We start from the raw sequence: 288,358 nt of genomic DNA, 5'->3' as shown, positions 1-288,358 counted from the left end.
TGGCACTTTACTTGTTTGAATGGACAGGTGTGCTAGCATGCCACAGACCAGTGCTGGTCCACAGACCAAGGGTTGAGGACCTCTGAATTAAAGATATTGTACTGCCTTCTACATATGTGCTCAAGAAAATAGAATAGAATAGAATAGAATAGAATAGAATAGAATAGAATAGAATAGAATAGAATAGCATAGCATAGCATAGCATAGCATAGCATAGAATAGAATAGAATAGAATAGAATAGAATAGAATAGAATAGAATAGAATAGAATAGAATAGAATAGAATAGAATAGAATAGAATAGAATTCTTTATTGGCCAAATATGACTGGACACACAAGGAATTTGTCTTCGGTGCATAAGCTCTCAGTGTACATAAAGATATAAGTGATGAATCATGATCATAGTCATCATAAATACATTCATCATGAATCATAAGATACAACACTTAGTGATAGTCATAGGATACTAAATAAGTAATCAAAATCATACTAGGAGACTAAACAAAACAATATAAATCATAAGATACAAGCAACAAATGATACTGAGTTTATAATCCTTACTCTCATATAATTGAATATAGAATTGTAGCCTTAGTAGGGAAGACTCAAATTTATACAGAGTAGAATTCAAAGCAGAGTGCAATGTAAGTTACATGTAACTTTTTATGAAAACCTTTGATAAAATGCTCAGATTGCAGTCCACAAGTTAACGACTGTAACCAGGACAAAAACACTGAATGTAATTTGAGGTAGCCAAATATGAATAGAATGAATACAATTATGCATTAATTAATACAAATATCAAATATTTATCACTCACATAGGATTAATGATATCCGTTGCACGTTGCACCCTAGTTGCACCTGAGGGTAAAACAAGAAGCAATGGGTGGAAACTAATCAAGGAGAGAAGCAACTTAGAACTAAGGAGAAATTTCCTGACAGTTAGAACAATTAATCAGTGGAACAACTTGCCTCCAGAAGTTGTGAATGCTCCAACACTGGAAATTTTTAAGAAGATGTTGGATAACCATTTGTCTGAAGTGGTGTACGGTTTCCTGCCTAAGCAGGGGGTTGGACTAAAAGACCTCCAAGGTCCCTTCCAATTCTGTTATTCTATTCTATTCTATTCTATTCTATTCTATTCTATTCTATTCTATTCTATTCTAGTTAATGACAATCTCAAAAAGCTAAGTTATTATCTAGATGGGTAAGTACAGAATATGCAAAGTCTGTAGTTTACAGTACATTAAAAAAAAATTGGAAGGCAGCAGTGATAAACCACTTTACCATGTGAAAAAGAACATGGATATATTCATTCAGGAGTTGAGCTTGACTCAAGACAGATTTTTTTTTACAATACCCCTTCTGAAATATGTCCATAAATAGGCATTTTATAGATTTTTATTAAAAAGATATGTAAAAAATATAAAAATATGCAATGTAAATTTCAACCCTGTTAACCACGTATTTGCCTATTGAACAATCTGTATAATATAACTAAAATTCTTCTCCCACTTTATCATACATTCTTTAACCTGTTCTTCATTTCAAATGTCAGCAAAAAAATTATCCATTTTAGCAAGTATATGTTCATTATCGGTGCACTCTGCACTTCAAATTCTGTCTTACTTTGCTCCAACCTAAGCTTTTTATCTATTTAAATTCTTTCTGATAACCAAAAATGGGAAAATCATTGCCATGTACATTCTTCTGCCATTAATTATTCTCTTAATTTAATTTTATATTTCTCTTGGTAATTCTCCAGTAATTCTTGGTACATTAGCCATTTATCTTTGCCTGTGGTTTCTCTTCTATAAAATGTTTCTTATGCTCAGATCCACAGAGGTGTTTTCAGGCACATCCTAGATTTATATCTAATATGAATCATTCATACCCATTAAATAAAACTATTTCATATATTCCAGAAAATCCAGTTCAAATTATCAAAGGCCTTCTCAGCACCTAAGAAGATCAACACAGCTTATTTTTCATTATGTTGCTCCAAGAATATCTGACACATTTCTAACAATATCTCAAAATTTTCTTTCAGGTAAAAACCCACACTGATCTTCATGAATAAAATCATGTAAAATTATTACATATCATTTTCAACATTTTACTCAAGATCAAAGAAAATATTGGCAAAACAGGATAAAATTACAATTGAGAGTCCCACTAGGAAAATGCAACCATTTATCCCATTGTATCATTCAGCTACTAAATAATAGATTGAATTCATTAGCTTGGTAAATCATGCTCTTTAGTACTTAGACTAAAGTTTAAGAGATAAGGGTCTCAGGCAGTGGTGAAATGTAAAATTTGTTACTAGCGGATCTGTGGGCATGGCTTGGTGGTGGGGGGGTAATATGACTGAGTGGGCATGGCCAACTTTTTTTAAAAAAAAACATTTTTTTTTTCGGCTGAAGAGGTTGTAAAAAAAATGCTTTTAAAAATAAAAAAAAGCCTCTGATGATTGCGTGGCTCAGCTGGGCAATGGGGCGGGGCAGAGATTTTTGCTACTGGTTCTCCGAACCACCTGCCTCCATCGCTACTGGATTGGGCAATCCGGTCCGAACCAGGAGCATTTCACCCCTGGTCTCAGGAAGTGAATTGCATGGCCCTCCAGCAATATGTTACACAAGACATAGGAAGTTCTCTTTAACACACATCTATGTGTGTTTTGTATCCATTCTGTCCTACAAAATACCCTTTGTTATGTAATGAGGAAGATGGTTGGGGAAAAAATTCAGGGTATAGAGCAAACAGTGAATGATACAACTTTTTAAATGTAAGGTGATAACTTTCCATTTCAAAGTCATTCCATTAGGATCACGTACTGTTTTTAACACATGATTAGGACTGATAAATTATCCCTCCATTTTGCAGCCCCCGATTCAAAGAGGGAAACATTCAAAATATAGTTTTACTTCCGCAAAGCAATATTTCCACTACCAAAGCTCATATAAACGGAAAGACCATGGAACTCGAATTCTTTCCCATCTCTGTGTTATAAATCTTACTGCCGATACATTATGTATATCATTATTTAAATACCATATCCAAATGTATTTTTGTAGCTGATCTTAATTTTGCATATGCTTTTAAAGTAGCATTCATTAAAAAATAATCTGTGTGAATTGATGGCTGGACCATCTATCATTGCATCAGACACATTTCCAAAACCTTTTGTGACAATGTCTTGCACATCACTTAACTTCAATGAGGACATTATTGTTTTATTCTCCACTGGAAACTACCCTTAACTATCAAGAAGAATAAAATCTTAAAAATGGGACAGGCTACAATATATCTCCTATTGCCATTTAAAATGTAGTTTAGTTTAGTTTAGTTTAGTTTAGTTTAGTTTAGTTTAGTTTAGTTTAGTTTAGTTTAGTTTAGTTTAGTTTAGTTTAGTTTAGTTTATAAGTTAATGTATAAGCTATTTATCTCATACTCATGACTCTGGGTGGCTCACAATTAAAACAGAATAAAAACAATTAAAAACAACAAAAATAACACCAAACTAGCAGCTAAAAACAGTCACAGTCACTCAAACAAGCTATAACATGGGTTCACTTATGGCAAAGCCACAATGACGCATTGGTTAGTGTGCAGTACTGCAGGCTACTTCTGTTGACTGCAATTTGGCAATTCAAATCTTACCAGGCTCAAGGTTGATTCAGCCTTCCATCCTTCCGAGGTCAGTAAAATGAGGACCCAAATTATTGGGGGCAATATGATGACTCTGTAAACCGCTTAGAGAGAGCTGTAAAGCACTGTGAAGCGATATACATGTCTAAGTGCCATTGCTATTTTTAGTACTTTGCAAACCCCTTGCAAAAAAAAGCAGAGTCAGATTTACTTTCTGGGTAGATAATGTTCCAGAGGGATGTTCCAGAGGGATGTTCCAGAGCCATGGCATAGAAAATTCTCCTTCTGGATCTAGATGGATATTCCCTGACCCAGAGCATGCCTCTCCTGCCAGATCCAATAGGATGGGACACAAGAACAATTACTAAGCGAACTACTAGAACAATGGTTTTATGGGGAACTTCGTATTGAATATGGATGGAGCTTTCTTTATAATGGCTACTTGAGGGACCCTCTATCTTCCATAATATCTGCCTGGCCAATCCAATTTGGCAGGATTTGGTGCATTCCAGGTTCGTTTGATTAAACAATGCCATCAGCACCCTTCATGCTTGCCTTCTTTGTCGCAGTGCCTTTATTCTGGAATGAGCCCCACAATAATGATGTTTTGAAGGGGCTAAAGATATGACTTTTCTTCCAGTTCTTTAATGAGCATGACTGAAGTCCCCTCTTTCTATTTTTCTTTGTTCCCACTTGGGTTTATTACCTCTGCCATTTTTGTTTTTGTTTCTTGTTTTGTTTTGTCTTGTTGTTTTCTTATTTTGAATGTTTCTTTAACATTTTGTAAACTACTCAGAATTGCTGAGAGTCAGGTAGCTAATAGTATAGTGTAGTGTAGTGTAGTATAATATAGTATGTAACATGGCATGGCATGGCATAGCATAGCACAATACAATGTAATGTAATGCAATACAATAGAGTACAATACAATGCAAGATCTGATGGTTTGCAGAATGTCAAGATTGAAAATTGATTTTGCTTTAAAATGTAAATAGTACTTTTTAATATCACAGGGTATTGGATAAACATTGAAGTAAATCAGTGGTGAAATTAATTTTTTTTTACTAATGGTTCTGTGGGTGTGGCTTGGTGAGCGTGGTGTGGCTTGGTGGGTGTGGCAGGGGAAGGATACTGCAACATCCTCATTCCTTCCCCACTTCTGGGGAGAGGATATTGCAAAATCTCCATTCCCACCCCACTTTGGGCCAGCCAGAGGTGGTATTTGCCAGTTCTCCGAACTACTCAAAATTTCCGCTACCGGTTCTCCAGAACCTGTTAGAAGCTGCTGGATTTCACCCCTGAAGTAAATTATGCTAATAGAAAACATAATCTTCAAGACTGACATTAAAAATTAAATAAAATAAAGCACCAAGCACAATTCAGCAAAGAGCCCTTCTTCTATCTCCTGAGTGTGTGTTTCCAAGCTTTAAGTAAGATAAAAATATTACTGCTCCGAGAGAGCAGGAAGTCAGAACAAAAGATGGCAATTTATAGGATCTTCTCTTCCTGATTGTTTCTAACCATTCCATCTGGTCAGGCAGGAGGGGCATAATTCAAGTCCCATCTGCCAAGGTGTATTGGCTGGTGGGGCCCAGAAGGAGACCCTTTTCCATCATGGTAATCATCCCTATGCAATCCATATACACAGGGATTGCCCCCTCCCTGTTGGCCTTTCACAAGGTCAGGAAGACTTGTTTCTGTTCTTGGGCCAGGGGCCCTGGGGTTTAATGGAACAAATGGTTAATGCTGAATGTTGATTGTCGTCTTTATAATTTTCCTGGCTGCTATGCATTTTAAGTTTTTCTATATGTTTTTACCATTTAAATATTTTTAGAGGTGCAGATGACAGACTCAATAATTTCTCTGTAGAACTGTATCAGCAGCTCCTTGGGCAGTTTGAGCTTTCTGAGTTGGCGCAGAAAGAACATTCTTTGTTGTGCTTTTTTGATGACGTTTTTGATGTTGGGTGTCCATTTTAGGCCTTGAGATATGGTAGAACCTAGAAATTTGAAGGTCTCTACTGTTGATACTGGGTTGTCTAGTATTGTAAGAGGTGGTAGTATGGGAGGGTTTCTCCTAAAGTCCACCATCATTTTGAGTGTGTTCACTTCCAGATTGTTCTGGTCGCACCACGAGGCTAGTTGTTCAACCTCCCATCTGTATATGGATTCATCATTGTCTCGAATGAGACCGATCACTGTTGCAGTGTCATTTGCACCTCTATAACTGTCTGGTTTGGTTCTGCAACCCAACAAGACAGACACAGACTTCAGAAGATAATTAGAACTGCAGAAAAAAACAATTACTACCAACCTTCCTTCTATTGAGGACCTGTATACTGCACGAGTCAAAAAGAGGGCTGTGAAAATATTTACAGACCGCTCACATCCTGGACATAAACTGTTTCAACTCCTACCCTCAAAACAATGCTATAAAGCACAGCACACCAGAACAACTAGACACAAGGACAGTTTTTTCCCCAAATGCCATCACTCTGCTAAACAAATAATTCCCTCAACACTGTCAAACTAGTTACTAAGTCTGCATTACTATTAATCTTCTCATCGTTCCTATCACCCATGTCCTCCCACTTATGACTGTATGACTGTAACTTTGTTGCTGGTATCCTTAACTTTTATATTGATTGTTTCCCTATGACTATCATTATGTGTTGTACCTTATGATTCTTGATGAATGTATATTTTCTTTTATGTACACTGAGAGCGTATGCACTAAGACAAATTCCTTGTGTGTCCAATCATACTTGACCAATAAAGAATTCTATTCTATTCTAAATATTTTTAGCCATTCAGGGTTATCATATATTTGAGATAGGCAGTCATATAAATCTGTTTAATAAATAAACAAGCAAGCAGACAAATTGTCCCTTTTCCTTTAAATTCATTGTGATAGAGTTCATAGGTGCTCTGTTAATCGTAGGGCTGGAATAATTGTTTTCCAGTGGAGCCCATTTTTCATATGTTCAGCCTATTGCCCGTTCCAACTTCTTCAAACTTTTCGAAAAAAAATTTGAATGTGAAAATGTGTTTATAGCCACTTCAGGACTATGTTAATTGATCAACTATAGTATGCTTTGGTTCAATGGGGCTTGTGACTTCGTCACGTATCTTTCCTGTCCTCTTCATTCTGCCAACATTCCTGATTTGTGCTCCTGTGGTTTGAGAACAATAAATCATAATAGAATTGAATAAACTGTAATATTTTTAACTGAAGGCAAATTTGATTGCAGCCAAAGGGCACTATTAATACTCTGAAGAATGGAGTAAGGTTTCAGCCTCTGAATGCTGGGATAGAGAATAAACCTCATTAGCGGGCATTTCATTTGCAGATCAGAGAGGATTCCTATTTAAATTTTTAACTGAAGATAAACTCCTAGAACAAAGAAAGAATAAGTACCCTTTTTTTTTTTTTTTTTTTTTTTTTTTTTTTTTTACAAAAAGGCTCTTTTCCTTTTATTTTCTTTAAGTTTTGCATTATCACATTTATATAGCACTCTGGGAATCCTGACCTCATTAAATATAAAAAAATAAGGATGATTGGAAAAATATATTTTTAATAATGTTGCATATAACTGTGGACTTTTCTTTTCCCCTGAATAAAGAGTACAAGTGCAAATACTTCTGACCCAGAATTTCTTTTAGGAGCCCATACCACCATATCATCTATAGCCTAATTTTAAATGGAAAGGTTCACAAAGGGACATGTCATTTTTCTTTCTTCTCTACTGCAGATTGAGATCCTATAAGTATAGTGTATGTGAAAATGCTCGCTACAAGTATCCCAGTTCTTTCTTAATCATGCACTTAAGCTAAATAATACATTGAATGTGTCATAACCAGGAGGACAGTCATGATAAAAAGTGATTTAACCCCTTTTTATTCTACAAAATAATACTTTCTTTTCTTTACCTTGGGACTAGTTGTCATTTATAATTTCTGACCCAGGAAGACATAATGGATTTACAATGAAACCCTGATGCTTTTTCCAAGTAACATGGAGATGGCAGAAAATAAGCACCCATTACATTAGTAGACACCTCCCCTTCTCCCACCCCCTAAAATAAAAATCACAGAATCTCCTGGAACTCCAGAGCTTTATTGTGATGTTGAAAAATAAATATATGTTTGTGGATTCTTTAAAAAAAAATCTAAGTACAGTGTTTGAGGTAAAAAGAATTGTGAACTTCTTCTGAACTTTCTGCTCTGTGACACAGAGAGATAATGTGGTTTCTTGCTGCCTCCTCCCAGACAAATGTTGGGGAGAGGGGGACAGAAGAGAGAGTATTTCATGAGAAGAGTACTCCACTCCTCTACTCACAATAGAACCTCTTATGCCACCAGGCTTGAAATTTTGGGCTTGGACAATCTGGAACTGCGCCACCTGCAGTCTGATCTAAGCATAGTACACAAAATTGTCTGCTACAATGTCTTACCTGTCAACGACCTCTTCAGCTTCAACCACAATAATACATGGGCAAACAATTGATACAAACTCAAGGTAAATCACTCCAAACTCAATTGCAGAAAATACGACTTCAGCAACAGAGTGGTCAACACCTGGAATGCTCTACCTGACTCTGTTGTTACATCCTCAAACCCTCACAGCTTCAACCTTAAACTGTCTACCATGGACCTCACCCCATTCCTAAGAGGTCCATAAAGGGGTTTTGCATAAGCGCACCAGTGTGCCTACTGTCCCTGTCCTACTGTCCTCATTTATTTGTATTCATTTCCTTCGTTCATGTCCATGTTCATATTTATACCTGCTATCTTGTACATGTTTGACAAACTAACAAATAAATAAATAAATAAAGTTTCCCACCTTGAAACTTCAGGTGGAACTGAAACACCCTTTCTCCAAGCAGAATTGCTCTACTGTTTCTTCACCCACCAAAAAATAAATAGCTTTGCTGAGCACAATCTTTTGCAAATATTTGCTTTGCGCATCTTCTGGATTTTCAGTAGCCAGAATTCCTAGTTAGTTCAGTCAATGGTTTGCCTATCGAAATAGAGAATTGTCTTTAGAATTGTGAAACCAACAGTTTGTGTACCCACTAAGAATGGAGGGAGGGTAAAGCCGTCTACTAGGATCAAGTTGCCAAAGAAATTATTTCCAAGAAAAGAATTTTAGTAATGGTCCTTCTCCTTAGTTTCAACATTACATGCAAATAGTTCTCTAACCATATCTGGATTCTTATTTAAAGCCATGCTATATCCAAAATCTCTTGTTTAATATAGCAATAGCAATAGCACTTAGACTTGTGGTATATACCACTTCATAGTGTTTTACAGCCCTCTCTAAGCTGTTTACAGAGTCAACATATTGCCCCCAACAATCTGGGTCTTCATTTTACCAACCTCAGAAGAACTGAAGACTGAGTCAACCTTGAGTCACTCAGGATTGAACTCCTGACAGTCTGCAGAGTTAGCATGCAATGCTGCATTCTAACCATTGCACCAACACAATTCTTCATATGCAGGAATTCCTTTTTTTTAAGGGAGAGTTAAGGGTTAAAGATACCTAATAATATAAGTATTCTTAGCTCATTCAGGGAGAAAACTCAGTTGAATTTGCCTCCAAAGAAATATGCAACAGATTGAATATATAAGGCATCAATAAGTGTTCCACTTACTGCGGTCTGAAATGGTACACCTGAGAGAAAAGTTTTCCTTAACTCTTTTACTGCTTCAGGGAAATAAAGTCCAAAATACCCATTACACTCATATGTGCAGATGGTAGCCCAATAGTTTTGTTTCTCCTTTTGAAGATTCTTTGGACAGGGCAATGGAGGAGGGACACTGAAAAGGAGTAGGAAAATAGCCAAGAGGAAGAAGCGACAAATTTATCATCTTTTCTTCTGGCAGTGATGCTGCTATTTAAGAAAATGCTTGCTGTTTATCCTCTGCTGCACTTTATTGTACACCATTGGGTTACTCAAGGTTCTTCCCAGAAGGAGAAATGTCAGCAAGATGAAAATCTATCAGAATAAAAAAGCCCCCTTGGTTTTGTTTTTAATTGCTGGTTAAGTATTGCATCAGGGTAAGCAACCTGGTGCCCTCCAGATGTTTTGAACAAAGGTTTCATAATCTCTGGAGATTAGCCATTTGGGCAGGGGCTTGTAGTCTCCAAGCATCTGGAGGGCATTAGTTGTCTATTACTTTAAAAAAAAAAAAACCTTATATATACTCCAAAAAAAACCAAAAAAAAGAATTCTTCCTTTGCTCTGCCCATTACTGAGATTCATTAGGTGTGACACACAGCAAACCCAAAAGGTAAACCAGAAATGCTGAACAATGTATTTAATATATTGAGTTAAATTATTTTAAATATATTACTACATTAAGAATTTTCTTCAGTGAGTAGGCCCTGGATATCTACGAGACCGCCTTCTCCCACCAATAGCCTCCATTGACTGGTACGCTCCCACAGAGAGGGGCTCTTCCGGGTGCCATCAGCTAGACAATGCCGGTTGACGACCCCCAGGGGGAGAGCATTCTCTGTGGGGGGCCCCTACCTTCTGGAATGAGCTGTCCCCGGAGATTCGTAGGATTACCGACCTGCGTACCTTTCGCCGTGCCCTAAAAACATTGCTATTCCAACAAGCAGGGCTGGCCTAAATAATAATAATATGTTTACTATTTTAATGGGTTGTTTTATTAGAATTTTCGGCCAATTGATTTAATTGTTTTAGCTTGTTTTTAATTTTTCTATTGTCATGGTTTTATTTCTGGCTGTACACCGCCCTGAGTCCTTCGGGAGAAGGGCGGTATAGAAATTTAATAAAATAAAATAAAAAATAAAATCAAATAAATAAAATAAATAATCCATGCTGCTGTTAATAAAAAAATTGTTTGTTTCTGATTGAACCTGCCTTTAGTTACACTGAGGAAAAGATATCACTTGCTGAGAGCCAGATATTATTATTAGTTAATTGATTATTAGATTGTCTCAAAAGATAAAGAGCTGCAGAGCATATGGTGTACATACATGCACACACACAGGCTCAATGAGGATCAATAGGAATTCACACCCAGGCCTTTGTAACTTCTGTTGCTTTGCCTTTTCTGAGTGTTAACTCCTGCTAATGGAGTAGAAGAACTCCAATAGAAGAACACAAAAGCCTCTTCAAAGCTTCACCATTTTCAATCTCTAAAATTAATAGTCAATAGGTTTTTTTTCCTGATTTTCTCTTGCAATATGCTTCTCCACTTCTAGTTTTATCTTCATCTTTGCATTTCCCAACCTGTATTTCTTTTTCCTTAATTCATATGGCCTGATTCCCTCCACACCTTGAGAACTTTATCTATAGATCATAGGTGGTATTCAGCAGCTTCTGACCAGTTCTGTAGAACTGGTAGCAGAAATTTTGAGTAGTTCAGAGAACCAGTAAATATCACCCCTGACTGGTCCCGCCCCCATTTATTCTCTGCCTCCCAAGTCCCAGCTGATTGGGAGGGAATGGGGATTTTGCAGTAACCTTCCCCTGGAGTGGGTTGGAAATGGAGATTTTATAATATCCTTCCCTGCCACGCCAACCAAGCCACACCCACCAAGCCATGCCACACCCACCAAGCCACGCCCACAGAACCAGTAGTAAAACATTTTGAATCCCACCACTGCTATAGATCCTCATTCCTTTTAAGTAACTGTTAGATAGCTACAGTGGTGGTATTCTACTGGTTCGCCCTGGTTCAGGAGAACTGGTAGCAGCAGTGGCAGGAGGCTCCGCCCACCCGCCTGGAGGTCATCACAGATGGTCTGCGCATGCACAGAAGGTTCTGTGCATGTGCAGAAGCACTGTGCGCGAACGAAGCGAGCATGCATGCACGCTCACAGTTCTGAACCAGTAGCGAAGGTAAGTGAATACTACTACTGGATAGCTACCCTAACTTTAATTTCAACAACTCCTGATATAGGCTCTAGTTCTTTCTGTTAGCTGGGTGTCACGTTATTAGGCTTCTTACTGAATCCTAGAACTATGCTTATATCTACATCAGGTTTGGTGTTGGGCTTCCAGTAATCCTCCCTCAGATCTCCATCTGGATTTCGCCCATACTCTATAGGATCATTTAGACAAACTATGTTCAGCTTTCTCTGACATGGAAGTAATAGATTTTAAACTAATCTTTTGAATAGGCCAGCTATCTTTGAAGCTTTTATTCAGAACATCAAATGTGGTAAATGCCAGAGCAGCTATGTCTAGATTGATTTGAGACTTAAGCATGCTTTTTATAGCCCAACAGCCTAAAGGAATGAAGGAAATGAAAATTGTTGCTGACAAGTAACAGAGACACAGCAAATGGCAACATCCCACAATCATGTAAGCAGCGAGACTGAACAGAAAACTCCCATGCTTTCTACAGAAAATCTTGTACACGTGTCACTTTTCAAAAATATCATCTCCAGGAATCCACATCTGGCTCCACTCATAACAATTCATGAATTTATAAAAATTATATATTCTTATAGGAACAAGGAAACCACAGCAATTAAGATGATCAATTAGAAATCAGAGATCTAGGTTCAAGCTCATACCTGACCACAGAAAATGCTGACGAACTTTGGATCACTCTGTCTTTGCCCATCCTATCCCAAAAGGTTGTGGGTAATAGAAAGGGAAATCTCAATATAAGTTCCATTGAATTTGCAAAGGAAAATTTTTTATACAAATACAGCAGATAAACTCAGATAAACAAGCAACTCACCCAAATAAGCAACCCTGAGCTAATATATCTATCTATTGTTGATTTCAGTGATATGATAAGCAAGTACGTAAATCTTTCCTGCCGTAGAAATGGAAAAGGGATGAGACAGTTAGCAAAACATGAATTAAGCCCAGTTAAGAAAGGAGGCATTACAAAAAAAATAAAATAAAACAACCTTAAATTGACTCCTCCTTGATTTTCTTGGGTACATGTATTCCTCATTTAGTGACCACAATTGGGAGCAGAAACTTGGACTTTATGTGAAGCAGTGAAGTGAAGAATTATGTGATCACAACTATGCTTATGGTTTTGATTTATTTAGTTAGTTATTTCTATAACTGCCCATCACAAGCAGTTCTTCTGGTAGTATACATCATCAAAACATTTTTTAAAAAGTACAGAATAAATATATGTGGTCACCAAGTAAAACTGTTGCCATGGATGTTAATATAGTCAGGAAATGGGCCTACACTAATCTACATTCTAAAATTACACTTGTTAATTGTTATATGTCCAGGTGAATCTGTAGTTCAATTTTTAACGTTATGTCAGCCATGTCCTCGTGACCCAGGTATGAGCACATAGCCAGGCCTTCACGACCTTACCAAAGGTCAGCAGAGACAGGGTCATCCTGATGTCTGACAGGAGCATGTTACAAAGAACTTGCCATCCGTCGGTGAAACGTCGGAGGTGGCTCGGGAGTTCATGGCTTCCATGACGGCCATGGACCTGACCCAGTTAGTTCACGGCCCTACTCACAGGGGAGGTCACACTCTGGATTTGATTTTTGTCTCTGGCCAGTGGTTGAGTGGTCTTGTTATAGGGGATATAGACATGGAACCCTTGTCATGGACTGACCACTCACTCCTTCGCCTAGATCTTCGAACCGCGACCCCTCGCCGCAGGGAGGCGGACCCAATTAGATGGATCCGCCCCAGGCGCCTGATGGATCCTGATAGGTTCCAGACGGAGCTTGGGCCATTTCCTGAGGATCTAGCACATGACTCGGCCGAGGACCTGGTAGCCGCCTGGGATCGGGCGGCTGGTGGGGCCTTGGACCGAGTTGTGCCTTTGCGGCCTCTGACCCGATGCCGATCCCGGGCGGCTCCTTGGTTTACTGAGGAGCTGAGGGAAATGAAGCGCCGGAAAAGACGCCTGGAGAGCGGTTGGAGGGCCAGTCTCGCTGAATCTGATCGAACACTGGTAAGGTCGCATATTAAGACCTACCTAGTGGCGATAAAGACGGCAAAGTCTAACTACTTTTCCGCCTCTATTGCGTCATCAGGGAATCGTCCGGCCGCCCTGTTTAGGGTGACCCGCGCCCTGCTCCATCTGGGAGTGCGGGAGGATCCCTTAGAAGGCAGGGCGGAGGATTTCGGACAATACCTGTATGACAAAATCGCTCAGATCCGGGGGGATTTGGACTCTGACTGGGTAGATCAGGGCAGGGTGACGAGGAACAGTCTTGAGAATGTTATCTGGGAGGAGTTTGATGCTGTGACTCCCGATGATGTGGACAGGATTTTGGGGAGACTTAGTGCGGCCACATGTTTACTGGACCCGTGTCCCTCCTGGTTGGTACTGGCTTCCCGGGAGGTTACACGAGGCGGGCTCCAGGGCGTCATTAATGCTTCGTTGAGTGAGGGTCACTTCCCCGCTGCCCTGAAAGAGGCAGTGGTGAGGCCTCTCCTCAAGAAGCCGTCCCTGGACCCAGCAATATTGGCTAATTATCGTCCTGTCTCCAACCTTCGCTTCATTGCGAAGGTTGTTGAGAGTGTGGTCGCGCAACAGTTTCCACAATTCCTGGAGGAAACATCCTATCTAGATCCGTTCCAGTCGGGTTTCAGGTCTGGGCACAGCACGGAAACGGCATTGGTCGCGTTGGCGGATGATCTCTGGAGGGCTCGGGACAGGGGTTACTCCTCTGTTCTGGTCCTATTAGATCTCTCAGCGGCTTTTGATACCATCGACCATGGTATCATGCTGCACCGGCTGGAAGAGTTGGGGGTGGGAGGCACCGTGTTGCGGTGGTTCTCCTCCTTTCTCTCCGACCGGTCGCAGTTTGTGTTGGCAGGGGGGCAGAGGTCGACCTCGAGGCCTCTCATTTGTGGAGTGCCGCAGGGATCGGTCCTCTCGCCCCTTCTGTTCAACATTTATGTGAAGCCGCTGGGCGAGATCATCCGTGGCTTTGGGGTGAGATACCACCAGTACGCTGATGACACCCAGCTGTACATTTCCACCCCAGGCCACCCCAACGATGCCCTTGAAGTGATGTCCCAGTGCCTGGAGGCTGTGCGGATCTGGATGGGGAGGAACAGGCTCAGGCTCAACCCTTCCAAGACTGAGTGGCTGTGGCTCCCGGCATCCCGATATAGTCAGTTGACTCCATCACTGACTATTGGGGGCGAGTCTTTGGCCCCCACTGAAAGGGCTCGCAATCTGGGAGTCCTCCTGGATAGGCAGCTGTCTTTGGAGGAACATCTGACGGCTGTTACCAGGGGGACCTTTTATCAGGTTCGCCTGATTCGCCAGTTGCGGCCCTTTCTTGATCGGGATTCCTTGTGCACAGTCACTCACGCCCTCGTCACCTCTCGCCTTGACTACTGCAACGCTCTCTACATGGGGCTCCCCTTGAAGAGCACCCGGAGGCTCCAGCTGGTCCAGAATGCAGCAGCGCGGGTAGTGATGGGAGCAACATGGCGCTCCCATGTAACACCGCTCCTGCGCGAGCTGCACTGGCTCCCGGTGGTCTTCCGGGTGCGCTTCAAGGTGTTGGTTATCACCTTTAAAGCGCTCCATGGCATAGGGCCTAGCTATCTCCGAGACCGCCTGCTGCTACCGACGACCTCCCACCGACCCGTGCGCTCCCACAGAGAGGGCCTCCTCAGGGTGCCATCAGCCAAACAATGTAGGCTGGTGGCCCCCAGGGGGAGGGCCTTCTCTGTGGGGGCTCCTACCCTCTGGAATCAGTTGCCCCCGGAGATAAGAAGAATCCAGGACCTCAATGCCTTCCGTCGTTCCCTGAAAACCCATCTTTTTCAACAAGCCGGGTTGGCCTAAGAAGAAATTTTTAAAATTTTAAAATTTTTAAATTCTTTTAATTAGTCTGTGATTCTTAACTTTCGGGCCAAAATTTATATATATTTTTAAATGTTTTAATATTTGTATCCTATGTTTTTTATCTTGGCTGTACACCGCCCTGAGTCCTCAGGGAGAAGGGCGGTATATAAATTGGAAATTAAATTAAATTAAATTAAATTAAACTGGGTCTACAGCAGAGAAAGCATGTTTCCTAGTCCCTGTCAGCTGATATTCCTTGGCTGATGGGACCCATAACATGCCCAACTTCTCAGACTCAATGGGATGGGGCAGAAACAGCTGGGAGAAGATGGTCCCTCAGGCAGTGATGAAATCTGAACTGGTTTGTTACCTTTGGGAAGGTAAGTAGAATGGCGAGGGGGAGAATCAGTTGTGGGGCGCGATCTTGGGAACCTTTTTTTTTACTTTTTAAAAGCATTTTTTACTACTGCTTCGGGCGAATAGGTAGTAAAAAATGCATTTAAAAAGTAAAAAAAAAAAAGGTTCCGACGATCACAGCTTTGCCTGCGCAATCGTTGGAACCTTTTTAAAAACTTTTTCAAAGCATTTTTTACTACCTATTCGCCCAAACCAGTAGTAAAAAAATGCTTTAAAAAAGTAAAAAAAAAAGAGAAGGTTTCGACGATCGCGCGGCACAGTTGTGATCTTGGGAACCTTTTATTTTACCTTTTTAAAGCATTTTTTTATTATCGGTTCAGGCGAATACGTAGTTAAAAAATGCTTTTAAAAAAAGGCTTGGACGATCACAGCTGTGCTGTGCGATCATCTGAGCTTTTTTTTAACTTTTTTAAGGCATTTTTTAACTACCTATTCACCCAAATCGGTAGTAAAAAAATGCTTTAAAAGTTTTTTTTAAAAAAATTCCGATGATCACGTGTTGCTCAGCTGATCGTCGGAACTTTTTTTTTTTACATTTTTTTACTCAGGTTCTGCAAACCAGTAGCATTTTTTGCTACCGGTTCAGGCGAACCGGCCCAAACCGGTAGCATTTCACCCCTGCCCTCAGGTAACCCAGTCCCAAGTCATGGAGAGATTTAAAGGTTACAATCAGCAGCTTGAATTGCACCCAGAAACACACTGGCAACCTATGCAGTAATAGTGTTACATGTGTCAAATATCCCACACCATTTAATATCTGTGCAACTGCAGTTTGCAGCAGTTGAAGCTTCCAAGTACTTTTCAAGGGCAGCCTCATGAAGACAGCATTGCAGTAATGCAAAGGAGAGGTAACAAGGGCATAACTGACATGCCATTAAAAATGCACTACAGATTCACTTGAACATATAACAATTAACAAGTGTGTGTAATTTTAGAATGTAGATTAATAATATCAAATCCCCGATAGAAAGAAAAGGAAGCTTTGAATGTAAGTCGGTTCATAGTTTTGTTACATAATAGAGAGTAAAAATGCAATTGTACAGATGTTGTACACAGAAGCTCACAGCTTGACCTGCATCTGGCAGCTATTTTCCAAAATCATCTAATTCTGTTTTCCCATCTTAAGAAACATTAAGGAGAGAGAGAGTGTGTGTGCGTGAAAGAGAGAGGGAGGGAGAGGGAGGGGGAGAGAGAGAGAGAGAGATTGCAAAAGCCATCTGTTTTTGTTAATGTGGACTTAAGTTTTAATTTTGCTGCTAACAGCAGAGTTATGTCAAAAGTATTTAAAGAAAAGCTGTGACTTGCTAAATCCTGCCCCTTGTTAATTAAAAACAGAGTTCTGAAGCTTCACTTCCTCAGTGCATTTCTCTCATCTATTGCCACTACACAAGCAATAAGCATAAGCATTGCAATTGTGCGATACTGAACCGATCTTTCATCTACAAAGAGTAGAATACTACTTTGGGGCATTTTTATTTTCAGAAAAAGTCTAGCTAAGAACATTGAAATGATATTTTAAAGTAACAGGAGGTTACAAAATTATCTATTTATTCATAAACCATAGAGAGGCTTCTGCATGGAGGCAGATGTTTTCATGAACCTTTTTTCTATTTCCTTCCATCTCACACTGAAAGCAGTTTAGCATCATTATAAGCTGTTCCAGTTTGAAAATAATATTTTCCCACTTCTTCTGGACAAATTGCTTGCCGTGGTTATGAGCTGGCATGATCTTTTTATTTTATTTTAATTAATTTATTAAATTAAATTTATTAAATTTATATTTATTTATTTATTTTTATTTTATTGCAATTTATATGCCGTCCTTCTCCCGAAGGACTCAGGGTGGTTTACAAGATAAAAATTCAACAATATGAATTAAATATAAATATAATTAAAATCCAATTAAAATTAACTACAATTATTACAATGTAAAACCCCCCTTAACGGGTTAGTCCATTTGATGAAAAAGCCACGTCTTCAGTTCGCGGCGGAAGGAGAGGAGGTCGCGGGCTGTCCTAAGCCTGGTGGGCAAACCGTTCCAGAGGGTTGGCGCTCCCACAGAGAACGCTCTCCCCCTGGGGGCCACCAGATGATATTGTCTGACTGACGGCACCCTGAGGAGGCCCGCTCTGTGAGAGCGCACAGGACGATGGGAAGATGGCAGAAGATGGTCCTGCAAGTACCCCAGGCCTAAGCCATGTAGGGCTTTATAGGTGAGCACCAGCACCTTGAAACGAACCCAGAGGACCACTGGTAGCCAGTGCAGCTCGCGCAGGAGAGGTGTTACACGGACATACACATATACACATATGCCACCCATATCACTGTCAGGTGATTCTGGGCAGCTTACAACATCATAAAACTACAAAATACAAAACATTAGAATATTACATAACAAAATTAACAGAAATTAGATAAATTAGGATCCAGACTACAACTGAGGGGATGGATCTTGTTCCTTTCACCTTCATTGATGAGCTCTCCCATTTTGGTAAGGAGTTGGGACACTTACGGATTCTTTTAGGATGTTGGAGTGATGCCCCCTGTCTCCTAGTCCATGGTTACTGCCTTTCTGGAATGGATGAAAATAATTTTTATTATTATTTTATTATTTATTGAATTTGTATACCGCCCTACTCCCGAAGGACTCATGGAATAAAACATATTGTTTTTAAATTGGCTGTACACCGCCCTGAGTCCTTCGGGAGAAGGGCGGTATAGAAATAAAATTATTATTATTATTATTATTATTATTATTATTATTATTATTATTATTATTATTATTATTATTATTATTATTATTATAAATACAAAATTTAAAATAGATTAAAACGAATTAAATAATTTGGCTGAACAAATTTAAAACCCCAATAATTTAAAACCAGATTTAAAATTTCCATTTAAAAAGGGGAAAGACTTAGGTCAGGCTGGCTTGGTGAAATAGGAAGGTCTTAAGCACGCGACGGAAGGTACGCAGATCCGGGATCCTCCGTATCTCCGGGAGGAGCTTGTTCCAGATAGTAGGTGCCCCCACAGAGAAGGCTCTCCCCCTGGGGGCCGCCAGTCGACATTGTTTGGCCGACGGCACCCGGAGGAGCCCCTCTCTATGGGAGCGTACTGGTTGGTGGGAGGCTATTGGTGGTAGCAGGCGGTCCTGTAAATAACCAGGTCCTAAGCCATGGAGCGCTCTAAAGGTGATAACCAAAACCTTGAAGCGCACTCGGAAGACCACCGGGAGCCAGTGCAGCTCGCGCAGGAGAGGTGTTACATGGGAGCGCCACGTCGCTCCCGTCACCACCCGCGCGGCCGCACTCTGCGCCAGTTGGAGCCTCCGAGTGCTCCTCAAGGGGAGCCCCATGTAGAGAGCGTTACAATAGTCCAGAAGGGAGGTGACGAGGGCATGAGTGACCGTGCATAAGGAGTCCCGATCTAGAAAGGGACGCAATTGGCGAATCAGGCAAACCTAATGGATAGTAAAAGAGCTCAGCATTAGGTTTTCAGTCGAAACAACAGGTCTACTTCAGGGATGTTATTCAGCAGGTTCTGACAGGTTCTGGAGAACCGGTAGCAGGAGATTTGAGTAGTTCAGAGGATGGGCAAATACCACCTCTGGCTGGTTCCAGAGTGGGGTGGGAATGGAGATTTTGCAATATCCTTTCCCCAGGAGTGGGGGGAATGGAGATTTTGCAATATCCTTCCCCTGGAGTGGGGTGGGAATGGAAATTTTGCAATATTCTTCCCCCAGGAGTGGTGAGGGAATGGAGATTTTTGCAGTATCCTTCCCCTGGAGTGGGAAGGGTATGGAGATTTTGTAGTATCCTTCCCCTGCCATGCCCACCAAGCCACACCATGCCAACCAAGGCACCCCCACAGAGCCGGTAGTAAAAAAAAAAAAGGAATTTGGTCTACTGGTCTATTTGTCTGTATATTATGATTTTTGTTTTCCAAGGGTCATGCTCCTGATTTCCTTGCATCAGGGGTTGAAGAGCAGCTGGAGTAAGGCCTCCATTTTGATGGCACCAAAACTCTTGGGACTATGTCCTTGGCAATTTTTTTTTTCCAGTCTCTTTGCTTTTCAGTGTTCCAACTCCAGGAGAAAACTTTCCTCTTGAAGGAGTGTTGAAGTCCTGAGAGGATAAGAATTCCATGAGCTGTTTGGTAAGATTTTTCTCTGACTGCTTTAATGGTGCTTGTTTTATTGGATATTTTTAGCCCTTAACTGAGGTTCATTTTAATATTTCTATATTAGCTAACTAGAAAGGCCTTGATAATGGCCCCTTCTCTACAGAATACTTACCCTGGAGAGCCATCTCTATTAACAGCACAGTTGCTTCAGCACCAAATTAAGAATATTAGATTATTATTTTCCACGGCCTTTTAGAATTATTTATTTTGATGGTAAATTGTGTTTTATTATCTGCTGAAAATATTGTAAACACAGTTGCAAAGATTTCTTATATTTTACATCTGGCTTGATAATGTGACTTTTCCCATTTTGTTCCGTTTTGTTTTTTAAGCTTCTATCACCTGCACATTCTCTGTAGTGCTACGTTTGTGATGTTTGTGCGTTTAGTCTGTTAACTGTTGCATAGCAAAAAGTATGTTCTACATTACATAACATACAGGGGGAAAAATACAATATATTCAAATAGGATAGAAGTTTTATTAGTTTTAAGTAAGCATGCATTACTTATGAGAGAAGCATTTTCAATAATTAGAATTTGCTATTAAGAAAACGCTTAGCAATGTGTTCAAATTGGATTACTCCTCTGTTCTTCTCAAACAAACCCAATTTGTAGGCTGGCTTTAAGCAAACAATTAAGATTCTTTGTTTAGATATCCCAATTTTCTTCTAGTAACTTCCTGGTTAGTGCTTCCTGGTTAATGATTTGATTCATGATATTTGTTTATTATTTAGTTTATTAGATTTGTTAAGGCCACCTATTACATTTTTTCTATCCTGCTCTACGGAGTAGAGAGTTGGTCTCTGTCAGAAAAGCACTTGAAGAAACTAGAAGCATTTGAAATGTGGATTTACAGACGGATGTTACGTATAAACTGGGTTAACAAAATCACAAATGAGGTGATAAGCCACCTGGGAAAGCAAAGGGAAATAATCAAAGTCATTAAAAAGCAAAAGTTAGAATATTTTAGACATATGATGCGACACCCAGAAAAATACGGCATCCTTCACTTAATCCTCCAGGGAAAGATTGAAGGCAAACGAGGTCCAGGCAGAAGAAGAACATAATGGCTTCAAAACCTAAGAGACTGGTTTGGACAAAACTCAGCAGGACTTTTTCATGCGGCTGTTGACAAAAATAGGATTGCCAAAATGATCGCCAACATCTGATGATGGATATAGCACAACAACAACAAGAAGGCCACCTAACTTAAAAAAAAAAAAAAACACTGTCTGGATGGCCTTCAACACATCCAATACATTAAGTTAAAAAAAAAAACCCACACATAACTAAAGCAAAGTTTCCCAACATTAATAAACAGACTTGACAAAGGCTTCCCAGACACCCTAATAAGCCCAGTTCCGACAATGGAGACCAGTCTGAAGGAAGTCTTCCCTAGAAAAGTGGGAACTGCATAGACTTCCAACTGGATTCTGTTCCAAAGGGTGGGCGCTGAGACAAGAGAAGATAGACAAGAGTATTTTAGCCCATGGAAGAACAATTCTAGCCAATACAACCAACCAGAAAACTTAAAACCTAGCCTAAAGTCCCCCCACCCAAAACAACCAATCAAATCTAAAGCAATTATCTTGAGGTAAGTAGAACTCTTCCAGAAATTACTCCCATGCAATTAGAAGTCTGAAAAAAAATGTATGAGAATATGCCTGTACAGCACAGGCAACAATTTATGGAGAACAATAGGAGCAATCCAATTAGCTGTGATTTAAGATACTTCCGAATCAGATTAATCGGAGTCTCTCGGCTTCTTTTACTGCTATAAATTAAGACACTATTTCATTCCATGATAGTTAAATGGCAATGTACATGAGTTTACCACAGGGTGCTTACTTCCAGTTCACAGACTATTTTTTGCCACGGATGTTCTCCATATGTGAATTCATGTGTCTGGAATCATATGGGGAAAAAAAAATACAGTTTCCATTAGCTGATCTTCAAAACTTTATCCCACAATAATGGAAGTGATTTTTTTTTTTTATGACCATCGTAACAGAGACTCGCTAGGCTGTTTAGCAAGCAAGGGAGCATACAAGAATGGTGGGTGGACTCAAATACAATCTTTAGAATAGTTTCCCCTGCAAACAAGTAGTCCTCCACTTATAACAGTTCATTTAGTGACTGTTCGAAGTTACAATGACACTGAAAAATGTGACATGATGTTTTTCCTACTTACGACTGCATCCCCATAGTCACATGATCAAAATTCAGAAGCTTGGCATATGATTCATATTTATGACGGGGTCCCAGGCAGTGTTGGGTTCTTCCGGTTCGGCCCAGTTCAGCCCGGTTTGGCCGAGCCGGTAGCGGTGATGCTATTACGTCACCGAACTGGTTCTCTTTCTTCGGGAGCTGGGCCCTCCCGCCCACCCCCGCGTTATTCCGACCTTATATTTCTTCTTTTTTCGCCCAGCTGAGAGATGCAGCAGAACGGATTGCCACACCTCAACTGGGCAGATTCACAACACACTTGCGTGAAGTGCAAGTTTGCACAAAGCGCGCAACCGAAGAGACGATCGCATGCAAAGCGCGCGCACAAAGAGAACCGGTAGTAAAGCTGGTTAGAACCCACCACTGGTCCCGGGGTCATGTGATCACCTTTTGCAACCTTTCACAATCTTCTGATAAGCAGATTCTGAAGCCAGATTCACTTAATAACCATGTGACTAACTTAACAACACCAGAGGTTCACTTAACAACTGTGGCAAGAATGGTTTTAAAACGGGGCAAAATTCAATTAACAACTGTCTCACTTAGCAACAGAAATGTTGGGCTCAGTTGTAGTCATAAGTCAAAGACTACCTGTACTAAAGATTTAAAAATCTTTAATTTTCAAGTTAATAACCATCTTTTCCAATTTTTTTCAACATTCCTTATTTCAACACTGAATGAACTGAGCGGTTGTAAATAGGTTTAAATCTGGTCTCATGAAGGGAAGTAAGTTAAATGTTGAAAAAAACCATATTACTACAAGGATAACCACTGAGCCCTTTAGTAAAACATAGATCATATCTGGTTTATATTCATCAGTCATAGGAGTGTTTTATAGTCCTGCAGAGAGGTGGCCATAAAACAACATTTTAAGGATCTCTCTCCCATATTTCAGCTATAAATGTCTTACCGATCTGAGAGGTAAAACTACCAAGGTTCAATATTAACAAGTTTATTACAGATGACCTCACTATTGTGTTCCCTATAAAGAAAAAATATGACAAAACATTAACATATTTCAAGCCCTTAAATTAAGGTTGATTTACCGTTCATATCTGGATCTAAATTTTGTTACTTGCAATGTAATTATTTTTCTATGATAATTTGGTTGACAACCCCATTAGCAGATATCAGGCCAAAAAAAAAAAAAGTCAATGAAATGTAATACTAAGAGTATGATTTTTGCAGTACATCATGCTGTTTGTAAATATAAATTAATTCCTGTCAGGTTTGCAACAAGAAATTTTGCAGTGAATTTAATATTTCCAGGAACCAGGAAATATAGTAATGCATACCATTCTACAAAAGCACTGCACAATAATTTTCTGTATTCCCAAAGGTGCTTTCTATTATTAAATAGAAATATTAAAACCAGGCTGCTTATATGCTTTTCTAAGTAGCCCTGTACTTAAATTAAAATACTGATGTAAGATTTGTGTAATGGTTCCTTTTTCTTTTTTCTTGTAACAGGAAAAAATAGTCATAAATTTGCAGGTCTAAGTTATCTATTGATCTTGACCAAATTATACAACTGCACAAGGAACAAAAAAATAATTTAACTTGAATCTTGGTTATGCTGTTTCATATCTAGGCAGCATAAGATTTGCAGTTCAAACATATTCAGACTATGATTTTAAAGTATTTATTAATTGTCTTTATTATATAAGCGTGATGATGTCTCTGTTAATATTAATCTATACAGACATTTCTTTGGATGCATATTTTGAAAAATGGAAGAGAGAGTCCGGAAACTCTCGAGTGGGTTTTTTGCATTCTTGCCTGTGATTTGTTTTTCCTGCCACGACTTTTCTTTTCAGCACAAGCAATTTCAAGGTGATCCTATAAAGGAATAAGTATTGTGACTAATTTTGTCTCCCATCCATCAAAACAGAAAAACAAACAAAGTAAGCTACCGACAACCACAGTTGCATTTACCAAAGAGTGATCAGGGGAATCTTGTCTTTACATCAGACAAATCCAAGCCCCATTTAAATCCATTTAAAACTTTCCCTATTGCAAGCGCAAGGGATAAATTTTTAGGATCTCTTTTCCTTTGAGAAGAAATGGTTTAGGGCAAACTGCCCAGGCTCATTTCATCACATTCCTCTCTCCCTCCTCAGTAGTCAGCAGGGAGGCAGCCAAGGATAGGAGATAACAATATTTTATATTCCTTATAAACTACAATAAGCAGACAGAGCGTTGAACAGAAATGGGGTCCAAGAGCAGACGAGTAGTTCAGGCAAGTGAAATAATGCAAGCTCTAGATCTCCAAAGCATGAATACATGTACAACTACAATTGAGCCCCAAATTTTTGTCGTTACGTGAGAAATTTGTTAAGTGACTTTTGCCCCATTTTACGACTTTTCTTGCCATGTGTATTAAGTGAATCACTTGAGCAGCTGTTAAATTAGCAACACAGTTGTTCAGTGAATCTCATTTCTCCATTGACTTTGCTTGTCCAAAGGTCGCAAAAGGGGATTACATGACTTTGGGACACAGCAACCGTCATAAATGTGAGTCAGTTGTCAAGCATCTGGCTGTAGATCACGTGACCATGAGGATGCTACAATGGTTGTAAGTGTGAAAAATGGTCATTAGTCACTTTTTTCAGTGCTGTTGTAACTTTGAACTGTCACTAAATGAACTGTAGTAAGTCAAGGACCACCTGTAAAGGCAAAGTTGGGTCTAGAACTAAGATTCTTCAAGTCCATCTAAAGGTTTGGGCCATGTTTTGCAGTCCACAAAAGAATTGAGCAGAGCTACTCGATCTAGACTCCCCAACTCCAGAGAATAAAGAAAACATTCTTTGCTGTCATCTCATCTGGATTTTTGGAAGCCAGATCTGATAGCCCTAACAAAGCCACTTTTTCTAGAAGCAATTAACCTCAATAGGCTTCAGGCAGCCACCCTATATCTGCTGCACTGCTCAGCTAAGCCAGCAAGAGCAGCTCCTATCAGTCTGCAGAAAGCTTTTATATCAAACTTGTACTTCCCCTTATAGCTCCCAGACATCCAAAATCAGACACTCAGGTTGCAAGTCTTCAGCTTTTGGGGAAATCAATCCTTCATGAAACGATGATACCGTACATCTATGACATCTTCTTAATATCAAAGACTCATTCACTCAGTGGCTCACAAAGAATGCAACTAAAACAATTTTGGGTTCATTATGTCTCAGTCTCAGCATCTTAGGCCTTGACTCCAAAGCTGGCAGAAATGTTTAGTTATTGCTCTCCAGACAGACAATTCTCAAGAGTTGAATAAAGCCTCTGCATTTTGTCAAAGTAGAAACCGTTGCTTAATCCAATGTCATTTTTCTCTTTCCATATTCTATTATAGGCCTGTTTGTGCCAACACAGCAGAGCCCACAAGGTAAACATGTTGCTTCCCCCCCTCCACCTCTCAGTCATGACTATAATTTAGAGAAGAAATGCAGAAAAGCATGCTTTGAGATGTTACATTTTTATGCTTGCTTGCATGAAAGGAGGCCCTGAAAAGATAAGCAGAATACCGCTACGATAGACTCTTATTATTCACCTTGATAGAGCCTTTTTTTTAACATTGTGCTCATCACAGCTCAATAGTACCTGACAAATATAATGCTAGTTTTCAGCTCGCACAAGCTTGCGATGTTAATAAGGAGCTGTGTGAGAGTGTGCTTTTAAACACTACCATGCAAAGAATGAGCTGTTTTCAGCTAACATTGAGCTGCTAATGATTTTAATGAGAGTGCCTTCTGGATTCATATATTTTCATAAAATACATCACACTAAAACAAAAATCAATGAGAAACATTAATTAGGGCCTTTTTAGATGCCTTCTTTGGCGTTGTTTTCCTTCTGAGAAGCACCAGATGAAGAATGCTGGGCTTTATTAAAGCTAAGTTGTTTGACATTTAGATGAGAGAAAAAAGAGGGAAGAAAAAAAAAACATTAACAAACATAGGAACAATTTTTGACAGCTCTTTGTCATGCAAGAAAGAAAAAAGGAGGCTGACTGTGAAATGCTACTTTGAAGCCCTGGAAATTTGTAATGAAAAATTTAAGATACAAGAAGGGAAGAAAGATGAGCTATTCATTTGGTTCTGCATATATTAACACTTGCAATTCAAACTAAAGGTTTGCTATGTGTTTTTGTAATTTTGACTCTAATAAATATCTTGGAGAATTGCTTTGATATTCCAAGTTCATGCTTGTAGCCTGCATCCATTAAGAAAACGGGTAACAATAATCACCAGGCCTCTTAGCACTAATGAGAAGGTCATTGCTCTTTAATTATCACAGACATGAAACTGAAATATTTCAAAGGGTTTGCAGATTACTCTGGCTATAGGCAAGCCTGTGTATCTATTGATAGATCTCCCTCCCAGTCTCCCTTTCTTCCCACAACCATACAGATCTTTCATTCAAAGCTCCTCTGCTTTTATGTACATTTCATGTTCAAACTGCCTATTGTTCCTTGCACACTGGACTCATTGGGGAAATTTAGATGAGTGGCGGTTAACAGGGGGCAGAACAAGTGGAAGATGATGGGAGAACCCTGAGGTGGAGGGACGTGGAAATGGCAAAGGTGTCCTAATCAGTTCTGGGAAGGAAGCATGACAGGGTTATGTGGTCATATTTCCCTCAGCAGCAATGTTATCAAGGAAACTAAATTACAGTGTCTTGCACTGTTGTTGATGAATTAAAATGTGAGGTTTACTCCACCATTATGAAGGGTGCTGCTGGGGCAATGGGGAGGCATTAGTTGACAGTATCAAGACAGCTCACAAACTGCTAGACTAATTTACAACACTGAATCAGGCAAACATGGTCTATCAAGGAGTAAGCCAGGGGTGGGCTGCTGGAGGTTCTCAGGGGTTCGGGAGAACCTCTAGCTAAGATTCTGTGCAGTTTGGAGAACCCCAAAATCCCACTCCTGGCTGCCCCCCCCGCCCCCCCCCAGAAGTCCCCACATGGCCCATTTTGGATGCAGATAAATTCAGGGCACACACGGAAGCTCGGGGAGGGCGAAAAATGGGCCTACTGGAAGTTCGGGAAGGGCGGAAATGGGCCCCTTTTCCAGCCTGAAATGGCCTCCGGAACCTGGGGAGACCATATTTGCCTGCCCGGAGGCTTGATGAAAGACTCCAGAGCCTGGGGAGGGCAAAAACGCCCCCCCTCCCCGTTGCCGTGGTGCAGGAGGCCGATTAGGCCATGCCCATGCCCATCCAGCAACCGGGCAGAAAACCCCTTGCTATTTTTTTTTTTCATTTCTTTTTAGCATTTTGGCAATTTGAGGGACAGCCTTTTTGGTCACAAGAATTATTTGGTTGGTTGGTTGGTTTTAATTTGGGGTAGCTTTTGTTTATCCGGGCAAACCGGAAATGTCTTTCCATTCCTTCTTTCATATATTGGAAGCCTCTGGCAATACAGATAGTCCTCATTTTGTGACTGCAATTGGTTCTAGTGACTTGGTCATTAAGCAAAGTGATCACTAAGTGAAAAATCAAGTGACTGTGACTGGGCTGACATTTTATTTCATCTTTCCTTTGATTAACGGTATCAGAAATTATGACTCCAGACCTTTTCCCCCATTCCTTCTTCTTTTGGAAAATGGCCCAGGGATAATTAGCAAGAAGAGAATTAGAGTTTGTATTTATATTCATTGGAGAAGAAGGGATTAAAGAGAATAAAAACAGGCACACAATGGGGAATACACTCGTGCCAGTTGTTTGCCTAGGTGCTTCTTGGATGTAAGCCAGGAGCCACTTAGGAGGGAAAAGAAAACTGAAGGTGTGAAACTGATTAAGATCTTGTCAGTTTCAGGCAGCAGTTGCCAGCTGGGGAGAGGGTTCTAAGCAACTAATTAAGGTCCTAGAATTGAGCTTGTTAACTTGAGGTTAGCAGTTTTGGACACATGCTATGCTGTGAAGAAAAGCAAATCAATAAGAGGTCTTGTTTAGGCAGTCTCTCTAGTCTGCAGGATCAGGCAGAAAAAAAACAGGGCAAGGTATACCAGTTGATTGTAATGCTGTAAACACATGACGGAGTGAGAGATGCTGTGAAAGTTGAAAATGTGGGTATTGGTTGAAAAGTTACTTTTTCATCATTGTCATAACTGCAAATGATTGCTGACCAAAGAAGTCACTAAATGAGGGTACCTGTATTATAATCTGTTTAAGGAAAAAGATTATCTCTGGTCGCCAGTCATATATCTCTCACCCCATATATCTCTCACCAAAAAACAATCATTAAAGTTCGTGGAAACTATCTGGACAATGCAAATTCCAGGAACAAGAAACCCCACTTCTGGAACATGTATTACTACAGATCCTTGAATATACATTTAGATAAAATATTCCATGCATTTACTGAGGATTTAAAACTATAGATTTAGAAGTATTATCTGAGTTGACCTTAAAAGAATATTAGACCAATTAACAAAGGACTGCTTTGTTAATGACAATGGCCTGTGAGAGATGTTTATAATTTCAGAGACAATATTCTACAGTACATTAATGCTGAAATTTTTGTGGCAAAAATATGATGTAAACTGGAAAAGATGTACCTTACACTACTCATACTAAATAGTAATATTATCCTGTTGTATCACTTGAAATGTTGTATTCACTAACACTAAGAAAAGCCATTTGAGAGCTAGTATCCTGTGCATTATTTTCACTGTTCCAACAGAAGAAGCCTCAAATATTTCAGCGGCTGCCTACCTCTCTGTGTATAGAAAAATGGACCAAGGAATCTATTTAGGGATTTATTTGTTTGCAAATATTTTTAAATCTCCATGAAAGCAATAAAAACAACCACTAAGCATATTATTTGCAGCCTGGTGTTTCTTTGCTATGAGTCAGTTAACCCCGGTTCGGACTGGTTCACAAGAACCAGCAGTAATACCAGCGGGAGGCTCCGCCCACTGACCCGGATGTCATCAGGAAGTTTCTGCGCATGCACAGAAGCGCGTGCGTGGTCCCATTACAAACCAGTAGTAAAGGTAAATAGAACCCACCCCTGCTACACACACCTATGTATGTATGTGGGTGGGTATCTCTGTAATAATCGTGTCAATTGACTATGAAAGTCTGCAAAGGGCAATACTTGGTGAAGCGGATTCAGCTGCTTTGTGTAATAGAGGTCATTAATTCATTTTGTGTATTTTATTTATCTATTTAATCTATATTAAAAAAAATTTGCAACCTTTCTAACTTATATGAAGCATGACTCACTCAAGGGCATCGGTGATATAGGCTGCTTGGTGCAAGCATTCCATCATCTCAGTATCAAGAATCATACATTTACGAAACCAGATTTGGAAGGCACAATTTAGACCATTGATTTCAATTCTCTGCAGAGTGCAGGAAAAGGAATTAAAAGTATTCCTGACAGATGGTTGTCTAGCCTTCACATCCAGTGAAGGGGAACCCACTACCTCTCTGCGTTAATTGGTTCCACTGTTGAACTGCTCTTACTGGTAGGATTTTCCCCTCCTAACATTTAATTGCAATCTTATTTTAACTGCTTCTCCTAAACTCCTAAGGAGGTTAGGAGTACCTAACCTTCTTTTAGGTACCTGAAATATGCTTTCATAGCACTCTCTCACACAAACACAAATTCCATCAGTCTCTCTTCACAGGACTTAATCTGCAGTCTTCTGGGCACCCTCATTTGTTGTTGTGTTGTTTTTTTCAAGACGCTATTTTTAGAATATGGATTTAGGATGTTAGTGTTAAAAGATGAATCTGGAACTGTCAGCTTTGAATGGTAGATGTTGTGGATTCAGCTTGGAACCAATCAAAAACCTTATTGCTTCGGGTGAATATGGACCCGGGGTGGGTTCTACTTACCTTTACTACCAGTTCGCAATGGGATCGCGCACACACGCCAAGCTTCTGCACATGCACAAAAGCTTCTGCACAAGTGCAGATCAGCTATGATGACATCCGGGGCGGTGGGCGGAACCTCCCGCCAGTTTTACTACTGGTTCTTGCGAACCAGTCTGAACCGGGGGTAACCTACCACTGATATGGACTGGTTTATAGATCAGAACTGGGAGTGTGATTTGAAAGACTGAATTACAGAGAATGAGAAAGTTGAGTAGAATATTGACTGAGGGCTTAAGGGAGTGAAGTGACAAAGGATCCAGCTTGCTCTTCTACTTCATCTATTTTTCCCCATCTGTGCAGTAGGATAAAATCAGGAAAACACCAGTTAGCACAATCACCACAGCACAGAAGAATTTGAACAATATGGTGGCTGTCATTATTAAAAGAACAGCCAGCTGAAGAAGTGAAGGGATAGCTTGTATAGGTTTTTATGAAGTTTCAGTGTTTGTGGTTGAGAAGGTTGAAACCAAGTATAAACTTTTTATCCTCCCTGAGTTTGCTCCTCCTAGAGCTGGTTTAAATTCACCAGGTCATGTGAATAGCCACACTGCTGATATATGAGCTTGGGTCTCCATTGGAAGGGGAAAAAATAACTAGGGTTGGAGTCCCTTGGGTTTTCCTGGTCCCCAAATATCTTTGGATGGAATGTTGTCAATATGCTGAACAGAGGATCATATTGTTGAGCTTGGGTGCTCAACAAAACTAACAGTAGCTTAATGGATTTACCTTCTGAAAAACTAGAAATGTAGCAGGGATCTGGTGACATGGGAAATTACATGGGATTAATCAGTAAAGTTGCCTAGAGAATATGGTAGTCTAATAGAGTGTCAATGCCACAAGATAGACCAGACTAGGAAATCAGCTCTACAAGAAGGCTAATTTTACTGAGAGCACTATAATAAGAAAATATTGCAAATCTGATTGAACTGCACCTCCTCCCTCTTATTATACTGTGAACTAGGAAGGTATTTGTCTGGGTTTCTTCTGTGTATTTTCTCTCTGTTATGGACATAAGACATGTTTCCCCTCATAGCTTTGGTAACAGTGCCTGCATATCTTCACTTTCCTTATTCTCTACACCAGGGGTGTCAAACTTGATTTCATTGAGAGGTGCATCAGGGTTCTGTTTGACCTTGGGGGCCAGAATGGGTGTGGCCAAGGTGGGTGTGACCAGCTCAACGTCACTTGTGTCGGGGGCGCCTGTGATGGCCTGAGTGCTCTGCCAGCGAAAACAGGTTCCTGAGCTCTGTTTTGGCTGCGATGGCCTACTGCAACCCTCTGCCAGCAAAAATAGATCTCGGGAAGGCTACCCACAGCCCTCCCAAGCTCCATTTTTGCTGGCAGAGGCACCATGGGCCAGTCCTTTGCTGTTTCCAGGGTGGCCCCATGGGCCAGGTCTAAGTGCCCCACCAGCCGGATCTAGCCCCCAGGCCTTCAGTTTGACACCCGTACACCCCTACACCTAAATCTACAGCTCTACACCAATGTTTCTCAACTTAATTAATTTTAAGATTTGGACTTCAACTCCCAGAATTCCCTCAGCCAGTAGCCACTGGTTCATCTATGAAGGGGGAAGAGAACCTGAGATTGGCTCTCATTTGTAGTGAAAGTATCATTGGGAGCTTTAGTTAGTGCGTTTTTGTATTTCAGGATAATTGTATCTATGGTTTCTCCCTTTGCTTAATAGGTGGTAAGGTCTGTTGTGAAGGGAGATGTACTGCATTGGCATCCTTCAGTCTCAAAAGACTATGGTATCGTTCTCTGGAAAGAGGTCCTAAAACAGCATCTAGTGTGACTAAAAAGGCCAATTCAAGAATGGCAATCCCTTCCATACTGAGGGCAGATACATTCTGTCCCCTGCCCAGCCCCCAGATTTCACTGGTTCCAGGACTGCCTCTTTGCCTCAGCCTGCCAAACAAGTGTCTCTTCGAATTGGAGAAGGCCATGCTGCATCTTTAGCCTCCAAACTGAACGATTGGAGGTCAAGGTTTCCCAGTTGTTAATGTCCATTCCCAGGGCCTTTATGTCCCTCTTGCAGATATCCTTATATCGCAGCTGTGTCTCCCTCTGAGGTGCTTTCCCTGCACTAATTCTCCATACAGGAGATCTTTCAGAATTTGACCATCAGCCATTCTCACGACATGCCCAAGCCAGTGTAGATGTCACTGTTTTAATAGTGTATACATGCTAGAAATTCCAGCACATTCTAAGACTGTGCTATTTGGAACTTTGTTCTGCCAGGTGATGCCAAGAATACGTCGGAGACAGCGCATATGAAAGGTGTTCAACTCTGTCTCCTGCCATGCATAAAGGGTCTAAGACTCACTCCAGTACAAGAGTGTGCTCAGGACGCAGGCTCTATAGACCTGGGTCTTTGTATGTTCCGTCAGCTTCTTATTAAGCCATACTCTCTTTGTAAGTCTGGAAAGTGTGGTGGCCGCTTTACCAATACCTTTATTCAGCTCAGTATCTAAAGAGAGAGTGTCAGAGATAGTTGAGCCGAGGTACACAAAGTCATGGACAACCTCCAGTTCTTGTGCAGAGATTGTAATACAGGGAGGTGAATCCACGTCCTGACCCAAGACTTGTGTTTTTTTCAGGCTGATTGTTAGTCCAAAGTCTTGGCAGGCCTTGCTAAAACTTTCCATTAGTTGTTGAAGGTCTTCAGCAGAGTGAGCAGTGACGGCAGCATCGTCAGTGAAGAGGAAATTCTGTAAGCATTTCAGCTGGACTTTAGACTTTGCTCTCAGTCTAGAGAGATTAAAGAGTTTTCTGTCTGATCTGGTCTGGAGGTAAATACCCCCTGTTGCAGTTCCAAAAAGATGTTTCAGCATGACAGCAAAAAAGATCCCGAATAAAGTTGGTGTGAGCCCTGCTTCACTCCACTTTGAATATCAAAGGAATCTGATGTTAAGCCATCAAAAACTACAGTGCCCTTCATTTCCTCATGAAAGGACCTGATAATGTTGAGGAGCTGAGGTGGACATCCAATCTTGGGGAGAATTTTATAAAGGCTGTCCCTGCTAACCAAGTCAAAAGCCTTTGTAAGATCTATGAAGGCTACGAAAAGTGGCTGTCTTTGTTCCCTGCATTTCTCCTGCAACTGTCTAAGGGAAAATACCATGTAAGTAGTGGACCTGTTGGCTCGAAATCCACACTGTGATTCTGGATAGACTCTCTCTGCAAGCACCTATAGCCTCTTCAGTACGACATGGGCAAGCAGCTTCCCTACAACACTAAGAAGAGAGATGCCGCGGTAGTTGTTACAGTCACCCCTGTCACCTTTGTTCTTGTACAGTGTGACGATATTTTCATCCTTCATGTCCTGTGGTACTCCACCTTCCCTCCAACAAAGACCGAAGATTTCATGCAGTTCAGTGGGGATGTTCTCTTTGCAGCACTTCAGAACTTCGGCAGGGACGTTATCTTTCCTGGGTGCCTTGCCAGAGGCAAGGGAATCCAGGGCCGCATTTAGTTCTTCTAAAGTTGGTTCACTGTCAAGTTCCTCCAAGACAGGCAGGCACTCAATGTACAATCACAGGAGATGTACTGATGATGCAAGTATGGGCGGCTTGGTCAAATCGTTAGCACCAGAATGATTACTGAGGTTGTGTCAGCCTTGCAAGGTAGTCCAGAGAAGAAGGATATCCAGGAGTACTAGCTGTATCTTTATCATAAGCTTACAGTAACAGAACCTTGCAATTCTGAAAGGATATCTCTTCCCCATTCAGTAAAGGATGGATATTAAAAGAAATGGCCCAAAAAGAAGAACTGCATAAATTAAAAGAAATTCCAAAATCTCCTAAGTACAATATCTCAATTACCTTAAATTTACTTTCCTACTCAATATTGGTCATCCTCTTCATTATTTGCATTCTGCCTTCATTTGTTTGATGTGGGCTGAATGTATGTGCCTCCAATTTGGCATATTTGTTTATTTGGCAAACAAAACTACATCTGTATAAAACTGTTTTATGTCAAAGATACATTTCTTAAGTCCATATTGGTTTTTCACAAGGAAACATGGAGATTAGGTCTAGTGTATCAAATGTTTGCCTTTCACTTGGCTTCTGATGCTCATCATACATGTTTATAAAATGCATTTCAAGTATCATTTTCACCGTATTGGTAGCATGGCATAGTAAATGTGGTAGAATAACAAGTAATATTTATGGAAAAGTTAACCTTTGCTTAAGGTTGATTCCTTGTACCTCAATATGATTATGACCTAGGTTTAAGGCTTCAGTCCTCTTTTTTTTTTTTTTTACATATGTAGTAGTAAATCTCATTGAACTAAATGGAGTTTACGACTCAGTTCATTTGTTAGACTTTATGGCAACTGTGGAATAGTTTGTTTGAGAAATTACAGCCAATTAGTTTATATTGCATATATGTGTCTGTGTGTGCATCTATGTGTCTGGTATATAGTACCGCCTGTATCTCTGTGTATATAAATATCAGACATCTTTTAAAATGCAGAGCTCAGTAGCCTTGATAAAGTCTTGTAAAAATGTTTTCTTTTTATCCTCAGCCTCTCATCTGAAGCATATTTTTAATTATGCATCATCACCCATACATAAATTCATTTATGTATATTAATTTTTGCTCCACTTAGCAGAGTGGTCACTTAATTAAATGTCTTCAGTTGTTTTAATGAAATAGAGGGGAGGGGCATGGTAGGAAATCTGAGTTTAAATCGACTCTTCTAATGTTGTACATTTAAGCATACTATTTGTTGCCTTTATTTCAGCCCATTTGTAATACTGATACGAGGGCATATGTGAGTGTGAAATTAAAAAGTAATATCCTTTTCTAAAGCCTCTAGACTGTTTAGCAGATTTTTAAATGAAATCAAAATTATACAGATTTTTCATTCTGATAATTTTACCAATTCACTAATTCTTTCATCTTTACAGGTCATTGAACAGTTTCCCATTAATGAGAAGTAGTTAAGGAGAAATTTCACAGATTTTTTTTTCCTTCTCTTCCCCCCCATTTTTTGAAAAATGTTGCATATCATTTGCAAATTAGAAAGAACTTGTTCCATTTATGGTACATTTATTTAAAATAATCGAAAGCATGAGATCTGGCAGAACACTATGTGCAATGACGCTTTAAAACAAATTACCATTTATTTATAAGGAAGAAATAGACTTTTTAAAAGCACACAGACTGCATTTCATTATTAATGGTGTTCCCCATGCAAAACTGGTTTTTTTTTTTCCTAGTGAAGATACTGCTAGGAAAAGGAAAAACACGTAAAATGTTGTAGGAAAGACTGGAAGAGAACAGAATTTGTACAGACAGAACTTCTGAAAGAAACTATTCAAAATTGTTACGGAAGGTGGCAAAACTTTAAGGCTGCATTCACATACTTAAATCACTTCGTTTCCATCCTTAATTGAAGAGTCACCATTTATTATTATTTTCTACATCTGCCCATCATTCTAACTAATCACTTCATCTCAAGGTAGAAAGAGATGCTCTCATAAAACATTTCTGCTCTCTGTTCACCCTCCAGCAGTCAGCCTAATATATTTGTGCATGTAGCAAAAGACTGTCTAAATTAATCATGGCTTTCTTACCTCTTCATACACCCCAACCTAATCTAATCCAGAAGTCATTTAACCCCCGCAAAATCAAAAACCCTAATCACCGTATCCCGTAGCTGGCTAGAAAAGTCAATTTTAACACCATTCCAGTTATATACCATTCTAAAGATGCTTTTGTTTTAGTTTGACTTTTTAAAAGTTGGCATTTTAGCTAAGGAAATCATATTAGATGTTCTTGCACAAAAAAAACATGCATTCATCCTACATGTTCATTATTTTTCCTTTTTAGATTTCCTAGTCCCACATCTAATAGTACTACCTACTGAGATAAATATTTCAGAAACAACTGTAGCTAGGATTGAGGCACTCAGATAAATTGCACTGCTGTTAAAACATGATGATCATCTATATCAGGGGTATCAAACTCAGGGCCCAGGGCTGAATCTGGCCCGTGGGGTGCTTAAATCTGACCTGCAGGGCCACCCTGGAAACAGGGAAGGACTGGTCCACAGTGCTTCTGCCAGTGAAAATGGAGCTCTGTTTTTGCTGGCAGAGGGTTGCAGAAGGCTGATGTGGCCAAAAATGGGGCCTGGAGGGGTCGCACATGGTCCCCCCAGGCTCCATTTTTGCTGGCAGAGGGCTAGCAAAACAAACTAAAAACAAAAGAAAAGGAGAAATGTTTCCCCTTTTGCATTTGAGCATCCAAGAAGGGACAGGAAAGGAGAAGGGGAAAGAGGAAGGACAAAGAAAAAGAAGGAAAGATGTGAAGGAGAATAAAGAGGGAAGGGAGGGAGGGATTATAATGAGAGGGTCTGCAGGAAGTCCTGCCTTAGCACTTGGTCAACACAGGTGCCCCCGACATGAGTGATGTCAAGCTGGCCATGCCCACCCCAGCCCCCTGAGGTCAAACGCAACCTTGATCTGGCCCTCAATGAAATTGAGTTTGACACCCCTGATCCAGTGGTGGGATTCAAAAAAAATTACTACCAGTTCTGTGGGTGTGGCTTGGTGGGCATGGCAGGGGAAGGATATTGTAAAATCTCCATTCCTTCCCCACTCCAAGGGAAGGTTACTGCAAAATCCCCATTTCCTCCCGATCAGCTGGGACTCGGGAGGCAGAAAATAGATGGGGGTGGGGACAGTCAAAGGTGGTATTTACTGGCTCTCCAAATGACTTAAAATTTCTGCTACCGGTTCTCCGGAATTGGTCAGAATCTGCTGAATACCACCTCTGCCCTGATCTATATCTTTTTTCACACGTTCAGTTCCTAAACCAAGTGCTGCCTATTCTATTTCCCCTCAATTAAGAATTTTGCATTTGTTTCTCTAATTCTTTTAGTTTAGTTTAGTTTAGTTTAGTTTAGTTTAGTTTAGTTTAGTTTAGTTTAGTTTAGTTTAGTTTAGTTTAGTTTAGTTTAGTTTAGTTTAGTTGGATTTATATACCGCCCTTCTCCTGAAGGACTCAGGGCGGTGAACAGCCAAAATAAAACACATACAATATAAAATTTAAAAACAATTTAAAACATATTAAACAAATTTGGCCCATACTAATTAAAACACTCCATTTTTAAAAACAAATTAAAATTAAGCAATTAAAAAGAGTTAGGCCGGCCCAGCTTGTTGGAATAAAAAAGTCTTGAGGGCACGGCGGAAAGTGTGTAAATCCGGGATCCTCCGTATCTCTGTGGGGAGCTCGTTCCAAAGGGCAGGTGCCCCCACAGAGAAGGCTCTCCCCCTGGGGGCCACCAGTCGACACTGTTTGACCGACAGTACCCTGAGGAGCCCCTCTCTGTGGGAGCATACTGGCCGGTGAGAGGCTACCGGTGGCAGAAGGCGGTCTCATAGGTACCCAGGTCCTAAGCCATGGAGTGCTCTAAAGATGGTAACCAATACCTTGAAGGGCACCCGGAAGACCACCTCATTTCTGAAATCAAAGTTGGAAAATCAAAACATATTTTTAATTGTGCTTCTGTTTTTATACTAGACTAGACTAGACTAGGCTTAGGAAAAGGTTTTGTGGTGCCACACTTGGTTATCTGAGTGCACACTAAGAGGAAGAAAAGAGAAAAATGGAAAGAAGTCTAGGAAAAGAAATAAAGCACATCAAGATATAATAGGAGTGAAACATCCAGAAGGGGTGAATATTGGCCCCAAGGGCTTATATTGAGATCAACCATAAAAGACTCAACATCAAGCAATTGTTGTGGTCCACCAGCAGCCTGCAGAGCTGGCAGTGGAGTCGGACAGTGAGGAGTCTGGGGAAGGCCCAAACAAGGGCTCTGTGTTGGAGGCAGAGATGGGGCCAGGGCGATCTGGGAGTGATGCGCAGAGCCCCCAGAGTCGGACAACAGAGAGGTAGAGGAACAGGAGGAGCCTGTTCTAGTGCAGGCATGCGCAGAGCTGCCAGAAGGCAAGAGAAGCTAAAGCAAAAGGGACAACTCAGGAGTAAGGCTAGGAGATGATTGATCCCTCCCATAAGGCTTAAAAGAGAAACAAAGGCACTTGGGGCCTTTTGCAGGAAAGCAACATTGCTAACTCTGTTTCCAGTTGGCATCTCTTGTTTGTTTCTGAACTTCATGGGGCTTTGCCAAGTAAGGCCTTTGGCAGGGTGTCAAAGAAGATAAAGGTTGGTGATTATCCCAAAGGACTTCTTCCAAAGGACTTGTTTTGCAACTAATTGGGACTCAGCTGGGAATGAACGTAATACTCAGCTGTTACAATAAAATAGGTTTGTTTGGGGCTAATTGTGTCTTGTAATGACTCAGTAAGCCTAGGTCACAACAGCAAATATGAAATTGCTGTTACTTACATATAGCCACTACAAATTTATTTGTTTATTTGTTTATTTTTATACTCTGCTGTGGTCCCACAAGACCCTGAACATTTTAAAGTACAACCATTAAAGCATCCATATTCAGCATTAAAACAATAATAAGAAGCATTGAAAGCATGTAAAAGAAATAAATCAATGACTCTAAAATAAATAAGGCCTTTTTCAAATGATAACATTTGCTTAGCTCTACCATTACAAATGTTCAGAGATTATTAGCAAGCCTCCCAGATTCTGGCTATCAAATTTGAATAGCGGCATCCATAGATAATGGGTGGAGGTCAAAAAAAGTTAATATGGACGTTGCATTAAAGTGTCTATTTATCTCACTTACATCAGTCCTTTTAGGTAGACCAGACGAGAAATCAGTCCCGCAGGAAGGCTAAAATTACCTTTATTGAGATTGGCTATAACAGAATCCTACAAGTCTAATTGTGTTGCATCTCCTCTCCTTTTTAATAGGTGAATGAATTAAGGAGGTGTTTATCTGAGCTGCTTCCTAATGTCATCTGTCTGTGGTGGACTTACATGATGTTTTATCCCGTGTCACCTTGGCAACAATTCTTGCTATCTCTGCCAAGCTTACTTTCCTTACTTTCCACACTTATAATTGGATTTGAAGTTCATCTGGTCTTGATCAAGGACTTTATGAAAAGCTTGAAAATTCCATTTTACAATCCATCCACTACAAACAGCTTTAATTTGTCATTATGAGTCCCTTAATTATGAGCTTCATCATTGCTATCATCACTCCTAGCAGAAACTTGATCTAGTAAATCACATTCTTGTTCAGATGTATAGTTATAATCTAGAAACCTCTTTCTTCAGTCAGAGGGGATATCATTAGCAGAAGGGATTGTGCAGAAGGACATTGCAAAAGGAAGAGCGTTTGATAAAGGTCACTTTATCTAACCAGAACCTGCCTGAATGCACCCATAGAAACACTAGAAATAACTCGTATGTTTTTGTAATATTTATCAGTTTGTAATATTTATCAGTTACCAAGTTTATTCAATTTTCAAAATCTCTTTTATTGTCATTTTATAAGAGAAATATTTCACATGAAATCTACCAAAAGTTTACTTTGGATGATACACTTGCTTTTTGCTAATTATTCTGTCTTGTCCATCTTGTCTAGCCTGTCTATCTATCTGTCTCTCTCCATCTATCTATCTATCTATCTATCTATCTATCTATCTATCTATCTATCTATCATTATCTGCAATAACTGGAGAAATAATGGCATGTGATAAACCAATTCATTTGAAAATTATTTGCTTTAATAATGAATAAATAATATGTGTCTTTAATAGCAAGAACATTTAAACGTATATACTGCTTCGTAATGCTTTACAGAATTCTCTTAATGCTTTACGATGTCAGCATATTGCCCTCAACAATCTGGATCCTTATATTAATGACCTCAGAAGGATGGAAGGCTAAGTTAACCATGAGCCCCATCAGGATTGAGTTGTGCATCCAACAATCTAACCTTGAAAATGAAGTCAACTGTAAAGACATAATATTTTGTATGCTGAAATTGTACATTTGAAATTTATCTATATGGTTGTTAGGAGTTGAAAACTACTTGGTGGCATATAATCAGACAATCAATTTATGTACATATATAGATAGCTGTTTCTAAAATAAGCTTGGTTTCAAAATAAGTTACTTGAAGTCATTCAACAGGCTATGTATTTGGAGAAATGCAAACTCCATTGGATAGCTGTGATTCAGATCATACAATAACCCAGAAGATTTGTTCAGAATAAAACTTGTATATGTGACATCTCTCAAAGACTTCTGTTTAGAATGATCTGTGCCTTCATTTTCCAGGGCCAGTTCCTGATGCAACCTGAAACTCCTGCATAGTCATAATTCTTATCTTATCAAGAGCACCAAAAAGAAAAAAAAAAGTACTTTGGAGTCAAGTTCACACAACCTTTTTGCCCCTGCAAAAAGACAGCCCACTAATCATGTCTAGAGAATGTAACTAAGCACTAGTGCCTGTATCTCATTGCCAACCAGCTACTGAGGCAAGGCAGGATTCATTTTTCCTTTTCTCTCACGTCCAGATACAGTATAGGACAACATAGCATGCATTGATGATCCTAGTGTCCTGGGGGTGGGCGGGGACTAACAGCGGCACTAAAAACTGCACTCCCAGCCGACCAATGGTTTTTTTTTATTTTATTTTTTATTTTATATCAAATTTATATACCGCCCTTCTCCCTGAGGACTCAGGGCGGTATACAGCCAAAGTAAAAACATAAACTACAAACATTAAAATACAATTAAAAAGATAAATATATATTTGGCCCCATAATTAAAAGCAATGACAAAACAATTAAAAACATTTTTAAAAAGTGTTAGGCCAGCCCGGTTTAACGAGAACTGGGGCACTTAACTATGAGAGAGGGGCTAGCTTGGAAGGGGTTCAAGCTATATCTCCCCGTCAACTTGAGGCTGCAAGTTTTGCAAAGCAGCCACGATTCCCGACTGGCCAGTCACTTTGGAGAGGTGGTTAGGGATTGACTGAATTAACCTCCTATGCTCCTCTCATTTCAGGATATGCTCTTCGGTTGAGGGGGGGGCAGCCTGTCAGCCCTGGAGGCCATCTTTTTCTTTGGATCTTCAGAGCTGCCACCTAAAGAGTATCTTCAGGGCTGCCATTTTAGAGAGGTCTAAAATGAAATATCCCTGCCAGTAATTTTGGACTGCAGTTGATTCTGCTGATAGGACTGCATCCCTCCATCTGGTCCCTAGTTTTCGACCGTGGTTTGGCAATGAGACAATGGAACCTGGCTTTCGTACTCATTTTATTCTTTAAACACATCATCAAGTGACCATGATGACTTACAATGTCAGTTCCTACTGCAGTTGTTAAGCAGATCACTGTGGGTGGTTAAGCACGACATCACCTAACCACAACTCATTATTTCCTGCCGGCTTCCCCACTGACTTTGCTTGTCAGAAGTTAGCTGTGAAGATTGCAAATGGCAACCAAGTGACCACAGGAGATGGTGAATATCATAAATACACACCGGCTGCCAAATGCCCAAATCACAGTCAGGTGACTGTAGGGACGCTGTGAATGCCGCAACTTTGAGGATCAGTTGTAAGTCTCATTTTTCAATGCTATTGTACCTTTGAATGTTGCTGAACAAGTGGTCAGGAAGCGAGGACTATAATGGGTTTCTCATTCTAAAATGCCTAGCCAAGTTTTGCTCTTTTCTTTTCTTTGAATTTTATTCTCTTTTGTGTTTTTTTCTCTTTTTTTCCTTCTCTCTTCTCTCAGATTTGTCTCTTACTTATATTTTTTTTAAATAAAAGTTATAAATAAAACACATGGCCAAGTTAAGAGTGTAGAACCCTGTAATTGGCTAGAGTGTCCATGGCTTAGGGCAAGTAATTAGAAGTGTAATTGAAAGAACTCATCTTATAATTCTGAGGGTTGCCTGGAAGGGAAAGTTCTTGTTAATTAACTTAAACTGCTGCTTCTAGTAGCTCTAACCACTCACTTACTCTCCTTGTAGATTGTTCTCAGAATAGTTCACAGTTTCCACATAATCCTCACAGTTAAACTCCTTTTTCATACTCCAGATGTTCAACGGTACTTACCCAGGGGTTGCACAAATACAACCAGATGGCAGCCAAAAGATACCATTCCCTAAAACCTTAACTGGCTGCCATGTAGTGGTCAACAGATCAACCAGGAGTGGCAAGGCACTAGACTATTGATACATAAAGCAGAAGAAGTAAGAAACTGAGAAAACAGAAGATTTCTTCATTCTATTTAGAGCTCCCCACTCCTCTGATTTTAATATTGTGTGTGTAGGTACCAAGCAATAGGATTGCAATTTATTTAATCCCATGTAGAAACATCTGCAGAGAGAGGGATCTGTGAGACAACTCACTGCACTCCCCTACATTTGCAGAAGGGGTGGATGTGACATCCCATCATTTCTCACATGTGGGTGTGATGTAAAAAGGAGCAAGGTTGTAATCACTTGGTCATAGCAGCCATTTTCATACTGTTGAACCATTCTACAAGTATTGGTTTCTCTCTTCCTTCAGCTAAATTGCCTTTAAAGTAAAGCACAGGGTGCTGAAAATACTTCAGTTCAGTCACTTTCCGTCTACTGAGGTACTTCCTTACATGCCTTGTTTAGCACTATAGCAATAGCAATAGCACTTAGACTTGTATACCGCTTCATAGTGTTTTACACCACTCTCTAAGAGATTTAAAGAGTCAGCATATTGCCTCAACACTCTGGGTTCTCATTTTACTGACCTCAGAAGGATGGAAGGCTAAAACAACTTTGAGCCGCTCAGGATTGAACTCCTGGTAATGGGCAGAGTCAGCCTGCAATCCTGCATTCTAATCACTGTGCCACCAAGGTTGTGTTTATCTATAAACATCAACTTTCTTTATTTATGATAAGCATGGCATCCGAAGCACCAGATCAGGAAACTTTTAAAATTGAATACATTTGATTCTTTTTTAAAGTTATTAGGCTTTCAATAGTTCATTAAAAAACAAACAACCTGTGTTTCAGGTTATAGAAAGGCAAATGTGAAAAAGCTGGCTTAAATTTGAAGACAGAAATCCTTATGAATGTATTTGTATAGCATTACCCGGCCATTTTTTTCTACTCAAAGATGTCTAACTTTCAAACATACAAATAAGTGAAAGAAGAAGGGGCTGTATATTCTATAAGCTACTACAAATAGCATTAGAGCATCATCTAGTGACAAGAAAGCAATATATTGCAGCTTATTTATATAGGGAAACAGAAATTTCAACTTTTGCCCAGGTTATGAAACCATCATCCAGTTAAAGAAAACATTGTCTGTTGGCCATATTGCATATTAACCAGTTAATTACATTTTCATAAAAAATTCAATGAATTGTTCTTTAGAATATCCAAAGCTATTTTTTATATCATCCTTAAAATAGGAATGATGCACAGTGCAAATTATTTCAGAGTGCCTCAAACTTTTCAAAAGTTGTCTCATTTTTACTTTCTCTGCTCCTTTTTTTTTCCTTCTAGTACTTTTCTTTCTCTTAAGGAGAGATAAACTCAGAATGAAAGAATGCTGGACATTTTAATTTATGGAAGTCACTTCCCACATATTGATGGACACAAGCTACTCAGACAGCTTTAAAATGGTACTATACACACTGACGCAGAAGAGGTTTTTAATTAATCAGGAAAGCTAAGTGGAAATTTTAGAAGTGGAGACGGTATTCTCCTGAATGCCTTTTGTTGGATAGTGCTATGCTACAGTTTCATGAAAAGCATTTTTCTGGTCCCAAATTGAAGGAATTCTTTGATAAGAAGGGAAGTTGGTCTTATCTAGCAGAACTTTATTTCAGGAAAGCAATAGAAGAAAACAAAATCAAGGTTTGGGCCACCTCTCATTTCTTTCTGTACGATCTACAACATAATGTGACTATGTTTTGTGATAATAATAAATTTAAGGAGGCATGCTGGGTCTTTGTGATGTGCCACCATTACTGCACATTATGGTAAGAATAACTGTATACAAAGCATGTTTTCGAATTCTATCATCTTCTGATTTTTAAAGCTAACAGCAGCTACATCTACCACTCATGATTACAGATCAGGAAAAAAAATTAACTGTATACTGGCCTTAACTTGGTTTTCTTGGTGAAAAGCACATTCCTCAAGCTGCTATGTGCTTTCAAAGTCCAGGATGTGATGTTTTCCTGAAATGACTGCTTTTGAGGTGTGTCAGAAGAAAACATATGCACTGTTTCATGATGTAAGAATCACCTTTGTAGAGTTCTGTTGTCACCAAATGGTTTGAAAAGACATATGGCATCCCAAGTGTAACAGATAGCTGCATCTCAAGGGGGAACAATTGTTCATTCATCTGGACCAAGTGACATTCTTTATGCAAGAATAATTCCTGATTAAAGAGTGAGTTTTAATGGAAACTAATTAGGCAACCTCTTTAGCCTGGGTATAATGATCAAATGAGCTGTCACATAGTACCTGATACAATGATCTCACTTGGTACACGATTTTATTCCTTAGCAATTACACTCCCACATTGCACTCCATGTGTTTATTGCCTGGAGCACACATGTCAAATTAAAGAGCAGCTTATGCACCTGATATTTAATTATTGCCTAGCACTACAGACAACTGGGAAATGTCAAAGCGAGCAGTCCTCCATAGGAGCTGCTCAAACTAATGTCTTCTTTGGCAAATTGAAAAAAAGAAGAACCCTAGAGATAAAATATGTATGGACAATTAAGTTGTCTCCCAATATCATGGTTACAAAATATCCCTTCCCAAATCTGGAATAATTTACTATTGCAACAGAGGATTCTGTCATGACAGAGGCCTGGGCAAAAAATAGCTCTTGTATTTATATCAAAATGTAATCGAAGCCTAGTTAAAGACTTTTACAAAATGAAGCCATGTCAGAGTTATTTCTGTCTCGGTTGTATGATTTCAAAATTATGGGATTAAGATTATTCCTCTGAGTACAGAGAAATACCTAAATACGGCAAGGAAACTTCATGTGCCAGTAAAGATATTTTGGCAATTATGGTATGGCTAGCAGATTACCTTAAAAGCACTCTAGCTAATTTAGAAGGTTCCCAAATTCCTTCAAAGTCAATTCACTGCTTTGATTATAATACCAGAAAGAGAGAGAGAGAAACAGAGAAGATGCCAAGGCATTTCCAAGAAAATGCATACCTATTAATAGGAAAGGAAACTTTTAAATCGCTGCTGAGGAAAAGGAGAAAGACGAGAACAAATATCCAAGTGTGCCAGTTTAGGGATATATCTTTTTAATCCCTCTTTTTAAAAAAAGTGTGATCTGTGAAATTTGTCCTTTAGTGTTTTGCTCTGCAGTGGAACCTCATCCAATGAAGAATCTGTTAGTTTCCTGGAAGTAAGAAAGTTGTAGGAGTGTGTTGTCTTGGACACATCCTATTCCAAATAAAGGAATTTAATTAACCATCATCTTAATTGCTCAGTCTAATACTAAAAAGGCTTAATAAGAGTGCTTTTGTATTTACAAAACTGCACAGCTTGTGAAAGAACCCTCAAAACATTTGGCAGGAATCCCAGTTGAGGTATGACTGCCTAGATCCTCTAATGACTACAACATGTAAACAAGTGTTTTGTTTCAAATGATAATCATTAACTTCCAGTGTCAGACTTATCCCACAAGGTTTTGTTCACTGCTTCACCAGACTGCTTTACAAAGGCATCTGGGGCTAAGGGAGAAAGAGGGAGGGAATACTGCAGAGTGTAAAACACACACACATACATAACACAAACCCTTTGGAGTGCCAGAAAAGGATGTCACTCTTAAATCGAAGCGGCACCAGGTAAAGGGAACAGGTCCTGAGGTAAACTTTCCAAAATGAGGAGTAAGTTTCCTCGAAAATCCCAGCCATCTGAGAAAACCGTCTCAGCACTTGATGTAGACAATTGTGTCATGGGCTCCAGCATTTCTGGGTTTCGCTTTTTTTAAATCAGGGTTGAGATGCTGAACTGAAGGCAGATCTTATTTTGAGCTATAAAAGGAAAAAATTACCATGCAATTAGTTTTCTTCAGATGTGACAACTGCATAGTTGCAATGTGCTGTTTGAAAGATTTGTGTCTCTAAGCTCTAGATTTTTTTTTATTTATTTTTTTGGTAAATGAAAATGGGAAAGCAGAGGGTAAGTGAGTGAGGCTGCATAAAAAGATGTATGAGGCTGTGTTGCATCCAAGTCAGAAGGAAGCTGCCTACGAGAACAGACCTATTGGCAGAATCTTTATTGCTAACTAATGATCAAAAAGCAAAAACTATACTACAGTAATTTGTCCCCTCTAGGTTAATACTTTTGTTATGAAATACTTAAAGATTAATCATGACTGCATTAAACTCAAGGATGAAATTTAGAATATTTCCACCAAATGCTTCAGAATATTTTAGATGAAAATTTACTTTATTAGAAGTTGCATTAAAAATGCTTCTTCTGTGTTTTCTCCTCCACCTAACTAGATGTTGAGATTTTTTTAAAAAAAAAATAAATAATTTTGCACTTCTATGTGGAAGTTCCTAAGTAATAAACTGGAATTATTTTTCACAATCTAAACCTTTTTTTTTTCAAACTTGGCAACTTTAAGATGTGTGGACTTCAACCCCAGGATGGTGGAACAATATTTCTAACTGACAGACCTGGAAGTGTATATTTAATTTTATTATGATTAAAATTCTGAAGAATTTTATTCATTAAGTAATCTGGATTAAAGTAATGTTGGAATTGCCCTCTAAGAAAATAAATGTTTTCCAAAGTATTAGTTTTTTATTTTAAGACAATATAAATGTTTGCTACTCCAATATTTATCAGTGTATCAGATTATAGAATAATATTTATATAATTTTAGAGGACTTAATCTAGCAACATAGGATAGTATAGAGTCATCATTTTCCACAACAGGAAGGATAGAGGTTTGGATACAGCCATATTTAATTATATAGTAATCCGTAACAAAATTTTTAAAATGTTAAACTATTCTGAATTAAATCTTGTACCACTAAGATTCTTCCATAGTGTCTTACTTTGTAGAAAGGAGATTTTAAGATTACATACATTAATAATGATAAATGTGACTGGTCCTATTTAATGGGATTGACATTTTCATACTTAAATAATAAAATCAGTAATCAATTTAGCATATTTACTTTTTAATGAATAGCATCAGAGTTTAGTATCTAGCGTGTAAAAATCTATTTCATGGTTTGGTGAGTTTTGGTTTATAAAATTAATATTTCTGGGTACCTAATCCAAGATTATGAATTCCCAAAGAATACTCTGCAGTGATTTTTCTATTCAATAAAAGAGTTCATTTGTATTTCTAACGGTGTGATTCCTTGGAATTAGAGTGATAAAGGAGGAAGGCAAGAAAAAATGCTGGATCAGGGTTTTTAAAAATATATTGAAACCTTAATCTAAAAAAAAAATTGTAATTGTTTGATTTTCTTTCATATTAAAACACCATTTTGATGCAATTTGTGCTTCTATATGCACAGGGATATGATAGATTGTTTCCTGTGGCTGCACTGAATGTGATCCCTAAACTTTCCCGCATAGTCCTTACAGTCCTTAGAGACTCCCATGTTGCTGCCAAAATCCAGTCTTTTACACAGAAAAGGAATCTTTTTAGCTTGATTCAGGAGGAAAAAAGTGGAAAAGCATTCCTCTTTCACCTTATTTGCCTTTTTGGATAGCTAGTACAATAGCTAAAGTGGGTGATACACTAAATTGCCAGTTAATACAAGATTTCAGAGAAGAAAAAAAAGGTTTATTATGTAGACTAAGATTATTAAGACAATGACATAAAACAACGAGAGAATAGGAAGTAGAAATACAATGAACCCTGAAGGCTTTAACTCACAACTAATTTTACAGGCACACACACAACTGGTAGAATGTAATAGAACTGAAGATACAAAAAAAACCCTAGATCAATCCATAATATAAATTTTAATAATGGATCTGGGCATTTATTCACACGCAATTCCTTATTTTCATTGCTATTTTTTTCTGATTCTTTTGGATGAGGGCCCTGTGCTTATTTGGCAATACCCAGTCTGAGAAGAGATTGGGATAACAAAAGATCAAAGGTAAAACTAAGTTTTGCCATCTGCTTTGAAAGTCTACCAGGAAGAGAATTTTCACACTCCTGTTTAGTTGCTCATAATCTGAGTTTCCTGGGTTTAATTCATTAACGTTTTTGTATCTGTATAATTTGAGGAAGGGGTTTCTTTCCATCTGTGCACATATAATAAACTTTTTCCTTCTAACTGTGCAACATACAAATCCAGTTGTCTTGATGTGATTTAATCAATAATTAATTATTACTCTGAAGAAAAGTAAAGATCAATATTTATATCAGGTTTCAAATTATTAATTATACAAATTATTAAGGTAATGCAGTGAGAGAGAGAGAGAAAGAGAGAAGCCAGCAAGTGAGAGCAAATAATTCAATATTAGGGATGACTAATTCAGAATACTTTTATTTTGCACTTTAAATTTATGTCCTCACTGATATTCTACAATTTTTTAGAAAGTTTACTTTGTAGGCTCTTATATGTGTCTGAGTGATTTTTACCTTATAAAAATATAGTCAAAATCATAAAGGAGTCCCCCCCCAAAAAAAGATTACATCACTATTTCTGCTTATGTAAATATAAATATTTGGAAAATGTAATTCTCAGTAAGTACAGGTCATTTTAACTACAGAATTGGTCTGACCTAACTTGGTGGAGCAATATAAAATAAGAGAATTCACACTTTTTAGCCTGATTTGGTCTTTGATGATTTGTTTTGTTTTCTGTTCCATTTTGAATTGATTTATTTATTTGGACTACACATGCTAAGTTGCCAATCCGATAAAGCCTATATAATAGGTGCCTGTGTGTTTTCAAAAAAACAGTCAATGTAGTTCAGGTTTAGTGTATCTACAGCTGAGAAAGATCCAAGAGCTAGCAATATTTGACAATTAAATAGGTTTGTGGAAGTAGGGCAGAAACTGCAGACTGAAGGCTTAAACATAACAATTTACTTTATAATGTATCTCATTAACATATCTGTATACATTTACATAAACACAGTTTCCATTATTTCAATGAGAGAATTATACTGCAATTAATAACTACTGGTATTTAGGGGGGGAAAAGGTTAATTGTTTTTAAGAAGAAACAAAATCAATATATGTTTTTGTCACTGTGCTTTTTATAAAATAATTCATTTTTTTCCACAATTAAAATGGAAGTTTCTAAAATTATTTCAACTAGTCAATATGTAATCAGAGTTGTTATGACACATTTTAATTCCCCGGTAATACAATTGTGCACAGAAGATGATTTGGAAAGATAACAAAAAAATGTATATAACCTTCTTTCTCTCTTTCTTTTAATCTGAAAATACAGTCTTGTACATACTGAATTGGAAGTAAACTGTAGCGAGTACAGTGGAAATCCATGTCTCCCCAAAAGCAGATTGAATATCAGTCTAAATATTCCACAAATCTCAGCAAATACTTTTCATAAATCAAGTTTACCACACTGTTGGATTATTTTAGAGGATTTGTTCTATTACTATAGCATACAATGTGGGAAAAAAAGTCCAAACATATTTCAATTTTTATTTTAAAATGTGGTCTGTGTATTTATGTGTGTATGTGTTTAACCTTTCAGTACACATTTGACAAGGAAACCAAATTTAAAAGGACACATTATCTTTTTTGTTTTAAATCTACCTCAGTTAACTGTCTTCTAACTATATTTTTATTCGAAGTTGAACGTACTTGATTTCCAGTAGGCTTTGACTTCTAACACACGCTTATTAAAAAACTTACTGAACAAAAGTCCCTGTAATATTAGCATGATATTAAATGGCCTAATTAATTACGCTACTGTGGCACAACTCAATAAAAGTAATAAAAATAGACAGCCGTATCGTAGGGGCATGAAAACATTTTGGGTCAGGCTAGCTAATCATAAAAAAAAAAAAAAAAAGTTTAGGGCAAAATGAGACAGAGGTGTTCTTTATCATAATCATTAAAAACATATTTTTTAAAAGCAGACAACTGTTTGAACTAGTGTCTCAGTCTATTGCGCTGCAATTTTTTCCTAACGCTTTTCAGTCTTATTTCATTCCCAGTGCATAAAATGAAGCCATTGTCTTATGTTAAATTCTCTGATTGTCTGGCACCACCCAATGGTAAGAATCAGAAATGCAGGCAGAAATTGAGGTGTTCACCCCCACCCTCCAGAAAAAAAACACTGCTTTTACCAGAATTATAGATAATCGTCCTGAATATTTAAAGCATATTGCTGATTTCATTTCTGTCAAACCAAATAGATTTATTTTTAGCTCGGTTTTTACAGAGTTCCAGCAAGGTGTCGGGGTTCATATAAATTAAAACACCAACATTTGCCATAGTTGCTTTTTTCCCATAAACTACAACCAAACACTCATGAGCTTTTTCTAATGGCTGGAGGTCAAAGAGATGATTGCAGAGAAATATAGGTGAACTTATGCTTTAAAAAAAAAAAAGAATGCTGAGCACAAAGCACCATGCTCAAATTCGTTATTAGATGTGAACAGGGGCAGGCAGTATTTAAAGCAAATATAGAAGGACAAATTTAAATATCAGAGAGTGGAAGGGAGAGGACATTGCTTGGGGGTCACAAAAAGATCTAGCAATGATGAGAAAACTGTTTTGCACTATATTTCTTCACAAAGAAGATTTCACCTCTGAGAACTTTAGGTGGAATTACTAGAGGGTGCAACCATGTCCACAATTACTCATATCCTGCCAGTTCATACTAGCCAGAATGAATGAGGCTGTATAATTAAAATTATGCCTTGTTTAGTATTATCCAATGGCATCAAGGAATGAAATGATGGAGGGAGGGAGGGTGAGAGAGAGAGAGAATCTTGCAAATTCAAGTTTCTCCTGTCCCATTCCTGTCCCATTGTTAGAATGCTCCATTATAAATGGCCTAGTCTTCCTTCCTACAGCCCAAAAGGATTCCCATATTATTTTTATTCCTGCTGTCACCATTTGAAAGAAGCTCAGATTGCTTTGCCTGGTTTTTCTAGATGTTCTTTAACAAAGAGAGGATATTTTATTTTCAACACTATTATCTTTATTCTAACATAGCCCTCTACTTTTCTTCCTTTTAAAAAAAAATAAAAAATCATTTTTGTCAGTCCCAAACAAGCACTTGCTATCTGCTAAAGTATTTGTTTGCTGTCATTTTATTTCTTTCATATAAATTATTAATTACCACATTAATTATTTGAGCTTGTCTTTCCTGCATTGTCCTTTCCTTCAGTGTTATGCTCTTAGATTATGGATTGCAAAATGTCATTTTTTTGTAAGGGTGTTTTTTTTTTAAGCATGAATATGCACTATGAAAATACTTAATGCTGCTCTTAACACTACTATTAACTTGCAATATTATTACTAAAGAGAAAAAGTAAGCTATTATTATGAGCTATTATTTTAAAAAGGGAGAGACAGACAAATTTCAAGAGATGGATGGATGGATTAATGGTGGGACCTCACCCAGACAGTGAAGGCCATTGCTATAAGTGGATGATTATTTAAAATAATAGCTCTATTAATTCAAATAATTTCTCATTTAAGTATTCCATTTCCATTTCCAATCACTGGAAAAATATTTTAATTCTGCATATCTCTAAATGTCTTCTGAAAATCTTTTTATTGACCCTGTATCTTTTTTCAGAAGAACTGGCTAATTAAAATAATCTTTTATACTGATACTTTATACTTATTTTAAAAATCACTGCACATTTTAACAGTTTCTACCCTGCAATTCCATTTAATTAGTTTTTTAAACTGTGCTGAGAATCCCAAGCCAATATATTTCAACTTTCATTTTTCCATTTCATTTTTTAAAAAACAAGAGAACAGTTTTCCCTTGTACACTGATTTTTTTTTAAAAAAACAAAGTTTAATATTCATTGATTGTGGATGTCTGCAGAGAAAGCACCGGGGAGGGAACTAATGACAACATGTATGCAATTACGGGTTGGTGTGCTTATTATCACTACAGTTTGTTACAAATTCTGCTTTCATTAATATTTTTATATGTCCTTTATTTACCCTGGATAATTATTTATTGTTATTATTTCTATTCTTTGTTTTAGCTTATATTGTAAGTCAGCAAAACCTAAAATAAAGACAAAAAATCTCAGTTAAATTAGACAAAGAATACACTGTCTCCTTTCATTTTTTTACAATACATGTAAACTAATTCTTGTAGAAAAAACTGGAATTAAAAAGTAAAATAGTCCAAATTCTCATTCACCCCTTTTTTTTATTTCTTGGTTTAGTCCCAGAGGTGCTTTTTCAAGAGGTAACTGGACTTTCTTTTTCCTTGAAGATATTTTGCTTCTCATCCAAGAACTCTTCAGTTCTGAAGGAAAAACATCTCAAAGGAAAAGCAAAAGAAGTCCAGTTGCCTCTTGAAAAAGCACCTTTTTCATGACCTGGATGGCCAAGAATTTCCATAGATATTTCTTGGCTTTGTTCATACAACTCAGGAAGCCAAATTCAGCGTTAACCAATTTTTAAAGTAAACTTTAATGGCTTAGATCAATCTTATGTTTTACAAGAAATTGGGCTTTATGCTTCCAATGGGAATTGATCTGAAAGATCTTGTAAAATGCCACCATATCTCCCATGTGATTTGATATCCATATGATGCTAATGAGAAAGTCCATAGAGGGATCATATGTGGATTTGGAACAGGTCGGAACTAATACACATATGCCTATTTGTACTTTTCTATACCAGCAAACTCAAGGTTGCATATTGCAAACACCTCAGTGTAAATTCCCAATTTTGTAGAACTGGATGTGGGAGAAGATATTAAAATTGAATCAGGTCATTCAGTCCCTTCTGAGCCCTCTATTCCTCCATTCATCATTCTTAGGCTGGCCCATCACTAATAGTGGCAGCAAATTATAAATTTATATCGCTTCTTTTAATCTCAAAGAGGTTTGCAACAACCCCTAATAAAAATGCAATAATAAAATCAACAAATATAGACAATTAATTCTTTGTTTTAAAAAAAAATCATTAAAAATTATTCACTCAGCCTTAAGGAAGAGGCAAGTTGTCAACAAGCATGCAACTGCTCTGATAATACCTGATCTGGATTTCAGAGGGGAGATTTTGCAGTATGCTGGGGCCACCCCAAAAAGAGACCTCTTGTGAATAATTGCAAGATGGTTTTTGCCATCTCAGCTCATGCACCCAGACATTCCCTGATGATCTTAGAAACGGATGAGGTCTGTAATGGTAAAGAGAATCTGTCAGATTCCCTTGTTCCAAGTTGTTTAGCATTAATGGAATTGAGACAGGTCCCATCCTTATTAGAGGTTTTATTTGAAACATTAGATTATTTTATGCTGCTACATATACATTTTATAGGATCGTTTTGGTGGAACGGACACCATGCACATTTGCAAATAAATAAATATAGCATGTAATTGGCTTCATATATTGTGCTGGGCCAAAGCTAAAGTCAAGCAAACCATATTACGTATAATGTGATAGATGAACCAGTCCACTGAGTATGGTAGCAAATGGCAATTTGCATTTGTGAATCAGCTATCACAGATTTATCACCTTCGATAGACCAGAACAAAGATAATGCTTTTGAAAAAGATATTTGGCTTCGCACATTTGACTTGGGTAGATGTTAGCAATGACATATATCTTTGGAGTCAAAAATAGCTTTGCAGTTATCTTCTCTTCCTCACTATATCTGGCAATGCAAACAGTATAATGTTAATTCACCTACTCCAGATTTCTCCTTGCCTGCCCTGATTCATTGGTTGTAGGTAGATGGGGAAGGGAGTTAACCCTGAACATAGAATGTAGAATAGGTAATGCAATAGACACATAGCAATGGGAAAAGAAAAGAAGGGCGCATAAAGGCTGCTTTTTTGACACCAGTCATGCGCTCTCTGTAATTTTTAGTTCCATCAAGGGTGATCTGACATTGAGTGAGACATTCTTCTTTTTCCCTGCACCGATCTAACAATTACCATCCCTGTTTACTACATAATAGGAATTATTAAGAAATCTAAAAGAAGTGAAATGAATAGAAATGAGTGAGTAAATGCATTTTGAAGAAGGCTGAACACTTATTATTAGAATTAAAGCATTATTTAGGCACCTTGCAGAATGGTAGGGAGATGGCACCGTCAAGACCGTTTTTATTTTGACAGAAAAACAAGAATTGCAGAAAATGTAAGCATGCAATTGCCTTCAAATGTCAACACTTGGGGGAATAGGAAGAAGGCATAGTGCATAGTGGGAGAGTGCAGAAAAAAAGAGCATGCGGGATCTGAAGTAGGACTGGGAATAAATTCTATTCCATCTCTACGAGCCACTCTGAGACGGTCCACGGAAACTATTTCAGTTATTGTTTCAGAATTCCAATCAAGATTTGTTGTTCAGTTGCTAAGTTGTATCCGGTTCTTTGTGATCCAATGGACACCACCACCACCACCACCACCCGGTCCTCCAATGTCTCCCTGAATCTGCCCAAACTCATGCCCACTTTGCTGATGACACATCTCACCCACTGCTGCCTTCAATCTTTCCCAAATCAGAGCCTTTTGCAGTGAGTTCTCTCTTCTCATTTGGTGGCCAAAATACTTGAGCTTCAGTTTCAGTACCTATCCTTCCAAAGAACAGTCATGGTTGATTTCCTTTAGGTTTGAGTGATTTGATTTTCTTGCAGTACAAGGGACTCTTAAGAGTCTTCTCCAACACCACAATTCAAAAGCAGAGAAATGTTTTGTTGTTTAATGGGTGGGTGTATTTGCTATTCTGTTCTAAGGCAAATGAACCAATTATGGAGGATGAACTGTTTAGAAAGCTTATTGTAATCCATCTTGAATCAAGCAGATTAGAAGTTCCTGGCTGCAAGAAAGGTTATGCCCAAATTATAGTACCTGGCAATTATAACAAAAGAGCAGTCATCAAAGCCCAAGATAGAAATCAAAAGTGAATTGACAATTCCAGGGAGAAATTGGGAAAAGACAGCTGCCAATTTCACTATGCCATCTTTTCCTGTACCTGCTTAAATCTTCTGATATCATTTATAATACAATTTATCTAACTTTACACAAGGAGGATTAGAAAGTATATGTTTCACCCTACATGGACTTTATTTGTTGGATAGTCCTGAAATTTTATTGTCATCATGATGATCATGATGATCAAAGACTCTGGGATCTTATATACAAAGTATATCAGTGAGTCACAGTCCTACTTTGGAGGGTTCTCTCAACTTGAATGACTTTGATTCCGTTTACTGTGCCGCGATGGCACAGTGGTTAGAGTGCAGTATTGCAGGCTCCTTCTGCTGACTGCGGCTACCTGCAATTTGGCAGTTCGAATCCCACCAGGCTCAAGGTTGACTCAGCCTTCCATCCTTCCGAGGTGGGTAAAATGGGATCCAGATTGTTGGGGGCAATAGGCTGACTCTGTAAACCACTTAGAGAGGGCTGTAAAGCACTGTGAAGTGGTATATAAGTCTAAATGCTATGCTATGCTACTTGGCTATTGATCTAAACCTGGCATCCATTTCTTCTTATAAAATGCATGCTTATACTAGACTCATAGAGTGATCAGGGTAATTCTGGATACATATTTAGAGACAGCCAAAAGAACACTGTGATAACCATGAAGAGGAGAATCCCACTTCTATTTTAATGAAACCCTATTAGTTTGTTCTCAGATGCAATCAACTCTTATCATGTTACATGCTGATGTTGCAAGCAAAAAAATTAGCTTTAATTATAATACCCTCAGGATCCCTAAGCATGGATCTGGTTTCTCTTGCATGAGCTAGAGGACAAACAAATACAAAGTGCATACATTAAAGTATGCAATGAGTAAGAAATTAATACACTATATATTCTGTATGCAAATTCTCAGATTGTAGCTAATTATAGTGTTGGAAAGCAGAACTCAGTTACTCTGCTATGATGCCCTTTCCTCTGGGAATATGAAGTAAAAAAGGCTTTTCTTTGTTAACAGAAAAAATATGAATTAATACATATTGCATAAAATGAGTTTCACATTCTTTGTGTTGAATTTTTTTTCCCTTGGAATGAATGTGTGTGTTTGTGTGTGTGTGTGTGTGTGTGTGTGTGTGTGTGTGTGTGTGTGTGTGTATCAGTCCCCATAAGTATGATTAAAATTAGATTACAGCACTCTCGCTGAAAAGCAACTCCAAAGATGTCACCAGCATAAAAAGAACAAAGGGTATCAGATGTTTTCACTATATTTCCCCTTCCCCCAACAAGTTTTATGGTAACAAACTGTTAATAAATTCAGTGTGTTTTGTTACAACTTTCATAGCATTCAAAAATGATCATAGTTCAGTAGACAGCTGCATGGAAACAAAGCTTTGACAATATCTCGTTGAGCCTATTTTTACTGCTAATAACAGCAACTGTATTGTTGGGCTACTGTATATCTGTATGTATTTCATGGCTGAGATCCAACCAGCCCCATTCGCAAGTGGAAAACATTTCCATGTATACACGGCAGAGAGAAAAAGATGCCAATTCTGTTTTCCAGCTGCATCTTCTCACCCTATGTTGAATGCTGCTCTTGAATGTCCCAACCTTCCAGAACAATGTGGGGGAATAACTGAGAGTCTATAGGGAGAAGAAAGAAGCGAGAACATCGTAAGGATCCCAACTCACATTTTCAGACTGCGACACTCTTTAGCTCTACCTTCCCTAAACTTGATGCCTTCTAGTTTTGGTCAGTTTCAGCATCCGCAATTCCCAGATAACCTGGTCCAAAATAACAGAATTGAAAGAGACCTTGGTGGTCTTTTAGTCCAACCCCCTGCTCAAGTAGGAAACCCTATACCAGTGATGGCAAACCTTTTCGGCACCAAGTGCCCAAAGGTACACATGTGTATGTGTGTGCATATGCGTGCACCGGAGCACCGAAAATCCGAAGACCAGCTGGCCGGTGTGCATGAGCACGCCAGCCAGCTAGTCTTCCGATTTCCGGCATGTGCATGTGCACCGACCAGCTGGTCTTTGCGCATGTTGGAGCACCGGAAACCCAAAGACCAGCTGGCAGGCGCGCACATGCCTGGTTTTTTGCTGTTTTCTGGCACCAGCGAAGTCCAGCTGGCCAGTGCGCGTGCCCACAGAGAAGGCTCTGTGTGTCACCTCTGACACACGTGCCATAGGTTCACCATCACGGCCCTCTACCATTTCAGATAAATAATTGTTTAATTTTTTCTTAAAAACCTCAAAAAAGTGTTGGAAGCCCCCACAATGTCTGGAGATAAATTGTTCCACTGAGTAATTAATTTCAGTTTGTGGAATTAATTAATTAAGTCCTAATTAATTCTACTGTAGTTAAAGTTTGTGGAAAGGAAAAAAATCTGTATTAGGAAAGAATCTCCAAAGTTGAGGGCATTTATTTAGAATTGCCCTGTAGTTTATCTTATGCTTTCACCTCTTTCAAACCACAATATTAGTCATATAGATTAAGATTATTGGAGATAATCTATAATGGTTCTAACACTCAGTGAAATTACTTGAAATGAAAACAGCTATAATTTAAGTAAATGATTTTTTCATATAGTAAGTGAGAAAACTAAATGATATTGAAAAAATGCTTAAGATCTCTCCTTAAAGGTATTTAAATATTTCCATGAAAATAAAGTTTTAATTTCATGTTCTATGTAGTATGTTGTCAGTATTCCCAATGCAATTGGATAGGAATGTACACAAATACTATTTTTCATTTTTCTACTTTATTTATTATCATTATTAGAACTTTAATTAAATCCTATTTATTTCCTTTTTATTGTTCAACTTGGTTAATCACATTTTTGTGTCCCTTCCTTATTTAATACCCTTATTGAAATACCTTGTCACATCTGATTATGGTAGCTACTCCTGGTTTCTAAGATTTTATTTACCCCAAGTGTCTTGATTTCTGTACTTGCAAGGCACTCTGGAACAAAATGATATTTTGGTATCCATCTTTTTGTCTTTTTGGAATGCTCCTATATCATTTTGGATACTCTGAAGAAAAAAAAATAATATGGCAGAAATAGCAATACAAAAATCCATAATGTCTATTTTTGAATGAACTGATTAAAATCTGCTTGGATTTAGATTTGGATTTGGATTTGGATTTGACAAATATTTTTTATGGTTTTTTTTTTAACGAAACAATATGGAATTCCAAATATGAGGCCTAAATTAGTGTTTTAATTCATATGAAATTTTCATTTAGCTTCCATCTATAGCTTGTTTTAGAGAAAACTAAATAGAGGGGAGAAATGTGTTGCATATTTAATGTTTGTAGTACTTTTAACCTGCTTTCTTTCAGTATAATGTGTTTTCTTTTCTAGTATTGTCCTAATATTTTTTATATTAAGCAATTCCAATGCAAGGTGTAGCATGAAGGTACAAAATTAAGTACCAGGAGTAAGTAAATAAGGTGGAGGAGGGGTGCTCTCTTTGCTATGGGATACATTTAATAAATAAAACACAAATGCTTCCAAGTGACTTTCTGTTTTCAGATTTACCAATATGGATATATAAATAAATTTGAATGAATAAATAAAATAAATAAAACAGAGAAAACAATGACTAGGACTTCATAAATATTAGACAAAAAATTCTGGAAGCTCAACTTTAGTTTCAACTCTTTATCTATGGAGTCACAGATTTTTCATGTTGGCTGTCCAAAGTTTTTGGTGCCAGAGTGACACCATCAGATAAGTGTGATACAAAACAGGCCTTTTCTGTTGAAGAAGACCCGTAGTGGACGGAGAGTGGTTGTTGCAGGAACGCCTCTCTATAATGGATTTGCTATCTCCAAACTTAAGATGAATTCTGCTAGTTTAACAGTGATTAAAGAACCAGCTCTGCACTAAAGTTATTTTGTTCCTTATTATAAGCAGATTGCCTTTCAATAATAAATGTAATAAAGGACAAATAGTCTTATTTGTCTCTTACCTGTCATCCAACCCTGGCATCTTGTTAGTTTTGCCTCTTTGACTATACTAACAGTAGATTTCTGAATCCCTAAACCGCTAAAAAACTATGGTTGGCTGTAGCAATTAAGTGCTCCTTGGTTCTAGTCTTAGCAGCCTGAAAAGTGAAAACAAGAATGAAAACAAGAGTCTGCTGTGGAGAGAATAAATAATAGGTAGAGAAATTGGGAAACAGAGAAGGCTGCATCAAAAGAGAGAAGATAGAAAAAGAAATGTGGAGATGATGGTTACAAAGAAGAAATGAGACAAAGGCAATAAAGGAATGGATGATAAGGAGAACAAAAAACATAGATCCTTCATCAAAAATGGCTGGAGAAGCATGTTCTCAAATTATCTCTGTAGGAAATAACACAGCAAAGGATTTGACAATAAAAGTTTATAGGAATAAAGGAATCTTCTCCTTTGAGGCGTGAGAGAAGAACATCTTCCCTTAAGAACTCTAAATACCTCCATACATACTTTCTGGGAATAAAATAAAAGGAAAGGAAAGAAGTCCATAAAATAAGAGGAAAAAAACCTTTCATTATCTGCAGAGGATAATCAGAACTGCAGAAAAAACAATTGCTACCAACCTGCCTTCCATGAGTCAAAAAGAGGGCTGTGAAAATATTTACAGACCCCTCGCATCCTGGACATAAATTGTTTCAACTCCTACCTTCAAAATGCTATAGAGCACTGCACACCAAGACAACTAGATACAAGAACAGTTTTTTCCTGAACGCCATCACTCTGCTAAACAAATAATTCCCTCAACACTGTCAAACTATTCACATTAGACTGCATTACTATTGCTATTGGTCTTCTCATTGTTCCTGTCACCCATCTCCTCCCACTTGTGACTGCATGACTGTAATTTTGTTGCTTGTACCCTTGCCATTTATATTGATATTGATTATTTCCTAGTATGATTTGATGGCTTATTGTACCGCATGACTGTCACTGGGTGTTGTGCCTTGTGATTCTTGATGAGTGGATCTTGTCTTTTTATGCACACTGCGAGCATATGCACCAAAGACAAATTCCATGTGTGTCCAATCACAGTTGGCCAATAAAGAATTCTATTCTGTTCTGTTCTGTTCTGTTCTGTTCTGTTCTACTCTACTCTACTCTACTCTACTCTACTCTACTCTACTCTACTCTACTCTACTCTACTCTACTCTACTCTAGAATGCCCCTCTCTCAAGAATCCATGGGAAGAGAGATGCTTTGTATGTAAATATAGATATGCATATACTGGGAAAGAACTATTTTATCATTCTGTATATTTTCTTCTTCGCATTAGGAATTGCTGATAGTATTCTCTATGTAAGTAGTGTACAAAAAGTTTATTTCACTGATACTGAGCTAATTACAGTATATATATCATGTAATGAAGTCTAATTACTTTTCTAAAAAAGTCAAACAACTATTATAAATAATGTTAAGATTTAAAAAGGATGGGACATACTTTTTATTTTACTTTTTTTTAAAAATGGCCTTAATTAGGAATTACATTTGTTTTTTACAGAAAGATTGAACAGGATGTGGAAATGTGGGATCTTATGAGCCTCTCTATTGTTCAGGATCACTTATTGTCCCACAAACAATGAAGTATTGCATTTGAGTTGATTATTATGCTTCTTAACTGTCACCAGACATTTTTTAAGTGCAGAAGTGCTCAACAGCTAATCAAATATGGCTACAGACAGCAATATCAAATCAGCCTCCACCTATAGTGCCATTGCCCAGAGGCGATGGTCAGACATCCTGGATGTGAAAATGGATATAAGAAATAATCAGGAACATAATGCTCACGGCATTCAATTCCACTTAGCCTGAGGCTTCTAAAAATATAGGGGAGATTCGAGCTGATTATGGAAGATAGTATGAAGATATGAATTGCCAAAGAGAGTTAAAATTTGACATGTGAATTACATTTTAGATAAACAAGACTGATTTATTGTTCTCTGCACCTGGGGCCAGCAGACTGTTGTAGGAATTGTTACTTTGGGGGAGAAGTATTCTTTCACATTATAAATCCATCTCCCTTTACCTGCTTCTCCATGTGGACCCAACTATTGGCAATCTGTATTAAGCTGGTTTAATTAGGATGGAATTACAGGAATAGCATGTAAGTAACTTCTTCTCAACAGCACACTAGTTAATTGAAGAGATTCCCATATTCCTTAAATCAATGCAGTTGGGAACAAAATATCTTTCAGGGGGAACAAAAAAATCAAGATGGCAACTGCAATACTCCTCTTACTTTTATGAGGGTCATGTATACAACAAGATTTGGATGGCATGACCTCATTTTGTCTATTTATAGAATTATCAATACGTTCTACAGAATAATCTGTTTATTAGGATAATTGCCATTAGCATGGATAACAAAAGAGGTGCATCTGTCTAGATTTGGACTACAGCAGATATGAAAGCTAAATTCCTTTTTATGCCTTCCCATTACTAGAATTTAATAAACAGTCGTGCAAAGCCCAATTGTCTCATTTTTAGCTTGTTCCCAAAGCAAAATAAAAATTAGTCTATTCTTTTAGGTTCTTCTTTAGTTTTGTTTTTAGTGGTTTAAATATTTTTTTAAAATCTTTGGGAAGACTTTTAAATCCTAAACAGAATACACATCTAAAATAAATAAATGAGAGAATTGATGGTAAATTGGTAATACTCATGACAATAATAACATGCTACTATTATAGAAATTCATTCCGCTGAAAATTGCTAGAGATTTGGACTTTTATGAGAACTCAATCTAATCTTAAAGATCTACACCAGGGGTGTCAAATTCAGGCCTGGGAGTTGGATGCGGCCTGCAGAGTGCTTAGATCTGGCCTGTGGGGCTGCCCTGGAAACAAGAAAGGACCGGCCCACAGTGCCTTTGCCAGCGAAAACAGAGTTTGGGAGTGCCGCAGGCAGCCATCCTAAGCTCCATTTTCGCTGGATTGGGTTGCAGGAAGCCATCACAGCTGAAAACGGAACTCAGGAGCTCGTTTTTGCTGGCACAGTACTTGGGCCACCACAGGTGCCCTTGACACGAGTTATGTCAAGCTGGCCACATCCACTCTGGCCATGCCCACCCTGGCCCCCCAAGGTCAAACACAATCCTGATGTGGCCCTCAGTGAAATTGAGTTTGACACCCCTGATCTATACTGATTGGGGAAATAAATCCAGCCCAAAATAAAGACTAAAACATCACTATTTTGAAGATCATTGACATGAAAATAACTATTTCTGAGAAAATTGTTTAAAGATCAAAGTTGCAGGAGGAGTGTGTGGTTTTCACTTTATGGACACTTGGCTACATTTGGGAGCAGACCACTGTGGGTTCCATTTTTAGATATGCATCTCCTCTACACAAAGGAACATCTGATCCTGTTTTATTTTTTACTAGGATTCAATATTACACAGCACAATATTAGCCCCTATAGGCCACAGACAGAAAGAGCAAAAATTTAATGACAGAATACTGAACAATCCATTCAGAACAATAGTGCACTGCAAATATTGCAAGCATCCAAACATATCTGTTTTACTGATTAAAATAAGCAATGCCTTGACTTTCCATCTTAAAGCACATAAATGTCACATTAAAAGGAAAAAAATTCATAAATTACTTGTGCTGTAATCCTGTGCATAATTGTATGGAATATGTCAAACACCAAGAACAAATTTCATAGGATTGCATTGCAAAATAACATTAAAAATCCTAACAACTAGTAAAAGCAATGTTATTCAAGGAAAATTAAATGACTGATAATCATATCAGTCATCTGGTATGATGTCTACATCTATCTATCTATCTATCTATCTATCATCTATATATTATCATCATCTATATTTATCATCATCACCTGTACAGGGTTAGACAAACTAGAAAAATATAAATAAATTCTTTGGGATATAAGTTAGGGAATGAAAAACAACATATATGTTCATGTGTGCACTGCAGATATATATATTCATATGTGCACTGAACAGCTGGCTATGTGAAAAAGGCAAAAAATACAGAAAGTTTAGTAAAATGAACCCAGAGAACTGGCAAAGAAAGAAAAAAACCTGTCAGGGAAAGATATTGTTCTCATGGAAAAAGATAAATCTAGGCATATCAAAGTTGGATCCAAATAGTATCAAAATACTTTAATTGAAATACAATAATGTGTCAGGATTGGATCCAGGGTTGCGTGCCTTCTTTATGACTTCTGCTACCTTTCTTCAAGCTTAGAAAGTAACAATTATATTGTGTGATATTTTAATTAATTGACAAGACGTTTCTGTAATGTATTCCTTTTAATTTAATGTTCAAGTGTGGCATCAGAGTGGAATAGGGGAAGACTGTTCGAGTAAATTTTCAAACTTTTATCATGGAGTGATTGCTGTCTTCCATAATGGATCACAGGCAACGCACAGAATATGTTTGCCATGCGAAACTTACTCTAAGATGCTGAAAGCCTAAATTTCAACCATTCTATCACTAAATCTAAAAGTTACTTAGGTGAGATGGGTAGAAATTTGTTAAACAATAGATAAATAAACTCCTAGGGGGAGGAGGACACTGATAGAATATTTGGCCAGTTGTTCTTTTGGAAATATTTGATGTTTGATGTCATAGTTGAAGTTATAACTAAAGCAAAAAGCCATCAAAATCCTGATATTGAGGTATTCAGATTTTGTGCCATCAAAATATAGATGTTTCATTGTAAAACTGGTTTTATATTAATTTCCATTCTCCATTCTAAGAGATACTTGTTCATGTTTTATGAATGACATCAATATATAAAAATGTCTGAAGAATCATTTCGATTTTTTGCTCGGTGGTGTTTTGTCTTTTCTGGCAATTAATCTCAATTTTTTAACTATTGTGTTATGATGCATAGATATTGGCCGTTATGTTGTGGTGTGGATGTTCATAGCTTGTTGATCCTGACTCACAGCAAGTCATTACGTTCAACCAGGGGTGGGTTCCACTTATCTTTACTACTGGTTCACAACAGGAGCGCACGCACATAAGCTTCTGTGCATGCACAGATCGTCATTTATGACATCCGGGTGGGTGGGTGGAGCTTCCCACCACTTTTACTACCAGTTCTAAAGAACCAAACAGAACCAGGAGCAACCCACCACTGCATTCAACATACTCAGTTCCATACAACCCAATGATCCTGCAAGTATCGTTTAGAATGCTATATACTTTTGAAGATATCATGGAATGAAATCGTTATGTTTTAGGTAGTAATCAGAGTCTTTTTCAAAGGGCAATGAGACAGGATTTTTTATTGACATAGTACATTCTACAAATTAGGAAAAAATACACCTTGTGAATGGCTAGAATCTTTGAAAGGTGTACACCATGAATACGTAAAATTATACCTTTGCTTTAAGTTCTTCCTCCATTTTTTGAGAGAGATGAAGTGCTAGATGAAAGAAAGTATGGAAATGAATAAACTGAAATGAAATATGAAAAGTGATATTTTAGCTTTCTTTTTAACCGGGCAGCTAGATAAATTATGTAATCTCTTTTTTCCTCCTAAAATCCACTATGGAGATGCTAGTTGGGTTTTCTCATGTGACTTCCCCAATAAAAAGCAACTCCAGAGCTTCCATCATGAGATGGGGAACATCAAACCCTAAGCCTCTGGAGTGCTACAGGGCTTAACTTTCTCCCCACTCAATTTAACATCCATATGAATGCACTGGATGAGGTTATCTATCAGCAGTGAAGTTTATCAGTATGCTGATGATTCATTTGTACATCTCTGGACATCTAAGTGATGCTGTCAAAGTGCTTTCCCAGTTTGTGGAGGCTATACAAGTCTGGATGAGAAGGAACTGGCTTTAACTCAACCATGACAAGACTGAATATCTCTGGGTTTTAAGAACACCTTTCCTATTGAACAGCTTCTCCCCAGAGACAGGAACAACCCCAACTGTATTAGCCTTTCAGAAGACTGTGAAAACCTGGTTATTTTCCCTGACATTGGGGCTGGATTATTGGGAGCTCTGTGTGGATGTACAGCATAGGTGTTTTGTGTTCTTAATGAGAGAGTTCTCAATGTTTTATTGCTCTTGGTAAGTTTGCCACTCTGAGCTTTGTCAAACAGAGAGGTAGTCTTACAAATCTGCTGTAATAAAGCTAACTGTGGCAGGAAAAATATGTCACCTGTTTTTAGACACATGCCAAAGTAATCAAAATTTCTGCGCCGTCGAAATTTGTGCAGGAAGGATATTGCAAGTAGTGTCACTTTCACAAAACCAATGACAACTGCTGAAAACTGCTTTTCTGGGATGTTCTGGCATATGGGCCTTTCTGCCATCTGATCATACTGTATCAGCTCCAGAATTTCAGCCCATTATTATCAGATGGAAAATCTTAGAAGGTTCCATAATGGTGGAAAACAAAAGGAACTTTTTCACCGATTTCCCTTTTCTGTGGTGCCCCAACCCCTATTTAACAATTATAGAAAGCTTTAGATTTAGAAGAAGGACAAATCTACAACATTTATTTTCTTTCGCTCTCTGCTGATGGGAAATCCTCACTGGACCATATCCCTCATTCACTCTTGGCAACTTCTGTGCAGATTCCATGTTGAAGGTAGCTTTCATTTGTTTCCTGAAAAATCTCACAGTCTGACAGGGAGGTTGGGTAAGTTACTCAAGACATTAGCATGGGTTGGTGCTCTCCAGAAGCTTTAGACTCCAACTTATTCCTTCTCAGTCAGCAAAGCCTGGTTGAGGATGAGCATCTGCTTGAGAATGGTTGCTTTTATGATTGTCATAATGCTTCTCACATTCACAATGACTGCTTGAAAATATCAGCATTCCAAAGGAAACACCCATGACTACATCATAGTCTTTCTTACCAAGTATTTCATATATAAACCTTAATTTTGCTTGGCATCCTGTTTGGGGCTTTCACTTTGTTTCTTTGTGGTTCCTTTCCTAACTATCATTTTTCAATTTTCTGTCCCCAATGCTGGTTTAACTGGAGTTTCCCCTTCTTTTCTGGCTTTTCTTTGTGGAAAATATTTAGTGTTGCTATGCAGAAAATCAAAGAGAATTGCTTCCACTGTAACTAAACTGGTATTGTAGATGAATGTGGCTATTATATTTAGACACCACAGTATGCAGCTGCCTCCTGAATCCACTTCATTAGAACATTCTGTTCTTTTTTAGTTTCCACAGAGCAGATTCTGGGTTTGGAAGGATATCATAATCCAATACAGCAATACTTTATTATTTAGTCAAAGGAACGGGGTGCAGGAGGGAGAAGCAAACAGGACAGCCAAGATATATTCGTATTGTTCTAATCAACTGAAAAGGTCAATTGTAATCTTAATGTATAATTAATAGGAGTATTTTATGAATGATAGACAGTTTCCCCTACTTTCCATTCAGTGCATATCGAAACAGTTTCCATTGTATTTAGCTCTATGGATTTCTTTCTAAATAGTGAACGTGGTGATTTAAATGTTTACTGTTGTTTATTTAAAAACGATCATAGTCATTTACATCAAGAACTTTAAAAGCAGATGAAATCTGATTATTTGTCAGGACAATCCAACCTACTTTTTCCATATTCTTAGTAAGTAAATGTCTACGGAGATTCTCAGTTATCCAGGTCAGGCATGTCCCAAAAGTGCTTTTTTTAAGAGGCAAGTGGACTTCCTGGTTTTTCTTTGAAGACATTTTGCTCCTCATTCAAGAAGGTTCTTCAGCTCTGGCTGGATGGTGGGGAATGGAAGGATTAGTAAGTAAATAAAAAAATGTCTCGGATATTCAAAACTATTGAGTTTATGCTGATAAAAGGCTATTTTATCTTGAAGATGAACATGGCTCTTGGAGCCATTTACGAGCCCTTTTCCCCCCTCCCCCCACTCCACATTCCTAGCCTGAGAAAACAAGGGATCTTTCATCAAACCAGAGGATTATCCAAGATAAGATTTTGCAATCCAAAATTCAACTGATGCTTCATACTTAAGGAAATATTGTGTACATATTCACAAATATTATATTAAATGTTTATTCAGTGTTTGCAAAAAAAAATCATATTGTAGGTGGAGATCTGTGTCTTCTGAATGTACAATGTACTAATTTGTCACTGTTGTTTTTTTGAACAATGGTGCCAAAAACTGGCTATATGTTCCAGATTTCTTGAAAGTCCAACACTTCCACATTTTTTTTTTGTTTTTGTTTTTGCTTCCAGCAAAACTCCTGGCAACTTGCTCTTGTTAAAACAGTACCACGATGTATGTAGAACAGCAAAATAATTTCCCATCATCCATTCACAGTTTAGTTCTATGAATGAAAAACCCTACAAAAAGCTCCTTCTTCACTTTCTTCCTAAACTGCAAAAGGGATCACCTAATGCAATTATAATCTTGGAAATCCTGATCTGCTGTCAAAAAACAACTTCGGGCAACAGAGACTACATCCCTTCTACACATAATCAATTATATGAAGGATCCATCACAGAGCTCATTTCAGTAGATGTTGAATCTTGGCAAAAATAGATCTTCTGCTACATCAAGTAGACCACTAAACATAGACAAAGTACCTGCTACATCAGATCAAGAAGGCTGCATACTCCAAGGATCAGTTACACTTAAGAAGCCCATAAGTAAGGGATGAAGGCAATAATGAGGAGAAATAGACCAGATTAAAAAGGAGGACTGCATATTGTAAGAAATCAGCAAGAATATTAGTATGTACTAATCTTTTAGTTTGTTCCTAGGAGAGTTGGGCTACCATATCTAGGCACTTGATCTCTAGACAGGAGCAAAAAGGAACTTTACTTCCATCTAGTGGCCATCTAGGCTGTTGTAGCTCCATCTGGTTGCCTGTCGAGCTTCTTCAACCCACCTTAATAGAGGTGATATCTGAAACTCCTCCGGGGAAAGTGGGATCAATTTTAATACTACTATGACAAAAAAATTCCCCTGTAAAAGGTGTGTGTGTAGGGGGGGGAGGGGTAATCTTATTCTCAGAGATTTGAGAGTGTGTCTTTTTAACTGTTCTTGTTAATGTTTTTAAGTTTGCATTGAAGGAAGAGGTAGAAGATGCTACTGTTAAGGTTAAGTGCTATATTTTTCCATCCGTTGAAGCCTTCTGGATGCTTTCCCCAGAAAAACAAGATGAATTCCTATATGAAGATTTCCTTTGTGATTCATTTGAAGGCTGCAAAGCCAAGAGGGCTACAGGTCACACCCAATATATTATTTCACAATAAATAAGGAAAGCATGCTAATCAAACCATTCCAGCTTGTGGTTTCTACTCCTTAAGGCCAACTCCTTGATGAGTATTCAATTTAGACATGTTGCTGAATGAAACTTTTCTCATCCCTTGATTGTAGGGCTGATTGACTGATCTGACTTGTCTAGATGGAATACCCCTTTCCATGCGCATTTCTTCCAGAGCTGCATGCTTGGTGGAAAAGGACAGCAATCTCAAACACATGGAGTGTGCCATTCTTCAAGATCCATTTGTTGGAGAACAGCAACAGCTTGGCCTTAAAGCTACAAATGGTCCAATTAACAGTTTATTTCTAGGTTGAAACCAACAAGGTTCCCTAAATGAAAATGATTTTCTATATTTCTATATGAAAATAAGACAACACAACCCTATGCATATTTACTGAGAACTGAATGCCATAGCATGTTGTAACTCAGTTGTTCTAACATGTAAAGTGCAAGAGAAGTGATTGTCTTCTAATAACTTCTCTTGCTTATTGGTAGTCATCTGTTCCTATTGCTTCCTCCTGTCCTGGAAACCATCTCCTGCTTTGGCAATGCCTTCTGATTGCTAAGTTCAGGCTACAGATCTGTTTGCAGTATCTTTGATGTTAAGATACTTCAGATGTTCAGATGAAGTTTTAACTGCAAGGCAGTCATTAATTTTTAGTTGTTTAGCAGACTTTGGAGCCTGAACATTTTAGGGCTAGATCTATGCTTCTTATCTTTACCCTTATTAGAAGAGAATTGGAAGTTCTCCTCAGGCAAGTGAAGGAATAAATGATTGTCTGTATGAAAATAGGACAACACAATGCTATGCATGTTTATTGAAAACTAAATCCCATGGCATTTTGTAACTTAGGAGGTATAGCATACCTCTAGGATCATAGTCAAAAAATACTATTACAATTGTGACAAGCTGATGAAGAAATACAGATAGATAGCAAAATCATAATATTATTACAGAAGGAAAACATATTTTCTAGTTATAAATCACTTATCCAGGTGGTGAGCACCAGTAGCTGTTCCTTCAGTTTCTTGTTTTTCTTAAATTAAAGTTAGGTAGTAAACTTATACCCCACACTTTACAGAGGATCATGTCAGTGGAATGTCTCATGGGAATCCAACAATAACTTTTCTACATTCGTGCCAGCTGTTCTTCATGAAGAACACACACTGTGATTTTAAACTAAATAAATCGTTCCACATCTGGTCAGCCAAAAAAAAAAAAATCAAACCAAAACACTTTTTTTTTTCATAAGCTCAACCTTTTTACTATGCAACAAAATCTTTTAAGCATATGACTTTTAATAAATTAATACATTCATTGTTTGGAGCTGTGCAAAGTGACATAAAAGCACAATGAAGCTTAATTAGACCTGTTCTGTGAAAGTTAATTTGTCAAACCCAGAAGCGTAGTTCAGAGATAAATGCTAATATTTGAAAGTCAAATTAAAGTTGAAAAGGTTATTAATAACAGTTAATTAACTCTTGTTTTGTTTTTGTCACAAAAACTTGAACCAACCGAAATACCGCTTGGTTCATCTTTAACATTTTGGACCACAAAGATAAAATTCAAAGCTTTGAGAGAAGTCTTTGATGTTGGTATTCTCCATAGATTAGATATTATTTTAAGATCTCTTTGTTTAAAAATTCATTTTTATTATCCCTGCATGAAATACATGGCAATTCCCCAAATAACTAACCATCAGGGCAATTAACATCTTCGATCGACACCATATTCCTGATAATTAATACAGACTTTGTATCTCCCCCGCGATAGCTCCAAGGGTTTGATTTTTTCAGAGCAACTGTTCATTTACAGCATCAGTTTCCTCCTAATGAAAATGGATTGTGAAACTTTAATGAACAAGACTTTGCTGTCATTATAATAAAGACTTTGAAAAAACATGCAGACCTACATAACAAGCCCCTGACACAACACATGCAGCTACAGTCTATCAAGCCAATTAAGTCATACAATGAATATTTACATGGGTGTGCATTTTTCTCTAACAATATGACATAAGATAAACTCATAAAAGTGAGTATTCCATTCCACTTTGACATCTTCCGACATTACAGTTTAATGAACTAGCTCTGTAGAACGATGAGCTTTAACATATTCTCTCTTTTTTTTTTCTCCCTGTGGTAAACAATTCCCCTTTTTTTTATTCTTTATTTTTTCTTTATTTATTTATTCTAAGGCAGATAATTCCACTTTCAGACAGGATGTCTTAGCTTGTTACAAAGGAGAAAACAAACTCAACAACAATGGGATGTTCCTATCTACTATTCAGTGCCTGTCTCTAGTAACAGGTATTTATAAAATCAAGTAATTACAGAAGAGAACTACCACGGTTTGTAGTCATATTACCAACAAGGCTACTTATTCATTGGCTCAGTGTAAAATAAACCATTGATTTCTTCTGAGGCAGACAATTCTAGTGGGAAATTCTTTTATCAGCAACATTGCAGAAAGTTAAGATAACAGCTTTTTAATCTTTGTCTTCCCAGTCTGTTCAAGATCATTTTGTGGCGTGTTCTTCAGAAAATATCATTTGCCCATGTGTGTGTGGTAAGAAATGTAATGGGAAACTGGCCACAAAACAATCCTGCATATTTGCATGTAATCAGTATAATTTTCTGATCTCTGTGACTGGTGTACTGTAATGCCTGTTTTTTTCTTATCTGATGTCTCTATTATCATAGCCTAATGCAATCCACACAGTTAATTGTTCCATTTGTAAAAAATAAAGGAAATGTACACTGTCATGTCTATTTTGATGCTGGGTATTTGAAAGCCAAAACTAATATCATGCTACAAATAAATAAACTTGAAGATGCGCTGTTCTCATTTGCTGGAGGAGAAAATGAACACAGACATGAAAAGTTAAAAGAAGTTTATAGAATAGAATAGAATAGAATAGAATAGAATAGAATAGAATAGAATAGAATAGAATAGAATAGAATAGAATAGAATAGAATTCTTTATTGGCCAAGTGTGATTGGACACAAGGAATTTGTCTTGGTGCATATGGTCTCGGTGTACATAAAAGAAAATATACATTCGTCAAGAATCATAAGGTACAACACTTAATGATAGTCATAGGGTACAAATAAGCAATCAATTCATACTAGGAAACAATCAAAATGAACCATTTCAGGAATATTTCTTTAAAGTTTTTAAAGAGGAAGAACAAGGAATGTGTATTTTCTGGGCCCCAAAGGGTAGAAAGATTTGCTGTAAGGGTAATATCATAGGAGTGGGGGGAAATTGCATACTTTTTATTTTAAGATCAACATGTGAAGTAATTGCTACTTTTGAGATTTGATAGAGCAAACTATTTTAAAACATGAAAATGACATTCTTAACAATGAATTAGTGCCTAAAGGCCTCTTCTAGATATGGTGGGGATTTTTATTTATAGAGAGGAAGATCACATTTTCTTCTTATGTTATAAGATTTCTAAAGAAGTCTTGCTGTTTCTTATCTGATTAATGGCAGAAGAAAGCAGCATATACAATATATTTAGGGCTCATTACTACTAAAGAGATAAAGCCTATTAAATATATCATGTATTTGGTACATGTATTGATTTACTTAATCAATTTTATATAGGCAACCCAGTGAATGCACAACAAATGGATAAAACCATACATAAAAAACACAGATATATATTTTTAAAAAATCACTTAACAGTAAGTGTTATAAAATCAGAGAAATGAAACCTAGGCGAAGAGGGAATAAAAATAGTCGGCTCAGCGGCGGAGCCCTCTAACTAAGTATGTCTTTAATTCCCTGGAAGCCCCAGGCCTGATAACCAGGTCTTAAGAGGCTTCCATAATATCAAAAAGGATGGCCCTAATTTAATTTCAGGGGAAAGTGTGTCTCCTGGGACCTACCACGTATAGATCCCTAGCTGATGGTACCCACAGCATGCCTTTTCTGGCAGATCTAATGGAGTAGGCTTAAGTAACTGGGGAAGAATTAGCCCTGTCCCATGCCAATAAAGGCTTTGTAGGTCAAAACCAGCACTTTGAATTGGACTTGGAAGCAAACATATGCTGTTGTAGGAGCTCACATGCTGCATTCTATACCAGCTGAAGCTTCTGGATACTCTTCAAGGGCAGCCTCACAATAGTCCTCACAATGGACTGTTGCAATACAACGCATTGCAACAGTCCAAGTGACTAGGACAGGGAAGACTAACCTTTTATGTCATCGCGTACCGACCTGCGTGCTGGAAATGGCACGCAAAACCATCCCACCTGGACAGCACAGCCTTGCTGGCCTTCGCCCACGTGGGAATGCTGAAACCCAGAAGAGCAGTGTTCCATCGTGCATGCACATGCCGGCTCCTAAACTTCCAGCCTGATAGAAGGATAGGAATTTCAAAGATTCCACCTGGTAGTATCATTTATTAAATACCACTAATGTAGCCAATGTTATTTCTTGAATTTGAAAATAAATAAATAAATTGTTTATTGTTTATTTGCCACCTATCTCACTGTGGAGCTATTCTAGATGGTTTACCACAGTAGAAACAGGGGAATGAAAAGAAATGTAAACATAAAGTAGCAAGATTATGAAACAATAAAATAAACAATGAAAATATAGTAAAATGAGATTAAAAGATGGGCAGGGAAAGCAGAGATGCAGGGGTAGTGAAATGGAATCTGCCCTCAACCCAGGCAGACCTCACCCTGGGGATAGGATATTCGAAGAGGGCAGGTGCTACAGCAGAGAAGGATCCTTCTGGATCCTAATACCCGGAGTCCTCTGACTGATTGGATCCAAAGTAAGTCCTCTTTGCCAACACAAGGAGGGCAGGCCTGATCTAGCAGGACGAGAAGATTCATTAGCTAGGCTGGAGCCTTAAAGCCATTAAAGGCTTTAAAGATCATAACCAACATCTTGAACTTCATTTGGAAGCCATCCAGCAGCCAGTAAAATTTGAGGAACAGAGGTGTAATATGGGGCCATTTTAGGTGCCCCCAAGACTGCCTGCACTGCCGCACTTTATACTAGCTGAGGGTTCCAAATGGGTCTCAGGAATAGCCCCATGTAGAGAGCATTATAGTAGTCTAGAAGAAAGATGATTAGGGCTTGAGTGACTGAGCACAGAGAGTTCAAATCCAGGAAATTTGCAGTTGGTGCACAAACTGAAGCTATGCATAGGCTCATCACCTGCTCTTTGAGCAGAAGTCATGAGGCTAAAAAAAAACTCTCAGATTGCAAACTGGATCTGAACATAGTAGTGCAACCCCATTCAGAACTAAGGATGACAAAAACTTGGATCTTGAGGTTCCATGCATCCAAAGCCACTATCCCTGTTTTTAATATTTAATGGGATTATTGAAATATTAATTATACTATTTATTTATTTATTTGTTTATTTATTTATTTATTTATTTATTAATAAATAACAACATTATTATTTATTGCAGTATCTGTTCTAACTAACTCTAACTCTGTTCTAATTCAAAATTCCAAGTCCTTCAAAAAAGAAACAACCCTCAGATTGTTAGACCAGGGACAGGAAGCTATTTGAAAGAGCATTTGTGACTTGAGAATAATGATAACCTCACAGCTTTAGTCAGATAATGCCTGGCTATCAATTAATATCAAGCAGCCACAAATGCTCAGATTTTAAGCTGGAGAAAATCCATCAATCTTTAATTCTTTACTTCTTCCTTGTTGGCCTGATTCTAGTGTTTCTGAATCATTTGCTATGATACAAGCAATCTTGATCAGTCAAAACTCTGTGCATGATTCTGGAAGAACTTCAGTTGCCAAGGTGATTGAGATCATAGAAGAGCATTCAAGTTGCTATCTAGAGTACCTAGGGAGATTTAATGCACTTTGGTGTACATGATGTACACTCACACACAAATGCAGTATTCAGTCTCATGCATTGGTGGAATTCAATTTTCTTTACTACCTGTTCTGTGGGCATGGCTTGTGCGCGTGGTGTGGCTTGGTGGGCGTGGCTTGGTAGGCGTGGCAGGGGAAGGATACTGCAAAATCCCCATTTCCTCCGATCAGCTGGGACTCGAAAGGCAGAGAATAGATGGGGGCGGGGCCAGTCAGAGGTGGTATTTACCGGTTCTCTGAACTACTCAAAATTTCTGCTACTGGTTCTCCAGAACAGGTCAGAACCTGCTGAATACCACCTCTTTTTCCACTGCTCTCCATTTCTTTCCCCTCCCTTTTCCCCCTTCTTCAGAATATATTATTATACAATATATTACATTATAATTCTTTATTTTGTTTCAAGGCAGTAACTTTCAATTACTCTTGTGTTTAGACCTCCTGCAAAATAGATACTGCAAAATCCCCATTCCCTCCCCACTCCTGGGGTAAGGATATTGCAAAATCTCCATTCCCACCCCACTCTGGGGCCAGCCAGAAGTTATATTTGCCAGTTTTCCGAACTACTCAAAATTTCCACTAGCGATTCTCCAGAACCTGTCAGAACCTGCTGAATTTCACCCCTGGTCCCATGTCTTAAAATTAAAATCTAGCAGCTTTTTATCCAGAACTCAGTACAGATAGTCCTTGACTTACAACCATTCATTTAATGACTGTTCAAAGTTACAAGGGCACTGAAAAAAGAGACGTTTTTCACACTTATAACCATTGCAGCATCCTCGTGGTCACGTGATCAAAATTTGGATGCTTGACAACTGGCATGTACTTATGTCAGTTGCAATGTTCCAGGGGTCATGTGATTACCTTTTGTGAACGTCTGAGAAGCAAAGTCAATGGGCAAGCCAGATTCAATTAACAACCGTGCTGCTAATTTAGCAACTGCAGTGATTCACTTAACAGCTGTGGCAAGGAAGGTTGTAAAATGGAGCAAAACTCACTTAACACTTGTGTTGCTTAGCAACAGAAATTTTGGGCTCAGTTCAGTGGTGAAATCCTGCTGGCTCTATCCGGTTCACGCGAGCCAGTAGCGGCGGTGGCGCGTGGTTCGGAGAACCGGTAGTGGCGGCAGCCCGGATGTCATTACTTCCTGGTTTTAATCCTCTGCCTTCTGCGCATGCACAGAGGGTCAAAAATAAGACTTGACGATGGCATGCGCACTTCCGAACCGGTAAGGAAGGTAAGTAGATTTCACCCCTGGCTCAGTTGTGGTTGTAAATTGAGGTCTACCTGTATTGAAGTGGCAGGCATTAAACTGTCAGGAATGCCACAGCTTACACCTTCCAAACTACTTTCTTTAAAATAAACACATCAACTTTGCTCACATCTATGAAACATCACTTTCAATGCATAAAGTGGTCATCGATGAATTTACTTTGGCATTAATGTTGGCCATGAAATTTAGATTAACAGAGGCATAAAGCCCATTATACACACATATTTTAGAACTGACATCAGCTTTGCCAGAGAGACTGAGTGACTCCCTGAAAACACAATTATATAGTCAAAGAAGTCAGTAGTTTGCTGATTGTATTTGCTATTTCTAGGAAATTACCATGGTCCTAATAGAGTTTGTTGCCTCCTTATTTCACATTTCATTTTGTAAATGTTATTAAAGTGAGCTGGCTAAATGATTAGAAAAGCAGACAAATCTCATTTTTACTGAGAGGCCTAGGTTCGTGTCGGCTCAAGAAGGAGGGAAACGGGGAGCAGCAGCCGCCACCACCAGATGCTGTGGCTCTCCTGTGCAGCGCCACACAGCCAGCTACTCACCTCACTATGCAGTGGCAGCAGCGGGAGGAGGAGTCACCGTCACCACCACCCCCGTGAACCCAGCCAGGAGGGTATCACATGGACACACAAGAAAGAGATGAGAGAAGGAAATGAGAAAATGTTGGAGGGAGAGAATGAGAGAAAGCAAAGAGAGAAACTAATGAGAGAGAGAGAGAGAAGGGGGAGGAGAGAGAGAGGGGGAGAGAGAAATGAGAGAGAGCTGGAGGGAGAGAATGAGAGAGAGGGAAAAAGAGTGGGAAACAAATGAGAGAAAGAAGGAAAGAGAGAGGGAAGGAGAGAGGGAGAAGAAAAAGAGAAAAACAAATGAGAGGGAGAGAAAGAGAGAGGGGGAGAGAAATGAGAGAAAAGGGGAGAAAGAGAGGGAAAGAGAGAGGGAAATGAAAAAATAATGGAGGGAAAGAAAAGAGAGAGGAAAGACAGAAACAAATGAGAGAGAGAGAAGGGGAGAGAGAGGGAGAGGAAGAGAGAAATGAGAGAGAGCTGGAGGGAGAGAATGAGAGGGAAAAGAGTGGGAAACAAATGAGAGAGAGAAGGGGAAAGAGAAAGAAAGAGAGAGGGGGTAGAGGGAGGTGAAAAAGAGAGAAACAAATGAGAGGGAGAGAGAGAAATGAGAGAGAGAAAAGGGAAGAAAAAATGCTTTTAAAAGTAAAAAAAAGTCTCTGGTGAGGTGGGTGGGGTAAGCGAGCGGCGACCTGGCCGGGGACCAGTTCGGGGGCGTGGCCAGCCAATGTTATTACTGGTTCTCTGAACTACTACAAATTTTTACTACCGGTTCTTGCAAACCGGTGCGAACTGGGAGCAACCTACCACTGGTCAGAACCTGCTGAATGAGAAGGTCTGCTTCTAAGTCCCAGATCTCTTGGAGACAAAGAGACTCAGAGCATCTTCTCCTGTATTGAGCATATAAAGTGAGTAGATTCAATTTGCAAAAGATGGTCTTGAAAATAGCTGGATGGCCAGCTTTGTAGTCATGACCATTGTCATGCAGCATGAAATTTGGAACATTAGCTTCTTGTATGGCTCCCATGGTAAGACGCTGAGCTTGCACTCCACTGAGGTTGGTGACTCGATTCCTGTGAGCGAATAAACCGCGTAGGGACAGAAAGGAGCCTTCCCCTATTGCCTATTGGCATTCAGGTGTCCCGCAGGCAAGATAACACCACCCGAAAAAATTCCTTTCACAGAGGAAGCCAGCCACTTTGGTGATACTTGGCTAACATGTGCCATACGCTGAATATATATATACATTTTTTAAAATCTAATATAATAAAAATTTAAGAACTTTGAGAATTGTATGATCCATTTCATGGTACTATAAGAGAATGTGTGCATTGTAAATTAGTCTTTCTCTTTCCATATTTCTGGATTTTTAGAAGGATAAGTTTGAAATGTTCTAATGTAGTATTTCAATATTTCCATATTGATGTTTGCCTCAAAGGAAATGTGTGTATGATAGTGTGTATTCTTATTAGATGGCATTTTTAATAACCCCAGAATAACAGTTCTTTGTCTAGATTATAAAGCTACAAAGAAGATAATGCTATAAAAGAATAAGAAAAGTTATATAGTAAGGCAATGAACACTTGTTGACTTTCATAGAATACATTAAAAGGTAAACAAATACGACAAATGAAAATCCCACTGGAACATCATGTTATGTAAGATAATTCTGTACCCAGGCTTTGCAGAAAATATTGAAGATGTCACTGTGTTCCCAGACATGGGATCCAGGAGAATATTTTTCTCCCAATTTTACTGAGTTTCGACAACAAATAAAAAATAAAATCTAAAAGAAAAAGAATTAGGAAGGGAGGAATCAGGGAGGAAGAAGAGCAAAACAGTTATTAACAGAAAATATATTAACCTCTTGCTCTAAAATTCACAACAGTACACAATATTTGTACAATCTAGAAATACAGTTCAATACAGTACAGAAAAATATAGCACAGTGCTAATCATCAAATCCAAAAATTAAAGTTTCATTTCTTTTGGTTTTCAACTAAAAGTCCAAAAGTGGTTTCCACATACAAAGCTAGATAAAGATTTTTCTTTAATCAAAGTAGTCAATTTCACCATATCATCAAACTCCATTACTTTCTCCATCCTGTCATATATAGAAACAGAATCTGATTTTTTTCAAGATTTTTATCCATCAAACCTAAAAGAAAAGCCTCTAGTTTCAATTGCACCTTTGTTTTAAGAATTATCTGAATTGAAGTACATATCTGATCGCAATATTTTTTTAACTTTCTTAGATTTCCACCAGAGGTGATAAATACCTTAGCATACCCTTATACTATCAGCCCTGGAGGCCATCTTTTTCTCTGGATCTTCAGGGTTGCTACACTTAGTGCTGTGGGAAACTGGGAGGAGGGATTGCATGGAGTTGTAGAGATATCTAGCCATAACAACATTCTTTTCTCTGGGAGTCAAGGACGTTCAGACTGCACCTGGAGTGGCATGACTGGGAGGCATCTCCAGATGGGATGGTGGAGTGATTGGACCATGTGATGGACATGTGGGTGCAGGGGAAGGGACTTTGACTTTCTTTTGGATGGGGAAAACCCGGAAGCTTTCAGATTCAGGTTTTCCCAGATGTGCCAATATGACATCTCTAATAAAGTGGAACTTTGAGGAACTTCTAGCCTCAGAGTCTTCTTTCGTTGGGGGTGTTACTTGGAACCCTGACATTTACATCTTTGGCAATTTATCATATGTTAAATATCAATTATATTTCATCTTATAAAAAATCTCTTTCAAATTGTAATTCAATATGAATTTCAATTTCCTTCACATATTTCCCATTGGTCAAGCATTATATTATATCCATTATTCCCATTTAGTCATGCAATCTTGAACATCTTCCATAATTATTTTTATAAGTTTATACATCTTAGATATAACATGCCAATTAATTAATTAATTAATTAATTAATTAATTAATTAATGCAAACCATTGACAAGTATATCTCTTCTCCAATTCTTATCTTGTTTTAATTTAGGATGACCTCCAAAATAAGTCAGTAAGTCATCATAGATCAGCCAAGTTTGTGTAACTATCATTTCTCTTCTAAAAATGCTTCTTGAGATGATAGTCAAAGAGAAGTTTGGGCAGTCATTCTTGCTTTATAATTGTTCCAGATCTTCAATATGGCATACCTAACAAAATATTTTGAAAATCTATATTAATCTTAACTTTGGCATACCATAAGTAGCTATCCTACTCAAATCTCAAATCATGCCCTTCCAAATTCCAATAATCTCTTATTTCTCATAATCACCTACTCTTTCATTCATACCAGACATTTATAACCTTTTTTTTTTGAACTGTTCATTATTTTTTTTCCAGAGGAACTTCCTGTCTCTTGTTCACATTTTGGTAGAAACCATGGAAGTATTTCTGGATCCAGTCAGTTGCACATGATCTGTTAAAATAGTGTCACATTCCTAAAATCTTTAAGATCATTTTCTTTTCTTTTTGTCAGTTTACACACCAACCAATTTAATTAATAAAATATATTAATATATAAACATCACCATCCATTATAACACATACATTTAACTTACTGTATAAGTAAGTGAAACCAACTAAACAACAGCCTTGCCTCTGGGCAACTTTTCATAAATGAAGCTAAGGAAAAAGGTGATACTGAGTATCATTTGCATATGAAGGATAGCCTCTCCCAGTGATTTCACATAATTGTTAAAATGAGGGATAAAAGTGAGCTTTGAACAACCCTTACTAAAAATTGGCACATATTGTTAGCAGGAATTAAGTTCAGTTCAAAGGAGTCTTTGTCTTTTTAGAACCATAATCCTCCAACTCTTCCTTTTGGAAATGACCAGCCAAATAGGAATGAAAGTGCTGAAAAACTACCCCAATTCCCCAAAAGACTGCCAGTTGAAAAAAAAACCCTCTCCTTTGTGGCAGCCTCTGAGATATTAGATAGAGAAGCAGGAAGTGAAGTGTGAATCCCACATAGCTGTCAAGTAGGTAGGGCAAAATTTAGTCAGGGATGAATATATGGCTGGGAAGGACATTTTTCATGATTCATTATTAATAAAATCTCCTGGGAATAAAACTTTCTTCCTAATAACCATATGGCCATATAGTCTTCTTTGCAATGATATGGATGTCTTTTATGATAGCCTTCTTCTGGGATTTTTTTCAACATGCCCATCTAGTAGTAGTGGAATTTCCTGGAGATCTCTTATCCAATTACTAGCCAGGGGTGAGCCTGCTTTAAAATAATTGAAGGCCAAGCTAACATATTATTAATAACCACTACAATGAATTAAAGGGACATGGTAGCTCAGTGGCTAAGACGCTGAACTTGTTGATGAGAAGGTCGGCAGCTCAATGGTTCGAACCCCTAGTGCCGCATATCAGAATGAGCTCCCATTACTTGACCCAGCTTCTGCCAACCTAGCAATTCGAAAGCACGTAAAAAATGTAAGTAGGAAAATAGGGACCACTTTGGTGGGAAGGTAACAGTGTTCCGTGAACCTTCGGCATTTGGTCATGCCAGCCACATGACCATGGAGATGTCTTTGGACAGCGCTGGCTCTTCGGCTTAGAAACAGAGATGAGCACCACCCCTAGAGCCAGAAATGACTAGCACGCATGTGTGGGGGAACCTTTACCTTTACAATGAATTACATCTTGTATCAACTACCCTGATGTCTTCCTCCTCATTCCTTTTTTATCACTTCATTTGAATAAGCTCTATCTTTGCCATCAAAAATATTAAGGAAAAAAACCTCTGAAGGCACACAGTTTACCTGGATTCTATATTCCCAGTAGCGTAAATTTATTGTATTTCTTCTTATTTTGAACTAGTTGATATTGATGCAGTTAGCATATGCAATAGGGGCAAAATGATACACAGAAAAAGGCACAGGAAGCCATTTCTAGCAAGTACCTGTTTGGTCATCAGACTCTAGCTTTAATCCAAAAAGATTTATAGCAAGTTGACTTGTACATGTAAAGTGAAATATTTTAAATATCCAGCAGATGTCACCACATCTCTACTGGTAAGTAGGTCTAGATAATTTAAAGGAAAGAAAGAAGGAAAGCAGTCCTTCCAAATTAAATTGTAAGGAGTTTTCATATCTATATCTATATCTATATCTATATCTATATCTATATCTATATCTATATCTATATCTATATCTATATCTATATCTATCTATCTATCTCTCTATCTCTCTATCTCTCTATCTCTCTATCTATCTATCTATCTATCTATCTATCTATCTATCTATCTATCTATAAAGGTCGGGAAAGGCAAAACATGTGTCTTTGATACACAATTCAATTCAATTTTTTATTGTCAGTGCACAATGTGTAGAATGACATTGGTTGAGCTCCCTCAGTGCACCCCACCCCACCCCACCCCCAACACAATACAACTCACAGTGAATCTCTAACAGATGATCTCTAACTGAAAGCACCATGGAAATAGGTAAGGTGAGGTCCATTAAACTGAGACTGAATCCTGATTAAATAGAATACTGTGAACTGAGTACTACTGTGAGTGAGTATTATTGCTCTTTTCTGAAGTTGTTGAAACACAGAAAAGAGTTTTCCTAGATTCATCTTTGAAACATGAAGATAATTATGAGACAATTATTTTCATATATTGGCCAAAATATACTTTGCCTTATATAGGCCAAAAATCTTGGATCTTTATGGGTAACTTTGTGTCATCCTGGCCCAAAGCTATAGGCAAAAAAATAAAAAATAAAAAATGGAGCACTTTGGATTTTCATTAACCCAACTTTACATATTCGGTGGAAGCATGCAATAATAATGTTGTAATATTGAGACAATAAATTAAAGATGTTGATATCTAATTATACCTGGCATCACTTCTCAAGGACCAGCTCATTCACTTTCTTTAAACTCGCTATATACTTTAATCAAATTACAACCACTAAATATAGGAGACCATTTTCATTAGCTTGATTTGGTGCCCTTCTTATTTCTGTCCTAGCAGAGATATACAGTACAAAACTTTCTCATTTGGGCTACAGTTTTGCCCATAGGACAAAGAAGTTATAAAAATGTTAAACATGTTTTATTATATTCCCTGTTTTTATGCTGGTGCACAATCAGAGTCAATAACTGCAGACATTAGCAAATTTCATGGTGATTCTGGCTAATTTTCCTTACAACTTTTACTTTCAGATATTTATGAAATAATACTCTTATAACTCTTAACAGTAGCTACATTCTGCTATATACTATGTAAAATGTGCAGCTAGTGAACCAATTGAATTGAATTTATTTATTAATCAATTAAATTTTCTTAAATTAATTAAGCTTATTTCTATGATTGGTTCTTTCTTGTATATATGTAGCCTGTTTATAGTATTGAATTTTATTATATTCCATTCTTTGATGCAGATTTGTTCTTCGATACAATAAAAAGTAGGGAGAAAAAAGAAACGCTCTGAATTAACTCCTCCCCAATCCTGGAGAAAACTCCTCTTGGTTAGTTCTTGTGAAAGAACAATGACTTTTCCCAGAGTAAACTGCTGTCTTTCAGAGCCCTTGAATTAAGAATTATTTTCAAAGCCAGGTACAAAATGAAAAGTTGTCTTCCTCTTGATCTCTCCAAGCAGTTTATTAAAGAAGGAGGATGGTACTGCAGGGACACAATGCAAGCAATGTAGAGAAAATGAGCTAATTATTAACCTCAGAGCTTCCAGAAATATGCATGCAATATTGTTTCTTTAATGAAATCCAAGAGCAGAAGGAAGACGAAGCAAATGGGAGCTTTTGTCTGGTAGAAGTTATTCTTTTCCTGGATTGATTGTTATACTAAAAAAAAAAAAAAAAGAACGGTCCATCATGAATAAATTGAAAGCAAAGAAGATGCCTCTTACAAAGGTTGAGGACACAATGGCTCTCAAATGGGCTAGGACAGTAAACCGTGGTGAGGAGCAGCGGTATGCTGAGAAGGTCAAAGCTCTCCAGAAAGCTATGACTCGCAGCTGCCTTGAAGTGGACCGAGAAAAAGCAACCCTTCTCAAGTTCAAGGCGAAAGTTCAGATGTCTTCAGGGCACCTTAGTGAAGGCTGTCCAAGAGCACATTTGAAAAAGAAATGCCTATCAAAATAATTCACTATTCATTAGGTGATGTTGCTTGCTCTGGAATTTATAGTCACTCCTTGAGATCTTTGGCATCTGGAAGACTTCAATTCTGATACTTAAAGTACGGAAAAGTAGGGCTGTATTTTGTAAACAACAGCTTTCAGATATGGCCTCATTTGGTAAGTTTTGTCTTGAAAAATTAATCCCTGATTGAGTTTTTTTTTTTTTTAAATTAGAATAACTATGAAAGCATCCAGAAAAAGCTAATAATTATAACTGCAGTTTAAAGATTGGTCTGGATTGTATATTTAGTGTAAAGTTAATAAAAAGGGCACATCCAAAAAAAGGTTTTGGAGACTTATATTATAAATATTAGAATATTAGAATATTATAAAATTATAAGAGCCTGTAGTACAGTGGACTAAGCACTGTTATTAACATCTGCTGCTTGCAATTACTGCTAGTTCAAATCTCACCAGGCTCAAGGTTGACTCAGCCTTCCATCCTTTCAAAGGTAGGTGAAATGAGGACCCAGATTGTGGGGGCAATAAACTGACTTTGTATAAATATACAAAAGTATGAAGGCTATTGCTTAACGCATTGTAAGCCGCCCTGAGTCTCCGGAGAAGGGCGGCATATAAATTAAAGCAATAATACTAATAATAATACTAATAATAATAATAATAATAATAATAATAATAATAATACTTAAAACAAAAGAAGAAATGCTGAAAACTACATTAACATTTATACCTTTTTTTCCTAAAAGAGATATTTTGGTCTTCCCAGCAAGCAACAAGGACTAGAAGCAAATAAATTTACAGCTTGTGGTCACCAACATTCAGAAGAAATATAATTGGAATTTCAGACATATAAATATTGACTAGAAAAAAAAGAGACAAAGTAAACTGCAAGAAAATGGAACTTTCTCAGTATAAAGCCTTTTAAAATTTCACTTCATAATTCTCTGGGGTTCAGGACAAGTTCATTCTAAGTGGATGTACATGGCGTTATATGGTATCAACCAGCCACTTCAGAACAGTAGTTTGAATATTGCACTGAAAAAAAAGAGGAGCTGAGGCAGAAAATAAAAAGCAAAGCAACAAACTTTGGCTTGGTAGAGTATAACAAAGGAGATGTTTCTGGGGTTTTTGCTTGTTAATACAAGAAAATCAGCACCACCAACATCTTGCAGAAAAGGGCCCCCATACTGGTTGTACTATTGGAGTGACAGTTGCAAACTTTCCACACCTTTCAATGTAGGTGTAGGCTAATGCTTTAAAGCAGGGGTGTTAAACTCGATTTCATTGAGGGCCCCATCACGGTTGTGTTTGACCTCGGGGGTGGAATGGGCATGGCCAGGGTAGGCGTGGCCAGCTTGATGTCATTCATGTCAGGAGCACCTGTGGCAGCCCTAGTGCTCTGCCAGTGAAAACGGGCTTCCAATCTCCATTTTCGACCAGATCCGTCCCATGGGCCTTGAGTTTAACACCCCTGCTCTAAAGTTTCTAATTTGTAAATTATTTCCTTCTTTCTTTTTGGTAATGGATGTTTTTGCCTGGGAAAATTGACGAACTGTGAGAAAATAAAGGATTTGATTCAGTTAGACAACGCAAATTTGCAGCACTCCTTTGCGTTGCTAAGGATACGTTATTGAAATCTCTTTCCATGCTTTTTTCAAATATTAAGATACATATGGATAAATTATGTTGTTCTTTAATAACATGTTTTGTGTATATATATTTTAATGACATCTCAGAATGCACTTCTATTTAAATGTCCATAATTTTCAGTCTTGAAAATACCATTTCAGTGTCGGTTTAATTGTGACCAGTTCATTTGTTGCTGGTGACCAGGCCCATGACAGTTAACTTGGCTAGATCCAAGTTAATTACTTATAAATATCTTATATTTCAGAACAAACTCACCATTTGTTCATTCATTTTATTATTTCATTTTTACACGCAGTCAGTTTTTGTTCTAATAGTTTCTCATCAATACAACAATGCTTTTCTCTCAAATGTTTGCAGCATTATAATTAAATTATAGTAGAATTTGACGAAGTATTTTGATACTCTAAGCCAAATCCAGCGTTAGGAACACTCGGTGTACTCTGGAAGAAATAACTGAATGCAATGTGCAGCACAATTTTATCTCTAATTGTGAAGATGCTTTTTTTTTAAATTTCAGACTTTAAAAGATGGTCTGATGCACCAATTCATCATAACAAAATACACGGGGATAGCTAGGGAACAACCAGAGAAAAGTTATTTTCAATAGTAGATTCTATGCACTTCAAAGAAATTCACCTGGGCTAATATTGACATTAATTTAAAGCAAAGGAAGCTTCTTTTTCATATACTTGTGTGTTTTCTCAAAGAATCAATAAAGGGTAGTAGACAAATATTTAAAATAAACAGATCATTCATACAGGGAGGGAGGAATTAATTCAACAAAAAAAACCAAGGGGATTAGTAGTATATGCAGCCTCTTATATAGAGGAAAAATCAGACAAATGAGACTTTTATAGGAAAATTGGGCACAAAAGGAGAAAATTGACCAAATAAACCCAATCTTGTTATATATTTCAAATGATATACATAAAACAAGAATTGATTAGTTATATTCTATACATTGGAAACTCTGATCACTACTTGGAAGAATTGGCCACTGGATTAGTTCTGAGGATTCTAACTTTTGTTATGGATATCTTACACCTTTCATAAATCTAAATCTTAGCTTTTACTTTCTTTCTGTTGTCTTACTGTAGCTTGCTTTTTGTAGATTTTGTGACCTGGTTCGCCATCTTCAGAATTCTAGAACACTGGGCTATATTCATTTTGAAAGGTTAATGTAGAAGTAACAACAGAATCTAATAAAGTTAACAAAATGGTCCTATCATTTGGATAGTTTTAAATTACCAGGGGATTATGTTATTTTATGTAACTCATGCACTGGTGGAAATAGTGTTACATTTGTTCTATGTGCAACATTTGGCCTTATATATCAAATTTATATAAATTTCAAAAAAAATAAATAATGGAACTACCTTGATAATATAGGAATGTATGATGCTTATATTAAAAACAACCTGACTAAAAAATGGTTCAAATTGCTAATTCCAAACAAAATTTTCAATTGAAGTGCCAAAATAATTTGACATATTCAGTTGAATCAAGTTACGTCATAATGATTGGAAACTTTGATGTGCTTTTGGTATGTACATGCGCAGACATTCTTATCAACTTGAATATATTTTCAAATAAAATCTACTTGATTTGACAATTGAAGTTGATGAAGTGAACTAGCTCAACTTGACTCAGAACTTAATCACAAATTTGAATAGAATTAATTGACTCTGAAATGAAATGCAAATGGAAATAAAATTCAGGGGTTTCTTGCAGACATCAGAAAGTGATAAATGGGGGCTTCAAGGAACTGACAAACCATTTAGTTTATCAGCTTTCACTACTGTCTTTTTGGAGTGGGACAATTAAGTTATTGAGTGATTTATGTGGTTATTTGAGTATATCTAGGATTCAGTGCAGTTTCTCATAAAGAAGAGAATACAAAAGAATACCCAAAGGATAACTGATGACTTGACAACCACATCAGCTCTTCTGGCAAGAACTGTACAATATCCATTAGAAAGTTGAAGATGTATCTCATAAATGTATTTATCTTTCATTTTTTTAAAAAGAGTTGCAAGTGATATATAATGATAACTGCCATAAATCTTAGAAGATGAGGGCCTTTCTGTTTCGAGGTTGTAGTGGGCAGACAAAGGTAAATAAGACATTGTCATTTTCTCTCAAGGAGAAAATCTACCTATATCAAAGTTTCTCAACCTTAGCAACTTTTAAGATGTGTGGATTTCAACATGGCTGGCTGGGGTATTTTGGGAGTTGAAGTCATTAAAGTAGCTTAAAGTTGCTAAGGTTGAAAAACACTGACCTATATGGTCACTAAGAGTTGATGGCATATAATCAATTAATCATTCTCACATCAGTTTTTACTATAATGTTAGGCAATATGAGAAAACTACACTGGGACTCTTAGACCGGTAGTCTACAGATAGCAAGGGATAATGATTAAATCCCTTTTTCATTTTTTAAAAAATAGAAATCAAAAAAGTTTGTAGGTTTCCTATAAGGGAGACATTGACTTGAAACTTTTTCAATATGCTTCATATGAGTTAGAGACAATCCTGTCATATTCATTATGCCTGTTGCCTTTGCTCTCTGTAGTCATGTTAGTGATAATTAGACCTCTCAAATTTTCACCACTATCAGTTGTTTTCCTGGTACATAATCCTGATTCAGGCTATTCATAAACAAAAGCGAAGCCTTAATTTGGTGAACTTTGATAGAACAAATTTTGAATGCAACAGACAAAAATTTCCTTTTTTATTCCATGTTAATATTACCACATTTGCAGTTAGAAAGCCAGCAACACATTACAGTTTCAGATTCTGATTTATGGACTTAAGGTATATTCATAGATACACCTGTCTAACGTCATACTAAACTCCCCCAAAATAAATAATGGCTTTCAACATTTGAAAAGTGCTTTAATATGGATCAACATTTTTAAAGAGAACTTTACTCAGTTTTCATTTACAACTCCAGTAGCATACCATCGCCTTGGTGGGGGGGCCATTATGATGACATCCATTCTCTCTCATCATCTTTCAAGGCAAATTAAAATTTGGACTGATCCCAGCAGCAGCCTGTCTGAGGTATGATCTGCTGACACTAGTCTCACAGCAGGAGACCTTACAAATGTTCCATGCTTTGATGGAAGCCTTCTCCTAGATACATTAGTTAATAAATAGACCTAACAGCCACATACCTCAAAGTTCTTCCAAGAAAAAGTCTGATTAAATGAGGAGGATAAATGCTATACTGAATGTGTGGTATTAAGGTCTTAAATTTGGATCAGTTTGAATGATACTCCAGTACCAATTTGACCACATACCATATTTTTCGGAGTATAAGATGCTCCGGAGTATAAGACGCAGCTTAGTTTTTGGGGAGAAAAATAGGAGGGGAATCTGCCTCCCAGGTATTCATTTGGCTAGTGTCCTTAGTCTGGTCAACTTCAGCACATTAATTTGCTGGTTTTTTATCCCCTACTTGGGGATAAAAAACAGCTTCTAAGGCACAGCTGAGAGGAAGCAGCAATGAGAAAAGCAGGCAAAGCACAGGGGGAGATTGCTTCACTCGGCTAGCACCAAGTTAAGGTTGAAAAAAAGCTTCTAAAGAACAGCTGAGAGTCGGAGCAAAGCATGGAGATCGCTTCACTCGCTAGTGCCTCATTAAAGCACAGCAGAGAATCGAGGGAGCAGGCAAAGCTGGGAAGATAGCTTCACTTGCTAGTGCCTCGTTAGCGCCTCATTAGGGCTGAAAAAAAGCTTTGAAAAAGCTACATCGGAGTATAAAACGCACCCAAATTTTCAGCTTCTTTTAGGGGGGGAAAGATGTGTCTTATACTCCGAAAAATACGGTAATTTGCTCTGCAGATAATTTATGCTGTAATTCCTGCTTCTCATTATGTCTGTTAAGAATATCAGCAGCATGTTTTGTGCTTTGAGGTAATGAATACGGCAAAGACCAGGGAAGGTGACATAAGGAGAAGGTGAATTTCTTACCAGGATGTGCTGATATTGAAATAGGGGCATCTTGATATGGGCTATTCATTGTGGGCAGAATTTTTAAGCATAAAAGGAATAGCATGCAATGTAAAGAAACATGCAACTATTATATTGTAAGATACAACATTCAATGGTCATTTTTTGTTATACTGGCCATTGAATATTACATATGTTAATATGTTACAATATGTTATTGCATGCTGAGATAAAATCATATTTAAAAAACATAATGAAACATCTCATGGCACCTTAAAAAATTGAAAAATGGTCCTGGCATAAGATTTGCATGTGTTTTTTTTCTAAATCACACAATTGAAATTCCTTGGCTGATGGAGTCTGTAGTAGGCCCCTTTTGCCAGAACAAGCGGGGTGGATTAGTATAAGTATAATTATAACTATATTATCGTGTTTCCCCAAAAATAAGACCCTGACTTATATTTTTTTGAACCCTGAAATAAGTGCTTGGCCTTATTTTCGGGGAGATATTATTTTGGGGCATGTAGAGCAAAATGGGGCTCCTCTTGCCATCTTATCTGATTTCCAGCTCTGCGTTTAAATGTTTTCAGGGATGCCTTATTTTTGGGGAAACGGGGTATTATATTGCTAAAAGGCATGTTCTTTGTGGACTTGTCTAGTTCCAAATATAGTCTTAACTACAGATCTTTACTGTAATTGCAGGACATATTATGAATTCATCTGGAAGAATTAATGACTTTCCTGAGTACTTCTGGCTGCCTCAGGAGCTAAACCTGTATTTCCAGTCCTAGAACACCAATCCCTAAAGCTTTATGATCGGATCTAAGAGTCAGAATTGGAGACTGGGAGAAGTCCTTTCCCATGCTGCAGATCAGTTAAATCAATATTAAACCATGGATTTTCAATGCAATGCAATTAATGCAAATTGATTCGATGCAATTAATAACACTGGAGACACGGCCAAATATAAATAGTACACATAAATGCTAAGACAAAAAAAAAGGATTAGTTTCCAACCTTACAATGTGGTGTTTAAATGCTTACAGGCTTGTACCATGATTAAATATATATCTCTAACATGATTCTGATAACCTGACAGAAAATCAGAGATGCAAGACTATTTCTGGCAAAGATGTGCCTCAGAAAACAAGAAGTCAACTAAGAGTTGCCTGGCAATTTGCCACAAGACTTTGAATCACTGACCTTGAAATGACACTCCTTTTCACGCTTCAGTTCCACTCATCCTCAATGGTGCTTAATATATGAGCTGTGGGTTGGCCATGAGGCTTTTCATTAAAGTTGCCTGGCAATTCCACCAAAGTCAACAAGCTCAGAGGAGATCTTGGAAGAAACTTTGACTTTCATTCATGTGCTCCATCATTCTCTGGAAAACTATTGCTACTGCACATACATAGCTTGACTCTTCTTTTTTAGATCAAGCCTTGCATTTGCAACTATAAAATTAAATTCTGAATATTAAAATCTGCCCAATGTTAACCATTAAAGGTTGCCACTGGCTTGCATAAATGCTGAATTTTGCCCATACAATTTTGGTTTCCCTTTATTTGTGGAGATTAAAATATTTGGATAAAACAACTTGTGCTGCAGTTATATTAAGCTGTTCTTTTCAAAAGCATAAAACATTCTATATTTATGTTTTTCTTAAATGTATTAATTTGCTTTAGTTCAAATATCAAATCGTAAGTATAAATACCATATATGCTGCGATGTGATTGTTTGAAATCAAGCTACAAATAAAAAGCCATTTATATACATTCATTTTTTTAAAAAATTAAAGGAATCTTATAATGCTGAACTCTTTGCCAAGGAATAACATATATGTGTATGTATGTAGATACATTTTCGTCTAAAACTTTTGTCTGCTCCAAATTTCTTCTTTTCAATACATTTGACACTTTCAGGACTATATGCACACGTATCAAATTTCATTAAAGCAAAAGCATCTATGAAGTAGTTCAAAAGAATATCATCCTCCATTTTTTTTGCCCCCCATCACTGCCACAAAAGCATTTGGCCATTCTAGGAAATAGTACGTTGGACTGAATATTTTAGAGTTGTTTTGTCCTATATGGCAGTTTCCCTACTACTGTATATAGTGTTAATATTTTAGCAAATCTGTCCAATTTATTTCAATTATTTTTTTTCATATCTTCATCTACTAGCTTGATTTGGTGCATGACTTAGCTAATTCAACAAAAAAGTAATAATAGTTTCATATGCAATTCTGTATTTTTCCTGATTGTGCATTTTCTGCAGGTGATTTTTCTTTATTACAATGTAATCATTGTCTAAGATATTATTGTTGGGTGCAGAGTGTTCAAGAAGTCAACAGATGTGTTTTTATATAGATTTTCATAGCTATAAGCTAAATTACAAAATTCTAAAAAATATAGATTTTGGTGCACATGTATATCGGAGGAGTAGAAGAAGTAAGCAATCTGATGTTGTCCAGATGGTTTGAATTTAAACACTCTTTATCTTATCTTATTTATCTTATTAGTCCCAACAATATGGCTAATGGCAAAAAATTGGAATTGCACCTTGAGATCCAAAAGCATCTGTATTCTCAGCTAGTTAAAATGTTGAAAAATCAAATATGTACATAGAAAATCCCTTCCATTCCTACTTGCATCCTGCATTTGCTGCAAGTATGTAGCTTGTGGGGTTTGAGTTAGGAATTCATAACAGAAGCTTTGTTATTCATTCCCCTCCCTACCCCAAATGTTGTTTACCTCTCTATCAGGCCTGTGTAAGGTGGAATTACTGTTGTTGTGGGGGTCCCAAAGATGCTTTTTCAAGAGGCAACTGGACTTTCTTGTTTTTCTTTCACTTCTCATCCAAGAAGCTTCTTTATCTCTGACTGGATTGTGCAGAATTAATCCACCATCCAGTCAGAGCTGAAGAGGCCTCTTAGATGTCTTCAAAGAAAAACAAGTCCAGTTGCCTCTTGAAAAATCACCTTTGGGACAACCATGACCTGGATGAGTGAAATTCTCCATAGACGTATGTTGTGGGACTATCTTAAATCTGATTGAAGGAACAGTGCAAGCGTCACCAAACAGTGCAAGCGTCAAAATGGATAACTATTCTTTGCTTTATCAGGACTGGTAATATAAGACCATGGAAAAACCATGGAAAGTTCTGGAGGCATTGCTTCAGTATGGCTTGGCCATGATAAAGCTTTGATATATACCTGAGGCTACTCAGGTTTATGTAGCAACCTGAAAGGGCACTTTGATGAGCTTTTGCATATCCTAATGTGTGCCCTGCAATCACATTAGCCATTAATTCTAAAATAATATTCTACTTGAGGAAATTCAACTGAATTCATGGTATAAAATGCCACTTCGCACCATGCTATGTGAACCTATCCCTTGTTTATATATTAGTTTTCTATTTTCTCTAAAAAATATTCCAACAATTTTCCACAGTTGGCAAAGTCCCAAAATATATTTAAAAAGAAGTATGAAATCTGTTTATAGCCCCACACAGTTATGGGTTTACCAATCCCTGCCCCTTGCTTGCCTTCCATCTCTTAATCACACTGCGGTTTCCACCCTAAAAATAAATCACTGATGACTGATAAATCATGAGTGGAGAATGAGTGGGGAAGTGGACCTATCTCCCATTCTGTATAATTTATTTATTTATTTTATTTAAATTATTATGTTTATAATGTGCAAACCTAGAAGAGGTAGAGACAATTTTTCATAGGGATCAGAAATGTGAAATGGCATTTTTTCCTATGTTAACTCTTATAATAAATTAATCATAAGCAGTTAATCAGTGACCCAGTCATGAATAACATTAATAATAAAGTTACATTGGTTTAAACAAAGCTTTCTTCCATATTGGTACAAAGCAGGAAGGAATCCACAAGCCTGGGCTTCACCAACTGCTGGAAATCTGATTCTTGAAGACCATCAGGGCTCATCACAGCTAACCGTCGTAAAGCTGCCTACGAGAAAATGTGATGACACTTTTAAAATGTTAATGACAATTAGAATGAACCATGCTTTAGACAATGCTATATAAATCTATTTGAGAACAGACTCATATTCTGAAGTTCAGTGAAAGTTCCTTGTGCTGTTTACCTCCCAGTGAAGGCTAAATCTAGTGCTATGCATATAGTAGCTCGGTCAGTTGGTTTACTTGAATTAATTAGAAATGGGCAGCAATTGTTTACGAGAATCCAGAAGGCAGGGGAGGAAAGGGCTTATCTCTGAGTTCCTCAACTTTGCCCCCCACGGAATGCTGCCCTTCCCTAACAACATTTGTTTGCTTGTTTTAAATGTAATTGCTAATACAAATGTTATTTTAATTAAATAAATTAAAAGGATTACTTTTTTTCACAAAAGAGAACTTTTCAAATCACTTGGGTCCTGCAGGTCATAAATGTTACCTTTATTTGTATCTACTAGATTCATTTATATAGATCATATCTTGCAGAGGTGGTATTCAGAAGATTCTGACCAGTTCTGGAGAACAGGAAGCAGAAATTTTGAGTAGTTCAGAGAACCGGTAAATACCACCTCTGACTGGCCCCGCCCCCATCTGTTCTCTACCCGCGAGTCCCAGCTGATTGGGAGGAAATGGAGATTTTGCAGTAACCTTCCCCTGGAGTGGGTTGGGAATGGAGATTTTACAGTATCCTTCCCCTGCCACGCCTCACCAAGCCACACCATGCCCATCAAGCCACGCCCACAGAACCGGTAATAAAAAAAATTGAATCCCACCACTTATATCTTGTTGAGACCCTCTTCATAGAGTTTGAGAGGTAGGATTGATCAGGATGTTTTTTGGTGCCTTAGGCAAAGAAAAGATCCACAATTACCATAACAATGACCAAACCTCCAGGTACATCTTACTTCCAAATTAGTAATTTTCTAGCATTTACCAGTAACTGAAGCTATCAAGCACCTTAACTCAGGCAGGAAAGTCAAATGGTGGCACAGTCAAGAGCATTAGTGACCCAGTGGTTAGAATACAGTATTGCAGGTTAGCTCTGCCCACAGCCTGGAATTTGATCCTGATGGGTTTAAGGTTGATTCAGCCTTCCATTCTTCAAAGGTCGGTAAAATGAGAGCCGATTGTTGGGGGCAATGTGCTGATGTTGTAAACTACTCAGAGAGTGCTGTAAAGCACTATAGAGTAGTATTTAAGTCTAAGTGCTATTACTACTGTTATTGCCAAATGGTACATTAAGGTTGGTCTTCCAGCATTTCCTGACATCCCTACATATTCAGGTGAGGCAACTGTCCAATAGGAGAGCCAGATCTGACAGACGGACATGCTATTTCATGATTCATAATCTCTTTTCCTTTTTATGCTACTTCCTACAAGAAAGTTAATGAAGAATAGATTTATATTGGAGCAGGCCAACATAATGTTCAGAATCTGCCTGCTTTCCCTTCTGAACTAAAGTCATCATTGCACCTCCATTCTTTTTACAGCCAATATATTTAAAGGTAAAGGTAAAAGTTCCCCTCGCAAATATGTGCTAGTCGTTCCCAACTCTAGGGGGTGGTGCTCATCTCCGTTTCAAAGCTGAAGAGCCAGCGATGTCCGAAGACGTGGTCATGTGGCCAGCATGACTAAATGCCAAAGGCTCACGGAACGCTGTTACCTTCCCACCAAAGGTGATCCCTATTTTTCTACTTGCATTTTTTACGTGCTTTCGAACTCCTAGGTTGGCAGAAGCTGGGAAAAGTAACGGGAGCTCACTCCATTATGGGGCACTAGGGATATATATATAATGTATTTAGGAACCCACATAAAGTAACTTCAGCCTATCCCTCACTTGGGTTGCATTAATTATATGTCAGCATTTTCTACAGCAACAATTCTATACTTCAAATTCCTTGGCTTAATGATGGAATGGAAAATGGCTTGTTCTCAGTAAACGAACAAGCAAACAAATTGAATCATTTAAAGAAAGAAATACAATTTTAAAATTTAAACCATGTTATATAAAGGTGTTCCATGCCCCAAACCCCCAATGCATTTTCTAGTAGAAGGCAGTTTTGTTTCTAGAGACTTTGTGCCAATGAAGGATTCTGAAGGTGAATCATGGATTTATAATGTGACTTTAGGCAAGCCTAAAATTAAGATAAAAATTATTTGTGTGGAATTATTAATATATAACTGCTTTTATTTTGATGGATGTCTGCAAGTTTATGACATTACAAATAATAAATCATCTGATTTCCAGCCATGTGGAGACAAAAAAATTGAATGCAAATCTCTTTTGCAGAAACAAATATTGCTTACTTATCTTCATTAAAATAAGGCAGCTGTTTCAGAAATTATTTTACCATATTATGAGATGGGAAGTTGCAGAAGGCTAGATATCCCTTGTAGCAATCAGACAAAATATATTTTCATTGAAAAGAAAATGATCTCAGACTACTAAGCTTTAAGATTTTAACTTTGAAAACCTCCATTGCTGATACTCTCCTGAAGGAATATTTGTCTAAAATGGACAGGTTTTAACGGACAGAAAAGAGCCAGATCACAATAAAACTTGTAGATACAACTTAGGATGTCAAATGTGCTCAAAAGATTAGTATCTGATGTTATGAAATATATGTTTGCTTCATTGGTAACCACAATAAAGTTTATTTTCTCTTTTTAAAAAACTTATATGTCCCTGTGGAAAATAACTGAGGAGAAGGGGATCAATAGACAGAGGAAAATATTTTGCTGGCAAATACTCTTGCAACAGCTGACATTATGGAATTGAATATATTGCTTTACAGATAAATTCTGTTCCTGTCTGTTGCAGATCTGATCTGGATAGCTAAAGAATCTTCTCAATAGTGAGGGATGTGAATCAGAAGGCTGAAATCTGGCAAGATTAGCTCTCCTACCCAGCCAATAGGAACTCTTGATGATGAATGTCTGACCAGCAGAATAAAATGAAAGAAAAGAGGGAACAATCAGAGGTGAGCTTCACATAATTTAACAACCGGTTCGCCCAGAATCGAAAATGTGAGCGCTTGTGCACATGCGCGCTGCATCAAAAACACAGTGATCGTATAGAACTGGATAGCTTCGCTCATGTGCCTTGCCACATGCATGCTGCATCAAAAACATGGCGATTGTATAAGATGGAATAGGGCGGGGGCAGGGGGACGGGCCAAGCCACTGGCTGTAACTACTGATTCACCCAAACTGATCTGAACTGGCTGAATCCCACCCTGGGAACAATTAGATGCCCTTACCAGACAAGCAACAAGAACAGAATCACTCTTATTTCTTTCACCTGGAGACCTGCAAAGTTGTATGAGACGTGGAATACCTAAAAATGATTTGAAAAGAACATTGATAAACAATTTATTCTGTGTGTCATATTTTCTAGATCAGGATGGGCAACTGTGGCCCTTTTACAACCTATGGACTTCAACTCCCAGAATTCCTGAGCCAGCTTGGCTGTCTCAGGAATTCTGGGAGTTGAAGTCCACAGGTTGTAAAAGGACCACAGTTGCCCACCCCTATTCTAGATTTATCCATTTCAGTCAAAATGTTGTAATGCCATAAAAAGTGATGCTTAGAAAAAGCTGGAAAGAAAAAAAACCCCACTTCTTTTTACATAGCACAAAATATAAACACTAAGAGAATTCATAGTTCTCTTTGCAAAGCCAGTGAATATAATAAGTCCAGGCATATCGGACTTAATTTATTCAATGATAAATGCCATTTTAAGGGATTCCTTTTTTCCTTTATCTAGAAGAGTCCCATTCACACCTTCGAAAGCTAGTACTGAGTTTTCTGTGAACAACATTGTATCATTTTGTTGGGCATCTGGCTTAGCATGTACAAGTGCATTGTCATGAGCAGTTTCATATAGGTAGTCCCAGGGGTGAAATTAAAAAAGTTCCCCTACTGGTTCTGTGGGCATGGCTTGTTGGGGGGAGGTCATGTGACTGGGTGGGTGTGGCCAACTCGACATCACTCACATCGAGGGGGTTCCTCACTGGCCCTTCCCTTCCCAGCCACTCCTTGTCGCGAATGGCAGAAAAATGGGAGGGGAATATTCCTGCCTACTATCCTTCCCTCAGTCTGTGATGAGATTGAGGAATGGATGACAGGCAGGAAAATCCCCTTCCTCATTTTCCTGCCTTTCACTAAAACGGCTTCATTCCAGCTGCTTCCCCCCCATCCCCCTCTCTCCTGGGGACTACCTTAAAAGGGACAGGCTGCAGCAGCTCCATTGTGAATGGAAGGAGAAAAGTTAGCATTCTCTCTGCTGCATTTAACTTTGAATTCTGTGGAATATCGGTGAACTGATGCCCATAATCCCTAGCAGTTCACCCAAACCAGTCCAAACCGGTAGGATTTCACCCCTGGGTAGTCGTCAAAGTTACAAGGACCTCCCCAGGACTGCTTATGATGGCTGCCCCTGACCCTAACTGCTTTTTAGGTGCTTGGCAATTGGCTGTATTTTGGCCATTTGCAGCATCCAGTGGTCATGTGACGAGGTTTTACAGGTTTTTGCTGAAAAATGGGATTTATTTTCTACAAAACCAGTCTATAGCAAACAATTGATTCACTTAATGACCGCCACAAAAAAGGTTGTAAAATTAGGTTGGCCACAGGACAACTTTATGATTGTCACAACTTACAACCGTAATGGGCAAGCTCCATTACAGTCATAAATCAAGGATTATTTTTACGGCTAACTGAACTCCAAGCTGCCAGTTGGGGCAATCATTGGTTGATTTGTAAAACACAAATCTTTTAAAAAATGAATGACCAGTACTGGAAAATAGATTGGTTCTTAGTTGACATGCAATGGAAAAAAGTAGCATTCAGCCAACACTGGGCCAAATAATGTCCCTTTGATGTATCAAATCATTTAAATACGTACAGTTGAGTTTTATGGCTGAATTAGCTACTTCAGGATCACGGCTAAGCCGAGCAAGTGTCACTGCGGCTTTTTGTTGAACTTGTTCACAAGCAGTTCTTTCGGGTGAATTCCCAAATGATGATTTTTCAGACAGCATTTCCATTAAAACTTGAATACCTACAAAAGTGTAAAATATTGCTGTCAATTTTCCAAGAACACATTAAAAAGAATTGCTGGTATAAACATTATAGTTGAAGATGAAGCAACACATAAACCAAGCCAACATAATTGCAGGAGACAAAGCTAAATCCCTAATCCCCAATCCTCACCCTTGCTCTTTCAAATTCTGCCTTTCTCCCATCATTATTCAAAATATAAAAAGGAGAAGTGGTAATTTTAAGAAAGTAACTTACTTAAGCAGCATAGATTTAGCTGCTTCTATTGCCAATCCTCTGCTATGGGATGAGAATGGCATCCTCATTTCCCATTTCCCACCACTAATGTCACAAGCCAGAGGTGAAAAACATCAATCCAATAGCATGGATGGCAGTTCTGACAAATAGCAACAACTTCAGTGTAATTATTTGTCAGAACTCATCCCCTTCTTCACTTGCCACTTTTCCTAGCCACAAAATCATCTCTTCCAGACTAAGGGGAGATACAGTTCTTTACTGCAGTTGATCCCTGGTTTGGAAACCTGGATAAGCCCTAGTTGCTGACAGTCCAACAACAGCAAGCTGCTTCTCTCTGCTATTTCATCAGGCAACAATTACAAAGAGATGGTCCACTGTTGCCAGGGCAATTTTTGGGTGTAAGAGAGCACTTAAACCTTAACAAGAACACTAAGTCTATATTCAAAAGCAGCTTGAACAACAGTATATGAAGAATTCAACAGTGAAGCAGTAGAGAGAGATGGCTCCCTCTCTGTTTCTTCACTGGCACGTTTCCCAAAATAGGGAGGTATAAAAATATCATCATTCCATGTATCTGAAATAGAAAAAAAGCCATGATTTTGAAATTGCAGGGTCTTGCCCAGTGGTGGGTTTCAAAAATTTTTACTACTGGTTCTGTGGGTGTGGCTTGGTGGGCATGGCAGGGGAAGGATACCGTAAAATCTCCATTCCCACCCCACTCCAGGGGAAGGATACTGCAAAACCCCATTTCCTCCCGATCAGCTGGGACTTGGGAGGCAGAGAATAGATGGGGGTGGGGACAGTCAGAATTTTTACTACCGGTTCTCCGAACTACTCAAAATTTCTGCTACCAGTTCTTTAGAACTGGTCAGAACCTGCTGGAACCCATCTCTGGTCCTGGCTGTAGGTATTTCAGAAAGAAAATGACATAAACCTGAATCCTTACAAGGTCAAGATTCCGAGATTTGAAAATGTGAAAATGCAGAATTTTAGTCTCAAAAAAAGATACATTTAGATCTTTAGTAATCCTGCTGTATAGCGTTATATTAAATGCTGTTTAGCTGAAGGATCCTATTTCAGTTTTGTTTTCACATGTGTAAATCTTTTGTGCGTTTGTCAAAATATACGTACCATTTTGTTGGATTATTTCTGAAGCACACTGGTCCAGCACAGACAAGTTTGCTAATACAGTTACAATCTAAATTAAAAAGAGGCAATGGTTTCAAAATTTACATTATACAACTGTTATTATAATGACTTATAAATCATTGATCAGCTACTTGGGAAATTACTTCTCCACTTAGACCCATTGTTCTTATTGCCATCGCAAGAAAGCTCCTATTCTTATTGTGATTTTCCCATGACCTGTAATTGTGCAAATAGGATGGGCCTCTGTTGGACACAAATGCAGGAAATCACTGTGTTCAAAGTTTTCATGAAGCTACAGATATTTTATTTTAAAAACTGTAGGCAGGGATAGGCAACCAAAATCCTGTGTGGTGGTCTTCTCTTCAGGCCCATGTTTTCCCCAGCATTTCACTGGGAAATCTTCAGGCAAAAAATGGTTGAATCTTAATACAAATATAAAAATCTCAGACTGGGAAATGTGATACACCTATTTTGTATGAAGGCATTTTTAAAAGGATGAAAAAAATTGTGTCACCCACTTAAATGACATACTGTAACTGCATCGTTGCCATACTTTCTGCAGCTCTCAAAGACTAAAAATATTAATATCAGCAGAACAACCATAAAAATAGTGGCCTTGGCTCCTATGTTGGAGGCTGAATTTTGTTTTGTTTTCCTCTACTTAAATTTCTGTAATACTCAAATCAGAAATTTCTGCAGAAGGGTTAGGGATAGATATTTTAGTTAGTTAGTTAGTTAGTTAGTTAGTTAGTTAGTTAGTTAGTTAGTTAGTTAGTTAGTTAGTTAGTTTTATATTCCGCTTATTCGCCCATGGCGGCTTATATTACAGAATATAAAACCACATATGTCAATATGGCAGTTTCAATTATGCAATCATGACTATCATTATAACTTTGCTTATCCTTTGCAGGTACTCCTGGTTCATATCACCCTTTCAACATGAGCAACATATAAATATGGGAGGGGGGATTGTTTTGTTTTTAGTACTTGGACAAGACATCCTGTTACCCAAAATAGAAGACACTCTTATCAGAAACCTTTATGAATAGAAGGAAATGGAGGAACCTCTTTTGCTGATTTCTCTTCAACTTGTTCCACTTCCCCCTAAACTAACTTCCTGTTGAGGAGTCTTGTGAAACACCATAGAATATGAATGGAGTATGGACACTAGAGAAAACAAAGAGGATTAGAAAACTGATGTCCTTCCTGCTTCTATTCATGGAGACCTTTCTTGAAAAATCTGCCAGGAATAGAAGAACAATCCTAACCCAAGAACCAGAGAATGTGGAGTTCTGGATTTTTTTTCAGTGCCCACTGCATTGACACATTAAATAATGATGAATAGTGTTACAAAGTCATGATTTATACATTCAAAAAGGTAAGACCTTATACATAATCAAATGGAGATAAATACAGATATGCTGCTGTAAGAAAACTGTTCACAAGATGTCTATGGAGATTCTTACTCATCCAGGTCATGGTTGTCTCCAAAGTTCTTTTTTTTCAAGAGGCAATTGGGCTTTCTTGTTTTTCTTTGAAGATGTTTTGCTTCTCATCCAAGAAGCTTCTTCAGCTCTGACTGGATGTTGGGGAATGGTAGGATTTATATTTATATTACATCCAGTCAGAGCTGAAGAAGCTTCTTGGATGAGAAGCAAAACGTCTTCAAAGAAAAACAAGAAAGTCCAATTGCCTCTTGAAAAAGCACCTTTGGGATGTTCACAAGATGGAAACACTTGTATAAAGCCAGACTCAGTTTTTTGAGTTCAACCAAACCAGCTTCAGTAATAGATACAATACACCAAAGACAAGTTGTCTTCTCTTTGGCTTCCTTTTCCAATTGCCTCCTTCCTAGGGCTGAGAGAAATATATACTTGATATATCAAAAGTCAGGCCCCATAGACTAATACCAATATGTTTTATTAGTTAATTGATCTTTTTTTTCAGAAAAGTTGTTACTGTACTTAGGGAAGTTCAAAGCTGTCTCAGTACTGTAAATAACTTAAATGGTGGTTTATTTCATCTACATTCGCCCATTCCGTTTCCTTAATATAATTTATTCTTATTCATATATGAAATATATAGCTTGTCTTTCTTTCACCAGAGTAACTTACTATATATGGCAAACCATTCCTCATATTTTCCTTAGAACAAAAACTGTGTAAGGTAGGTTAGGTAATGAGAAAATGATTTTCCAAAGTTATCCAGTGATTCCTGAGAATGGACTTGAATATATGTGGCCCTCATCCTATTTTAACATGACCATGCTACTTGTCCCAAATTTTCCTTCTTCGGTCTGTATGTATACATCAATTTTTGACTCCTTCTGACTACCTGGACTGGTTCCTGAAGTTTTCTTGGCAAGTTTTCTTGAAGATGATTTGCCCTTACTTGCTTCCTAGATCTTGAATTTGGCCCAAAGTCACCCTGCAGGTTCTGTGCCTAAGGTATGACTATATTGGCTCCTCATTAGTTTAAGTCTTTCTTTAATTGAAACTACCAACATGAGGTATGATAGTCTCCAGTGTCCAAATATTCACATAATAAATTACTCAGCAATCCTAAAAGATAAAGGTTCCCTTTGCACATATGTGCTAGTCATTCTAGGGGGCGGTGCTCATCTCCGTTTCAAAGCCAAAGAGCCAGCACTCTCCGAAGATATCTCTATGGTCATGTGGCCGGCGTGACTAAATGCCAAAGGAATGCTGTTACCTTCCCACCAAAGGTGGTCCCTATTTTTCTACTTATATTTTTTACATGCTTTCGAATTGCTAGGTTGGCAGAAGCTGGGACAAGTAACAGGAGCTCACCCTGTTATGTGGCACTAGGGATTCGAACCACTGAACTGCTGACCTTTTGCTCGACAAGCTCAGCGTCTTAGCCTAGAGTTGCCTATTTAGACTTGCCTATTATTCCAATTTCAAAATACCTCGATCTAGGAACCCACTTTACCCTCAATTAATTCCTTAGAATTTTTGTTTTTATCATTTTGTTAGAATGTTTAAGCAGCATTCATTGTGCTTAAGGGTTATTAGGTTGTTGTTGTTTTTTGTCAGTCACAGTACATTCAAAAGCCTCTGATTAATCTATTCTTTGCACTCTGAAATGTTCTGCTTCATTTGGAGTTGGGTTTTTCTGAGAAACAAATATGCAATGACAATACAATAGTCTACAAGAACAATTTTAGTGAACGATAAGCAGAAGTTTTAGTAACCAGGTCTCCAATCAACCATATTATAAGTTTTAGCACCCAGAATAAAGAAAAACACACAATGTCTTTTCTACAGCAAGAAGATATAGGATTGCAGAGGTTTCTTTTGTTTTTAGCTGATGCTGCACATAAAAAGAGTATTTTTCAAAGTGTTTGCAAAGAGAGGTGGAAGCAGCTATGGCATGGAGAAAATTAAGGAAAAGACCAGAAATAGAGGAGGGATATGGGATATGAGAAGCACGAGAGAAGAGATCTCAGTAAAGCATTTGAAAATGAGGAAAAATTGCTTTTTTCCCCCATAGAAGTACACTTCTGCAGAAAACTGGAGAAAAAGACTTAAATGTGGGAAATAACAACTGAGAATTGAAAATGATGATGTTTAGGGTCTCTGAGAGAGAGAAAACAAGAAAAGCAGAAGACAGTTGAGGAAAGCATTTGAAAATCGAAAAAACAATGGAATTTTCTTTCATCGTTACAATCTCACTTTTTTCTGGTGGTCAGCAATTTACACTGTGGAGTATTATGTTAATTAATTAATATTCACAAGAAAATAGTTTTTGTGCAGTTTTATTATGATTGCTGACATGAGTAGAAAAAAAAATTAATCCTAAAACAAGGATTATAGCATCATTTCATTATGTGGTCAAAGTACATAAACATGAAATTGCCAATATTCATTCATGATGATCTAGATATGCTATGAAACACATTCAATTTTTTGCTGTGGTGTCTTTTATTTCATTCGACGGTAGAGATTTGCGTTGTTGTGGCTTGGTTACCAAAGACTATGAGGGATCATTATTTGCATCTAGAAATAGCTGAACTTTGCTGCCACAGTTCCATTAGAGAGGGAGGCATTCAATTAACTGCTTTTATCGATGCAATGGATTCTGTCAACAAAGCAGGGAGAGGGGAATTCCCCCTTCCTCTACTGCTCCTCTTGAACTCTGCAAATGCTGTGTGAGTGGGAGAGAATATTTCAGGGATGAAGAGAAGGGAAATTCCTACAGCACAAAGGCAAAACAAGTCCTGGCATTAGATTTATCTTCTTTTTAAGGAGGAAAAAAATCATTTATTTGCTTAATGATCTTTCCCCACAACAAATAAAGATAGGGAAAAGATGATTTGACTAAAGATTGTTCTTGTGAAGTCGTGTCCAACTCTTTGCAACCCCATGGACCATAGCACACTAGGCTCCCCTGTCCTCCCCTGTCTCCCTGAGACTGCCCAAACTCATGCCCACTGCTTCAATGACCCTATCTAACCACCTCATCCTCTGCTGTTACCCCCTTCTCCTTTTGCCTTCCATCTTTCTCAACATCAGGGTCTTTTCCAATGAGTCTTCTTTTCTCATTTGGTGGTTTCTCATTTGAGTTTCAGCTTCAGTATCTCTCCTTCCAAAGAACAGTCAGGACTGATCTCCTTTATGATTGACTGATTTTTATTTCCTTGCAGTCCAAGGGACTCTCAATAGTCTTCTCCAAGATCACTAAAGATATCTAAAGGTAAAATAATCAAACTCTACTTAATTATTCCTTGAAGAGTCCTCTGTGAAACTGCGTATATGCATTCATGTATATGAAAATGTGAACAAAGGAAGAACCCATTCTTATGTCTGGAAGCTTCTTATATGTTTGTAAACAAAACATTTTGATTGCATCTAAAGATACAAACAAGGAACCAATTGATATACCACACTAATTAGGATAAAAAGATTGATTCTACATTGCTAGGGTTGGTAAAAGCCAATCTTCCAAACTCTTACCTGCATTTATTTTTATATCCATTATGAACTAGTGTGCCACTTTTTAATTTCTTAAGTATTTTTGAGAAATTTAATTACACAATTCATCATTTTCAGCTTTGTTAACAGAGACAAACTGATTACCTCATTTCTTACTCTGCTCCTGAATTTGTTCTTTAAATGTAAGGCCAGTCACTTTACAAATGACTGTCACACATGCCAGGATATATTATTATGCAAAGCATTCAAAAGAAATAACAAAAAAGAACTTCAGCCATGCAATGACGTTTGCAAAACAAAACTAAACAAAAAAAAAGAGTATTGTTTCTGGATACAATTCAAGCTCTTAAGTCTCCAAATGCCATATATTGATTGAGAGCTGAAATAAATAAGGGATTGTTAATAAAGATGCTGACTCTTATATCAATAAAAATGTTTATGGAGGTTGTTCCTCTAAGGCATCCCAACACAGGAAAACCAGCACCATATTCTCTCCTCTCCTCTCCTCTCCTCTCCTCTCCTCCCCTTTCTCTTTCTCTTTCTCTTTCTCTTTCCCTCCCTCCCTCCCTCCCTCCCTCCCTCCTTCTCTCTCTCTCTCTCTCTCTCAGACACACACACCGGTATCCAGGAATTCACAAAATGATTTAGCATATGAAATAGAAAATATTTGTTTCCAACCTTACTGCAATTCGACTGACTGAGCAGAGGTGACACTATCCATCTTACCAGGTCGAAGAAACAATATGAAGAAGCAACATGATTGTGACCCAGCACTTCAGGTTATATTAAAGCCTCAGCTGATAGTTTCAATAAAAAGAAAGGGCTTCTGATATAGTTCTCCTGGGTAATAGGTTATAAGAGGTGGAAAAAACAATGCCAAGAAAGAAAGTGTCGTTACTTCTTTTTACTAGGAGTAGGAAGTACACCTTGCTTGAGGAAGCAGCTTGAAAGAATGGTTTCATTCAAAGCATTGTCCTAGTTTCAGGTCTGCATAAGAAGGACCCATAGAAATAAATTGGCTTGATTTCATCCAAGGTTGGAGAAACTGTAGACTTCAGATGTCTTTGAACAATAACTCATCACTATCAAGTTGACTGATATCAAAGGAACTCCATCCTTGTCCTAATTAGTACTTGGATGAGAAATTAAATAGAAGGGTACGTAACGATTCTGTTATAGGACCAGAATCAGAAATAGACAGTTTGTAGCTCAAGTTGTAGGTTTGTCCTCCAAGCTTGCTGCTTGGTTCCTGGATGTTTCATTGTGCCAAATTAGATAATACCTTCAGTGGTTTTTTGGGGGGTGAAGTGTCTTGTTTGTTTATATAGGTCCTGGGTGATCGGTCCTGGCTTATATAGGTCCTGGGTGATGGACTGGTTTAATCACAGGTCTATTGAATCACATGACTGATTCACAAGGCTGGTTGATTTATAAGACTGACTTAGAACCACTGTATGAACCAATGAGAAAGCAGACCATCTGAACCCCCAATCAATGAGCACCCCAGGCCACACAAGCTGAATTTCACACCTCACAGCAACCAGTCAGAAGTCACAAGACCAGAACCAGTCTTGTGAATTAATCAGCCTTGTGATTTAGTCGGTCCTGTGATTCAATTGGTCCTGTGATTCAACCAGTCACAAAACCACAAAACCGGCCACCCAGGACCTATATAAAGAAACAAGACACTTCATCCCCAAACCCTCCTGCTGAAGATGTTACCTAGTTTTGTAATGAAACATCTGGGTGCCAAGCTCGGAGGACAAACCTCTGCCTATATAGAAACAGTTTATTAAGTAAATCTGATCAATAAAAGACAGATCATGTATGAAATAGCATTTCTAGGTAACTTTCTACTATTATGGATTTTTTTTTTTCTTTAACAGGTCAAACATTAGCAGATTTTTAGAAGTCTAGCAAGTTTTCCTTCTGGCTGGCATTTGGAATTATCCTTTATAGAATTGTGATAGAAAACTAGGTTCTGATACAGAGTGCTTGATAGCCTCGAAGTTTTAATCACTATAATAAATGGGAAAATGAGAGGGACAGCAGTTTAAAAAGAAAAAGCAAAGAAATATAAGTGAAATTAATTTAAATCCATTTTTTGTTTGTGGATTAAAGTGAGAATTTAGACCACCCATGTGATTTAACCATTATAAAGTGCTTCCTGAAATGAATGTGATTTTTCTGATATTTTAACACAGCCAGTGATGATATAACAAAAGGAACAAAACCAAAACAGTATATTTTCTTTTAGAAAAATGAATTTATTTAAATTTATCATCTTTGTAGGAGCAGCACTATTTTTGAGAAATACTAAATCACTTCTGACCTCAATTAAATTATGCCTCTTCCATTTTTGGCATGATGACTCATTGGATAAAAATGTCATTTCTATCTACTTGCTATTTTAATCATTCCTAATTTACAGTATATTTGGACTTTGACATAGCCAGTCCATCCATTTTACTGAATGGGGTGATTTGATCAATCAAAGAGAACACTTTCTATTTAAAAATATTGTTAGCAATAAAGGCTATCAGAATTGTATATACAGTCCACCTTCTCACAGAACAGAAGGATACATATATTATATTCTATGTCGCGCCACTGTGGACAAGGTTTACATGAGTTCTCACAAAGGAGGCTTAGAATAAAGAGACATTTCTTTATTTTTGCACAGCATATATTCTGTGCCATATCTTTCATTACACTGACCACCAAGAGGTGCCATGTTATCAGTTTGATCCTCACTGGGAATTGCTACCCATATCTGACTCCTACCAATAAGGATGAAAACTGCTATTATTTTAATTATTCTTGAGTTGATTTATTTTCTTTCCTAGGCCATAACCTTTCAAACTATTAGCATCATGGCATTATTTAAAGGTGCTTACTTCTAAATAGATTTCCAGAATGGTTACTAAAGCTATTACATCATTATAAGCAAAGCTATGTTATCCCACAAAGCTGGCTTTGCATGAAAAAGTCTTTAATAAATGCTACAATAAGAAGAAAAAGCCATGAAAGAGAATTCCAAAACTCTGAGGACATCAACACTAAACAGGACAGTAAGATGAAGCTGTTATTTCAATTTTTTTGGGCATATCCTGTTCAGAAGATTTTGTCCATTAAATGCAAAGTCAGCTACACCAAGCATTAAATCAGGAGTATTCTGAACTCTTTCCTACATCTATATATTTTTTTTCTTCTACTATGTCAACCATTCATGTTAAGTTCTCTGGACATACATTAAATATGCTTACCTGATCTCGAGAATAGGGACTATCTACTTTCTGTTTGTCAGAACAAGCTGCAATAAGAATCTTCATCGCATCCAGTTGAAGCAACATCTCACAGGCCTTTGAGTCCAAAAATGTAATATTGGCAAGTGCAGCTGAAGCCAATAGGAAAACTTCCCCAGAGGCAGCCTCTTGGCACAGTTCTAGGAATTAGAAAACACAATTAAAATATTAAATTAAAACCAGCCCATTTATTTAACAGAATAACAGTCAGAGTTAAAAGGAACCTTGGAGGTCTTTTAGTCCAACCCCCGCTCAAGCAGGAAACCATGTACCATTTCAGAAAAATGGTTGTCCATTCTCTTCCTAAACGCCTCCAATGAGCCTACAATTTCTGGAGGCCAGTCATTCCATTGATTACGGTAATCGTTCTATCAGGAAATTTCTCTTAGTTCTAAGTTGGTTCTTTCCTTAATTAGTTTCCTTGCATGCTTTGTTTGCTTACATGTTTTAAAACATTTTATGGGTGGGAGGAAAGATCCTTGAACAGCTGTTTACTTCAAATAAAAATGCATGATACAAATGTGGTTGTAGCATAGAGCCTGGATGTAGATATAGATTTGGTTGCTAGATCAAATGTAACAGTATGCACAGATAAATATAACTAATTGATTCACAAGATATTTAATTTGTGTATCTTGCTATCATTATAGCTAAAGCTGTGCTATTTTCCCTTTCTGGGAAAGAGCATCGGAAACCCAAAGACCTCTTAAAATGCTGCAGACAGAGCTGTTATTATAACCTTCTAAGTATCTTTTAATTTCTGTATACATCTATTTTAACTAAGGTCTGACTCACCCAGCAATTTGATTTGTCTGTGGTTCTGGGATTAAATAAATAAGAACAGTAATTCAATTACTTAGCTATAAATTTAATGGAGAAATTAGAGATTTATTAGAGGAAAGATTCCCTATTGCAGTCTTTTCTTTCTAAATATGCTTAGGTACAGCTAGACCTGAATGCAAAAAGTAGATGCTTTAATGCTAACAACAGATAACTCTCTTACTTGTTCATCATAATTCTAATAGCAGAACCTCATGTTCCAACATGATAGTAAATCAGATGCTTAAACCATGACTGTTTTCATCGTCGTCGTCATCATCATCGTCGTCTGGCAAATTATTATTATTACTTTATTCATTAAACTTGAAACTCAGTCAACTGAACATTCAAAAATGCATCACAAATACCATTGACTGGTGCTAATGGTTGATACGGGTTGCTGCCAGTGTCCTAGGTATCAACCAAGTACCTTCTTAAGATGTACGATGTTCCAAGTAGCGCAGTTTTTTGCAGTTCCACTGGTGTTATTGCAGAAAGATGCAAATTGCTGATGTACCTTATAAAATTCTTGGACATGGTACCAAGTGCCCCGATGACAATGTGTATCACTGTTACATGTTTCATCCATAGCCGTGTAGTTTTGATGGCCAGGTCGCGATATTTCGTGATTTTTTCCAGTTCTTTTTCTACGACTCTAGCATCTCCTGGTACCATGATGTCAATAAATTGTACATTTCGGTTTTTGACAACTGTGATATCTGGCGTGTTGTGTTCCAATGACAATCCGTCTGTATTCAAAAGTCTCACAAGATCTTCACCTTCTCATTTTTTATAACTTTTTCCACTTCATTTTCCCATGACTTTTTGGATACAGGAAAGTTGTGTTTTTTACATAATGACCAGTGGATTAATTTAGCAACTCAGTCGTATCTAGCTTTGTAATCAGTTTGTGTGATTTTGCTGCATTCACATATTAAACGTGAAACAGTTTCGACTTTGTTGTTGCAAAGTCGGCAGTTTGGATTGTTGGTGCATTTTTGTATCTTTGCTTTCATGGCATTAGTTTGTAGTGCTTGTTCTTGAGCAGCCAGTATTAAACCTTCTGTTTCTTTCTTGATGGTTCCCATCTTAAGCCATGCCCATGTAAAGTTGTCATCACATTTTCCTTCAATGTTTTTCAAGTGCTGTCCATGCAAAGCTTTGGTTTTCCATCTATTTAATCTGTCATCCAGCTGTTTTTCCTTATATTCTGCCTTTGTTTCTGTTGTTTTTATAATGTTCTCCATTTTCACAGCCTGCAGCAATTTTTCTGTACTTTGGTTCACATAATCATTCAAACTTTGTTTTTCTTCTTCTGCATTATTGTTGTTGTTGTTGTTGATGATGATGTTGTTGTTGTTGTTGTTAATCTTTGGTGAGATTAACAGCCTTTGAGGCTGGTTAATAGCTCAGCAGCTCGAGTCCTAACCAAGGACCTAGGAACTGTTAAGGTATCGTCGGAGGATGTAAGCTGTTCCAAGTAGGGTGTTTTTTTGTAGAGTCAAAATGTTCAAGTCCGGTAAATTTAGAATTTCTAAATAGCGGGGTAGCCCTTTGGGTATTGCTCCAAGGGCTCCAATTACAATCGGGACAACACACAATTTCTTTTTCCACAGTCACTCAACTTCAATTTGCAAATCCCGGTACTTTGTGATTTTTTCTTGCTGCTTATCTTCAATCTGTGCATCACCAGGTATTGCAATGTCAATGAACCATACTTTTTTCTTTTCAACTATTGTTATGTCAGGTGTGTTGTGGACCAAGTGCCTGTCAGTCTGAATCCTAAAGTCCCACAAAATCTTGAGTTTCTCATTCTCTAAAACTTTCTCAACCTGATGTTCCCAGTGGTTTTTGCTGTACTCAAATCCAAACTTCTGGCACAATTTCCAGTGAATGATCTTAGCAACACGGTCATGGAGTTGTAGGTAGTCAGTTTGTGAAATTTTGCTGCACCCACTAATCAGGTGGTCAACTGTCTCATCTTTCTCATTGCAGAGGCGGCATTTGCTGTTGGTGGTAACATGTTGAATTTTTGCCTTCATGCAGTTTGTGGCTAGGGCTTGTTCTTGAGCTGCCAAAATAAAGTTTTCGATTTCTTTTTTCAGTACTCCTGATCTTAACCAATTCCAAGTTAGTTTCTGGTCAGCTTTGCCTTCAATATTTTTCAAGTATTGGCCATGCAGAGCTTTGCTTTTCCAATTTTCAGCTCGCTGCTCAATTACTTCTTTCTTATATTCTGCTTTTGTTTTAGTTGTCTTTAAAAGGCCTCTTTTATTTACTTCCTTAATCATTGGCTCTTCACTTTTCTGGATGTAATCATTCAAGCTGTGTTTTTCTTCTTCCACAGTCTGCTTTACTTGTAGGAGTCCTCGACCACCCTCTGCTCTTGGTAAATATAATCAGTCAACAATCACTTTTAGGGTGCAAGGCATGATTTATTGTCATAAGCTTCCTTGTTTTTCTGTCCAAATTGTCTAACTCCATCTGGGATATTCCTGCAGAGTATCTAATCACAGGTATAGCCCAGGTATTTATGGGCTATAACTGTGAATAATTTATTATTATTATTATTATTATTATTATTATTATTATTATTATTATTATTATTATTATTATTATTTATATGTTGCTTGGCTGTTTTGTTTGCAGGTTTTTTTTCTATTTTCTATTTTAATTTTGGAGATAAATAAAAAAATATTTTAAAAAAACATTATTTTCTTTCCTGCTGATTTCTTCTATATTTCGGCAGAGGTTTCCACCACCCCACCCAGGTAAAACGTGGCATTTAGCATAAGCCAGCAAAATTAAAGCCATCCACTGGATGGCAGTTTTTGCCAGAAAGTGTGTCACAAGTTTTGTGGCATCATTAATAACATTTATGTGATGAAGACTGCAACACTATAGAAGCCAAGAGGAATTGAACTGATTTAAATTCATTTGAGAGCAGAAACTAATGTCCACCATGAGAAAAAAAAGAAAGAAAGATCTAACCTCTCAATTTCCCTTCTAACAATCTAGAGAGTCCAGGCGAGAGGTGATGAGGGCATGAGTGACTGTGCACAAGTAATCCCGATCTAGGCAGGGCCACAACTGGCGGATCAGGCAAACCTGATAAAAAGTCCCCCTGGCTACAGCCATCAGATCTTCCTCCAAGGACAGCTGTGTATCCAGGAGGATGCCCAAATTGCAAGCCCTCTCTGTGGGGGCCAAAGACTCGCCCCCAATAGTCAGTGATGGTGTCAACTGACTATAGCGGGATGCCAGAAACCACAGCCACTCAGTCTTGGATGGGTTGAGCCTGAGCCTGTTCCTCCCCATCCAGATCCGCACGGCCTCCAGGCACCGGGACATCACTTCAAGGGCATCATTGGGGTGGCCCAATGATGCCCTTTGAGGGCATATTTGAGGGGCTGCCATAAAGAAGAGAGGGTCAATCTATTTTCCAAATCACCAGAAGGCAAGATAAGAAACAATGGATGGAAACTAGTCAAGAAGAGAAGCAACCTTGAACTAAGGAGAAATTTCCTAATGGTGAGAACAATTAATCAGTGGAAGCTTTTAAGAAGAGACCAGACAGCCACTTGTCTAGAATGGTATGCAGTGATGGCGAACCTTTTAGGCACAGAGTGCCCAAACCAGAAGGCACGTGCCTGCCTGTGCGCATGCATGCACGCACACGCCCCAGAGCATCAGAAACCCAACGACCAGCTGGCTGGCATGCATGCACGCCTCGGAAACCCGACAACCAGCTGGCTGAGCTGGGGCAACGGCCCACATGTCCACAGAGAGGGCTCTGTGTGCCACCTCTGGCACGCGTGCCATAGGTTCACCAGTACGGGTATAGGGTCTCCTGCTTGAGCAGGGAGTTGGATCAGAAGACCTCCAAGGTCTCTTCCAACTCTGTTATTATGTTAAGATAGAAGTTAAGGAACAATGAAATAAGGCCTTTGATTAAAAACAGTTCTTCACCCTTTCCTAAACAATCTGAGATTAGGATATTTGAAAATTCTCCTAATCAGTAGAAATATTCCTGCTAAGAGTCAGCATGTCAATTGAGACAGGCTCTCTAAAACAAAAATATAGAAAACTGACAGCAGAAAAAGACCCTTTGAGGATTTTTTCTTGTTGTTGTTTTCTTTTTAATTTATTATTTTTAACTTTTTATTTTTATCAGATGATAGACGTGTGTTTATCTCAAGCATGCTTAAACTCAATTACAGATGATTAACTGACCCAAAAGAGGAAGGGAGAAAAGTGAAAAAGCGAGAAAAATTACGCAAATTAAAAGAAAGATTACGATTAGCATATCACACATAGCATGTGGTAATTAGTCTAAAAATTTCCAAAACCTTCTGCACCTTAACAACATTCAAACATGACATTTTCATGGATATACATACTGAGAAGCGCAGTGACAATTTCTTCCATGTTCTCCAGAAAGCTGTTGAGATGCTGAGTGAAAGTGAGCTGAGGAGATGTGATCTGAGCTATTACTGCAGCTGCTTCAGCATGAGTAGCTTGGGAATGTATACCATCTGTAAGAATGTCAGCCAAACATAATATTCCATCAACCTAAGGAGAGAAGGTGATGAAAAAAAAAATGATGGAGCATATTTTGACAAAGCAACCTTGAGATGACAAGGGTTATAGAGAATAATCTAGGAGTTGAAGTGCAACCCTCTTTGAAAGCTAGTCAAACAACAAAATATAAAGCCCCTATTTTTTTATCTATCCCTTTGTAAGATGTACAGAGAATGGAACTGTACAGTCAAGACCCTTGGTTATAGGAGTGGATACATAAGTAAACAACATTCATGGTCTTTTAATCGGAGTTTACCTCTCAGCCAGAGGTGGGTTCTATTTACCTTTACTACCGGTTCACAATGGGAGCGGATTGGAATGGATTTTCTGTAGTGCACTCTATAGGTGGCTACTCCTAAAGAGCATCCAGAAGCTTCAGTGGTAAGAATGCAACTGTACAGACAATGATGTGTTCCCTAGCATAGCATACATTACACCTCTGTTCCTCAAACTGCATTGGCTGACAGTTTGATTCTGGGTGTAATTCAAGGCACTGATTTGAAGTTTAAAATCTTACGTTTCTTGGAACTAGATTATTTAAGGGATTGACTTTTCTTAATTTCATCTCCCTATCCCATCAGGTCAAGTAGAAGGGTTATGCTTTAAGTCCTCTTAAGCAGTACTATCTGATGGGATCCAGGACATGCACTTTTTCTTCTATGCCCCTAACTTCTGGGACATCATTCCCCCCCACACACACACACACACACATGAGGTGGGATTAGCCCCATACTCCTAGCCTTACAGAAAACCCTGAAAATGTGGTTTTTCTATCAACCTTGAGCCTGCGAGGATCATTTGTATGAAATTAAGGCACTGTTCTTCTATTATGGGAAAAAAGTGAGGATTTTCATGCCTCTCATGTCTTTATTTTTGTTTTTATTTTTGCTTGATGTGTCCTGAATTGTTACATAGTTTATAAGGGGCAAAAATCATATTTTGTGAGATGAGTCCCTGTATAAATTTGCTAAATAAATAAAATATCCAAGAAGTCAGTATTCTCCCTAAAATTAAATTATAGAGAACAGTTTTCCTTCTGGGGATATCAAAAAGTATTACCTAATACCTAATATCTATTATCACATTTTTCTATTATCACATTTTTGTTATCAAATGTATTGGGCTGTTCATCATAGAGTATTCAGTTCATGTGTTCAAATGTCTTCAGTTCTTGTTAATACATAATGCTGATGCCTTAAGTGATCTATTTAAAGCTTTTCTGGCTCTCACTTTTATTATTCATTAATAAGCCATGCCAAATTACCTTACCTATCCCTATCTGGATATAAATTAATATATTTGATTTTCTGTTATCCATAACAGCATTTTATGAAAAGTGCTATCAAGTTTACAAAAATGAATGCTATTATCTTAGAAATAATTATGATTATAGCAAGGATAAATATAACACAGGCCTATTTATTTTATAGAACATAATGTTTGGTGTGTACTATTCGGAAATGAAAATTATGTTCCCAATGTCCATTTTTTTGGACAAGATGTCATCATCAATCTATATTTCTCTAATCATAAGAAAAGTAACTGTAGGCTGACTCCAAGGGAAGTGTCAAACACGTCATAAGTCATGTGTCTCTGCGCACCCACAAGAGATCTACGCCCATATTCAATTCCATTGACTCATATCTACCGCCAATTTGCTTTGACCGTTAGTAGCTCAGATTCTTGTAGAGAGTTTAAGCCTGCAATAAATCTTTATATTCATTTGAACTGCTGGAATTTCCTGATTTTCCTGGCCCGTGACAGTAATCATTTGCATAACTCACTTTAGTACAGGGAATATATTTCTGCTTGAACAATATGACTACAAGTTAATATAAATATTTATATTTAAAGCAGCATTTCAATTTGCATTTTCTAAAAAAAATAATTCACTATCAAAATATCACATTTTAAAATACTTAACACTTTTTTTGAAGTTAAACACTGTAGAAAATACTTAGGGTATGAACAAGGCTGCAAATACAAAGTTCAAACTTCGTATTAATTTGATCAACATAGTTGAATATCAGAACTTGCCAAGGCAGAATTTCTCGAGCGGCTACTACTACAGTCATGTCAAGAGTGCCGAAACACTTCCAGATTGAAAGTCGTCTGCTTTCAAACTGCTGGGTTGGCAGAAGCTAGAGCATGTGGTGGGAGCTCACTCCATCCTGCGGCAACAACCAGATCTCAAATGTGAGCCTGCCGATCATCAGCCCAGCGTTCTAACCTTGTGATTCACAAGCTCCTGCTATGATGCAGATCATGTTGTGATTCACAACAAAATAGCCTAGTGGGTTTAACTCTTCTTACACAAAGATAAGTCATGTCTATCAAGATTCTCAATCACCCAGGTCATGGTTGTCCTAAATGTGTTTTTTTCAAAAGGCAAGGTTTTTGTTTTTCCTCTGAAAACATTTCACTTCTCATCAAGAAGCTTCTTCAGTTCTAACCAAAGAAGTTAGAACTGAACTGAACGGTTAGAACTGAAGAAGCTTCTTGGATGAGAAATGAAACATTTTCAAAGGAAAAACCAAGACAGTCCAGTTCCCTTTTGGGAAAAGCACCTTTGGGCCAAAAATAAGTCATATCTCCTCTGATCATCTTCAATCTATGGCTTTTATTGTCTTACTGCTTCATAATATAAAACTGGAATATTGTTTACTCTCAGATCTTTTTTTACAGTGAATTGCTGCCCTTGATTATGAGTAAGTTATTAGAAATAGAAGAACAAAATGAAGGCAAAAGATTTGCTGAAATCTTGGATTTGGAGGATAGGATTTAATTTCGAGAATAAAACTACATGAATTTACATGGTTTATCCAGAAACAAAACACTGCAGGTTTGGGAAATGGCGCAGCGGTTAGAGTGCAGTACCGCAGGCTACTTCTGCTGACTGCTGATTGCCAGCAGTTTGGCAGTTCGAATCTCACCAGGCTCAAGGTTGACTCAGCCTTCCATCCTTCTGAGGTGAGTAAAATGAAGACCCAGATTGTTGGGGACAATATGCTGACCCTGTAAACCATTTAGAGAGGGCTGTAAAAGCACTGTGAAGCAGTATAGAAGTCTAAGTGCTATTGCTATTGTTATACTACACTGAGGCAAGACCCCCTACTCCTCTCACAAACAATTTTCCCTCTCCCTTATCACTGAGGTACAATAAACCCAGGTGTACTTTACACTATTTGGGCCTGATGCGGAAGTAAATGCAAGTGTGTGGGAGGGGAAATAAAACTTACCAGGTTACACCATTTATAAGCGTCCAATAATAAATTTTAAAAGGACAGGGGAACAATCTAATAAAAGCACTTTAACATCCCAAAAGAAATTGCTGTTCCAAGCATTTATATAATTAGCTTTCACACTGAAAGGAACTTTGGAATGTTGCCCTGCTTTCTGCTTAATTCTGGAGAAGTAATCAGCTAAAATGTCAAACATGCTCAATATCTTGGCAATACAAGAGAATGGGTCAGCTAGATAATACAAACAAAAGAATTCTATGAATGCAGCATAATACAAGAGAGAGTTTGCATTTGAGGAATATTTGAGTGGTGAAATCATAACTGTAAAGTTTAAGACTTTCCAGTTAAGGAAATTGTTTAATAAAATTTGTCAGGTATAGCCAGTTGGAGGACAATCTTCTTAAGCATCACTTTTCTAAGCAGTGAATAGGTCACTTGCAGTCTTAGTCCCTTTATCTGAAAAAAAGGTACTTGTCAGACATTATATTTCATACAGTATATGCCCAGTGCCACACTAGTGATGCTGCACGCACAAAAGGCTCATTTGACTTAATAGTTTCACATTTAATAGGGAGAGGCTTTAGCCCATTGCACTGACAGATTTGAAATTTGGAGTTTTGAGAATATGTCACATTTCTCATGATAAGGGCATTGAATCACAAAATTCCTATCCAGAAGGAGAAAACTGTTGAAAATTCCATGTCATTCTTCTATCTGTTTCCCAACCTATGTAAACTTCAACTCCCACAATTCTCCAGTGAGCACAATTGTTTTGAGAATTCTGAAGTCCACATATCAGGAAGGCTATCAGCTTAGGAAACCTTGTTCTAGGATTTCCCTATGATCCCCAGTTTAATTTTATAGATTTTTTTTAGCAAATAGGTGCATCTCCAAAGTAACATCTTTATTGCTTGGTAAGGCCACACTTGGAATACTGCATCTAGTTTTGGTCACCACGATGTAAAAAAAGATGTTGAGACTCTAGAAAGAGTGCAGAGAAGAGCAATAAAGATGATTAGGGGACTGGAGGCTAAAACATATAAAGAACAGTTGCAGGAACTGGGTGTGTCTAGTTTAATGAAAAGAAGGACCAGGGGTGACATGATAGCAGTGTTCTGATATCTCAGGAGCTGCCACAAAGAAGAGGGAGTCAAGCTATTCTCCAAAGCACCTGAGGGCAGGACAAGAAGTAATGGGTGGAAACTAATCAAGGAGAAAAGCAACCTACAACTAAGGGGAAATTTTCTGACAGTTAGAACAATTAATCAGTGGAACAACTTGCCTCCAGAAGTTGTGAATGCTCCAACACTGGAAGTTTTTAAGAAGAGATTGGATAACCATTTGTCTGAAATGGTATAGGGCCATGATGGCGAACCTATGGCACACGTGCCAGAGGTGGCACACAGAGCCCTTTCTGTGGGCACGCGCACCATTGCCAACTGTTCTTCTGGTTTCTGGTGAGCACATGCACCGGCCAGCTGGTCTTTGGGGGTGCCAGAGGACTGGAAAACTGCCTGAAAACAGACTGAAAACAGGCAAAAAACAATGTGAGTGCTTGCTTGCATGCACATTCCAGTTTGGGCACTCAGTGCCAAAAAGGTTCGCCATCACTGGTATAGGGTTTCCTGCCTAAGCAGGGGATTGGACTAGAAGACCTCTAAGGTCCCTTCCAACTCTGTTATTCTATTCTATTCTTACAGTTCCTAAATAATCTGTGTGGTACGTAGATGTTGTTAGGAGGTTTTGTATCTTGTTTCATTTTTGTTGGTTTGTTTTCCTTATTAACTTCCATTTAATTCTCTGTAGTTTTAAACCAGGAACTTTGAAAGAATGTCAGGGAAAGTAAATTGGTGACCTTAAACAACATATAGGTGTAGATTATAGACCTTAGAAGTTTAGATGTAGATGATAGACCTTGAGAGAGAGCTGGACCCTGCGGAAGGGAATTTGGAGTGCATCTGGGCAGACACGATACAATGATACCATTTCCTTAAATCAAACATGTTACACCTCCCCTCCCCCCAGGATTGGGCAGCATGCTTTGAATCACACTTTCACTTTGAGATCCAAATCAATACAGCCTAGGAAGGTGTGATTTATGCAGAATATAAATGAAGATGATTTCCCCTCCAATTAAGATACTTTAGGGCAGTGGTGGGGAGCCTATGGTACACGTACCAGAGGTGGCGCTCAGAGCCCTCTCTGTGGGCACACGGGCCATTGCCTCAGCCCAGCTCCATCGCGTTTCTCCGTCATGTTTCTCCGTTGCGTTTTTCCATCGCATTTCTCACCATCGCTTGCAAAGAAACAAGTTTGTGGGACTAAAAAAAATGTGTGAAACAGCATTCCGCCTTCATCGCGGTACATTTGCTGTTGCTGCCTCCATGGCCTGCCTGCTGCTCTCGCAGCACCTTGCGCAGCAGTGAAATTTAGTGTGCTTCACAATGGGGGAGACAGGATCCCCTCCTCCTGGAGCCCATTAATTACCTCTTATCTCCTCTTATATTTAGTGTGGTGTTGTAAATTTTCACTGGTCATAGTGGGCAACCCAGTAATACTCAAGGTACACAGGTATCAGAAATTGAACGCAAGTTGTTACTGCAAACAGATAAAGATCGGATCCTTTTTAATAGTGGGTTATAAACAAACACACTGAAACCCGGCCCTAGAAAGGAAAAATTTCCTGACAGTTAAGTCAGTGGAATGATTTGCCTTCAGAAGTTGTGCTCCAACACTGAAAGTTTTTAAGAAGAGATTGGACAACTATTTGCCTGAAATGGTATAGGATTTCCTGCCTGAGCAGGGGTTGGACTAAAAGACTTCCAAGGTCCCTTCCTCTTGTTATGTTAAACAACAGAAATCTAGATTAGGATGCAGAAACATATTCATATTGAGTGTTACTGTTGATCTTTGAACTGCATGGTGGACTTCCACTACAAGAAGTCAAAGGGCAGGACAAAGAATAGCCAGTCCTAGAGTGGAATTACATTTGATTAAATGTTCATTTTATTGAAGACAGTTTACTCTTTGTGTATTTATTAATTTCCTTTGGTCAATTAATAATTATAATTTGATATCAACCTTTGGAGAGACGTGGGGCTGCCTTTACTACATTGGAGGACACATTAATCTTAAGGCAGTCTTGAAGTCAACTCCCCTCTTCTAGATGCAGGCAGTTAGGTAGGGATGGAGGCGGCTGTGCTTTCTTGAAACATCAAGAAAGCTTGGAAGATCTTTCAAGCTTTGTGCTAACTGGAGAAGCATAGGTTAATGCCAAAGTCAGGAGGACTTTTTCCCAACTTGGTCTGGTAGGCATGTAGCCCTAACTTGAAAGGAAGGGCCTGGTCTGAATTATCCATGCACTCAGTTCCTGTTATTTGATTGTATAATAGTATTATAAAAATAAAATAAAGTTAAGACTGCTTTTAGAGATAGCATAGAGGACATAGCTGACTGAGCATCTATGGGAATGAAATAGTCAGAGCCTACCAGATCTTTGCTCCATTAATAATATCCTCAAGTTTCCATAGTGCTTCACAACTTTAATAAATTTTACCCTGCTCTCCTTGTTGTCAGCTCTCCCATAATACAGCCTAATATACTCATGCAAATACAGATAAAGCCCTATCAGTAGGACCAGAACCCATCACATACACACACAATATTGCATTATTTACAATTGTACAAGATAAGAAAAAAGATAATCTAATGTATGATGTGCATGAAGAGTAAATGAAGGAGACAGGAGGTCTAAACCAAGAGTAATTGAAAGTTACTGCCTTGAAACAAAATAAAGAATTATAATGTAATATATTGTATAATAATATATTCTGAAGAAGAGGGGGAAAGGGGGGAAAGAAAGGGAGAGCAGTAGAAACAGAGGTGGTATTCAGCAGGTTCTGGCCTGTTCTGGAGAACCAGTAGCAGAAATTTTGAGTAGTTCGGAGAACTGGTAAATACCACCTCTGACTGGCCCCGCCCCCATCTATTCTCTGCCTCCCGAGCTAATCAGGAGGAAATGGGGATTTTGCAGTAACCTTCCCCTGGAGTGGGGTGGGAATGGAGATTTTACAGTATCTTTACCCTGCCATGCCCACCAAGCCACACCACCCCCCACCAAGCCATGCCCACAGAACCAGTAGTAAAAAAATTTGAATCCCACCACTGAGTAGAAAGTTAGATAAATGCATCAACTGAAAAATGATCACAAATAAATCAATTGGTCATCCACAGGAAAGAATGTTCTTAAGAGAACCTGTACAATAAGGAGGTATGATGATGTTATCTGTGATTTTATCTATCATCTGTCATCTCTCTCTCCCTCTCTCTCTCTCACTCACTCTCTCTCTGTGTGTCTCTCCCTATCTCCCTACCTACCAGGGGTGGGTTCTACTTACCTTTACTACCGGTTCGCAATGGGATCGTGCGCGCCAAGCTTCTGCACATGCACAGATTGTCTATGATGACATCCGGGGCGGTGGGCAGAGCCTACTACCGGTTTTACTACCAGTTCTTGCAAACTGGTCCGAACAGGGGCAACCCACTACTGCTACCTACCTATCTATAATTTATCCAGCTAACATCATCTATCCAACAATCATACTTCCATTTCCTACACTTTTGCCAAAGGCTGAGAAAGGGGCAAAAACTCGCAATTGTCTTTTTGATAGGAGTACATACCAATACCACTGAGTCTCCTCATTTCACCATAGTATTATATAAATGCTAAAATATATCATTTCATTCAACCATTCACCCATTCTCTCCTGTTTAGGGACATACAGATTGAGTTTCAAGCCTTTATTTGAAGGCAAAATTCCATGGAAGAGTTTGAATCACAAAACTGAATCACATAGTCAATAGGGTGAATCAAAGATACCTGTCCCATCTCAGATTGGGGGGGGGTGTAAGAAGCCACTAATTATTTCTTTTCAACTTCTAACTAGCTTATATGGTGCCATTGTTAAAGTGCCTATTGTCTAACATGTATTAGTATAACATACAATTGCTCAATGCAATAAATGCACCCAATCCAGAAGTGAAATCTAGTTACCTTCTTTACTCCTTCATTCGTGCGCGCGCGTGCATCACATGCTCTTTGCTCGCTCACGCGTTACATGCACTTCGCTCACATGCGTGTCACATGCACGCGAAGACCCTCTGCACATGCGCAAAATTTCCTATGTCACTTTATTTGGGCGGGCGGGCTAATAAATCTTTGTCTTCTCTTTGTCCTAGGACCACCCCCTCCCCCCAGAGCATGCAAGTGAGAGTGATGTTCTTGATGTTCTCTGAGCCTGGTTCTTTACTCGCAGATGTTTCATCACCCAACTAGATAACATCATCAGTGTGACTCAGTCTGAGTTTTCTATGCAGAAACTTAACCTGACAGTTTTGGTGGGGATGTGGTTTTCTTCTTGGTAGTTTCTTGTTTAGTTCCTTGCTGGACATCCTACTCATTGTTTCCTGATTGCTTATTTGTACCCTATGACTATCATTAAGTGTTGTACTTTATGATTCTTGATGAACGTATCTTTTCTTTTATGTACACTGAGAGCGAATGCACCAAGAGAAATTCCTTGAGCGTCCAATCACACTTGGCCAATAAAAAATTCTATTCTATTCTATTCTATTCTATTCTATTCTATTCTATTCTATTCTATTCTATTCTATTCTATTCTATTCTATTCTATTCTATTCATTGTTGGAACAGACAATCCTAGACTGTTTTTACAGTACCCTCATAATATTATTAGCACAAATCTGTTAACTAGCTGTATATTAAGAGTGATTGTTGCAGCTCTCATAACCACTGGATGTCACTATTACACAGCCCTATAGTTTTGGATGCATTATACTGAGTTTTGGGATTGTTTTCTGAAGCCTTAATCACTGCTCTGAGAGTATATTAAGTAGAATTAATGAACCGAAAAGATTTTCATGAAGACTTCAATGATGTTATAGGTTGTATTATTTGTACACTTCAGTCCTTTCTTCATGTTTATATCAAGATGGATATAAAGTTTTCCTCCTATTCGTAATTGCCACATATCATAATAAGAATTACATTTTGCATAATGTAGGAGATAATGGAAAATATGGATAAATATAATGCAGTCCCTTACTTTCTTTGGAGCAGTGCCCTATAATAAGCTTTCCTGCTGGTTTAGGTCAAATAAATATTTTTAAACGTTCTGACCACACTAGGAAAGAAAAAAGAAAAAGATTTGGTACAGAATGTCTTTAAGAAAATACTCTTTTCGGTTATTTTAAGTCTAAAAAAAGTTTTTATTGTTCTACACAGGATACTCATACTTATAATTTTAAAACCATGTTAAGGATAAAGACAATTATGTAATAATTTTAAACTAATACAAAGGTGATTAATTGCAGTTGCCATGTGCTATTAATTGCATGTTTTATTGTCTATAATTCATCACAGGCATGAATTACCCACCAGACATTGTGATTTAATTGCAGTAGTATAAAAACAAAATAAATTGGTATGTTTTAAAATATTGGTATAAAAATAAAACAGAAAAACAGTGTGATATAGTGATTAAGATGTTGGACAAGCAGTGGAAACACTCATTCAAATCCACCAATGCTAGTTTATTGTTAATTTTTATTACATGCATATTACCTATCATATTAGTATCTTTCAGGTAAGCAAAGTTATTCAAAACACACACAAAAAATAAATAGTAGGAAATAAAAGAATTTAGAAGCAGGAAGTAAGAGAAAATGACAGCTATTAAATCTAGTTTAGAGAAACATAATTCACTATATACTTCATAACTTCTATCACTATCTACCTCTTTTTTCTACCATGTCCATACATACATTCCTAAATATTTCTTTTCAAAGGAATTTGACAGTTCCCTGTTGTTGTTCTTCTCCATCAATTCAATACGTTCACTTTTCCTTCATATATTTGCTTTGCAGTTCAAACCTCATTTGTATATATTTCTTTCATACTGCTTAATCCACATTCATTCATCAGCTTTTCATTCTCGTCTTTATTATTCTTTGTAAATCACACTAAATTCCTTTGGAAAGAAAAATAGTATAGCAATAAATAGCAACAACAGCCTATCAAGAGCATTGGTGGCGCAGTGCTTAGAATGCAGTATTGCAGGCTAACTCTGCCCACAGACAGTAGTTTGATCCTGATGGAACACAAAGCTGACTCAGCCTTCTATCCTTCTGTGGACAGTAAAATGAGGACCAGATCAGGGTTGGGTTCTACTTGCCTTTACTATCGGTTCGCAACAGGGCCCCACGCGCACGCTCGCTTCGCTCGCACCCGTGCATGCTCTTCTGCGCATGTGCAGAAGCATTTTCATGACATCAGGGTCAGTGGGCAGAGCCTCTACTACCAGTTCTATAGAACCGGTGCAAACCGGGGGAAACCCACCACTGGACCAGATTGTTGGGGGCAATATGCTTAGTTGTAAATGCCCAGAATGTGTTATGGAGTAGTATTATATACGGTAAGTCTAAGTGCTATTGCTATTGCCATCTGACTCCAAAGACAAACAAGGGGAGTGTTCACTATTGATCTTAAAATAATGCTACCACTTATACCTACAGGCAACCTTTCAAAAATCTTGGGGCAAACTTACAATTTTAAAAAAATCAGAAGGAGCTACCAGATTGCCGAACCAACAGCCAAGATCGCTACCGGACTGGGCAATCCAGTCCGATCCGGGAGCATTTCACCCCTGCACCAGAACCTAGCTTACCTTGACTCATTTTTTTAAAAAAAATCTTAGAACTTGAACATAAAACACTAGAATTTTCAGGACTATAAATTAAACTAGGAAGTAATCAATATTTTGAAAGAAGAATATGCCAAACTAATTCCATATTTTTATTTATTTATTAAATTTATATGCCGTGCACCTCACTCTGGAAAAGTGGAGAATCATGCAGCCAGAGTCACATGGTACACAGAGTTTAGTGTACCATTAACAATTTGTCATTCTTTTTGTAGCATCACATACCTGGAAGTTTTGGGAAAGAAGAAACCAAGAGCCAGATGCCTTTAGCTGCTGGTAGATAATAATAATAACTTTATTGTCATTGTAAGTGTATACACAGTATATCCATACAACAAAATTCACTTAACACCCAAAGACCAGGCCCAACACACATGACATGACACTCCCACCCAGTACAATTCCCCACCCCTAAAACAATCCAAACATCCACACAACACACCAAGTAATGCTGTCCAACAGCTCACTGATGGTGGCCTTTTAGTTCATTGTTGAGTACAATTATAGCTCTGGGATAAAAACTATTCAGAAAACGTATGGTCCAAGTTAGTTGTTCTGTATCTTCTGCCAGAAGGCAACAGTCCAAAAAGATTGTAAGCAGGATGGGAAGAGTCTCTGAGAATGTTGTGCAACTTTCTCAAACAGCAAGATTCGAAGATGTCATCCAGGACTGGTAGCTGGAGTCTGATGATATTCTGGGCAGTTTTAATGATTGTCTGTAGAGCTTTTTTGTCCACTACAGAGCTGCTCCCATACCATGCAAGAATGTCGTATGTCAGGACACTCTCAATGGTGCTGCAATAGTAGATGCTGAGATAGATTTATCTTCCTGAGCATTCTCAGAAAGTACAGCCTCTTCTGTGCCTTCTTCACAAGCATGGTAGATGCTTTGGTGCTAGCAGTTCACAACCACTATTGATTGCAGTAACTTGAATTGGGGTTGTTTTCCAGATCTAGAGATATATTTGAGTAACTTCAAGGCTTGCACTTTCCTTCTGCATCCCCACCCCCCACCCCCTTTTTCTAAAAAAATTGATAAAACACTAAGTCAGCAGCAAGGTTTGTAACAGGAGACAAAGCCAGCGTGTCAGCAAGTCTACTTCATTATAGTAGTGTGTTTGGCTCCCGTACAGAATACACTTCAACAAAGAGATTTTGTGCCAATTACCCTGCTTTTTTCTTTATGAACCATTTCAATCAGCCCTGAAACATATTGGCTGTTGCTGGCCAATGCCTGTAAAGATCTGTGATATGCGAGCTCAGGGAGAGCTATACAAGTCTACCCTGTTAAACAATTATAAATCTGTGGGTATGTGTACACCACTGCAGTTTAAACTATTAGAATAGCTTTAAATGTACATTTGCTGCAGCTCTGTTCACACATTACTGAGCTCAGCCATACATTGAACCAGCATGCATGTGGCAGAAGCGTGGTCTTTCCTGCCACCAAACCTGTGTTCCATCTCATATCTGCAATATGTAAACCTTTAGGCATCAACAGCAATTTCATTACAAAACTGGGATTCCTTGTGCAGCTGGAGAACTAGGTTATAGGTGTGTGTGGCATGCAATGCACAAGGGGCAGCGTGTATCATGATACAGCCCACCACACAGAGGAAATTTAAAGGACAGCAGACAATGTCTGCTTGGGTTTAACATTTAGAGATACATCTTTGGTGGGAGATGAATTTAAGGCACAAACTGAGCTCATTTGAGCCAAATAGCAAGGAAATTATGTTAAGGCAATTTTCCATATTAATAGATGAATTGACATGTGCTGATTATATCTGGTTATATACTTTTGCTTTTTTTAAAAAAAATATTATTTTGATTTTATAAATATTTCAATGCACAGATAAGTGACCCTAAGCAGTTTAGAAACTTTCAACACACAAATAAGCAAAAATCCTGTTGCACTTTTGGGTAAGAAGATCTATGGGTAAGAAAATAAAAGCATTGATACAAAGCGATCTATTTTCCTAATTGTCCTTAACACTTTCAGTTTTCTCTTCTAGCTACTAAAGAGGGAAAGGATGATATAGATGTTACTGCTGTAAACCTCTTTATTGATTTTCATTAAACACTGCCCTGACTTTGAAAGCTGAGCAAGCTTTTCTTTTCTCTTCAGAAAAAAACTTCTGTTTGCTTCTCAGGTGGATTATCTAGAGCTGCAATAAAACAACATTATCATTAGTTTCACTGGAGATGATTTCTCAGATACTGATTTTGAATCATTTGTCAACTGGGTGCCTGCCCTTCCCTTTTGTCCATTATGACAAACCCTTAAATAAAACCCAAAGCATTGTCAAGGGATGGTAAGCCTTCTCCCATTCACAATAAGATGTGTCATTCCATCATAGTGGGCTTCTGACCATACCTTTATATTTTTTTGATATAATCTTTAGCATCAGGAAAAATTAACCCCCAGTACCAAAAAATAATAATAATAATAGAACAACACTAATGAAGCTGGGGTTCTTTCTTCATCTCTCACAATCTTTCCCGATATAGTTCCCCAAAATGGGATTTAGGGAAAAGAAAGTTTCATAACAGCCTACCCAAGGATGCACCCCTTTTTAGGGAGTGAGGGCTACACTTGGGTGTTTGAATGGAGAAATGTAGGTGGTATCAAAATTTATTTAAAGTAACCTTTAAATTGAATTTAAATTACCTGTGACTATATAAGCACTTCCAATATATTGATTTTTCTCGAAGTAATTTGAGTCTTGAGTTTTCGGAGAAAGGCGGCATGCAAGTTGAACAAATAAATAAATAACTCTTCAGCTACATTAAATATTGCAATGCAGTGGAGCGGTTCTAGAAGCTATATCCAAAATTTTCAGAAAGTGGCATATAAAAAGTCAAACAAGCTCCCACAATCACTATGATGGCTACCATGTGACTTTAGACTGTACATTCCATCTTTTCAACAAAGAACTAAAATAATAGAGTTGGAAGGGACCTTGGAGGTCTTCTAGTCCAACCCACTGCTCAGGCAGAAGACACTATACCATTTCAGACAAATGGTTACCCAGTCTCTTTTTGAAAGCCTCCAGTGATGGAGCACCCACAGCTTCTGAAGGCAAGTTATTTCACTGGTTGATTGCTCTAACCATTAGGCATTTTCTCCTTAGTTCTAGGTTGGTTCTCTCCTTGGTAAGTTTCCATCCATTGTTTCTTGTCTTGCTTTTTGGTCCTTTGGAAAATAGTTTGACCCCCTCATCTTTGTAGGAATCCCTTAAATATTGGAACACTGCAATCATATCTCCCTTAGTCATTCTTTTTATTAGGCTAGATATATCCAATTCTTGTAACCGTTCTTGGTATATTTTACCCTCCAACCCCCAAATCATTATTGTTGTTCTTCTCTGCACTCTTTCCAAGCTTTAATTTTAACTAATAATTTTAACTAACTTTTAACTGATTGTATCTATTCTATGGGTTTAGTTCTCCCCCCTCACTTTCTTAGATTTTTTTCAATATGTAATTGTCAAAAACAGAAAAATCTGGATCAGATTGATTGATCAGTCAATTGATTAATTTTCCTTTTCTTCAAAGCATCAACTGATTAATTTTCCAATAAACTTCTAATTTAGATTAGAAATAATTTGTGAATGGCTATAGGCCAATCAAGAATAAACTATACTAAATTGTCTGATTAAGGTTGTGCAAGAATTTAAACAGTTTGAATTAAAAAAAAGATTTGAAGTGACACACAGCTACAAGGTAATTATGAAATGCATATTTTGTACCTTCAAAGGAGTTTTGATATCGGGCTACTGACACGTCCATGCCATTTTCTTAGGAAAGTTTTTGGAAACAGTTTGCCGGGGTCTTTTTTCTAGGCCTAAGAGAGTGACTCAAAGTCATCCAGTTGTCTTTGTGCTTAAGGCAGACTAGAACTCATAGCCTTCAGTTTTTAGTTCTGACTACTATGCAAACTAGGAGTCACTCTTAGGAGTGAGCATAAAAGCCTTAGGCTAGGGTATATTGTTCATTCATAGTAAAACTATTGCTAAGAATTTCAGAAGCTTTTCAACAACTTAACTACAGCAAACAAGAAAACCACATACATCAAAATTTAGAAGTTATAAGAAGGGGGTGATGGTTCTGGTATCATCAGACCAGGGGTGGGTTCTAAAATTTTTTACTACCGGTTCTGTGGGCGGGGCTTATTTTGTGGGCGTGGCTTCATGGTCATGTGACAATTCTTTAGGATTTAGCAAAGGTACTGGTCTACCAGGCTTTTAACTGCTTGCAGAGCTGTACCGGTCTACTCATTTGTTTTTGGAGGCACCAGTCTACTCATTTGTTTTCTTTTAACACTGATCAGCTGTAGGGCGGCCCTTTGAAGCCCTGTGGCAAGAGTTTAAAGTTTTTTTCCCTCTAGCCGATCAGCTGGGACTCAGGAAGCAGCAATAAATTGGGGGTGGGGCCAAATAAAAGGTAAGAATAATGAAGGGAGGGCGGGGGGCAGGGGGGCAGAACCAGTTCAGTGACATCATATCATCACCGCTACTGGCTCGGCGGAACCAGGCCGAATCAGGAGGAACCCACCACTGCATCAGACGTGTACAAAAATCACCAGAGTGACCTTAAGTACAAAGTTTATAAATAGTACAGAATCAAAATAATGAAGCAGTGGAGTACTCCTCCTCTTTTTCCTCCTGCCTTCATGTAAAGCGTCAATGTGTTTAATGATTGTCACACTGTATCACACTGAAACCCACAGTTATAGTGGGCATCGCTATAGCCACTTTGCAGAGTTGTTGGTTTTGCTTTGCGATGCCTGGCGGGTGCCTTTTTAAGGGCCCCAAAGATGAATCTGTCCACCTATTGAACCTGATGCTGTGTTCCATGAGGAAGTCAAGTTCAAATCTCCAAGCAACAGGATCTCAGAGACATTTAACTTTTCAGTCAAGGGCAATACTCTGGGGGAACATTTGCCATTTCCCTCACAAGTGCTTGTTTGGTTTCTCAATGGATGAAGTACAGTATGAGGGGAATGAAAATATCAAGTCAGAATGCAATGCATAACTTTGCATGCTGGGAAATTGAGGGTGTGGAGGCTGGATACATACTCCCGCACAAACACAAATCTATTTATCTGTGGTAAATAGATCAGAACTGCATGCCAAAAACCACAGGTATGCGAAGCTGTTTATTGAAGATGACTTCTGGTTTATAATTATCAACCATAGATATATGAAACTGGATAATGGGACCACCTGTGGTCTTTTTTAAACTAATTATAACAAATATTAAATTATAGCAATGAACTGCTTTAGGCATTCGTTCATCAGATGGTACATTTTTAACTGAAATTCATCAGTCAGGAAATATAAAATACTCTCAAGTTGGATATACTGTAATTCCAAACATTTCATTTCATAAAGTTGTCCAAGCGCTTTGCGCGGTGTCTGTTTTTCCAGTTACCAACATCTGTGCATGTAATAAATGTATTTTTCATTGTATCATATTTCTGTAACAAAAAGATCTGTTAAAAGTATTTTAAGATGAATTCACCAAATTCTTTCAACTTTATTCCAAGCTAGAAGAATAAAATCTAAAATCCACAGAACCAATGTCTAGTGCCAACCAGTTGTGAAAATGCAAAAATGAACTTCCAGACTATTTAGAGTTAAATAAATCAACCCACTATCTTTCAGTGCTAATCCATTGAACAGCTTTGGGGAAAGCGGCAATAGGTAAAGCCATGAAACTGGGATTTTCACATCATCTCTTTATACCACACATACTCATTCAGTTCTTAAATAGAGTCGTTCCATTCTCTTCGTGAAATGTGATCATTTTAAATCTGTCAGTCTCACTCTTCATTTGCAATTATAATCTATTATTGAATAAAAGAAACTGTGTGATTCATTAACCAGATGAAAATAGTTATCAGAGTGGACAGTTATCGCTCTGGGATGTTCCAGGCTTCATGAATTTGATCATGGCAAAATAAAAGAAAGACTTCATTGTACGGTAATATAAATGGCTATTATGACAGCTCCAACCATCCTTTGTAATATTCTTAGCTTCAAAAGAGAGCAGAGATGATCCTCAGCCATTCCTCATAAAGTGATATATGATGATGCAAGGTCAACAGAAGCAATTTGTCAAACTCAGGATATGACATGGCTTTATTTTTAAAATAGCAAAAGTACGGTATATGCTTGCTCATCAACATGTGTTTTGCAGGCAGCTTGAATTAAATGCAACAATATAATATTTAAAAATAGCAATACGATATTGCTAAAAAGCTTTCCTTTTTAATTAATTGGAAAATAAAGCCAACTATAGCTGAGTCTTTAAAAGATTTTTCTCAGAACAAATATCCAAGTTGTTTAAAAGGCCTTTTTGAATAAAAAGTTCCGGCCTTAAAGACAATGAAAAAATAAGCTTCTAAGGAGCTATGCTCAGGAAGCTTTTTCAGAGTCAAGGGGCCACCACTGAAAAAGTCCTGTCTTTCAGAGCATCTGAGTTTGCTTCAGCTAAGGATCTTAAGAAATGACAGCATCTCAAGGATCAAATGGATATACTTGTCCAAAGGCAATCTTTTAAATATACTGATTTTAGGCTATTAAGAACTTTATTGGCAGAAAAAAACTACATGTAAACCACACGAAGGAAGGCGAATATATGTGTCCCAGGCTAGAGAGAAGTTCTCTGAAGATGGGCTCCAGCATGAGTCCAAAAGCTCGAAAGACAAAACTTCTGATCCCAGTGACCGATCCAGATTGGATCCTGCTACATGTAAACTAGATCTAGAAACTGACAGTGCAGGAGGGCCTCAATTTATGATCTTTCATTTAGGCTGCTGGTAAATCAGCAGTCTTGTTGACTGACAAGGGATCTGTTTCCCAGCCTTCAATCACTTCCTTGGCTGTTTTTGTGCCTGCTCGTCCAACAATCTTAATAGCTTCAAAATTGAATGTGTATCCTTGTTCATTTGCAATGTGAGGCTAACAATAAGTTTGGGTCTCCTTGTCTGACCGCTCACTTGAGTTCTTGCAATCTGGATTACATTGCAAATATCTCCCACCCCCAAGCGATCTTTACAATGCATAATTTGTCCTTTACCCAAGTCTCAGTTCTGGTCATATAGAGGTCTATTTCACGTTTCTATAAAGATGTGGTACATAGTTTTATCTGGTTTTATTTGAGCTGAATTTCCTGGGAGCCTAATCCATATTTTTCATTATATTTTAAGCAAATAGACCTTGCCCAATCTTAATATTGGGACAGTTATTTGCAAAAATGTTCACAATGGTAAAATACTGCCTCTTCCTTGCTTATAAGTTCCAGAGAAGTAGTTTTATTTAATGCATTGTCTGCTATGACGCAAAGCATAGGTGTTAATTTATATTGCTGCAACTGATATTCAGTACTGGCATGGTACTGCATTCCTCTCACACTAATTAAACATTATCCCTGAGTAAGAAATTTTCAGTTGAACCCTTCTGGCAACATCCAGAATTTGCTGTGGCTCTCTAATGCTCTGGACAGATGCCCTCGTTTTAATAACAGAGCAATCTGCTTGTCCGCATCCCATCTGTCTGAAAGCATTATAGTCAGAGTACCACATCCTTCAGATCAATTTTGCTAACTTCCATTATAGCTGCTTTCTCAGAATATGAAAGAGGTGAGGGATGCAAGCTGCTTATAGCTACATTCAACTCTTTTTTTCTTCTTCTTTTGTATTCAAATCTTACCACTGCAAAGGCCTTTCATACATATTTAAAGCTGTGAATCTTAAAGGCCTTTTCTTAAGTCTGTGTCTTACAGCTGAAGCCCATAGGATAACGACAACATGTGCTGTTCAGAATGTTAAATGGGCAAATGTAATGTTAAAATGCACCAAACACAAACGATTGGAAAAAAAAGTGTTTTAACTATTATGAATCTGATATTCCTAGGTCCAGCATTTTACTGCTAAGACAATGCCTTACATTAATCACAACCAGACCAAGGTAACTGACATGGACAGTACACAATTATCTGTTTCTTGTGCTTCCCCTTCCTCCAGAATTCAGGTAAGTATACATGGCAAAGCCATCCCAATTTTAGTCTCACAACAATCTTGTAAGGTAAATTGGTACAGACCTCCCTTCAGATCAGCTTTTTCTAAAGAGTTCTTTGATTAAGGAGACAAATCACGAGGAAATATTGTGATTATTATAATATTAATACCTATACATCAAACATGAAAAAACATTTTTAAAAACTTTTATATTTTTTGTGTATATTGTTGATTTTAATAGTTGTTGGTCCATTGTTGTGTGAGCCACCTTGGAGATAGGGCGGCATACAAATTTAATAAATAAATAAATTTTTCAAAGTATTCTGAGGTATTAAATAAGAAATAGGCATCTTGCACCTGGAATTTTTGAAACTTTAACCATGTCCCCATAATTTCAACATAGAAATACAGGTAGTCCTCATCTTACGACCACAATTGAGCTCAAAATTTATGTTGCTAAGTAAGAAATTTGTTAAGTGAGTTTTGCCTCATTTTACGACTTTTCTCACCAAATTTGTTAGGTGAATCACTGCAGTTGTTAAACAGTAACACGGCTGTTAAGTGAATCTGGCTTCCCCATTGACTTTGCTTGTCAAAAGGTCGCAAAAGGGGATCACAAGCCATGCAACACTACAATCGTCATAAATGTGAGTCAGTTGTCAAGCATCTGAATGTAAATCACATGACCATGGGGATGCTGCAACAGTCATAAGTGTGAAAAATGGTCATATGTCACTTTTTTCAGTGCCGTGTCGTAAGTCAAGGACTACCTGTGTTCTTAGAATTGTACTAGAAAGATGATTTTTTGATTTTTTTTTCCCCATCACCAGAATGTGATTTGATAATAGATATATCTCACAACCCTAGAATCTGTTGCTCTTGCTTGACATTCAGCTGTGCCTTTAATTGAAGTTACTTGACAAGTAGGGATTTCATTTCTCAAAGGTACAGCCACACATGCTACATTTTCCACTGATTCCTTTCATTTCCTCAAAGTAGTTTGAAAGCACTGTAATTAGGATGAAAAATAACAAAGCCAGAGTTTTTCATTATTTCAACACTGTTATTGACTCAGAAAAACTGGCTTTTATCATGTGAGAAACATGTGCGATATGTTGCTATTATCTTCTGCAACAAAGTGCCATAATCGTTTTTGGTGAGGCGTGAGGGTGAGTTTCAATTACCTCAATGCAGCATCAAATATCCCATTAGGGGATATTGCCTGCCTTATCCAGTGAAATGATGTTGGTTTAAGTATTCTTAACTTAGACAACCAATTGATAACAAAATCATTTTGATTGGCTGATGATTGCATTACTTTGCCACCAAACAACTTCCATTTTCATGATGTTACCTGTCCTTTATAACAATAGTTTTTTTTAAAAAAAAATACCTAATGTACTGCAGGTAGTCCTCAACTTAAGACCACAACTGAGCCTAGAATTAATGTTGCTAAGTGAACAATTTGTTAAGTGAGTTTTGTCCCATTTTATTATCACTTTTTGTCACAAGTAAATGCCTTATTCTCTTATAGGTGAATTGTATATACACGGGGTATTAGGGGTTAATTTATTCTTCCTCTCTTAATATATTCATATGTAACCACTCCCCTCCTTTGCTCCGCCTTGTAAATATATAAGGGGCTGTATGCACCTCCTCTTTGCTTCTATCTACAATACTTCAGAGAATATAGAATGCCTACTGTAAATAAAAAGTGTTATATTTGAATACTTCACTCTTGAATCATTTATTGAGTCAGATCCTCAAAATTTCGCAACACTTTTCTTGCCACATTTGTTAAGCGAATCACTGCAGTTGTTAAATTAATCACATGGTTGTTAAGTGAAACTGGCTTCCCCATTGACTTTGCTTGTCAGGAGGTTGCCAAAGGGATCACATGACTCCGAGGCAACAGCCATAAATCTGAGTCAATTGCCAAGCATCTGAATTTTGATCATGTGACCATGGGGATGATGCAATGGTTGTAAGTGTGAAAAATGGTCACATCACTTTGTTTTTAGTTCCGTTGTAACTTTGAATGGTCACTAAATGAACTGTTGTAAGTCGAGGACTACCTGTATTAGGTATCACGTGACGTGATCACAGTAGACTAAAGAATGAGCAAACCTAAATAATACATAAAGGTTAAGTTAATAACATGGCTGTTAAGTGAATCTGGCTTCCCCATTGACTTTGCTTGTCAGAAGGTCACAAAAGATAATCACATGACCCCGGAATTCTGCAACCATCATAAATATGAGTCAGTTGCCAATGCTGCAGTGGTCATAAGTGTGAAAAAAAGGTAATAAATCACTTTTTTCAGTGTTGCTGTAACTTTGAAAGATCACTAAATGAACTGTTGTAAGCCAAGGATTACCTGTAATAAATAAATGCTGAAAGATGATTAGGGTACTGGAGACTAAAACATATGAAGAACGGTTGCAGGAACTGGGTATGTCTAGTTTAATGAAAAGAAGGACTAGGGGAGACATGATAGTAGTGTTCCAATATCTCAGGGGCTGCCACAAAGAAGAGGGAGTCGAACTATTCTCCAAAGCACCTGAAGCAATGGGTGGAAACTAATCAAGGAGAGAAGCAACTTATAATTAAGGAGAAATTTCCTGACAGTTAGAACAATTAATCAATGGAACAACTTGCCTCCGGAAGTTGGGAATGCTCCAACACTGGAAGTTTTTAAGAAGATGTTGGATAACCATTTGTCTGAAGTGGTGTAGGGTTTCCTGCCTAAGCAGGGGGTTGGACTAGAAGACCTCCAAGGTCCCTTCCAACTCTGTTATTCTATCCTATTCTAACTCAGTTGGTTCCTGATACTCAACCTGGGGAATGTCTGTGTAGACACTACTGCTCATCTGAGGACTAAAATATGCTGCATGCCCTTTCATACAAGCCCCATTCCCAATATTTCTGTGAATAGATAGACTTTTTTTTTACTTTTGCCCATTTTATATAAAATAAGTTTAGAGACCTATTTGTGTGAATCAGTGGTGGGATTCAAAAAATTTTACTACTGGTTCTGTGGGCGTGACTTGGTGGGCATGGCAGGGTAAGGATACTGTAAAATCTCCATTCCGTCCCTACTCCAGGGGAAGATTATTGCAAAATCCCCATTTCCTCCTGATCAGCTGGGACTTGGGAGGTAGAGAATAGATGGGGGTGGGGCCAGTCAGAGGTGGTATTTACCAGTTCTCCGAACTACTTAAAATTTCTGCTACCGGTTCTCCAGAACTGAATGAAGGTGTGATTTGTAGATAGGTGTGAACCTATCTACAAATCTTCATGTTGTCAGAATTATTGCCTAATCAGAGTTCACAGGGATTGATTGCCTTCAGTTGAACATGGTTGCAATCTTCTTCAGGTCCTCACTTACTAGGTAAAGAGGAATTGGCCATGATGTTTGAAGAGTGTGTTTTGGGGACAATATCAGCCCCTTGCTTAGAGCTAGTTTTGTTTTTCCATGTAAAACAGAAGAGACAAGAACAATCACTCTTCCTCTGCATAACTTATCTCATTAGAAATACAAAGGCTATGGATTGCCAAGTTAAAATGTGATTGTCTTGTTTGTGGTCAACCATATTTTAACCTGGCAATCTGTCTGTAGGGCTAAGGTGGGGTTCCGTACATCTATACACCTGATATAGAGAATTATTTTAATTTAGCAAACCACAGTTACAAAAATAAGAGCTGGTTTTGTGTAGTGGTTAAGGTACCAGGCTGGAAACCAGGAGACTGAATTCTAGTCCTGCCTTAGGTCCAAAGCCAGCTGTAGACTTTGGACCAGTCCCTTACTCTCAGCAATGACAAATGACTTCTGAAAATCTTGCCATGAGTCAGCATTGACTCAAAGTCACCCTCTCTCCCACCCACCCACCCACCCAAAAATGTTACAGAAAATAAATAAAAATCATGATGAAAAAATACTTTTCTTCCCTGGACACTTAACGTCTAGATGTACCAAGGATTGAAACTGGATCTATCAGCGCACAAAATATATATTCTACTGAATCCCACCTCCAGTGATGTTTGTTAATGTAGCATAACCAATATTTTTTCTCTTCACTGCTAAGGCACTTGATTTATTTTATATGCCTCAGAAAAAACATTTATGAGCATTGTAATGATAATTTAAAATATACTCAATATATAAAGAACACGCCAGCAGAGCAAAAATCAATATAAAACACAAAAATCAAAGCAACATTCAAACAGAAAAACTAAAACCACGCTACTAGGAGTAAACGATTGCATTTTAAGTACTAAAAACACTAAAACTAAGCACCTAAAAATAAACCCCAGTGCCTATCAACTACTCTATGCCACTGTCAGATTATCTTTACTTGGAAGAACATTTCAAAACTCCGGAAATGTCACCAAAAAAACGACCTTTGTCTTATTTCCACCCTCTGTGTACATTTGTAAATAACCATAAAGCAGAATTTATATGTTAAATTAAACTACAAACCATAAAAACTAAAACTAAAACTGGGGGGGAGGGGGGCGGACTGGCATCTGACTCCTTTCTTAGGGGACCTCAACCACTATCTGTAAACAACTATCTGTAAACTCCCAAAGGTGTTTGGATGAGAAGGGAAACATCTTCAAAGAAAAAACAGAAAGTCCAATTGCCTCTTGAAAAAGCATCTTTGGGACAATCATAACTTGGATGACTGAGAATCTCCACAGATATCTGTAAACTCCCATCACTCTCCCCAAGTAAACAGTCAGGTCTTGATGGCCTTCTACAAGGCTAATAAAGTGGTGGGGGGAGGGCTGCCAGATCACCAGGGGGATTATCAGGAACACAAATGTAAATGATTGTTTCTCTTTAGTATTTTTTCCATCAGAAACAAAAATGAGGATGAAGCAGGAAGGGATGCCATTGGAAAGCAGAGAGTGGCCAAATCAAATTTTCATTACAAAATGGCTACCAAAGAATTGCAAGAACTACAGATAGTCCTCGACTTACCGCAGTTCATTTAGTGACCATTCAACTTTACAATGGCACTGAAAAAAATGATTTCTGACCGTTTTTCATAGTTACAACCTCTGTAGCATTCCCATTATCATGTGATCAAAATTAAGATGTTTGGCAATTGACTGATATTTATGACAGTTGCTGTGTCCCAAGGTCATGTGATCTCCTTTTGCGACCTTCTGACAAGCAAAGTCAATGGGGAAGCTAGATTCACTTCACAACAGGGTTACTAACTTATCAACCGCAGTGATTCACTTAACAATTGTGGCAAGAAAGGTCGTAAAATGGGGCAAAACTCAGTTAACAAATGTCTCACTTAACAACAGAAATTTTGGGCTCAATTGTGGTCGTAAGTCAAGGACTACCTGTATAGTAGAATCATTTACATAATTCACACATTTCTTTATTTACTTTCCATTCTGTTAGTTATTCCTGCTGCAGTTCAGATTCTTAAAATATTATCAACACGTGTTTATAAATCTTTCATAGGTTACAAATATAGATAAGAAGAAAAAACCTGAGAAATCAAATCCAGTGTGTTTCTAAATGTGTGTCTAAATATAGGAGGGGGAAGGAATTTCCTTTGAAAATTAGTTTGTACTTTGGTTAAAGATGTTCTGTCCCTCGTCTTTTCTTCCATCCTAACTATTTAATTACAAAGCATGTCATTGTAAAGTAGAAATGAAGTAATATTGTTCTGTAGAAAAGACACATTGTTCAAATACAAGATGTGTTTTATCAAATATGAAGAATACCATTATTTAGTAAGTAATTGGTAGCTTTTGTTTTCCTTTGTTCAACAATGAATTTCTGAAGAATTGAACCCTATCAACAACTCAAATGAAAAATGGTGATAACGGCATGCTTCAGAGTTCGTCAAGTATCTACCACTCAGAGTTAAAATTAGCTTAAAACTTTAAAAAAAATAAAAAAAAATTAAAGCATCTTTTTCTGATACTCAGTTGTTATATTTGTCTCACAATGAGTATAAATCTACATATATGGTAAATTGTATGGTGATGAGGTGATGTGCCGTCTCATTACCATATAAGGTGACATTTCAAAGATGACCAGAAAAGGACCTGAATCCATATAAAACACTCAACATTTCAGTGATTTTTTTTTCTGAACGCATAAATTTCTACACAAAATAATCTAACAAATTCATATATTGTAATTTCATATATTTCTTTTCAGACCCTCTGCATTTATTTTATGGCAATGCATGGTTAACAATAGCACTATTAGAGGCAACTCAAGTGTACCATTCTAACAGGAAGTTATAAATTATGAAAGTATTGGGTGTTCAGAAAATGGAATTTATTATCTTCACTTAAACTAAACATGGGAGAGCAAAAACTGGTAACTCATAATTTCAATTTTGAAGGTAACCCAGATAGTTGTGAGTACTTGAACTGTTATTACCTCAAGGCCAAGTTCCATCAGTGGACAGGGAAAGCTTCCAGATGCTTCTTGTTTAGAATCTTCAGAATTGTTTATTACAACTCATATGCCATTGGCAATGGACAGCTCTTAAGCAAATGTATGTAGATGTGCAAAAGGCAAGGGAATGCAGATACGTTCAATGAGTACTTACCTATACATGAAATGCTTACTAAGCTCTTGTCTTTTTAGTTACTTTTGCGTAAAAATAATTGGATATTGAAATGCTGCTAAACTATACATCTTTAATATCAAATTTATTTTCAAAATGGTTGAAAGCTCCATCCACAGTATACTCCATAGCTACTTCTAGAAAATAAACACTTAGGTTGGTTGCAGTTCATGTTTGAGGATGCACCCATTTGCTCAGGAAATAAAGGAAAAAAGGAAAGTTACCCTGTTTTCCCCAAAATAAGACATCCCCTGATAATAAACCCAATCTGGCTTTTGAGCACATGGCAATAAGGCCAAGCACTTATTTCAGGGTTCAAAAAAAAATATAAGACAGGGTCTTATTTTCGGGAAAACATGGCAGTTAAGTGGTGACTAACTGGAGGGATTTAACTATGGAGTGGGATCGAGGTGTTCATGCAACCTTGTATTTCTGGGAGGAAAACTGGGCCAAAAATAAGGTGGAAATAATCTCAGGAATACTTATGACCACATATAAAATATGACAGGAACAATTAATCTGATACTACAGAGAGTATAGGCAAAATTTTGTTGCAACAACCTCTCTCTTGGATCTTATGCATAGCATCATATTCTGTTATGACCAAAATGAAGGGAAACTTTATAAAGCTACATAAAGGAATCATTCTAAACAGCAGGATTATATGTGATGTTTAGAATCTGCAGGCACAAACTCGTATCCCAATGAATGGGCTGCTCCTAGCTATTAAACTAAACAGCAAGTTTCATACTGATTTCCTTGGAGTAATATTTGCAACATTAACCCAGCCCATCTGCTGAGAAATAAAACTTGAAGAATTGTTTTAAAATCTATCACCAGCACTAACATATTTGTGAAAAACTCCATTGGATAATCAATACCAGCCATTAACACACCCCAAACAACATCTAAAAAGCCACATACAACAGTCCCTATAAATACCACACACAGAACAGCGCACACTCTGCTAGGGAGAAGTTCCCTGAAGATGGGCTCCAACATGAGTCCAAAAGCTCAGAAGTTGAAATCTCTGGTCCCAGTGACCAACCCAGACTGGATCCTGTAATCAATATTTGTCATTGGTGAACTTTTGGGTTGCACGACGCATGTGTTAGCAATCTGCTAAGGACAGCACATTGTTTTTACAGACACAAAAGATGGAGATGATACCTTTTCCAGCTGTTGGATTCCTTCTTCCACACAACATACTGAGGCCAGTGTCCGGAGTATTTGAGGATATAGGCATCTGAAGTGATCTTGACGGCAGATTTTAAGCAAGGCAACAATACCTCCTTCCTACAAGAAAAAAACATTCAGTAAATAAGTTGAAGTAAGACTACAAAAGAAGAAGAAGAAGAAGAAGAAGAAGAAGAAGAAGAAGAAGAAGAAGAAGAAGAAGAAGAAGAAGAAGAAGAAGAAGAAGAAGAAGAAGAAGAAGAAGAAGAAGAAGAGGAAGAGGAAGAGGAAGAGGAAGAGGAAGGGGAAGGGGAAGAGGAAGAAGAAGAAGAAGAAGAAGAAGAAGAAGAAGAAGAAGAAGAAGAAGAAGAAGAAGAAGAAGAAGAAGAAGAAGAAGAAGAAGAAGAAGAAGCATCCCAACAATACAAGTGGTTCAATAGAAGAAGCCATGTTCTAGAATCAAGTCCCAGTACAGTCCCTGTGTGCTCCAACATCTGTATCAAAATTCCCCAACAGGCTTTGTAATTGCCTTTTTTAAAGCATTTTAATTAAAAATAAAGGACATCTGGTATTCTGCAAAACAAAGAAACATCCTCATGCATATTTTTTTTTATTTCCAGGAATGTTTCTGGACTCTAGGTAAACCCCAGAGGCATTTTTAGAAAATAAAATGGTGGTTGGCTGTGACTCAGTACTTGTTTGGCAGTGTGCCTCAAGTTCAGGAAAAAATAATAGTAATAGAAAGCAACTAAGAGATTATATGAAGTGATGGAGAATAACTTCACTATTTTGCCTTCTGCTAAATAAGTATTTTGTGATTGGTTGTGCCTATTACAGTAGCCATAAAATGGTCCCCAAATTCCAAATGTGCAGATTAATCCAAAAACACAGATTGCTGAAGGAGAAGCCAGACAATCATTTATCACAAATGTTTTTTGGGGGTGGGAGGGGTGATGCAGTGTTTTAAATGGTTCCTTCCAATTCCATCATTTTATAACTGTCCTTTTAGTAGTTCCTGGTAAACACCTTTCACAATCACATCACAACATGATGAAAGCTAGCCATGCAGGCAAACTGCTTAACATTGCCCAGGCCAATTCTTTGTATAGTGACTAGACCCAGTTCACAATTTATTCAGCAATTAGGTTCTCATCTGTTAAAAAATATGTGTTCCGGTCCTTAAAGTTTGCATCCTGGTGCAGTGGAGACATAGCTTAGCTCCACATTATCTCAGCTTTATCGCAAAATAAAATTAAATAGTTTCTAGTCAGTAGTGGGTTCCACTTACCTTCGCTACTGGTTCGGAACTGTGAGCATGCGCATGCATGCACTTGTTTCCTTCTGCGCATGCGCAGAGCATCCATGCTGATGAGTGGGCAGAGCCTCCCGCTGCTGCCACTACCAGTTCGCCCAAACCGGGGCAAACTGATAGAAATCCACCAATGGTGGGTTGCCCCCGGTTCGTAAGAACCAGTAGTAAAATTGATGGGAGGCTCCGCCCACCAACCCAGACGTCATCTGAAAGCTTCTGCGCATGCAGCCCCATTGCGAACCGATAGTAAAGTTAAGTAGAACCCACCCCTGAAACCCACCACTGTTTCTAGTAGCTTGAATGTCTCTAAATTGATGCTAAAACTGAATACTCTCTATACATTGTTTTATTAGTCCTCAAGAAAAGGAAACAACAGAGAGAGAGAGAGGGAATGGGGAGGGTCCCCCAGCTGGGTTTGTGCCTGAGGCAGGACTAGAATTTACTGCCTCCAAGTTTCTAATCTGGTGCTTTAACCATTAAACTAATTGGTTGTCTTCCTTCCTTTATTCCACCAATAAAATCAATGTGCCTCCTTGCCAAATTTATCCATTCCGGCACATTTATCTATTCCAAACTCCATTGCAATATCTTGGCTGTGTATACAGCACTGAGCAGCGATTCCATTTTAGGTGTTTTGTTATATAGCTTCAAGTCATCCATGTTTTGATGTTAGGTAGTCATGGCCTAACTTGTTCAGTATTGCTGATAAAGGAATCAATGGGGTGACAGACAGCAGTGGTGAGAGTGGGTCTCCTTGAAAGATTCCCCTCTTGATATTAACTGCTTCCAGTTTATCATCATTGATCAACAACTATGCCTTCCATTCACACAAAACGTCTGATGTTTCTACTGATTCCTGTTATTTCTAGGCACTTGATTATTTAATCATGTATCAGGGAGTGGAATGGATTCTTATAATCAATGCAAACTACATTCAGGTTGGTCTTTTTCTTGCAGTTTTCCAAAATCATATTTTTAATTAGAAGCTGGGCTTTTGTTTCTCTCCTGAGCTGATCTTTTGTTTTATTATTATTTTACAATCTAGTTTGTAACACTGATGCTCCCAGATAGTCTTTCATTCAAAAACTAATTAGATCCAATCCATTCTAAGCTCCAAGCCAATCTCTGGCAGTATATAATTCTGAAGGTTCAATACAAGAACTGGCTAGTGTAGAAATAATCTTAAATCTGCTTAGCCCTACAGAAAGTTTATTACCGACTAGATGGGAATTATTTGCAGATAAATGTAATTAGGATTTTGACCTAAATGGTTTTCAGTTTTGTGAAATAATCCTTTTTCATTTGTAGCATATGGCTACAAAGCAATTCAGAAAGCTTTATTGGCACAGATACAACCAAAAATGTGAATGAAATTCTATTGATTTCTGGAATTAATACCACAAGCAAAGACTTTATTTTCAAATCACTCACTCTTGAAGTCACTGCAGTTGGGAGCTTTATATGCAACAGTAAAAGAACATCGATTGCTATGAACATTGTTACATATAAAAATAGCTTGATGGTTCTTTTTATGCCACTTTTAATCTTGAAAAATGGAAACAATAGATTATTCATTTAGTGCCTTCTGTCAATCACTATTCCTGATGACTATGTAGACAAATGATTTGGAGATTTTTCAGAAGTGCCATTGCCTTCTTCCTAAGTCTGAGACAGAGTCACTGGCCTCCAGCTGGCTTTGTGCCTACAAACTTAAGTCTTTTGGTTCCTGGCCCGGGGCCCTTTAACCAAACTGCCTCTTTATTATTTATTAGGATAATTTATATCTTGCCCTTTTAAAATAAAAAATTTTCCCAAAGGAGCTTTAAAACAATGAGCATTGAAGAATCCGTTTGCCAGGAGAAACATTATTTTTAATAACTTTCTATTCTGGGAGAAAGCAAATACCTGAGTAACCAGCTCATCATCTCTGGAAAGTGAGAGGATACCATACTGCATTGGCACTGCAAACCATGTTCTAGGCCAGGGGTCAGCAACCTGTGGCTCTGGAGCCGCATGTGGCTCTTTCACCCCTCTGCTGCAGCTCCCTGTCAACTCAAAATATGTGTCATAACTGCCAATGTGCGACACCCGCCAGCAGGCAATTTATTGAGCTTTTCAACCCCCGGTAGGGCAACCATGGATAAATCAAAGAAAAGTTTCAGAAGAAAACAGAACATTTAATTCAATTACATATGCTAGTATTGTGGCCGCTCAAGAAATAGGCACGGGAAAGGTTTTGTGGCTCCCGGTGTTTTCTTTTCTGTGGGAAATGGGTCCAAATGGCTCTTTGAGTCTTTAAGGTTGGAGACCCCTGTTTTAGGCCATAGTAGAACTGCACTTTCTTTCTTCTGGTCTGCCTCCACCAAGACCAAGTCTGAAGACTTCAAACAAACATTTGCTTGGCAAATAGAGGCTTGAATAACTATCTTTGCGATAATGTTAAGATATTCAGTCAACTATACAGGAAGCCCTTTCAAATATACTACATACTGTACAGCCAAGTTCATAATTTTAATTTTGTTCAATCATGCTTAAGAGAGATAAACTCTTCATTCATGGGTAGGAAGTAAGGATAAACATAATTGCTTTATCCCTCTTCATCCTCATCCTCACTGTTCTTTACATGTAGAAAATAACTGAAGTGCATAATCCTCTTGCAATCATCATAATGTTGGAAAGTTGGCATAAACCACTAAAGGGTTATCATCCCTGCTGTTCTGATTTCTTTTTGCAAAAAAAAAAAATGAAGCAGTTGCAGGTGTTTTTAATACTTCTCTATTATAGTCTAAGGATATTTTTTCCCCCAGATAATCTCTTTCAATTTCAAAGTGGCTCAAGTTAAATTCATTCTGAAATCTTGGCCTTGGTATTTGCTGATTAGATTAGTTTTTTTGTTACAGAAATGGCTAATATTTACTAAGTATGTAAAAGTAAAAAGTTGAGACTGTAATTTTTGTATTTTACTGTGCTGAAAAAAGTTGGAAGTCGATGCTTTTTTTTCCCCTTTTCCCAGTCATTCTACACTTCTTTTTCCCCTTCCCATTTCCTTACTACCTTTATTTTCTTGAGAGAAGGCAAATATAACGTATTTTTTGGAGTATAAGATGCACCTTTTTCCCCCCAAAAGGGGGTGAAAATTTGGGTGCATCTTATACACTGAATGTAGTCCTGCCCACCCACTGGACCCCACCCCTTAGCCTTTGTTGGATCGGCCTCCCGACTCTCAGCTGTTTTGCTCTCAGCTGTTTTGCGCAGGCCTCTGCTGCTTGCTGCAAGGAAGTAAATTGCTGGGAGCAGATTTTTTTTTTCTTGTGCTAATCAAGTTATGCTAAAAACGAAAATGAAAGTAAAGCAGGCTGTTTGCTGCTTGCTGCAATGAGGCAAAATTGCTGGGAGGCAGAAGCAGATTACTTTTTCTTGTTTTCCTCACCAAAAAAGGTAGATGCATCTTATAGTTCAGTGTGTTTTATATTCTGAAAAATACGGTATGTGTCGCAGGATAATGTTGCAGAATCCAATCTTGATCGACCACCAGGACCAGAGGTTTTCTCTTCCGAGCTTTTGGACTCATGCTGAAGAGAAACATACACTCTGCTAGGGAGAAGTTCCCTGAAGATGGGCTCCAGCACAAGTCCGAAAGCTCAAAAGACAAAATCTCTGCTCCCGGTGACCGACCCAGATTGGAACCTTTATTTTCATTTATATTTTAAACTATTATTATCTTAATTTTAAAAATTAAAAATATCAAATTTAATCTGAGTTTACAAACTGATTTATGCTCTTCTGAATCTCACGTTTCCAATATTGTACAAATCAAATGACAGTTTTAAGGACAGTAGGTTATGTGGACATGCAGTTTAAAGATGAGAAGAAGCTGAACCTTCTCATAAACCTAAGCCAAAATTTATTGGGAAAAATAAATTGCTTAACATTTTAAAGACTTCTTGTTCTCAGGTTTTAAATAGTTTTGCTGGAAAAACAGGCGTAATAAAGAGGATTTCTAACTATCAGACTAAGAAGGATTTTGATAGTGACCTATTCAATTTCTTTTATTAAATTCCATTGATTTTCACACTATTGCCTGTAATAATAGACAAATAAATTTATTTGTGCCTATCTGTGAAAGAAAAGAAGTTAATTTCATTTATTTAAAATCTATATTTGATCAGCCATGTTTGGTGAGGAAAAAAACTTAGATATATAGGCATTCATAAGGCCAGTTTTCACTTTAAAAAAAATATCAATGATTGTGGAAAAAGAATTGTTGGTGATATAAATCGTATCCTAAAAAATTATTGTGGGTATTAGAGAGTACTTTGATCTTACTTGTGAGAAAAGCTAAATAAATTTAACAAAGAATTTAGAAGATAAGAATCCATTCTTAACTTTTATCATTTGTGATCTCAAAGCTTTCGCCCATTTTGTTATATTAATTGATTCTTTAAAATGAACTAATATGTAAAGAATGAGTAAGTGCTATAATGCAGTAGCTAAGAGCTAAGGAACAAAACAGCAGTGGCTTTCAGGAGGTAATTGAGTCAACAACTTTAAATTCTCTTCCTTCTTTGGGGAGCTAACTTCTTTTTCCAATTCAGCTTTCCACTAGAAGTTCTCTCATTTTAGACTGTTTTTATTGAACGAATTCTTCTATCACGCCTTATCTATATAAACTAAGAGAGAAATCTTAGATGTGCAATGCAAAGTCATGTTTATAATATTACAACTTCTGAAGCCTTAATGAGCTTTGATTCTTCCACTCAGACAGGAATTGTTTTTTCAATCTTTTCCACAAATTTACAAAAAGAAGTGATAGCAATAGCCTAAATTATGTTGAGTGTCAATTTGGTGTGGTAGTGAAAGAGACCAGGCTATAAACCAGGAGACTATGAATTCTATTCCTGTCTTAGGCATGAAGCCAAATAGGTGTCTATGAGCCAGTCAGTCTTTCTCGGCCGCAAGAAGACAATCTAGGTCTTCCTAAACAAACTGCACGGACAAGTCCACATGGTCACTAGGATTCAAAACTGACTTAAAGGCACACATACACATACAAAAGTAGTGAGAATTATGGACAAATAGTGCTAAAACCTGAAATACTAAGCATCGTTATGTAGATTCTGCTTCTTGCATTACAATTGTCAGTACAGTCAAATCTATTTACCATAACAGTTTGTTCTGCCAGAGAGGGAACATGTAATAAAATTAGAGCTATGTTTTGGTACAATATTCCTCCTTTTCTCTGGTCCACATGTTCCCTACAAATATGAGAGGGGTGCATTTTGACCCACATCCTCATAATCACTGCTGAAAAATGAAAATATGGAGAGATGGGGAATGTACATTTTGAGATAAAATGACACCAATGCGGTAGTAATTCTTAAATTTTAAGAACAACAGCCTATGATGTTGATTATTTTCTCTGGAAAGAAACATCTACATTTTAATGTTCAGAGGGGAGACATTACAAAGCATTACAAAAGGAGGCCACCCGCATCTGGAGCTCAACAAACAGTTGTTCTAGAATTATCCCAAGAGTAACTTGCCTTTGCAATGATGCGGCACAAATGGGATCCTTCTTGAGTAAGGCTGAATAAGTTGCTTACAGCTGATTCTACAGAGTAGAGGTTGTCTGATGAATCTATTTCTTTCACCAAGTTCTGTGTAACAAACCAAAAACAGAGACAAAAAAAATTATTGTAAAACTTTGCTCTTAGGGTATTTAGAGAGCGAATCAGACTGATATTCCAACTGGAAAGAAGAATATTGCTGTTCTTCAAATACTATACTCAGAGTACTACCTTTCATAGAGAAGCAACTTTATCAGGACACAAAAGTATCTGAAAAGGCATGGAGTATATTCCAGAATTCAAAATATTTGGATAATGTCAAAGGTATTTACTGTATCATTAAATATTCCTTAGCTCTGTAGATGTGCCAGACCCATTACATATGTCTATTGAAGCGAATCTTTATTTCCTTTTTTCTTCTCTCATTCTTCCTTCTCCCCCAATATTCCAAAGCTTTTCACCATTGGTGTTCTTAGTAATCATTAGGTTAGCTTCTCAGGACACAGGGTAACTGGCACTTTTCTCCCTTAACCAAAGCTGTTTTTTATTTTCCTGCTCTAGCCCCAGACTGTGGAACTGGAAAATTGCTAGCTCCTTTGGGGTGGGAAAAGAGAAGAAAACATTCTCCTTTTTCTGTGTTGTACTCCCTTCTTCTCTATGAGGCACCCTCAGTGGTGAAATTCAATTTTTTTTACTACCGGTTCTGTGGGCGTGGCTTGGCGGGCATGGTGTGGCTTGGTGGGCATGGCAGGGGAAGGATACTGCAAAATCTCCATTCCCACCCCATTCTGGGGTCAGCCAGAGGTTGTATTTGCCAGTTCTCTGAACTACTCAAAATTTCCGCTACTGCTACAGGTTGTCCAGAACCTGTCAGAACCTGCTGGATTTCACCCCTTGGGCACCAGTGGTGGATTGCCCCTGCTTCAGACCAGTTCGCAAGAACCAGTAGTAAAACCGATGGGAGGCTCCACCCACTGACCTGGACGTCATCATAGGCGATCTGCGCGCGCGGGCATGATGCAAACCGGTAGTAAAAGTAAGTAGAACCCACCACTGCTGGGCACCCCTTATTAGAAAATATTGCTGAGCTTCCTGATCCTCTATGGTTCCCCATCAATGCTGTCTGTATTGGTTCCCAAGACAATTTGGTCCCTGGGATATTTCAAAGAACAGTTTGGGATAAAACTACTTGTTGCCTCACTATCTTATAACTTTGGATTTCTTGCTTCTTTCGTGCCTTCTTCTAACAGCCTTTTCTTTCCCCTCTCCCAACTCTCATCATTTTTTCTAGCCAGCCATTACTATTATGCCTTTTGAGTCTCAAGTGTCAATAACTCCTATAGGTAATCAGGTCCCTCCTTTTTCTATCTACCTGCAGAATGTGTAAGACCTGAAGAAGAGACCTTTGTGGCCCCAACCATACTCCAACAAAGTCAGAACAAAAAGAAGGGGGGAGCAAATCATTTCGGAATTGTTTAGCATGTGAGGAGTGAGCAAACCTCACTCCTTACTGATTATCTGTTACTTAGTTTGGATAATGAAACGTTCACACACAAAAAAAAACACAACCAAGCTCAGAGAGCACCAAGGACCCCTCATTTCAACCCTGAGTTACAAATATTCTCCTCCAAGAGCTATGGTGGTGAGTGATTAGGATGCAGTATTGCAAGTTGACTATGCCCACAGCCGGGAGTTCGATCCTCACCAGCTCAAGGTTGACTCGGCTTTCCATCCTTCCAAAGGTAAAATGAGGGGACAGATTGTTAGGGGCAATATGCTGACATTACACTTAGAGAGTGCTGCAAATCAATATGAAGCGGTATATACATCTAAGTGCTATTGCTAAGTGCTATTATTATTCAGAATTGTTGCCAAGAAAACAGCATGGCTGTATTCCTATTGTCACTAGGAGTTAACCTGGATGGAAAGGAGATTTTACTTTTATGTCACAGTTTAAGTAAAACATTTTCTGTGCTCCTGTATTTACTCTAACATTTGACTTACAGAACAGTTTTCTATCGACATTGTAGAGTAGGCTTGGGTTAGGAAGACAAGCATGGCATGATTGAGATTAATGCACCAGAATGTTTATATTCCCAGTCTTAATGTTCTCCTAGTATGAAAGATATTAGATACGTCTCTAGAGACAACAAAATACTTCAGGGTATCTTAAGAGATATAAACAGATATAAAAAGAAGTACTGCCAAAATATGTTTTTACTACTGAAAAGAAAAAATTACTAACCTTTATTTCATGTGTTAGAGCTAGTTCTATCAGTTGGGAAAAATATTGTGCCACTGTGGTTAGCGCATCATTAATACAAGATTTCATTGATTTTAATATTTGTTCATCTTCAATCTGTATGCACCTAGAAGGAAAAGTTTAAAACAAGATGCCAAAGTGTCAGTCCAGTAGCACTGTAATTTATAATCCAAGATCTATTCAAGATGCAACACCAAATAGTAGCTCTATAGCATCAATATAAAGGTAAATTAAAATTCATAATTAATATGATTGCCTCAGTTTGTGAATCACCGATATAACAATCTATAGCCTAGGGATTTCCCATTTTTTTCTATTAAATAGATATTATTTCTGCAAAATAGATATTGACTCCCTACCACAACATTAGCTATTAATCCAAAGAGAAGACTTATGTTAATTAGACCTGGTAGAAGTCAGGTTTCTCTGTAAGTGGAAGAGGCCTATTGGTTTCAAATCTATCATAATGTTATAGCTTCTCGACGCATTAAGGATGTCCACAATTTTTAATATAGGTTTGCTAAGGTAAAGTACAAGAATCAATAATGTTTAATATTACCTTTCAGTAACTGTTGTAAGCTCTGAGCATTTTTCCACTAGCATTTTTTCATACTGCAAAAGATAGGAATAGAAATGCATTAACTTATTTGAAAAAGAATCAAAGTATGAGCTTTATTTTCAGATACACATGATTAACTCAACCCCAGTTCATGATAGTAACATGGATATGCAAAATATAAATCTTAAGAAATACGAAATCAAAGGCAGGATGAGCTGATAATGGAGGATCGGCCTTTTATTCTGGGAGGATGGGATGGGTGATATCAAAGGCTCTGAAGAAACATAAATGCCCTCCAGGTTCATTCTATGTAGAGTTCTATTTTTCCCTGCCCTTTTGATATCAAATAACAATGAGGATGAACTATGTGGGCTGTCTTTCATTCTCCCACATCTAACCCGGTTTTAGGATATTGACTAAGGTGAGGATGAAGAGGGGGGTTAACTTGTTTGTGATCTCTAAAATCAAAGTTCCAATATTCAGAAGCATCAATTGCACCTAGAAATTACACCTATATGGAACTGAGAGGGGGGATTTCTCTCTTTCTCTCTCTCTTTTTCTTGTTTCTTCTTTTTTTTTGCAGGTAGTTAGAGATTATTACCTGATTTAGCAATCAGGTAATAATCAATGACCTGATTGCTAAATTCATGAAATACCCATTCTTCTGAAAAGTACTCAGAGCAGCTAATTAAAATGAACAAAACCAAAATTCCATTAAAAACAAGATTTAAGATACTCATTTGAAATCCAGAATAGTTTCCAGGCTGATGTTCTGGATCACAGTCAGCACCCACAACTCCTCTGTCAGTATTAGAATCACATTGCTATGTAAATACAAGATGCTATTGTTTCTAGTATTCCTGATATCCATACTGCTCATAAACATATAGGAGCGTGATCTGGATTGGGATCACAGCTAATCCTTTTCCAAGTCCTCATATTTCTTTTTTAAAAAATCATACACTCAATGGCCTGCACTTTTTCATTCTGAAATTCTATTGAGTGATCTTATTGAAATGAGCAGATAAGTGGAAAGATAGCAAAGGCCAAATTAGGGTTTCCTGTTCTTATATTTGGCAATCTTACTTTAGAACATAAAGGATTAGCAACCATCCTTTGAAGGAAGGATGAAAAGTAGGATATGTTATAGCAGAATAACACATTTTATATATTGCAAAGTTTGCATCCAGAGTTAAAGCAAAAAGGAATTGTAGCATAAAGAGGAGGGCCATAGACCCAATATGAAAGACTATGACAGTGATGGCTAACCTTTTTGCCATCGCGTGCCAAAAGTGGGGGGAACGTGGGTGGTGGGGCACGTGTGTGCCCACCCACACCCATAATTCTATGCACCCCGCCCCCCATGCATACACATGTGACTCCCTGCACTCCCCCTGCTTTTGGCACATGATGGCATGGTGGGCCCGTTTTTTGCCCTTCCCAGGCTCCAGAGGCTTTCTAGGAAGTTGGCAAACGGGCCATTTCCGGCCTCTGGAAGGCCTCCAGGTGGATGGGGAAGGCCATTTTCGCCCTCCCCAGTGTCCTAGAAAGCCTCTGGAGACTGGGGAGAGAGAAAACCAGGCCTTTCCAACATACCCCAGGCCCTCTGGAGGCAGGAAACAGCCTGTTTCCCCACTTCCACTGGGCCCAGAAGGCCCGAAAATCAGCTGGCCAGTGTGCGCATGCACGCTGGAGCTGAGTGCGTGTGCCCACTGGTATGGGTCTGCTCGCCACCTGAAACACGCATGCCATAGGTTCACCATCACAGGACTATGATTTACATATAGAAAATCCCAGATTTATTTCTTGGCATCTCCATCTGAATGGTTCAAGGAACAGATTATGATAAAGTCCTTTGAACCAAGTTCCCGATAAGTAGATGCCAATCAAAGCATGCAAACTGAGCTAGCTTTTTAAAAAATTCTAATTTGATTTCATTTCTAAGACCTCACCCTCACCAACTTACTCTGAGTGATTTAGAAGAAGATTAAGGTCATCGGTATAAGGAAAGAACTCAAAATTCTCTAGCAATAAAAGTACCATGCCAGACACAAACTGCAATAATTATTATGTTCATAGAATCTGGCTTGGTACAAAGGCTGCTTCAGAAGCTTCCTATCAAAATAATGGTTCTGACATTATTATATATTGTATATTATGCACCCACAAAAACACCGACACATTCTTTCCAGTTCCATGGAGTTCTTGACTTCCTTGTTTTTAAAATTAGTTTTTTTTATGTTTAGCTAGACTGTTAAGTAATAGTTTCATAACACTACTAGTTCCTACATTGACTTTACCTGGTGCATTTCTTCCCAAGAACTCCTTGTGAGTATATTATATTCATTGATCATTGATCGGACATGACAATTGACTCGTACTGTCATGCTGTGCACCCTCTGCCATCTATTCTTCTCCAGTTTTTGAACAATCCTGGTCAGCTCAGTACTTATAATCCAAGCTCTTTTCAGCAACAACTGCAAGTTGTCACAGGCACCGTGTTGTGATGAAATAGGAAATTCACTGTGCGCATCTTCTTCTAGACTGATTGGCTTAGACTGAAGAATACACATGCATTCACTATCTGTCATGAGCTTCAAGTCTTCCATCCAGCGTTGGACTGAGTCCATCTGAATTAAATGCATACTAAAAGGGAAAAGAAAGAAAATAAAAACTTTTAGCAAAATAATATTTAACAAGTAATATTTGGCCAATTATATTTCTGTTATATTGTATTTGAGGGAAAGAGTAGCAGTCTACTATATTTGTGTTTCAGCTAAGACATCTGGTTACCTACTGATAGAAATAAATTAGGTGGATATTTGGTACAATCTATTCCATCAATAATTATGAAAGCATGTGCAGAAAGCCTCGAGTGGATTTTCATATGCATAAATATAGGACATAAATACAGTAGTGAGTAGTGAGTCCCCAAATGTTTGAGGACTCTTCTATTCAATTTGCTGAACAGAAGCGACTATATATATTATAATGAGTTAACATGTAGAGTTTTTCTTTCTTATTCTATTTTTGTTTGTATTCATTTTCACTCTTTAACTTTCAGTAAAATTATATTTACAATATAATCCTTCATTTCTGCTTCACCGTAATGTCTACCCTCATCTGTCACTACCCCAGAGTAATAGGAATGGAGCCACTAGATTTTGAAATCCTGATAACCTATTTTAAGGAAAAAAGGCTATTCTCTTATCCTTCAACATAAAGCTTAAGATAAACAAATAACAAAAAGTTGTATTTCTGCCCAGCTAATCTACTGATTTACTTAGAGCAGCACAGAAAATTGAATTCAGCCATAGTCCAGTTATTATTAGCTAACATGATTAAAGGTCATTTAATGCTGTGATTCTGTAAGCTGACTGAAGACATTAGTCATGTTACTGGGAGGGAGGGAGGTAATAATTTTGCAAGACCATTTCTTCCCCTGCTAAAAAAAAGGCAGCTGTTGAAATATTTCTTGTATGCTGCTATGAAATGCAAGGAATGAAATGATTATAAATGGAAATTAGGATTTTTTTTTCCAGTTTGGAGATGGTGAAACTATCTGCTAAAAAAAGAATTAGACTTTTGCTGAACTATAACCACATATGACATGGCAGATGAATATAGCGTGCAATAAATTCTATGGAAATAATTTGACATTTGTCTGAATCAAATGAGACAATGTGATAAAAAGCATCCACAAAATTCCTATTTCTCCCCCCACCCACCCACCCACCCACCCAGCATATTCTAAGTAGCCCCTGCTAAAACACAAATGCTACTCCTTAATTGGGAAATTGATTCCCCTCTCCCAGGGATTTTCAAAGCAGAATCTCTTCCAGAATTTATTCTCATCAAACAAATATCAAATCTTTCACCAGCAGGGGGAACTCTATGGAGTGATATCCTTTCCTTCCTCCCGGGATATTAAATAAGGAGGGAAAATACCTCCCCGGTTATAATCTTTTTACAGCTTTAACTTATATCACTAGGAAATGGTATACAGATATAGTATGGATCATATAACAAAGGTAGAATGATATCATCAGATGGTGTGAAGCTATTGATCTCGAGGGGATGATTCCCTCAGTATCTTGTTTAAACAATCCCATTCTCCCTTATCCCTTGGCAAATACCCTCACTGTAATTTACCTTGACATAAAGATTAATATAGTAGTTCAACCAACACTGGAGGTTTTTAAGAAGAGATTGGATAACCATTTGTCTGAAATTGTATAGCATTTCCTGCCTGAGCAGAGGGTTGGACTAGAAGACCTCCAAGGTCCCTTCCAACTGTTATTCTCTCCCTCTCTTCCAGGCTCCATCCTTTTAAGTAGATCTCCAGTCGGCTTCTCTCAGCTTCTCTTCCTCTTGGCCCTTCATGGTTCATTCCCAGCCAAATCCTCTGGCCAATTCTCTCAGAAGTGAAATTTCCAACCTCTTAGATTCTACCTGACCTGAACAGGCTACCAATGGTCCAGAATCCTTTGCAGGAAGTTTTGTGCCTTTTCTCTTTACCTTTTCCTTAGGAGTGGTCTTTCTGCCAACGGAACCTCTTGCCTTACTGCATCCAAACCTCTTTCTCCTTTTTCTGTCTCCCTTGCCACACCCATAGTTGGAGCCTTATGACCTAGTACTTTGTCTCCTCCCTGAGCTACTTTTGTTTTGCTCAATTCAGTCCCCCACTATCTTTAGGGACCAGTTAAACTATAACCAGAAAGAAACAGGTCTTCAATCTCTGTCCTCAAATTCTGTTTCTCTATTTACTTGTCATCGCCATAGACCCCATTTTCTTCATCCTTCAGTTTAACTAGTCTGTTTTTTTAATCCTTTCTTACCCTGCACCGACTACACAGCAACCAAAGATTGTACATGCAATTTTCTTAATTACTGTATAGCTTTTATTCTATTTTTATTCTTTTATTCTATTCTTGCCCTGTCAAGATATTGGTGGGTTTGTTTTACTTTTATAAAATGCTCTTGTTTAGCCTCCAAATGGGTTGAACTACCAATAGCGAATTGGTAGCGCCGGGATTTGAATCCCACTATTGATGCACATAATATATTTGAATCCAGACCTGGTGATGGAAAGGCTCATCAGCCTGACCTCAATACCAGGGAAGATTCTGGAAAAGATAATCAAACAACGAATCACCGAACACCTATAGTAGAAGCAAACCAAGTAATAACCAAAAGCCAACATGGGTTTGTCAAAAACAGATCATGCCAGACTAATCTTATTGCATTCTTTGACAAAGTGACAAAATTAATGGACCAGAGGAATGCTGTCGATATAATTTACTTGGACTTTAGTAAAGCATTTGATAAAGTAGACCATAACCTACTACTAGATAAAGTAGAAAAATGTGGGTTAGACAGCATCACCACCAGATGGCTTCGTAACTGGCTGGCAGATGACACCAAGCTGGCAGGAATAGCCAACATTCCAGAAGATAGGCTCAAGATACATTTAGATATGAGCCAGCAGTGTGCAGCAGCTGCCAAAAAAGCCAACACAGTTCTGGGCTGCATAAACAAGGGATAGAAACAAGATCACATGAAGTGTTAATACCAATTTATAATGCCTTGGTAAGGCCACACTTGGAATATTGCATTCAGTTTGGGTCGCCACGATGTAAAAAAGATGTTGAGACTCTAGAAAGAGTGCAGAGAAAAGCAACAAAGATGATTAGGGGACTGAAGGCTAAAACATATAAAGAACAGTTGCAGGAACTAGTATGTCTAGTTTAATGAAAAGATGGACTAGGGGAGACATGATAGCAGTTTTCCAATATCTCAGGGGTTGCCACAGAGAAGAGGGAGTCAAACTATTCTTCAAATAGTTTCACCTGAGGGTAGAACAAGAAGCAATGGGTGGAAACTAATCAAGGAGAGAAGCAATTTAGAACTAAGGAGAAATTTCCTGACAGTTAGAACAATTAATAAGTGGAACAACTTGCCTGCAGAAGTTGTGAATGCCCCAACACTGGAAATTTTTAAGAAGATGTTGGATAACCATTTGTCTGAAGTGGTGTAGGGTTTCCTGCCTGGGTATGGGGTTGGACTAGAAGACCTCCAAGGTCCTTTCCAACTCTGTTATTCTATTCTATTCTATTCTATTCTATGTCTGCTGAGGCAACAAGATACAATAGAGCTTTAGCTGGGAGAAGCTGATGGACAGTCATATTTCCTAAATCATACAATCCCAATAACTCGTCTTATTGAATCCCCAGAGCAGATTTGAACAAGGGCCTACAAGGGGAAAGGTGTTGATGAATATTGCCTTCCCAGTTCCTCTAACTGGTTAGTATTTCACCCACATCTGGCTTGAATTTTGGATGTGTGTTTGTGTAAGAGAGGGAGGAAGAACACAGATGCCCAAAATAAAGGCTGAAATTCACAAGTAAACTTATATTTCCCATGTATAATACAACTGATCTAGGTGTAATTCATACTTCCAGTTGGAATCTTAAGCACTTTTAGAATTCTGCTATTTAGAGCACACACCATTAAAAAAAATCTCATTTCTTTAAAAAAAGCTACAAGTTCATAGCTTAAGGCCTAACTATATTTTATATTACTTCCTTAAAATTAAAATCAATATGTGAACTAGCAGTCAGAAAGCTTACAAGGGTAGAATAGCTATGATTGTTAGTAGTGTTATGCTGGCAATCATTCTGAGCCCAATCTGACAGCAGTAAAAAGAGCACTGCCATTATTGTTCCCCTCAGTAGTGCTCTGGACTGAGAACCTAATTAGGTTTCATTACGCAAAGCTGAAAGTATTTAAAAATAGCATGGGAAGAAAGAGAGGGGGGACAGGGAGAGGGCAAGGGAGTGGGAGACAGAGGGGGAGAGAGAAGGAAGGAAAGAACAAAGGAAGGAGGGAGAGAGAAAGAAAGAAAAATGGAGATGAAGATGAAGATGAAGATGAAGAGAAAGAAAGAAAGAAAGAAAGAAAGAAAGAAAGAAAGAAAGAAAGAAAGAAAGAAAGAAAGAAAGAAAGAAAGAAAGAAAGAAAGAAAGAAAGAAAGAAAGAAAGAAAGAAAGGGATTTAATCTTCATACAAAATATTGCTGGTACATTATTGATGGATTTGCACCTTAAATTTTAAAAATTGATCGTGATTTTCTTGTCATTTTACATGACCACATCATATGAGGGAGTGAATTGTCACATTTTTTATCTGTCCAATATAGAAAAGCTGATGTCCATCCTTTCAAATGCATTCTTTGGAGAGTCGAATACACCATAAATACAACTTTTGATGAACTAACTTTAACTTGGTTAACCTGAGATCTTCAAATATAGGAAGTGTACATTTTAATAATAAAACAATGTAATAACAACAACAACAATAACAAAGCCCTGCATGGATAGCACTTGAAAAACATTGAAGGAAAGTGTGATAACAACTTGACATGGGCATGGCTTAAGAGAGGAACCATCAAGAAAGAAACAAAAGGTTTAAAACTTGCTGCTCAAGAACAAGCACTACAAACTAATGCCATGAAAGCGAAGATACAAAAATCCACTGACAATCCAAACTGCCAATTTTGCAACGACAAAGTTGAAACTGTTTCGCACTTAATATGTGAGTGCAGCAAAATTGCGCAAACTGATTACAAAGCTAGACATGATTGAGTTGCTAAATTAGTCCACTGCTCATTATGAAAAAAATACGATATACCTGTATCCGAAAAGTCATGGGAGCACAAAGTGGAAAAAGTTATCAAAAATGAGACAGTGAAGATCTTGTGGGACTTTCGAATACAGACAGATTGTCATTTAGAACATAACACACCAGATATCACGGTTGTTGAGGGCCGAAGCATACAGATTATTCATATCACTATACCAGGAGATGCCAAAGCTGAAGAAAAAGAATTGGAAAAAATCATGAAATATCACGACCTGGCCATCAAAACTACACAGCTATGGATGTAACAGTGATACCCATTGTCATCGGGGCACTTGGTACCATGTCCAAGAAGTTTACAAAGCACATCAAGAAATTGCAGCTTCCTGCAATAACACCAGCAGAATTGCAAAAAACTGTGCTACTCAGAACATCATATATTTTAAGAAGATACTTGGTTGATACCTAGGACGCTGGCAACCCGTATCAACCATTAGCACCAGTCGATGGTATTTGTGACACATTTTTAAATATTCAGTTGACTGAGTTTCATGTTTAATGAATAAAAGAGATGATGATGATGATGATGATGATGATGATGATGATGATGATGATGATGATAATAATAATAATAATAATAATAATAATAATAATAATAATAAATATTCATATTGAATCTTCCCTTTCATTTATAACAAAGCTGATATTTTGAAGTAAGCTTGATTTGGATGTAATTCCAAAGTGCATATCAGCAAGAATATGTTCAGTTTCCATTGATAGATGCCGAGATACATTTAAAATATAACTTCAGATCCATATGTATTATGCTGTAGAACAGTCTTTAAAAATCAAACATTTCTATTGTATGCCAAGCAATTCATTCCAAAACATTTTAGTTAACAAAGAAAATTATATGTCTAAACAAAGGCAGTCACATTTTCTAGTTGAATTAAAGTATTATTGCATTAGGCTGTAAAGAGTTCATATGTATTATCCTTCCGTAATGATTTAGATTACCACTCTGAAGATAAAAATATAAATATATTTTAAAATATATAGCATGAAATTCAAATTAAGGTAAAAACATGGATTGAAATAAATTATCTAAAGGTTTCTTTCATTTAAATATGAGGAGACTACTAGACCAATTTTCTAGTTGTTCAATTTAAGAATATAATGCAATTTATTTATTTTAAAAATAGCTATAGTTTTAAAGCAAAGATAAAACTGGTAGGTCTTAAACCCAATTTTAGGTTTCCACCTTTAATCTAGTTATATCACATGAAAGTATGATATATGTATATAATAGTTGGACTGCTGAAAACATCATAACCTATTATCTTATTAATTAAGCCTGAACTTTTCATTAAAGACAGCAGCACTAAATTGGGTTATGAGTAATGGCTCAGTTTTAACTGGTGTTTAGTTTATGCCTTAAATCACATAGACTGCAATGCTACATTGACTTTTCTGGGAGCAGAATTCAATGGAATTTACTGATTAAACACATAAAAAGTACACAGTCAGGAAATAGGCAGATATATGAGGCAGTAATAATATCTTTTCTCCCTGATATAATGCTATTCCTTCCTCTAACTCTTATTCCCATTATTTTTAATGGATCGCTATCAGATCCTGCCAATTAAATGTGCACCGGCCAATTAGTCTTCTGTTTACTGGCACGCATGCATGCGCGACAATCAGCTGGCTGGCTGATCTTTCGGTTTCTGGCACTGCCGCATACGTGAAAGTCAGCTGATCGTCACACGCGCATGCGCACCAGTAACCAGAAAACTAGCTGGCCGATGCGGATGCGTGTGCCAGAAACCCAGAAGAGGAATGGGCGATGCCTTGCGTGCCAGGTGAAATGGCTCTGCGTGCCACTTCCGGCACGCGTGCCATAGGTTCGCCAACACAGCCCTATACTATTTCAGACAAATGGCTGTCCAACCTCTTCTGATGGATGGTGCTGAATGGGAGGGAAAGAAAGACAATCTCCAATTGTTATCCTGAAATCAGCCCACATGACATATCTGGAATATATCTGGAATGTATACCATTTATCACATGGTGGGCCACTGACTTTTCAAAATCCTTTACAAGCTTCTTTCTTAACTGAGCTAGAGATGACATGGATAATCTGGTTTATGTACTTACACTGCTCCAAAATCTTGTTTTTAACAGACGTTTATCCCTTAGTCTACTATAATTCCCTTACAGTATTAATTTCCTTACATCAAGAGTTGAAAAGCTGGATCAAAGTTCAAATACAGCTAATGACATTTTCTCCATCTGATCTACTAGCAGTAAATTTACTCATGAGACAAAGGAATGAGTTTTTAAATGACTACATACAGTCCTTCACTTGGGATATGACCATTTTAGGAGGGAATCTTAAAAAGGCATTATATAATTATCTATAATTACTATAGATGCCTAGCCACCTAACCCTGAAATGTTTTCTTTTAATCAGAAGAAAGTAATGCTGCAGCCATCTATTCTGGATGCCAACTATCTCAAGTCAGCTGAGATCCTAATGCTGATCATGTTCATGTTGCTCGTTTACAGGTCATTTGAATATTTTGGTTGATAGAGTCCTGGATTTTTGCTTCAATTAGCTAGTGTTTTGTTTGCCTTTGTTTCTGCCTCTCCCTGCAAATCCTGTCTCTTATTCTTGGCTGCTCTTCCTTAAGAACCAAAGATGTTTCATTACTTAGTGCTAATGGGTTCTCCTTCTAGAGCTAAAAATGTATTATTTCCTGGTCAGCTACTGACCAGAGATAACAAGCACAGAACTCAAACTCTTTCTATAGGAATGCTGAGTGGGGAGGATTCTTCTCCTAAAGAAAAGAAAGAACAATTATTCCCAGTTTTTTTTTTCACGAAGACAAGCAAACATTGAAAGATGCACTTTTCAGGAAAAGAGAAATTATTGTGAAAGCCACACCTCCTGAAGCCACCTCATCACCAGGACCTCACTTTAAAAAAATTAGTTACAAATCCTTGTTTGATCATTGTAAAATTGTCCTTTCATTTTAACCCAGTACTGCAAACGTTCTCCCAGATACCCAGTATGACTTTGGCAATTGTGATCTCAGATCAAGAAAAGAGGAGTCTCTTCAGCCATTAATGGATCTTTTGGATACAATATCCCGTTTGCCTTTCAGTGTCACCATACTCAAAGCCCCTGGATGCACATTATTTATTTGGAGTTATTGGAGAAGACACTTAAGAATTCCATGGACAGATAAGAAAACAAACAAATGGGTCATCATCAAACAAATCAACCCAGAGTCAAGGCACAAATGACCAGGGCTCAAATTATCCTACTTCAAATATATTATGCAAACATGTAGCTCTCTGGAGAAGAGTCTATTGCTAAGAAAGGAGAGACGAGGATGACCAGCAGCAATAGCAATAGCAATAGCAATAGCAATAGCAATAGCAATAGCAATAGCAATAGCAATAGCACTTAGACTTATATACCACTTCACAGTGCTTTACAACCCTCTCTAAGCAGTTTACAGAGTTAGCATATTGCCCCTAACAATCTGGGTCTTCATTTTACTGACCTCAGCAGAAGTAGCTTACAGTACTGCATTCTAACCTGTGCCACCGCAGCTCAGCAAGATTGATAGACTCATTTACAGTGGTGATGAGTGTACCATTGGAAGACCTGTAGGACCAGGTTGGAACAGATTGTCACAGAGAGAAAAATCTAGCTACATGGTTGTGAGTCAGCATTGACCTGATGGCACATAATTAATCTAAATTGATTTACATTGTCTATATTAAGTAGTATAAAGTCCATTGGAGTTGGGTAGCTATCATAAATTCAAATAAATGAAATGAAATGAAATGAAAAAAACAATACTGCAGGGTTGGCTTATTGATTAAACATTTTTCCTTTTCTAATCATTGAATGGTTCACCCTACACACAAGGATGTCCATACAGTAGAATCAATTCAATCAAGACTTCTGTATGCAAATTTCCAAAATAAGTCATTTGCATGTGACTTTTTTTTTTTTGCATGTTTATATTTATAAATTGGTTTTTGTGCAAACCAGCTACTGCAGGTATGAGTCAAAGGATAAATTACTAATATGTTCTATTTGCCAAAATGAAAAGATTCCTTTGCCTAAAGTGCTTCAAAATATGTGGGCTAAATTTATTCCGGAGCGCAGCTATAGTAACATTGCTGCTCCATCAGTCTCATTTGGCTTCTCTGGTTTGTTTAGCATTGTGTGCAAATAGGTAGCTTTATTTCTTTCCAAAGTTCATTTAGATTCCTCCCAACATTACCCTGACAGCAGGGGTGAAATCCAGCAGGTTCTGACAGGTTCTGGAGAACCGGTAGCAGAAATTTTGAGCAGTTCGGAGAACTGGCAAATACCACCTCTGGCTGGGCCCAGAGTGTGGTGGGAATGGAGCAGTAGTGGGTTCCTCCCGGTTCAGCCCAGTTCAGCCAAGCCGGTCGCAGTGACGATATGACGTCACCGAACTGGTTCTCTTTGTCCAGGAGACTCCCACCTGCCCCCGCATTATTGCTACCTTTTATTTCTTCTTTTTTAGCCCAGCTGATAGGTGTGGCAGAGTGGATTGCCGCACCTCAGCTGGGCAGATTCCTAACGCGCATGCGAGCGAAATTTGGCACGCATGCAAGCAAAGCAAGTCAATCTTAAAGTCAATCAGGAAGAGCTGGAAGACATTTCCTTAGATCTCCACCAAACTCATTGTTGGAGTGTCAGCGATCTAATGTCTTACAGCTCTTCATGATCGACTTTTAAGAGTGGCGAGAAGCCAACAGCAAAAGAAGCAGCAGCGGAGGTGACAGGGGCATGTGTGTCTCTCCCTCCATGGTCCTCTCCTGGATGACAGCCAGGCCCCTGGCCTGCCCGGCTTGCCCCCGGCTGGCTCCACGCGCATGCGGGCTAGCTCGGCAACAACAATGCCAAAAAGTTCTCTGGTCAGCCAGCGAAAAGCAAGTTGCTTCACACTTTCTCTCCATTGCCCTTCCTGGCCGAAAAGCCATGGCTAGTGGGCCGCGGGAACAGGGTTACTCTCTTGACTGGGGGCCTGGGTGTGTCCTCAGTGAACCTGCCCCCGAGATCCAGAGGGAAGCCTTTCTCCTGCACGCTCATCTCGCGGACAGGACCCAGCCGGCAGGAGTGGGGTGCTCTGGCTGCAACCACGGGGAAGGCCCATCAGAGGTGAGAAGGGATGCTTTTCGGCCAGGAAGGGCAATGGAGGGAAAGCTGAGATGACCACCACCACCCCACCATGTCCCGACTTGGATATGGAGCCAGAGTGTCAAAAAAAAAGTGTCAAAAAGTCCCAAAAATATTTGCCACCGTTTTGGTGGGTGTGGCTTGGGGGGGGTATGTGACTGAGTGCATGAGTGTCAAGTTGGCCACACCCACTTAATTATGACCTAGCCACACCCATAGAACCGATAGTAAAAAAATTTAGAACCCACCACTGGAATGGAGATTTTGCAATATCCTTCCCCCAGAAGTGGGGAGGGAATGGGGATTTTGCAGTATCCTTCCCCTGCCACGCCACCAAGCCATGCCCACCAAGCCACACCCATAGAACCGGTAGTAAAAAAATTTGGATTTCACCACTGCCTGACAGGATAATCCAAGAAGGAAAACTTGAGCTTGTTCATAACAAACCAACATTCTTTAAAACTCTGGCTTAACATGATATGAGACCAAGTGTAGCCAGCCTCAATTTATGTCTACTGTGTAAGAATGTGAAGATCAGTGAAAATCCAGTGTATTTTAATATGTGCTCTGTTGAAGAGATTTCTGTTCCTGGAAGATTTTTTATTATTTTTCTTGAAAAGTGAACACACATTTGCCAACTCAGACTGGTGTTTCATTCCAGAAAGTGTGGCGCAAAAAAAAAAAAAAAAAAAAGGATCAGCCTTTACAAAAATGCATGTATTGCTATACACATGTAGCATGCTTTTGCTGTGAAAAGAAAAGCCAAGAGGCCCAAGTGTCCAATATATTTTCAAAAGTAAATTAGATTTATTTTAATGGAAAGACAAACACAAGCAACAGTTTATTCCTGCAAGCATTTATCTTCCACTGGGACTGGGAAATCTAAACCTACTCACTACAACATCAGTAGAGAAATTCTATTACAACCTGGGAACGCCAGTCTATCTTCCTTTCGGTCTTTTTGCTGTGCTCATTTGTCAGTTAGGACTGTCTTCTTAAAGCCACTTGCTGTGTTTCTCTATTTTACCTTTAACCCACATAACTAGGCCTGTCTGTGTCCCAAATCCCTCTATTTGATCATCATGTGTCTTGTGCAAATTTACCTACGATTTATTTTATTGTTCAACTTCTTTGCTATGTGTATCCCTCTTCCTGCCTATTTAGGCAGGCAGAAAAGTGTCCAGAGTATTCAAAACTATAAGCTTCATAAATTTAGACTTCTGTCATATGCTTAGCATAAGGTGACCAGACGTCCCGCTTTTGGCGGGACAGTCCCGCTTTTGAGCAATTTGTCCCGCGTCCCGCGGCGTTTTAAAAAAGTCCCGATTTTTCATTCTGCTCCTGACTCCCGGCTGCCTCCTGAATCCCCGCTGATGGCTAGAGGGAAAAAAAAGTCTTTAAACTCTTGCCGCGGGGCTTCAAAGGGCCGACCTACAGCTGATCAGTGTTAAAAAAAAAATGAATAGACCCATGTCTGCAAAAATAGAAAAAACAGCCCCTGTTAACAGCTTCCGCTAGGTTAATTAGCTGCAAAAAGCTGCAAAAAGTTCCTGGAGCAGATTTTCCCCCCCCTAGCTATACTGAAAACAAAGGCGAAAGCGAAACTAAACCTGCAAGGTGACAAAATGAGGCAGAGAGAGATTTCTTTCAAAAAAGGTAGGTACAAAACTGCAAACAATGGGAAATTTGGGGCAAAAGAGGAGAGTTCAAGATTTTAAAACACAAAAGAAAAAAAGCTCTATTTAACTAGGGAATTGTAATAATTGAGATACTATTAATAATTGTATATTGTGTTGAAAGCAGAAATGGTTAAGTTGTGGTTTGGAGGAATATATGGGGGAAATTATTTGGTTTATTATTATTGGTAAATATAATTAATTGATTTGTAAGAAATTGGATTGCATGGAAATAATTGGAATATTCATGTTCATATTGATTAATATACAAAAAAGATAGTTATATAACTAATTGATTTATATTAAAATGTTGAATTTGTATTAAACAACTGTATTACATAATTACATAATTAACCAATGTGAGGATGGATATAAAAATAGATGACAATGGGAAGGGGTATAATATAGAATAGAAGGGAAAAATTGAATTTGATTAAGATTAGAGATGAGGATGAAGGGTAATATTGTTTTTTTAAAAAAATAGATGAGGAATAAATATGGCAAAAAGGAAATATAGAAATTGTAAATTTAATTGAAATGACTAAACGCTGTTTAAATTTGTGAACCAGCCAAATATTCTGTTCAAAGAAAATACATTGTATGTTTGTATGTGTGTTTCTAATTATTGCTATTTATTCATATTTGTTCTCTTTTATTCTTTAAAGTTTAACAATTCATTCTTAATCTTAATATCTTTATATTTGCTTGGGGTTGGCTTTCTTCCCTTTCATCTTTTTTATTGTACAGCAATCTTTCTCCTCAAACCTACCACCACTCTCTTTTCTTTCCTTCTTACTTTCTCTTCCCCCCGCCCTCTTTTTCTCCTCCCTACTTCCTCTTCCTTTCTCCTTCTCCTCCTCTCTTCCTCCCTCTCTTACCCTCACTCCTACTCTAATTTCCATTCCTTCATCCCTCTCTATTGCTGTATCCTTTAATGCATATGGACTACTCAGAGGGCTGAAAAAGTTATTTTTGACTGGTCCTCACACTTTTGACCAGTCCTTGAACTTATGACTGTCCTCACATTTTACATTTTTGCCCTATCTTGTCACCATGTTGAAGAGAAGCAGTTGTGAAATGAGTGACATGGTTGTTAAGAATACTGCATGGGCATAAATGTGAGGATGGTCATAAGTGTGAGGACCAGTCAAAAGTGCGAGGACCTGTCAGAAATGACTTTTTTCAGCCCTCTGGTTAATCCTTTTGTGCATATGGACTACTCAGAGGGCTGAAAAAGTTATTTTAACTGGTCCTCACACTTTTGACCAGTCCTCGAACTTACGACTGTCCTCACATTTTACATTTTTGCCCTATCTTGTCACCATGGTGAAGAGAAGCAGTTGTGAAATGAGTGACATGGTTGTTAAGAATACTGCACGGGCATAAATGTGAGGATGGTCATAAGTGTGAGGACCAGTCAAAAGTGTGAGGACCTGTCAGAAATGACTTTTCAGCCCTCTGAGTAGTCCCTATACACATAGCCATGGCCACCCGGTCACATGACCAGCTAGCCACGCCCACCCAGTCACATGACCAGATAGCCATGCCCACCCAGTCACATGACCAGATAGCCACGCCCACAAAATAAGCCACGCCCACAATGTCCCTCTTTACCAATGTTAAAATCTGGTCACCTTAGCTTAGCATGTGCCATACACCTGCATTTTGCAATTAGAAATATATTTAGAGAGATAGCAGCATAAACAAACTGCTTTTTATTAGTTCATGAAGCTGCTCTGTGCTATGCTCATTTTTAAAAGTCTTCCTGTCAAAAAAAGAGGTGGCTCCAAATCACAAAAGAAAATAATTTCTTACTCATTTTTCCCCCTATGGGAAGGGACCATAAAATGCCCAGGTCTAGTCTAACCTGATGATCAGTTTTCTTTAAAGAAAAGAAATACAGTTTATATGTATTAATGGTTATTGCAAGCTCTTAGTAGGCTTATCCACAAGATTACTTACCGGTTCCTCTCAGATGCTCTAATATGAAAGTAATGTGTGGTTTTTTTCTGAGAAAACAGAATATAGGCTCCCACCTGGACAATCCATGGTGCATAGAGGCAATGTTGTCAGGGAAAAGTAGTTTATTGAGCTACAATGGTGCTAGAAATCAGACTGTACCATCTTCAGCAAGCTGAAGAGCTTGGTCGATTAAGTCTCATTCTGCACCATAGGAATTAGCGGAACAAAACTGACAAATCCCCCTCTAAATGCCGGTTCGCTATACAACACCAATTACATTCAGATTCAGGACAATATAAGACATATAATTTTGAAGTTAAATATTTATGCTGTTTAGAAGGTAAAGGCTTCGTTAATATGTCAGCTAATTGTTCAGAGGTATCACAATGCACTGCTTTGATAAATCCATCTTGAGACAATTGTCTCACATGTTTAAACTTTATATCTATATGCCTGGATCTTTGTCCAATGGCATCGGATCTGGATATATCAATGGCTGCTTTATTATCTTCATGCATAACAAAAGGTAAAGCAGGTTTTTTCCAGACATCTGAAATCAAATCATTAAACCATACAAGGTTATTTGCAGCTTTGGATAAACAAACATATTCCGCTTCTGTGGTTGAAGTGGCTACCAGTTCTTGTTTACCAGTGTACCAGTAAACTGGACAGTTATTTAATAGAAAAATATAACCAGAAGTGCTCTTCCTGCATGATATATCTCCAGCCCAATCCGCATCTGCGTAACAAGTAAGTTTTGGTTCTTTGTCATTACTAGGTTCTAATATTAAACAAAAGTCTAATGTACTTTTTAGATATCTTAGAATTCTTTTGACAGCTTCCCAATGATACATAGTTGGTTTACTAACATGTCTTGACAATAAATTGAGAGGTAATGCAATATCTGGCCTGGTCCAATTAGATATATAAAGAAGTGAACCTATGACTGATCTATAAAATGTATTATCTTTGAATTCAGGGGAAGACTCATCAGTGTTTCTAAGGAAATCAGTTTGCATAGGAGTGTCACATGGTTTAGCATTGTTTAAATTGCATTTGTTTAGAAGTTCAATAATCTTATCTTTCTGAGTAAGTTTGAATCCCCTTCTAGTTTTGTTAATTTGTACGCCAAGGTATTTGTTTACTTTACCTAGAGATTTCAACGAAAAATGTTCGTTTAGCTTATTTACAAAGGTTTCTCTTCTCTCCTTGTGTTTTCCTATATATAAAATATCATCTACATAAATTAACACGAATTCAATGTGATCATCACTTTTTTTTACAAAGAAACAGTTATCAGCGGTGGTAGCGTTAAAATCCATGGTCTTAAGTACTTTTACCAAACAATCATACCATCTTTTGCCAGATTGTTTTAACCCGTATAGACTCTTGTTCAATAGCCAGATTTCATTCTTATTAGTGTATTGACTGTGTGGTGCCCTTACATATATTTCCTTATCTAGTTTTGCGTGTAAGTACGCAGTCTGTATGTCATATTGAAATACATCAAGATTGAGTGCAGATGCCACTACCAGAGCTGTTTTAACACTCTCTGTTCTCACTGTGGGGGAGTATGTGTCAGTATAGTCCTCCGGATACTTTTGTGCATAACCTTGTGCAACTAATCTGGCTTTGTATAGAGTATTGCCTCCTTCTAGATTCTTAATTTTATAAATCCACCTAGTACCTATGATTGTTTTATCTTTAGGTGCAGTCGCAGGTGTGAATACATTTAATCCTTGCAAACTTTCCATCTCTTTTTTCATAGCTAGTTCCCATTTTTCCTTTTCTTCATAAGGGAGTTTTAATACTTCCTCATATGTATTAGGTGTTATTTGTTCACCATCCATATGCATTATGTAATCTCTGTATTTACCTGGTATTTGATTTCTATTGTTTCTAATAGCTCTTTCAGGTTTGCTATGGTTGTCATGCAAATATCTTGCTTCCTTTTTTGTTAATGTGTCTGTCTTTATTTTGTGCTGACTATTTGTCCAAGTTTTGGTTTTGTTTGTATTTTTGTTGATATTTTGATTTTCTATTGTTCCTCCCTCACAAGATTCTGTATCTTTGCATTTATCTGGAAATATTTCATTAAGATGTAATTTAGACCAATTGGCTTGTTCATGGAACACAGCTGTTCTGGAGACTATAAATTTGTTACTATTATCAATGAATCTGTACCCTTTGGTGCCAGTTTCATATCCCATAAATCTTAATCTTCTGGATACGTTTTCTCCCTTTCTTCTCAACTGTTTAGGTATGTGTACGTCTGCAGTGACTCCAAATATGTGCATGTGTGCTAATTTGGGTTTCCTATTATACATCACCTCATATGGTGTTTTATTCACAATACTGGACCAGGTTCTATTTTGAGTGTAATTTGAATAATGTAAGGCTTCTGACCAAAATTGTTTGCCTAAACCAGCATCCTCTAATGTGCACCTAATCATGGTTTGTAGTGTGGAATTCTTTCTCTCTGCAATCCCGTTTTGGAATGCAGAAAATGGACTAGATGTGAAATGTAGCATTCCTCTATCCTTTAACCATTGGGAGAATTCTTTAGACATGAATTCACATCCCCTATCTGTCATAATTTGTTTTATTCTGATATTATGTTGTGTTTCTATGCGTTTGTAGAATTCCTTAAATTTCTGAAAGGTTTCATCTTTGTGTTTTAATGTGTAAACAAAACCATAGCGACTGTAGTCATCTACTATTGTTAGGAAGTAACGTTTTCTATAAGTGATTGATGGAGTTAATGGACCAACTAAGTCCATATGTACTAAGTCAAAAATTTTGTTAGTTGATCTGTTGGATTTTTTTGGCCTGGGACTAGTTTTTAGTTTAGTGGATTTAGATACTGAGCATTCCAAATAATTTTCACAATTTTTTATTTTGACACCTTCTGCGTGTTCAGTCATTTTTTGTACTACAGGAAAACTTGCATGTCCTAACTTCCTATGTAAGATGTGAGCACACTCATCATGAATTGGTTTACCTATTCTTGGTTTCTTCTCTTTGTGTGTATTTGTGTGATCATGAGATATTTTACATTCATCATTGTCACTGTTACTAACATTTTCATCATCTGCCTCAATACAATCTTCCATATTTGAATCAATGTTATGTAACCATCTTTCTTTTGTTACCAGATAGGGTAGGCCTCCTTTAATCATCACAGTGCCTACATTTGTTTTGTCCTTCTCTAAAGTTGCTTTCCCCTTTGAGAAAACTACATTGATGTCAGAATCTCTACTTAGTTTTATGACACTTAGTATGTTATGAGGTATTTCAGGGATTAACAATACCCCCTCTATTTTTCCTAGACCAGGCAATGTTATGTTTCCTCTGCCTAATACTTGAACCTTTTCTTGATTAGCTACCTTTATTACAAACTTATCTTCTGTAAATGAAGAATTTTTGTTATTAGTGGTGTGATTGGTTGCCCCAGAATCGATAAGCCAATTATTGTTCTCATTTTGTTGTGTTTTAGTGCTGTCTTGTTTATTTAGTCCATTCAGTGAACCAGATTTTCTCTCTTTTGAATTTTCTCTACCCCCTCTACTTTCTCTGTAATTTGGTGGGCTTCTATATTTATATCTATCTGTGGAAGACTGTCTATAATTGTATCTGCTTCTATATTCTGGCCTATGTCTCTCCTTTGATATTTTGGGACAGTCTCTTCTATTGTGTTCCCTGGACCCACAATTGTGGCATCTAAAAGCTTCATTGTATTTTTCTTGGAAAGCTACCTTCCTAAAAGATTTGTGTTCTGTGTGATTGCTAGAACGATTTTTTCTTGAATTGTCTTCTGCTATCAATTTGTTAGATAGACTCTCTATGGATAAATATCCTAGATTGATGGTGTCTAAGTGTGACATAAAACTATCCCATGATGAATCAAGTGAATTGATAATAACACTTTTCATTGTTTGATCTGAAATCACTTCCCCCCTCAGATGCAGCTCAGCTCTTATTTTGTTTAGAGATATCAAATGCTCACTTATGGAAACCCCTGGTTTTACTCTGGAAGAAAAGAAATCCTTAGACATCCTTGTAGTGGTAGCTACACTGTCGCTGTGAAACAGATTAAACATGCATTGAATTATTTCTGAAACAGTTAGGTTTGGTTTGATACTATGATACATTGCAGGAGATACGCTAGATATTATTAAGAAGAATGCTCTATGATGTAAACAATCTATTTTTAAAGTCCAAGGTCTTCTTGGAGGACTAGTGATAAAGAATAGTAAATTTTCTTTCATAAAGACAACCTGGAGCTGTTGATACCACTCTTGCAAATTAATGCCATCAACTCTAAGTTTTGGGAAGTCACTGGGTAAGTTTCCCACATTATTTTGTCCATTACTTACAACCTGAGGTAGTCCGTGATCTCGCAAGTGCAGGAAATTGCAAAACGGCATGGGGATGCTCGCAACGAGTCTGCGTGGTTCTCTGGCCAGTTCAAGTCTTTCCGGACCGTCTACATGATTTCGCACATGCGCGTTGCTCATTTCTTCTTTGGCATCGTCGTGGAAGGTTCTCTCCATTTCAGCTCGTTCGCTCTGTTCCTCTTCAGACGAGTCGGTCTCTGGCTCGGTTTTAGGAGTTCTGATGGCGGCGGCTGTTCTTCTCTTTCTCTTGTGTGCGTTGATATTTGATCCGGTCTGCGGCGTGGGGCGGAATCGGCATGGCTCTCTGGGCTCGGGCGTCGTCGCTCTCGAAGTCAGGATGGGAGCGTGTAGGTCTTGAGGTATCGGCTTGTTCTCTTGCTTCTTCGTTGGCGCTTTGGAAATTTTTAATTTTGGCCCAAATGCAGCAAAAAGCGTCTTCATTGCTGATTTTATTTGTGATTTGGTTAAATCGTCTTCGCTTTCTGATTCGGGTTCTTCTGGAGATTTCGAATCTTCCTTTTCACTTTCGTTGTCTGATAACGTTTTTCGCGCCAGAAATTTTGAACTGAGCATTTTGATTGGCTCTGCTTCGCTCCCTTTGGAGGCTTGTTGAAACCAAGATGGCTGCCATTCAAAATTTCGCGCGGTATCACATCTTTTCTTTTTCATAATGACTTTCTCTGTAGTCATATCACTCACAGTTTTTTGGTCTTTGGGTTTCTCTTTGACGATGTTTTTCTCTCTCGCTGCTCCGCTGTTTTTCAGCATTTCTTGGAGATTCGCGATGAGACTTTCATCATTCTTCTGGCTTTTTAATAGCTTCAATATTTCTGACCTGAGTTCGTTATTTTCTATTTCGATTTCCTCCTGGTCATTATTTTCATTTATTAGTTCTTCTTCTTCTGTGGTGTACTCTTCGGATTCTCTCGAGATCGCGTTTGTGGATTCGTTGATTATTTCTTGTTCAGTTTCTATTTCTTTGCTGTAGGCCCTGGTGTTGGGCCTATCTTTCTTAGACATTTTTAAGTATTTATTGAGTCAATTAACCATCCTCTGCTACCAGCTTGTTGCAATATTTTTAGGATCAGACTCAATAATGATAATAAAGATTAGAGGTTTGAATATATTTCTCTTTAATCATAACAGGCATTCTATATTCACTGAATATTCACAGATAGAAGCAAGGAAAATGGTGAGGGTGGCTCCTTATATATACAAAGGGCGGAGTCAAGAATGGGAGTGGTGAATTATGAATACATTAGGAAACAAAGAATAAGTTAACCCCCGATATCCCATATATACATTATTTACACATTAGGGAATAAGGCATTTACATCTGACAAAAACACATGGAGGAAATGCAGGGCAGGTTTTGGGGCTCTTTCAGAAGGCCAAGAGGGTAGGTGTGGATCTCACCTTGGAGGGCATGATATTCTACACGGTGGGGGCCAAATCAGGGTGGGCTTCAAAAATTTTAGCAAGGGATTCTCTGCCCGGTTGCTGGTGGGTGTGGCCATGGTGGGTGTGGCCTAGTCGGCTTCCTGCACCATGGCGGGGGGGGGTATTTTTGCCCTCCCCAGGCTCTGGAGGCCTTCCTCAAGCCTCCAGGAGGGTGAAAATGGCCTCTCCAGGCTCCAGAGGCCCTGTGGAGTTCCCGAACTTCCAGTAGGCCTGTTTTTCACCCTCCCCAAGCCTCCACGTATGCCCTGCACTTACCTGCATCCAAAATGGGCTGCGTGGGGACTCCTGGGAGGGGCTTGGTGAGGTGGGCGGGCCCAGCCGGGTTGGAATTTGGGCGTTCTCTGAACTCCACAGAATCTTAGCTAGAGGTTCTCCCGAACCCCTGCAAACCCCCATCAGCCCACCACTGGGCCAAATGCTCTTCTCCTGCATCCTGCCAGTCAAAACGCCTTGACCAATGGGGACCAATGTCCTTTCTCCTGGAATGAGTGGGGAGGGTCAATCCCATTGTGGTGAGGCAATTCCTCAGGTAGCCTAGACCCATGCCATGCAGGGGTTTAAAGGTGATAACCAACACCTTGAATTTCTTAGAGTACTTGGCTGAGCCTGAAATCTGACCACTCTTGGATCATTTTTCTCTAAAGTATCTGAAAAATAAGGTTTCATATTCTCATTCTCTAAATGAAAGTTTGCAGCTGGCAATATGCTTGTTACTACGGTTCAAGATTTATGCCTGTAACAAATTCCTAGAAGTTGGCTCTGTTAATTGTACAAAACAAATTAGCACAACAAGCCTATTGTGGAACCACCCCATCAGTCTGGTACCTGGGCTTGTTGCCTGCTCTTCAGTGCTGTTGTGGCTGCCAGAAAGCCTGCTGGAAACTACAACCACTTTCTTTCCCCCCCCCACTACCTTTTTTAATAGGAAAAAATCCCAATTTAAACCTAGGAGCTATGGCACCTTCATTTAATTCATATAATTGAGATTGGCTATAGTGCTTTTGTAGCCCTTCCTAAAGCTTCTGCTGCCTGGAACCTTATACCTCACTTCTTGTCCTCACATAATATACTTTTAAAGTTCATTCCACCATAGAATGTAACCTGGTAGAGATATCACTGCCCAATGCAGCCACATTTCCCCCCTCTCGTTTCCATTTGGATGGTCAGAGGTATAGGATTCTGTAATCTGACATACAAATCACAGACAAATGCAATTTCTCAGACTACAGATAGTGGGTGTTGATAGCTAAAGCATCTGGAAGGATTTGTGCTAAGGAAAGTGCTTTCACAAATCCAGAGGGGTATGGATTATTTTATATTCTATTTATGGCAGATCGTAAACAGAGCAAGTTGGAAAAGGGATTTCCCTTCAGCAACGTCACACCATTTCTCCTGCCCCAGATATACATTTGCCCAACATACACAAAGCACCTAAATAATATTGCAATCAATAGAAACAAGATGACTTTCTTATTTCTCAAGAGAAGGCAAACTTTTGTTTCTCTCCACTTCCTTCTGTACAAGTTCCATTAAAAACTAAGCTTAATAAAATGATTAAGCTGATATAATATACAACACAATGAATATGACTTGTGTCCAAATCTCTCAATCAGCCATTGTTCATTATTGGCATGCCAGTATCTTGCTTCAACCATTTTGGGTTCAATATCAAAACAGCAACACAATATGATATTATAGGGATGTTCTAAGGGACGTTGATGCCTTTGTGAATTCCATATTGGATGGGTAGGCAGCATGCATAGAAATACTTCATTCTCCCCATTATATTAAAGACATCCACATATTAAGTTGCTTCTTCTTTTAGAGTCCATGCCTGCAATCACACAGATGGAGTACCAAGCAAAGGTTGCTCTTCCATTGCCTTATGCTATGAAGGTTTGCTCAACATCAAGCAGGATACCAGCATAGGTAAACAGTTTTAGATCCTGAATTTAATTAACTTATAGATTTGTGCATGCCTGTTGATGGCCAAGTTTATTATTTTTAATTTCAATTTTTAATGCTGCCCACTTGTCAATGATTCCTGGCAGATTTTTGTAACAGTGCTATTGTGGAAGGAATTACCTATTTTTTAAAGTAAAAAAACAATAAAACAAAAAAAGAATAACTGAAGAAGAATAAGGAGGAGCCCTGTTGCTGGTACATCAGCTCATCTGGACTCAATATACCCATGTCACCATGTGGTATGGACTGTCGATGCTACCCTCTGATGCCTTCATGGCAGGGATGAAATGCTCCCGGTTCCGACCGGCTCGGGCAAGTAGGTAGCGATGGGGGCAGGCAGTTTGGAGAACCGGTAGCAAAAATCCCTGCCCCTGCCCCCCATGCCCAGCTGAGCCGCATGATCATCAGAGGCTTTTTTCTTTTAAATGGCTCTGACGAGCCAAGCTCTGACGATCCCAGCTGAGTTGCCTGCCAATCAGGCAACTCAGCTTGGATCGTCAGAGCCATTTAAAAGAAAAAAAGTTTTTTCTTTTAAATGGCTCTGACGATCCAAGCTCTGACGATCCCAGCTGAGTTGCCTGCTTTTTTTCTTTTAAATGGCTCTGACGATCCCAGCTGGGTTTTTTAAAAACCCTCTGATGATCAGGCAACTCAGCTGGGATCGTCAGAGCCTTTTGAAGGCATTTTTTTACATGGTTTTACATGTAAAAAATGGTTTTAAAAGTAAAAAAAAATAGCCACGCCCACCCAGTCACATTACCCCACCATCACCAAGCCACGCCCACAGAACCGGTAGTAACAAATTTTAGATTTCATCGCTGCTTTGTGGTCAACTCAACTGGAAGACATTTTTACTATTGCTTCATCCCTATATGAGCCACGATGGTGCAGTGGTTAGAGTGCAGTACTGCAGACTACTTCTGCTGACTGCCAGCTGCCTGCAATTTGGCAGCTCAAATCTCACCAGGTTCAAGGTTGACTCAGCCTTCCATCCTTCCGAGGTGGGTAAAATGAGGATCCAAATTGTTGGGGGCAATATGCTGACTATGTAAACTGCTTAGAGAGGACTGTAAAAGCACTGTAAAGCGTATATAAGTCTAAGTGCTATTGCTAAGTGCTATTGCTATTGTTTCCCAAGAGATTATTGGTAGGGTTTTGAGCAATATTTTCAGTCCCTCAAAACTGAGCTTCAGCCTCACAATTCAGCAATAGCATTATTTAAAAAAAATAAAATAAATAACAGCAGTTATCAAGATCCTGATGCTTCCTGGGATGCTTATGACAGCAATAGTCCATCTCAGGATTCTGTTTTTTACATAAAATGAAAAGTCTTCTGGAAATTGAGGTTCCAACTGAAATTTTAGAATACTATAAATAAGGGTTTTAAAAATTAAATAATTTCATTACTGCTATCCCATGCAGATATAATGTAAGTCCCATTGGCAATCCTCTGAATGTAAAATAGGTCTTCATAGTACATATTTTTCTTAATTATGCTATTTTTTTTCCTTAACTACTTTTCAAGTCTCACAACTTTGAATCCCTTACACCTACAGCAGAGGTGTCAAACTCAATTTTATTGAGGGCCACATCAGGGTTGTGTTTGACTTTGGGGGGCCGGGGTTGGCGTGGCTGGGATAGGTGTGGCCAGCTTGATGTCATTCGTGTCAGGGGCGCCTGTGTGTTTCTGCCAGCGAAAACGGGCTCCCAAGCTCCATTTCAGCTGCGATGGCCTCCTGCAACTCTGCCAGTAAAAACGGAGCTTGGGAGGGCCACACATAGCTCTCCCAAGCTCCATTTTCTCTGGCAGAGGCACTGCGAGCCAGTCCTTCACTGTTTCCAGGGCGGCCCTGTGGGCCAGATCTAAGCGCCTCGCAGGCCGGATCCGGCCCCCTGGCCTTGAGTTTGACACCCCTGATCTATAGCATACTATGGTAACTGATCCACTTAGATGTCACACAAATATACACATACAAATATACACAATGATGCATTAATCAAAAAAAAAAAAAGGAAGCCATTCTAAGACAGTGTTCTTAGTGCCAGAGGTCAAACAGATACTAATGTATAGGACAATAGATTTAAACAGCTTTCTTATATAGATAAATTATCTTTCAAGCAAACTGGAAAACTATTTGAGGCTATAAATATGTATGAGCTGACCTCAAGCAGATTGTTCTTTTTCACAGCTTTGTCCAAACTTTGAAACTAACAAAGGAAGGGAAAACAGTAGGACAAAGGGAGGAAAGATTATAGTAAGTTTAGTGCACTCTATAGAGAAGGAGGAAACTTGAATGTATTTTTTACTTGCCCTATATTTTCCTCCAGGTTTCTGTCAGCTCACAAAGAGCCACATATTTTGAACTGGAGTAACTCCACTTGCAGCTCAAATTAGACAAATGAAATAATGAGTGGCTTCTCTTGGATACTTCCTGATGTTTTCAGTGATAGTATACTTCTTACTGCATCTTTTATGTTATTCTGGTGTCAATTTAAGAATTTCACTTTTCCCAAGTTTCTCATTTAATTTCTGACTTTTTTCTTTTTTACCCAAGTCTTACTTAGACCTGTCTCTGTTGCATGTATAATTATTGAATGTCAAAATATTGCCTTCCAAATCAGTAAAGATTCAAAGTGTTTTATATAGCAAAAGGAGAGAATTCATCATTCCACTTCAGATCCTCAGGAAATACTATATGTCAATTAGAGTTTTTTTTGGGGGGGGAACCCTAAACCTAACCCTAACCCTAAAAAAAATAGTACAAAATGTTAACCCACCCCTTAAACATTAAATGTTACAGCTTTTTAAAGCAAGTTCCTAGTACTATATGCAATCTACTGGGATATATTTGTTTACAAGACTTGTATAGCAGCCCATCTTAGAACCACAACACAACCCTACAATTATATAAAACTGACATCATACAGAAAATACAAGCCAAAAATAAAATAGAAACAAAGAAACTGGCACCAGAATCCCACTTCTTGGATGCAGCCAACAGTTTTGTCTTCCAACTCCAACTTCATCCTATCATAGGACTTGGGGAAAGAGTTAGCCCTTTACAGCTCTCCATAAAGAAATGCACATCTTTATAAAACACACATACAGATCTATTCAATAACTATATAAAAATAAGCACCATCACAGAGATTAAACATTAGCTTTTTTCAAAAAAAAAATCACTTTCAGCCAATATGATTCAACTTTTAAAAAATTAAAGTTTAGAGGAAGAGAAATTGTAATTGCACTCCATCGCTAAGATATATTATCTGTTTATTTAATGGGCAACTCATCTTTTCCCTGGTGACTGACACAAAAAGCACTCAACAATAAAAGTAACATTTTATAAAATGCATTAAAACAATGAAATATATCTGTGAAACAAAACATACCCACCCAACAAACTAGCTCATCCATCAAAAGCCTGATTGAATAACGACTGACTAAATGGCTGAACAAGCGACAGAATAATTTTGAAATAATTTTTATATTGCTCTTCAGAAAAGGAGCCCAGGGTGGTGTCTAAAGAGATAGTAGCCTGACCTAAATAGAGAGTTCAAAAGATGAGAAACAGCCATCAGATAAAATTTCTACAAGAGAAGGAAATCTTGGCATTCCACTTGTGCTTAATTCCTATTATATAGAAATGTTTTCTCGTCAAACCACTGATTTGATATTAAGTGGTTTCACTATCATAGTGGAATAATCAGACTTTTCTTTTTCTTTTACTTTCTTATCTTTTCTTTGTCCATACACCAAGGAATTTCAAGAGTAAATGAGATTTTACAAGAGAGCTTGGTGATCTCATTGTTCCTTGCAATCAGGTTGTAGGGCTAAACATTGGAAACATAATGAAATTATGTGTTCATAAGCTCAGCATACATAATGGAGTTCCTATTATTCGAACAGCTGTTACCAAGATTTTTTAATATATAGAATGTATCTCTTTCCCAATTTTGATGCTAGCCCAATTTTGATGCTGCTCATACATTTTGTTCATTTTCCTTCACTCAACTAGCAAATAATGCCTTTGTTTTCCTAATTATACTACTTACACAAAAGGGGTTATGTGTGATGCTTGTGAGTGATCTATATAGACACCAATAGCTTTGTTCTACTTTCTTTTTTTTATTATTGCAAAAGTTTTACAATTACATTTTCACCCCTTTCCCCCCACCACCACCACCCCCAAACTTCCCAACCTCCCTAACCCTCCCTAACCCTCCCCTCCCCCCAGACTTCCCTATAATATACTCATAACTGGTAAAAAAAAAAAACACAAAAAAACCCTTAATATGACACTTATGTATAAACTTGAACCCCTCCCTCCCCTGTATAATTTTTCTTTTTACCTCATTACATTAAAATATTTCTAATACATTATTTTCAAATAAAAGCTATTTGATACTTTCTAGTTTGATATTTGCTTTGTTCTACTTTCTAACTATAACCTTTCACAAAGTTTCTTTTTCCCTCTGGAAATGTACATTCTTTCATTCTGGATAGAATCATATGCAATTAGTCCAGTATCTTTTTTTAAAGGCATTCATCTACATTTTCATTTCCAAACAATTTATTGTCTGGTCATATCATCGCTGTACAGGTCCAATATATTAGATTTTATTACAAGGGGTTGATTTCTTCAGTTCTGTTTGTTTGTTAGCTAGACGCCAATTATAATTTGAAGTTTTGGCAACAAAGGCACTTGACACAATAATTATTTGAGCCAAGGGTGAACAAATTGCAGCGGGATGTACTGTACATGCAATAATTGAATCGTCATACTTTGAATGAGGAACATAAGGAATAAAAAAATGAGCCGTAGTCTATAAAGCAAGAATTGAGAATTAGTATCTAGTGCAACTTTGGAAGAGGATCATTTCAGGAGCAGAGAGGATGCTTCATATACTGTAAAGAATGCCAAGTAGAGTCATAGGCCTCTCTCAGGAAAGATTCTATCTGAATCCCAGGAAAACATTACTCATCAGGGTATAAAAACCTAAACTAGGCAGTATGGATAAGCTATCAGTTCAATTTTCCTTTTGGTCAATTTCCCCTTTAACTGAGCAGGAGTTTGATTTCCAATTTCTGCAACAGGGTTTTTAATTCAGCAAAGAACATTCTATATGAAAATCCATTCATATTTTTATGTAGATTTCTCCTACTTGATTGCCTTTCTATTTGCAGTTTTGTAAGAGTAACCATTTAGAGCGGACAGTTTTTCCTTAATGCATATTTTGTCTTTATTGTCTCCTGTCATCTGCACTTTATGTAGGTTCACTGTTGTGCATTTCAAGATGATGAATAAACATACATCTCAGGAATGGGGAATGCAGGGTATTTATCTGTAACACTTACCGTTGAACTGCCAAAGCAAGGAAAGCCATGATTATCTCAGCTTTTTTGCATGCATCCTCACAGTCTAAAGCCTAAAAGGCAAAGAAAGGATTAAAATTATAATTCTGAAACTTTGATTAGATGATTATTGTTTTTTGCTTGTTTTTTTAAAGAATTAACCTGACAAGGCAAGAACCAGAGTTCCTAGGCAACAGAAAACTGTATATCAGTATAGACCATATGTCTTCCAAGCCCATCAAAAGAACATCAAGTATCCATTGACTAGGTAGGAAGAAAATCCATAGAATTTAAACCCTTCATCACAGATCTAATCAGAAGCTTTGATTTCTGTAGACAACCTTCTGTATATTGCATCATTCTTGTCTGCAATAAAAAGATGAATCCTACTAAATTGGACATGGTGGCTCAGTGGTTAAAACGCTGAGCTTGTCAATCAAAAGGTTGGCAGTTCAGCAGTTCGAATCCCTAGTGCCACGTAATGGGGGAAGCTCCCGTTACTTGTCCCAGCTTCTGCCAAACTAGCAGTTCGAAAGCACATTAAAAAAATGTAAGTAGAAAAATAGGGACCACCTTTGGTGGGAAGGTAATAGCGTTCCGTGTGCCTTTGGCATTTAGTCATGCCGGCCACATGACCATGGAGACGTCTTCAGAGAGTGCTAGCTCTTTGGCTTTGAAATGGAGATTAACACCGCCCCCTAGAGTCGGGAACAACTAGCACATATGCGCAAGGGGAATCTTTACCTTTTACTGCATTGTATCTGAGGGCCTTTTACCCAATAAGCCTGTTCCTGACTAAGGGGTTAAATTATCCAGAGAGGCAAGATTTGACTGACTCATAACCAACAAACACTTGATGGAAGTACAACTTATTTTTCATAAGAAAAAAAATTCCAACCCGATAGCCTCCAGGTGATGTTACTTCTATCATTGTCCACCCATTCATCACAGGTGAGTGATGACTGCTTACTAGAAGAAACTTACAGCTCTGGTTTTGGTGGCAAATGTACTTCGCAGTGAATAAACAATATGATGACCAGGACTTTGCTTTGCAATATGACTCCATTGTTTCTGAAGATAGCTAAAGTCTATTTCAAAGCTGGCTGGCTGGCTGGCTGACTGACTGACTGGCAAAGAAGGAAGGAAGGAAGGAAGGAAGGAAGGAAGGAAGGAAGGAAGGAAGGAAGGAAGGAAGGAAGGAAGGAAGGAAGGAAGGAAGGAAGAGATGGATTTTGCATTTTGGTAAATTTGCAGCCAGAGTTTTTCTTTGTATCTTATTTGGAAGTAACCATCTCCACAATTGTGGTCAGGATGGGGAGATGGGAAATAGATCTACCAGCAGTTGTAACAGGCTGGATTAATTTCAGGCACCTTTTATACTGGAATGAGAAGAATAGGAAGACAGAACGATTGGTCACCTGAAAGTGCTTAATATATCCAGAAGGAACCAAGTTGGGAAAGGCTACCTTAAGAAACCAAGTGATTGTCTTGTTTTTGCTGCAATAGACTAGATATCTATGATAGTGGTAGGTATGGGGTCTGACTGAATTTTTGAAATTGGACTTGAAATGCTTCCAGCGTCATGAAAATCACCTCCACTTTGAAACTTGATCCAAGAAAGGACAGATAGAGCTGCTGTAGAAGTAATAGTAGAAAAATACTAGTTTTATATTTGGAAAAATAACAACTGGCAGTACTAAAAGATTAGAAATGTATTTATTTGTTTATTTTTTCATTTGACACATTTATATAGCTGCATCTTATAACCTAGGTACAACAAATATATATTAACATGTAAAAAGTTTCCCAACACAAATCTTGAGGGAGTGTTCTTACAAACATTTTCCTTGCTTTGCTCCAAAGTCTGCAGGTAAGAAGCCAAAAGTGTTGTCCAATCTACTTAGTCATTTCACTTATAACTCACAAAATAATATTTGTTTGGAAATGCTCTTTCATTTCCAGACAAATATTGTTGTGTGAGTTATAAGTGAAATGACTAAGTAGATTGGACAACACTTTTGGCTTCTTTATTAAGATATGTATTTCTAACAACAACAACAGGAATATTAGAAATTGAATGTAATGGTGCCAGCTGAACCTAAGCAGCTCTTGTGGTTTAAATTCACATTAGTAAACACTTTGCCAGTCCCATTTCATAATACAGCTGGAAATGTTTATAAAATGTAATTAAGATTTTCCAGATAAACCATTTTGATAAAGTAATACTTTGAATTGGAAAACAAAAACATTATTTTTTCACATTTATAGCTTTTCTTTTCTCCTGTCATAAAAACAAGAAAATGTAATACTTGGATTTTGTTTTTAAAACCAATCACATATCAAAAAAACCACCCCATTTTTTTTCAAATAATTAGTTTTTTTCAAAAATACTGTTTTCATATACTTTGTATTTGTAGATGTAGACCCTCTTTAAAATGATCAAATGTAACAAAAATATTCTGGAAAGACTCTTACATACAGAAGAAGATGTTGCACAGATATAGAACCAGCTTATATATGCTGGATAAGAGGCCACACAGGAACAAGAATCCTGATAATGTTCTGAAAGCCTCTCAAGATCTGGCTCTGTCATTGGTTATGAACTCCCTAAGAGTTTCCAGTCTTCATCCTCTTTCTCTTGAAAATGTTATCTAAGCTGTGTTGTCTCTTGCTCCTCTAGCACTACTAGAAGTCTGTTCTAATTTAAGACATCCTTTAAATCTGAAAGTTGTAAGCTTTATAGAAAGAGAAACCCACATTTTGGATGTGGTAATCTAGAACTGCAATCTAGAAATGGTTTTGAAACTGAATGTGAAAAATAAATCTGACATAAAATTTAAGAAAGGAACCAGAATCCTTATAATAAGATGCATAGAGTATTCTCACAGCACTTAGCATACAGGACAAAGCAGGAAGAAGTTACAACCACTGGATGACTAATAACTAAAATAAATGTTCTCTGACTTCTGCACTACAATACTGAACCACTACATGATCATATAAAATTAAATAGAGTTTTGAGTACCATGAACACAGGAGAATGAGGTACATGCCAATCTTGCAAATCTTTTGGTGGAACCACCAGAATTATGGTTATGGAATGCATTAGCAGATTATAATCAATACACTACGCTGTCTAATGTTTTTTTCAAGTTTCAAATGAATTTGTTCCATAATATGATGCCTTGGATTACAGGCAGCATTTCCTAAGTACCTAGTAGCCAATTTGGTCTAGTGGTTAAAGCACCAGGCTTGAAAGCAGGAGACTGTGAGTTCAAGTCTTGCCTTAGTCATGAAAGTCAGCTGGGTGACTTTGGGCCACTTACTCTCTCTCAGCCCAACACCACACAGGGTTGTTTTGGAGAAAATAGGAGGAAGTTGTGTTGGATATGTTCTCACCGCCTTGAGTAATTTGAGTAAAAATAAACTGAAGACATTTTACTCTTAACTTTCTAGTGGAAGAGAAGTCTATATTTGAAATGGACATTGGCAAATGGTCAATTGATAATAAATTACTAGAGAGCTGCAACAATATATGGCTAAGTTTGTCTTCATTAGATTACAGGGTTTGAAGAATCTTTAAGAGTAGGTGCTGCATGTTTAAATTACATAACAGCTGTCACTATAATGCTTTTCCTCAGAGTTATGAAAACATTTTGTGAAGTAAAAGGAGACATTTGGTTTCTTTCTTTGTCATAACCAGGATCCTGCTTCACTTGATCAACTACACAGTACACCACCATTAAATGTTATACAGGAGCATAGGACTGACCTCTGGCTAGAAGTACTGATCCTATCCCAAGGCTCAGTTTGAAATCTTCAGGAAAAAGAACAGATCAAATGAAATGATAAAGGGCATTTGGGGAAATTGAAAGAGATGATGAAGAGTAATCTCTCAGATTGCTTTCTTGGAAGGGATTATGTTGTAAATAGCAACACTTCTCCTGGCAGCCATCCTATAGTACCCACAATGTGCTGTCAAGATTTCAAATGTGCCTGTCACCCAAAAAAGGAGTTTTGGGCCAAGTCTGAGTGCTCGCTCTCTGTCTATCTGTCTGTCTGACTGTCTGTCTGTCTGTCTCTCTCTCTCTCACACACACACACACACAGAGAGAGACATACAACATGCGCACACAAACAACACACATTCGAAGAGATGGAAAAAATAAACAAACTTAAAGATTAGCAAATTTGTCAAAGGTTTTGTGGATTTTATCATCTGTAGCCTCAAAAATCTCATAGTTGGGATTGTTTAGGGTTTAAAAAAAGATGAAAAATACTGGTTTAATTCCAAGCCCAGATTGCAATTACTGGAGGCATCTGAGAGGATGACCTGATAAACAATGGTGGCATTTCATATTATTTGCAAGCTGTCACAACTATTCCTCATCTTTCAATTCATTAAACCAGATTACTGCTTTTGACATTGCCCAGAACTCCAAAGTCAGCATTGGCCCTATAGGAAAACATTGGTACTCTGGAAATACATAGCACAACAAGATAGATACATGGAAAAGTCTTAGAGTTTATGTCTCTTGAGAGAATAAACAGGATGTTTTTTATCCAGAAATATTATTCCAAAAATATTACTTTTAATTTTCCCATGCTTTTTTTTCCTCAGTGTAAAAGACGGAAGGAGAAAATAAAATAAAAGGACAGAGGGAAGAAATAACATCATTAAAAGGCTATACATAGTTGTATGTTAATAGGGGAAAGAGAGTTACAATAGGTGAGAAAAGTCAGGGTCCTCTACTAAAACTTAAAATTTATAACTGGAAAGTAAAAGAAATACAGGTAGTCCTCGACTTATGACAGTTTGTTTAGAGACTGTTCAAAGTTACAATGGCACTGAAAAAAATGACTTATGACCATTTTTCACACATATGACCATTGCAGCATCATGGTCACATGATTAAGGTGACCAGATTTTAACATTGGTAAAGAGGGACATTGTGGGCGTGGCTTATTTTGTGGGCGTGGCTATCTGGTCATGTGACTGGGTGGGCGTGGCTATCTGGTCATGTGACTGGGTGGGCGTGGCTAGCTGGTCATGTGACCGGGTGGCCATGGCTATGTGTATAGGGTAAGGTGAACAGATTTTAACATTGGTAAGAAGGACACCATTGTGGGCGTGACTTATTGTGTGGGCGTGGCTTGGAGGCCATGTGACTGGGTGGGCGTGGCTAGCTGGTCATGTGACCGGGTGGCCATGGCTATGTGTATAGGGACTACTCAGAGGGCTGAAAAGTCATTTCTGACAGGTCCTCACACTTTTGACTGGTCCTCACACTTATGACCATCCTCACATTTATGCCCGTGCAGTATTCTTAACAACCATGTCACTCATTTCACAACTGCTTCTCTTCACCATGGTGACAAGATAGGGCAAAAATGTAAAATGTGAGGACAGTCGTAAGTTCGAGGACTGGTCAAAAGTGTGAGGACCAGTCAAAAATAACTTTTTCAGCCCTCTGAGTAGTCCATATGCATTAAAGGATACAGCAATAGAGAGGGATGAAGGAATGGAAATTAGAGTAGGAGTGAGGGTAAGAGAGGGAGGAAGAGAGGAGGAGAAGGAGAAAGGAAGAGGAAGTAGGGAGGAGAAAAAGAGGGTGGGGGGAAGAGAAAGTAAGAAGGAAAGAAAAGAGAGTGGTGGTAGGTTTGAGGAGAAAGATTGCTGTACAATAAAAAAGATGAAAGGGAAGAAAGCCAACCCCAAGCAAATATAAAGATATTAAGATTAAGAATGAATTGTTAAACTTTAAAGAATAAAAGAGAACAAATATGAATAAATAGCAATAATTAGAAACACACATACAAACATACAATGTATTTTCTTTGAACAGAATATTTGGCTGGTTCACAAATTTAAACAGCGTTTAGTCATTTCAATTAAATTTACAATTTCTATATTTCCTTTTTGCCATATTTATTCCTCATCTATTTTTTTAAAAAAACAATATTACCCTTCATCCTCATCTCTAATCTTAATCAAATTCAATTTTTCCCTTCTATTCTATATTATACCCCTTCCCATTGTCATCTATTTTTATATCCATCCTCACATTGGTTAATTATGTAATTATGTAATACAGTTGTTTAATACAAATTCAACATTTTAATATAAATCAATTAGTTATATAACTATCTTTTTTGTATATTAATCAATATGAACATGAATATTCCAATTATTTCCATGCAATCCAATTTCTTACAAATCAATTAATTATATTTACCAATAATAATAAACCAAATAATTTCCCCCATATATTCCTCCAAACTACAACTTAACCATTTCTGCTTTCAACACAATATACAATTATTAATAGTATCTCAATTATTACAATTCCCTAGTTAAATAGAGCTTTTTTTCTTTTGTGTTTTAAAATCTTGAACTCTCCTCTTTTGCCCAAAATTTCCCATTGTTTGCAGTTTTGTACCTACCTTTTTTGGTGAGGAAAAAGAAAAAGAAAAAGAAAGAAATCTCTCTCTGCCTCATTTTGTCACCTTGCAGGTTTAGTTTCGCTTTCGCCTTTGTTTTCAGTATAGCTAGGGGGGGGGAAATCTGCTCCAGGAACTTTTTGCAGCTTTTTGCAGCTAATTAACCTAGCGGAAGCTGTTAACAGGGGCTGTTTTTTCTATTTTTTTTTAACACTGATCAGCTAGCTGTAGGTCGGCCCTTTGAAGCCCCGCGGCAAGAGTTTAAAGACTTTTTTTTCCCTCTAGCCATCAGCGGGGATTCAGGAGGCAGCCGGGAGTCAGGAGCAGAATGAAAAATCGGGACGCGGGACAAATTGCTCAAAAGCGGGACTGTCCCGCCAAAAGCGGGACGTCTGGTCACCTTACACATGATGTATATTTGGATAGTTGGTAACTGACTCACATTTATGATGGTTTCAGTGTCCCAGAGCCATGTGATATCCTTTTGCCATTTTCTCATAAGCAAAGTCAAAGGGGAACTCAGATTCACTTAACAACTGTGTTACAAATTTAAGAATTGCAGTGATTCACTTAAGAAATGTGGTGAGAAAAGTCATAAAACGGGGCAAAAGTCACTAATCATGATTCTCATTTAGCAACATAATTTTTGGACTCAATTGCGATCGTACATTGAGAACTACCTATACATCCAGGGCACCAAGTTTGATGACAAGTTCAGCACACAGCCTACATGAAAAATTGAGCTGATTGCGCTAAGAACCTCAAAAAAATAATTTTCTTCGCTAGTCACTTTTATAAGAACCTACTACATATTTTAATCTGAAAAAATGCATATAAGAGAAGGAATGATGAATACCTTGGAAAAGTAAATACCTCTTTTGCCACCTTCAGTTTAGGTCTTAATTTGCCAGTCATGCAGTAGCTCAAATATATTCTTTAAAAGGTAAAGGAAAAGAAAGAACTAGCACATATGTGCTAGTCGTTCCCGACTCTAGGGGGCGGTGCTCATCTTCATTTCAAAGCCAAAGAGCCAGCGCTGTCCAAAGATATCTCCGTGGTCATGTGGCCGGCATGACTAAACACCAAAGGTGCACGGAACGCTGTTACCTTCCCACCAAAGGTGGTCCCTATTTTTCTACTTGCATTTTTTACGTGCTTTCGAACTGCTAGGGTGGCAGAAACTGGGACAAGTAACGGGATCTCACCCCATTACACGGCACTAGGGATTCGAACCGCTGAACTGCCGACCTTTTGATCAACAAGCTCAGCGTCTTAGCCACTGAGCCATTGTATCCCTTTTCCTTACACATATTCTATTTGTCTCTTCTAATGAGGAATACCAACCTATTGAAGATTTTTACCATCTGACATTTACTTATTTTTGTGGACTCTAAAATGTGAATTTGTATTGAGATACTAGAGGAAGAAGTAGAGTACAACTCTTCCATCCTTCCTAATTAAGCAATAACCAGGCTGACTGAAGATTGTAAATTACTCATGCCAACACCAAAATATTTCAATGGTTGGAGGAGGGTTGATCAAAAAAATAATCTATGATTGACAAAAACAATCCAATCGCATTAAAACAGGTTCAGATGCATTGTTGCAATGTTGCCTTCCAGCCATACTTTCCCAAAAACCTTTTGAAAAGTTTTAGCAGGTTTTGGATTATGTATTAAGTAGCAGACCATATTAAGCTGCATTTCTTTCAAGATTCTCTATCTACTGCTAATGGAACTAAATGAATTTTTCTTTAAAAAAAAAAGAACACCTAACATTTAAGAAATTACATTGCTCATGAACTTACAATGTTGAAAGATTGGCTAGTAATACAAGGCAGTTATACATAAAGGCTGAAATTGGATAATTTACAAGGCCAGATGTCCAGGCTGTTTAACTACCTTGCTTCTCTCTACTTTTTACAGAGAGAATTTAGCCTATATTGATCAACACAAGCTCTGCAGACACTTGAGCTTGTGTTGGAGGGAGATAATTAAATTAAGGGGATCCAAAACACAGGTATAGTTATAAACACCATTACTGTATTCATTAAAAACAAAGCAGGTGGGGGGAGGGAAATGCCACATTTATGTTATATTTTTCTTTTCTTTTCTTTTCTTTTTTTCAGTCTGATTATGTAATTTACAAGAAAGGGGACTTCAAACTTTAAGTGCTTATGGGCTTTATTCAGCTTGCTGTATTGATGGTCCCATTAAGATTATTCCATTTTAGACCCTTGAACGCATTAAAGCCATGACTTACTCACATCCATTTGGCTAATGATACCCTATTCCTCTGAAAGTAAATGACAGCTATTTACAGTAAATTATTCAATTAGCTGGAGAGAGAAGTGCTGTGTTCGTTTTATATTGTTTGACGTAGCAAAAACAGAAGCGTGCAAGTATGCAGGTGGGGCATTTTAATCTTACAGAATCAATTGTTTAATCTACAACCTGAGAGTAAATAAATATACTCCCACGTGTGGGTGTCAGCATCCAATTACCATAGCAAAGAGGGTGGGGGATGCTGAAGTTTATTTGCAATTTAATGCTTAACCACAGGTTATACAATTCCCTTCCCTTGTTATGGCTAACAAAATTAACAGACTCCCATCCCATTCACTGGCCATTACAGAATTATAAACACATCGTAAAATGCCATAATGAAAGTGAAATAAAATACAAAAGTATGCTGTAGAAAACAAATTGTTTTCTTTCCGAAGCAAAGATCTGGTATAATTTGTTTGGGACAAGCATTATTTAAAATGACTTTGAAGTGGCCAGTGAATCACAGTATGTTTTTAGGAAGCTGGCAAGAATATAAACCGAGGTAAGAGGATTTAAGCACCAAAAAATCATCCTCTTTTGATGGATACTATTCAACAGCTGCCAATGAAAACTTCAAAAATTTATTGCATAGCCATAGATCCAGAAAGAATCATACTTAAACTAGCCCAGCAAAATCCCTGAAACTCAAACCCAGCAGATGATGTAACATATTTATGTATCTTACAAGCTGCTATTATAAATACAGATATTTCTATCCTTAGGTGTCTTTAGGTTAGGTTTACACTCATTCAACCATCAAGGTTTTCTCCAAAGAACTGCTGAATAAGGAATAATCACTGATGAAAATAATCTATGTTATATAAAGCACTGTTACTGTAACTGATGGCACTTATGCCATGATCACTTTCCTGTTTAGACTACTGCAATGTGTTCTACTTGGGGTTGACTTTGAAAATGATTTAAAAGCTAAAATGGGTCCAGAATACAACTATGTATCCCCATTAACACCATGTACTTCACAAGCTGCACTAGCTCCCACTAGGATTCTGGGTGCAATTCAAGCTGCTGATTACCACCTATACAGTATATAACAGGAAAGGTCGTTGGCCCATCCCACAAAATCCATCAGGGGATGTTCTATAACAGAGGTGTCAAACTCGTGACCTGCGGGCCAGATGTGTCACGTGCTGGCCATGCCCACCCCCTGGTTTAGCAAAAGGGGGGAGTCACAATACGTCACATGATGATGTGACACCGCGAGTTTGACACCCCTGTTCTATATGAAACAGTATCATTTGATGGGACCCAGAAGGTCGGCTTTCTATGTTATGAGGCATGTTCTCTGAGATCCAGATGGCTCCAGACCTGCTGGTCTTTTATCATAGTTTGAAAACTTAGCCTTGGCATGTGGCCATATCTTTGCGCACATTCAAGCATTGCTGTCTGAGTTGCATGCCGCACTTTATTCTTCAAACCAAATCCCTTCACATTGATTGACTACTGTTCAGAAGCAGGAGGGTCCTCTCACTTAAAAGAATATTTACTGTCCCATAGAGTTTTAATCTCTGTTGCAGCTGATTTTGGGAATTGAGCATCGCTACAGAATAGTGGGTGTAATATTTGTCTCACATGCAGATCCTCAATAGTACACAGTTGTGTATATATTTAATATTTTTCTTTTCATGAGCTACCTATTTTCTCACTGGGCTTTTTTATTTTAATAAGTTAGTTAGACTATCATTCCCTCATTTTTTTTCAAAAAGAAAAAAAGAAACAAAAATAGTAATTACATTTTTAAAAACTTACTGCCAGGGAGAGTTGGGTTTTGTTTTGTTTTTGTCTTTTCCAGTGCTATGAGAATCACATTTGTCTCTCACAACTAGGACACTGATAGAAGTTGTTCAGTCTGTACTTTTTTCCCTTTAATGTTGCACCACACACATTAGTAGGGAAGGTTTTTGGCTTTGATCTTACCAGGGAGAGAAGGGTTACCTCTAGCCTCCCTGTTCAATTACGTAAATAATATTTGGCATTCAGCCAGATATCAAGAGAACATCTTTTGGCCCTGAGAGAACGCACGTAAGACTGCATTGTCTATGCAAAAATTAGGTAACACAAAACACTTTCTTTCCACAGCATTATTTGAAAGCCCGTAGAGTACTTGTAAAAGCAATACATTATACTTTTATCTTTGGCAACCATTTTTTTTTCAACTTTGGGGAATCAAGAGCCACTAGCCACATTTTTGGTGCAAACAAGAACGATGCAGAAAATGTGGCTACATATATTTTTAGCTGTTAAGGGGATTCTTAAATTTTTCCCTTACTCTTTACTGATGCTTTAAATGTGTCTAGTAATGTTCTCCCAAAGAATCTAATTTTCAGATGAGACAACCTCACCAAAATGACTGAATGTAACAAGCAATCCTATGTTTTATATTAGCAATCTATAATTCCTGGTGAGATTAATTTAAATAAAAACTGGACATCTGAGCCGCAGATTCACAGTGATATGTTTTAAAAACATTTCTATTTATTTATTTTAGTGTTTGTATTTATCATGAATTATAGATTCGCCGTCATGTATTATTATTTCTTACATTTTATTTATTATATTTAAATTTACAGAGCTGAAGAAACATTTTCAGATGGGAGAAAATGAATCCAATGTGGAACACTTTTTTAAAAAATCATTTAAAATTCTATTTTATTTAACAAACTGTTATTTACTAGTGAAATTACCAGCAAACATGGAAGGGTTCCTACTGCTTCCTAATCAGAGTTCACTCTTTTGCTCTGCCCATCACAGCGACATTTTCCAGTGAGCTCCTCAGTTTAATTTGCTAATTGACTAGTTCTTACAGAGTCTGAATACTAATAAAAACAGACCAAATCAGATTAATAGAAAAGACAAGATGTGAAAAGAACCTGAACATTAAAATACCCTAAAGAGTAGTAAGTCACATTCTTTGCTGGAGAAATGGTTATTTACAAACTGGCTGTCCTATATACCTCAGAGCTTCTCAATGTCATTACCTTTAAAATGTATGGACTTCAACACCCAAAATTCACCAGCCAACATGGAGAATTCGGGGAGTTGAAGTCAATATATCAAAGTTGCCAAGGTTGAGAAACACTGCTAAATATGAGATCTGGATCTGAGCCAGGAAATACGAGGAAAATCATCTTGGTAGGAAGTCACTGCATGAAACATCTTGGGTCTTATTCTACTCTGTTCAACAAATGACCAGGAAAGGTTTTTATCATGAAGTCCCACTTGTTCATAGGGTTTTATGGGGAGCATAATAGTTGTAACTATAATAAAAATGATTTTGAGAGTCAGGGTGAAGAGATGCTGCCTATGGAATGTTCAGAAAAGAGGTGGAAGAGCCCACAGTTGTTTAACAGCCTCAGGGAAACACTTAGGAAAGACCTGCCTTAATTGATGATCAGGCTGTAAAAAAAGACAGCAGGAGGGCTGTATTTTCAGACTTGCAAGATTCTGTTAACACAGCTTTACAATAAAGTAGAATTAACTGATTTGGTCAAATTCCCTGTCTGATTTAATTTGGAGGTTGATAGCAATGCTGCAATGCTGCAATGCTCTCTACATGGGGCTCCCCTTGAGGAGCAACCGGAGGCTCCAGCTGGTCCAGAATGTGGCCGCGCGAGTGGTTATGGGAGCGACGGGGCCATGTGACCCCCCTCCTGCGCAAGCTGCACTGGCTCCTGGTGGTCTTCCGGGTGCGCTTCAAGGTTTTGGTTACCACCTTTAGAGCTCTCCATGGCTTAGGACTGGGGTATCTATGAGACCGCCTTCTGCCACCAGTAGCCTCTCACTGACCAGTACGCTCCCATAGAGAGGAGTTCCTCAGGGTGCCGTCAGCCAAACAATGTCGACTGGCGGCCCCCAGAGGGAGAGCCTTCTCTGTGGGGGCACCTGCCACCTGGAACGAGCTCCCCCCGGAGATACGGAGGATCCCGGACCTGCGCGGTTTCCGCCGTGCCATCAAAACATTTCTTTTCCAGCAGGCCAGCCTGGCCTAACCTCTCTTTTAAGCTTTTTTAAAAAATTTAAAATTTCTAAATTTTAAACTTTGTCTTATGAATTTGGGGGTTTTAAATTTCGTTCTCTGAACCAATTATTTAATTGTATTTTAACGGTTTTTAACATTTGTATTATATGTATTTTACTTGGCTGTTCACCGCCCTGAGTCCTTCGGGAGTAGGGCAGTATACAAATTTAATAAATAAATAAATAAATAAATAAATAAATAAATAAATAAATAAATAGTAACGCTCCTATTTTCTGCTCCCCCCCTTTTTTTTAATAAATGTATTAAACAGAAAAATATTAACTATCCGCTTGATACATGCAGCAGGGTAGCATTATTATTTGTCTGCTTGTATGACTTGTATAGGGGATGCAGTGACTCAGTGGCTAAGATGCTGAGCTTGTCTATTGAAAGGTTGGCAATTCAGCGGTTCGAATCTCTAGTGCTGTGTTAACAGGGTGAGCTCCCGTTACTTGTCCCAGCTTCTGCCAACCTAGTAGTGTGAAAGCACATTAAAAATGCACGTAGAATAATAGGGACCAACTTTGGTGAGAAGGTAACAGTGTTCCGTGCACCTTTGGCATTTAGTCATGATGGCCACATGACCAAGGAGATGTCTCCGGACAGCGCTAGCTCTTCAGCTTTGAAACAGAGATTAGCACTGCCCCCTAGAGTCAGGAATGACTAGCACATATGTGCGAGGGGAACCTTTACCTTTACCTTATGACTTGTAATCCTTCAACACTGCTTTCCAGGGGAGGTCTTTCTAACAAGAACAATGAAGTAGAGAAGGCTGAGAGAGAATGATTGGGCCATTAGGAGCCCAGTCTGGAAGTAGGTACTTCCAGACTTCCCTGTTTGGAAGTACCTAACAACAATGTTTTGCTCTGTAAAGCAATCTGGACACATTCACTCAGGCTGGCATGTGTTCAAATCAAAGGCTGCCAAGAGTTTCAACATTCAAGTCGGATAGACTGAGGAATAGCCAGGAATTTCTGTCATGGTAAAAAAGAACAAATGGGAACATGAGACGAAGAACCTGGGTCTTTGGGTCACTAAGGTTTTATGGGAACCAAGCCAGAAAGGCCTCCAAAGCAAAGTGCTTAGTTATTTGCATATTATTTGTTCCTTCATCGTTTGATATTTTTTTCCAAAGAGGGCTGAATGAGTCTATCAAATTAACTGCAGTAAACTCGTACTTTTCCACAAATTGATATTTTCCATACACGGTAGTCAGTGGTGGTATTCAGCCGGTTCAGACTGGTTCAGGTGAACCGGTAGCAACGATCATGGGTGGACCTAACCCTAACCCACCCACCCGCCCCGGTGTAATGCTGTCCTATTTAGCCACATTTTCGAGGCCGGGCGCATGAGCGGAAGGTGCAAGAGAGAGCTAAGCACATGCGCAGAAGGCCGGGCGCATGTGCGGAATGTGCAAGAGAGAGAGAGAAGCGAGCGTGTGTGTGTGCGCGTGGCGAACTGGTGGTACGAATATGTGCAACCCACCTCTATTTTGAGCTAGACGAGCTATAAAAATTGTAATATAAACAAACAAATCAACAAATACATGTATATGTTCTACCAGCATAAGAGTTTTGATCCAATTCATTTGCAAGGCCACAATCTGTCCTCAACTATCTTCAGAGAGCCTCTATAACTTCTTCCCTTAGAAGTTCTGCATTAATTTCATTTGCTACATTAAGCAGTGAAGAGTCTAGTGGCTGTTTAGAGAAAAACAAATTTATTATGGGGGAAGCTTTTGTGGACTCAATCTATTTCATCAGATACTTGAACTGTCACCCTGAGATAAGAGTAGATATGTCCCTATAGCTGGTTGATGGAGGGGGACTATAAACAGTGGAAATGAAATGCAGAAGCTACAGAAAGTGAGAATTAGCTTATTCCAATGGTTATTCAATAAAATAGGACTTGAGTATGATTACCATTTGCATTAATCAAGTCACCTCTAAAATTTGCCTGTGTCCCATTTGTATCACGCTCCAATCATGACCATATAAAGCCTCTGCCAGATTTAGTGTGACAGATTTACAGCAGCAAAATAAAATGACTAAATGCAGATACTGCCACTTATAACTTTTTAAATAAACCAGTAATTTTGTATCCGTGCTACCTAATTTCAAAATTCCCTGTAAGAAGTAAGCTCAGACCCCTAGCAGTCTACTTTCTGAGAGTGGATGAAATGCATGAGAATGGGAGACAGACAAAAAGATAATGGAGTTCCACTTACTTCTGAACTCTGTTCCTGCCCTCCATCAGCTCTAGACTTCACTGGGTTTTGGTTGCACCCACCCTGTGTAACCCTCTCTAGATTACTAGTGAGAGAATGTGATCCTCAGAAGAAAATAGGCTGCTACATGAATGGAAGGCCATAATTACCAAGAAGAAATTGAGGATGTAACAAAGACATCACTGCTTAAATACAGCTCAGCTACAAACCAAAGCAAATTCTTCTAATTTTGCTTCATTTCCAGCGACCAATATGTCTCCTAAAATGTATTCTTAGACCAAGTGGCAGAATTTAGCAGGCCTGAACAACTGAACTTTAAAAAGTTAATTGATCATTTAGAAATCCCAAACGAGATTAAAAAAAAAAAGAAAGGAAAAGAAAAGTAAACTATATTGCTACCAAAAAAACCGTACATGAAAGTATCCAAGAGACATACTCATTTCAAAGAAGCACTAACCCATGTAAATTTTTACTTACTCTCCTCTGGTATTTTACATGCGCACATGCAGAAGTGTCCCATATTATTTCATACATGCCAGTTGAACTCTTAGCTCAGAAATAAGACTATCATAATCGATGATCGATATTCAACATTAACACAAGAAATATACATTCCTAAGAACCCTTTTCTCTTTCTAAAACTGAGCACATTCTTTCCTATTATTTATTACATGTTAGGTATATTTTATTAATATTGCAGAAGGAATAGAGAGTCCCTCAAAATATAGCTGTAAATGTTGCTGCTGGAAATGTTGTTTCAAGAGAAGTAAAATTCTGTCTTCGAACCTGGCAGGTTCCTTTTAAAAGGTGAAATAGTGTTGAACTGTAAATTTAGCATTATCAGTACTTAGTAACAAGAGTATAGTTTATTGTACTGTAGTTTATTAACCAATTAGTCTTGCAACCATATCAATAAAATAAAACAAAACAAAAAACTAAAATAAATAATTTGGATGAAATAGATTCAAGAAAATACAATGATAAAATACTTACGTGGCAATACAAAGAATCAGCAATCAGATCAGTGGTGGGTTGCTACTGGTTCACCCCAGATTGGGCAAACCGGTAGCGGCGACAGTGGGAGGCTCTGCCCACCCGCCCGGACGCTTCTGCGCATGCGCAAAAGCATTGCGCAAGCATAAGTGCGCGCGCAAGCACAAGCAAACCAGTAGCAAACTAAATTGAAACCCAGTACTGAATCAGATAGGTGCATCACCTTTACAGGGACTTCCAATTAATTGAATGTATTAGGACCTTAGCTTAATTGCCTTGATTATAAACTCAGCAGTTCTAATACATATATTACAGCTCAGGAGGAAATAAGGTAATCTATAGTTCAGATCCCAGTGACTGTTCTTTCCAATAGGGATGATAAGTAGCTGAGTCTATGAAGGGCATATATAATTGGCAATCAAACAAAACTTGAGTAATATTTTTGATGGCTGGGGCACCACATACAGGTAGTCATCAGTTTATGATCACAATTGAGTCCAAAGTTTCTGTTGGTAAGTGAGTTTTGCCCCATTTTACGACCTTTCTTGCCACAGTTGTTAAGAGAATCACTGCAGTTGTTAAATTAACAACACAGTTGTTAAGTGAATCTGACTTCCCCATTAATTTTACTTGCCAGAAGGTCTCAAAGCGGTGATCTCATGACCCCAGGACCATCCATCATCCATGTTAGCCAATTGCCAAGACTCTAAATTTGGATTGTGTGACCATGGGGATGCTGCAATGATCAAAACTGTAAAAAATAATCATAAGTCCCTTTTTTCAGTGCTGTTGTAACTTCAAAAAGCCATTAAACGAACTATTGTAAATAATGGACCACCTGTATGCATGTCCTCCCATGATATGGCAAGTGGTGGGAAAAGTATTGGAATAATTATAACAGGAGACATCTGGTTAAGCTGGCTAGGTGACCCAAAGTCAATGGACAGTTTCTAAATTTGATACATAAACAAAGAAGTTTTATCTTGCACTATTGAAGTAAGAATAGAATGGGAAAATGAGAAGTAGAAGCAGGCGGTAGGCATTTCTACTCAGAAGTACGTCCATTCTCAGGACAGAAAGTTGGATGTTGAGCATTGCTTCTGCTTTGCCGCAGTTTCTTTTCCTTTTTTTAAGCGAAGGAAGAAAAATATCAATAACCATTACTTATAACAGAGGTGGGAAACTATGGCTTCTTTTCAGTGGTGGGTTTCATAAATTTTTACTGCTGGTTCTGTGGGTGTGGCTCGGTGGGCGTGGCATAGAATGGAATGGCTTGGTGGGCGTGGCATGGTGGGCATGGCAGGGGAAGGATACTGTAAAATCTCCATTCCCTCCCCACTCCAGAGGAAAGTTACTGCAAAATCCCCATTTCCTCCCAATCAGCTGGGACTTGGGAGGCAGAGAATAGATGGGGGTAGGGCCAGTCAGAGGTGGTATTTACCGGTTCTCCGAACTACTCAAAATTTCCGCTACCGGTTCTCCAGAACTAGTCAGAACCTGCTGAAACCCACCTCTGCTCCTTTGTGATTTGTGGACTTCAACTCCCAGAATTCCTCAGCCAGCATGACTGGCTCAGGAATTCTGGACTCAGGAAGTCCACAAGTCATAAAAGGGCCATAGTTCCCCACCTCTGATTTATAAACTTAGTTTCTGCCAACAAAGCAATCATGCATCCAAAAAAGATGAGGAGGAGGGGAATTCTAATCATATCATTTGCAGACATCAAATTTATTCAGTTTACTCTCCTATGTTTTGATTTTTTTTTTCTTTTGTGATCCTTGCCTGAACGATTGAGCATAAGGACATTTATGCGAGACATGGTTTAGTACTGGGCAAACAATGGAATGAGTACAGGCTTGTACCCACACCCCTCCTTCCCGCCTCCCTTTCCTCTTCCTTCTATTCTTTGCCCGTTTTGTTATTTCCTGCTCTAGCACAACCCATAGCTTGACATGGCATCTAAGCAAGCATTTTTGCCTCCAGAATCAAATCTTCGCACAGAAGAGTTCACTGGTTTGAATAGCATGACAAACCATGGCCTGTTGTCCAATTGGGAAGGGGAAGGAGAAAACCTGTTCCATAGGACAGCAGGAAACTGACAAATCCATCTTTTACCCCAGGCCTATTCTCTTGGGGCAATGCCTAATTTTGCATTATGTGCCAGTGTCAATATTTAAACTCTCCTGTTCAAGGAAGTTGCAGGGAGAGGGTTTTTAGGAAAATTGACTACTTCATTTTAAATATTAGGATATGTGGTTCCTTACAATCAAACACTTTAGCCAACACATTGCAAATCACCAATTGGAAAATGCAATCTCTCTCTGACTTACATTCCCATGCATTAGTTCAAGTAGAGTTTTTGATATCGGTAGTTATTGTCCAAATAATATTACAAAGCAGGGAAGTTATGAAAGCTTTCATATGGTTACCATTACCAAGGAAACCACTTCCTTATGCTAAATAGTTCCATTTATTTGTCCCATTACATTCTAATCTTAGGAAGGTGTTATTAGATAGAAAGGAAATTCTATCAGATTAGACGCAAAACTTTCATATTCACATGGTTCACTTTTATATTATTTTTAAATCTCATCTTTTGGACCCCAAAGCATAAAGTAGGGTTGCCAGCTTATTATATAATTGTTTAGCACCCCAGTATCAGTCTTAGCTGCACAAATTCTGATGATAACTGGATAACAGAAAACCTGTTGAAAGCAAAACTGTATAGTTAAATGCCTATGCTCAATTACCCTGCTTGAAGAATTTTGCAGTGGGATGTAAATCCCCAGTGAAGGTGGTTATGGAATTCTACCATTGCTAGACCTCCAAATATTGGAGATGAGAAGGACGAACCTAAGGTAATATTCCCTGTTGCTTGCTACAAGTTAAAGTGTAAAGGTAAAGTTTCCCCTGCCCAGTTGTGTCCAGTTCCAGGGGGTGTGGCTCCAAGATCATTACACGCTGAATAAACCTCTATCCAGGAACTATGATCACACATACTCTGAATGTATCAATAAAAAGCCACATCCATGCCCTTTGGGTTAACTCATCTACTCATTAGATGAGTAGATTAGTTAGATGGCTTAGATTGTGGCATCTGAATGTAGATCTTTTTAATCCTCGTATTTTATTTTGTTTATTTTAATCTAGGTGTAATGTTAATATATATTGCAAGCCCATGTCTGATATGCCATACACTAAATAAACAAATAAATCTACTCATACTGCCTCTACAAGGGTTACCAAATGAGTCAGAGCTTTTTGTATCTCATTGTTGCCATCCAATGGTTGTCCAGAGTTTTACAGCCTAGATCTAGGCACTCTAAGCAAGCAAAGCTTCTGCTCTCATGTAAACAGCCTTACCAAGTTCCTGAAATGTACTGCATTACAGTCCGAGGAGAAATGTTGTCAATCAAATACTTATACTATTTATTCAGTTGGATTTATACATTATATTGTCCTGATTTGTTTAAACGTGGTTTTATCAAATAAATCACATTGCCACACTAAGTCATAAGTGGTTTACCAATCATAGGAACTGAGCTAAAATCAAACCACATAATGGTTTAATGTGTGGTATGGATCCTTTTATTCTGACGAACTATAATGCCAAATTATTGTGGACTCTTCTAACAGGAACTAAAGCCAGTGAACAAAAAGCAACCTGCTAAGAGAATATTTCTTGAGCAAATTTGCATGTCAGCATTTTTGGCCCAATACCTCAGCACCAAAAAAGTATATCACCATAGCTGTCAAAATGAAAACATCATAACCAGATGATGTAATTCTGTTGACTAATTTATTCAGGATGAGTAAAGGTCTTCATTAATATAAATTTTCTGTATGAGAGGTTTATTTGACAGAATGTATGAGGTATGGGTTTTCCAGACTTCAAGAAATCATCATGAACGAACATCCAGTCTGCTTTTTTTTAAAAAAGAGGAAAGTAAGTATACGTGTTGTGGATCATGTATATATGAATGCATGTAACTATGTGTGAAGTGCACTATAATTATATTCCCTTTCTTTTCTTCAGTTTTGGAAAGAAATAGAAACAACATAGATACTTGAACAGTGTATCTGCTTAAGAAGCTTCCATAGCCAGTAACATAAACAATGAATTTCCCAAGTATAAAACAGCAATAAAGATGGCCAAAAATAAACCATTGATGAATACTGTTGTGCAGCTCAGATATATTGAAGGAAAGTTCTTAAGGGAAAAAAAGATACAGTATGTACCTAGTCTATTCTAGTCATGTATCTTAAAAAGCAATGTAGCATAGCAAAATGACACTTTTCTTGTCTTTTATTAAGTGTATATACCTCTCCAATCATAATTAACTCTAAGAGTTTAGATACCCTATTCTGTAAAACCAGATTTAAAAAATATAGAAAAATCAAACCAGAAACTGTCAGGCTCCAAATAATGCACCCATCACAAATCGAACTCCAAGGCATTGTTTTTCCTCAAAGAACAAGTTTATTTAGATACATTGTGTTGGCGCTACTGGTGAAAAGCTAGTACTAAAGTTTGCCGGGCTTTTCACCTCAATATAAGTTTCAGTTTCTCAAGTTTCCAAAACAACCGTCACATTGTCCAACCAAGGTGGAAGGTGGTTGCTCGGCAACATCTCTCCTCCTCCTTCTCCGGTCAGCCAGACGTTGGAATGTGGTTGACTTGCCAGTTAGGAATGCTGTTTTGACTGAAGGCTTCACCCCCTCTTCAGCTCCAAACTGTGTCAAACTGAATGCATGTCAGAATGCCCAAGGATGCAAACAATCCCACACCCCAATCAATTTCAGGCTTGACAGAAACAGAGATTCTAGAATGAAATGTAGGGTGGACTCTCAGCAAAGAGGAGGTACATTCCAGAGGAGTAAGAGACAGCACAGTTCAGATAGTTTGTGTGTGAGAAAGAGGGTGAAGACAGCCCCTCCCTAATAGTTCTCAGAGTATATGATAAATGCAGATAGTAGAGTGCTTCAGTTTGGCAAGATTCAGTCTATAGAAGTGGAACAATAAAGAAACCTGTTTGGAAGAATCACTGCATGTCTTTTTGGTCTTTGGAGCTTGACAGATTCCAATGTTTTACCTCAGCCATAAACAAAGTCAAAACTGAATGCCCTGTTCCAAGGTCAACGGTTCATAATATGCTCTCAAGATCTGCTGGAAAACCAGAGGTTAATTCTATTTCTAAAGCCCAATATATATGGAATACAGCTTCAAAGAAGGAGACAACAGTTTAAAAGATTTGCCTCTGAAGTTCCCTGGAGGTGACACAATCTAAGTACAGGACCTGAAGGGAGCCTTTTCACCTGTTCTCATTGTACAAGCAGAAACAATTGGAAGAAGGAGATTCCCAAAAGCAGTCATAACTTTAAAGAAGACAACCAGATCCTTGATTTGCACTTTGAAGCAAAGTGATAACCAATACAGATCTTAGAATAGGGGTGTTACATTTACATAACGTGCATTTACATAATGTGCATTCTGGACTCTGGATAAAGACCAGCTGATGCCCTAAACCACATGTCTGCAACCTGTGCCTCCGGAGCTGCATGTGGCTCTTTCATCCCCCTGCTGTGGCTCCCTGTCCACTGAACCCGCCACTGACTGGCCTCACCCCTCACCCTCCCCTCCCAATCACTCCTTGCCTGGCCTGAGAAGGTAAGGGCGATGGCAGGCGATGGAGACTCGCTTCATATTCCAGAGTGGGAGCAAAGCACCCCTGTACTTGCCATATCTTGCAGATGCTTCTTCTGGCCCTTGTTGGTGCTGCTCGCACCTCGGTCGCTCAGGGAGATGCACAAATTGCTCTGCACCCTGAGACACAGCCCAGCTGTGGCTGATGCTCAGCATCATAATGGGCTCTGGGAGGAGGAGGGGACACTGTCTCCCCCATTGTGAAGCATGCTAAATTTAACTGCTCCACAAGGCGCTGTGAGAGCAGCGGGCAGGCTATGGAGGTGGCAACAGCAGCGGCATCAGCCGCAAACAGGCCGGGCCAGTGTCTCAGGGCAGAGAGCAAGTCATGCATCTCCCCGAGTGACTAAGGTGTGTGCAGCAGACAGAGAGAGAGAGATACCTGTTTCCCACAGAAAACATCAGGAGCCACAAAACCTGGGTAAGTGTGGCTGGGTGTGTGTGTCATGTGACTGGGTGGAAGTGAGTGACGTCGAGTTGGCCATGCCCACTCAGGTTTTGTGGCTCCCGGTGATTTCTTTTCTGTGGGAAATGGGTCCAAATGGCTCTTTGAGTGTTTAAGGTTGCAGACCCCTGCCCTAAACACAGCCCAACCATGGTGTCCAGCAATTATTTGTAACTAATGCACAAATTAGTTGGTTCCATAAAACCTCTCCCAATTTCTTCCTTCCATTCTTCCTTCCTGATCCAATTATATCTTTCACATTTAGCATTAGTGACATTACTACAGAATATAAACAGCAATGAATCATTTATTAGAAGTTTGGCCCAGTTGAAGTGCTTCCATAGTGACAATAGGACATTATTATATTAGAAAATGTGTCATTATTGTTATTGATTAAAATATTGATTACTTTAAGCAACTGTAATCATTTGTGAAGCACTTCCGAATTTCTGAAAGACCTCAAGTTTTTAAGTGTTGTGAGCGTTATGGTTGTAAAAAGAAGTTGTGTAGCATATCCAGGAGTTCTCCATTAGCACTTCAGATCCAGATGATACATTACTAACTTGTCACCACCTTGAACAGATTTATCTTGCTGCTTTTGAGAAATCTCTAGCTTATTTCATATCAGTTCTAGAAAAGGTCTGGAAGGCAACAGATTACTCTTCAATATATTAAACTTGGCTCTTCAACTATATCTGTAGGGTTGCCCATTGGAAATGGCACAGGATCTCATATCCCAGAAACTCCATGGGCAACTTTATAACAATGTCATAAGCCAGTGTAAGTCAATATTTCTCTTCCATTTCAACGTGCATAAATAAAACACTAGGTCCTTTATTATATAATAGATAGGATCGCAGAATTACATAAGTATAGGTAGAATTTGTATAATTTAATATATCAGTAGTACAAGGTTACTTAACAGATACTCATGCAGGCATTAAAAGTGGAATATAATCTAAAAATAGCTATATTTAAACTTTAAAACAATTAAATTACTATTGAAAATCTGTTTATATCAGACAAAAAAGTCAGTGACGGTCCTGACCAAGATCCAATCCAAATTCCTAATTGAAGGAAAAAACCAGGGGTACAAATGTTATACACAATCACTGGAAGTCAGGTGACACATACAATTAAAAATTAAATTACTAAATCAATTTAATTAATTAAATCTGGTTATTCCATCACACCCAATCAATCAATCAGGGTTAACTCTAGGAATTAAAAATTAGAATTTAGTTAGAACCCAGGAATTTCGTAGAGGAGGGTGAAAAATATTAAGCAACCACGAGCTGCATTCCAGATTTTTATGTTGTACTTCATTACATAGCCTAAAGTGCTCAATTTAAAATTGAAGTATATTTTTTCTGAAACAGAACAAAGAAAACTAAATAAAATATAGATCCGTATATTTACTGTAATTGCACAAACTCTAATATCATTTCAAATTCCAGAACATCAGTAAAAGTCATTTATCCAAGGCTGAAGAAATCTCCTTAATCAATATTTCAAATTAAAACGTATTTACAAAAATCCATTGCTAAATTAAGAAAGAAAGTTATTGGTCAATCTGATGTTTGATATTTTAAAACATCCAACTTCAGTCTAAACATTTTTCTGTTTTTGCCTAGCACTTTCAGGGATTAAAATAGTTTTGCTCCTGGTTTTAAGGAATAAAACTGTGAACAATGCAATAGCAGATATCATTTATTTATTTATTTATTGGTTCGATTTATATGCTGCCCTTCTCCGGAGACTCAGGACGGCTTACAATGTGTTAAGCAATAGCCTTCATACTTTTGTATATACCTGCTTAGTAGGGCTTTCGGCCCCCTCTAAGCGGTGTTCTTTTTTATACAAAGTCAGTTTATTGCCCCCACAATCCGGGTCCTCATTTTACCTACCTCGAAAGGATGGAAGGCTGAGTCAACCTTGAGCCTGGTGAGATTTGAACTTGCAGTAATTGCAGGCAGCTGGTGCTATTTAACAGCACTTTAGTCTGCTGTGCCACTAAGGCTCTTTTTTTCTTTCATGATTGCACTGGGAAGACAAATACTACAGCACCCCTGAATCCTACAAATCTATATTATCAAGTCAAATACATGTACTGTACAATATATGTATCTCCATATATATCAAAGCCCCATTCACATAAACTTCAATCAATCAGAATAGAGATGGAAGGGACCTTGGAGGTCTTCTAGTCCAGGCCCCTGCTCAAGCAGGAGATCTATACCCAAGAGGATTTGTTCTTAAAGCCAAAATGTCTTCAAAAAAGGCAACTTGGTTTTAGCAAAAAATCATCTTCCTCCAGGAAATCAAATGTTATTATTTGTTTGGTTGGCTGGTTGAATTTTTTTTTTTTATCCCACCTGTATTACTTTGTAGGTAACTCAAGGTGGTGAACACATAATGTTCCTTCATCCTCCTATTTTCCCCACAACAATTCTGCAAAATGAATTGGGCTGAGAGAAAGTGACTGGCCCAAAATCACCGAGTTGGCTTTCATGCTTAAGGCAGACAACGTCTCTTGATTTCTAGGCCAGTACCTTTTTTTTTTTTTTTTAATTTGATTTATATGCTGTCCTTCTCCAGAGACTCAGGGCGACTTACAATGCGCTAAGCAATAGCCTTCATCCTTTTGTATATTTATACAAAGTCAGCTTATTGCCCCCACAACTGGGTCCTCAATTTACCTGCCTTAGAAAGGATGGAAGGCTGAGTCAACCTTGAGCCTGGCGAGATTCGAACCTGCAGTAATTGCAGGCAGCTGGTCTTAATAACAGGGTGCTTTAGACCACTGTACTACCAAGGCTCTTACCACCACCTTCACTACCATTTGAGAATATTCATCCATATTTTGATATTCCTAGGTCTAAAACTGACCAAAGAATTTTTCCAGATGAAGGAAATTTTGTATGTGTATGTGTTGTATATACCTACTCAGAATATTATGGTGTCCACAAACCAAGAATAAATGTGGAATCTAGCATATTTGTAACCATAATGACTGTCGGGTGAGTCATTTTACAGAGGTTCTGGTTGGAATGTAAACAATTGCAGAGCTAGCATATTGCACTCCTTGCCAAATACCCTCCTGTTAAGGTTTAGAGATTCTTGGATCAGGGGTGAGCTTCAAAAAATTTAGCAAGGGGTTCTCTGCCCGGTGGCTGGGTGGGTGTGGCCATGGTAGGCGTGGCCTAGTTGGCCTCTTGCACCATGGTGAGGGGGGCGTTTTTGCCCTTCCCGGGCTCCAGAGGGCCCATTTCTGATCCTCCTGAACTTCCGGTAGGCCGATTTTTTGCCCTCCCTGAGCCTCCGCGCACACCCTGCATTTACCTGCATCCAAAACGGACCACGTCGGCGGGGCAGGGTGGGTGGGGCCAACCAGGAGTGGGATTTATGGATTGTCCGAACTGCACAGAATCTTAGCTAGAGATTCTCCCGAACCCCCAGCAGCCCACCCCTGATTTGGATACTAGAAAAATGTTTAAACGTTATCTCCTGGAGTATCTCAAGGCGCTAAGTCTTGGCTTAAAAAGGATTTCAGTCCCCAGTTCATAGGTACTTAGATTTTGTGAATCAAGGACTGACTCACAGCACACGGAAGGCAGCTCTTAACCTCAGCTCTGCACAGGGAATTTGTGGTCTGGCCCTGCCATTACCAAACACATGGGGATAGTTTGTAGATGGAGGCTATAATCCAGTAAACTTTGATTGCAATCATAGAACTGAGTCTTCAGGTAAAATGCAAGAACCAACCACAAGATTTTAGCTGACACATGTACGATTGAACAGACTGTTACAGGGGTGTGCAACTCTGTAGCTAGGACAATAGCACAGTATAGACAGTGGAATCAAACCCTTGAAGCATTGAAAAAAAAGAGACCTTGAACATTCTAGGTATAGATTTCTAGATTTGAGAGAGACTTCCTGAATTTTCTGAATTAATAGGTTTTTTTCAGAGTACTGGACAACTGTGTACGGCATCACTGGGCTGCAAAAATTCAGACAACCATCAATGTGCAGCAAAGAGGGTTTTCTTTATGTCTTTGCTGCCAGCTAATGACCATCTGGATTTTGCAGCCTCAACAAACCCAAATTATTTTTTTTCTTGTGGCCTGTCTACCTCTGTCTCACTGGGCCAGCTTGCTTCTATTGCCTCTGCTAACTAAGCAAATGAACAAACATCAAAGATTGCCAGCACACTACAACCCTGGCAGCTGAGTTCTACCACAATGAACGGGTCTTTCTCAAGAGGTGCCAATCCTGCCAACTCTCCTGGCATCAAGAAAATCTAGCTTCAATGGCAGCAAATGAATAGACTTTTTTTTTTCCAGTGACATGCCAAGCCTGGCACCCTAGAAAAGCAAGTAGAAAAGTAAGAGCTTATTTTTTAAACAGTTTTTAAAGCATTTGTTGTTCAGTTGGAATAGCACACTTTCTGCGTCAGTTGAGGACAATTGAGGCTCCTTGCTGACAGTTTGGAGACTTTGTACCATTGAGTTGCTTCTCTCCCTTGTTGACGCCAGTTGGACTTTTACAAAAATTTTGTCCAGACTGGGATGCTTTGACAGCATGTTGAAAAATGTCAAGACTACCAGCTTCTAAGGCCCCTGACTGGGACAATTGCATGCTGCAATGTCCTCCCAACATTCTAGGCAAGGATCTTTCTAGACACACACAGTCTTCCTCTCTCTGGCATGTTTGGAGATATGTAGATCAGTGGTGGGTTTCTATCAGTTCGCCCCAGTTTGGGCGAATTGATAGCGGCAGCAATGGGAAGCTCCGCCCACCCACCCAGATGTCATGAAAAACGCTCTGCGTATGCACAGAAGTGCCGTGCACTTGCAAAGCGAGTGAGTGCACCGGTGTGCTACCAATAGCAAACCAATAGCACCAGGATTTGAAACCCACTACTGGTGTAGACGTATAACTGTAGACACCCATAAAATATATGTATGCAAAATTACATTGAATGTATGTATACTGTATAAAGTTGAAGCATCAAAATGTACATATTTGCAGGAATGGCAGCCAGTTTTAAAATTTCCCTCCTTACATTTTTGTAGCTTTTCCTCAAGATCTGCTATTATAATCAATGATTATAATACTTGTCTGGTATGCAGAATGTCTTTGGTTGAAATTCCACCAGAAACATTTTTTAATATTTATCCTTTCCTGGACTGCTGAATTTTTCACTGAGCTTTTGTCAAAATCTATTTGTGTACCTATATAGTAATAAAATGAGTAGTTCTTCCGAAGCTGGGCTGATAAGGTGAAGGAGCATTCCTGTCTCAACCCAGCAGCCTATCAAAGTGCAGGAGCTTGTCTAGAAGAAAGTAAAGAATAGCAGGCAAACCAAACAGTAACAATATGCCAGCCAGCACAAGCCAGAAAACTCTACTTTCATAGAAAAGCAGAAAGATACTACTTTCAGAGCAGAAAAATACAAAAGAAGGCTGTGTTTGTGGTAGACCGGAAGTGAGTAGAAGACATGAATGTCCATTTTCTGGGTTAAATGAGCCTAAGTTTAAAAAAAAGTGATTTTGAATTTTTGAATATTTCAAAAGTTACCATCAATCTGAAACTTTTCAAGAGAGTCAGCTGAGACTTAGCATTGTTAATGTCTGGCTGAGGGCTTACTCTCTGTGTTAGGTTCATCCCATTCTCCCTAAAAATAAACCAGCTGTAGATATTGTGATGCTTCTCCATTAACGCCTATGGATGTGCATTAGAGGTGGTTTTCAGCCGGTTCACACCGGTTCGCGTGAACCGTTGGCGGAAATTTGGCCAAGGTCACTGAACCGGTAGCGATGGCCAGCTGGCCATGCCCCTGAACCAGTCCCCCAGTCACCGCTCGCTTGCCCCGCCCACCATGTTCATCGCTGCCATGTTCTTCGCGCACACGCATCCCATTGCCTTGTAAGTCCAATTGGATGCACATGCGTGAAGAACATGGCAGTGATGGTAGCACCTTTTTCTGGGACCTGCAGTACTTTTCAGCAGCCTGAGGCCAGCCACTGCAGCCACAAAGTGACTCTCAAAGAGGCTGGCAGGCTTCTTTTGGCGGCTGGGGGCCGCCAAAAACTCCGGTCAGCTTGCTTTCCGGACTGTGGACCAATCGCCGTGAAAGGTAAGCAACCCAAACAAAGAGGTGGTGGTGGGGGAGGAAGCGGGGCTAGAGCCGGGGCACTAAAGGAGGGGAAATGGGGGCGACTGGCAAAGAGAGGGGGGGAGTAGTTAGGTGGAAATTCCAAAAATTTTCCTACCTTTTCTTGTGGGCATGGCTAGGTGGGGGGGTCATGTGACTGAGTGGGAGTAAGTGATGTCAAGTTGGCCACACCCACTCAGTTACATGCCCCCCCCCCCCACTTAGCCATGCCCACTGAACTGGTAGTGAAAATTTTTGAAACCCACCACTGATGTGCATGTGTTTAAAATCCAGTCTCAAAGCAGCTCAGATCAGTTCAGTTGTCTAACTCAGGGCTCCCCAACCTCTGGTCCATTTGCGCAGGCCAAAAACCAGCCACGCAAACAAGGATACAGGCAGCATACGAAATCACACCTCCTCTGGTTCATGGAAAAACCTGTCTCCACAGAACCATTCCCTGGTGCCCAAAAAGTTGGGGACCGCTCGTATAATGCTTGTCTCATCCCCTTTTCTTTACCCCTCTCTCCTAAGGTCAATACCATTGCTCATTGTTCTTAATGCTCAAATTGAGGCAAGGCTTTGTCGTTCTCTAATATACTGGATAAAGGCACTCCCTGAGAAAAGAATGAAGATGAGAACAGAGTGATCACTGAAGCATTTTTGTGGTAAACTTCTTGGATGAGGTGCTGATACACTCAAGGAATAACGTACCCGCAAAATGATACAGAGCAATCATCCAGGATACTGCAAGTGTGATTGTGATTGTGAGACCTGGGTGGTGAAAACAGAGATTGTATAGGAATACCTTCAATTATTCTCAAGGTAAAGGTAAAACTATATTTTGTTCTTCTATTCATTTTAGTATGTGTCCTTTCCATACTGGAGTGTGCATCCATTAAGGCTCTCCTGGGAATTATTACCAAGAATCAAAGAAGAAACTCCAAAGGAGAATATATGGTGCAGATTTCTTTTTTCTCTTTTTAGTGTATAACAGTTCTACATGATGGCTTCTTAGCTTAATGTGCCGTGCATTTATCTTTCTCCTAGGTCAGTGATGGTTAACCTTTTTGCCATCGCGTGCCAGAAGTGGGGGGAGTGCGGGGGGGGTGTCACACACATGTGTTCCCACACCCATAATTCTATGTGCCATGCATGCACATGCAACCCCACACACACACACACCGCTTTTGGCACGCGATGATATGGTGGGCCCAGTAGGCCTGTTTTTTGCTCTACCCAGGCTCCAGAGCCTTTCTAAGAGCCTGGGGAGGGCAAAAACGGCCTTCTCCACCCACACAGGCCCTCCAGAGGCAGGCAAGTTTCTCTGCTTTTGGTGGGTCTGGAAAATCAGCTGGCTGGTATGCGCATGCATGCTGGAGCTGAGCTCACATGCCCACCGATATGGCTCCGCATGCCACCTGTGGCACGCATGCCATAGGTTTGCCATCACGGTCCTAGGTGATGGTCTGTGAACAGTTATGCAGCCTCCAGACTTCATAAAATAATGTCAGCATGCTTGAGTAGCCTCAGGCTTTGGTTGTGCTTGTGCAATATAAGCCCCTGATTTACAGTATCTTGTGTTTTCCCATAAACAACATGGAGGACTTTGTATTTTCCCACTTAAAATAATATCTGCCCATTGTTCCAACTTGTCAAGATCGTCCTAAATCGTTGTCCCTTGAGGTGTTTACTATCCTGTCTGTGTCATTTCCAAATCTGATAACCATCGAAATCATAACCATGTCTTACAGCACATTTCCTTCAACAGATCCTTGTGGTACGCCACTCAATACTTATTTCCAGCTTGAAGTGCACCCATTGAGTTAGATGAAATCATCTATCTGGTGGTTGCATGGCCCAGCCCACATGTTACCAGGGAAAGTAGAGAAAACTAGATCTAATGGCAGGTTTTATCGAATGTTTTACTGAGATCAAATCATACCATAAATTCCATATTACCATGTCCAACTAAACTGGTCCCTTGATCAGACTTATCATGTATATCTTACTCTTGATAAACCCATGCTTGCTTCTGCCAAGCAACGCATTCTTTCACCAGTGCTCAATACCATCTGTTCCAAAGTTCTGCCTGGTATCATCATGAGAAATGAATAATGATTTAGCCATTCACCAGAGCCAGTGAGGCCTCGTAAAAAGCTGTTAGCATATGGTCTCATTGTATTTTACAGATCCAAGGTCATCAGGCATTTCCATTTCACTGCATGCTTAATCCTATTTGCTTGCTAGCTATTTAAACATCCAATTAGTGAGTATCTGAGTTTCATTTGGAGAATTATTATTTATAGAGATTGACAAAAGGGTTAAGAAAAGATGTACCAAAAGATCCAGGTGGAAGTTGTATCTAACAGAAAGCGGTCCAGATAAAGTAAAGTCATCTGCAGCGCTTGCCTGCTAACCATATCTTCAAAACAATAAAATGTAAGAAAGTCAATTCTAGTGTTCTATTCTCATTGTGTCCCACCAGATAAAAGTCCATAAGCAGGGCATGAATCACCTAACATGTCTTATCTCAGGACTTCCAAGCAAAAGTGCATGGTCAAACAAGTCAAGAGCATTAATATGCAAGACAATTACAATAAAGAGAGTCCAACTCAGAATTCCAAATATATGTAGCATTATTGTTAAATCCAGAATATTAAGCAGGGGTAAAATGCTCCCGGTTCGGACCAGCTCGGGTGAATAGGCAGCAATGGCGGCGGGCAGTTCGGAGAACCGGTAGCAAAAATCCCTGCCCCCGCCCCCCATGCCCAGCTGAGCCGCGCGATCATCAGAGCCTTTTTTTTCTTTTAAATGGCTCTGGCGATCCAAGCTCTGACGATCCCAGCTGAGTTGCCTGCTGATCAGGCAACTCAGCTGGGATCGTCAGAGCCTTTTGAAAGTATTTTTTTACATGGTTTTACATGTAAAAAATGGCTTTAAAAATTAAAAAAAAATGGCCATGTCCACCCAGTCACATTACCCCACCACCACCAAGCCACGCCCACAGAACCGGTAGTAACAAATTTTAGATTTCACCCCTGGTATTAAGCATGCAATTCAAGATCAAGCCAAACCTTAGAAGCATATGGACCTTGGTATATAATAGAGCAAACACAAATGACATTGTTTACAGCATTGTTTATGCTATTCCAAGAGAGTGTTTTTGATTGTGTGCAAAAAATACTTTAATCATAGTGAAAGAATTGCAATTACCCTATTCATATATTCAGCAAGTATTGTAGATCCAATTGGTAAAAGAAAGCTCAGGACTGTATTGGTTGGAAACATGCAGAAGAGACCTTCATCCTGCAGTAGCTATGGCTAAAATGATGATGATGATAAAGGATATGATATGATATGATATGATATGATATGATATGATATGATATGATATGAATATAAATGTTTGTTATGCTACATTACATTATATTATTTATTTTTCTTGAATGCACTTCTAAACCATATTCATTTTTCCAAAAATCATATTAGCTGTCAAAAATAGAAGAGGGATGTCTTATTCTCACTTATTTCTAAAAACCTTTAGTAAATCTGATAATGGAAATATAGAAAAAATTAGTCTTCGAAGCGTAAGAGTTATAGAGCCTTTTTTGGCACACAGTTGTATAAATGGTACTAAAATCCACTATGCAAAATCATTCCTAGAGGAAACAATTTTATTCATAAAATAATTGCCTTAACCGCTTTCCATGAGATTAGACTAAATACAGCTAGTGTTTATATCTTCAAGCACATTTAGCTGAATATTACATCAATTAATGGTACAGGCTAATCATTACATTGCTGTTATTCTGTTTGCAATTATTTTTGTGGCTTTTAAGTATTAGCTGTAATTGCACCAAACAATTTTCTTATTGCAATAAGAAAGCTATTATCACTATTGGTATCACTTAGAAGAAAGATTGGAGGGAAACAGTTTTAGATAAAGAAAAACAAGATTAAAAAGTGTGAAAATAATGTTCTTATACTAGCTGGATAAGTATTAATTTCAGAGGGTACATAGGCTAACAAATTTATTTTAAAATTGACTAATGGAAAGTTAATTAATTATTTTTATTTATTTAATCAATTCAATTTACTTAAATTGTTGATTTCTTTAAAATAATTATTTTTAGGATAATAATGTGTGTCACAAGATAAAACAATGTAAAGAATACAGGCCAAATTTACTCAAAGCCTGTGACAGAAGTAGCATAGACATTCTACCCATTCATCTTTCCAAAGTGTAAAACCAACAAAATCACTGCAAACTACCAGGAGCCTTGGTAGTACAGTGGTCTAAAGCACCCTGTTATTAAGACCAGCTGCCTGCAATTACTGCAGGTTCGAATCTCGCCAGGCTCAAGGTTGACTCAGCCTTCCATCCTTTCTAAAGCAGGTAAATTGAGGACCCAGTTGTGGGGGCAATAAGCTGACTTTGTATAAATATACAAAAGGATGAGGGCTATTGCTTAGCACATTGTAAGCCGCCCTGAGTCTCCGGAGAAGGGCGGCATATAAATCAAATTTTTAAAAAAATGCTATAAAAACAAAGGTTGTAAGAAGGTCATACAGTGGGAAAGGAATGCTTAGCCCTTTTGTAATCTATCACTTCTCTCCAATAAAGAGCACAGTAGTTAATATGGTTAGAACAGTGGATTGGAGGTTAGCAAGTCTGTGTTTGAGACCTGAGTGCTGCTGTGTAGTGAGGTGAGCTCCTGTCTCTTGCTCCAGCTCTTTGATGAAATCATGAAAGGAGCCCCCACAGACATCCCTCAGGCAACAGTGATGTCATGGGCTAATCCTTTCAATTTGGAAGCACCTTAATGTCTCTGACACAAATGGTATGGAGGACTTTTTGGGACCATTCAATTGCCAACTGATTCTGACTGGCTTACAGAGGGTTTATAAGAAAGGATATGAAAAATAAGTATTACAACAATTCATGCAATCATGTTGGAGACCAAGACAAATCCAAATACACTATTAGCAGCTATTATCTCTATTAGCAGCTGTGGAAAACTGGATCTTTCAAGTCCTCTGAAAAGAGTAGGGCTGTATGGACTTCAGGAAGGATGCTCTTTCTTATGCATACACACATACCAGGGGTGGGTTCTACTTACCTTTATTACCGGTTTGCAGCGGAGCCACGCGTGTGGTCTTCTGCGCATGCGTGAAGCGTTTTGATGACTTCGGGGTTGGTGGGCGGAGCCTCCCACTGGTTTTACTACTGGTTCTATAGAACCGGTGCGAACCGGGGGCAACCCACCACTGACACATACACACAATCACACAACCACTTTTCTCTTATTTCTTGTTATTCTTTTAAAAATCTATTTTTAAATGGTTTATGCTTGAGAGCTACATGGAATTCATCACAATATCTTTTTTTATCATGCTATTTATTCCTTCCCTTTAAAACATAGCAGAAAAGAGATCTATTATGATCCCTATTTATGTTTTGAAGCATTGTAATACGGAATGTGTGAGTACAATCCCCTTCCTGGATTAGTATCCAATGGGACAAGGGGAGAATTTCTCTCCCTTCAACAGGTTCCCTACCTGAGAGGGGCTTCAGAAAACAGGTGAAGCCACCTGGGCCTTGTGTTAGGGGGAGAAAGAAAATAATGATATCACGTGATTGTATCAATACATACAACCACAGTTTCTTCTGGAAAAGAGTAAAATCAGGACTTTGAACCTTGCATGCACATAGGAATACATGTTTGCTCTACTTAAACCTTAAAACCTTAAACCTTAAAATGGTACTTCTGATCAGTACATGAAAAAGAATCTTACTATATTATGTAACATTATGTAAGCATTACTACATTATGTCTTCAAAAGGAAAAAGTCCAGTTGCCTCCTGAAAAAGCACCTTTAGAACAACCATGCAAATGCAAAATTCTGAATGATAACAATTTTTTTTTTAAAAAAATGCACCGTCAATAAGATAACGGATATGTGACTGAAGTCACTTTTTCTTTTTATGTAGTGTTGTTTATATTGATATATATGTGTTTTGTGTACACATGGTGTATTATTTTGCTTTTATATGCTTAATAAAGTTTGTTTTAAAAAAAAATTTTTTTTTAAAAAGAACAACCATAACCTGGATGACTGAGAATCTTTACGGACTTTTAGCTATACAATTTGGGATGAACACCCTTTGAATGGTGTGGGGGTAGGGATGGATTTCCAGAGGAAAAATTGCAGACTACAGGAACCAGGAGCACTACTCAGGTGACCCTGAGGACCAGGGGTGGGTTCTACTTACCTTTACTGACGGTTTGCAATGGGGCTGTGTTCATGCGCGAGCGAAGCGAATGTGCACACATGCTCTTCTGCGCATGCGCAGAAGCGTTCTGATGACGTCGGGGTCAATGGACGGAGCTTCCCACCAGTTTTACTACCAGTTCTATAGAACCGGTGCGAACCGGGGGCAACCCACCACTGCTGAGGGCACAGATAAACCTCCAAATGCTTCAAGGGCCCTCTAGAAGGATGCAAATTACCAGCTGTCTGCAAGGAATATAAATCCTTCCATTCCTCACCATCCAGTCAGAGCTGAAGAAGCTTCTTGGATGAGAAGCGAAATGTCTTCGAAAGAAAAAACATGAAAGTCCAATTGCTTCCTGAAAAAGCACCTTTGGGACAACCATGACCTGGATGACTGAGAATCTCTACAGACTATGTAGAGCTTTAGCTTTAGAGCTTTATGTAGCTTTTTTATTAAAGTGAAAAGAAAAATAGCGTCATTGCCATATGAAAGAAGTGGAAGTGTGGTTAAAGATAAAGTGGGGGAGGGGACCCTAATACTTCAAAATTATAAACTTATGTCTGCCAGCACTCAGGTCAATGAAAAAGAAACCCCTGACAAAACTGCCCCACCCCCCAAACAAACAAACAGCCTGGAAATCTAGCACAGCTCCTCATCTAATATTTTCTTCCAGAACAATCTTCTTACATGGTACAGATAAAGCCTTACAACTTTACAAGCATCAGGGCTTACACCGTGCATTGCAATCGGACAAAGCATGAGTATTCCTCCGATCATATGGCAGTATAGGCCACTAAATAAGAAATGAGAAAAGTCTTACATAAACCTGTCGTAATTTCAGGGTATTCCAATCCAAGACATCAAATCCATTTTATCTGCTGTCCAGTCACAAGAGAGCGAAAGCCATCTTCCCCGTCAGAAGGATAATGAGGATAAGGCAAAAATGTTTTCTATTTGCCAGTTTAACAAGATGAAACATTTGCTCTCTGCTTGGTGTAAAGTAACAGCAAGCTGATTAGACCTGATAGTGATCCTCCCTAGAGGATTCCAGTGAACAAGTTCACAAAAGGAGCGGGTCAGAAAAACTAGGGAAGTAAATGATGAGATGGGGAAAGAGATGAAAAGGAGGGTTTTAACAGCCTCGTCTGCTAGACTTGCCAAGATAAAATATGAGGGCTTCTTATTTCTTTCTGTTTAAAATATAAAAGTTTAATTGGGTAATTGGCTGCAGGTTCACTCTGAACGTCCCATCAACATAAATTATGAGTAGAAAAATGTTTTAACCAATATGTGCTATTTTTTTAGTGTTGAAATAGATCCTAAAGATCTCTTTCCCCCCCCCCTCCCTCTCTCTCTCTCTCCCTCTCTCTCTCCTTTTATTCATACAGTTTGGAGACCCTTTTGAAACTGCTTGAGGTTGTGTGAATTATTGATATCACGTAAAAGCCCAGAATGGACTGTCCCCGCCTGTCTATTCCTCTAAGACAGCTTGGTCACTTCTCTAATAGCTGCGTTGGCTCTGAAACCACCATAAGGTATATTGTCAAAACTTTCCCTAGTCTACATCTATAATGTATACCTAGATCTCCTCTAGAAGATTGACACCTTGCTGATCCTGTCAGAAATAAACATATAAATAAACACCTACAAGCATAAGAATGACTTATTTGCTTTGGAGATTAGGGTTGCCAGGTCTGCTTCCAAAAAATAGCGGACAAGCGGGGGGAGAGGGGGGGTTAAGTAGTAAAAAAAAAAAATTACAATTAAATTATATATTTTCTTACAAACATTTTAACACGTATTAAAATAATCACTTCAAAACTTTACTTAAAATTCAAAACATCAAATATATTATAATAATATGTAAAATATTAAATTACATTTTACTTTGCTGTCGTGTGTATTTTTTATTTGACTGCACAGCTTTGATCAATTCTTTGTGTTTAAGAAATAATTCTTTAATTTCAGTACATCATTGAGAAATATTAAAAAATATACAAAGTTCACTTCGAACTGATACAAGCAGTTGGTTACGTTCGTCAGTCCACAAATTTCCCATGACGCTGAAAATTCGTTCAACGTTTGCATTTGATACCAGAATTGATGCACAATACTGGAACAGTTTCAGTAAACTTGGAGCTGGCTCTTTCTTGAAAAAGTATGTCCACTTATCAAGGGATGAATCGCCCTGCATATGAACATAAATTTCTTCTAAGGCAGAAATTTCATCGAAGAGAGTGTTGGGTGGAAGTTCTTCTCGCCATGGTGATAATAACCAGATGTTCGTCATTTCTTCTAAAGTTGGAGGATTGTTGCGATCAATTAGATTGAAACAACTTAGCGTCTCATATACTGAATCGGTGAAATTATACCACTTTTCTAGGTACGCAATGGCTCTTTGATACACATTGATGGCTTCTTTCTTGAACTTTTGCACGGCATTCTCAGGCAAATGTTTTTTACATAAGGCAAATAAAACTTTCATTCCAAAAAACTGCTCATCGTATTTTTTTTGCAAAGAATCACGCAGCTTACACATGATAATGTGAAGATCACATGCAAGAATTTTCTTGCATTCCAGCTTCAGTAGGGTGTCTTGCATTATTGACATGAAGAAGTGCGTGAAATATAAATACAATTCTGAAATTGTTGGTTCATCGTCCTTTGCGAGTTCATTTTCCTGATCCGAAATAAGGTTCCAGATAACCTTATGGCACTCATCAGATCCAAGAGAAATAAAATACGATTTTAGAGGTATCCATTTTAAAAGAAGTCTTTCGACTGCTTTAAACAAACTTAACCAACGTGTTGGAACATGGCGTAAAACTTCATGGAATTCTGACTCGCAAAACTCAAAAAATGATTTCAACTCTTCTCGTTTCTTCGCAGAATTCGAAAATTTGGCAAAAACCATCAGCACTACATTTTCGATATCAAAAGATAACTGCTTTAATGCATTTTTTGCGCTGTTGTGTAAAATGTGATTATTGCAATGAGCAGCTACAATATTGTCATTTTCCAGCAATAATTTTTGGTAAACAGATTTGTTCACTCCATAATTGACCAATGCATTATCTGCTGAGTAAGCTGAAACATTATTTATTTCCAATTTGTTATCACTAAGAACTCGACACAGCTTTTTTTTATTGATGTAGAATCTTCGAAAGAATCCTCATAAAAATCTAAAATTTTCACACACAGTCCTTCACAAGTAAAATATTGTGCAACAATGGGATACATTTTGCGATTTCCTTTGTTTGATGCGTCAGTGGAGAGAGAAAATGGAATTCCAGTTTTAAGATCATTGAGAACCAACTCAATAGAATAAGGATACAAAACCTCATTGACAATAGCTGATGATTTGGTTCTTCCACAAGACATCTTTTTTACAATTTCTGAATCATAAAAATTTGCTTCATTAACTTAATACCGCAATCTTGAGCCAGGAAAGAAATATGGTGTTTGATCCCATGGTAAGTTTCAGTCATTTCAGGTACAGTCACTTTCTCACTGAAAGAAGAGTTTTAACAATGAAAAACGAATTGATTCACTTGTTGCTGGAAGCTATTTTCTCCTTATCTAAATGATTTTTTGTGCTTGCATGCTGTGTGACAGCTTTTATATCATTATATTCAATTGTGAACGATTTCTGACACAATTTACAGTAGGCCGTCATATTTGTTCTGTCGGTTTCATTGTTGGTAATCCATGCAAAAGTAGCTTCCCAGTCTTTGGTGTATTTGCACACTCCTCTCTTTCGTTTTAAAGAATTCGAAATCTCGCCGCTGTCACTCTCATCACTCAACGCCATTTTAGGTCAGTCGGCACAAGCTACAATACATTTTAAAAATGTGAACTGTACATAATTCTATAATATATTTTTATTTTAATTTCATCATTAATTTTTTCAGAGAATATTTCTACAAAAACCAGGAGTAAAAGCAATTAATGATTGGGGGAAAAAAGTATGCATATTTAAAATATTGCACATATGGGTTTTGCTAACTAAACTTGAAAAGAGGTTATAAGCTAAACAATCTTGCAATTATTTTATCCACTTCTTTTTTCTTTTCTTTTTAAAAAGCATTTTGTCAACTTCTTCCCAATATTCTGATAAAACTGATAATGTTAGCAATAAATGCTCTTTTTGTTAGGCAATCTGCTGTTTAATCTGCTGCTTAATCTTGGCTAAAGGCTATAGGGCAAAGACAGCAGCCTGGGACCTTCCAGATGTTCAGACCACTGCCCTTTTCTGCCTCTCAAACACAAAGGATTGTAGGAGTCACTAACTCAAACAGCCAGAGGGCTCCAAGTGAACAAGCTTATTCTGTTTTCAAGGCCACATTCAGCCTCCTGTAAAGTCCTGAGCTTCACACTCTCAGAAACAGATGATGCTGGTGGAAGAGTGGGAGAGGCAGTGAAGACACAACCTGATGTGTGATTATCATTTCTTTGATTGCATTCCACCACATTTGAATCCATTACCCTAACCTTCCATTCCCACCTTTTTATTTTGCTACCTTTTTTAATAATGCTAATTATATTCTTATCTCATGTTAATTACACTTAAGAATTGGGTGTTTTCCATGTTAGAGAAGTTTGGTACTGTTTATGCACAATGCATTCTTTAAAAGCAGGGCATTGATTTATTTTTATTTTTATTTTTTTGACATTCTCCTGACTATAGCAAGACATTTTCATCAATCAGTCATTATTAGCCACTGTTAAATAACTGGATAATTAATGTTTAAACTATTTCTTTCCTAACCTTCAACTTCCAGAGAGAGAGGGAGAGAAGGAAGCCCTCAATAGCAACTGCATCTCTTTCTTTAAGCTGCATCTCTTTCCTTAAGCTGCACAACTGGAAGACATTTCAGAGGGGGCTACGAATGCTTAGGTCTGATGCTTGGGAAAGAGCATTTTGCAACCTGCCCATCTCTGTTGCCATTTATTTATTTATTTGTTTGTTTTAATTTGTATGCCGCCCTTCTCCAGCAGGACTCAGGGCGGTGAACAGCCAGAATAAAACAGAACATACTAAATTTAAAAACAATTTAAAAGTAATTAAATATTTTTGGCCGCAATTTAAAACAACCCAATTAAAATCAATTAAATTTAACCAAAACAGTGGGATCAAGCCAGGTATGTCATCTGTAACCAGCAAGGCCATCTCTAATTCCTGTGTCGGGACTCCTAGTGTCTGATCAGTCTTTCAAATCGGAGATAGAAGAAATATGTCTGTATAACTCAAGGGTCAGCAACCTGCGGCTCTGGAGCCACATGTGGCTCTTTCAACCTTATGCTGCGGCTCCGTCACTCAAAATATGCGTCACAACCGCCAATGTGCAACACCTGCCAGCACACAATTTATTGAGCTTTTCAACCCCCGGTAGGCCAACCACGGATAAATCCAAGAAAAGAAAAGTTTCAGAAGAAAACAGAACATTTATTTTGACCGCATATGCTAATTTTGTGGCTGCTCAAGAAATAGTCAGGCACGGGCAAGGTTTTGTGGCTCCCGGTGTTTTCTTTTCTGTGGGAAATGGGTCCAAATGGCTCTATGAGTGTTTAAGGTTGCAGACCCCTGGTATAACTCACATTACATTGCCCTAGTAATGGGTATGAGCTCCATTTACTGCTCTTCCTGCAGATAAATTTCAAAAGTCACATATGAACAACCTGGGTTCTCACATACTATAGATACCCTTAAGGTTATTATCTGCTAAGCCATCAAGTAAAGTCAAGCTATTAGAATCGTTCCACATTTGTTATGTGTTTCACTGTGCTTCCTGTTGTAATTATGAAAAGAAAAAAGAAAAAGAATTTCTGTGAACAGAGGACAGCTTATATCCATGGACATAGGCTGTTATTGTACAGGTTACCCTATGTAGCTATGGAAACCTACAATGGAATGTTTTTCCTCAATCTCAAATAAGTGAAATCTCAATTCTACTTTTGTTACCAACATCTGTACGTTTCAGAATCTAAAAGGCTCCACTGTCTTTCATCTGAAAATTTAAAAATTTCATAGCGTGATTCATTGACATTATTGTACATCCTACTCTCTGGAACTCAAACAATATAGCAAGTGTTCCTCATGAAATTATGCCGCTGTCTAGTAAGAAACCAAATTATGCAATCAAGACAGATGCAGACAAAATTTATACTAGCAGCCAGAAGAAAGGGCTGGGATATTTTAATGTGATCTTTTGCATGTTATAGTAAAGCTGATGGATTAATACCACTCACTCTCAATTTATTGGTAAAAAGCAGAATAATATAGATAAGATTAATGCCAGAGCATATTTGTTTAGTATAATTTAGTTGTACTTTTAAGCTTCTAATAGATTATAGTTGGGGGTGGGGGCTGAAATTATACCCCTAGCAGCAATTGCAATACTGGCAAAAAAGTCATAAAGCCAAATCAATTTCGAGAATGAATGATCAAGGTTGAAGTGAACAAGAGGGAGTATTTGGAAAACACCACTTATCTGGATCCATTTCAACTGGGCTTTCAGCCAGCATGTAGAATTGAGACTGAATGTTAGGTGACCTGTATTTAGAAACGAAAGGGAATGGTGCAGCCCTATTAATTCTCCAATATCTCATTGTCACTTCCAAACGCCATTGATCATCCTGGACTACATGTATCCCCCTCTTCCTCTTTTCCAGTTCCCAGAGCATGCAACATTATATTGTCAAAATTTGGCAATGGTCACGTAAAAATGACATTACTTTATTGGCTAATTTTCTATGTTTTTGTAGGAAAAGAACAATGTTATTTGCTTTTTAACTGTAGCATGTTTATTAAACTTACTTGGTTTTTAAAAATACTCCAAACTTCCCAAATGGGGAGAAAAACCCAAGTTTAATTTGTGTTCCCTCTAATGATGTTATCACGTTAGGGCTTGTCAAATTGTTCAACTTTCAATTTCCAAACATTAGGGATGCTCAAAAATTGTGACATGCCTTGGGAACTGTGGTTACTTTAATATAATTTTTTTTTTGAAATTTGATTTATATGCCGCCCTTCTCCGAAGACTCAGGGCGGCTTACAATGTGCTCAGCAATAGCCTTCATCCTTTTGTATATTTATACAAAGTCAGCTTATTGCCCCCACAAACTGGGTCCTCATTTTACCTACCTTAGAAAGGATGGAAGGCTGAGTCAACCTTGAGCCTTGGCGAGATTCGAACCCTGCAGTAATTGCAGGCAGCTGGTCTTAATAACCAGCTTAATAACAGGGTGCCTTAAACCCCTGTACTACCAAGGCTCCTTTAATTTAGATGCGCTTGGTAAATAACTACATAAATATCATAACTTTTCAGACCAGCAATTCCCCAGCAAACAGTTCAGATCACCAATTTCCCAGTACCATCAAAGAAGATGCTTTGGACCGGGTCGTGCCTTTGCGGCCTCTGACCCGGCGTCGATCTCACCTGGCTCCCTGGTTCACCGAGGAGCTGAGGGAGATGAAACGCCGGAAAAGACGCCTGGAGAGCAGTTGGAGGGCCAGCCGTTCTGAATCTGACCGAACACTGGTAAGGTCTCATATTAAGACCTACCTGGTGGCAATAAAAGCGGCAAAGTGTAACTATTTTTCCGCTCTTATTGCATCATCAGATAATCGCCCGGCCGCCCTGTTTAGGGTGACCCGCTCCCTGCTCCACCAGGAAGCGTGGAAGGACCCCTTGGAGGGTAGAGCCGAGGACTTTGTACAATATTTGTATGACAAAATCGCTCAGATTCGGGAAAATTTGGACTCTGACTGGGTAGATTCGGGAGGGAGGATGGAGGCAAGTCTTGAGAATATTATCTGGGAAGAGTTTGATTCTGTGACTCTGGAAAACGTGGACAAGATACTGGGCAGACTAAGCGCGGCCACATGTTTATTGGACCCGTGTCCCTCCTGGCTGGTGCTGGCCTCTCGGGAGGTTACATGAGGCTGGCTCCAGGGGATTATAAATGCTTCCTTTAGAGAGGGTGTCTTCCCTGCTGCCTTGAAGGAGGCGGTGGTGAGGCCTCTCCTAAAGAAGCCTTCTCTGGACCCAGCAGTGTTGGCTAATTACCGTCCAGTCTCCAACCTTCGCTTCATTGCGAAGGTTGTTGAGAGTGTGGTAGCGCGACAGCTTCCTCAGTACTTGGATGAATCGGCTTATCTAGATCCGTTCCAGTCGGGCTTCAGGCCTGGATACAGCACGGAAACGGCATTGGTCGCATTGGTAGATGATCTCTGGAGGGCCCGGGACAGGGGTTGCTCCTCTATCCTGGTCCTATTAGACCTCTCAGCAGCTTTTGATACCATCGACCATGGTATCATGCTGCACCGGTTGGAAGAGTTAGGGGTGGGAGGCACCGTGTTGCAGTGGTTCTCCTCCTTTCTATCTGATCGGTTGCAGTCTGTGTTGACAGGGGGGCAGAGGTCGACCCCGAGGCCCCTTGTATGTGGGGTGCCACAGGGGTCGGTTCTCTCACCCCTTCTGTTCAACATTTATGTGAAGCCGCTGGGTGAGATCATCCGTGGTTTTGGGGTGAAGTATCATCAGTATGCTGATGATACTCAGCTATACATCTCCACCCCGGACCACCCCAATGATGCCCTTAAAGTGATGTCCCAGTGCCTGGAGGCTGTACGGATCTGGATGGGGAGGAACAGACTCAGGCTCAACCCATCCAAGACCGAGTGGCTGTGGTTTCCGACGTCCCGATACAGTCAATTGGTGCCATCACTGACTATTGGGGATGAGTCATTGCCCCCCATGGAGAGGGTTCGCAACTTAGGCGTCCTCTTGGACTCACGGCTGTCTTTAGAAGAACACTTGACAGCTGTGGCCGGGAGGTCTTTTTATCAGGTTCGCCTGATTCGCCAGTTGCGTCCCTTTCTGGATCGGGACTCGTTAAAAACGGTCACTCATGCCCTCGTCACTTCACGCCTGGACTACTGTAATGCTCTCTACATGGGGCTCCCCTTGAAGAGCACCCGGAGGCTCCAGCTGGTCCAGAATGCGGCCGCGCGGGTAGTTATGGGAGCAGCATGGCGCTCCCATGTGGCTCCCCTCCTGCGCGAGCTGCACTGGCTCCCTGTGGTCTTCCGGGTGCGCTTCAAGGTCTTAGTTACCACCTTTAGAGCGCTCCATGGCTTAGGACCGGGGTACTTACGAGACCGCCTTCTGCCACCAATAGCCTCTCACCGCCCAGTACGCTCCCATAGAGAGGGGCTTCTCAGGGTGCCGTCAGCCAAACAATGTCGACTGGCGGCCCCCAGGGGGAGAGCCTTTTCTGTGGGGGCACCCACCATCTGGAACGAGCTCCCCCCAGAGATACAGAAGATTCCGGATCTGCGCACTTTCCGCCGTGCCCTCAAAACATTCCTGTTTCAGCAGGCCGGCCTGGCCTAACTTTCCCTTTATATTGCTTTTTGATTTTATTTTAAACTGGGATGTCTTGAATTATCTAGGACCAGAATGTTTAGTATATTTTAATTGGTTTTTTATTATTAACGTTTGTATTACATGTATTTTTATCGTTCGCTGTTCACCGCCCTGAGTCCCTTAGGAATAGGGCGGTATATAAATTTAATAAATAAATAAATAAATAAATAAATAAATAAATAAATAAATAAATAAATAAATAAATAAGAACATTATTCTGTGTGCAGTGAGCCAGGTAGAAGATATCTTTATCATGTCACAGAAAGGCTCAAAATCAGGAAAACCTGCTCAAGTGATTGCAGATAATCTAGTGTATTTCATGAAGAAGAAAGGCATTGACAAAAGCTTGAAGGCCATTAAAGGAAATTCTACAATTGTTCATACTGGCTGTGAAGGTGGTGGCATGCACTGGGTAAAGGTCAAGCCAGAACATCCACTCTGCTGGAGCTGATTGGACTGGCCTGAAGGTGTATATGAGCCACCTTTGAGGTGCAAACTGACTACAGCGGAAATAAAGAAGTTCATTCACGAACCAATGCAAGTACCACAGTGGCCCTGTCATGCCCAATCTATAGAGAGAGGTGTGAAACAGGTCACAGAGGCAGCAAGCAGAGTGTATACACATGAGAACATGAGGGTTTTATCAGGGGCCAAGAAGCAAGTTGGCGGCTGATGTCGAAGAACGAATCAAAACAAGACTTGATGAAACTCACTTAAACATTTTTGTAACTCAGATAATTGCTTCCTGATGTTAGTTTATGATTGCATGGATTCATTTTTTCTTAGCTAGATAAGAATCATGCAGAATTTTTTTTTTATTTTTGTAGCACAAGGTGTAATTTTGAGGAGATAAAGTTAGCAGTATTTGTGGGGTATATGATCAGACGTGGATTTTCCATACCAAGCTAAATGTTCTGCAATTGAAAAAATAACAACAGATTTGAATTCTGTGTCTAAAAACATATTTTTAGAACCCCTCACTGAAAAAAAATTGCAAAAATTAATTTTCACCCCATTAAATGACACGCCCTATTGTCACATGACCACAGCATCATAGGAACTTTTGAAATAGAGACGCCTTTGGCCTAAAAAGAATTTCCACCAATAATGTTCAAGAAGCATTAGGGCAAATTATCTAGAGTGTAATGTCACTGGCATGCTAATAACATTTGTATCTATACTGTTTTGCCATCTAGTTGCATACCACAGTTAGAGATCAAGTTTGATAATGGGCTGGATGAGCACATGCAAGCTTACATTGCATCTAGCTCATGTAGGAATAATGTTGGCCAGACCAGTTTTACCCTATTCTAGATTAGGGTTTCAATTCTACTGGGGAAAAAAATGCACTTTTGGCAGCGCCTCCTGAAGTTCAGCTGCCTTTGAACTTCCAGAAACTGTTGCTGCAAGCATTAAGAAGCAAGGCGAACTTAACAACGTAATGCATGTGTATAGCTTAATGACATGATCTGACTAGTGCAAAGTGCTTTATTTGAAATAATCCTTCAAGAGAATTCAAAAGTTTCAACTGATGTTGAACCGCTAGCTTACCACATGATCACTGGAATATGTTGAAAAATCACAAAGAGCTGCCAGTTATTTTCCAGGCACAGTTCATGTGATGGAATGTGCACCTGCAGCAGCAGAGGGGGAGGATTTTGCCAACTCAGAGCTTTCCCAGAAAGAGGCCCAATTCAAGAGACTTTGGAACCCCAAGCTGGATGGAGGAGAGGGAAGAGGATCACGGTAGCCACAGCTTAGAATCTTTGAGGCTATAGCTAGACGTTTAGAAAATGAGAGCTTTAGTTTGGCAAGATTCTGTCCATTAGGCACAAGCAAATAGAGGATTGGACTCAGCTGGATCTCACTGTGTCTTCTCTGCACTTGAGCCTGGCAATTAAAGACAATCTTTGAAGCTCTACATAATTGGTTTTTGCCACTTTTAAACAAAACATTTTTAGCTTAGATTCATACCTTCTTACATATATGACAAGTAACTTAGTTGGAATCCCAAATGATACTGAGCCTTGCCTCAGGTGGAAGATAGGACATGATCCACCCCAGGCCATCCCAACGATGCCCTTGAAGTGATGTCCCAGTGCCTAGAGGCCGTGCGGGTCTGGATGGGGAGAAACAGGCTTCGACTCAACTCTTCCAAGATCGAGTGGCTGTGGCTTCCGGCGTCCCGATATAGCCAGCTGGTGCAATTGCTGGCTATTAGGGGCGAGTTACTGGCCCCCGCGGAGAGGGCTCGCAACTTGAGCGTCCTCCTGGATGCACGGCTGTCTTTAGAAGAGCATATGACGGCCGTGGCCGGGGGGGCTTTTCATCAGGTTCGCCTGATTCACCAGTTGCGTCCCTTTCTGGATCGGGACTCCTTACGCACAGTCACTCAGGCACTCGTCACTTCCTGCCTGGACTACTGCAATACTCTCTACATGGGGCTCCCCTTGAGGAGCACCCGGAGGCTCCAACTGATGCAGAATGCGGCCACGCGGGGGATTATGGGAGCAATGGGGCGTCCCATGTGACACCCCTCCTGCGCGAGCTGCATTGGCTTCCGGTGGTCTTCCGGGTGCACTTCAAGGTGTTGGTTACCACCTTTAAAGCGCTCCATGGCATAGGACCTGGGTACTTACAGGACCGCCTTCTGCCTCCGATAGCCTCCCACCGGCCAGTTCGCTCCCACAGAGAGGGACTCCTCAGGGTGCTGTCAGCCAGGCAATGTCGGCTGGTGACCCCCAGGGGGAGGGCCTTCTCTGTGGCAGCACCTGCCCTCTGGAACGACCTGCCCCCGGAGATACGTATGATTCCAGATCTCTGTGCTTTTCGCCGTGCCCTCAAAACTTTTCTATTTCATCAAGCTGGGCTGGCATAACCCCTCCCCCCTTTAGATATTTTTAATTGTAAATGGTTTTTAGTCAGGAGGTTTTAAATTTTGGGCCAAAACTTGTTTAATTCTTTTAAAATTTAAAATTTTGTATTGGGATGTTTTTATTTTAGGATGTGCACTGCCCTGAGTCCAGCAGGAGAAGGGTAGTATAAAAATTTAATAAATAAATAAATAAATAAAATCAGAGGTGGGTTTCAGCAGGCTCTGATCAGTTCTAGAGAACCAGTAGCGGAAATTCTGAGTAGTTTGGAGAACCGGTAGTAAAAATTCTGACTGGCCCCGCCCCCATCTATTCTCTGCCTCCCAAGTCCCAGCTGATTGGGAGGAAATGGGGATTTTGCAGTATCCTTCCCCCGGAGTGGGGTGGGAATGGATATTTCCCCTGCCACACCCACCAAGCCATGCCCACCGAGCCACACCCAAGCCACACCCACAGAACCGGTAGTAAAAAATTTTGAAACCCACCACTGGACATGATCACACATGCTTATTTCTTCTTGACTACCCCTTGCTGCCACACAGTTCTTTCCCATACTCTAGAAGTATCAAAATTAGAGCTATGGAGATCTTGCCCTCAGCTGGGCACTCTAGCCAAGATTGGTTGTCTGCCACCCACTCATCTGAAAATCTGCTACCAGGTTTTCTGCTATTCCTCAGCAAAACCAAGCCCTTGCCATCTTTACAAAGTGTTTTGTTTTGTTTTTTGAGCAGATAGCACCACTAGGTGAATAAAGGAGAGAAAAGAAGGATTGAATGAAATAATTATTTTGGATGGGAAGAATGGAAGGGGTTCCCCCCACCCCTTTGACTTGAACAACAGAGGGCCTGGGGACGAATTAAAGCAGAAAGGCTGAACAAAGCAAAAATTAAAACAAAATGGACATTCAGCATTTTGGGCAGGACTTGTGTGGAGTACTTTCTCATTTTCCTTCTTTAAAAATACTTCTGTAGACTCGAGAAATAAGGTCAGAGTAGTTTGGTGTTTGGGGCTGATCTTTCACCTTTCTGATATCTCGTTGAAAGATTCAGCTCTGGAATACAAACAAATCTTGGACACAGAGAAGCTGTTTGCCCTGCGCCCTCTGCTCCAGTGGTGGGTTGCCCCCGGTTTGGACCAGTTTGCAAGAACCGGTAGTAAAACTGGCGGGAGATCCCATTGCGAACCGGTAGTAAAGTAGAACCCACCCCTGCTCTGCTCATATATTACTCCCCCATATTCAGAATGAATGTCGGAATAGAACTAGAAAGGAAAAGAACTGGATGTGTTCTCTGAGGTTCTGAAAATGTAACTCCCATCAACATTTTTAAGTTCCTCCTTTCTAAGGAATTAGCTGCATGGAATTTTAAACACTTATTTGAGAAAAAAAGCAGGTGCTTGATTATAATTAGCTTCTTCTCTGTTCTTAGAGAAATAGTGTCAAACTATTATCAAACCATAAGTAAACTCAAATGACCCTGCTTACTTTTCTGATCATCTGGTGTGCAACTAAATTTTGCTAAAAAAATGAGGCACAGCAAAGAGATAAATCCATGGCTGAATAGTACAAAATTCTCTGAAAATATATAGATGTGAATTGTATGGGATATTTCTTTTTCTTTCTTCACATGCCTATCTTATTTTCACACATACACATTCAAAACTGTCTGTCACCATACACATGGTGGCATTTCCGATTTAACACATATCCTGTTCACACATTCACATTTCTGCATTATCTTCAGTTAGAATATAAACTCAGTTCTGTTCATGTGAGTAAGATGACTTTGAGAGTTATTCGTTTATTTTTAAAAAAATAAAATAAAGCATACTGCTGTTTCATTCTTTGGCCCCTTCATAAGAATTTACCACATACAGTATTTCAAAACCAATTTTTTTCTTGTTGTCAATAAAGTTATAATGAAATAAATACATGTAAAAATGAGCAGATTTAAATGCCTTTATCAAAAAGACACCACCCCCCAAATACAGAAACATCAAGTTACAAATGCTTTTGAAAAATCATATGACAATCTATTCCAATACTGATGAGTAATTAGAAAGGCAGAAAAGGACAGAAGTGGTTTGTAATATTATCAGCATTTTGAAAAGATGGTTAGCATTAACAGAACTTGTTACTACATTTGTGAATTTTTGCCAGGAAGTTTTGTATTAAATCTTACAATAGCAAAAATACGGCTGCTGCTGATCCTTCCCCTTTCTTTTAATCCATTTTTTTTATTCTGCAGGTCATCTGGGAAAACTGTGTTTTCTTTGCTCTCCTAATGACTCAATTAGCTGTATGAGGCTTTTTATGCCACCAGAGCCCAGGCAGATATTGAGAGTGTTTGGTGTAGAATCCTTAATCAAAACTTTTCATAGCAAGACTTACGACTAATTTCTGCTCTTTGGCTCTACTTAAGGGTATGCTATTGATAAAGCTGGGAAACCGTAGAAAGATACACTTTTAGAAAAGCGGCTGTAATCCAGAATTGCAATTTTACAGCCAAATTACTGAAGGATGTTTGTAAGTTTTCCAGCTGTACATTTTTTAAAGAAAACCAAATAAGAAAATGCTCACCCAACTAAGAAAATGCTGGTGTGTTCCACGAGTACGGGAAAGCCAAAACAATCGAATGATAAGTCAGAAAAACTCAAGCAGAAGCAACAGATGAAAGCTGCCACGAGGCAGGGCAAACCCCCTTCTTCAGACACTTGCTTGAAGATTCTTGAAGACTAAATGCAGGGTATTTTAAAAGAAATGGCTTTCGGTAAAGGCTACATCCTCCTGTCAATCAAACATTGCATAGTTTCTCCTAGGCATGAGTCCAAAAAGACGTGGAATCATTCTATTTTTGTCTCCCATTGCAGTGGAAACATTTTTACACATTTGTGGCAAGGACTTGAATTTTTAGGGTGGTCAGTTAGAAGAGGAGAAATGTAATTAAAAGCTCTGGTAAGATTAAACCAACCCGGGGGAAAAGGACAGAACATATTTTTAAAGAGCAAGATAAGTAAAAATGCAAGTTCTTTGCAGTAGCCAATAGAAAGGATGGAGTTCATTGCTAAGGGGAAAAAAGTCTGTTATGAGATACTTGCATAATCTGTTATTGCAGCTATAATCCCAAGATTTATAGAACTGTCACATAAATCTTAAATTTCAATTTGTTTAAAATTATATTCTTGGCAACCTTACATACACAGAGTAAGAGATCATGTTATAGGTGAGTCTTTATAAACATTTACATTATTTTGTTTTTTTTTTTTCCTAATCTCTTAAATGCCTTAAAACATTAAAACCTTTATATCTTTGCAATATATTTTGTATGGGAAGAAGACATTGAGAAACATTCAGAACTAATGAAACTGAATCTGATCAGCAGTAGTTTGTCCATTACCATTTTTCTAGTGTACTAAATTCCTGGACTTGGAAAATAAAATGCAAATATGCAGGAATGCTTCTTCCATTGACATCATCACCCTTTATATTCTTATATGACAGAAAGAGTGATGCTTTACTTTATCGGACTGTAATTCCCTGATTCTTTTCTAGTCCTCCAATATATGTTCACCAACTACATCAAGCTAATTTTTTCCTGCTGAACATCACTTGACAATTAAGGTCCAAGAAAAAAAGCAAATGCCCATCAAATGACCTATCCATCTAGGCCAGTGCGAAGTGGTGGGATTTTGGAAGTTCTGATTATCTGTCTTAGATCTCTAGGACTAATTCATTACCTCCACAATAAATAGTTATTATTATAAGAAGCTCAGAGGTAAATTAGTTTGTCTGCAAAGACACTTGACATTGCTTAAAATAAATTTTAAAGTTCACTTACAAATGAAGGCAAATATACATATCCCAGGATAATGTTGCAAGATCCAATTTGGGTCGGTCAGAGGGACCAGTAGAGAGAAGTTGATCTTGCAAGGTTCACTTATTATGAAAAAACCAAACAATTCAAAATAAAATAAATGTATTCTGATCCCCTCACTTATGAACATATCAAATATACTCCTCTTTCAGTGGCAATTCCAACTGTTTGATAAGATCCATACATCTTAGAGTTCTGCTTGATGCAAATGTGCCCGTTGCTTGTTGATAAAAACAGCCTTGGCATGTTCTGGTGACTGAAGCTTCACAGAGAACAAAAGTGAAAACAGATATTTCACATACCAGTATGATTCTGAACTAAAGATCTATGTATGTTACACATGGATTGCACCCATGATGTGACTCCTAGGTCTAACTCCTAACTTTAAGGGAAATCATAGGTCATCAATTGTGTCTTTTGACTGATTTTTCTGAAATGACCTGCAACTCAATCATGAGATTGTATTCATCATTCATGGTTCATCCCTTAGCAAACTAGGATAAACAACCAAAGCAAGGCAACTCTCTTTGTCAAGTTCTAGCAGTAACTGAAAGAGTCTTTGTTTTCTAAGTAACAGTTGTCTCCACTGACAATTGCTAGTTATGGCCACAATATAGTGCATTTTGGATCAAAAGCAATATGTAGTTGCTAAGGAACGACAGCCCGTGAAAGTTCTTGTCCTCAAGTCCTGTGTGGTTTTTTCCATGCATATCTTAGTTGCCAACAGTGGGAAACAAGATACTTTGACTTAATTCAGCATAGTTATTTCTGTTCTTATTTGCCTTATGTTTATATTTCCTCTTTTCTAGCCTGAAAACAAGTCTTCTTTGGTCTCTGTTTTGACTCTACTGAACGGTTTTGCATTGGGAGAAAGAAGTTAATTTTCTTTTCCCACTCTTGAATTTATAAAAATTAAGTCTCAGAATGGATTGGTATATACACAGGCCTTATAAATGTTTATCCATGGATTCTGACATAGATGTCCTGCAGCAATGAGAGTTTCTTGCAGGATAATTACATTTTTCTTACTATGGCTTCAGCAGAAAATAATGTCTCTCTTGGATAGTCAAAAAGACTATCTAGGGCAGAGCAAAAGAACACAGTTTTTTTTTTAAAGATAGTACTTTCCATCAACACCATGCTTGACCCACAATTCATTTTTTCCAACTTTCCACTTATTTCTATGCTTATATTTCTTGTCTGACATCCAAGGAAATAACATAACTGAATTATTGCCCTGCTTGTTGGGCTCCATCCTGTCTCCACCAGAATTTCATGCCTAGGAATATACACTTGGAAATAATATTACTTCTTTTTTTATCCCAGTAATCTACAGTTTGAAGAAAAGGAAATGCCACCCTTTTACTTATCATCATTACAGATCCTGCTTTACACCTCAATAACTAAAAGATGGAGAATTAATTAATTGCCCTTCATGCTGTTTCTGTAGAATAACCACCAAATGACCATCACTTTACCAATAGCATATAATTGAAACAAGACTGTTTACCTCATGTATGCAGCAAACAGGTGAGTCACTTCAGTCAGTTTTTATTGGTGATATAATTTGGCTGGCTACCAACATAATCCTTGCCTCAGAAGACTTATGCCTCAGAAGACTTACTCTTTGTTACCCATTTGACCAACTAAGCAATTACTCCAGTTCAAACTTTTTCACATAATGAAGCAAGAAGGCTGAATGTCACTCTGCATATTGGGAACCCAGAGTTTTCTCCAAGATCTGACTAGAGCTTAGATAGCTTCAACTCAAGGTAAGCCTAAATCAGTGCAGATTTTTTCCCCCCAGTGTACGTTCTGGTTTACTGCCCAAGGGCAAATTTATTTCATTTCATTTTCATTTTATTAAATTTGTATACCGCCCTACTCCCGAAGGACTCAGGGCGGTGAACAGGCACAAAATAAAACACATGAATACAAAAGTTAAAAAACATAATTAAAACCAAATTAAATAATTTTTGCCCGAGACAATTAAAATTCCCAATAATTTAAAATGAATTAAAATTTCAATTTAAAAATTTAAAAGAAATTAGAGAAACTATTACTTGCTGCAAGCGAAACAGTCTCTAACACAGCTTGTCTGAATTAAGAAATGTCCAAGAAGACCCAAGTCCTGATATGTCACTCCATTCATTTCCAAAGAACCATGCCACAGCAACTAGGCTATGGGAATTTTTAATTAATGAATAAATGGTGCTTCATTAAGTAAAATGCTTTGAGGGGGAAGAGGAGGAGGAGGAGGATAAAGAAGGGGAGGAGGGGAAAGAGATATAGTCAATTGAATGATTTACAGGTTGGCCTTAAATGCGAAGTCTTGTTGGTTTTAAAACACTGTTGGTTGACCCAACCTTTTCACCATCCCTCGCATTTACTGCTGACACTTCATGATGTCATGATTTGTGTCACAAGTACTAAAAGTCCATTCTCATTCAATTCATAATTTTGATTAATTTATTTTTCACCCCAATATGATTCTTTAAGAAGATGTTAGATAATCATTTGTCTGAAGTGGTGTAGGGTTTCCTGCTTAAGCAGGATGTTGAACTAGAAGACCTCCAAGGTCCCTTCCAACTCTGTTATTCTATTCTGTTCTGTTCTGTTCTGTTCTGTTCTATTCTTACTTGTATAGAGAAAATATTGAGATAACTCTTATTAGAATCCATCAACCCAGTCACTGAAGTCCATATTTAGCAGAATATTTTTTCTATAAACTGAAACACAGCCATTAGATCTAGATCTAGAAGCTAGATGTTTAAAGGGAAAGTAAAGTTTACTGAGAAATACCATATACATGCTAAAATAGAAAATCCGCATCACTGAGTTTCACTTCTCAGGAGGGAGGGAGGGAGGGAGGGAGGGAGGGAGGAAGGAAGGAAGGAAGGAAGGAAGGAAGGAAGGAAGGAAGGAAGGAAGGAAGGAAGGAAGGAAGGAAGGAAGGAAGGAAGGAAGGGGGATAATGTTTTGAGATAATCCTGGTCGTAATTCTCCAGCTCATTTACAGAAGTCAGTATTCAGTAGACCATCTATGCTTCCTATCAGAAGAAGAATCTTAGAGGTACTCATTTTTCTTATCTGTTTTGTTGTTTAAACTTCTGCCTCATTGGGCTTTATTCTGCTTCCTATCAGAAGAATAGAGATTGACTTTGGATACTATCCTTGTTTTCCCCAAGCCTTAGGCTAAGAATTTGAATTAATTCCAAGTTAACATTTAATGGGATGAAAAGAATTCACAAGGACTGTTTGGGGAACTCTCCCAGGTTCTAGATAGAGACCCTAGGTCCCCCCCCCTTTTTAAATAAGGTTCTGTATTTAAACTGGTGGATCAATATTTTTGGCGCAGTACAATTAATCAGTAAAGCAAGTGCCAAGAGTGATTTTCAATCTCTTCACACAATGGACAATTCCTTCAAATGGAGACAGGGTGGGGAAAAGTCAGAGAAAAAAAACTGTTTGACAGAAGAAGCAATACATAGAAAAGTTAGTACCAGCAGAGGTGGGTTTCAGCAGATTCTGACCAGTTCTGGAGAACCAGTAGCAGAAATTTCGAGTAGTTCAGAGAACTGGTAGTAAAAATTCTGACTGGCGCCGCCCCCATCTATTCTCTGCCTCCCAAGTCCCAGCTGATCAGGAGGAAATGGGGATTTTGCAGTAACCTTCTCTTGGATTGGGGAGGGAATGGAGATTTTACAGTACCCTTCCCCTGCCACGCCCACCAAGCCATGCCAATCAAGCCATGCCACGCCCACCAAGCCACGCCCACAGAACTGGTATTAAAAAAATTTGAAACCCACCACTGGTTACCAGATACTCAGCCAAAAGGAAGAAATGTCCTCCTTTTGATCCATTTGTCTACCTAGCAGACATAATCATCAAATCAAATATTGTCTGGCTTTTTTAGTGTTCTCGGCTTTTTGATTTGGTTTACTATTTGTTTTTACAATAGTAATTCAAATAGTCATTCAAACATTGTATATTGTATATTGTGCCCTTCTAAATTGTCTGCTTCTTTCTTTACCTGGGCCATCAACAGACTTGACAATCTATTATTTTAGATTACAGTATTCTAGTGTATTCCCTAGTGCCGGGTAACGGGGTAAGCTCCTGTTACTTGTCCCAGTTTCTGTCAACCTAGCAGTTCGAAAGCACATAAAAAATGCAAGTAGAAAAATAGGGCCCACCTTTGGTGGGACGATAACAGCATTCCATGCGCCTTTGGCGTTTAGTCATGCCGGCCACATGACCACAGAGACGTCTTCAGACAGCGCTGGCTCTTCAGCTTTGAAACGGAGATGAGCACCACCCCCTAGAGTTGGGAACGACTAGCACATATGTGCGAGGGGAACCTTTACCTTTACCTTATTCAAGTTTATTTCCTGATTCCAACAATCAGCTTCAAATCAGCCCCTTCAAATCTCTGATCATTCTATCTGTAGATCACATGACTCACCATACATTTCTATGGTGACATTTGAAAAGTACATCATCGTCTATCCCATACTTTTGCTAGCATAGGTTCTTGAAAATAAAAATTTGTTGGAGAAATATTGTAAAAAACAATCCATTTGATGCTGGAAAGAACAATTTCATATACATATAGGTAGGGGTGGGTTCTACTTACTTTTACTACCAGTTTGCAATGGGATCACGCATGTGTGATCCTTTTGCTTGCATGTGCGCTGAGCATCTGGGCATGCGCAGAAGTTTCTGCACATGCGCAGATTGCCTATGATGACATCCGGGGTGGTGGGCGGACCCTTCCGCCAGTTTTACTACCGGTTCTTGCGAACCAGTCTGAACCGGGGGCAACCTACCACTTGTAGGCCTGAGTAATTTTTGGCAGGTTTTTTTTTTCACCATCATTTTTGTTGTAGATGCCAAGAAAGCTAAATACTTATTGTGTCCAGAATCTATTGTGTCTTTGCGTGTTCAGATATTTGGTAACTCTCAGTGGAATGAGCCTTTTTGCTCTAGGATTTTTTTAAAATAAAACTCTAGCACTTACCTCAACTCAGAGAATGGATTTAAACACCCTCTTTTCCCTTATCCACCAACGTTTAAGTTACATTGCCCCTGAACACTTCACAGCAACTTCTGTAACTGCTTCCTTTGAAGCAATTACTTTCCTTGTTCCTTCATATTCCACTGGTACATTTCCTCATAGCTTAGCAATTACTGCTCAGACTTTCCTTATACACCCATTATAAATCTGGCTTTCGCTGGAATGCTATCAGAACTTACATCAGCGATATCCACCAAGGCCAAAGTGGTGATTGTAGACATTAGGTTTCAGAAAGCCACTTTAAATGGGCAAAGGATCAGAAACTCTTCGTCATCTGGGCCATTTTTTTTCCACCTCTCACTCTTTGAGACTTCTTCTTTTCTTTCTCTTAATAGTAAGGTAAAGGCAGTGGTGAAATCCATTTTTTTTAGTATCGGTTCTGTGGGCATGGCTTGGTAGGCATGGCAGGGGAAGGATACTGCAAAATCTCCATTCCCTCCCCATTCCAGGGGAAGGATACTGCAAAATCCCCATTCCCTCCCCACTCCTGGGGGAAGGATATTGCAAAATCCCCATTCCCACCCCACCCTGGGGCCAGCCAGAGGTGGTATTTGCCAGTTCTTCGAACTACTCAAAATTTCCACTATCGGTTCTCCAGAACCTGTCAGAACCTGCTGGATTTCACCCCTGAGTAAAGGGGAATCCCTGTAGAAAATATCTCAAACATCCATGGAAAGAAACAACTCAGAAGCCAAGACTCACACACTATATTGCAGAGGTATGGCCCTGCAGCTTTATCTACATTTCTTTTCAAGCATATTCCACAGCATATTTGTTTTTGTAACTTTTGAAACAAGTAAATGATACCACATGTGGAAATTCTAGGTTTCCAGCATAAAGGCAGACAGGGGCACACCCAATGGTATTTTTTAAGAAGTGAAAAGCCCAGTCTCAAGAAAAAGAAAAAAATAAAAGTGCTATGTATATAATTAGAGAAGCCAATATAAATGCATCGAACAGCATTTTCTTTTCTTAGCTTAGTAATTGTCCCTTGAAAAATAAACTGTCTCTCTACAAGATGTTAGCCTAGTAAAATTATAGTCTTGGGCTAAAGTCATTTTATTTGTCAGAAGCACAAGGCATGAATGCAAGAACAAAACAAAATCTGGATATATTGCACAACTTTCCTCTGTATTTTAAAACTTCTTCGTATATATCCATTTTCATGGTACCATTGTTAGGTAACAGTAGACAGGACCATCTTATTTCCACAATAACAATGAAACCATCTTATCTCTGCACAAAAGTCAGTTTTCAAGTCAGAAAATGGATGTCCGATGCAGACTCAGTTTCATTCACCCTCATTTCTCAACCTCCTCTGCCAATCAGCAACTGCTCCTTGTAGTAACTGCCTCACTTTCCTTAATACTGGGATCAGCCTGAATGGAGTGTTATATAATAAGTAGTGTATCATTACTTATTATATAACACTCCACTTACATTAGTAACATAAGAGCCGAGGTGGCACAATGGTTAGAGTGCAGTACTGCAGGCTACCTCAGCTGACTGCTAGCTGCAGTTCAGCAGTTCAAATCTCACCAGGCTCAAGGTTGACTCAGCCTTCCATCCTTCCGAGGTGGGTAAAATGAGGACCCAGATTGCTGGGGGCAATATGCTGACTCTGTAAACCGCTTAGTGAGGGCTGAAAAAGGCCTATGAAGCGGCATATAAGTTTAAATGTTATTGCTATTGCTAGTATCTTCTGCAAATGGCATGGAATATGGAAGTGATCCTTATAGACAAGAACATAGACATGGCAAGGAGCCCCATGACCTCCAAACAGAGTATCTCAAGCTCTACCAAAAAAGCTCCCTTTATATGCACAAGTTAAGCTTGCAATCCTACACCTCAACAGAGTCCATGGAGGCCTCCTGTTATTTTAATCATGCAGGAAGATCAGTGGTGAAATCTAAAATTTGTTACTACCGGTTTTGTGGGCGTGGCTTGGTGGGGGTGGTAATGTGACTGGAAGAGGTTGTTAAAAAAATGCTTTAAAAAGCCTCTGCTGATCAGCCAACTCAACTTGGATCGTCAGAGGCATTTAAAAGAAAAAAAGTGTTGTTTTCTTTTAAAAGCCTTTGACAATCCCAGCTGAGCTGTGCGATCATCAGAGGCTTTTTTTTTTAAACTTTTAAAACCATTTTTTCGGCCGAAGAGGTTGTAGAAAAAATGCTTTTAAAAGTTAAAAAAAAAGCCTCTGATGATTGTGCGGCTCAGCTGGGCATGGGGGGGGGGGCAGGGATTTTTGCTACCGGTTCTCCGAACCACCCACCTCCATCGCTACCAGATTGGGCGATCCGGTCCAAACTGGGAGCATTTCACCCTTGAGGAAGATCCCTCTGAAAGATAGTGGAATGAAAAAGCCAAGAAGAAAAACACCATGATCAAATGGGAACTCGAACCTGAGTCTTCCTAACCCTGATCCAATATTTTAATCATACTGATATAAGACTGAAATCTCAAAATATGAGGGTTTCGTATTCCTTAGCAGCTGAACTTATTAGCAATATGTCCCATTAGTAACTATATATCATAAACACACAAGATTAAATTTGCATCTTAAAAATTTGCCTGTTCTCTCAAGCTTTAGGGACAGTATGTATGTGGAGCCCAGTTTGTCTTCCATTGACTGAGTATTTTTACCTGATATCTTTTATTGCTTTTTTTATCATTTTTATATTTTTGTTTTTGCATTTATGATTTCATTAGCCACTTTGTTGGTTATCTGGTTAGGATGAGCAACACAAAAATCCATACAATAAATAAATACACTTTTGGATAGAAAGTGTTTTAATTATCTGTATGCATTAACACAGATTTTTCCATGAAAAGTTAATTTTCCATTTCCATTTCATTTCTTTGGGCCCTATAATCTGATACCCTTAGCGCTCCTATCTTGAAATCCTTGAGGTCTTGCATAAGACATTATGGCATCTATTAATTTTATAAGTTAAATGCTTCTACTATAAAATATAATATAAATTAAAAAATAGAGAGAGGCTTCTTCAGATATCAATAGATGGGAGTCATTAAAATCTATCCTTTGAGGATAAGGGTACAAATGGAAGTCCTCTTTCACTAATGGATTAAGGCCTGGTTGCATTTATTACTTGTGAGTGGATTGGCTACAGATGTAGAGTTTGTATGGACAAATATAATGAAACACAGTATTAATTTATATAAAATACAGAAGGTTAAAATATGTTAGAGATAAATAGATAGATGAGAGAGAGAGAGAGAGAGAGAGATGTAATAAGTAATGTAATGTAATATAAAAGAAGTACTTGAGTAATAAGTAATGAGTAACAAACATACTTGAGTAATAATTGCATTATATAATTATGTATAGAATTATAGCTATTTACAACTAAATAGACATTGCATCCTTTTTTCTTTTCTTGTATTTTTTCATTAAAAAAACCACTTCTTCTCTCTGATAATCCATGTATTTGACTTTGTGGGTTTTTTTTTTTCATTTCTCTGTCATTATTTTAAAAGCAATAAAAGAATAAATATAAAAAGAAGCAGATGCTACTATTACACTGCCTGCCTTCAGAAACTACAGGGTCTATTTCATAGTGTTATACTGCAATAATTGGAGAGGAACAAAAAATAGAAACTATACCATAACTGAGTTTCCTTTCAGTCTTTTTCTCTGTCTTGTAACAAATTAGACATTGCTGAAGGTATTTGTGTTTGTAACTTCTTGTTTGATGCACCAGTGATGCTTTCCCAGGCCTTTTCATATATGTTTCTCAGTATGAATGGGCCACAGAATATAAAGACTCCAAGATCTGCTTTAAGTTATAATGAATTCTTTAATTCTCAAACCCTGTAATTATTCTTGGAGTAACTTTGAAGGCAGCAGACATGTAACATAGTGAGAAAAGTTTCCATTATCTGCTGAGTTTGTGAGTTTTCCAAGTTTGCAAAACACCGGTATTACTATGTTATTATGTGAAGGAATCCATATGGGGAGATAAAATATATCAGGGTCAACTTCGTGACATCTAGATCAAAACTGCTCACAAAATAACAAATATATAGTATTGCCATACCATGCATTTGATCAGATATGCAACATACTATTTATTTATTTATATTCCATAGTTCTAAACAACCCATCTCCCTCAAAGAGAGTTAAACGTGTGCTCTGGGTGTGTACAAATAGTATAACTGATGAGTAAAACAACATAGAAAAATTAGCATTAAATTAAAATTTAAATTAGGGTTAATTTTTTTTTCATTATACATTAAAGACAATTAAACATCATAAGGGGGGGATTCTAAAATGGCCATTTAACATTGGATTATTACCGGCAGGGCTCCCAAGGGACTACCCTAGGGGTCTCCAACCTTGGCAACTTTAAGACTTGTAGATTTCAACTCCCAGAATTCCTCAGCCAGCTTTGCTTTGCTGGCTGAGGAATTCTGGGAGTTTAAGTCCACAAGTCTTAAAGTTGCCAAGTTTGGAGACCCCTGGACTAGCCGATCCCATGGTTACATGTTCCTCTGTACCCCCTGTATATTCTAGTGGTGCTAAAAACTCCTTAATCAGAAATACTCTTACATGACTCAAAAATTGATATGGTTTAGTCTTTGTACGAAATAGCTTTAGATCTCTGTATCCCTATTGATTAAAAAAAGGGGGGGGAGACTTGGCAGTACCTTCAGTCTCTGAATCCCTGTATGCTGAGCTTCCCAATTAGTCAAGATTTATACGGCAGAAGAGTCTCACTCTGGGGAAAATTTAATATCTCCTTCCGCCATTTTTCTCTCTCTAACCCTTTTTATAAAGCGTTCCTGGCCTATAATTGTAGTTCAGAATCTTTTCCAATCAAATACAGCCAAGCAACCTTGCTTCTGTTGTTTACTTTTTGACTACATAGAATTTAGGATTACATAGAACATAGGACTAGAAAAACTCAATGCAACATAGGATGTTGACTTTTTTTACTGCATAGGATAAGCTAGTTTAAAATTCCAGGAAACGATTCAGTGCATTTTTCTCTGGAAAATAGAATGTCTTAACTATAGTATAAGATATTGCCTGATGTGCTGAATAAAATCAGAAAAGACGGATAAGGAGCCTTCTCAATTTGTTTAACTAAATACTTCTCTCAAACATTGTGTCTCCTATGCCCTCTAGCTTTAAGAAGCTGTATTTCTCAATTCTTAGCATGCATGTGTAAAATCTGGAGCTTTTTTTTTTTATTATTTCCTAATAATGATTGTATGTAATAAAACAGAACTGGATAATACATTCAGTAAGAGGAAAGCCAATCTGATAGCCACTGAAGACAGTGGTGGCAAACTCTAGTCCATGGGCCACCTATGACCACATATGCACACAGTTCTTTCTTAACCCTGGCCACCTGGACATATCTGCAATAGACTTTAAATAGCAGATGCTCTTTTGGGGGTGGGAGAATCACAATCTATAGATGTAACAAAACTAAAGTGAAATATAGTATGATCCTTTCAGATTAATGCCTCCTTGTGTTCAAAAAGCTTGAAGAACAATCAGGTTGTCTAATCCTTCTTCCATATAATTGTTTAAACCTTGGGGAAATCCTCTGTCATACTTCAGCACCTTCAGTGGTTGGTTCCGCCCGGTTCCGCCCAGTTCCGCCGAGCCAGTAGCGGTGACGATATGACGTCACCGAACCGGTTCTGCCCCCCCCAATCCCCCCTGCATTATTCTTACCTTTTATTTGGCCCCACCCCCAATCTATTGCTGCCTCCTGAGTCCCAGCTGATTGGCTAGAAGGAAAAAAACTGTTTAAACTCTTGCCGCAGGGCTTCAAAGGGCCGCCCTACAGCTGATCAGTGTTAAAAGCAAACAAATGAGTAGACCGGTGCTTGCAAAAATAAATGGGTAGACCAGTGCCTGCAAAAACAAATAAGTAGACCGGTACAGCTCTGCAAGCAGTTAAAAGACTGGAAGACCAGTACCTCTGCTAAATCCTAAAGAATTGTCACATGACCATCAAGCCACACCCACAAAATAAGCCACGCCCACAGAACCGGTAGTAAAAAAAATTAGAACCCACCCCTGAGCACCTTGCATAACTGAAAATGATCTATTCCTGTGATGGCGGACCTAGAGCTCTCTGTGCTGGCACGTGTGCCATCGCCCCAGGTCAGATTTCCGTGGCATTTCTTTCATGAGATTCTGTTTCCCTGCAAACGACAAAACAGAAGCCCACAAAAGAAAAAGATCTTACCACTTGCCGCACTGCCGGTGTTGGGATGCCCTGCCTCCCACTGGCCAGCTGGTCTTCGGGTCTCTGCTGTACATGTCTGTGCATGCGCCATTCACGCACACATGCACCTTTCAGTTTGGGCATGTGCGCACACCGCAGTTTGGGCACTCAGTGTCTAAAAGTTTCGCCATCACTGATCTATTCTGCTTTCTTTACACACATGTGCGCACGCGCACACACACACACACTTTCACAAAACAGATTGGGAGCATAATGTTGTTAGTGTTTCTTTTGCATCAGTGAATTGTCCCAAGAAAGACTTAGCTCACCCTGATTTAATGATTGTGAATGGTTGCTTTGGCACAGAGTTAAGGGAAGAGCTGTGTGGCACAAGAGGATCAGGTAAAATAGAGAGACACAATTGTCTTTGGTGTTTTGATTAATTTAATGATTTCATTTAGTTATGGTGTCTTGCTGGTGCTTTTTATACATGGACGTCCAATGGGGGTCTTCTGCCAACAGACTCAATCCTGTTAATAGATTAAGTTCTCCTGAATCCTAAAGCTCCACAAGTCCCCCTAATCCACTATGGATAACTGGAGGCAGTTCTATTGACCAAATATGACAGACATACAAGGGGCTACAGAAATCCAAATTTTTTTACTACCGGTTCTGTGGATGTGGCCTGGTGGGCATGGCAGGGGAAGGATACGGCAAAATCTCCATTCCCACCCCACTCCTGGGGGAAGGATATTGCAAAATCTCCATTCCCACCCCACTCCAGGGGGAAGGATATTGCAAAATCTCCATTCCCACCCCATTCTGGGGCCAGCCAGAGGTGGTATTTGCCGGTTCTCTGAACTACTCAAAATTTCCACTACCGGTTCTCCAGAACCTGTCAGAACATGAGGACCCAGATTGCGGGGGCAATAAGCTGACTTTGTATAAAAAAAAACACCGCTTAAGGGGGGCTGAAAGCCTTACTAAGCAGGTATATGCAAAAGTATGAAGGCTATTGCTTAACGCAATGTAAGCTGCCCTGAGTCTCCGGAGAAGGGCGGCATATAAATCGAATAAATAAACAAACAAACAAACAAACAAACAAACAAACAAATAAATAAATAAATAAATAAATAAATAAATAAATAAATAAATAAATAAATAAATAACCTGCTGGATTTCACCTCTGGGCTACAGAGAATGAAGAGGGAAAACAACCCTCTAGCATAAATGAGAGATTGTTTGCTTATAGTGACGATCATGGGAACACCAGGTCATTAGGAAGATAGATATTCATCCAAATTTGATGGCCTAAGAGTAACAATCTCTTGCCCGCCTTTACTTCTCCCTGCCTTATCCTGCCTCTTCCTCTGCCTACCAGATACATGCGAACTAAAGACAGAAGAATAGGGGTGGAATGTGTCTATCAACTGGAAGTGAAGGAACTGCGCTCACATGAAATGTTTGCCTGGGTATTAAACTTTAACTGTTAAATAATTATATGAGAGTTTTTTGTTCAATGTGGTCCTACCTACTCTGGCCATGCCTCAATTCGAGAAAATTGAGCATTTCTATCTTGTGCTCTAAGACAAGAGGGTTGTAAGCAGTCCATTATGAAATGGCTTTGTCTGGCATGAGCATCAGAGATTCCCACTTCACTGACTTCCAACGTTTACACCATCGTACATTAGCATGATTGCCATAAATGCCTCTATTCCCCAGAGGCACTCATAAAAATAAAATGACAGGTGATTGCAATTCAGCACTTCCTTTTCACAAACATCCAGCGACATAGAAAAATGAAAAGATACTCTGAAGTGGCAAAGAACATCATAAAGAATTTTTTTTTAAATGTTGGGGGGTGGAAGGTATGATACTGGCAACGTGAGAACTAGCAGTTCCAAGCCAGAGAGTACCTTAAGAAAAATGCATAACGGTTGTGTTCCGAGACTAAGAAGATAACCCTCCCAAGCATTCAAAGTCCTCTCACTTTGAAAATTGAGATTCAAAGCCAAAAGTAAAGTATAAGTTGGGGGAAACATATAGGGAACAGTAGTGGGTTTCAATTTAGTTTGCTACCGGTTCGCTCGTGCGTGCACATGCTCATGCATGCGCAGAAGTGTCCGGGCAGGTGGGCGGAGTCTCCTGCCGCTGCCGCTACAGGTTCACCCAATCTGGAGCAAACCGGTAGCAACCACCACTGATAGGGAAGCAGTACAGTACCTACAAATACTATCTGGGTGTCCACGGCATCGATTTAAGCTAGAAATAAACCAAGATAGCTCTACAAAAACAATCCTAGGTGTTGTGGCCACCAGCGGCCTGCACGGATTGTTCTGATCCCGACAACGAGGAGGCTGGTGGGGTGCTGTGCCAGCAGCCTGTGCAACAGGTGCTTGAGTCAGACAGCGAGGAGGCTGAAGAAGATGTGCCAGAGGTAGGGATTCAGTCAGGGCCTTCAGAACCTCCAGAGGCTCCTTTAAGTGAAGAGGATGAAGAGGAGGAGCCTCTTCTCAATGCACGGGCACGCAGAGCTGCCAAAAGGCAGGAGTGGTTCCTCAGGAGGATGTCTCCTCGAGAGTAAGGCTTGGGGCTAATTGGCCACGCCCTTAGCCTATTTAAGAAAGAACGTTTCTTAACAAGCTGCAGGAAACAACTTTAGTTCGCTAATCATCGCGTTGGGATTTCTCTGCAACCTTGCTTCTGGGCTTTCTGCCAACTCCAGTAAGACTCTGACTATCTTATCTGTGGTATTCTGGTAGGCTGTTAAGAACGCTTATTAACAGCCGGCATCTGCTAAAACTGTGTTATTTGAGTAAACTAAGTTTTGTTCAGAGTTTGTGTGTGCTGTGTTCTTTGGGATCCGTAGCTGGGGCAGAACATTAGGTCCCATCGATAGAAATATAGAACTACATTCTAGGCAAGTTACTGTTTATGTTTGTTTGTTTTTAGCTTTGACCATAAAAACTCCAGGAATATTTCACAAAATTTTAACCACTACATTTTAAAAGGGACACTAACAGGCCGGAGTGCATCCAGAAGAGGATAAAGGGCCCGGAAGGGAAATCATATGAGAAATGGTTGGATAGTCTGGAGATGAAATCAGATCAGATCAAAATCAGATGAAAAAGCAAGACTATAGGGTGAGATGACAGTTGTTCCGAAGTATCTGAAAGATTGTCCTTTAGAAGATCAAGCATTTAGTTTTGTTCAAAAGACAAGAAACAATTAATTAAATGATAAAGGAATATATTTGAATTGGATATCACAAGAAATATCCCAGTTCTAAGGGCTGATCAACAGTGGAATAGGTTGCCTTGGGAACTGATGGACATTCCTGCTCTAAGAAGTATTTATACCAATAGAAGAGAACATTAATAGAGGAGAATATATGTAGCCGAGGTTGAAATGAGGGGTCCTTGGTGCTCTCTCACTGGGCTGTTTTCTTGCAGACACTTCATTACCCTAACTAGGTAACATCATTAGTGCTAGTAGAGAATTTTATAGTCTAGTGGCTTGTCAGTACTGGTGGGATTTGTCTTGATGGTTCTTTGGTTCTACTGTTTATTGTTAGCTTGTTTGATAGTTCCTTGATTGGGGTATTGTTATTTCTTGATTGTTGGTCTAATGTTAATCTTGACATTAAACTCTGCTCATCTGGTGTTAATTGCTGGTGAGGAGGTGTTCTAGTCTTTTTGTTCCCTTTTTGGCTTTTTGATTGTCTCTTTTGATTGGTGTATAGATGTTGTTTATGTCTATGTGCCTGTTGATGGCTGATATGTCAGCGTGCCAGGCTTCCAGGAATTCTGTACTTTTTTTAGACTTGGCTTGGTCTAGGATGCTCACAGTTTCCCAATTAGTGCCATAAGAGCTCTCCCTTTGCCTTTGTCAACTAATTTTTAACAGGCTTTAATTATTCCTGCCTCCTTAAAAATGTTTACATTTTTTTAAAAAAAATTAATTCTAAAATTTTAACTCGTAACATTTTAATTTTTATATACTGTTTTATATTTTGGTGTTGTACACCACCCAGACTCCCTCTTTGAGGGAGATGGGCAGTTCCTAATTGTGAAATATAAATAAATAAATAAGCTCTTGACAGATCATAATCCAAAAATAAGAACAGTATATACAATATCAACAATGAAATGAAAACATCAAAGCAACAATAAAAAAAGACCTGGCATAAACTTTCCTATGCAGGCCACAAGTTTGTCCCATGGCAATATCACTCTATATCCCAACTCTTGAAGGAAGAGTCAGGTCTTAAGTATTTTTCTAAAAATTAAAAAGGTGGGAGCTTACAAGGGGGAAGAATGTTCCATGGGGCAGGGACTGCCACAGAAAAGGCATAAGTGCTTCCTTGTTCCTATAAGATGCCAACATTTAAGGGAAGGTACTATGTGGTAGGACAGGCAGATCAGGGATGGGCTGCTGGGGGTTCGCAGGGGTTCGGAATCTAACTTAGATTCTGTGCAGTTCGGAGAACCCTCCTGGCCAGCCTGGCCCACCCCACCCCACCCCGCCCCTCCCAGGAGTCCCCACGTGGCCTGTTTTGGATCCAGGTAAGTGCAGGGCACTCACGGAGGCTCAGGGAGGGTGAAAAACAGGGCTACCAGCCTCCAGAGGGCCTCCGGAGCCTGGGGAGGCCCTTTTTGCCCTCCCAGAGGCTCAAGGAAAGTCTCTGGAGCCCAGGGAGGGCAAAAATGGCCCCCTCCACCGCCATGGTGCAGGAGGCCGACTAGGCCACACCCACCATGGCCATGCCCACCCAGCAACCAGGCAGAGAGCCCCTTGCTAAAATTTTTGAAGCCCACCCCTGAGGCAGATGTTCTTAAGGAGAGGCAGATCTACAAACGCAAACATAGTTTCTGGGGTGCCCTGATGAATGAGTTAATTCCATATTTCATTTTTTAGCTTTGTTGGTTGAGACTTTTATGCTAATCCACATCCTGCATTAAGAAGTGAAAATCAGCATATTTTCCCCATACACATACACACATACACACACACACACACACACAGGGCAGGATTTTCCTATAGGCTAACTAGGCTTCAGCCTAGGGCCTCAAGATCAAGAGGGGCCTACATTCAAATTGTTAGCAAAATTAAAATTACACTTTCACTATAGGTGAAAGGGCCTCATAAGTGGAATAGCCTAGGGACTCTTTTCATCTAAATCTGGCCCTGCACACACCTTTACTGGGGGAGACAAATTACAGGCATCTTCCAGATGCTGAAGACTAGAATAAAGCTGTGAATGGATAGGGAAGTGAGTGAAAGTAACATATAAACTAGGCAACAAATTAAAAAAATAGATAACCAGAATTGATAAATCACACTTAAGCAAAAGAGTGGGGAATAGTGAGTTGAACTAATCAGCCAGTTCTTTGAGTTTCTAATGTAAATATTTGTGCTTTATAGCCAAGGTCCCCAACCTTTCTGGAACTACAAGTTGGAAGCAGCAGCAGCAGTGTAAGTGACAAAAGGGTGTGTTCACCCATTCAATCTATCTCCTGCGTATGTGCAAATGAAGCTTCACACACTCACCTGCCACATGTTCCCAGTGGGCCATGGACCAGTACTAGTTCCCAGACCAGGTGTTGGGGACCCCTGATTTACAGAACAAGTCTAGGAGCCTGATAGCAGCATTCACTGCATATATTCTGTAGCTTTCAAATATATTCTCACTGATTAGGGACCCACAGATAGCCTTATCAAGAATAGGCATGGATTGTATAAATGGGAGCTTGCAATTTCATGTTAACTAGATGAAGTAATGGCAAGAGTTCCTCTTCCCCATGTGTCCAGTGAATGCCTTCTTAGGTTAAAATGGAGAGATAATTACTGTTTGCATAAGTACTCAGACTGAAGCAACTGTGTATTGTTGGAGATCTGCCTTTCTGAAATCTGGGACAGCAAATACATCCTTAACAAAATGCAGCTACCATACTGTGAGATATGAGTACTGAGTGAAATCCCGACCCCATTAAGGCAATGGCCCCATTTTCATTGATTTCAGTGTGGTGCAATTTTCAACTTATGGCAGTGGTATAATTATCTGGTTTCATTTCAGGAAATAATAAAAGTATGCATAGCCTTACATTATCTAACCAGTTTTCAAAATTGCACTCTTCATGGAACCATTACAACTGCTAATTGTACATGGTAGTTCTGAACTAAATATTAAATCCTAAATTTTACTGGTGCCTGTTGGATTCTGGTTTTGACAAGGTTCTGTGAAAGAAGCAGCTGTACTCCTCGTGTTCATTTCTGTCCAGAGAGACAGGAGAAAAAATGTGGAAGCTTTCACAACGTTAACGTTGATTCCATTGCCCCATTAAGAGATAAACAAAGGAGAGTAATACTAAGAATTACAGGACCAAGTGTTTAATGCTCACTTCTGCAAGTCACCCATTCATAAATAGAAGTTGGATGTTTTCTCTGCATCTTGTATGGAATAGTGATATATGTCTACTCTGCAATTATTGACTAGGAAGTGATGAGGAAGTTCTGTAGAATTTGTGCAATTGGTAAATTGCCTTTTTTCATCTTCTAAGCCATAAAAAAGAAAAGATGCCCTACTGCTAACTACAGGAACCCAACCTTGCACTTTCCTTGACATCAGTTCAAAAGTGTTATTTATTTATTTATTTATTTATTTATTTATTTATTTATTATATTTCTATACCGCCTTTCTCCCGTAGGACTCAAGGCGGTGTACAGTCAAGAAAAATATAGATACACAAAACATCATAAAATTGCTAATTAAAATTATGATGATACTCAGCTGTACATCTCCACCCCAGACCACCCCAACGATGCCCTTGATGTGATGTCCTGCTGCCTGGAGGCCATGCGGGCCTGGATGGGGAGGAACAGGCTCAGACTCAACCCCTCCAAGACCGAGTGGCTGTGGCTTCCGGCGCCCCGATATAGTCAGCAGGTGCCATCGCTGACTATTGGGGGTGAATCTTTGCCCCCCACAGAGAGGGCCCGCAATCTGGGTGTCCTCCTGGACGCACGGCTGTCTTTAGAAGAGCATATGACGGCTGTGGCCAGGGGGGCCTTTTATCAGGTTCGCCTGATTCTCCAGTTGCATCCCTTTCTGGATTGGGACGCCCTGCGCACGGTCACTCACGCCCTTGTCACCTCCCGGCTGGACTATTGTAATGCTCTCTACATAGGGCTCCCCTTGAAGAGCACTCGGAGGCTCCAACTGATCCAGAATGTGGCCGCGCGGGTGGTTATGGGTGCAACTCGTTGCGCCCACGTGACACCCCTCCTGCGCGAGTTGCACTGGCTCCCAGTGGTGTTCCGGGTGCGATTCAAGGTGTTGGTTACCACCTTTAAAGCACTCCATGGCATAGGACCCGGGTACCTTCGAGACCGACTTCTGCCACCAATAGCCTCCCACCAACCAGTCCGTTCCCACAGAGAGGGTCTCCTCAGGGTGCCATCGGCCAAGTTATGTCGGCTGGCGACACCCAGGGGGAGGGCCTTCTCTGTGGGAGCCCCAGCCCTGTGGAATGAACTGCCCCCGGAAATACGTAAGATCTCCGACCTCCAGGTGTTTCGCTGCACACTGAAGACCCTGTTGTTCTGCCAGGCCGGGCTATCAACATAACGATTTTAAATTGGGGTATTTAAAATTTTTGGGATTTTAATTGGAGCCTAATTATTTAATGATTTTAAATTTTAATCATTGTTTTGTTCTGTGTTTTTAAATAGGCTGTACACCGCCCTGAGTCCTTCGGGAGAAGGGCGGTATAGAAATAAAATAATAATAATAATAATAATAATAATAATAATAATAATAATAATAATAATAATAATAATAATAATAATAATAATAATAATAATAATTACATAGTTTGACCCAATTAAATAGAACCTAAAATTAGATAACATTTTAAAAACATTCACATGTTCATATGTTTAGCCCCGCCTGTTGGAACATCAGGGTTTTGAGGGCATGGCGGAAAGCACGGAGATCAGGGATATTTCGTATCTCAGGGGGCAGTTCATTCCAAAGGGTTGGAGCCCTCACAGAGAAGGCCCTCCCCCTGGGAGTCGCCAGTCAGCATAATTTGACTGACGGTACCCTGAGTAGTCCCTCCCTGTGAGAACGAACTGGTCGGTGGGAGGCTATTGGTGGCAAAAGACAATCTTGTAGGTATCCAGGTCCTAAGCCATTGAGTGCTTTAAAGGTGATAACTAACACCTTGAATCGCACCCGGAAGACCACCAGGAGCCAGTGCAGCTCGCGTAGGAGAGGTGTTACATGGGCGCAACGAGCTGTTATGCCACTGTCTCCTTCCAGGAATGTGGTACTTTATTGTTTTGTGTTGTTGGTTTTATTTTGTTTTACTTTTCGGTCTAGCCTACAACCCAGAGATTTTCTGACAGTCTCCACTTCAATTAGCACCCAAGTCCAACCAAAGCCAGACAGGTGCTACATGGTGCTTCAGATTCAGCCCCAAGTCCTGTTTAAGCTGTCATCAAAAGTGCCGCAAACTTAAAATGAGCAGAGAATAAGGAGAAGCATGTGGCACCATTCTCGCTTTTCTCCAAACTCCAAGCACAAGGTCTGAAAGTAAATATTTGAGCTTGAATGTGAGCTTGAATTGGCTTGGGATCTTGATGGTTTGGCTTTCAAATCACCCAAATAACTTTACTCACATTCAACATGAATGTAGTTTTCTTTCAGGTTTTCTGCTAAGCATATGAAGGATGAAGAGAGACAGTAGCAAGTAAGGCCAGACTGGAAGCTTTCAAGAAGAGACTGGTCTGCCATCTGTCAGAAATGTAGGTTTCCTGCTTGGGCAGGGGATTGGACTAGATGACCTACAAGGTCCCTTCCAACTCTGTTAATCTGTATTCTTTATTCTTTCCTCATTTTTGTTCTTTAAAAGGATACAAATCTATCAGGAGTGTATAAATTTTGCAAATTAACATTGGAGGCTTAGCCGGCTCAGAATTTTGTCCAGTTGCAGCACTGATGAACTATAATGTAAATTTTCAGAACCTTCCTGGAGGTTCAGTCTGGCTACTGGATGTAGGCTTTGAACAAAAGCAGAGGTAATGTGCTTCTTAATGCCAGTTGCCAAACAGCAAAAATGGCATTCAGTCCTCATGTCCTCTTTTAGAGGCATCTGGTATGCTGAACCCATGCTGAACTTTAGTCTGATTCATCAGGACTGTTTTAACAAGCTTAAATTCACCTTTTCTAGCCTTTTGGCTGGAATACACACAACCAAAGGAACTACGAATGTCTATTCTTTCAAAATGCTCTTGTCTAATTATTCAAATTCTCCGTTCTTGTGGTGTTTTTCCTCTCAACTGTCTTCATTTTCTTTGTTAACAAGAATCACAAAAATGGGAGAAAATTCAATCGACCTGACAATATAGAGAAGGTATGCAGACAGATAAAGGCATAATGGCAGGAGTGGATTTATTCTTATATACTATAAAACCTGTTGTGTATGAAATCCTGATTCAATTTTCAGCAGCGAAAATCCAATAACTGAAATTATTCACCAGTGTCTACTCTTTTCTGTTCCTACAGTGATGTCTCTATCAACGGCTGTGAAATTGTAAATAAGCCTACCATGCTAAATATAAGAGCTTTAAGGATTATGCTCTCATCAATAAATGAACTCAATCAATTAGGTGTCCTTTTAACAATTTATTACAATGAAAGTCACCAGAGTCACCAAAAGTGAGTTGGGCAACCATATAAACTTTATAAATAAATAAATATTCACCAGATGCAGAAATGATGGAGAATTTCCTCTAACCTTATTTCTTAATGTTTATCATATGTCATTTATTAAAAGATCTGATTGTCATTTAACTCTTTGAATAAATTTGAGTCTTTGAATGAATCACTGATGAATTATGTCAAACTGATTTTATTTAGAATGTATTACAGCCTGTGGATGTTAAATTTGAAATGTGCTACTGAACTCAGTGAGATTAATTACAATATTAAATAAAAAATACATGAAATTGCAGCACCGAACACATTCCTAAATCAGCAAGGCTACAACTTTAGTTTACGACTTTAGAGATGCTTGTGAGGGAGGGAGGGAGGGAGGGAGGGAGGGAGGGAGGGAGGGAGGGAGGAAGGAAGGAAGGAAGGAAGGAAGGAAGGATGGATGGATTCATATTACAATGCATTGTAGCTTGCCAGATTTAGGTTTTATTCCCCAGAAATTTTCCTTCTGTTACCTAAATAGTGGGACTTCCATTTTTTAAAATTTTTCACTACTCTTTTCTTTTTCTTTTCCTATGTTGCCTATTTTATCCTTTCTATATTTGTTGCTTAAATTGGTATTGGTATGATCTGAAAACCCACTATTCCTCTCTGACAGCACAAGATCAACTAAATCTAATTCCCAGCCCAGGATATAAACAGTGTCTCTGTCATCAGATTATGGCTAAGAGGGAATTAGGTATATCTGCTTTCCCTTACTGGACTTTTGCTAACAAGAAATGTTTGAGAAGGATTAGTGTTTTTTACTTAAGGGATGAACCATGGGGGAATATAGATTATATTAAATTTAGACATGGTGATAAGCTATGAAAATTAATCAGAGGGAAGTGAAGCAAGAAGTTACTTTTTCTGTTTCTTTTTCCTTTCTTTTCACACTTTTTTTCTGTTTATACTTTTTTAGCTTGTATTTACTTTTATTTGTTTTATAATTCATCACAGTTCACCTGTAGGATAAAATGTCTAAAATCTATGCCTCTTTGCAGCTTTTTGGGAGCACAAGTCTGAGTGTGGAGATACTGCTTTGAACAATAATTTCTCTTCCCGTGTTTGCCCTCTGTTAGTATTGTATCTCATGCACCTTTCTTACCTGCCCATCCATCAAGCAATTACAATATTTGCTGCCCACAGACACTTCACTAATACCAAACTGCTTTTTCTCTTCCCAGAAAGTATTAATTACTATACACAAATGAGGAACAGTTCATTGAGATATTCTCCAAAAAAGAGATACTTTATGAAGCAATGAGCCATAGAATTGAGACAACTTGAAAAGAAAAACTAAACATTTCTATATATCCAAAAATTCTTAGTTTCAATCACTTGCCTTAATGCAATCTAAAAAATCCTTGGGGGGGGGGTTGTTGCCTCCAAAGCAGGTTTAAGAAATATTAATAACATAGGTTTGGTTTGTGATTTGCATAAAACTGAAATGGTGCAAATCTGAAATGGTGACTTAAAAAAGAATTTTCTCTTCCTTTGACAGTACCCTGATTGGTGCAAGTGTCCCACCCGTAGATGATATTGAGAAAGCAAAAAGGCAACATAGGAGAGAAGAGATAGGGATGTATTTTCACAATCACCGATGAGGACTGTGTAAATTAACCCCAAGCTCTTATAGTCTGCAAAATCAGGGTGCAGTAGATAATCAGGACCGCCTCATTTTTGATAGAAACGGTTTTACTATCAGTGGTGGCACAGTGGTTTGAATACAGTACTGTGGGCTACTTCTGCTGACTGCCAGCTGCCAGAAGTTCAGCAGTTTGAGTCTTCCTGGCTCAAGGTTGATTCAGCCATCCATCCTTTCAAGGTCGGTAAAATGAGGACCCAGATTTTTGGGGGCAATATGCTGACTCTGCAAAACCACTTAGAGAGGGCTGTAAAGCACTGTGAAGCGATATATAAGTCTAAGTGCTATTTATTTATTAGTTCGATTTATATGCCACCCTTCTCCGGAGACTCAGGGCGGTTTACAATGCGTTAAGCAATAGCCTTCATACTTTTGTATATACCTGCTTAATAGGGCTTTCGGGCCCCCCTAAGCGGTGTTCTTTTTTATACAAAGTCAGCTTATTGCCCCCACAATCCGGGTCCTCATTTTACCTACCTCGAAAGGATGGAAGGCTGAGTCAACCTTGAGCCTAGTGAGATTTGAACTCGCAGTAATTGCAGGCAGCTGGTGCTACTTAACAGCACTTTAGTCTGCTGCGCCACCAAGGTTGTTCCAGAGCCCTTTCTTTCCATCCATAGTATGCTTGCCTCCCTAGTAAAAATATGGAAAGCTTCATGAATTTGCGTGTCATTGCTGTTTTCCTGGCATGAAAAGGAATGAATGGAGCTTTAAACCAATCACGAGGCAGTAAATTTTGAGGCAAGAGATTATTTGAAACTGCAAGAGGCTGTGAGCGCAAAGGAAGAAGAGAAGGAATTGGTGTTTTATTAGCAAAGCAATCTAAACTGAGACACTATGATGTGGTGGATAATCCACCCGTTTTGCAAAGCCCTTGACCTAAGAGCTGCTGCAAGGACTTTACTTGCAAAGCTTTTTGTTTATATTAAATTTCCCACTCAAATTAACATGATGGAAATTAACTAGGGAAGGAAGCTTTTTCCTTCATTAATTCCCATATGGAAGAAGTGGGAAATTCCAAATCAAGGGGCAAGTATGGAAAATGTTTGCTTCAACCAACCTGCATATTTTTATACAAATGTAAAGTCCAGCAGTTACTATGTAGTTTATGATTAAAATACTTCATAGTTTGATAGACGCATATACAGTAGGATTTTAGCTAACAGTTGATCACGGAAGCCTGCATTTTCCTTCAATATTTCATAGGCTGCTCTTTGTTAATCTATGCTCACAATACAGAAGATAAATACTACCGGTTTCTCTATATTATATCTCTATAGAACACTTTGTCTTCAGGTAGCACATAATAATTATAGGCAGGTTTAAGACTCTTAGGGTGAGAAGACATGGAATCAAAAATCTGACTTCATGTATGCAAGTTTCTACAAAAATAAGTATGTTTATTCATTTTGTACGTTCAAATGTTAGTCTATTACCTTCCTATTGCACCAGCGATTTCATAGAAAAACCCAAATTCTGTACTAGACTTTATCTCAATTCTCTTGAACCAGGTTCAAAGAAAGTTGCAGAATACCCTTTTAAGAAAGATTTAAATAAAAGATCCATTTCTCAATCTATGTGTATCTAAAATACTTTTTTTAATCTTGCATAAATTCACAAATAAATACAATATTGTAAATGTATTTTAAACATATTATACACTCATGTCAGTTAAATGTTTTACATCAAGGCATAGCACACCGCCTCTTACACATATATACCTTGAAAGGCAGCAATTTAGTGTAATCCCCGAGATTTGGCAATACAGCATTGCCAAGATAAATAACATGGATCAGTTTCACAGATATGCTACAAGATAAATAAATAAATAGATGCTATCACATTTTATTTGAAATAGAATTGCTTATCAAAAGAATATACAATAATTGAATAATTATTTGATATAGATATAGATATATTATATAACCTAAGTTAATTTAACTTTCAAACAAAACATTTCTTCAATAGTGGAAGGATGCGAAAATGAATAATTTATTCAGCCATACTGAATGATGAAAAGAAGTTGCTTTCAAGACAAATTAAAAGGTGTTCGTTGCTCGGTTTCATGGCATCTGAAAAACACAAACACAAACAAGCTTAAAGATGCATTCTTCGTTTCTTTGCAATTATCAGGTCATTAGACTTATCGCTCTCTTCTTTAATTATGTTCCATAGTTAAAATAGGCTAATCCACTGAATAAATGAAGAAGAGCTGGATCAGCTTTTCATGGGGTAAGGACGGCATAGGTTTTGCAAAGTTAATATGTTTTAAAGAAGTTTTTAAAAGGGGTCAGAAATTAATGTTTGGCTCTATTCCATATAAGCAATTTCTCTTAAGAAGGCCTCTTCCCAAACGGTATAATTGGGCAGTTGTAGTAGACAGGATTGCATAATTACCAAAAATACAAATAAATCCACATTTAAGTGAGACTATTTCTGTCTTGCAGTCCGAATGGTCATAGAGCAGACCAACTGCAGGTATCTACGAAAGCAAGTGGGTTCACTTCTGCCAAATTTGGCAAAGGGGACATCTCATCCCACTTCTGCAGGTCCCACCACTGCATTACAGCTTCCTTCATGTCCACCATGGTCTCTGCTCCACCTGGGCTTAAAAAGGAAATGAAGCGACGGCTTCTCAAAAATCATTTCTGCACTCCAGAGCTCAGAGAAAAGAAGGAAATGCCTCTATAAACAAAACATCCTAATGGCTGAAGTTGCACAAGCCATTTGCTAAATTTTAAAATGGCAATAAAATGAATGCAGGGATTGGAAATCAAATTACAAAATGGCAAAGTTACAACGCTGCACACGTGTTTAAGCTATACAAGCCAAAGATCTCTGAATCAAAATAATGCTGGTTTAGGAGTGACATATTTACTAATACAATATTCACTCTTTTTCCAAGTGAAAAAAATAATTTGGGTTCCAATCCCAAATCCAATTATAAGGGAGAAAGCCTAGTCCAACAATGAATAGCTGGTTTTCATAACCCTCATTTTCAATTATTTAAAAGGAGCAATTCTGCTCTGGTAATACCACTAAAAGAGCTTTCCCTACGCCAGAGCTCATGTAAATTGGATTTCAGCACTCAGAAATGAAATTATGGAGTTGAGGTTCAGTACACGGAGAGGACATCAGGTTCAGCAAGTCTGAACTAAAGGTTATATATTTTTTTTAAAAAAAAATTCTCATTACTATCTTCTCTCTACACTAAATATCCTTTTAAGATGTAACATATTCATCCAGGAAATAGAATTCCAATATCATTTAATGCTTACCATATCCCAGAAATCATTCAGCAGATTAGATTTGTACGTTTCTTCTTCGCCTACCAAAAGCATGAGCTCCGACATTGGTAGGTACAAATGTGTTCTTTCCCACACCTCCTGATCGGTTCAGGAAATCTGCCAAACGATGGGTCACACATGTTGCCGTGTTACATGCTCTCTTTTGTGCTGTTAAGCTGTTGTTGTTTTTTCAAAAAGGAAAAGAAATAAATTAGAGTTAAGATCTTTGATGCAAGCTTCTGATTTGAACCTCACCTTGTTTTATAAAAGAATGCATTCTGCTGCCCGCTGTTTAATCCCCGTTCTCCCCAGCCTCTTGTTGGCAAAATCTCAAGAATGCCAATCTTTGGGAGGAGGAGGAGCAATTTTATGTGATGGTGAATGGAAAAGACTTCTGGGGAGTCCTTGGTGCTCTCTGAGCTTGTGTTTTTTTTTGTAGATGTTTCATTACCAAACTAGGTAATATCATCAGTGCTAGTCCTAGAAAAGACTTCTACTCTCTTAACATACCCGACTCCAGAGTGTAGAAAAACCCAATCATTGCAAATTCTTCCCCAACCTAGCAAAATCCAGAACTGTGAGGAGGATAACCTACACCTTTTCTAAGAGGGTTCAAACCCTGGATTTCCAAGGATCACAGTCCTGTAGCATCAGGGTTGGTCAACGCCACTGCATATGAGGACTGTTGCCTTCATCTCCTGGGTCTACATTTCCTAATGTAATGCCTTTTCTGGGTATATAAGCTATCAGAATGGTCTAAATCAAGGGTGTCAAACTCGCATCACGTTGATGTACCGGGACTTTTTCCCCCTTCACTAAACCCGGTGGGGGCGTCGTCAGCGTGTGACACATCCAGCCCATGGGCTGGGAGTTTGACAGCCCTGGTCTAAATGATATATGATATATTTATCTGATATCAGATTGACCATGGGTGTGATTCAACTTGGTTTTTCTGTTGCTCATCTCTGACACAAAATCAGGCTTTTAAAGTCTCATCGATTTGAATATTTAACTTGGCCTACATTGTTCCCACAACGAATACAAGTCAATGTTTGAATTATAGGCAATTTTGGATTCTCTTGCATTAAATTATCTTCAGGCTGGCAAGTCAATCAAAATAAGTGACTTCTTCATGAACAAATACATACATAGAAATATAAGATTAAAATTCTTACCTGGACGAAGTCAAACAGAATAAAACTTTTATAACTGAACAACATTGCACACATTTGGAAACCAGTTGTTGTGTTTCTACACTTCTGAACAGATTTGTAAAGTTCATACTATCAAACTCAGTGTGAACCTTTTCACTGACTTCATTGTATGAAAGTTATCACCTTACTGATTCATCCAATACTAATCAGATATGTAACTCTTTCAAAATACTCTTAATTAAGCAAAAAAAAATTACAAACATCCATACCGACCTCTTTATAGCTGGATGAAAATTCTTCAAATTTTGCTACAAACCCCACATTTTAAAAATGGTATAAATAATTTGTAATCAGAACATAGACCTATTCCTTATAGAAAAATAGGTTTATTGAACAGTTGCATGATCGGGCATGAAAGAAACATTTATTTCATTTTTTTTTTTACAATGAGTAGCCTCAAATAAAAAAATGATGCTTCCTTGTTATTCATAAAATAAGACTCTAAAAAAAATCAGTTGAAAATTCAAGGCAACGTTTTATTCTGATCTACTCTGAATTTGGCTTCTGCTTTTCCCCAACAGTGTACGGTGTGTGTGTGTGTGCATTTTGTCCTTAATTTCCTAACTTGGACTTTGCTCTACTACTCCAAGCATTTCAGATCTAAAAGAACACAGCAAAGTTAGCAGTGAAGGTTAGATCCACATCATGCATCAAGTTAAATAAAAGAAGGAAACAAAAGAGGGGGGGGAGGAAATAAAATCAAAGAGGAATCTGAGCCCATCTAGTTGCTTCCGAGGGCTTCCTCAGTAGTTTGCATAGCGTTCATTTTCCAGCTCATTCAACACATTCCTTTTCTTGCCAGGCGTCCCAGCCCCGACGTCAGTACGAGGGTACGTTTGCAACTTGTGCAATTCTTGAGACAGTTTGCCCAGCACACAAGTGCTCAGGTTGGCACAACGTTTGGAAATAGGTCTATCCAAGCTGCAAAGGGGGAAAAACATGCCGAACAAAGTAACCGGGGAGAGGGAGAAAAAAGGGAATGCAAGAAGAAAACACGTGCGTAGTCATGCCTTACCCCTCCCCCTTCCCCGCGTTCCACCCCCATCCCCCCTCCCAAAAAAAAAAAAAACTCCTCCCGAGCCTTTTATATTCAATACAAGCCCATCTCGGCGCCGTGCCTTGAGGCGCAAGCCCCATGCAATGTCAATCGGAAGAACCATCAGAGCAGCGGGTAGGGGGCGCAAGTGAGCCATTGCCCGGTCAAGCAAACGAGTTAGGGAGTGGGGATGGGGGAGGGGGGGGACGTTGCGACTATTAGCAATTCCAGGGTGGGGAGGGGTATTGCATGCGTCGCTGGGGCTCAACCATTCCTCATGCTTCACCAGGGGAGTTCAAGTAGGAAACCGCAGGTGCAGCTGGAAGCCTGGTTAGGGAAAGGGGGCGCTACGTGCAAAGAATCTCTTTCCTTCCTCCAATGTCAAAGGACCTTCTCGCTCTCTGCCGCCTGTCTGTCTGTCTGTCTCTCGCTCTCTCTCCCTCCCCCCCACCTCCGCGGGCACTGAGTCCGGCGGGCTCGGTTCTTAAAGAAGTGGGGTGAGAGGTTCCGGGGGGGGGGGAGACAAAAGGGAAGAAATCCAAGACCTACCTTCTTCTTGCTCTCCCATTATATCAAAAGCCCTCCTCCTTTTGGCACTTCTTGTGTAGCCTTTCTTGTGTATGAGTTTCCATATGTGTGTGTGTATATATACACACACACGCATAGATACGTAAGTTGCATATCCATGGTCGGTCAATGGATAAATGGATATACTTCAGTAAAGTTGGCGAGCGGGGAAGCGAGGCGCACCACTCGGATCGCCCGCCCCAGGTGGGTTGCAAGGCGCCCCCTCCCCCCCGGTCGGATGTCGAGGAAGGGCATCCTCGAGAAGCAAACGAGGCCCGTCTGCTTCGACGGCCACCACGGGGGCGCTCGCTCCCCTCCCGCCCCCCCCAAGCTTGGCGTCCGGGAGGGAGACGTGAGGAAGAAGGCAACGGTGCTTTGGAAGCTTCTTACCTACTGCCTTCGCTGCCCTGATCCGGATCTTCCGCGGTCATCTGGACGTATTCTTTCACCAGGGCGTTGAGTAACCTCCGAGCTTCGTAGTCCCCCAGGGCGCCTCGGTCGGTGACGGGTTCGAAGCCCGCTCTGCGTGAAGACAAGCGCGCCCTGAAAGTGCCGCTTTTCTGGGAGGAGAAGCGCTGCAGGGAAGCCTGGGTGGGGATCAGGGGCGGAAGGGAGCGGCTTTTCCAGCCAGAGCCCGCCAGCCATCTCCCCCCCCCCGCCTCCTCCTCCCTCCGGGGGTTGGCATGGAGTGCGACTCGTCTCTCTCCCAACCAAGGGGTTACACAGGCTGGGGAGTGGGGGGCGTGGGGGGGTTACGAATACTGTTGCCCCGTGTATCTGGAGGGGGCTTCCGAAGGGGAAGGCTGTGCGGGCGATCCGTTTTGCTTGGCCAGGGGAAGAAAATCACAAGGCGGCCACGGATTGCGCTTTTGCTTGCTTGCTTGCTTTTGCTTATATGCTTGCGTAATCTCTACTCCGCTTTCTACTTTCGATCTCACCGCCCCGGAGGGCGAGGTAAGTGGCGGTCGAGGCTCTGATGCTTTTGAAATTTAAAAAAAAAAGAAGAAGGAGAAGAAGAAGAAGGGCGGGGCTCTAAAAGCTGATTGGTAATCCGGGGCGAAGGGTCCCTACGGAGCCAAATCCGCGCCTGCCGAGCCGCCCTAAGTTACCCTTCTTCTTCTTTTGCCCTCTCCTAACCGAGCTCCATCCCGTCAAAGGAGGACTTTCTTCGCTTCGCGCCCCCCGCCGGGAGGGAACTTCGAGACTCTCCTCCCGAGAGCTGCAGGTAAGTCCGCTGCCTCTTACCTGAGCGGGACCGCCTGGCCGTTCTCCATCTGGCAGGCCACCAAAGCGTAAACGGCGAGGAGCGAGGAGATCTTCAACACAGCCATGGTCTCTTCTCTCTCTCTCTGCAAGAAAGGCTCAGTTTTCACCGAAGAGCCACAGTGCAGCCTATTCCCCTCTGCCTTATCTGGGCTGCGATCCCATCCACAAGCATCCCAACTGAAGTGCCTAAAGGATTCCCTTCTGAAGGAGAAAGCATATAGCCGGCTGTGGTAAGTCCAAGAAACAGCGATGCATCCTTCCCGGGCAAAGGTTATGCATAGCAAAAAGGAGCCTGGTGGTGCAGTGGACTAAACTACTGTTAAAGTAGTATTTAGCTGCCAGCTGCCTGCAATTACTGCCAGTTCAATTCTCACCAGGCTCAAGGTTGACTCAGCCTTCCATCCTTTCGAGGTAGGTAAAATGAGGACCCGGTTTATGGGGGCAATAAGCTGACTTGGTATAAAATAGAACACCTCGCTTAGGGGAGGCCAAAAAGCCCTACTAAGCAGGTATATACAAAAGTATGAAGGCTATTGCTTAAAAGGCTATTTAAGGCTATTGCATTGTAAGCCACCCTGAGTCTCCAGAGAAGGGCGGCATATAAATCAAACTAATAAATAAATAATAAATAGGACCAAGCTGGTCTAGAGTGAGAATTCTCTGAGGGTAATAAATTATCCGTTAATTATGCGCGTAAAAGAAGTATTTGCAGAGAATTTACCCTCTCTTAATATCCATTTAGGAATTCTGAGGGCTTCGGCAGCGTTCTTATATTGACTATCGAAACTGGGCAGAAGAACTCAGAACGTCAGTGCCAAGAGAGGAGAACCAAAAATAGAACGAAACGAGTCAAAATGGCAAGATGTATTAACGCTTAAAAGAGAGACGCCTCCTATTTATGTCTCGTTTTTGAAGTAAAAAATAAAAACAGCAGCTAAAATAAGTGGACCTCTGAAAATGCGGTAAGGCAATGCTGTAAAATCGGCTTTGAGTCATTTGTGTATTGGAAAATAAATACATTATTTATTTTGTAAAATACAAAAATAATTGTGCACACAGAATTATAAGCTGTTTTTACACATATGATTTCTTTGTCCCCCCCCTCCCCTTCGGTTCAAGCATTTTCATATATTCAACATTTTAAAAATGTTGAATATATAGCATCTCTATAAATATCTATTTCTTACATTCTTGAATTTTCCTATCTCCAGCCTTTTTTACAGTGCATCCCTGACCCCAAAGCCTCTGTATATGCCTGGCACACATACACTCCCAGAGATTCATCTTAAATTCTTCCTCATTTAGACTATTTCTTACAAAGAAGTCTATAAGGAAGTTCCGGATGCTTATGAGATACTACTGTCTCAGGGAGTAAGGAGGGGCATGGAGACACAAGGATGCTTTAAAAGATATTTTAAATTAATATATATTACCTTGATTAGACCAATCTCTAAGGCAACCCATGCTTTTAAAAAAAAATGAGGTAAGTCGCACATTGAAATTAAATGCATCTTTAAGAGTTATCTCCAGCAAAATAAAAGCTTTCTCATTTGCAAAAAAATTCTGTTTACAATTTTCAGGATGAACATTTTCCTCTTATTCCCTAACATGTTGAAATGCTAATTCTTATTTTAAAAAAAAAAATCTAGAAAGGATTAATTACGCTGTCTATTCCAATAAACCAGACAAGAAGCCTAGCATCCTTGAAATGTAAAACTGAGGAATGCAGGACACTCAGCTTTCAGGCTGCGACACTCTCTACGGATGTGGGAGTAAATCATCCTGGACTCAGTAAGACATTAAAGAAAGCATGGCTAGGATTTCTGCTGCTGGAGTTGTATGGTTGCTCTGAGGAGCAGAGCTACCAGTAGTAGAGAAGGGCTTACCTTCAAATGCGAGCCTTCTTAAGGAAGAGTGAAAAACGTAGTGGAGGTTTCCTCAGAGTGATTTTCAGAGTCCTGGTGGTCTTCAATGGTCAATGACCCCTTTTTATACATATCACCAGGAGAGAAATGTGTAGGCGTTCAACAAACACTGACTCGCCAATCAGCATCTCCTTTATCACTATAAAACCAATCCACGACTGACCACAAAACTCCCAACTCCTGAATTACGTCATTCCCAGTCACTGAGTATTCCATTCACAAAAAAAATGCCAGTCATTTAGGCACATCCGATAGGTTTATTTGCATTTAGGTCACTGAACGACTGGGGGTGGGGGGGTGGGGGGGAAGGCAGGAAGAGACATAGAAAATGATTAATGAAATGTAAGAGAGATCGCCCCAAGTCATTAATAATATTTAGACCTCCCCCATTGTCTTTTATCCCTCCAAGATCTCCCGAATCTTTTTGATGAATAAACTCAAAAAGGGCAGGATATTTACTTATTAGAGGCGACATCTACTGCAAAAAGTGCTGCATTGCAGAAAAAAAAAAAGGACTTCGGTTGGCATACATGCTTTCTCAACTTTGCATCTTAGCATTGACCCCAGCAGTGCGAGGTGGCGATCTGTGGACAATCCCTTTTTGAACCTTAATTATTGGTTCCTGAGTGGGAGAGACGCACTGTCTCCTCTCCGCACAGAGCCTTGGGGGGGGGGGAGCGTATATTAAATGCACGTGCCTTGATAGGTTCCTATCTACTATGCTGTGTAGCCTAAACTTTCTCTTAATTAGTCGGAATTGGGACTAACGGAATTCAACGCCCAGGTAAAGATGCTTAAGGTTCCTACCATCGCTGGCATGGAGGAAAGCGGGGAATGTCTGTTTTAGAAGAGACATTCTTCTCTGACATTCTGACAGAATCAGATCACAAACTTGCAACAGTTCCAGCCAAAATGAGCCAGGATGGGAAGGTGGTTTGTGGCAGGGGTGAAATCCAGCAGGTTCAAACAGGTTCTGGAGAACCGGTAGCAGAAATTTTGAGTAGTTCGGAGAACCGGCAAGTACCACCTCTGGCTGGCCCCAGAATGGGATGGGAATGGGGATTTTGCAGTATCCTCCTGGAATGGGGTGGGAATGGAGATTTTGCAATATCCTTCCCCTGCCACAGCCACCAAGCCATGTCCATAGAACCGGTAGGGAAAATTTTTGGATTTCACCCCTGGTTTGCGGTGAGAGTTGCTGAAAGAGTCGGCTCTGCCTGGCAGGTGTCCCTTCTCCAGTTCCGAATCTAACTATCTTTAAAAACAAAAAAGGCAGCTAGCCCGACAGCAACTCCTTGGAAATATGAAAGGTTTCAGCGAGAACTGACCGAGTTAAGGAGACATAGGCTCGGGCTGCCTGGACACATTTTGTTGGGAGGCCCCATTTGTTAACACTGGATTTTGGAGGCAGTGCAAAAGGCTGGGTGACCAGAGAACTTCCGCACTTGGACCTAGAGATGGTCCCTTGCAAAGCGTGCGGGTGAGTAGGAGCGGCTCATTTCAGCTCAGCGGAATTGTCCGCTCCTCATTTAACCCCTTGCCGCAGAGAAAGCAGCGTCTTCTCAGCCTATTCGGCTGATGCCAGGGCTTGACGTTCTGTTGCAAATGCATCCAATGCATTCCCAAACGCTGAAAATCGGAGCGCGTGGATTTCGTAACCCCGTTCAGTCAATCCCTTTGGAGGACCTGGGTTCAAATCACCCAACACCCAAAGGGCTTCCAGCCTCCAAAGGCATCCCCCGCTCACAGCGCCCGTCAGATCGGGAGACCGACACACCGGGAAGGCAACGCAGGACAAATGAATGAGCAATTGACGACTTCTTTCCTGCCAGTAAATATTTATTTCAGCCCCGGCGATAACCAAACGGCAACAGGAGGAGAACAAGGAGGTGAAAAGCAAAAGCAATCTCCCCAACTAGGGGAGATATATCGGATTGCCCCCATCCACCCACCCCTCCAAGTTTCCAATCCTTGGACAGGGGGAATTACGGAGAGAATCCAAAATATGGGTATTAATTGCTTCAATGATATATTGATATTTTTTTTTGGTAAGCGGCCCAGAGTCTCCTAATACAAAAATAAATAAAATATCAAAAACGTGCCTGGTTGGGGGAAGGCTGCTGTAACCCCCTCAAGAAAAGCTGTTTTTTGCCAAATCTTCACAAAGCGCCCCCAAAGCCAGGATTCCGATTCCTTTCTAGCAAGGCTGATTTTTGGATCCATCCTTGCTTTGGGAGGGGAAGCTATTCAGCACGTTCTACTTTTTGAAAGGTTTGTCTGGAGGAGGAGGCGGGGTGGAACCATTCTCAACCGATCCAACGGGGTAGCCTCAGCCCGTCGTCTGATGATGATGGAGGGCAAAACGGAGAGAGAAGTTACCTTCATCCTAGCTGGGAAAGTGACATAAGAAGGATCCTGGTGCTCCCGCAGGAGATTGATTGGGGGGTTTCCCCGTCCCACCTGTCTAAAGCTCTGGAATTAGGAGAGCCTGGACAGTCACGGCTGCATGTCTGGGATTGAGTGTAATTCACTTCTCGGTGCCAAGCGCCACGGCTGAATCGATTGTCTTAATGGGGAATTGCATTGGCAAGGGCTGGGCAGGGCTGGGCTAGGCAGCAGCGTTCGCTCGCTCTTCCTCTCGCTCTCTCTTGGACTCTCTGCTACAGGAGTCCCGGGCAGGTTCTCCCCTGTCCTCCGGCCGGCCCCTCCCAATCTGCCCTCCCCCCCTCCCCTTCTGTTCCTGGGTTGAAGTGGTCACGTTCTACGCGGCTGATCTCCAGCTGCTTCTCTAAGCCCCTGGCATTCGGAGCGAAAAGGACAATATCCGCCGAGGAGGTGGAAAAACCTCTCGTGGAGAGTTACAAGGGCCCAATCCATCACTCTTTAAAGGGCTCTTAGTCATTGTCTAGCAGCTGCGGAGTCGTGTCTGGCGCTCGGACACCTGCTCCATCCAGGATGTTTGGATTTGCTATGTGCGCTAATCATAAGAGAGTACCTTCGGGCTCCCGCCAGGACCCGCCCCCCAAAAATGAGAGAGAGTAATGAAAGGTAGAAGAAGTTTGAGAAGGTGTGCACTTCCCTAAGAGGTGTTGACTCAGGAAATCGCTCTGTTTCGCGTGTAAACGGATGTTTGTGCTTACAAGCGCGCCCTGTTCTTTTCTCTACCTGGCCAACCCTCCCCTCTTCCTCCCCCTCCATCCCTCCCTCCCTCTCCCTCTCCCTCCCTCCCTCCCTCCCTCCCTCCCTCCCTCTCTCTCTCTCTCTCTCTCTCTCTCTCTCTCTCTCTCTCTCTCTCTCTCTCTCTCTCTCTCTCTCCTGGGTTTAGGCATCTTCCCTTCTTCTCCAGGAATATGACAATTCAGCCGTTCCCCTGGAAGGAAGATTGGGTGACTGGTGCAAGACTAAAGGATGCTCGCTAGCTCGAGCTCCTGTTTTTTAGTGTTCGTTTGTTTGTTTTACAATTACCCTGGCAAGAGCGGGTCAAACTCTCCGCCACTTTCTAAGACTTACAGTCCGACTTCCTCTGTTCCATTGGACAGAAGAGAAATCTGAGGAAGTGAGAAGGTGATGGCGAGGGGAGTGTAGACTTTAAAGAAAATGGTCTCAGGCGGGAAGAAAATCAACCCAGCAGGCTTCTTACACAAGCCTTTGAGTCTAGCCCTCAGTGAAAATTTATCTTCTACTTCCTTTACCAGACGGGTCTCCTTGTCGGAAGAGAAAAAGCACAGAGGTCCCTCCCTCCGCCGCGTTACAAAGTGGGGAAACCCCGGAAGGTGGAAGATTTGAAGGATCTTCTGTGGAGCAGCCCAGAAGGGCGGGAGATGGGGAGAGATGCCTCTAATACACAGACACACACAGAGACACACAGACAGACACACAGACAGACAGACAGACAGACAGACAGACAGACACACACACACACACACACACACACACACACACACCACGGTTGCTTCCCGGGTGACAGGCGGACTGGGTGGGCACAGGCTCCCTCGAGGAGTGAAAGCGCTGCCCTGTTTTCTTTCCCCTAACTGAGTGCAGAGGCGAAGGGTGTTTATGCCGCCAGCTCGAAGGCACTCCTTTGATGGGCTTCTGGACCTGGCCCCGTCTGAAACGGCCAGAGCCTCAGCTGAGCTAACAAGGGAAGGGAAGTAATTAGCTAAGTGGTTTCGCGCCGCGAGAGGAATGGCGAGGCGCTCTGCCGTTCTCCAGTTCCCTGGCAGCCTGCCTCCTCCAACATATGGAACTTAATTTGGAACAAGCAGGCATTGCGCGTTAGGTTCCAATGCCATATTCGTATTTACTCTGGAAAAACCCCATTCGATGCAGCCGGAATTCTCTGGCACTTCTGGCTTGCCGAGTTTGCGACTGCGATTGACCGCAAGAGCCAATACACTTATTTGAAACTATTGGATCATAGACGAAGCTGCTTCTAAAATCACGCTGCCTAATCCGCGGCGTAAGTCTCTCGAAGAGCCTAATGGAATTGGACGCCTATAATAAATTTAAATGAATTATAATAACAATCCCGATGAAACAAAGTTGCCTTTGAATAAATCTGCGTAGGACCGAGTGCATCTGTATAACTAAGGCTTTAAATGGTTAAAATGAAATCATCACATTTGGAGGCGACACATATTTACAAAAATCCGTTGACACAGATCCAGGGAAAATCACTGGGAATCTGTTTCTCTGGTGTAGTTGGCCAGGTAGGGCTGCTCTCATCATAATCTCCCATAAAGGGCTTCTCCCATGGAAGCCATCCTGAGTAGTTGAAGGAAATACATACATTCAACAAGCAAATACCCGGTACTAATGGTTCTGAGAGGGCCAGTAAAGCAGATCCAGGTAATTTCACCTGGGCAATTTCTGGAAAGGCAACATGGTTGTGCTTTTAAAATCTGTGCCACAAATAAGAAAGCAGCAGGTTAAGATTTTTCATAGATGAACTAATGAGTTTCTTGAAGTTGCAAAAGCCGTCCAGAGGGTGGGGGGGAGAGCAAGAGAGCTCCCTGGCTCAATTCATTTGATGAATAGACAGACAAATAGAGTGGATGGATGGATGGATGGATGGATGGATGGATGGATGGATGACATGACAAATGGATGATAGATAGATAGATAGATAGATAGATAGATAGATAGATAGAGACGGATGGACGGACAGACAGACTGACAGACTGAGTGTGATAGAGAGAGGCAGAGGCAGAGACAAAGACAGAGGTAGAGGTAGAGAGATGCCAATTTTTTGTGGCATATTCTCTCAGGTGAATTTGTGGAAACTCAGGGTAGTCATGATAGAATTTAAGAAACTTTTAAAACTATATGTCATATTCCTCTCCTAAACTGTTCTAGATCAAACTTAGATCAAAACTCACCGTAGTGTACAAAATGATCCTGCCAGCACTATAGTAATATACCAGTAATGAAATAGCTTTTACATTGTCACAGCACTTGCCCGATGGTTTTATCAATATCCAGAGTAGAAATGCTTATCTGGTCAGATGGCAGCTGTCCAGGTATACCACAGAATTTCAAATTTTGATTGTTCATTTGATAGGGCATCAAATGGAGTTACTCAATGCTATTTTGTTTTCTTTGTGTTACAGAAAGTGTCTAGTAGCGCATGTAATATATTTAATATATCTATATATATCCATACCTATATCTATATCATCTAATAGTGTAAACTATTATATATTGTGCATTTTAATATAATATTTATTTATTAAATTTATATGTTTCCCATCTCAATATTGAAGTGACTGTACCTCATAATCTAATATGAGAACCAGTTTAATGGTTAAGGCCCCAGTCTAGAAACCAGGAGACTGTGAGTTCTAGTCCCACTTTAGGCATGAAAGCCAGCTGGGTGACTTTGGGCCAGTCACTTTCTCTCAGCCCAATTCACTTCACAGGGTTGTTATTGTGGGGAAAATAGAAGGAGAAAGGAATATTAAGTATGTTTGCCACTTTAAGTTATTTATTAAAAAAATAATAAAGGTGGGATATATAATTAAATAATTAATAGATAATAAGCATTTCCAGTAAATCCAGAGAGTTGGATAACTTTCATGGAAGGTTAAACTCCTGGAAAGAGTTTATATCTCTTCATAATTAAATCATTAAAGGAGAGCTAGGAAAGGGAGAGAAAGTCGGGTAGATTTTATAATAATTAGCCAGCCTGATGCTGAAAGGAATTGTGGAGCATTCATTAAACCAAGATGCAATTGTGTGAAACTAAGGAAAACTGCAAGGTCCCTGCAATAAAATGCAAGAGATTATTTCAGTTCCATTGATAAAATGTAAGGGCATTTTACAACAGAAAAGAGACACTGTGACTTTTGAGAGTTTCATACTGTATTTCTCTGGACAGATTAAGCACATTTGCCAAGATAGCTGGGAAAAATGTAAATATTCTTTAATTTAGGTTTTTTTTTTCTTTGAAGTGTAGCTATTAAGTACCTCTGGTTTCTTGCAATTCAATTGGGCAATCTTGCACATGTCCATTTAGAACTATATTTTAAGGAAGTATGCGGCCTCAGGTAAACCTAGGATAGGAGTTTAAGCCTACAATGGAGAAAGATCATTTAGCCAAGGAGAACCTACAACTGAGTAAACCAATAGAACCAACTTGCCCAAAAGTAATTTGGAAACGTAAGTTAAATTCTCAGATTCCCTCCCTAGTTAGGATTCCAGTTAACCAATTTGATGATGAGACCCATTGATATAGCAAGCAATTATCTCTTTAGATGTTGGACAACTGCAAAAATATGTAAAACGGTCCCAATTCTATGAATCGCTGAAAACTCTGAGAATATTAAGGAGTTCTTGGTATCTGCAGAATCATTTCCATGTCACTTCTACTTCACAGAGGCAGTCCTATCAATGTTTTAGAGTTGTATGCATATATGCACACAGAGAGCAAATGTGCATAGCCCTTTCACCTTTGACTCTTGATGTATATTAGGAATTAATGGAATTCTCTCTCTCTCTCTCTCTCCCTCCCCCTCCCTCCCTTTCTCCTCATTGTCTCGGTATCTCTGATTCTCTCTCCAGGAAGCAACATTTCCTTTCTCCAGAAATCCTAATAAAAACTGGGAAATAAAGGGAAACAGATTTTTCCAGTAGGGGAGAAATCCAAAATTATTTTCCAATTCAGATAGCTTGGAACCTTGGGTAAACCTTATATGTGTCACACCTGAAATTATCTGAGAGAGTATGCATCTATCAACAAAATCTATATGGAGGTAATATCTTTATTAGCTTAAATGATCTAAGCATGGCAGTTTAACACAGTGTAGTCCAGATGTGATGGAACTGCAACTTTCAGAATCCTCAGGCAGAAGAGTAATTCACAAATGTGGGATTTGGAATCGCAAATAACTATAGTTAGCAGTTTGGACAGAGAGATTTCAAATCAAAATGCAACCTCGGTGCAGGTAGCCCTCGAGTTATCACCACAATTGAGCCCAAAATGTATGTTGCTAAGTAAAACATTTGTTAAGTGAGTTTTGCCTCACGACTTTTTTGCCATGGTTGTTAAGTGAATCATTGCAGTTGTTAAATTAGTAACATGATTGTTAAGTAAATCTGGTTTCCTCATTGACTTAGCTTGTCAGAAGGTCACAAAAGGTGATCATATGTCCCCAGGACACTACAACCATCATAAATATGAACTAGTTGCTAAGCATCTGAGTTTTGATCATGTGAACATGGGGATGCTGCAACGGTTGTGTGAAAAGTCACTTTTTTCAGTGATATTGTACCTTTGAACAGTCATTAAATGAACTGCTGTAAATTGAGGACTATCTGTATGTGGTTATGGAAGCACTTAAAAGAGAAAATGAACACTCGCCAAAGTTTTGCTGTTGGATTTAATCCCTTCAGTAGGAGTTCTTTGTCAGTGTGCAGATAGTGTATGAAATTTCTTAAATGTTTAATCAAAATAGTGTACCATAGTGGTGAAATCTAACATTTGTTACTAGCGGTTCTGTGGGCGTGGCTTGGTGGTGGTGGTGGTAATGTGACTGGGTGGGCGTGGCCAATTTTTTTTTTAACTTTTAAAACCATTTTTTCTACAACCTCTTTGGCGAAGAGGTTGTAAAAAAATGCTTTCAAAAGGCTCTGACGATCCCAGCTGAGTTGCCTGATCGGCAGAGGCTTTTTTTCTTTTAAATGCCTCTGACGATCCAAGCTGAGTTGCCTGTTCAGCAGAGGCATTTAAAAGAAAAAAGTCTCTGCCGATCAGGCAACTCAGCTTGGATCGTCAGAGGCATTTAAAAGATAAAAAGGGTTTTTTTCTTTTAAAGCCTTTGACGATCCCAGCTGAGCCGCACGATGATCAGAGGCTTTTTTTTTACTTTTAAAAGCATTTTTGGCCAAAGAGGTTGTAGAAAAAATGCTTTTAAAAGTAAAAAAAAAGCCTCTGATGATTGTGTGGCTCAGCTGGGCATGGAGGGATGGGGGGCAGGGATTTTTGCTACCGGTTCTTCGAACCACCCGCCTCCATCGCTACCGGATCAGGTGATCCGGTCTGAACCGGGAGCATTTCACCCCTGGTGTACCACAATATGGAACAGTGACTTACCTAGCTATGAAGAGGCTTTTGGGGGTGGGGATGGCTGTCCTGCAGTTTCTGTTACATTTCATTATTAATTACATTGCCATTTTGGGTTTCCACTAGGAACAGTGCTCAAGGTAGCTATTAAAATCATAATTAAAACTTGTAAGATAAAAACACACAAAAAATAAATAACATCCACAAAATTAAACCTCACATCAGCAACAATCACGTTAAACAGGAAAAAAGTGTCTGAATAAACAGGTATATGCTTTTATTCACTTATTTATTGATTTTGTTATGCTGTCTGATCCCAACAGGTCTTGCAGATTGTCACCATGTTGGGCCATTGGAATAAATCCATAAATAATAAAAAGTTAATATTTTCTATTTAGGTGAAATAAAAAGCAGTGAGCAAGCATTCAAGTTACTAAAAATTTTCATTAGAGTAGGGGAAATTCTAGAGTAATAATTAGTCATTATTGAAGCAGTAATAGTAAATGAAGCAAACATACAATGAATCATTTTAGAGCATCATTTTCCTTCCTTTTTTGTTTCATATGAAATTGGGTATTTTCCTTCCCTTCCAATTATGAAATTTAGCTGACAAATTCAATGAGTAATATTTACTGAAATGCATTTCCACTTTTGCTTGAGCCTAACCAAATTTAGCCCTATCCAGATTCTGAACAGGCTTCCAGACACGGTTCAAGCTTTCTACTGCATTCCCAGTCTTGCTTGAAGTTTTCATGTACAAGTGTCATCTGCATCTCTTTAGGCAGTCCAACAAGATGCTATGGCAGTGGTGGGGTTCAAATAATTTAACAACCAGTTCTCTGCCCTAATGATTTCTTCCAACAATCAGTTCACCAAACTGCTCCAAAAGTTAACAACCGGTTCTCCCGAAGTGGTGCGAACTAGCTGAAGCCCACCACTGTGCTATGGTCTATAGCAGGGATGTCAAACTCGCGGCTCATGGGCCAGATACGTCATGCGCTGGCCACACCCACACCCAGTTTATCAAAGGGGGGGGAAGTCATGGTACGTCACATGACAACGCTATGACGACGTGAGTTTGACACTCCTGGTCTATAGACTCCTGTCAAGAGAACAAATAGCACAGGAAAGGTGTGGTCCCCCATCAAGGACCACACAAGGTAGTCTACCAAGGTGACTAATGTCATGACACCTGACAGCTCAATCACTTGGACCTAGGTCCTGTTTTCTTTCCAAACATTTACAACCTCATGTTTTCACCTAATTAATGCATCAAATACTTTGGCCATCTAATGAGAAGGAAGGACTCACTGGAGAAGAACCTAATGCTGGGAAAGATTGAGGGCAAAAGAAGAAAGGGACGACAGAGAACGGGGTGGCTGGATGGAGTCACTAAAGCAGTAGGTTTGATCTTAAATGGACTCCAGAGGATGGTAGAGGACAGGAAGGCCTGGAGGAATGTTGTCCATGGGGTCGTGATGGGTTGGACACAACTTCGCAACTAACAACAGTTAATGCACCCCCTTCCCAAATTAATTGGTTTATGTGACCCAAAGAAGCCTACATCTTATTGTTGCTATTCTGGCTAAAAACATTTGTAGACTTTTCTAAGCTTGCTTCAGAATGTTTAATTTATCATTCTTTTCTTTAGTTTTTTCCCCTTCCTTTTACTTTCACCCTTTTTTTCATTTCCTTTTGACTGAAGCTTTTTTGATTATTTCCTTCTGCTCTTCTGACTCTTTCCCTCTATTAATTTCTCTCAGAGTTCAACACCAGTTAAATGCCAAGCTCTTTCTTGTCACCAGATTCAACTCTGACCTATGGGTCTTTTTCAGGAAGGCATATCAGAACTTTAAAAAAATAAGATATCTTTGTCCCTGTCTCAGGGCACTTCCATAGTTTAGAATGTTTATGTTCCTTAATCCCTTCTTTTGTGTGAATTGGATAAATTAAAACATATGCTTCTATGATGAATCCATTCTGAGCTTTCAAGGCATAGCTTCCCATGAGTGACATTTGATTTAAAAAATCACTAATTTGATAGAATATTTCTGCAATATTTTCTCTGATTGGGGAAATATTGCCCAAATATCCCATCAAATTAGTAACTGCCACTGGTGATGTTTCAAGAGTTGTCTGATACCAGCACCATGTCAAATAATTATCTATTTTACAATCATGATCTCAGAAGCAAATCAAGAATAATGTCAAAAAAAGAATCAAATATTTTTTTTAAAAAAACAAAAACAGAAACAAAAACAGAAATATTATGCCATGGATCATGAGTATCACATTCCAAAATTTTTGTATCGTCACCTATTTTGTATCATCACCTATTTTGTACCATTGCTAAAACCAATGTTATCCACTTCCCACACCCAAGTTAAGGACAGCTTTAGAACAAAGGTTACCCCATGCCTTGCCTATACCCTATAGGAGAATCTTGATGAAAGAATAGAATTTTTTTTCTTCCTAGCAGAGTCTGTTTTTTAACTCGAAGTGACTGACCAGTTTGCTGGCCAAACCTGATTTCACAGAGTGATTGGTCCAAAATTACCTAGCCAGCTTTCATACCTTAGACCAGGGGTGGGCAACTATGGCCCTTTTATGACTTGTGGACTTCAACTCCCAGAATTCCTGAGCCAGCCATTTTAGCTCAGGAATTCTGGGAACTGAAGTCCACAAGTCATAAAACGGCCATAGTTGCCCACCTCGGCCTTAGACAAGACTAGAACTCACAATCTTTTGCTTTCCAGCCAGGTGCCTTAACACTAGACTAAATCAAACTGACTTTCTACAAAAAATACATCTGGAGCACCAGATACTGCTTTAATCTTGATTACAGGACTAGTTTATAGATTGGTAACTCTTCAACTCAAAAGTATTTTAGAACAATAAATAAACAGTAGCATGTCAATAGCTAATGGTTGGGGCGGAAGGGAGGAAATGATCCCTGAATATCTAAAGAGCACAACTGAATAATTTACCTTTCCGTCCAAAATCTCTTTCAGTAATTTTTCAAAGCAAAAGGAAATAAAAAGAGAGAATAATCAAAGGACAGTATTCTATAAAGATTTACAGTGGTAGTTCTATAATTCTTTCAGTAATAGGTAAAAACAAAAAAACCCACCCTTTTTTATATTAAGGTAAGAGTAAATATTTCAGATCATATCAGCATGCGTTAATATTTTAAATAAAACATATTTGGATGCCATTAAGCTGTTCTCCTTACAATTAAAAAAAAAATAGCATGTTTAATTCACACAAGAATTTTCTGGTGTTTACCCACACAATAGATGAAATATATTTTATTATGTGTACATTTCATAACGTGTTTTATGGCTGAACTGAAAGTAAGTGTTCCGCTTGAAAAGTGTACAGCCTGTTCCAAGGGTGTGCAAATAACATCCCGCAGAAGAAAAAGTTTGAAAGATGAAACTTTTTTTTTTTAATGCATGGTGCGATTTAAAATGGTTTCTTGAAGAGGGGCCAACATTTATTCCCGCGGCCTCATTTATTTGTATCCACTTCGAACTCACAAAAGAAAAAGAAAAAAAAAAACTACGATTAAATTAAACACACAACCATAAACTGATCCCACTATTAGCTGCCTAAAGCTCTTTCTTCACATTGTCTTCGGGACACTTGAGAGAGAGACTTCAGAAAGAAACGTCCAAAAGCCCAAAGAAGCGAAGCTTGTTGGGAACTCTCTAGATTTCAAAACGAGTGTCAAAGAAGCCGCATCTCTGCTTCTGGCTTGAATAAATTCTAATCTAAATTATTATCTAACCTATTTAAAGAGGTTCTCGGCAACGCCGTATTGCTACATAAACCGCTGCCTAAAATAAAGGGGCGGGACAGAGGGAGAGTAGCCTTGGCATTGGCTTGGAGGGACCTTCACTCCGCGCAACACGTGGCTTAAGATGTCCCAGCTTGATGAAATTCCATCGGGTAGAATTTGGAATCCGGACGCCGAGGAGGAAGCGGGAAAGCAGCGCCACCGAGTGAGAAGAACCGACCAATCCGGCTCGCCAACGGCTTGACGAGCAGTTCCGGCCTCCTATAAAAAAAGGAAGAAAGCCACTAGGGCGTTCTGAGGTTGGAGTCTTGTGTTGACAATTAGCCACTGGGCTGGGAGGGGCTGGGAGGCAGGAATGCGGTCCGAGGGGCTGCTGGTGGGTTTAGTTACCGGCGCGGCTCTCCTTTTCCTCGTGCTGGCGCTGTTGGTGAGGCAGCTGCTGAAGCAGAAGAGACCCGCTGGCTTTCCGCCTGGTCCGGCGGGGCTCCCTCTCATCGGCAGCATCCATTCCCTGGCCGCGGAGCAGCCTCACGTCTACATGAAGAGGCAAAGTCAGCTGTACGGGCAAGTAGGTTCGGAGGGAGTGACCGTGGCAGATCAAAAGGGAGCCGTCAGCTCGTTCGCCACTCGCATCACACAGCCTTTTCAAGCTTTCTCCGGTCAGCTGCACGCCCGCATAGGTTGGACTACAACTCCCATCCCTGCTTATCTTTTGACTTTGCTGGTGATGGGAGTTGTTTTGCAACGTAGCGGGGGATGCCCGGTGTGGGTTTGCATGTTCGGAGAAATCGGGCTACTGATCTTTTATTGAAATTATTGCTTCTTGTTTCTTATTATCCCAGGGCAACGAAGCTGAAAACGGTTGTTGCAAGGGAAAGCTTAAAATGAAAAAGAAAAGCTTAGGCTGTTATGTCCGTGATCTTTGGTACATTTTTATGACTTTTAGCTGGGGGTGGCGAAGAGCAGAGGGACTGTACACTGTACAGTCTATATATAATTAACTTGCTGGTTCAGCAGGACATAATTCTGAATATGTCATTTTATAATTGTTGGTACATACATATCAGAATGTAATTTCTTTGTACTTTGCTTCGTTATACAGGTAGTCCTCGACTTATGACCACAATTGAGTCCAGAATTTATGTTGCTAAGTGAGAAATTGGTTCAGTGTGTTTTGCCCCATTTTACGACTTTTTTTGCCACATTTGTTAAGTGAATCACTGCAGTTGTTAATTTAATAACACGGTTGTTAAGTGAATCTGACTTCCCCATTGACTGATAGGTGATCACATGACCCCGAGAGACTGGAACGGTCATAATTGTGAAAAATGGTCATAAGTCACTTTTTTTGGATACTGTTATAACTTCGGTCACTAAATGAATTGTTGTAAATCAAGGACTGCCTGTACACAACATGAGAGACTTACTAGACAATGGTTTGCTTTGTGTAGTATTTCAGTAATAAAATAGAACACTTATAGACGGACCACCTGTTTCAATAAATTGTCCTCCAAACAGATTTGTCCAGTATAAAGTTAAAACTGTCAGCTGCCGAGTTCTCTAGATTTTTTAAAAACAAAATCCTATTTTCTTTCACACCTGTTAAAGTATGCAATAAGGATCAAACAGCTTTTCTTGTCTGCTTATGTTTTGAATGAACATTTTAACCAGTTGAGAGCTTGGATACAGAGTTGTGAGGGGGAGAAAAAAATCAAAAAACTTTTTACTGGAAGGTAAAAACAAATAGGAAACTCACTGTGTGTAGTGTGTTTGTATGGTGATAGCAATCTTAGGCAAAGAAAGGATTGGCTGAATAATTTAGTGTTTCTAGAAATTATCTATGGAATTTTGAAAATACGAATGAATATTTGTTAACATATCTTTTATATGCCATTTTTTAATTTCTTAAGATCTTTAGTCTTGATCTTGGAGGCATATCAACTATTGTACTGAATGGCTATGATGCAATAAAAGAATGCCTTGTTCAGCAAGGTGAAGTTTTTTCAGATAGGCCTTCTCTGCCTTTGTTCAAGAAGCTGACCAAAATGGGAGGTATGTCTGTTGTCATCGGTGATTTTTTTTATAAAGTTTATTGCATAACAGAATTGTTTTGAAATTTGTCTATAATCTTATCTTTATTCTGAAAAAAAAAAACCAGAATATATTTTGTTTGCACCCTGATTTGAGATGCCAAATTAGACCAAAGGCTTACAATGAAAGTTGAGGTTGCTGCAGTTGGAGTTCCCAGGCCAGGAAAGTTGATTCTTGACTTGAGTCTCAAGTAGGTCCGCATATTCCAAATATGATTCCATAACAATGTATACATATCTGTAGGGCACGTGCATCAGTGGTGAAATGTAAAATTTGTTACTACCGGTTCTGTGGGTGTGGCTTGGTGGGAGGGGTAATATGACTGAGTGGGCATGGCCAACTTTTTTTTTTTCTACTTTTAAAACCATTTTTTCTACAACCTCTTCGGCTGAGCATTTTAAAAAAATGCTTTTAAAGCCTCTGAGGATCCCAGCTGACTTGCCTGATCGGCAGAGGGTTTCTTTTTTTTAAAAAGCCTCTGATGATTCCAACTGAGCCGCATGATCATCAGAGGCTGTTTTTTTTACTTTTAAAAGTATTTTTTCAGCCAAAGAGGTTGTAGAAAAAATGCTTTTAAAAATTAAAAAAAGCCTCTGATGATTGCACAGCTCAGCTGGGCAATGGGGGGGGGGCAGAGATTTTTGCTACCAGTTCTCCGAACCACCCGCCTCCATCACTACCGGATCGGGTGATCCAGTCTGAACCGGGAGCATTTCACCCCTGATGTGCATTCTTGTGTTGCATCCCACTTCTCTTTGACATTGTTGTGGCCCGTACACAGCCTGTGCGGCTGGTGGCTGATTCGGACAGCGAGGAGGCTGGTATGGTGCTGCGCCAGCAGCCTGTGCAGCTGGCACTCGAGTTGGACAATGAGGCTGGAGAAGATGTGGTGCCAGAGGCGGGGATTCAGCCTGGGCCTTCAGAACCTCCAGAAGTTCCCTTAAGTGACGAGGACGAAGAGGAGGAGCCTCTTCTCAACGCACGGGTGCGCAGAGCTGCCAAAAGGCAGGAGTGGCTCCTCAGGAGGAGGTCTCCTGGAGAGTAAGGCTTGGGGCTAATTGGCCACTCCCTTAGCCTATTTAAGGAGGAATGCTGACTGAAGCAATTTGCAGGGAACAACTTGTTCACACTCCTTCGTGCCTTGATCTTCGTTCTTTGCAAATTGTTTCTGGGCTTTCTGCCAATCATAGTAAGATTAAGATTATTTATTCTTTAATTTTTGTAGGCTGTTAAGAAAGTTAATCAACAGCCTTTGTTTGGAAAAAAACCCCTTATTTAATTTAGTAAACTAAGGTTTGTACAGACTTTGTGTGTGCTGCGTCCTTTGGGGTCCCTAGCTGGGGCAGAACAGACACATGATTCCCCAAACTTCATAACATATATTGAATAAAAGAAAAGTTAGCTAGATTATATGAAACCTAACTCACATACTTTTGATAAAACTATAAAACTAAAAGTTAAAATCCTGTGGATAGGTGGAGAGTGAAGATAGATTAGAGGGATAAAATGTCAAACTTGGCACCCAAGTTATGCTTAGAAAGTAAGCAAACTGTCAACCTAAACACACATTGTCCATCCTTCTGAGGTCTTTACACCTTAAACCTTTGGGCTGTTGGGCTTAAACGGAAAACAGTTTAAGGATTCCTAAGACAAAATAGCCCAAAGGACAGAGATACCAGAAGTCAAACCACAAAAAACAAAAAGCTACTGTCTTTAACAGTAGTACAAAAGGCAACAAATTGATGATCATGAAGAAAAAAGAGGAACAAAGATGTTGAGGACAAACAGCAGGAAATTAGAGTCATATACAAGTCACAAAGTTGTATAAATTGGGCCAGCCCAAAAGGGTTACTAGCAGATTGGGTAGGTTGTGGATTCATACAAAGAAACCAAAGTTAAGGCAAGCAAACACATAGTCTTATCAAAAAATGAATAACAAAACAGACTCTTCAGGCTGTTTTGTTATTTCTGATACTATGACCAAAACTGCAATCCGTAGTATATGTGGTATCTCACTATAAGGTTTTATAAGAACATCAGTGTAGAAACTCTTCTCTAATTAGTCCTCAAGTAGAATCTACTTTTTCTTTTTTTAATAGATGCCATGTATGGTAATGCATGATTTTAATACTGTTGTCTTCCTGTGAATTAATTGATTAGAAGTGGTGTTTCAGGTGCATGCATTTTTCCATATGATCCTGTATAGCTTTTTTATTTTTTTTAATAGGACTACCTTGTAGACATAGTTTAACATAATTATTTAATGAAAGAGATTTCTTCATTGAAAGTGTCCTTTTTTGGGGGGGGGGACTTTATGATAAATTTGTTATGGTAACTGCTTAAAGATGCCCATTTTCCTCTACCCAGAGTTGATGACCTTCTTGTAAATACAAAGATAGATACAAAAAATTGAGTCATTGAGTAGAATAATATGGTTTATGCACTTAATTTTGAATCAAAACATAGAAATTATGTTCCCAATAGTTAGTAGTTTATTATTTTTGGCAAAAAAAAAAAATCTGTCTGAAAAAATAAAGAAAGGTAATAAATGATAAAATAAATGTATAACAAATAATTATGAATTATGAGTTAAATATGAGTTAAATATATAAATATGTTGCATGTTTCAGGTTTGCTGAATGCAAGATATGGCAGAGGTTGGACAGAGCATCGCAAATTAGCAGTAACTAGCTTTCGAAATTTTGGATATTGTCAAAAGTCCTTTGAAAGCAAAATAACAGAAGAATCGGTTATTTTTCTTGATGCCATTGATACTTACAAAGGCAAGGCTTTTGATCTAAAGTACTTGATAACAAATGCAGTTTCAAACATTACCAACTTAATTATTTTTGGAGAACGATTTACCTACGAAGACACTGAATTTCAGCATATGATGGAAATATTCAGTGAAAATATTGAATTGGCTGCCAGCGCTTCTGTATTTTTATACAATGCTTTCCCATGGATTGGAAACTTGCCCTTTGGAAAACATCAACAACTTTTTAGAAATGCGGCTGAAGTCTATACTTTTTTACTCCACCTTATTCAGCGCTTCTCTCGGAACCGAAAGCCTCAAGCACCTCGACATTTTGTAGATGTATATTTAGATGAAATGGATAAGAATAAAAATGATCCTGAATCTGTATTTTCAATGGATAATTTAATTTTTTCGGTTGGAGAACTTATAATTGCTGGAACAGAAACTACAACAAATGTTCTAAGATGGGCAGTCTTGTTCATGGCTCTTTATCCTAATATCCAAGGTAAGTAATATGCAGTTGTTATGATGAGAAGTTTGCATGTAATGATAACTAAGAACATCATTTTTCTACTACATCTTTTAATACAATTTATAACCATACTGTAGGCCACATTCAGATTAAAGATTTGGGTTCCCCCCCCCTAAAATTACTGAAATTTGGATGATATATTAAAACAGTGACATGTCAAATTATTGCACTGGTGAGATTATTTTGATGAGAAAATTGGGCTTCTTTGGCCACTATTAATCAGTTCCTACTAGTATTTTGGAGAATAAATTGCAATTAATATTATTTGACATAAATTACTGGCCTTGTATACTGAACTTGATATATTTTATATATATCTTCTTGCCCTACCTTGACATATGGCAGTGATGGCTAACCATTTTCCCGTTGCGTGCCAAAAGCGGGGGGAGCACGGGGGGGGATTGCATGTGAGCGTACCCACACCCATAATTGAATGCCCTCCTGCGCATGCGCACGCGACCCCTCCACACTCCCCCACGTTTTAGCACGCGATGGCAAAAAGGTTACTGGTAGGCGGGGTAGACCCCTTTTTCGCCCTCCCCAGGCTTCAGAGCCTGGAGAGCCCAGGCTTTCTTGGAGCCTGAAGAGAGCAAAAACAGCCTTACCCAACCCCCCCAAAAGGACAGTTTCCTGACTTCTGGTGGGCCCAAAAGGCCCGAAAATCAGCTGGCAGTGTGTGCGTGCATAGTGCAGCTGAGCTAAGGCAACGCTCGCATGCCTACAGATATGGCTCCGCGTGCCACCTATGGCACGTGTGCCATAGGTTCGCCATCACAGACATATAGCAAAACAAATTCTGATAAGCACAAAATGGGTGCAGATTGGCTATGTAGGCAACTTTGTATTTCTTTCTTGATATGCTAAGAAGAATATACAAAATTATATGACAGAAGGAATATAGAATTATAACCCATATTAGATTATAGAATAAATCTATCAGGAAGCATCAAATTTGGCTAAGAGATTATGAAATATTTGAAATGTTAAAGAAAACCTGTGGACTGTTATAAGAGCACAGGTCATATGTTGTCAGATGGTTTTACTTGTTAGGACTAAAAAAATGTTGAAAACATAAGACCCCTTTAAAGTTGTTTACCTTAGTTGGGGAAAGTATTTGTGGATATCAACCATGCCATAAATTTTGTTTTTAATATTACTTAAATACAATATTTATAGACAAGATGTTGCTTAGGGATTCCTATGATATATACAATTACTGTATGAAAAATAGCTTGAAGCAATTTCTTCTAAATAACATTTTTTATAATAAAATATACAGTTTTATATATTTGTGAAGTAATAAGAAATGGTTTTTTAAAGCATTGTGTTGAAACTTCTGTCAATAAATTAAAAAATCAAAATAATGAGATAGAAAGAGGTGTACCAGACTGACAACATGGAGTTACTACTGTATTAAACAGAATGTGTTTTAATGAAGTAATATGAGAATGGACATTGTGTCAGTCCCAAGATAAAATGTGGATGAACTTACAGTCCCTTGTACAATAATTCTTTAATATAGGAACTGGAAGAAAACTCATAGCTTGATGACGTAACACATACTTTGTACTCAAAGATTCCAGAGGATACTCCATGAAATCTTTACTTAAAAGTATCAGGGAGCTAGGGATCAGAAAGACTGAGTTTGTAGAGAGACTTTATTAACACAAGAACACAAAACAAGTCTGAAGTCTTTAACATTTCTGAATTCTCAAATGCATGATTATATTTCAGGTTGATTATATAATCTACATAGAATTTATATACATACCTGAATAGAAAGAAAGAGCCCTAAAAGTAACAGAAATAGCAGTCATATAGTTCTGTATACTCCACAAATGTTCAAATGACAATTAAAAAAACCCCTTTGTTAAGCTTACATTGAAATTTCATACGTAAATACAAATGTTATGTGTACACATGATGTAGATGCTTACATACAGTCTAAAAGCTTTTTCTTTTAACAGGACAAGTGCATAAAGAAATTGACTTAGTCATTGGTCCCAACAAAACAGCATGCCTAGATGATAAGTGTAAAATGCCATATACGGAAGCAGTGCTACATGAAATTTTAAGGTTCTGTAATATAGTTCCATTGGGTATTTTTCATGCAACTTCTAAGGATACAGTTGTCCGTGGTTACTCTATCCCTCAAGGCACTACTGTAATCACTAATCTCTATTCTGTACATTTTGATGAAAAATACTGGAATAACCCTGAAATGTTTTGTCCTGAAAGATTTTTGGACAACTCAGGACAGTTTGTCAAGAAAGAAGCATTTATTCCTTTTTCACTAGGTAAGCATAAAAAAATGTGTCCATAAATCCAGATGATGAATAAATTACATAATAAATGTGATATAATATATAACAGTAACATGCTTTAAATATTCTGCTTTAATAAATTTATTTAATAAATAAATTATTTAATAAATAAAGGGCAATTTTTTTTATTAACCTGAGGAATCGGGATAACTCACAGCTGGTGGCAGTGCCTAACTGAAAAATGAAAACAGAATAACAGAGCTGGAAGGGACCTTGGAGGTTTTCTAGTCCAACCCCCTACTTAGGCAGGAAATCCTACACCACTTCAGACAAATGGTTATCCAATATCTGCTTTAAAACTTCCAGTGTTGGAGCATTCACAACTTCTGGAGGCAAGTTGTTCCACTGATTAATTGTTCTAACTAACAGGAAATTTCTCCTTAGTTCTACGTTGCTTCTCTCCTTGATTAGTTTCCACCCATTGCTGCTTGTCCTACCCTCAGGTGCTTTGGAGAATAGCTTGACTCCCTCTTTGTGGCAACCCCTGAGATATTGGAACACTGCTATCATGTCACCCCTAGTCCTTCTTTTAATTAAACTAGACATATCCAGTTCCTGCAGCTGTTCTTCATATGTTTTAGCCTCCAGTCCCCTAATCCTCTTCATTGCTCTTCTCTGCATGAAGTAGGGTCTGCTTAGTAGAAACAGATGGAAGATCATAAGGATATTCCAGAAATGAAATCTTGTAGGGCCTTGTGGCAGGTGTGGTGTTGCTGAATTAGAAACAGTTAAAAAGAAAAATAAGCTTTGGACAGTGTTAAAAGGAAAGGAAAAAGAATAAACACTTTGGAAATGCCTAAGGTTTGCTTCTCTGTGTTTGTATGTGTGTGATCGTACAGAGAAATACAAATATTTTAAAGATTAATATTCAGGATTCTTATCCAGAATGAATTTGTATAGGTAAAACTAATCTCCCAGGGAAGATTTGTTTGTTAATACGGTATATGTAACAAATGATAATCACTTGCAATTTTTCAATGTAGCTGGTTTTTTTTCAGTTTTTCAGTCATATCAATTTTCAAACAAACCCTTTCTTTTTTAATGGGCTATATTTTAACCTCCCAGAATTTTAGGATAAGAAACTGTCAGTTAACAACGGGAATTGAATCACGTTCTTAATGTTACATGCTTATTTGATTGGTAAAACATTAGCTGGATTTATTATGGGGAAAAAACATTGAACCAAACATTGATCAATGGTGCATTCCTCTCCAAAGATGCAATATATACCAATTTCCTTATCAATTATCACAATCTATAAGGACTGCTGAAATTCTTGTGTAAAATTTCTAAAGTGCTGTGCCAATAATGGATTATCTTCATAGTGAATTATCAATGACTTGCTAAAATAAAATAGGATGTAAAATGAATTCTATACTATTAGTTAAAAAATCAAGTTTTTAATTTTATCTTTGGAAAGCATTTCCAAAATAAGTAGCTGGGAAACATATCTTTGAAAATTCTATTTTATAAGGAATAAATAATTTTAAGTTATACGTAATTTAAAAATCAATAATTATTTACTCAAAAACATGCTTTTGTTGATCTCCTATTTTCAATGTAGAGTAATCCATAAATACACATAGATTCAAACTGTAAATACATACTGTATTTGGTGTATTCATTATCAATGTGATTGTTTTTTTAAAATGGGCCTCTTATGTTTTGCTTTATTTCATATGTAGTTCTTGATTAAAAAAAACAAACACTTTCTCTGTCTTCCCATCCTTTCCTTTCAGGACGAAGACACTGTTTAGGAGAGCAGCTGGCCAGAATGGAAATGTTTTTATTTTTTACAGCATTACTTCAAAGATTTCATCTACATTTTCCTAGTGCTTTGGTTCCAAACCTTAAGCCAAAATTTGGCATGACACTGCAACCTCATCCATATCTCATTTGTGCAGAGAGACGATATTAAATATTACCATGATGGCCAGAGAGGCATGGGGAAATGATGTTACATACATATTCCTTTCTTTTGCCTGGAATGAACTGATTTCTGACCTATTCTTAAGAAAACGTCATGAACAAACTTTCTGAGAAGCTAAATAGAAAAAAAATGAGTTAAAAAAAATTTGGAGTGAGAAATGGAATAAAGTCTAATTTAATCTAGTTTGATCTAATTTAACTATTCAAATCAGATAAGAGGTTATTTCTATTACCTTTCATGGAAAGTTGGAACCCATTGGAAATCCTGAGTGACCCAAACATGACGAGATGAGCTAAATTTACTTTATTGTAAGGCTGCATTAACAGAATCTTGCAAGTCTGAAGATACAAATTTCCTGCTGCCACTTTTAATCATCTAATCAATTAGGGTGCATTCTTCCTACATTTCTTTCTCTTACCATTAAGCTCCTGGAGGCCCCACCCTCTCTTGTCTGATTGTTTCTTAGGCAGCATCTCTTTCATTTTTGTCCCTCAAGGTCATCCACACATTCCATTACAAAAACTGAAAACATCTAATACCTTTCTAAACCTTCCAGTCTTGTCATATTGTTACTTCATCACCCAAAGATCAGCTAATTTGGCTGCTCTCAGAGTGGTGGTGCCAAACAAACCAGTTCAGCCAAACAAACCAGTTCAAATTATTTCAGACTACATAGACTGTTGAACTGTTACTTTGAGAAGCTTCAGGCATACTAGATCTGTAGACTCTGATTCTGAACTACCTTGATGGAACAAGGAAGTGGATATAAAGTATTGAAGTTATCCAAGCATATGTTGATGCTCTCTGAGCTTGGTGTTTTCTTCCAGACCTTTCATTACTCCAACTAGGTAACATCAATAGCTGGTAGGGAATGGGGTTTGCTCTCATATTCTAGTGCCCTGTCAGCATTATTGGGAGTAGTCTGGGTAGTTCTTTGATTGACCTGTTTACTGTTAGCTTGTTTGGCAGTTCCTTGACTGAGGTATTACCAAGCTAACAGTAAACAGGCCAATCAAAGAGCCTTCAAGACCACCTCCACTAACACTGACAGGATAACCCAAAGGTTCTTTTTCAAGAGGCAACTGGACTTCCTTTGTTTTTCCTTCTTCAGTTCTTCAGCTTGAATGAGAAGTGAAACATCTTCAAGGAAAGTCCAGTTGCCTCTTGAAAAAGGATCTTGGATAACCCTGACCTGAATGATTGAGAATCTTCATAAACAATGACAGGGGAAGCCACTAGAATATAAATTGAGAGCAAAGCCCATTCCTTACTAGCACTGATTATATTACCTACCGTGTTTCCCCAAAAATAAGACCCTGTCTTATATTTTTTTGAACCCCGGAATAAGCACTTGGCCTTATTTTCGGGGAGGTCTTATTATTTTGGGGTGCGTGGAGCAAGATGGGGCTCCTTTTGCTGTCTTACCTGATTTCCAGCTCTGTGTTTAAGTATTTGTGGGGACGACTTATTTTCGGGGGGAGGCTTATTGTAGTGCATGCACTCAAAAGCCCGACTGGGCTTATTATCAGGGAATGTCTTATTTTCAGGGAAACGGTAGTTTGGGTAATGAAACATCTGCAAGAAAACAACAAGCTCAGAAAGCACCAAGGACCCTTCATGTCAACCCTGAGCTACAAATATTCTCTTGGTATCATATCTTGTATGCCTATCTTTTTTTTTTTTCATTGATACTCTCCTATTAAAAATACTACCATACTAGATAACTGTTAAAAATAGGATGGCAATAATGTTCGGAATTTTACAGCTTGGACCTCTTTCATAAATAAAAGAAAGATGTATTTTATATGGGGTATTTATTAAATACATAGAAAAGAATATTAGAAGGAAGAGTAATCTCTTATGAGATATTTTAAATATATCACTATTAATATATTTAATCCCCTTTTTGTAAAATAAATGAAGCAATAAATTGTAGAAAGAAATCTTATGCCTACAGATTTAATGACTGGCTGAAATACCATTAAAGCATGTGTGTATGGTTTTATTATTGCTTGTGTTTTACCAAGAAAGAAAAAAAAAGTAAAAGAAGAAAATTTGGGGAAAAGTGTTAAATTTTTAGTATATGTGCAAGACAGCCTATATCTATATTATATGAAGTATTAGATTCAATTTTCTCGGTTCACCTGATACGTAATATTCATTTATAATATAAAGCAAAGATACTGGAACTGAGGGAAAGAAATGCTGGTTTTTCAGTTGAAACAGTTATGCTGTAGTATCATTTCTACTAGTTGCTCTTTCCCTGAAAGGAGAAAATGGCACTTCTAACTTGCCAAGGGTTTTTTCCCAAAAAAGAAGAAGCAAACAAGAGCTTCCAGTGACAAAACATGCCTTCTTTCTTACCCCATTTCTTCATAATATTGTCTTGCATGAACACTCTCTTCCAACAGCCCACCAGGCATCTCTCTTTTAGAAAATGGGAGAAAATTATTCCCCTCCCCACAAACAATCAAATAAAATGAGCTGACTGCACATTAGAAGTTTGACTTGGTGCCAGGTTTTTGTTTTTAATGTATTTAGTTTTAATATGGTTATAACGCTGTCTTAACTTTTGATGGGTAGCCACCCAGGGTTTTAAATGCTGTAAATAAACAAAATAAAATTATAATGGAATGGGTCCATGAAGAATGTATATGGCATCTGTCTTTTTTTTCCCTCAGATTTTATATGCATGTCTCAATAGCAACTTTTGAAGTTTAGTTCATTCAAGGCAATAGCTAGTAAGCATAAAGGAAGGATTCCGCCTGAGTAATTTCACAGGCGGTGGTGGTGTTACTTTGGAATGCAGCCATGATGAAAAGGATGCACCCAGAGGTATTTATTATAATAGTTGTTGGCAAGTACAAATCAAAGGCATTGCATTCCATGCATCTAAAGGGCTTTGGGTTTTAGAAAGGGAGGGAATGGATAACTTGGCTTTACAAAAAACGATTTAAGGAAAAGTAAGACAAGACAGACTGCAGGATTTAGAAGTGCTAGAAAAGAAATTCAACTTAATGCTTCTCTAAACGTTGTTGGGGAAAAAACCAGCGAAAATAGTTTCAAGAACTTTTATGAATTCTGGTGGAAAACTTTTTTTTTTAAAAAAACTACTCAGTGTATATTAATGGGTAGCTATTAATATAGATAATTGGGAGATGTGGTGGCTCAGTGACTAAGACGCTGAGCTTGTCAATCAAAGGTTTGGCGGTTTGAATCCTTAGCGCCGCATAATGGACTGAGCTGTTACTTGCCTCAGCTTCTGCCAACCTACCAGTTCGAAAGCACATAAAAAATGCAAGTAGAAAAATAGGGACCACCTTGATGGGAAGGTAACAGTGTTCCATGCGCCTTCGGCGTTTACTCATGCCGGCCACATGACGACGGAATTGTCATTATACAGCGCTGGCTCTTTGGCTTAGAAACTGAGATGAGCACCACCCCCTAGAGTCAGGAACGACTAGCACATATGTGCAAGGGGAACTTTTACCTATTAATATAATTAATATGGGTAGTTATTAATATTAAAACATGGGTAATTTATATAGTTATCATATAATGGGTAGCTATTCATGTTATTTATTAATAAAATAAAATTATTATATCGAGGAAACATAACATTCTGTTTCTCTGGTATAATTATTTTAGTTTTATTAAGTACCATCTTCCTGATGATACCATAGCTGAACTTTTAAAAGATTAACCCTCTTTTATGGCATTAATATTCAAAATGGCAAGTCTTGAGGGTTAGAAAAAGAGGATGAGGACATTTTGGCTAACATCCAGACTACACCATCTCTGTGTCACCAATTTTCCTTGACCAAGCCAGATCCATTACAGTAATTGAAGACACCAATAGAACAAGAACTTATGTATGGATAACTATTTTTCTGACCATTATAATGAGTTCTCCCTACCATATAACAAACAAAAACTGATAAGAAACAAAATCATATGATCATGCTGATGTATATAAGGTGAATCACCCTTTCAACCAATGAGAACAATGTAAAACAGCTGACTACTGGCTTTGAGCCAAGGAAAGACAAATTGGTTTCTTAAAGCAGAAAGCCAAGCATCTGATCGTAACCAACTATTAACTATTTTGAATCCAAAAGACATTTCTCCACCATGAATGTGTATTAGAATAATTGTGACTAAGAAACCATCTACATCCATCCGTCTACAACTATCTACATCAGGGGTGGGTTCTACTTACCTTTGCTACCGGTTTGCAACAGGATCGCGCACGAGAGTGAAACAAGCACACGCGCCTTGCTTCTGCGCATGTGCAGAAGCTTCTGCGCATACGCAGATCGCTGATGACGATATCCGGGGCGGTGGGTGGGACCTCCCGCCGGTTTTACTACCGGTTCTTGCAAACCAGTCCGAACCGGAGGCAACCCACCACTGATCTACATCCATCTTGATGTGAAAATTTTGATC

General features: G+C 38.8%; 4 protein-coding genes and 1 long non-coding RNA gene across 6 annotated transcripts; 3 read left to right on the top strand and 2 right to left on the bottom strand.

Annotated features, from left to right (window-relative positions):
• The first annotated feature begins 83,238 nt into the window (after positions 1 to 83,238).
• Positions 83,239 to 100,954, top strand: LOC117665284 (uncharacterized). The gene is made up of 3 exons (XR_015730073.1): positions 83,239 to 83,392; positions 89,545 to 95,807; positions 100,184 to 100,954. It is a non-coding gene; the product is annotated as an uncharacterized LOC117665284 (long non-coding RNA).
• INSC (INSC spindle orientation adaptor protein) lies at positions 85,143 to 229,047 on the bottom strand. Its single transcript, XM_034416997.3, has 13 exons — positions 228,642 to 229,047; positions 179,156 to 179,226; positions 151,768 to 152,113; positions 149,468 to 149,520; positions 148,891 to 149,014; positions 146,622 to 146,735; positions 139,761 to 139,886; positions 112,753 to 112,924; positions 107,495 to 107,673; positions 99,256 to 99,322; positions 97,733 to 97,888; positions 96,087 to 96,163; positions 85,143 to 92,821 (listed from the first exon to the last, which is right to left on the bottom strand). Exons 2-13 carry the CDS (start codon positions 179,182 to 179,184, stop codon positions 92,693 to 92,695), a joined length of 1,572 nt encoding a protein of 523 aa, XP_034272888.2. The 5' UTR covers positions 179,185 to 179,226; positions 228,642 to 229,047; the 3' UTR covers positions 85,143 to 92,692.
• A 28,383-nt stretch (positions 229,048 to 257,430) lies between these two features.
• LOC117665285 (calcitonin) lies at positions 257,431 to 260,072 on the bottom strand. The gene is given in 4 exon segments (XM_034416998.3): positions 257,431 to 257,869; positions 257,871 to 258,045; positions 259,118 to 259,249; positions 259,973 to 260,072. Coding segments are annotated over 4 exon segments (417 nt in total). The 5' UTR covers positions 260,059 to 260,072; the 3' UTR covers positions 257,431 to 257,845.
• Positions 259,248 to 261,054, top strand: LOC117665286 (uncharacterized). 2 transcript variants are annotated; one of them, XM_087879238.1, is made up of 4 exons: positions 259,248 to 259,681; positions 259,885 to 259,952; positions 260,084 to 260,223; positions 260,736 to 261,054. In XM_087879238.1, exons 1-4 carry the CDS (start codon positions 259,411 to 259,413, stop codon positions 260,869 to 260,871), a joined length of 615 nt encoding a protein of 204 aa, XP_087735364.1. In that variant the 5' UTR covers positions 259,248 to 259,410; the 3' UTR covers positions 260,872 to 261,054. The 2 variants fall into 2 exon arrangements, 1 of the variants encoding a protein (XP_087735364.1); XR_015730053.1 differs by lacking the exon at positions 259,248 to 259,681 and having other exon boundaries at positions 259,733 to 259,952; positions 260,088 to 260,223.
• A 13,478-nt stretch (positions 261,055 to 274,532) lies between these two features.
• On the top strand, positions 274,533 to 286,565 carry CYP2R1 (cytochrome P450 family 2 subfamily R member 1). Its single transcript, XM_034418644.3, has 5 exons — positions 274,533 to 274,845; positions 276,188 to 276,329; positions 278,999 to 279,631; positions 281,626 to 281,955; positions 283,722 to 286,565. The coding sequence occupies exons 1-5, from the start codon at positions 274,633 to 274,635 to the stop codon at positions 283,898 to 283,900; spliced, it is 1,497 nt and encodes a 498-aa protein (XP_034274535.2). The 5' UTR covers positions 274,533 to 274,632; the 3' UTR covers positions 283,901 to 286,565.
• Positions 286,566 to 288,358: the final 1,793 nt, after the last annotated feature.

Source organism: Pantherophis guttatus, chromosome 1 (assembly GCF_059756535.1).
Source record: "Pantherophis guttatus breed Tessera chromosome 1, ASM5975653v1, whole genome shotgun sequence".
Classification (NCBI taxonomy): domain Eukaryota; kingdom Metazoa; phylum Chordata; class Lepidosauria; order Squamata; family Colubridae; genus Pantherophis; species Pantherophis guttatus.
Note: the sequence above shows the minus strand (reverse complement) of the source record. Positions and strands in the feature narration are given on the sequence as shown.

Excerpts from the sequence above, each read along its gene's own strand:
- INSC (XM_034416997.3), bottom strand. The coding sequence starts at position 179,184 with ATGGCTTTCCTTGCTTTGGCAGTTCAACG. Across the intron at positions 149,015-149,467 it reads CTTACAACAGTTACTGAAAG|GTGCATACAGATTGAAGATG; the intron begins GTAATATTAAAC and ends TTTTCCTTCTAG. Across the intron at positions 96,164-97,732 it reads TTCAGCCATAAAACTCAACT|GTATTCCACGTCTCATACAA; the intron begins GTACGTATTTAA and ends AATCATTTTTAG.
- LOC117665286 (XM_087879238.1), top strand. The coding sequence starts at position 259,411 with ATGGAGTGCGACTCGTCTCTCTCCCAACCAAGGGGTTACACAGGCTGG. Across the intron at positions 259,682-259,884 it reads TCACCGCCCCGGAGGGCGAG|GAGGACTTTCTTCGCTTCGC; the intron begins GTAAGTGGCGGT and ends ATCCCGTCAAAG. Across the intron at positions 260,224-260,735 it reads AAAGCATATAGCCGGCTGTG|GAATTCTGAGGGCTTCGGCA; the intron begins GTAAGTCCAAGA and ends ATATCCATTTAG.
- CYP2R1 (XM_034418644.3), top strand. The coding sequence starts at position 274,633 with ATGCGGTCCGAGGGGCTGCTGGTGGGTTTAGTTACCGGCGCGGCTCTC. Across the intron at positions 274,846-276,187 it reads AAAGTCAGCTGTACGGGCAA|ATCTTTAGTCTTGATCTTGG; the intron begins GTAGGTTCGGAG and ends TAATTTCTTAAG. Across the intron at positions 276,330-278,998 it reads GAAGCTGACCAAAATGGGAG|GTTTGCTGAATGCAAGATAT; the intron begins GTATGTCTGTTG and ends TGCATGTTTCAG.